Genomic DNA, 274,319 nt, shown 5'->3' on the forward strand with positions numbered 1-274,319 from the left:
ATATTTATTGTGCTGTTAGTATAAGCTTTACATATCTTAACTTTTTGATCTTATGAGGTAGGTGTTATTATCCCCATTTTCAGAGGAAGAAAGTGAGGCATAGGAAGATTAAGCAACTAGCCCAAGGCCACACCCCTACTCACTGTAGAATCAGGCAGTTTGAACCCCAGAGCCAGCTGGTATCTAGGGAGGATGGGGGACTGGACCACTTGGCCTCTTAAAGTTCTTTCCAACAACAGGGCTAAGGCAACTGCTAGGTCCTCTGGTGTCACCCTGGATTTCTACGTCCAGCTTTGCCATTGACCTGCTGGGTTTCCTTGGGCCATCCCTCCCCTTTCTTGACCTCAGTTTCCTCATTTTGCAATGAAGAGGTTAGACACAATGATCCTTGATTCGGAACTGTAGCCCAGGAGGAGGCATTTGGGAAGTAGGCCTGGGAAGGGGCCTACTGGTGACATCATAGAGGGGAGAATTCCGTGAGCAGAGTCAGGCTTTCCTAGAAGCTCCAGTGCCACAGCTTAGGTAAGCAGGGCAATCCAGGAAGGGGCCTGTTGGGCCCACGTCTTGAACTCTCCTTGTTCCAGGGTTCCTAGCATAGTCATGGATCAACCCTCGACAGCTGAAAAGGGTCAAAATGACTCAGACACCAGTGACTTGGATGTGCTCTCTCGCCCCAGCTCATCAACCCCACACCACAGGCCAGGCCATAGTGGAGGCCACCGCCATGATGAGTCCCATCACCATGGTGAGTCCCATCACCATGGTGAGTCCCATCTTCATGGTATATCCCATCATCATGGTGGATCTCACCACCTTGGTGACTTCCAAGACTTCCATGACAATGCCTTCTCCCGCCATTCCCACCACTCTCCCCACTCCCACCATTCCACCCACCATGGAGAGACCCGCCATCATGGTGGAACCCACCACTCCACAAACCTTGCCCTGCCTCCTTCCCATGGCACTGTCTTCTCCCACCATTCTTATGGTGAGGACCACTCTGATGATGAGCACCACCACGGTAGCAGAAAATATAATGGTAGGCCTCACCACCGTAATGAGTCCTACCTCCATGGGGGCCCCTCCCACCACGGTGAGTCCTCCCACCATGGGGGGCCCCGCCACCACGGTGAGTCCTACCTCCATGGGGGGCCCCCCCACCACGGTGAGTCCTATCACCCTGGGGCCCCCCACCACCACGGTGAGTCCTACCACCATGGGGGCGCCCCCCACCACGGTGAGTCCTACCTCCACGGGGGGCCTCACCATCATGGTGAGGCCTACCACCATGGGGGGCCTCACCATCGGGGGGGGCCCCATCACCATGGTGTGTCTCACCACCCCAGTGAGGTTTCCCGCCATAGTGGGCTCCATCACCAAGGTGAGCCTTACTACCATAAAGAGGCCTACCACTCCGGGGGCCCTCGCCAACACATTGAGGCCTATCACCATGGTGGGCCCCATCACTATGATGCTTACCACCACGGTGGGCACCATCATCATGAAGCCCCCCACCACAGAAGGCCTCTTCATCATGGAGAGACCTATTCCCACCATTCCTATGTGGGGTCCTACCACGATGACATACCTAACTACCACAGCGAGCGCCACCACAGTGAGCAACACCATGGCCACCACGGCTACCATGATGAGCACCACCATGGTGAGCACCACCACGGCGAGCACCACCACGGCGAGCACTACCGCGGTGAGCACCACCACGGCCACCACGGCTACCACGATGAGCACCACCGCGGTGAGCACCACCATGGTGAACACCACCACGGTGAACACCACCATGGCCACCATGGCTACCACGATGAGCACCACCATGGTGAGCACCACCACGGTGAACACCACCACGGCCACCACGGCTACCATGATGAGCACCACCATGGTGAGCACCACCCCGGGGAGCACCACCCCAGCGAGCACCACCATGGCCACCGTGGCGAGCACCACCACAGGGAGTATCACCGTGGTGCACATCCTTACAATTATCTCCACAGTATCGGGGCGCAACATCATGGTGGCTCCCAAGTCTTTGGCCCACTCAAGCCCCACAGCATGGCCAGAGCCTCCCTTGGCTCCACCTATTCAATGGCCCTCCAACCGAACTTGACCCGTTCCCACAATAAAATTCGCTCACATGCCTCCCAGGTCTCTAGCAAAGTCCATCCTCAGGATTCCTCCTCTAAATCCTCGGAAAGCTGGGCTGAAGAAGATGAGCAATTTCAGAAGCGCGAAAGTGAGTCTTTGCTCACCCCCTCCCCAAATTCCACCGCCTGGCCCAGATTCCTGACCTAAGGGGGCCCTGCACTGAACATCCGCAGGTCATGAGGCTTGACTCTCACCTGCGTGTATATTCCATTCGCTATTCACTCACTTGACCGTTCATCGTCCAAACTTTTATTCCTTGAATTATGCACCTCTTTAGGCTGTCACTGCTTTATTCATTCACACGTTCTCTTCTCGAACATTTCCTCTTGTCTAATATGGGTGCCTGGGCTGCCTGGACCCTGGAAGCACAGGAACCACAAACCCTGCCCTCAAGGGGCTCCAAGGCTGGGGGTGGTCACTTAAACCCCCAATCCCAGACCCCCGAGTGATGGGGGCCTGTCCTCACTATCAGAACAGTTACCACTGTGGATTCTATTTGTCCACATTTCCCCCACTAAACTGTGAGCTTCTTGAGGACAGAGACTGGACCAGTGCCTGTATGAGTGTCTTGTTCGAGGGGAGGGAGGGACCTTGGCTGTTAATGCCCAGTCCCCCAAACTTGGCCCCTAACAGTTCAGTAAACATAGCGACAGTTGCATGAACAGCAGAGAGAGGTAAGTGTCTAATTGAATGGGGGTAGGGAAGGTAGCCAAGAGGAGGAGATGTTCCAGCAGAATCTTAAAGGGAGAGGGAGAGTTTACCAAGAGGATGGGGTGGTGAGGAGGATTGGGTTTTCCATGCATAAGTTGCCTTGTACGTAAAGAAAGGCATGGGAGTGTAGGAGCCTGAGCCCGCAAGATGTGCTCAAGAAGACCCCAAATCCCAAACAAGCTGGCATCTGCCAGGAAGGGGTCAGGCCTGTGGCCCCAATACCAGCACAGGGCTAGCATAGAGGTGCCATAGTGAGTGAATGGCAGGCAAGCAGACAGACATGAAGATGAACCCTAACCCAGACAGGGAGGGTGCCCAGGATCCCCATCCCCCCCTCCCACACAGACTTGACTTTCTGGCCCCCTTACAGCTGGCCGGCCGCAGCGGTCCCACAAGAAGCTTCATACTATGGACCTCTCCAATTGGTTGCGGGAAAAATTAAGCTACTTCATTCAAGGCCTCCGGAGCATGCTCAGGAACCTGACTCAGTCCCTGGCCTTTGAAGCCTTCATCTTCCTCATCGTCTGCCTCAACACCATCATGCTAGTGGCCCAGACCTTCGCTGAAGTCGAGATCCGGGGCGGTAAGAGGCGGGGAGCCCCATTTACGTGGAGAAGGCCATTGAGGTTGTTCCAGGCCTCCTGTGGGCCTTAACCAATGCTGGGCGATTTATATAACGTATCTCATTTGATCCTCACTCCTGGGAAGTAGATGACGTTGCCCAGTGTTAGAGATCGTCCTCGGAGAGATTGCCAAGGTCAACCAGCCAGCTAGAGACAGCTGAACTGAAGGATGTGCTATTTGTGCCTACAGCCACCAGGTGGCGCATCAGCTCTAAATATGCTGCCCTGAAAGACAGGAAGGGTGCCCTGAACCCAGGTCGGCTAGAAGGGCCTGGAGACCCCAAGGAGGCCGCCCTGGAGGGGTGAGAGTGGAAAACCTGAGAAGGCAGCCCCTAACACCCGAGGAGCAGGGTGCAGGAAAGGACCTGCCACCGGCACGTAAACTAAGGAGAGAAGGAGAGGAATGGCTGATGTTTCTCGCGTGCTCACCGTTTCAGGCTCCGTTCTAAGCACTTTACTGTGTTGCATGCATTTAATGCTTATGAGTGCTCTAACAGGCAGCCTGTATTGTCACCATTTTACAGACAAGAAAACTGAGGCACAGAGCAGTTAAGACAAGGCAGAGCCGGGTTCTCCCTGTGTGTGAGGTTCCAGTGGGGCGGCGAGAGGGGCCTAGGTTGCTGGGCGTGGCCCTGAGCAAGCCCCTGGTATCCCCGCAGAGTGGTACTTCATGGCCTTGGACTCCATCTTCCTCTCCATCTATATGATAGAAGCTCTGCTCAAGATCATCGCCTTGGGCCTCAAGTATTTTTCTGACTCCTGGAACAATCTGGGTGGGTGGGGATGGGGCCTGTGTGTGTGTGTGTGTGTATGTGTAGGGGAGCCACTACATTGCCTGGGGGGGCTGAGGACAAAGGTGACAGGGACGAGGAGGGCTGTGGGTCTTGCCTGGCAGGAGCCGTCACACGCAGGCACCCCTGCGCCCTCAGACTTCTTCATCATGGTCATGGCTGTGCTGGACTTCATGCTCATGCAGCTCAGCTCCCTCTCCTTCATGCGCGTCATCTACCACCAAAGCGTCTTCCGGATCTTCAAGGTCTTCAAGAGCCTGCGGGCCCTGAGGGCCATCCGGGTCCTGCGGAGGCTCAGGTCAGCGGTGTCACAGTTGCCTACCCTGGTGTGAGGACTCCAAAGGAAGAGGGGACACAGGCCTGGGCTCCACAGGGGTCTGCTTTGCCCTGCTCGAGGGATCGGGGAGGAGGAGGCTGCAGACTTCAGCCCACTGACCAGTCTCCTGCCATCTGCTGGGATCAATCTCTACGTTTTCCAGAGGGGGGCTGGGCCTCTCCCAAGTCACTAGCAAATCAGGGGCCTCCTGCCTTCAGTGTCAGCTCTGGCTGCTGGGCACAGAGTCCCTCCCTGCTGATTCAGCCTCCCTCTCCACCTCTGCCCACAGCTTCCTGACCAGCCTCCAGGAAGTGACCGGGACCCTGGCCCGGTCCCTGCCGTCCATCACCGCCATCCTCATCCTCATGTTTACCTGCATCTGTATCCTGTGCCTTGGGGCCTGGGTGGGACCCTGCAGTGCTGCAGTGGAAGGGTTGGGGGGAGGGGACCAGGAGCGGGGCTGAGGGGAGATAGGTCCCTGTGAGCCCGGTTTGGCCCTAAACAGCCGGTCCTCTTCTCTGTGGTGCTCCGAGCATTGTTCCGCCAATCTGACCCCAAGCGCTTCCAGAACATCTTCACCACCATCTTCACCCTCTTCACCCTGCTCACCCTCGACGACTGGTCCCTCATCTACCTGGACAGCCGGGCCCAGGGTGGGGCAGGCCCCAGGCTGGGTGGCGGCAGGGGGCTGGCTGGGCGGGCAGACCCTGAGGGCTCAGTTACCCCATCTGCAAAGTGGGGCTTCTGATGCTTGCTGGACGGGGTGTGGTGAGGGCCAGCGAGGATCTCGTAGCTCGAACAACCCTCTCTCTCCCAGGCGCCTGGTACATCATCCCCATCCTCATGGTCTACATCATCATCCAGTATTTCATCTTCCTCAAGTGAGGACCCCACCCCTGCTCCGCTTCCCACCCCCACCTAACCCCGGGGCACCCCCTCCCCAGCCCTCTCCCCTTGGTCGTGCCACGATGAAGCCAGAGGAGGGTGCGGAGCCTCTCCTCCAGCCTCCTCCTCGAGAGGACCCCACTGTCGCCCCCTCCAGCCTGGTGATTGCTGTCCTGGTGGATAACTTCCAGATGGCACTGCTCAGGGGCCTGGAGAAAGTGAAACAGGAGGTACCGAGTGGGATGGGGCAGGTGGACCAGTCAGAGAAACGTGAGGAGGGAGGCACAGAGGCTGGAGGGAAGGGAGGAGGAGGCTCCAGGGATGGGCAGGCATGGGACTCTGGCAGGATCGAGGCCTCTTCTTCCCAGAGGGCCGCCCAGATCCACGAGAAGCTGCTGGATGACTCACTGACGGAGCTCAGGAAAGCAGGTACCGCCCCCCACCTTCCACAGTCAGACATGGAATTCCAGGCTCAGTTTTACAGTTTCAGAGTCAGAGACTCAGGAGAACTTTCAGAGTTTAGAACTTTGGTCCAAAGAGCTCTAAGACCATCCTCCAAAAGCCACTTAAACTGATAGTCAATTCTGGAAAGATCCGTTTGCAAAATGACTAATTAGCCAAATTATGATTCACCAAACACCTGGTTCTAATAATAACTCACAAAGTTGATAGCAGTTGGTCTGACACGGGATGGTTTCAACTGCCTTCAAGGGTTCTGTCAAGGTTCTATACACACTTGTCAGGAGTCACTCAAAGCAGATTGAGAGTCTACAATAATGAAGTTTCCTGTACCTGTTCATTTTTACACACTTGACTTTCTGGGTGAATTGATTTTGAGCCAATTGCTTTGCTTCCTACTTGAAGATCTTCAGAACTTTAGAATCAGGAATTCCACTCTTAGGGTCATCGACACCAGAGAACTAAGGATCCTCAGGGTCACCCGGTCCCCCACCCGCCCTCTCCATCAAGGATAGATACTCAGTGCAAAAAAGCTTGAGCAACAAAAGGAATTAACTGGCTCAAATTCCTTAGCCAACTGAGGGTGTGTGGGCTTTCAGGAAAGGCTGGATCCAGAACTGGAGGATGGTTGGGATTTGGTCTCCTTCCCTCTCTCTGCTCGGTAGGCTTCTGCGCGGTTTTGTGCTTAGGGTGGCTCATCCCTTATGGTTGGAAGACAGCCACCTGCAACTCTAGTCCCAAATCCTGACAGTTCAGCCATCCCTAGCACTCTCAGCAGAGAGATCCTCTTCTCCCAGAAGTTCCTACAAAGTCCCAGAAATGAGTCTCCTTTGCTCCCATTGATCACCTGCCTATTTCTGAACCAATCACTGCAGGCAAAAGAATAGGCTGTTCTGATTGGCCCTGGAGTCACAGAGCTGGGGAGTGGGATCAACCCCAGCTATACAACATGCACCGAAAAGGGGTGGGAGTGGTTCCTCCACAACGTTGGGAGACTTTTACCAGAAGAAGAGGGAATAGATGCTGGACAGGCAATGAACAAGCACAACTGCTATGTGCTCCACCCTGGAGAAGCAAGCTCTTTGGCAGCATCCCGGACAAAAATTCCTCTAGCCTCCATTTGAATATCTCCATGACACATGGGGTTTCTTCTACCCCGTCTCAACCCAGACATCTTCCTGACCTCCCTCTTCTTTGCATCCAGAGCCTGAAGAGGAGATGGGTGAACACGCGATACGGAAGCAGCTCATGGAGAAAAAATTTGGGACCATGACTGAGAAGTAAGGAGATGCGAAGGGAGGGGAGGCCTCGGGTCTAAGGGGAGCGGTCTCGGGGCCTGACCGGTGGGCTGGCAGGGAAAGGGACATTGCCCACCACTCCAGAAGGGGGCATGGAGTGCCAAGGCTTGTGTAGAGACTGTGGGTGGGACGTGGAGACGATGAGTGGGTTCAACTCACCCAGCATTACCTTATGCCACCAAGAGAATCCCACTAGCAGCACCTAAAGAGCTGTGAGTGCCCCTCTGAGGCCGAGGGCCAAGGGCAGGGGCAGCGGAGAGGACCTGGGGGAGCAGTGACTCTGCTCATGTTTTTACTCAAGAAGCATCCCTGACCCTTGCTCTGGGCCAGGCCCTGTGAGGACTCCAAGGACTCAAAGAGGACCCAGACTAGCCCCTGCCCGGGAGGTCCCCACCTTTAAAGACCTGTACTGGCAAGAGAGACTTCAGCTAGGTGGAGGGGTGGGGAGGGTGGTCGGGGAACAGCTTGGGTAAAGGCCTGGAAGGCAGATAGTTAACACTCCATTCCTGTCCACTCGAGCGGCCAGCTGGGCCGGGATGCCTGGGGACTTGTGGGTGTGCTCGTGGCCAGGGGACCTTGATTCCTGCTGTCTGGCTCTCAGGCCTGGCTCCCCAGAGAGTCTTCTCCCTGAAAGCTGGGCCCCACCCCACTCCGTCCTGCCTGGCTCCAAACCAGCAGACAGGGCTGCCTGACGGCCACCACCCTCCAGGCTCTCCTTGCCCACTGACAGAGCCCAAGCCCCAGAGGCCCTCCGTATCATTGCAGCCACCGCCACCCCGTGTGTCCTCGCTTTGCCCCCATGGCTTCCCAAGTGTAGCATGTACTTCTCCACTTCCGCCTTTGCCCGCACTGTTCTCTCCCCTTGGAATGTTCTCTGGCTGCTGGCCCAGGCTCCGGTGACCGAGAGTTGGGAGAGCTGAGCTCCAATCCTGCTCGCTTCACCTCTGGCCACTCTCCTGTCCACCTCCACATTCCAGCTCCTTGGCCACCGGCCTAGTCTGGGCCCTTGGCGCCTCTGTGATACTTTCTTTGGCGTTTCTTGACCTCCAAACTCTTTCCCACTGGTCCACCTCCACCAAGAGCGGTTTTTGGTTTTTGTTGTTGTTGTTGTTGGTTTTTATCACAAGTGTAAACGCACTTGGTTTGCTTTCCTGACTCTGCCACAGAGTTTCTCTGTTTCTTGTTCATTTCTATGTCCTCAGAGCATCTTGCAGTCTTAACTGATTTCAGTGTTATTTGATGGATGGATCGATAAGACAGGCAGGCAGTGAAGGAGTTAATGGATGGGCAGCCGCTGAGGATTTGGGTGGATGACTGACTGCACAGCATGGTGAAGGGGTGGGTGGGTCCAGGGAAGAACAGGTGGACGGAGGGATAGGTAAGTGTGGGAAAGGGTGAGGTGGTCACACGGGTGAGCGAATGACGAGGTAGATGGGTGGATTGAGGGGTAGGTGGTTGAATGGGTGCACAGAGAGGTATGAGGTAGTTGGAGGGGCAAGCAGATGGGTGGATGGAAGGATGGATGGTTGGGAGGATAAACAATTAATAGTCAGAACCCTCTGTGGTTCTGGCAGACATGGCGGCTTTTTAATATTTGGAAAAGAACACATACCATGAAAGGCCACGCTCAGAAAAGTCGTGGCCATGGCTGGGAATGGAGGTGGAGGGCGTCGTAAATGTGTGGGTGAGGTGGGGAGGCAAGCAAGAAGAGCCGTCTGGGGGCTCCGGAGGCCCAGAAGGCCCAGCCTCGCCTCTGCCCCCCTCACACTCCCAGGCAGCAAGAGCTCCTGTTCCACTTTCTGCAGCTGGTGGCTGGGGTGGAGCATTATCAACAGAAATTCCGCTCCCAGGCATCTGTCATTGATGAGATTGTCGACGCCGCATTTGAGGTGTCAGGAGCAGAGGGGAGGGGCCTGATCAGGGGGCGGGGCCTGATCAGGGGGCGGGGCCTCATTCATTTGAGGTGAACCAGGCAGGACAGAGGGGAGGGGTGGAGGGGTGGGGGGGTGGGGAGGACACTAGAAGGCCGGGTTTGGGGGGCTTGTGCCCAGAATCAGCCCTGAGTACCGGCCACATGGCATTTGGGAAGGCAGAGGCCAGCACGGGTTCAGTTACCCTCCCATCCCGCCCCTGCAGGCTGGAGAAGAGGACTTCAGGAAGTGACCCTGGAGATGGACGCCCAACGCAGACTTTAGCCTCTGGCAAGTTACCCACCAGGGTAGGTCGGGCAAGTCCCCAGATCTTCTGGAATAGTCTTCTGGGACTGACTACAGGGCTGGGTCCCAACAGTTTTAAAATCCCAGGTGGCTCTGTGCCCTCACTGGCTGGGCCAAGGCACAGGGCAAGGGAACTTGTGTCATGCACACGTGTGTGCACACTCGAGTGTGTGTGTGCTCGAGTGTTGTATGTGAAAGGCGCTGTTCCTGGATCCCCTCCTGTCCCGCCAGAGCCCACCATCCTGGCTCAGCCTAGCAGTGCATTAGCCGCAGCCAGCGGGGTGATGTGGAGGGTGGGCCAGCTCAGCGCTGGAGGGGAGGGTGGGCGGGCACCCTGCTTTGGGGAGGAAGGCCCGTCTGGCCCAGGAGTTGGGAGAAAAAGAACAGGCTGAAACAGCCCATTGTTGTTGGGGCCTGGGGGACCAGTAGTCTCCAGAAATCAGGGCTTAGAGCCCAGGAACTGGAGCCTACCAGGACCCTCAACATCCCATATAAGGATATCATGAACCCAGAGGTCAGAGGTCACTGCCATATCCTGCCCTGCCTGGGGTCGGACTCCAGAACCTCAGTGAAGGAAGTGGGGGTGGAGGCTGCTCAGGTCCTTCTGGTCTGGGGGTGATGGGGGGCGGGGGTGGAGCATGGCCAGGTGTGTGTGGAATGCAGGAGCCTGCTGTTAGAGGAAATCTGATGAGGCAGATGGTTGTTCCCATCCTTAGATGAGTTCCCCTCATCTGGACACCCAGAGCCCCTGTCCCCACAGCCGGGGGTGGCGATGGGGCACTGGCCCAGGTCCCCGAGTGCCTGGGCCTGTGCTGGGTGCTGGAGAACGATTACTGAGTCAAGCTCAGCCCAGCCCCGGCCACGGAGGCTCCCCATCCAGAGGGGGCCTTCCACCATCTACAACACCCCCTCTAGTTGAGTGAAGCCGGGATGCAGTACAGGCTGCAGAGTTAGGCTGGGACTCCAGAGTGGGGACTGAGGGTGACAGACAGTTTTACCAGCCACCCCGGACGCCTAGGCTGGACCAGACAGTGGCGAAGCCTCCGGGCCCCAGGACAGAAGCAGCACCTCCCCTCCCCAGCCCAGCTGATGGCACTTGCTGGCCCAGGGCCCAGGAATAGACTCTGAGGAGGAAATGCCGTCTTGGATTTGGGCACAGATTCCGGGGGTGGAGAGGCCACCTGGCAGATGTCTCTGGGCCTCTCGTCACCCCACCACCTCACACATTCATTCAACAAGCATTTCCTGCCACCTACCCTGCGGCAGCCTCATGCTGGAGGCTTCTGCTCAGTGGCAGCTGGGAGTCCTTCCAAGCAGCAGCCCCACCGCATGGCCCTGGGCTGTCTGAGTTGCCAGATCTGACAGGCTTGAGCAGAAGCAGGGCTCTAGTTTCCCTGTGTCCCTAACTCCTGTCATACTCAGCCCCTCACTCATCAGACTTCCATGCGAGTCTCGTCTCGTCTACTTGCTGCTTGCTCATCCCCACCCCAATACGGCCTCCGAGGGCAGAGGGCAGGGCCTGAGAGCTGGGGCCGTTCCTCATTAGGTCCCACTGGGCAGGGGACCAGGCAGGCACAAGCAGGATGTGTGGTGGGTTTGTGTGTGTGTGTGTCTGGTGTGTTGTGGATTTGCGTGTGTGTGTGTGTAATGAAGATGAACTGCAGCCACAAATTCAGGTGTGCAAAAAACGTTGCAACTCTGTTTTCTTTAAATGACCTTAAATTGCATCTGTCCCCTCATCCCTCCTGTGAACAGTAGATTTGCCCTTGGTCCCCTTGGGGCTCCCTATCCAGCCCCTTCCAGGGGGGGGATGTCCCTCTGGCCTGTGGCCCACAGTGTGTACTGAGAGCGACTGTCCCAGCCCTCGTGGTCTCTTGGCCTGCAGGGGCTCTGCCATCTCTGGGCCGCATGTGCATATAGAAATCTCATAGGCTGGGAGCCCAGTGGCCTGGGGCCCAGCTGGCTGATCCCACCACGTGCCACTGAGTCATCCTTGGGCTGAGAGGGAGCCGAGCTCAGGTGCTCCTCAGAGTATTCCCAGCTCCTCTCCCTTTCCACCCGGCATCATGCCTCTTGTGACTGTGTCTCCAGCCCCTTAACTGGGAATATTTGGAGTCTCTGGAGGTTTGTTCCTCTATGTCTGTGACACTGGAGTGTTTAGGGGACTCCGGATTCGGCTGAACTCTGCCCCCTCAGCACTCTCTGGGCTGGGACAGCAGAAGGTCAGCTGGGGGTGTATGGGAGCCCCATCAGCTGGGGATAGGGAGGAGCTGCCAGGAGAGGGAGTGGGGGACGGCAGAGGAGAAGTGAAGCACTCAGGAGACACCAATTCACAAAGCAGTGTGAGCAATTTATTGCCACAGATGTGGCCCCTGGACCAGTACCCTCCACCGATGCACCCGCTCCTGCCCGGTCCCGCCCAGTCCCTCCCACTCCCATGCCCACAGGGGTCTTCTACACAGGCACACAGTGATGCTTCAGAAGGCTGGAGGTGTTCTGCCAGGGGACCACCAGGATCTCAAAGTCGCAACGCAGCTTCTGCAGATAGAGCATGGGGAGAGTAGGAGGGGTGAGCCCGGGCTGAGGCCTGGACAGAGGCTGCCCACAGGCAGCCTTCTGTCACAACAGTGCCTGCGGCGCTCTGGAACACAAGAGGGGCAGTCACTGGCCCAAGGGACATCGAGTCAGAAGGCCAGGACTAGATCCCAGATCTTTCTAGCCACCTCCCTCACTTCAGGGTGAAGCCCCAGTCTCCTCCTGTCTGCACCCCACCCTGGCCTGAGTCATCCAGAAGGAAGGGACAGGTTCAGCCAGACATCAGCCTGGCCAGCCAGACCAGTTCAGTCTCGGGTGCTGGGCAGGGTGTGTGTGTGTGCCAGGATGTTACCTCCTGCTGTGCTCCTACTGCCAGAGGGCAGGTGGTGAGGTCTCCAGTCACAGCACTCTTCCTGCAGGCGGTGCTCACCATCTCGACGGTCAGGTAATACTTGACACCAGCCACCAGCTGGGACGTAGGCAGGGGCAGGTCAGGGTCCCGGGAGACAACCCTTGAGCCCGACCTCTCACCTCCTTCCACATCCTCCCATCTCCCATTCTCTCCCCCTGGACATGGGGGAGATTCAGACTTGTGAATTGGGGTGTTCTGGTGGGGAGCCCTGGGGAGAGAGGCAGAGGCCTAAGCCCCGCAGGAGGCTGAGACTCCAGTGCCCACATGGTCCTGAAGCCCACGGCCCCATCTCCCTCATCGCCCCCTCCCCACCCCACCTATGGGAGCAGGGACTAGTGTGAGGCTAGTGAGGTAGCTATCCAAGTTCAGGGTTGGATCCTATTTGAAATTTAGGTATTTTGTTCATTGTGAATTTTGGCATTAATTCGATTTTTAAAAATACATTGTATTAAAATATTATCCTGGTTACTCTTGCCGCGCCCCCTTCCTCTGGCGGCCGGCGGAGCGCCTCCCCGGCTTCGCCCTGGCGGGCCCTGCGCTCCCCCTGCTTCCTTCTCGTCCCTGTCCCCTGGCCCCACCGCACCTGGCTCTGCGCCTTGAGGATGTTGGTGTCTCGGAAGTAGTAGGCGCTGTTGCTGCCTATGTTGTAGTTGGCCACGGCCACCTGCGCCGCCTTCCGCACCTGCGGGTCGCTGGGCGACAGGTCCCTGCGCTCTCCAACCTTGCGCTCCCCGGGCCGGGCCCGGACGTCGCGGGGCAGCGCCAGGAGGCAGAGCGCGAGCAGGGCGAGGCCCAGCGCCAGCGGCAGTCTTGGACGCGCCATGGTCATCCGTGCCGGGCCCGCCGCCCCGGCTGCTTTTACGGGCTCCGCGGCCCCGCCCCGCCCCGCCCCGCCGTGCGCCGGGGGAGATTGCGGTGCCGGGGCGGTCGGGACCCGGGAGGGGTGGGGGAGCAGCCGACAGGCCCGAGCACACCTGAGCGCCAGGATGCTGCCCCGCCCTCCAGGACACACCCAGTCCAGTCCGGTGGGGGAAAGGACAGCCGCAGTCCCCAGCAACAAGTGCCACTGGGACAGTTCAGGAGAGGCCCGTCCAATATGAAATACTGACAACAGCTGTTGGCAAGCTCTTACTACAGCCACCATTTATTAACTGTGTAACCCTGGAGAAGTTACTTAACCTCTCGCTGCCTCAGTTTCCTCCTCTGTAAAATGGGTTGCTGAGAGGATTCAATAGGTCAAGTGTTCTAATTAGAGGAGCCTGGTGCTCTGTAGACAGCAAGTAAGTAGGAGACATTACTGTGCTGAGCCCACGCTGTTTAACCCTCACAACCAGCACAAAGTGGCAATCAGTAATGTTTCCACTTAAAAATTTTTTTTAATTTAATTAATTAATTTATTTCCTCCAAAGCCCCAGTAGATAGTTGTATGTCATAGGTGCACATCCTTCTAGTTGCTGTATGTGGGACGCAGCCTCAGCATGGCCGGAGAAGCGGTGCGTCGGTGCGCACCCGGGATCCGAACCCAGGCCACCAGCAGCAGAGTGCACGCACTCAACTGCCAAGCCACGTGGCCGGCCCCAGTAATGTTTCCACTTTACAGAGGAGGAAACAGGACACAGAGGGGACAACTGATTTGCCCCAGGACATCAGCTGGTAAATAGTAAATAGGGGTGCTGGCTTTTGAGCCTGGGCAGTCTAACTCAAATCTGTGTTTTCAAATCAGACTGAGCCCAAGGGATGAGAACTGGCCAGAAGGAAGGGTGTGTGTCATACCAGCTCTGCCATTTACTGACCAGTTGACTTCCAACAAGTCCCTCGACCTCCCAGAGCCTCAGTGTCCTCCTCTGAAGAAAAGTGACAGCTCATATCTTCGAAGGTTATTCTGACATGAATGACCTGAGCCTGGATCACTCATAGGTATACTGGCCATGTGCTGGAGGTACCAGCAAAATAGGGCACTGTGACTTTTTTGGAATAATCTGATAATTAATACATAAAAAACTGCATTGAAGTAGTCAACATGGGAAAAGTCTGGATTTTGTTGAGATTCTTTATCTGTATCTTAGAGTTCCGCCTGGTCTGTACTTTTAATTACGTGTCGCTGGGGTGGGGTGGGGCATTTCACTCTGAGACACTAAGATCTTGTCAGTGCTTAGGGCCTCCAAAGATCTTAACTGGGGCCTGGAAGAAGTAGTGGTTAACAGTACCTGACAAACAGTTGATGCTTAATAAGTGGTAGCTATTATTGTGATGAATATTTTGAGTAAGCATCCAGCATCCTCCCCCAACCCCCCAATTCTCAGCCTTTCAGAATCCTAGAGCCGGGAAAGGCAGTGATTTCTCCCAGGGAGATGGGACCAGAGTGTGGTCACTGGCTGGTCCAGCTGCTACCCTACCCCCTCAGCCCAGCTGTGGAAAACAATCTTGAGATTCCAAGGAACTGTCATAAGATTGTTATGGGCTCAGGAGTCTGCCTTAAAGTGACAGACCCCAGTTTGTAGGAGAGCTGGAGCGAGGTTGGCTTGATGAGGAGGCAGGAACCCGACCTGAAAGGACCTAGGAGGGGGAGTAAGAAGAGCACAGCACAGGGAGAGGTGGGAGCAGCAGCCCCGGGGGGCCGGGAGCCTCCCTGGGCTCCCAGGTCTGCTCTCCTGTCACTTGGAGCTCAGCCATGGCCACACTTACCTCCAACAGCTCCCCGGAAAACTAGCCAAGGCCGAGTCCCCGACTCCCCAAGGGCCATTGGGTCCCCAGCTCATTGCCCTGCCCTACTTGTCGCTCCTTCGCACTGATAGTGATGAGTCTTTTGCACCCCAACCTCACAATTTCCAAAGACCTTTCACGCACTGGTCTAGTCTCACAAGCCCCCCTGCCCCCTGAGGCAGTAAGCATCATCCTCATTTTGCAGATGAAGAGATTTCATCAGAGAGGTCAGAACGCTTGTCTAAGGTCACACAGCTAGAACTGGTATGTTGGTGAGAAAAGAGGGATGGGGAAAGGAAAGTAACAACTACTGGTCTCTTGATATGTATGTGCCAGGCCTTGTGCCAGGGACTCAACATATGTTCTCTTGTCCTCATAACAGCTCTGCAGAAGCAATGATTATTTCCTCTTTTTACAAGGAGGAAATGGGGAATCAAAAGGGAAGGGTCAGTGGTGGGGCTTGGGGTGACACCCCCACTCCAGCATCCTAGTGTGTGAGTCCTGGACCACTCCACAGGGATATGAGGTCTGTGCAGGGGGAGGCTCCCTAGGGGTGGGGGTGCTGCAGGATTTTGCCAGGGCTGGGTCTCATCTGGAGAAGAGGCTGGATTCCATCCCGTCTGGACCAATCTGGCTTCCAGAAGGAGGCCTGGGCCAGATGTAAGCTTGGGCTTGGCCATCCTCACAGGCCACAGGGCACAGCCTCCAGTTTCGCTGTGGCCCAGACATCTCAACCCAGGTTGCCCACTGCACCCATCTCTTGCCTCAGGCTGATGGGTCTCACTGACCAGGCTGGGCCCGTGACATGCCCTTCACCCTGGGATGGGGCCACCTAGGGCCTTGTGCTGCCCTCAGAACACTCTTCCTTGAACTTTTAGCCGGGCTGCAGATATTCCCTCCCCTGGGGCTCTGTTCCCCTTTCTGCGTGGGACCACACCCTGGAAAGGAGACCTTATGGCAAGGAAAGCTGTGATCTGATGGTGATGAAATCTCGCCTCTGTGGAGGAGCTGTCCTCAGTGCCGGGGGCTTTAGGTTCACTAGCTCATTGAATCCTCATAACCCCGCACAGCTGCCAGAGGAGGAGACAGGCTCAGAGCAGCGAAGCAGCTTGCTCCAGGTCACACAGTAAGTCAAGGAGGAACTGAGACCAGAACCAGGCCCAGCTGGCTCTTTCAGGCTCCCATCAGTCATGGCCAGGAGTGACAGTACAGAGAGCCCTGGGTCCCTACAGGGCGGGGGCCAGGTGGGAGGGGGCTGACAGTCATGAGCACGTGCTGTGAGCCTTTCACACCATGTGGGCTGCCACTGGGGCAGGGTGGGGAGGTGTGTCTTGGGCTTTGGTTCATCCTGTAGCCTCCCCTCCTTCCTTTCCGGGGGCAGCAGGACCCCTTCAGGACCCCGGAGTGCATGGTTGGGTTCACCCTGAGCTCTAGGCCAGATCTGAGCACTCCTGACTGGACTGGCTGAGGGAGCCAGGTCTGGCTGGGTGCAGCAGGGAGCGGGGACACTGGGTCATTGTTTGCTGACTTCCAGGCCCACCCATGCCCCCGGCCAGGCTCGTCCTGTTGGGCAGTGTGGGCTAACATGTGACCTGCCTCCTACCTGTCCACTCAGGTCTTTCTCCAACATTCCAGGCCTCAGTCCCTTGTCTTGCTGGCCAAGTCGGGGCTGGATTTCTGAGAGGCCACACTGTGATAAGGTACATTCTAGTTGCCCTGTGTTTCCTGCTGCCCCAAAACTGATCCAGTAAGTTGTGTGGAATGCGCTAAGGAGCCCCGATAGAGGGTTTGGGGCCTGCCACCACCATGTCACAGGTACTGCCTGAGTCCCGAGGGAGAGGTGAGAGGGCAGGCTCCAGCCCCTTCAGAGACAAAGCCTGTGGGTGAGGCAGGGAAGAGCCCATGTCGAGGAAGCAGAGCAGGCAGCGTGTCCCACAGGATTCTGCTGGGTGGGCCCCAGGGCCAGAGCCACAAGAGGCAAAACTGGGCAGCCAGTGTGGGCAGGAGCCATGGGAAGGGTGTCGTGGAGGAGGAGGAAGTCTCCATTACCTCAGAGGTGCCAGCAACAATCTGGCAGTGTCAGGGCTGAGGTGGGGGGAGGCTGTGGCCCTGGTGAGCCCCTGCCTAAGCACACAAGGCCTGTGTGACAGCATCCCAGCACAGGGTCGAGGCTGAGGGGACTCTGAGGTGATGCTGGATCCATCCAGGAAAACATCCGAAATAGTATGGCCCAAAACTCCCAGGACAGCCTGCATTACTACCTCGGCCTGGGCTTCAGACTGGCACCCTCCCAGGAAGTGGCCAGTAACACAAGCTGGGCTCTGCTCTGGCCACCTGATGCCCTTCCAGGGGGCCGCTCACACCTCGCAGACCCAGCCTTGCACTGAATCCTCATCCCTACTGATAAGCATCAGTTTCCGACAAATCGCATAATTGCTGTATCCCCAGGTCTTTATTTTTGATTTCCCTTTTATCCTTCTACCATTCTGCGATGTAGCTAACAGACAAAAAAGTACACAGAACACGTCTGTTCTCTTTTAACAGACGGAGTCAACGCCTGTGGTACCACCACTCATCACTCCGGCCTCCCCCCAAAAGGTCATCACTGCCACTCTGTTTCTTTACCTTTGACTTTTGCAATAAACATTTCATTTTTCTAGTTTTACCACCTGTGTAGCAATCTCCAAGCAAGAATTCACTTGTTAACTTTACATGAAGGGGATCAGACGATGTGATGGCTTGTTTCATTCGCTTGAGGTTGGGATTCACCGGTTGTCCACAGCTCTCACCTGTTCCTCTTCACTGGTATTGATAGGCTGACATAAGAAGGCCGCTGCGAACGTTCACACGGGTGCTGGTGCAGGTACGTGTCCTCGGTCACAGCCCCCGGAGTGGAACTGCTGCGTCACAGGGTGGGTCTTATCTTCATTTTTACTAGAAAACGCCCGAATGTTTTTTCCCAAGTGTTCATACCAATCTACACTCCCACCACCTGGCTCTCAGTTCCTCTTGCTCTGTTCCCTCATCAGCACAGGGCATTGTCTAAATTTTTGCCAGTCCAGTGAGTGTATAATGGCATCTCATTTGCATTTCTGATTACTAATACAATCCAGCACCTTTTCATAGGCTTATTCACCATATGGGTATCCACTCTGGCTGCCTTGTGGGTCTTCTACCCACTTTCCTATTGTGTTGTCTGCTTTTTCTTGGCTACAGACCTTTGTTATCTTTGGGTGTTGCAAAGCTCCTTCCCCACCCTGGGTTGACAAGTCTCCTCGCTCTCTTTATGGTATCTTTAGACGAGCGAAGTTTCTATTAACGGAGTTGAATTTATCAACTTTTTAGTTTTTGCCGAGGAAGATTGTCCCTGAGCTAACATCTGTGCCCATTTTCCTCCACTTCATGTGGGACACTGCCACAGCACGGCTCGATGAGCGGCGTGTAGGTCCGTGCCCAGGATCTGAACCCGCAAACCCCTGGCCGCTGAGGCAGAGCAAGTGAACTCAACCACTCTTCCACTGGGCCAGCCCCTATCAACTTTTTCTTCTTAATTTTTCCCTACTCTGAGATCATGAAAATTTTCTCATATTAGTCCAATTTTTGTATTTAACATCTGTCATTCTCTCCTCAGCAGACTTAAGCCATCTAAAGAAAATTCTGTAAGAAAATTCTCAACGATGCTCTGCTGAAGGAATGAAAGCCAAGCAGGCCTGGGTGCCCACAGCTAGCATCTCACCTGATCTTTACCACCACCTCATTTCCCAAGTGGGGAAACTGAGGCTCAGAGAGGAAGAGTGACAGGACTAAGGAACACAGGGCTCTCAGGTACATGGGCTTCCAAGTTACTTTCTGAGGGCCAGCCTGGCTACTTCCTAAGCAGTAAGTCCATGGACAAATCACTTAGACTCTCTGAGCCCCTCACTTCCTCACCTGTACAAGAGAAAACACTTTCTTATTGTGGAAGAAAAAATGTTTGCAAAGATCTTAGTTGTGAGCCTAGTTCATACTAAGTGTTCAACAAAGAACAGGATGAAAATGTACCAAATGAAAGTGTAACTCACTTGAGCCCCCAGCTGTGATGCCCATGCTCTTTCTGCCTCCCTACGAGAGCAGGACAACCAGCAAGAGCACTGCCCACTCCTCCAGAGGCCAGGAGAGCACATGAGGATGGGCAGGGGAACTCTTACCCATTCTTAGCTGGTCCACCCTCTTCCTGCCACCTCTCACTCCCACTGACTTTTCCTCCAGGTGCTGCCTAGCCCAGCTGTTGACTCCACTGACATCTGGAACACCACAGCCCATATGGATCCCAGGAAGAATCAACCCACACCCTCTCCCACATCACTAAGGGATTGAGACACTCCGAGGCACCTGCTGGAGGCCCACGTGGCTGGGGCGGCTGCCCTCCAGGCTGGGAAGGAAGCTGCTACTTTCAACCTGCGCTGATAAGGAGGGCAGCACACCTGGTCAGTCTCTGGTGAAAAGGCGACTCCCAGCCCACCTGCTGTTCACACACGAAGCCCAGTCATGAAGGCCACTGACTTTATTGATTTAAAAAACTCTGTAAGGACAGTGACTGTTCTGCCAAAAAACGAGCCAAATGGCATAAAACAGACCACAGGTGAGGGTGGGAGTGAGGATAGGGGCCAGGAATCCACTCAGAAAAGCTGGTAATTGTCAACATGAAACTGGCAGGGGAAGGGGAAGGCAGGTGCATGCAACAGCAAGATTTCCAAAAAAGTTGAAATGGTGAAGGGAGAGAACTCCCCAAAGACTCGAGTACATCGGAGGTGAGACACAACAGCAACCTTTTCCTTTGTAGAGGACGGGAGAGGAGTCCCCACTTGGCTGCAAACTCTGCAGACTCAAGGCTAGGGCTGGGGTTTGGGGGCTCTGTGGGGAGCATCACAAGAAGGCGTCGCACCACTCTCGCAGGCACCCAAAGCAGTCCCGGGACTGCTTGGCGTTGGCGCCGCACGTGTCCTTCAGCCATTCCCGGAAGAGGTCTTCATCTTTCTTTAGCACCAGAAACTGGCCAAGGACCACGTAGGCCTACAAAACAGGCAAAGAGGAAATGCCATTAAGTACTCTGTGGGACTAAGAATAAGACCCTTAGTGTGGCATCAAAGCACAGGAGCCTGGAAGGCAGGGCAGGCTCTGCCTATGTCTTCAGCTTACACACCCCCAACAAGTACACTCACATTCCTCACTCCCAAACTACAAGAAACATTGCAGGCTGTCCCCTACCCGGCCCCCAGCCCTCCCCAGGTGCACGCAACCACCCCACACCTTGTCAAAGCCCCTTTCCTCCAGCTTCTTGCCCAGGACTTCACCAATCCCGGCCAAGCTCCCCACTGGCTTTTCCCCCATGGGTTCTGCCACGAAGTCTCGGTGCTTTTGAGAAGTTGTCATCTTGATCAGGCTGAATCTGGGAATCCCAAGAAAAAGTAGGTTAGGGCTGAAAACCTGGGCACTCCAGAAAGCCCATGAGCAATCTCATTAAGAGGAAGCTGGACCAGCCATGATGGTGGTTTTACTCGAGTCCCCTCATTTCACGGATGAGAAAACTGAAACCAAGGAAATTCTTTTCCCCACTGTTCAAGAGAAATCTCTTCCACTCCCCGTGGGAACTGGGTTTTGGTATTGCTCCAGAGGAAAATCTATCTTGCCCTAACAGGTGGCGCGCGCGGAGCAGTGGGAAGAGTCCCAGGGTGAGTAGCCAGGGGCCGCCCTGAGGCTGTCACTCCCTCTGTGACCTTGGCTGGGCAAAGAAGACACTGGTTGTACCTGGACCGGCTACCTGCTCTGAAAAACAAACGAGTGGTCGGTCTGCCCCACACGCCCCACAGCGCTCACAGGGCGCAGGCGCAAGCCGGAGCGCGCACACCCGCTCCTCCAGCCCCGCGGCCCGCCTGGGCTCCCGCCCCGTCCGCCCGCCGTGCTGGCTCCGCCCCCAGCGCGCCGCCCCGCCCCCTCCGCGCGCCTACGCGCCCACGCGCCGCCCCGCCCTCTCCCTGCATCGCGGCCAAGCTATCTGCGAGGGCGCATCTTCCGTCCCGCCTGGCACATGCGGCCCCTTCCCTCCTCTCTTCCCCGCGCCTCCTCTGGCCTCCAGCCCAGGCCCCGCTCAGCAGCTCGTGCTCACCCGCGGCTCCCGTTCCCGTAACGGCTCCTCCCGCCACCGGCTGCTCCCGCCGCTACCTCAACCCACTAGAACTTTCTTCCACTTCCGCTTCCGGGTCGCCTCAAGAGCCGCCTTAAAAAAAAAAAATCTAAATTGGGCACTTCTAGCCGCCTAGAGCCATAGAGATGAGGCGCTCCGGAGCTCGACGGTGCCTTTAGTAGGCGCTTCTTTCTGGTCGCTTCGCGGGAAGCGGGGGTCCTTTCTATGATCTCGCTTCTGGGACAGCATTTCCGGTCTCGGGGAGCGGAGGCCTCGGAGGAGAAAACTTCATTTCCTCGCTGCCCGGCACCCGGAACTCTAGGACTTAGCCTCGGCCGACCTGGCGGGGGGAAGAGTTAGAGAGACGGACAAGGGCCGGGGGGGGGGGGGGGGTGGCCGAGAGCTTCCGAGAGCGCCGGAAGTACGGTGCTCGGAAGGGACCGACGCAGGCTGACTCGCGTTGTCGTCGTCGGCGTCGGGCTTGTAGGAGTCTGGAGGGATGCGGAGGTGCGGGAGACCTGAGTCCGAGTCGACACCACCGTCGTGACCGCCGGCAAGTCCCTTTTCTGTGCCTTCCTTGGCTCAGCTGCCAAGTGTGTCGTGGAGGAACCGCTCTTAGCCTCCAGCCTGGAGAAACGGGGTCGTTCAGGCAGCACTCGTGGGAGACGAGGGCCAGAGAGTAAGTGTGGGTCTCTCTCTGAGCGTCTTTCCTGCGGGATAGGGAGGGAGGAGGGGTGGGAGGGCAACTAGAGGTGACACTTCGGAGTTTCGTTTGGAAGCCATCGATCTTGGTGGTACCAGTGCTTGTCTTCTCAGTAGCCAAGTCACAAATATCGCAGATGCCGCAGACCAAGCCGGCTCACCCTGACCTTCAGTTAATTCATTCTTAGCTTGGACTATCGCGATGGTCTCCCGCCTGGTCTCTACCTGTAATGTGTTGAGAGATTGAGCATCTGTGTTGTGTGGCTATGCTATGCCTGTAATGTACAAGCGTGCTGAGAACGATGCGATTTATCTCATCCTCCTTCCCGAGCTGTTACCAGAATGATTTATTACTCTAGAACACGTAGGTTTTATGATTATGCTAGTACTTACAATATGAGTTGTTGTATGTGTCGTACACCATGCTAAGGGCTCTCTTGTCATTTTCTCCTAACAGTAATGCTTTGCGTTAGCTATTATTTTTTTTTTGAGGCCTAGGGAAGTTGAACACCTAGGAATAGCCAAGATAGGGTTTGAATCGAAGCAATTGGATTTCAGAGGCGACATTCTTAACCAGGACGCTGTGTCACTCCTCAGTAAAAGGCTCCTCCTCATCTTCAAAACAGTTCTGGGTTCTGAGCCTGCCGTCCAAGAAACTCAGAAGGAGGAGTTGACAGTCTCTGCGTCCCTCACCTGCCTGGGACAGGACCCGGCATGTCTCAGGCCACCAAGAGGAAGCATGTGGTGAAGGAGGTGCTGGGGGAGCACATGGTGCCCTCTGATCAGCAGCAGATCGTGCGGGTGAGTGGCATTGGGCACAGGCTGCTCTGCCCACTACTCCTCCACTCCCATTGGGCCCCTGGGGTGAGAGCAGGGTGCACTGTAGCTCAGAGGGTGTTCAAGCTGGCTGATCAGCCTGACTGGTTCTTGGTCTCTCCTGGACCAGGTACTCAGGACCCCAGGGAACAATCTGCATGAAGTGGAGACAGCCCAGGGGCAGCGCTTCCTGGTAAGCATGCCTTCCAAATACCGCAAGAACATCTGGATCAAGAGAGGTGAGAGAGGCAGCTCTGGGGGGGGCGAGGGGCGGGCAGAACCATTTTCGTTGCCTTTGGCTTTCCCCACTGCCAGCAGGACTGACTGTCTTTTCTCCTCTTGGTGGACAGGGGACTTTCTCATTGTTGACCCTATTGAAGAGGGAGAAAAGGTGAAGGCTGAGATCTCCTTTGTGCTCTGCAAGGACCATGTGCGCTCTCTGCAGAAGGAGGGGCTCTGGTAGGGCAGGCCCCTTGGTCTTTCTGGCTTCTGGGAGGATTGACTTCCTAGCTGTGGAACTGGGGGAGGGAAGATCATGGCATCCCAGGCGGGGACAGCTGGAAACAGCCTTTTGGCTGAAAGATTTCTCTTTCCTTTTTGACTCTGGCTCTTCTCTTGGCACAGGCCTGAGGCCTTCTCTGAAGTGGCTGAGAAACACAACAACAACAGGAACAGGTGAGGAACAAGCCTTGGGATAGGGAGGACAGAAAATAGGGGTTCAGGCCTTGGTGTCTTGAGGGAAAAATAGAGCTTTCCTTTCTCCCTACATAGGGTTCCTGGTGAGAACTCTTAAACGTGTGCTATAATATATGGTTATGAGCATGGCTTGAAAGTCAGAGGCCCTGGGTTAAAATCTTAGCTTTGCCACTTATAACTGAGTGACTTGAAGCAGCTTACTTAATCTCTTAAGCCTCAATTTCATCACCTTTAAAATGGGAGCTTTGGGGCCGGCCCAGTGGCATAGTGGTTAAGTTCACGCGCTCCCCTTCAGCAGCCCCGGGTTCACAGGTTTGGATCCTGGGCGCAGACCTACACACTGCTCATCAAACCATGCTGTGGTGTCCCATATACAAAATAGAGGAAGACTGGCACAGATGTTAGCTCAGGGACGATCTTCCTCAAGCAAAAACAGAAAGATTGGCAACAGATGGTAGCTCAGGGCCGGTCTTCCTCACTGAAAAAAAAAGAGGGTTGGGGGGAGCTTTGTGAGGGTTAAAGGAATCAGTGTTTATGAAATTGCTTAGTATAGTACGTGGTATATAATGTGGGTCCACTGAGAGTCAGTGGTGGTAGAATGGTTGTTATTAAAACCTGTGGGTCTAGCAAACTTTTGAGGGGGGTTGGGAGGTAGTCTTTAGGCTGTTTTTGCTCTGCCTCTCTCTTTGTCTGATTTGCGGAGCCCTGGCTGCTTGGCCATGTGGTCCTCCTTTTTGTGGGCCTCCTTTATTGCAGATCTGGTTTCCCCAGAAGGCATTGGGCTAACTCTTTCTTTTTTCCCCATGTAGACAGACTCAGCCAGAACTCTCAGCTGAGCCGCAGTCATCAGGAGAAGAGTCCAGCTCTGAAGACGATTCCGACCTCTTTGTTAACACCAACCGCAGACAGTATCATGAGAGTGAGGAGGAAAGCGAAGAGGAGGAGGCGGCCTGAGACCCCAGAACCCACTTTTCCTCTTGCTCAGAGACTCTTTGGCTCCTCTGAGCATGGACATTCCCAGGGTGCTCTGCAGGTCTTCCCCACTGGGTGGGGACAAGGCAGAGCCCCTCTCTGAACTGACCTTCTGACCCAGGAGAATTAAACCCCTGGTGGGTGGTGACTTGTGCTGGTGTCCGAGTCCCTTTCTGGAGGGAAGAGGGACTTGTGATGAAGTTGAAACCTGCTCCTTGGTGGAGGCCTCACGAGCAGGTGGGCTGAATGGGCAGGAAATGGGGAATAGCTGGAATTTTCCTAGGTTCTTTCTGTCTCATTGGGCACTTAGAAGGTGCCAGGCCCTGTACTGTGGCTCCTTGCATGTATTTAGTAACTGGGGACAGTCCCACTTCATTGCCTGCTTCTGGTTAATGCTGATTCAGGCATTCAGGATTACAGCCATAGGGCCTAGTGCCCGTCTGCCTCTGTGAGACCCTCAGGACAAATTTCGTAGCACCTCGTGAGGTGCTTTCCCTGCCTTTCTACACTTTTTTTTTGTGAGGAAGATCAGCCCTGAGCCAACATCTGCCAACCCGCCTCTTTTTGCTGAGGAAGATTGGCCCTGGGCTAACATCCGTGCCCATCTTCCTCCACTTTACATGGGACACCGCCACAGCATGGCTTGCCAAGCGGTGTGTTGGTGCACGCCCGGTGTCTGAACTGGCGTACCCTGGGCCACCGCAGCAGAGCACACGCACTTAACTGCTTGCGCCACCGGGCCGGCACCCTTTCCCTGCCTTTCTAGTCACCCGTGACGGCAGGAGTGCCCACCTCCATGCTACTAAGTACATCCCCTGGTTGGTGGCCTCCTTGTGGCTACTCAGACCGTCACTCCTCAGCCCTCTCGCAAACCACATCATCTCGCTTTTCCTTTGAATCTTTTATCTCTGGGTATGTACTCTCTCTCTTCATTGCTGGCATTGACCTTCACTGCTCAGTCGCTGAAGAGTTTACCTTCTGGCTTAGAGTCTTCTACCCCGGCTTATGTCATTATTTTCTACATCCCATGGAGGGTCTGTTCAGTGCTATGGCCCCGTAGTTCCTTGATATCTCATCACTAACACCCTTGTCTTCTCTTCCAGGCCTGCTGCCTACATGCCTAGTCACTCCCTGGACCCCTGACCTTGCTAGAAATTGAAGCACCTTTTGAATTCAAATAGCTGTACAGTCATTGCCTTCTGGCTTTCTTGCTTATGTACTTAACTACTGCCTCTGCAAGAATTCTTTATCTTCATCCTCCAAGTCAGCCCTGCCACATTCTCACCATTATGCTCCTGTCTTCACTTCCCTCCTTGTGCAGCATCAGTTCCACAGTCCACCCCCTCCACTCTCTTGTCTCCCTCCATTGTATTCGTCTGGTAAAACCCTAACCCTGGCCAGCCCAGTCATTCACCTCTGTGCCTGCACCCAAGTTACTGCCAGAGACAACAGCCAACCTGGCCTACTCGTTTTACCTTAAATTCATAATTACAAACCTCAGATGAGCAGTCAACACTGCCTAGCAGGTATTTCAAAACTTGTGTCGTATCTGTCAATTCTCCCTTCCTCTGCTAGTTACCAACCACAGTTCTTACTTCATTGAGAAATAGTAGCCATTGGAGGGAACTCTCACCTCCCTATTACCAACATTGCAGATGTGCTCATGGATCTTCCTTTTTACTTCCCATTGTAATCCACTGGGACTTCAGCCTTTCCTCTTGTGCTTTGAAGCCTGTCTCTCCTCTTTCTTAAGGGCTTTTTGTGGGTTTTGTATTTTTGTCATCCTTTCTACTGCATGTGTGAGCATCAGATGTGCTGTAGTCTCCCATCTAAAAAACAACCAGGAAAACCTGTCACTGATCCCACATCCTCTCCAGCTACCACTTGGTTTATCTGCTCCTCAGTCACTTTCTCTTCTGTTTGTTTAGTATAGCTTTAAATATGTACACGTGGATAGGTACATGTGTATCTACACACATGAAAATGTATATGTGTGTATATGTATACACAAAAAGTAAACTTCAGATGAGTTGAAGAGTATATACACGTATCTATCTTTAACTGTTCTGAAGTTTATTTTTTATGGGAGATAGCTTTTTTCCCTAAAGGGCTAGCTGCTTGTCCCTGTATCATTTATTGAATGGGTCATTCTTTCCTCACTGATTTTAAATACCTTTTTAAAATAAACTAAACTCCTGCAGGTATTAAAATCTGTTTTTGCAATTTCTAATCTGTCCCGTTGGTCTCATGTACACATACTATATATTGTAGCGTGATTGCTATCTCATAGCACCCTCACCCCTGCCCCTCTGTTTCTTGAAAGTTTCTCATTTTCTCTTACGTAAGAACTTTAGAACGAACTTGTCAATTTTCATTTAGAAGTCCTATTGAGATGTTCATTGGTATGGCTTTAAATCTCATAGTTTGATTTGGGGAGAAGTGGTATTTAAGTTTTGAATCTTCCTACCCGGACATGAGGTATGTACGTTGTTTTGTCAGGTGTTGTCTTCATATGGGTCTTTTGCATTTCTAGTTCGGTTTTAGTCCTAGCAGTTTTAGAGTTCTTTGTTGTTATGAATGGGATCTTTTGAAATTACGTTTCTAACCATCACTGGCACATAGGACAGCTATCTCTGTGTGCTCACCTAGTTGATGTAGGTGAATTCTCATTAGTTCTAATAATTCAGTTCTCTTGGCTTTCTAGGTAGAGAGTCAAATCATATCCGACTAGTGGCGGTTTTATCGTATCCTTTACACTCATTTCTTTTTCTTGTGAATTAGAGGCCAGAACCTCCAGTACAATGTTGAATGGCACCCTCATTTGTTCCTGTCTTAGTGGGAGTGGTTCTCATGTGTCATCACAAAATGTGATTCTTGCTTTAGGTTTCTGGTAGATAACCTTCACTAGGCTGAAGATGTTTCCTTCTGTTCCTAGCTTACTGAGGATTTTTTTCCTTTAATCAACACTGATGAATTTCAACTTCTATTGAGATAATCAAAAGATTTTATTATTGTACTGATTTACATTAATAGGTTTCCAAATGTTGAACCATCCTTGCATTCTGATGTAAACACTGCTTAGTTTTATAGTATATTATTTAGAATTTTTGTTATCTATATTTGGGCCAACCTCACTTTTTATTTTAATGATCTCCCTGTCCCATTTTGATAATACCATTATGCTAGTTTTGTAGAATGGGTTTGGAGACATTTAATCTTTTTCTTTGGGCTTGAATAATTTCTAGGAAAGAAATGTGTTTCTTCAAAGTTTGGTAGAATTTATAAAAACATCTCTGTTTGATGCCTTTTTTAGGGGTAGATCTTTGACTGCCTTTTAATTTCCTCTGTGACATTTTATCAGGTTTTCTATCCTCAAGTCAATTTTGGTAATTTATACTTTTTTAGGAGCATGTATTTCATGTATATTTATGCTTTTCTGGGCAAAAAGTCATACATAGTATTTCTGTCATTTGGGAATTCTTATAAGTGACAAAATCTAACTTGAACTAGCAGATGCAAACAAGAGCTTACTGGCCTGAGGTCTAAGAGTACAGGTTTGGGCAGAGCTGATGCAGGGCCAGCATGATTTCATTAGGGCTCTCTCATTTGTTTCTCAGATCGTCTCTGCTCCTCTTGGTTGATCAATCCCTTTCTCCCTACAGGTGTTTTTTACATGAAGCTCCAGTTTATACTCAGTCCTTACAAAGAGTTCCCTCTTCAGGATCATTGTATTTCTGGGAAGACTGATTGGTCTTGCTCAGGTCACTTGCTCTTTCCTGAGCAATCACTGTGGCCAGGGCTGAGTAGGGGGGATAGAAGATTGGGGGGAGGCAAGGTGAGCCACATGTGATCCATGTGACATGCATTTCCCACAGAATGGAATAAGGGGGCAAGAAGTGAGAGCAGATAAACCCAACAAACGTTTGTCCTGTGTTCTGTGTATTTTATTTTCTTTGACTAGCTTTGCAAGATGTCTGTTGACTTTATTAGCCTTTTCCTTCTGTTTCTTTGGGTTTATTTGCTCATTTCTAGCTTCTTGAATTGTATGCTTAACTTAATTTCAGTCTTGTTTTTTAACATATTTAGGGCTATAAATTTTCCTCTAAATACTCCTTTGGCTGTTCCCCATTTTATCATGTGTATCTGTGATTTTTTTGGCTTTGTATCTGTAAGCTTGGCCTTTTGTTTTTGTCCAGCCCTCAGTAAGTCTGTGATTTGCCTAATAACGTCTTCCGTGCCCCCCCCCCAAAACCTTTTAATCTCCACTTCTGCATCTCTTATCAGCTATGTAGCTCCTGTGGGTTGTAGCTAAGAATCTTGATGGACATAGAGTCCTAGTATTCTGCATACTACTCCCCTTTGTCCTTCTCTGAAGCTGAATTCCACGTCTGTTCTCCCAACTGAGTGGTGGATTCCAACCACGGATGAATAGATCTCCCAGAATGAGCTGAGTGTTTTAAGAGCCACAGCCAGTCTGTGTGATTGAGACTTGTGGCCCTTCAGACTCTGAGCCTCTGTCACTTTAGGGCCAACCTTTACAGCCAGGCCATTTTCCCTAGAGCTTCCCCATGCAGCTCACTGTCCTCCCTTGTCATCCAGCCACCTGTATATGTGTGCGAGGCGCACACACGGCAATCTGAGCTAGCCACGTGGTTTTTCTCCTGTAATCTGTAAATGTGGTGAGATATCTTGACAATTTCTCACATTAAGACGTCTTTGCATTCCTGGAATAAAAAAGTCATGATGTATTTTTGAATATATTGCTGGATTTGGTTTTCTGATATTTGGGGGTATTTTGGCATCCAGGCTCATAAGATGGTTTAAGCTTTCCCTTGTGTGGTTGTTATATCAAGATTATGCCAACCTCATAAAATGGGTTGGAGAGCATTCTTTCCTTGTATTTCCATTACAAGTGTTTGTATACGGTTGGAATTTTGCGTTTCTAAAATTTTCGGTAAAACTTAACTATAAAACCAACCATGCCTGGCATTTTTGGGGTGGGTGGTTAGATTTTTAACTATATTTTTATTGATAATAGATTGCTCACATTTTTGTTCTTGAGTCAGTTATATTTTCAAGGAAAAATATTTTCATGTATTCTCATTTTATCTGTGGTTTCAAATTTATTGGCACAAAATTGTTTGTAGAATTGCCTTATGTTTATAACTTTGTGTCCAAAGTTATGTCCCCTTTTTTATATCTAATATTATTTGCGCTTTCTTTTTTTATCCTGTCAGTCTTGGCAGAAGTTCATTTATTAGTCTCTTCAAAGCACCAGCTTTTTGTCGTCGTTCTTCAGTATTGCTTTCTTCCGTCTTAATTTCTGCTCTTACCATGTTCCCCTTTACATATACTCCCTTGGGTTTACGCTGTGGTTCTTTTCCTGACCCCTGTGGTTGTGTGCTTAACTCGAATCTTCAGCGTTACTTCCTCCCCCACCCCAAACTATTTAGGGAATTTTCAAACCTGAAGAAAAAGTGAAAGAATTGTAAAATAAGTACCTGTATACCCTTCAACAGGATCACCAATTTATAACATTTTTTGCCACATTCTATGTTTTTATATACACAACACATAGATTTTACCTTTAGTTGTTAAATCTCTTTAACCTCTTTTGATTTAGAAGAAACGCCTTAATGATTTTGTTTTGTTTTTCCTTAAATGGACCTTTTTGACAAGTTCAGGCTAGTGAAGTTCAGATCTTACATCACGCATTTGGATTTGTGTGAATGTTTTTGCAGACTTAGATTTGGGTTAAACAATTTTAGCAAAAATAGCCTAGAGCTGATGTGCTGTTCTGCGTCACCAGGGGTAGAGCTGACGTGTGTCTATTGCTTGTTGCTCAGGAGTCACGTGATGTGGGGTGTCCAAATATCAGCGAGGCTAATTTTGATTGCCTGGCTAAAGGGATGGCTTCTAAATCATTTCCCTATAAGGGTACCATTTTCCCTTTGTAATTAGGTAATTTGTGGGACAGTCTTACCTCTTAAGGCTAAAATTTCCCTTGATGCAGCTCTATGTGTTTTTGTATCTAGTTTTGGGGTGTTTTTTTTTTATTAAAATACTGATAAAATTTACCATCTTAACCATTTTTAAGTGTACAGTTCAGTAGTGTTAAGTACATTCACATTGTCATACAGCCAATCTCCAAACGTTTTCATACCCATTAACAAGTCCCCCTTTGCAACCCTTCCCCGGGCCCTGACAACCACCCACCAGTCTACGTTCTGTTTCTAGAGTTTGACTAGATGCCTCAAGTAAGTGGGATCATACAATATTTGTCTTTGTGTCTGGCTTATTTCACTTTGCATAATACCCTCAAGGTTCTCCCACATTGTAGCACGTGTCAGAATGCCCTTCCTTCTTAAGGCTGAATAATATTGCATTGTACCTATAGACCACATTTTGCTTATCCATTCATCCGTTGATGGACACTTGGATTCCTTCCACCTTTTAACTGTTGTGAATAATGCTGCTATGAACAGGGTGTACAAATACCTCTTTGACACCTTGCTTTCAGTTCTTTCGGAGATATACCCAGAAGTGGAATTGCTGGATTATACAGTCATTCTATTTTTAATTTTTTAAGAAACCACCACCATACTGTTTTCCACTATGGCTGCACCATTTTACATTCCCACCAATACTGCATAAGGGTTCCAATTTCTCCACACCCTCGCCAACACATTGTTTTTTGTGTTTTTTTAAGAGATTTCTTTTTTTTTTTTTTTGAGGAAGATCCACCCTGCGCTACCATCTGTTGCCAATCTTCTTTTTTTCTCCCCAAAGCCCCAGTACATAGTTGTGTGTCATGGTTGTAGAATTGTAGCTCTTCTTTGTGGGATGCCACCTCAGCATGGCTTGATGAGCAGTGCGTAGGTCCTCGCCCAGGATCTGAACTGGTGAACCCTGGGCTGCCAAAGCGGAGCGCACAAACTTAACTGCTGCACCACCGGACTGGCCCCTGTATTTTGTCCTTTTTTTGATAGTAGCCATCCTGATAGGTGTGAAGTATCTAGTATTTTAATTATAGTTTAATTTTGAATGTTTTCTGATTTTCATTATGATTCATTTTTTGGTCAATAAATTATTGTATTTTAATAATTAATTGGTTATTTTTAATAATGTAAGCACCTTCAAACCCACCACTACTAAACAAAAGCTAGGACTTGACAATAACCCAAACGACCATATGCCCCCCCCACCCCGCACACCCGGCCCCCACCCATCCCATTCTGTTCTCCCACCCAAGGTAACCATCTCAAATTCCATATGCCTTTGGTTTCTTTTTATATGGTTTTCTTATATTTAAAAGTTATTTTTAACCTTATGAAAAGCATATGCTGAATGTCGTATTTTGGGGCGGACTTCTTTCATTTAATAATTTGTTATTATTTAATTATTCACTTGATTAACTTCTTTCATTACATTACTGTGATTCCCCTTATTGCTCTTTGTTGCTGTGGTTCATTTGTTTTGATTGTCAGTATTTCCTTGTGGGACAATTTACCCATTTACTCTCCTGCTGATGGCCTTTGGGTTCTTCCCATATTTTTGCTGTTGTAAACATTCTTGTACATGTGTCTTTGTACATGTGGGAGACTTTCTCTTGGGACAGTTTGTAGGCGTGGAATTGCTTTGTCACAACTTTAGGCAATGATGCCAGATGTTTTCCAAAGTGTCTGCCCCGACTGACATTCACCAGCAGTGGATCCCTCAGGTGGATTGAATGATTTCTTCCTGTAGTCTGTCAATTTTTGCTTAATATATTTTGAGTTTATGTTGTTAAGTACAACATGTTTAAAATTGATGTCCCTTTTTGTGAATTGAACTCTTCACTAGGGAATAACTTTCCATCCCTGCAGATGCTTTTAATCTTAGTTTCTTTCATCTGGTGTTAGTATAGTTGCCCCAGATTTCTTCTGGTTAGTATTTTTGCCCACTAAGTCTTCTTCCATCCTTTTACTCTCAATTTGTGCATGTCGCCATGCTTTAGATGTCTCTGTGTGTATCTGGATTCTTAAAAATTGAATCACTAATTTTCTTTTAACTGATACATTTAGTCCATTTAACTCATTGTAATAATTGGTATATTGGGACCCATCTGTCATATTTGAATGACAGTTTCGGTGGATATAAAGTTCTAGATTTTAAATTCTTTTCCTTCAATACTTTGAAAATACTACTTCATTGTCTCCTTACATCTAGTGTTGCTATTGAAAAATCTGAATCAGTCTGATTCTCTTTCCTTTGTATGTGGTATGTTTTTTCTCTCTGTAAGCGTTATCTCTGATATTCTTAAAGTTCTAGATGATGTATGTAGCTGTGAGTTATTCCCCCCCACCCCTTTTGGCACTCTTTGGGCTTTTTTGATCCAAAGTGCTTCATATTTGTATTATTCCAGGAAATTTGTCTTCATTATTTCTTCAGATATTTTCTCCCTTCATGTTTATATTTCTCTCTAGAATTCTCATTATTCAGATGTTATCACCTTTACTTCTATCTTCCATATCTCTTAGCTTTTCTTTTACATTTTTTATTTCTTCAGTCCTTCCTCTTAGAAGGTTTTGTCAATCTGGTCTTCTAATTCACTGTTTCATTCCTAAACTGTATGCCTTCTGTTGTATATCCCATCTATGGTGTTCTTTATTTCAGCTCAGGTTGAGTTCTCTAGCAGGGTTAAACTACAGGTGACTATACTGGAAATTTCTCCTATGGAGAACTCTGGGAGCCAGTGTCTGACACACCTCAGCGATAGCCCGCTGTGGGGCAAGGCAGCTGGATATTTTCCCATCAGCTCCCACCAGCCATTGTTGGAGGGCTGCTTCTGGAGGCGTTAGCTACCGGCCCACCCATGCGGGGGTGACCAGGCTTCAGGGACCAGGATGTCCTCAGGGAAAGACTGGCAGGTGCTGGCTGTTGAAATCTGGCCAGCACGAATCTGTTACGTGCTGAGGGAATACGTGTGGGATTCTACAGAGCATGCACTTCTCAGCAGCAGGAGGAAGGCCATAAATGCAAATGCCCTGGGGCCAGTGCGTACTGGTGGAATATAATTTGCAAAGCTAAGATAAATTCCATGGCTCTGAAGGAGACGGGGCTCAGTGGCAGGCCTTGGTCTACAGCTTCCCGATCTTCCAAGGCATCCTATTGCCTGGAAGGGGCCTGTTCAGACTTGGTTTCTTGTCTGGTGGTCCAGTACAAAGGCTTTAGTACAATTCCTAAACTCAAGCCTGCTTATTGTGACCCCTGCTGGTAGCTTCCATAAATGTAGAAGGAATACCGAGTGTTCTGGAGTATCGGAGTGGAGTATCTGGAGTAGAGTAGGCTGCCTTCTTGTACAAAGAAGCCAAACTGGTGTAGGGCCTCTTTCTTTGTAGTTAGAGGCATAGGCCAGCAATTTATCCTTAGTAGTTGCCCAGATGTCCCCTAAGGAAGTTACTTGCCTTGCAGGACCCTGGATTTTGTCTTCATTCAAGGCCCAACCATCTCTGTTTACCTGTATCTGAGGAGCGTGCAAGGTGGTGTGGACGGTCTCTTCAGTAGGATCCACTGTCAGAACAGCATCGATGTAATGGAAAGTCAGGACACCCCACAAGTGGCTTGTGTTGTGCTCAAGTCTGGTCCATTGATGACATATTGCAAGCGAATCCAAAGTCCCTGTGGAAGGTGTAAAGGCACATTGCGTGTCTTGCCTGGTGACACAGAGGAATAATGCATTAGCAACGTCCAAGGCTGTCTACCGGTTGCCAGAAGTGGCAGCAATCTTCTCAGTTATTGTTATAATAGAGTCTGAAGATGCTAAAATATTCACTGCGTTATGTAACCCTTGCTGGTTCACAGTGAGCCGCCAAGTACCAGAAACCTTTGTTACTGACCAGTCCAGGCTGTTAAACATGGGGCTGGTACTGGGTATCACTCTGCTCTCATCCATTCTTGTATGAGAAGAGTCCTCGCTTCCTCCTTGTGGTAGGCACTGCGGTTCCATCCGCATGACTGTGGCCCAAGTGAGGAGGTGTAATCAGTTCCTGGCTCTATTCCTTCAGCATTTATAGAAGCTACCAGCAGGGGTCACAATAAACACATCCAACCAGCAGGTGTCCCTGGGCTGCGGCACGGTAACCGTCCATCCCAACTATACACTCAGATAATGTGACAGTGGTCTCAGTCCAACACGAGGGTCCAAGTGCCCTGACAGCACTTGTGACTGGTCTCCGCTAGAAACACAGGTTCCACAGAGGGGAATTCGCCTACCGGGCGGTATCCGTCCCCCTCCCCTCCAGCAGACAGACTGGAGTGTGTGCCGAGAGCCCCTGGAGAGAGGCGGGGAGCTGCCCTAGTCATCTTGCAGTTTTAAAGGCCCCAAATCAGGGTGCGGGGGAGCCGTACAGTAGGATCCGTGGCTGTGCCTTCCCCTCCAGAAGCCCCCTTCAGAAAATGGCGGGGGATTCAAGAGGCCGTGGGACCTTGGTGGGTGGGCAGACGGGGTGAGACCGCAGAACTCCAGTCTCTAGAGGGGTCTTCTCCCTGGGGTCCTCCCCACCCCGCTATTTCAATTGTTCCCCTTCTAGAAAATGCTGAAACTCACAGACTCATCTATCTGCCTTGCCTCCCTTCATTGGCCTCGTCTCTGAAGCCAAGTGTCTTCCTCTTTCACATGGGTCCCCAGTCACCTTATGTCTCCCATAATTCAGCATTTTGCCAATCAAGATCTGTCTTACCAATCCTATTTATCATCCGTGGCCACACAGGGCTTTGCGAGAGTGGGCCTCGTCACAGAGGTCCTCCCCTTTCTCGCTTCCCCCTTTCTTTCTGCCCAGGGCTGACAAATCAGACACTTTTGGGACCCCTCCTGTCTGTCTCCTCCCCACCCCCCAAGGTGGAGCATATATTGGCACAGAGGGCAATTTTGCTTCTCTCAGTGTCGCCTGGAGCAGGTGCACAGAAGAGGGAAAGGCCAGGGGTCTGAGGATGGGCAGGTAACGTGGTGTGTCTGCGTTGGGCAGGGGCATGTTAAGTCTGGAAGGTACCGGGCCTGGAATGCCAGGCTAGGGGATTTTGACGAGAATCACCTGAGATGGCAGGATCTGGTGTGTCAAGAGTTGGGGAGGGGGAAATGGGTGTTTCAGGGAGGGCCAGGACCCAGCCTGGCGGAGTGGAGCGCCTGAGTGAGGCCAACTCCATCTTCCCAGGGTGTTAGGGCCTCAGAGAAATGCCCACGGGGGAGCGACTTTGATTCTCACCACAGCCCCATGAGCGAGGACAGCCATCCCCATCCTGTACCAGTGAAGACATTCAGACCAACAGAATGTAAGAGTTTATCACTAACAGACAGAACAAACTTCCAGAAGATGAACTTCAGAAAGAATGAAAATGACTCCAGAGGAGAGAGCTGAGAGGCAAGAAGGAACAAGGAGCAAATTCATTAATGGTGATGCTGTCTAATTTGGGGGTGGTTCTTAAAGGTCAAGATAAAGTACTGGAGAACAAAAACACAGCAAAGAAAAAGAGGGAGCCGTGAAAATTAAAGAGTTCTAAAGGCTTTGTCTGAAGAGAGAGAGATCTCTTGACTAAGTTTAGACTCTGTTAATACACATGTGAAATGTTCAGGGTAATCTACAAAAGAGTAGAAATAGACTGTATAACTTCCAAGCCAGTTAGAAAGAAAAGATATTAAAAACAATCATTCAAAAAGAAAGCAAGGAAGGAGAAAAACAATAGAAAGTGAGACAAATAGAAAGTATTACTTGTATAGAATAGAAACTACTGTGTTTTTGTTTAAGCAAAAAGGAATTTTCTACAACATTTTAGGTGACTCATCGTGATGGTTAATTTTATATGTCAACTTGACTGGGCTGAGGGATGGATGCCCAGATAGCTGGTGAAACATCATTTCTTGGTGTGTCTGTGAAGGTGTTGCTGGAAGAGGTTAGCATTTGGATCGGTAGTAGACTGAGTAAAGGAGCCTCCCTCGCCAATGCAGGTGGGCAACATCCAATCCGTTGAGGGCCTAAAAGGAAAAAAAAAAATGGAGGAAGGGCAAATTTGTTCTGTTTGTGCTGGGACATACTATCTTCTCTTGCCCTCGGACATCGTTGCTCCTTGGGCCTTCGGATTCAAACTGAGACTTACACCATCAGCTCCCCTCGTTCTCAGGCCTTTGGACTGAATTACACCACCGGCTTTCCTGGTTCTCCAGCTTGCAGATGGCAGATTATGGGAATTCTCAGCCTTCATAGTTAGGTGAGCCAATTCCTGTAATAAATCTCCTCGTATATATCCTATTGGTTCTGTTTCTCTGGAGAACCCTGACTGATACACTCACGGAATCTCAGGAAGGTCAAGAAACAGTCCTGAGGTTACTCAGCCTGGAGAAACACCAAACTGAAGCTGCCAGCGGCCCCAGTTGGGAAAGAGCTGCTCCTGGAGGCGTTTTGCCCAGGACGTCGGCATCGACCCCCATCACTGTTTCCTCTGGAAGTTCAATCAATATTAGCGCCTTCACCACCATGGCCACTAGTTTACCTAGAGCTTCTATTTGAAATGGATGATGTATTTTTAGCAAATAGAATGGATATAATTGTGTGGGTTTTTTTATTTAATTGTGTATATTATAAATTATGTCAATAGATTCCCCATGGAGAATCATCCTTATATTTCTGGAATAAACCTCGTGGTGTGTTATTCTTTCGATATGGTGTTTTATTTAGAAATCTTGCATTTATATTTATAAGCAAGATTACTTTTTGTAGTATCTATCAGACTTGGCTATTAACATTTGATTAACATCATAAAGTATGTTAGAGGGATTCCATCTTTTCCTCTGGTCTGGAATAGTTTAAATAGCATTTGAATGATCTGCTATTTAAAGGTAAGATAGAACCATTGAGATCTGGTGCCTTTTTTGATGGTTCAAAGAATAACCACCACAAAGGTTTACATTGTGTTTAGATGTGGAAAACTAACAGTAGCTCTTTATTAGAAGCAACTGTAGCTGGAAGACAGCAAGTTACAGGCCTGGGAAATGACAGACCCTTAGAGAAGAGAGAAAGGAGCCAGCAGGGGCTGCCCAGTAGCTCAGCGGTTAAGTGTGTGCGCTCCGCTGCGGCGGCCCGGGATTCGCAGGTTCAGATCCCAGGCGCGCACCGACGCACCGCTTGTCAAGCCATGCTGTGGCGGCGTCCCATAAAAAGTAGAGGAGGATGGGCACGGATGTTACCCCAGGGCCAATCTTCCTCAGCAAAAAAGGGGAGGACTGGCATCGGATGTTAGCTCAGGACTGATCTTCCTCACAAAAAAAGATAAGAGACAGCAACAGTGGTGAGCTTTTTACTAGTTCTTTACACCTCAAGTGAATAACCACAGGGAGAGTTTACGGACTTTCCTTAATTCTCACACTACACGTTTTTGTTACTTATGTAATTACGTAAAACAATGCTTGATGTATGTTAGCATGAACTCAATATTTTATATGAGAGAAAGACAAACTTCTTGGAATGTAAGAATCAGCTTATAAAATAATACAGCCTGTGATAGGAATTTACTTTAGCCTAACAAATTTAACTAGTAAGGTAATTTATGACCTTAAAAAGGGAGCCATGGCCCGCTCGCGGGCTGCCGCGGAGCTTACCCGGAAGGGACCGAAGCCGGGTCACCTTTAAGGGACCTGGGAGGAAGTGTCTGGTCCCGGTAACCGTGTTGCGATGCGGTTCGAGATTCTTCCCGGGATGGCCGTCATGGCCGTGTGCTTGTTCATCCCCGGAATGGCCACGGTGCGCCTCAACAGGTTCACTAACGGGGGCAAGGAAAAAAGGGTTGCCTACTATCCATATCAGTGGAGTTTGATGGAAAGAGAGAGGCGCATCTCTGGAGTTAATCATTACTATAAGTCAAAGGGTTTGGAGAACATTGATTAAGGAAGCATTTTCCTGATTGATGAAAAATAACTCAGTTATACTCATCTACCCCTGCTAGAAGGTTATGTAATGTATTATGTAGTACCTAATAAAAATAAAATGAAAAAGTAAAAAAAAAAAAAAAAAAAAAGGGAGCCATGGGCCGGTCCCGTGGCTTAGCGGTTAAGTGCGCGCGCTCTGCTGCTGGCGGCCCGGGTTCGGATCCCGGGTGCGCACTGACGCACCGCTTCTCCGGCCATGCTGAGGCCGCGTCCCACATACAGCAACTAGAAGGATGTGCAACTATGACATACAACTATCTACTGGGGCTTTGGGGGGAAAAATAAATAAATAAAAATCTTTAAAAAGGGAGCCAACATTTCTGATTTCACGTTGCTTTTTCATAACGAGGGGCCTTATAGTTTTTGCTTTCACTATCTTTAGTTACCTTTTCAATCTCTTATTTGGTAATTGGTCTATTCATGAATTCTAATTTTTCCAAGGTCAGTCTTGGTATTTTACAGTATTCTAGGAAATTATCCATTTCCTGTGAATTTTCCAATTGGCTGTCATACTTTTTCTCAAAACATTCTCTTGTGATTACTTTGATTTCTTCTGGATCTATGATAATATATCCTTCCTCTTTCCCAAGCCTACATATCTTTAAGTAAACTTTTTATTGAAGAGTATTCATACAAGAAAATGCACAAATAATAAGTATACAGCTCAATGTATTTGCACAAAGTGAGCAGACACTCATGTATCCAGCACCCAAATCAAGAAATAAAACAGGCCCAGTCCCCCCGAAGCCTCTTCTTGTTCCTTTTCAAGTCTCTACCTCCAGAAACAAGGGCACAAATTAATTTTATCTGTTTTTGTATTAAATGGAAGCAGTGTGCACGATTTTATATCTGGCTTCTTTACCTCTATATCATGTCTGCAAGATTCATCCTTCTTGTTCATTTCATTATACGAATATCCGCCATTTATTTTTCCATTCTCCTGTCGATGGACATTTGGGTTGTTTCCAGTTTGGGACGGTTATAAATAGTGCTGTTCTGAACATTCTTGTTCATGTCTTTAGCTGAACATATGTACATTTTTCTGTTGCTAAGCCAACATATTTTTGCTTTATCTTTTTAAACAAAGTTTTACAATGGAAAATTTCAAACATACACAAAAGTAGATGGAAGGGAATAATGAAGGTGCTTGTACTGATCACCCGGCTTCAATAACTAGCAGCATCTTGCTAGTCCTGCCTCATACGTCCCCACTCCCCATATTTTTATTTTTTCTTTTATTTATTTTTTCATGTTGGAGTAACTTAAAGCAAATCCCAGATCTCATCACATCCTTCAATTTATATACATTATAACATACATATATATATAATATGTGTAATACATGTATATGTATATTATATGTATCTCTAACAGATAAAGATGTTTTTAACATAACCACGTGCCAATATCATACCCAACAAAATTAATAATTCCTCGATATCATCTAATACACATCTGTGTTCAGATTTCCCTATCTCAAAAATGTTTTTTATTTATTTTTTAATTTTTTGTTTATTGCAGTAACATTGGTTTATAACATTGTATAAATTTCAGGCATACATCATTATACTTCTATTTCTGCATAGATTACATCATGTTCACCACCCAAATACTAATTACAACCCATCACCACACACATGTGCCGAATTATCCCTTTCGCCCTCCTCCCTCCCCCCTTCCCCTCTGGTAACCACCAATCCAATCTCTGTCTCTATGTGTTTGTTTGTTTTTGTTATTATCTACTACTTAATGAAGGAAATCATACAGTATTTGACCTTCTCCCTCTGACTTATTTCACTCAAAAATGTTTTTTTTAATCGTTTGTTTGAATCAGGATCCAAACAAGGTCTACACTGTGTTCCTTTGGCTGTCTCTTGTGTCTTTTTAATCTGTAGCATTCCCCCCTCGCCTTTTCTCGTGCCTTTTATTTTTCATGAAACCAGCTCATTTGCCTGTAGAATTTCCCACGTGCCTGGTTTGGCTGATCGCATCCTAGTGCTGAGGTCTCACATGTTCCTCTGTCCCCATTTTCCTTGTAAACTAGTAGGTCAATCCAGGGGCCATTATTTTGTTTTGTTGTGTGTGTGTGTGTGTGTGTGTGTGTGTGTGTGTGTGTGAGGAAGATTAGCCCTGAGCTAACATCCGACGCCAATCCTCCTCTTTTTGCTGAGGAAGACTGGCCCTGGGCTAACATCCGTGCCCATTTTCCTCCACTTTATATGGGACGCCACCACAGCATGGCTTGACAAGTGGTGCACCTGTGTGCGCCCGGGATCTGAACCTGCGAACCCCAGGCCACCAAAGCACAGGGGCCATTATTTTGGAAAGAATACTTCACAGGTAATGCTACCGCATCACTTTGGGAGGCGTGCTCTGCTTTTAATGACATGAACACCGATGAGCGGGCCCAGGTGTTGTCAGCAAGATGCATTTGCTCCCTTTTGACCTTTCACGGATGATTCAAAGGTCTAACTTTAGCAGTTTTTATTCTTCAACCTTTTCGTTCTGTTCTACAAGGAACATGTACTCTTTTGTATAGAAAATGACTGGATGCTTTAAAAACAATTTCTAAAAGGATGACTTCTGAGACTAAAGCCTCTGTAGGTGGAACCAACAAGGCAGGTCTCTGTGCTTAGGTCGGGGGTGGGGGCCGTGGCAGCCTAGAGTGGGACGTCAGAGGCCAGTGGGGTGTGGAAGCCTGAGCAGGGTGAGGAGGGCGTCCCTGCAGCTCAGAGTGGGGGTCAGAGCCCCAGCAGCCTGTGTGGGCATCACAGGGCAGAGGGAATGGAGGAGTAGCCTGTGGGGTGGGAGGAGCGGGAGCCTGAGTGCAGTGAGGGGACATCGTGACATCGTGGGGCTGGGGTGAGGAAGAGTCTGTGCAGGGGGCAGCGGTGGCATCAATGGCCCCACCAGGAGCGTTGGAAACCAACCAAGTGCAGTGGGGAGGGGAAGAGGTTGATGGCAGCGAAGTGAGTCTAGTTACACACTGGAAACTGATCCAAGAAGTGAATACCTTAAGGAGAAAGGGAGGCAGCTTCTTACCATCAGAGAAGGGAGTTGAATATGAAAAGGGGGAAAAGTAGAATGAACCCCGTGGTGCTGGATGGGAATGGGAGCTACTGGTGTAACTCATGGTTTTCAATATACGTAGATACAGAGAAATAAATACAGGTTGAAACGTGATATATTCATTTCCAGGCTCTACCCACTGAGAGGGCCTGAGAGCAGGGACACCCCAGCAGCAATGAGCACCAGAGTGTCTGGATCTATTTTTTTTTTTAATGGTTGTTTTATTTTTATTTTATTTTATTTTTTTTAAAGATTTTATTTATTTATTTATTTTCCCCCCAAAGCCCCAGTAGATAGTTGCATGTCACAGCTGCACATCCTTCCAGTTGCTGCATGTGGGACGCGGCCCCAGCATGGCCAGAGAATCGGTGCGTCGGTGCACGCCCGGGATCCGAACCCGGGCCGCCAGCAGCGGAGCGCGTGCACTTAACCGCTAAGCCACGGGGCCGGCCCTAATGGTTGTTTTAATAGTTTATAACATTGTGAAATTTTGGGTTGTACATTTTTGTTTGTCCATCACCATATATATGTCTCCCTTCACCCCTTGTGCCCTCGGTAACCACAATACAGTTTTCTCTGTCCATGTGTTGGTTTATATTCCACATATGAGCGAGATCATACAGTGTTTGTCTTTCTCTTTCTGGCTTATTTCACTTAACATAATACGCTCCAGGCCCATCCATGTTGTTGCAAATGGGACGATTTTGTCTTTTTTTATGGCTGAGTAGTAGTCCATTGTATATATATACCACATCTTCTTTATCCAGTCATCAGTCAAGGGACATTTAGGTTGCTTCCACTTCTTGGCTATGGTGAATGATGCTGCAATGAACAGAGGGGTGCATAAGCCTCTTTGGATTGTTGATTTCAGGTTCGTTGGATAGATTCCCAGTAGTGGGATAGTTGGATCATAGGGTACTTCTATTTTATTCTTTGAGGAATCTCCATACCATTTTCCATAGAGGCTGCATTCCCACCAGCTGTGTCTGAGGGTTCCTGTTTCTCCACATCCTCTCCAACATTTGTTGTTTTTTGTCTTGGTGATTATAGCCATTCTAACGGGCGTGAGGTGATATCTTAGTGTTGTTTTGATTTGCATTTCCCTGATGATTAGTGATGTTGAACATCTTTTCATGTGCCTATTGGCCATCTGTATATCTTCTCTGGAGAAGTGTCTGTTCATTTCCTCCGCCCATTTTTTGATCAGGTTGTTTGTTTTTTTGTTGTTCAGTTGTGTGAGTTCTTTATATATTATGGAGATCAACCTCTTGTCAGATATATGTTTTGCAAATATTTTCTCCCAGCTGGTGGGTTGTCTGTTCATCTTGATTCTGGTTTCGTTCGTCTTGTAGACGCTTTTTAACCTGATAGTCAGATCTTGGTTTTTAACACCATCCTTCACTGAGAGGAACTAGGGCGCTTTGGGAAAATGGCAGATTCCAGGATCAGGGCAGGGAAAGTACACGACAAGCCTGGGACACTTGTTGTTTTTATTGTTGTTGTTCTACCAGAAAGTAAGAAAGGGCTTAAAGAATGATGGAGACATGTCAAAAGAACATCGAAGCCGGCTTCCAGGAGCTCCCACTGGAAACTTTGGGATGATTTGAGGTGGGACCTTTTCTCCCCGCGTGGGAGCCAAGGACGTGGGGCCCAGCGAGGTTAGGGAACGTGCCCGGATCACACAAAGGGTGAGTTGGAGAGACACGGCCCAGTGACCAAGGAGGGAAAGGGAACCTCAATGTTTGTCCTGTTGCTACATCCCCCTCCTCTGGGGAGCAGCCCCCTCCCTGCCCATGACATGGAAGCCCCAGAGGCCTGACACTGCAGAGCCAGCCCCTCACCCTGCTCAGCTCCTTCAGCCACCCCTCATCCTCGGGCCCTCCGCTAGCTGACGCTCAGTATTTGTTGAAGTAACGGAGGAATGAACGTTCTCAACTATGCTTTACACCTGCCCTGGAAGTCCGAGATCACGTCCCCTGTTTTGCAGAGAACACTGAGACTGTAAGCTGCCCGAGGTCAGACAGTGAGAGGAGCACCCCGATGAGTCAGTGCCCCAGCTGGCTCGCCCCCTCTGGCCCTGGCTAAGGGCTCAGTGACCCTCACACCAGCCCACGTGGAGGCACCACCGCCCCCGGTACCCGAGGATCAGGGGCAAGTATTGCTGGCAGGGCCCCACTACAGAGCAGCAGGGCTGTGGCACACCTTCTCCCCGGGTTCTGCCTGCCCTGGGGGCTCAGGCCTCAAAGGACTTGGTGGTCCCCAGCCCCTCCTGCCTCTTGAGGGCTGAGCTGAGGCCTGGCTGCCTCCCAGCCCTGGCCGGGTGGGCAGGCGCAGCCTGGGAGGAGGGTAGTGCGCCTCAGCCACAGGAGGCGGAGGAAGCAAGCAGAAGGCACCGACCAGGGAGGCTTCCTGCAGGAGGCCCCTACGCGTCTCCAGAAGCCCCTCCTAGGCCCTGGTTCACCATTTACTGTCTTGTCTACCCAGTCACCAGGGTCAGAGAGGAGGCACCGTGGACCAAACCTGGTCATTTGAGCCGGGCCCACTGTTGCTCTAGACAAGGCCTTGGTTGTTTCTGGCTCTGACAGCAGTGACAGTCTCCTAACGGGCCATTGTCTGCAAAGGGTAAGGCGTGAGCTCTGAGAGGAGCTGGCCTGGGCTAGCACTACAATGGCGGGGACGCTGGACAGGCCTCACAGGCTTTCGGGAGAAATGGACTGAGAGTCCCCAAATCCCAGACAGTCCAAGTGCCCCCGCCGGCACTGTCCCCGAGGGACCTGAGGAGGAGGCCAAAGTGAAAATAAATCAGAATCAGACCTCAAGACAGGGAGACAAGCTCAAGAAAGAAGGGCAGACTGTGCTTGGTAGGTTTGCCATGCAAATTGTTGTCAAAAGCCACCAGTTAAAACTGTATTTTCTCCCTTGCTTATGTTTTTTCCCACCTCAAGATAATTTTTTAGAATTCACCCTTGTCTTCTATTTTTCAGTTTCATTAAAAAAAAAATCTGTGGGCCGCCCCGTGGCTTAGCGGTTAAGTGCGCGCGCTCCACTACTGGCGGCCCGGGTTCGGATCCCGGGCGCGCACCGACGCACCGCTTCTCCGGCCACGCTGAGGCCACGTCCCACATACAGCAACTAGAAGGATGTGCAGCTATGACATACAACTATCTACTGGAGCTTTAGGGGAAAAAAAAAAAAACGGACAATCTGGAAAGCATTTAGGTGTAGGGAGGGGGCAAGACACCAGTTCTGTCTGACTCCCGTGGGAGCCACTTGTCATTCCCTCGATTCAGGGCTCCTGCACAGCCCTCAGCAGCGAGTTCAAGCCTTCTTCACAGAGCTGACCCCGAGGATCCCAGCGTCCCTGCTGCAGCTGTACACAGGACAAGTCTAAAGAACTCCCCGCCCTGAGGACGGCTTTCCACACAGACCAGGGCAGGACAGCAGAGCCAGAAGGAGCCTGGGGTGGTACCTCTGCCCTGCAGAGACCCATCCCTGCCCCACCAGGCTGCGCTGTCTTGGCCCTGGAGGGCGGTGACTGGAATAGAGCTGGAGGTTGGGGGAGACCAGGGTGATAGAGTCTCTAAAACTCCTTCCTCTTCCTTCCCGAAAGCCAGCTGTGCAGAGAACAAGGTGTGACCTTTATCAACCACCCAGGACCAGTGCTCCACGCCACGGAGGTCGGGTAGGGGGGCTGAGAAAATGAACCGACTGGCTTCTCTCCAGCTGGCTGGGGCCCAGGGTGGGGTGGAGGACCGCCTGAGACGATCCTGGCTTGTCCTCACCCTTCATCTCGTTTAGTTACTCTTGTCATCTGATGTCCAAGTCTCACCTAGCAGAGGCCAGATTCTAAGCCACCTCTGAGGGGTCTTGCTCACCTCTGAATTGCAGGAGAATGAATGAATGAATGAGCTCATTTGATCTTCACAAGACATCCTATGAAGCAGAGGTGTTTGACTGTACAAACGGCAGAACTAAGGCCCAGAGAGGTTCAGTGACTTGCCTGAAGTCACACAGCTGACTACAGAGCCTGAGAGTGGTGTCGCTGATGCTCCTCCCAGGTCTAACCCCGGAATCTGCACCATGACCAGGGAGGAAAAAATAAGGAGGGAACTTTATTTAATATTAAAGTCGGGGAGGGGATCGGAAGGGAGGTGGGCTTCACTTGGTGATGGTGTTCCTGCGGAGAGAAGAGGGGCGTGAGGCTGAAGAACGGGCACCTTGGGGACCCTCGCTCGCCCCAGCCCATCCGCCCCTGCCCAGCCACGCCTCCCCACTCACGCGTTCATGCTCTTGCCGCTGCCGCTGAGCACGATGTACGGCGTCTTCTGGGCCTTTTGCTTCTCCTGGAGCAAAGCCACGGTGCCCAGGGGCGTGTCGCTGGAGCTCATCTTCTTCAGGAGCTGTGGGGAGGGGCCAGTCAGCACAGGGCAGGAGCAGGCCCAGCACATCAGCCGCCCAGCACAGGCGGAGGCCACCCCCACATCCCCGCGGGCCACGCACCGCCTCCTCGTCCAGCTTCTTCATCCGCCGCTCTGTCTTCATCTTGCCTGAGCCCTTCCCGTGGAAGCGGTGGGACAGCTGCCGGAAAGCCTGGGGACACAGCAGGAACCGCGTTAGAGCCGCCTGTGCCCCCCAGGGTGGGGTGGGGGTGGTGATTCAGTGCTAGGCCTGGGGCATGGGTGGGAAGGGGACGGGAGAAGGGCACTGACCCTGGCACCCCCCTCCCCCAGTGGTGGAGACAGATGTGCTGCAATGGGGGTGCTGGGACCTGGAGTGAGACCTGCGTGCAGAGGCCAGGCCAGGACACTCGGGCTGGGGCTGGAGGCAGGAGGGCGGCAAACCCGGGGAATGTGGGAAGAGCGCAGGTGGGGTGGGAGTGGGAGACAGAGAGGAGGCAGGAGAGGCAGGCAAGCGCTGCCGGCTGGAGCTGGGGCATCTGTGAGAGCTCAGGAGCAGCCCAGGGCCTGGACACTGCCCGCCAGAATGGGCAACTCAAGGCACTGAGGGGGCAGGCAGGCAAAGGAACCAGGGTGCCTGTCTGAGCCTCCCACCAGGCCCGCGAGGGGGACTGCAGTGCCCACCACAGACGGAAACCGAGGCACAGAGGTTCCGACACTCTGCCAGGCTCCCAGCCAGTGGATGGTGAGCCCAGACCCCGCGGCCCCCTCAGAGGCCTCACCTCCTTGGGCGTGAGCTTCCGGCCCGTCTCGTCCACGTACTCGATCTTCACGTCGGGCTTGTAGCCGTCCTTCTCCTTGAAGTCCTGGGTGAAGCCGCGGTACTCCTCCCGCCGGCTGTACTTGTCGTCGATGGCCCTGGCCGAGACACAGGGGGCCTCAATGCCAGCCGCCCACCCTGCCTGGGTCCCCGGCAGTCCCGAGCTGGCACCACCCCAGGCCCTCCTCCCACCCGCCCGCCATGCTCACATCTTGTCCTCGATGCAGTACACGGCGGACGGCAGCGACTTGTTGGGCGCCTTCACACGGGCCACCTTCTGCACTGTTGTCTCCAGCAGCCCTGGGGAGAGGGGCTTGTCAGACTGCAGGCTGCCCTCCACTTCAGAGAGGCACAGCCCAGGGCAGGCCTGACGCCCGCGACTGCACAGCAGGCCCCTCGCGGCCGCGCCGCGGGAGTAAAGACACCAGGCCCACTTTGTAGACAAACGAAACAGAGACTCAGAGATCAGGCCCCTGTCAAGGGACACTGGCCAAGCAGAAGGCAGAGCTGGGATCCTAATGCCAGGGTCCCTCTGTGCCACAGCCTGGACTGCTTCAACTGCCCCCACTCCTCGGAGGAGGAGACACCGAGCCTTGAAGGATGAATGGCACATTCTAGGGGGATATGTGGGCAAAGCCACCAAAAATGGGGTGACGCAGAGCAGAAAGGCCAGAGGAGACTGTGACCGCCCCAGAACCAGGGTGCAGAAGGAAGGGCTCATGACACCAGGAATGAGAGAAAGAGGCAGCAGAGGGGACCAGAGGAAGCTGTGCCGGCACCTGCCTCGCCTGCCGTTGCCCACCCAGCCCTTCCCGCCTCAGCGCTCAGGCCCCACCCAGGCTCACGGCCGCCCGAGCCCCTCACCTTTGTTCTGACACAGGAGCAGGGCGGCCGCCAGCCCTCTATTCACGATGGGCTCCTCGTCCAGAATGGTGGTGGAGGAGGCAGAGAACTGGGGGCAGCACACCATGAGGGAGGTGGTGAGCGGGCCGCACGGGCTCTCCTGACTCCCCCTTACCCACCAGTCTCCCCCACCACACACGACTGTGGTCCTTTCCAGGCACCAGGCCCTGTGCAACCAGATGCCTCCTCTAATCCAAATAACCCTGGGGGTGACAGACCCCACTTACAGCTGAGGAGACTGGGGCTCTCAGACACTGAGTAACCATAGCTGGGAAGGGACCGAGTCGGGGCCCGGAAACCCCACCTGAGCAGCCTCTGTGCTCTCTGCTCTGCCCTCCACGTCCCCCCAGCCCCTCCGCCCTCACATCCTGCTGCTGCTTCTCCTCATCCAGGTTGACTGTGCTCCAGCCGATGTTCTCCTCCCCGTCGGACTCGGAGCCGCCATTGGCCGAGCGCTCCTCGTCCCGTTCAAAGTCCTGGGGGACAGAAGACCCGAGTCACCCCGGGCAGCCCAGCCCACAGCCGGCCCGCCCCATCAGAGCACTGAGGCCGGTCACCGAGGACCGCCGGGCCCCCATCCAGGAGCGGGCATGGGGGGTGGCGGAGCAGCGCGAGGACCCACCATGAGCTCCTCCTGCTCCTCCCGGTTGCCGGCCAGCCCGTAGGTGGGGATCTCGCCCAGGGTGCGGCAGAACTCCGACGTGGCATTGAACACGATGGCCCCCTTCCGCTCCGGATCCTCGTCCTCCTCCCAGCCCCGCTGCCGAGACTCCAGCTTCTTCACGATCTCCACCACCTGGGGGAGGGAGCAGCTGTGGGCAAACCCAGAAGTTTCTGGGGTGGTGCCACTGAGACCAGGAACCCAAGATCCTCCCTGGTGGCAGTAAAACAAGCCATTCCCCCTGCCCACAGCGGAGCTCAGACTGGTCTCCTCTTCCTCCCTGAGCCCTAGTCCGCTCTGCTCTCCACTCTGCCCCTGCACCAGTTTCACTAGGTCACTCCTTCGCTCCAAAGCTGTCAATGGCTCTCTATTGCCCTTTGAATTAATATCCAAAATCTTACCGGCCCTTCATGACCAGGCCTGTGCCAACCCTCCTCTAAAGCCCCTCAACGCACTAGTGCAGCCTCACACACCTCCCTCCAGGACCTGGAGCACGCCAGGGCCCCCTGCTACTCCTCTGCCACCCACTCCTCCCCCAACTAACTCTCGTTTCAGGACTCAGCGTAAACATGGCTTCTTTCAGAATTCCTTCCCTGAGGCCCCAGGGCAGATGCCCAGTGGAACTTGCACATGCTTCCAGCACTGAGCCCACCAACCAGCCACACCCTCTGCCTCCCTTCTGTCGCAGCAGATGCCCGGCCCTGCTCCTACCTCAGGCCACCTTCCTGCCTGGCACGGCTCTGAGGCCCCTCAAAACTCTGCTCCTGCCATTATGCCCCGACTGCACCCACTGTCCCCTCCATTGTGTCATTCCCAGCAGCACACAAGGGTTATCTAGCATCTCCCCTCTTTTAAAAAATCTTCCTTCAACCCCATAGCCCCAGTGCTCTGCAAACTCCTCAGAGAAGTTTCTAGTCACCACATCCACTTCTGCACCCCCTTTCCTTCCATTTTATTACAATTATTTTTTAATGAATATCATCGTAAACATAAAAGGGTTATATCTCACACACACATGCTTTTAAAAATAATAACCAAACACCCACATACCCATCGCCTGGTGGAGAAACAACATCATTAACACCCTTTCGAGCCCCGAGTGTCTCCTCTGCCATATTTGTGGTAACGACTCACTGGCTCTTCTTTATAGTTTTACCACATAAGGACCTATCCACGGACACTATGCTACTTTGTTGTGCATTTTTTATACATTATGTAATCTGAATCATACTGTATGATTTTTCTATGATCTGCTTTTTAAAATATATATATATTTTTTTAAGATTAATCTTGAGATGAGTGGCTATAGTTCATAAGCTTTTCACTACAGAATCATATTCCAGGATATGAATATACCTCGATCTAGTTATCCAGTGTACTGAGGACAGACTTGGTCTGTTATCACATATAAAGCAGCTACATGCAATCCGATGCTTCCTAGTGCACCTGGGCAAAGGTCTCTGCAGGTACAGGCTCGGGAGTGGGGACTGCCGGGCCACAGGGCACACGCATTCACTCTACCTGAATATGTCAACGTCCTCCCACTTCCACGCCCGTGAAAAGGGTGCATAGGGATTCTGGCTGCTCCACATCCTGACACTTGACGGTGTCAGACTGACATTCTGCCAAATGGTGTGGGTGTGACGCGGTCCGGCACTATTTTAGCTCACCTTCCCTTGATCACCAATGAAGTTGAACCTCACTGGCCATTTATCCTTCCACTTCTGTGAACTGCCTACTAGGGTCTTTTGCCTGTTTTTCTGTTTTGTTAACTTTTGTTCTTTATATATTCTTGACACCAACTCATTGATGGTTATGTATCTGGGCAAATATTTTCTCCTTTTGGCCTGTCTTTTTACATTCTTCATGATATCTTTTTGAAAAACCTTAAGTTCTTAATTTCCAAGTAGTTAAATGTTAGTTTTTTCCTTCATGATTTGTGTTTTACATTTATATCTTAAAAAATCTTTCTCTGCCACAAAGTCATACACATAATTTCCTTTATAACTGTTCTGAAATGTTAAATTTTTTACTTCGAAGTTATCGGTAAGTGAATTTTGTGTTAAGGTGTGAGGCACAAACACCATTTCACCTTTTTTCAAATAGTTAACTGACTGTGCAAACACCACTTATTTTGAACTGAGCAGCCTTTCCCACTAGGACACCACCTGTCTTATCCCACAAGTCTGTTTCTGGGCCCATCTATGTGCTCTCAGCCCTGTGAGTCCATCCTGATGCCAATACCACACCGCCCTAATTACTATACCTGTATAGAAAGTCCTGATCCCTGTTAGAGCAAATCCCACCACATTAGGATTCAAAACTGTCTTGGCTATTTTGGGCCCTTTGATCTTCTATGTAAATTTTAGAATCACCTTGCCAGGTTCCACAAAAATCCCTAGTGGGATTTTTATTGGAATTGCATTTAATCTATAAATTAATTTGAGGAGACTGACATCTTTACAACATTGAGTCCTATCTGTTAACATGGTTGTTATGGACTGAATTGTGTCCTCCCAAAATTCACATGTTGAAGCCCTACCTTCAGTGTGACTGCATTTGGAGACAAGTCTTTAAAGAGATAATTAAGGTCAAATGAGGTCCTAAGGGTGGGCCCTAATCCAACAGGTTGGTGTCCTTATAAGAAAGGAGAGAGACACACCAGGGATATGGGTACACAGAGAAAAGGACATGTGAGGATCTTACACTTCTAGCCTCCAAAACTGTGAGAAAGAAGTTTCTGTCGTTTAAACCATCCAGTCTGTAGTCTTTGTTATGGCAGCTCCAGCTAACTAAAGCAACAGTGTATCAATTTAATTGTGTCTTCCTTAAAGCCTTTCAAAAAGGGACTGTAATTTTCCCCATATAGATTTACACATCATTTATTCCTTTTTATTTTGTTGCTATCCTGATTCTTATCCATATTGCCTTCTATTGCTAACCCATATTATCTCATTATCTATACTGTTTTCATAAATGGTTATCTTTTTTATTTTATATTTATTTATTTATTTATTTATTGTGAGGAAGATTGGCCCTGAGCTAACATCTGTTGCCAATCCTCCTCTTTTTGCTGAAGAAGACGGGCCCCCTGGGCTAACATCTGTGCCCATCCTCCTCTACTTTATACGTGGGACGCCTGCCACAGCACGGCTTGATGAGAACTTAACCACTACACCACCGGGCGGGCCTCAATAGTATCTTTTTTAAAATTACATTTTCTGTCTCTTCCTGGTATACAGAAAGACAACTGATTTTCCTTTATTAATCTTGTATCCAGCCACCTTGCTAAACCTGCGGGATCTGGCCCTCGTTTCCCACCACCCCACAGAGGAGGCTTTAGACAAGGGAGTCAATGACCTCCATGTTGCCCAACCCAAAGCTCAATTGTTGATATCCAAATTCTCCGTAGTTTTGTCACAGTTGCACATACTCTTCCCCTCAAGACCCTTTCTTCATATAGCTTCCAGCAGGACACCCTCCCTCCCTCCCTTCCTCACTCGCTCTGCTTCTCAGGCTCCCCTCTTGGAGCCCTCCACTCTCTTCTTTATCTACACTCGCTCTCCTGGTGATGCCAGCCAATCCTATGGCTTTAAATCCCACCTACATACTGACTTCCACATTTATATCTCCAGTCTCAGCCTCTCCCCTGAAGTTCAAACTCATATGTCCAACTGCCTAGTCAATATCGATCACCTCTAATAAAGAGGTACCTCAAACTTCACCAAAACCAAACACTTGGTTTTCTTCCCCAAATCTGTTCTTCCCCTAGTCTCCTCCATCTCAGTAAACGGCCCTACTACTAGCCAGCTGTTCACATGAAAATTCTTGGGAGTCATTTGCAATCTCTTATTCACTCACATCCCACATGCAATCCATCAACAAATACTGCCAATTCTACCCTCGAAATACATTCCCAACACAACCACTTCTTACTATCTCCACGGCTACCGCCCTAGGAAACCATCATCTCTTGACGGCACGACTGCATCAGGCTTCTAACTCCTCTGCTTCCTTCCGCTGTTAATCTGCTTATTCTGTCTTTAGAAGCAGCCAGAAGGATCTTTGAAAAAAAGAACTCAGATCAAAGCCCTCTAACGGCTACATCTGCACCGTAACAGTCAGGCTCTGCCTGATCCACCCTCCGACCCTCTCCCACGTCCTTGCCTATCATTCTTCTCCCCGCTCCCTCTGCGCTGGCCTCCGTGACGCCCCTGAGCAAGCAGTCACTCCTGCCTCAGGGCCTCGGGTACCAGGCGTCTTCTCACCTCTCGCCCCTTCTTTCACCAAGGATTTCAGCACTGCTGACTGTCTTCCTCTGCATTTCTACGTGTCTTCACTCTTGGTGACCTCTGCATCCAAAATGACACCCCCAATAACTGCCCCAGGGGTTCCTTGACATCCTCACCTCTGATGAGCATTCTCTCAACCCCTCCTCAGCCACTCCCTCCAAGGGTCATACTCCTGCCCGGATTTATCATCACCAATGACCATACCCCTCTTGTTAAAGACAGAACCAGAGTTCTGTCTGTCTGCTACATCCACTCCTCCCAGCTCACTTCCTCTAGGAACTTCAGTCCAGCAGTTCTTCAGCCTCATCAATACTCCAGTCTATGTCTTCACACCCATCACGCCCCTCCTGTTATGCCCTTATCATCCAGCTTGGATCCTGCGGAGCATCAACATAGTCCCTCCTTTGCAAATACTTTAACTGCCTCGCCCCCTCTCCCCAGAAAACCCAATCTTGATTAATCCCAGCTGTCACCTACTCAGTTACTAGACTGAGCAGCTGAATGGGCTACAGGAATCCATAAATGTGCTGACCAGATCCACTTTACATTCATGACCACTTACTGCTAATGTGGAGTCCCCACTAATCTCCCATGAGCAGTCAACACTGCCCAGCAGGCCTCCTCTCCTCCCTTGACCTCCACTCTCCAAAACAACGTCCGGCCTCTCCACCCCCCCAACCCTGCCACCTCCTCACTGAAAAACACAGAAAAAATTAGACAGCAGTTCCCTTGACTTCCTCCAGCCGCAGTTACCTGCATCTGCTGTCACCCCACCTGCCTTCCCTCCTGAAACAAGTAATGACATGACTTGGCTTCTCTCAAAGGCCACTCCCCACTAGTACTCTAGGTCCTATCCCTACCTTGCTTCTTAAGGATCTGCTCCTGAAAATATCTCCTTTTTTCTCCTCTTCCATCATGAATTTTTCCCCTGGAGTGGCTTCAAACATACTCTAGAATATCTATCAGTTAAAAAAACTCCTTTGAGGGTGTGAAACTTAATTAGATACTGGTTAAAACAAAAAGCAAAAACTAAAAAGACATTTTGGGGGATAATTGGGAAATTCTGTCATATGGACTGGCCATTTGATAGCATTTATGGCATTTTTAAGGGAACGTGGCTATGTAGGGCAATGTCTCTGTTTTTAGAGATGCCTGCTGAAGTACTTACGGGGGAGACATCACAATGCCTGCAACTTACTTCCAGGGGATCAAAAAGAAAAAGAAAACAGAGGAAGGGAAGACAGCACTATGACAAGATGTTTATAATCACTAAATCTAAGAGGAGGTGTACAGGTGCTCACTGTACTATTCTTTCAACTTTTCTGCATGTAAATGGTGCAGGGTGTGGCTCAGGTAGGTTTAAAAAACTTCCTCCGTGATGCCAATGTATGGCCAGGCTGAGAACCACTGAGCTATATGACCTGTACAATCCTTTCAGCCATAAACTCTATGATTCTTGGATATAATGGTTAATATCATTAATATTTAAAAACTAAGTATGGTGCTGGCCCCGTGGCTTAGCGGTTAAGTGTGCGCGCTCCGCTACTGGAGGCCCAGGTTCGGATCCCGGGCGTGCACCGACGCACCGCTTCTCCGGCCATGCTGAGGCCGTGTCCCACATACAGCAACTAGAAGGATGTGCAACTATGACATACAACTATCTACTGGGGCTTTGGGGGATTAAAAAAAGGAGGAGGATTGGTGATAGATGTTAGCTCAGAGCCGGTCTTCCTCAGCAAAAAGAGGAGGATTAGCATGGATGTTAGCTCAGGGCTGATCTTCCTCAATCAATCAATCAATCAATAAATAAATACTAAGTGAAAAAGAAAAAGTTCCCTCAACTCACACCCCCTTCAGCTATTGCCCCATTTCTCTGATCCTCTTCAGAGCAAGGGTGGGCAAACTATGGCCCACCACCTGTTCCTGTAAATAAAGTTTTATTAGAACACAGCCACGCCCATCCATTTACGCCTTGCCTGTGGCCGCTTTCAGTACAATGGCAGAACACCTGAGCAGTTGTGACTGAGACCACAAGCCCTTAAACCTCAAATATTTACTATCTGGCCCTTTAACAAAGTCTGCCCACTCCTGCTCTAAGGAACTGTCCCAAGTGCTGCGCTCACTTCCTCAATCCCATCTCTTCAATCCTCTGGAATCCAGTGGAACTGCCTCCACCGTGCCAAATCTGACCTGCCTCTCAGCAGTGTCAGAAGATGCCCTACTCCCCCTCTCAAAACCCCTTCTCAGCTTCAGTGACACACACTCCTGCGGCTCTCCTCCTCCCTCAGTGGCTGCTGCTTCCTCGACTCCTCCGCAGAAGCCCCGCCTCTACGCTACCCCACATGGTGGGCACTCTGCGGTTCACCACTCCAGCCCCACTCTCCCTAGTGGGAGATGCAGGGTTAAAAGTGTGGACTCGGGAGGCAAGCTGTTCGAATCCAAGCTCTGCCACTTACCAGACCTGTAACCTCAGGCAACTTGCCTAATGCCTCTGTGCCTCAGTTTCCTCATCTGTAAAATGGAAATCACAGAACCTTCCTCATAGGTGTTGCTGTGAGGATTAAGTGAATCAATACACAAAGCACTTGAGCAGCACCTGGGACACCTGAGTGCCCTGCAAGGGACAGCCATGATCACGGCCTCAGGCCCCACTGACCTCTCCACCTCAGCTCACACCACCATGCCCTCACTCCGCTCCAGTCGACCTGGTCCTCAAGCATTCTTCCTTTTTTTTTTTTTCAGGTATTTATTTATTTATTTTGGTAAGATCAGCTCTGAGCTAACATCTATGCTGATCCTCCTCTTTTTGCTGAGGAAGACTGGCCCTTGGCTAACATCCGTGCCCATCTTCCTTTACTTTATATGGGATGCCGCCACAGCATGGCGTGACAAGCCGTGCCTCGGTGCGCTCCTGGGATCCAAACCCGGACCGCCAGCAGCGGAGCGCACGCACTTAACCACTACGCCATGGGGCTGGCCCATCCTCAAGCATTCTAAGGTCATTTCCGCAAAGGACATCTGCTGTCCCCACTGCCTCCACTCTACCCAGTCTGTCCACCCCACCTCCACCCCCAAATCTCAGCAAGGTTGGCTCCTTTCTGTTATTTAAGTCCTAGCTTAAATGTCACCCCTTGAAAAGTCTTTCCTGGGCCAGCCCCATGGCGTAGCGGTTAAGCGCATGCTCTGCTGCTGGTGGCCCGGGCTCAGATCCTGGGCGTGCACCGATGTACCACTTGTCAGGCCATGCTGAGGTGGCGTCCCACATAAAGCGGAGGAAGATGGGCAGATGTTAGCTCAGAACCGGCCTTCCTCAGCAAGAAATGAGGAGGATTGGCATGGATGTTAGCTCAGGGCTGACCTTCCTCACAAAAAAAAAAAAGGAAAAGTCTTCCCTGAACACCCAGTCTAGGACACAACCCTCCAGTTATTCTCTCCAGTTCTCCTGGTTTATCTGCCCAGCTCTAATCACTATCAGAAATCACTCTGTTTGCTGATATGTTCACTGCTATTCCCCGCCCCCACTCTCCCAGAAAGACAGCTCCATGAGCACAGGCTGACTTGTTCAGTTACCCCCAACCCTAGAATAATGCCTTACTCACAGAAAGCAGGTGACATATTCACAGAAAGGAAGAGGGGAAAGACCCAACCACTAAAACACCTTACAGCGAAAACACTGCAGAAATCTACAAATCTGCTAATAACACGATATTAAACAAAAGAGAGGAACCAAATTGGAATGCGGGTGCTGCCTCCTACGGCACGTACTCGTTAGGACAGGTCACCACAGACACACCTGTCACCAAAGTCCCCAGCCCTGCAGAGGCCAGCACCCACCTGCGCCTGCGCCCGGCCTCCAGAGCCCCTCACCTTCTCGCCGCTGTCTCGCAGCTGCTGTAGCTGCTGCAGCTGCCGCAGCCGGCGCCCCTTCTCCAGCTGCTTCTGCAGCTCCAGCTCCGCCTCGTCCTCCTCCAGCACCTCTGGGGACCCGGAGCGCGGTGCTCCGCCCTCCTCTGGGGAAACACGGGGATGGATGCCTGCTCAGGTCATCTCCTTGGATGCTGGGCTCTCTCCCTACCCTTTCTGCCCACCCCCAGCCGGCCAGGCCCCTCACCCTCGTCACTGATGTCCATGTTCTCCACTCGGGTGTCATCAGACTGTGGGTGCTGAGGCACAGGCTCCTTCTCCTCCTCCTCCTGGGCCTCCTCGTCTGCCTCGGGCACTTGGCGCCGACCCCGGCCCCGCAGTCTGGGGGAAGAGGCCTCTCCAGTGAGCATCGGCCGCTAGGCCAGCTCAGCCCCCACATCCCACCCTGTGTCCAAGCCCACCTGGAACCAAAGTCCCCATCTTGAGTCTGGTCCCCAAGAGGCAGCAAGTCGTCAGCCCGCACTACCACCTCCTTCTCCTTCTTGCGGATCTTCTTCACCCTCCGCTTGGTCTTCTTAAAGGTCACCTGAGGGGAGGAGAGGAGAGGAGACATCAGGAGGGGGGAGGCGGGAGGGGGAAAGATGGGCAGCCACAAGCCCACAAGGACAAACGCTTCTCTAGTGTTACTCTGTGCCAGCCACTGTCCTAAGCACTTCACACACGTGAACAAGATGCAAGGTGCATCGACTGTCATTCCATCTGTGAGATGAGGAAAACTAAGGCACAGAGAGATTAGGTACCTTGCCCAAGGTTACCCAGCTCCTAAGTGGGAGAGTGGGGATCGTGAATCTTGGTAGTCTGGCTCCAGAGTTGTGCTCTTAGCCACTCAGCCAAGCAACCTACTGAGTCAGCTGTCTACCTCTGTGTTCACACAGTCATCCCAAATGCAAAATCCACATACGGCTACAAAATGACCACTTACCCACACTGTTACTAACCCTTGTAATAGCCCTCAGGAAGCTGCCATCCCCATTTCAGATGAGGCACCTCGGACTCACAGTTAAATGACTCACCCAAGGCACAAGCTGGCTTTGTGGCAGAGCCGTGTTGAGGACCATCTGGCTCACAGTCCCTGTTCTGTCTACACCCACTGCCTCCCTGTAGCACCTCCTAGGGCTGCTATTTACTGCTCATCCATGAGGGCCAAGCACTGCAGACACTCGACCTCCCTCCTTAGCTCCTTCTGGCAGCACGGGACCCGAGGGGAGGGAGGACTCACTACCCCAGTTACAAGTGTGGGTGGAGGCCATCAGGCTCACCATCTCCTCTGGCGTGAGGTACTCGGAGGCAAGCCGGGGCCCCACCGTGCTCAGGGACTGGGCCTGCAGCCGCAGCTTGGCCCGGATCTCCTCCAGCTCCCGTTCCCGGAGGCCGTCGGCCGTGCCACCCTGCTCCAGACGGAAGGACTGAGGCCGCTCGCCCTCGAGCTCCTCGTCGTACTTGGACAATATCGAGCGGGGTTTTTGCTGCAAGGCAAGAGGGACAGGTTGGGACCCAGCCTGGCTCCCGAAAAGCCAAAGAGCCACCATTTCCTCGAGCCCCTTCGCTGCCCGGCCTGCCTGTGCCAAGTCATCCACGCTCTCGTCCTCTGTGTAGGGCAGGTAGTCGGGCTTCTTCTTCCGCAGCTCCACGTTTTTCTCTGCCCGCTCCTTATCCACCAGGTTCACGTTCACCAGCACGTCCTCCTCCTCCTGCAGCACACCTGGGGACAGGGCAGGGGCGGCAGCCATTCACGCTTGCCCTCAACTCAGCAGTGCCTAGGCCCCCAACCAGAGCACCCCAGCTGCACCCACCTTTGTCTTTGAGAGTGAGGATGAGAGTCTCCCCTTCTCGGAAGGACTCAATGGCGTGCTCCACGGTGAGGCCCTGCAGGTCCCGGGCACTGTACAGGTCCTAGAAGGGAGGGGGGAGGTCTAGCCGAGTCAGGAGCCCTGACACACCCAGCCCCAAGGACAGCAGAGCCCCCTCCAGCCGCTGCAGCAGCCTCACCTGCCGCCTCTGCCCAAACTCCTGCTCCACCAGAGTGCTGATGCCGAACTCCTGGTCCATCTCCTCCAGCAGCTTGGCCTACGGGATAGGGAGGGGGTGACCTGTGACCTCAGGCCATTCAGGATCACTAGAAGACACGCGGGGCTTTACCAACCAGGAGTGCAAAAAGAACAGGCCTTGCAGGCAAGCTGCTGAGAGTCCACAGCAGACATCACTGACCACGGACCTCCTGCCTCTCTGGGCCCAGTCCCACCTCCCAAGAGTCAGTCACCTGCCTCTGCATCTGGTCAGGCCACTGAGGCACCAAGCAACCACCCCCAGCCCCCCGGAGTCCTCACTCTCTTCTCTGCCAAGTCCTTTTCCTTCTGAAGCTGCCGGCTCCTCTCGATCCAGGCTGCAGTGTCATCCAGCCAGGGGTCATCCTCCCCCAGTGTCTTAATCTTCCTGAAGAGGGAGGAAAGTGACCCACTGGGGAGCACAGCTCCTGCCCCCCCACCCCAACTCAAGAGTCTTTGGCGGCCTCCTCAGGCCCTTCCCCTGCCCGCCCTGGCTGGGAGCCCCTCACCCCAGCTTTTGGTTCAGGAGGCGCTTTTCTTTGGCAGCCGCCAGCTTCTCTCGTAGCTCCTCTCGCTGTCGCAAGGCCATGGGGTTGATGACTTCGGCTGCCACGGGCTCCTCCTTGGTGCCCGCCTCTGGAAGGGGGGCCCAGACGTGAGGCCATGCCTGCCCATGGCTGGTGGGGAGAGGAGGGAGCCACTCACCCTGCCCCCTTCCAGCTCAGGGGGCCAGAAGGGACCAGGAGAGGGGGGAAGAATCCTTCACCTCCCTACCCCCACTTCATCCCTATACCCCACACGGTGACTCCTGTGTCACCCCACACAGCATGACAGGGTGACAGACCTCCCTACCTTCCAAAGCCCCTCAAATCATGCTAAAAAAAGCAAAACATCCTACACCTGCAGATTGGTTTGCAGCAACTGTGTGCATCTCTCACTCCACCTAACGCTGCCTCACAGCCAGCGTAAGGATGCAGTGCCAACTGTTCAAACTTACAGAAGAACCTGAGTCCCAGATCCCCATTACGACAGCAAGGAGGGGCCTCACGCCTATCAGCAAGCACACACATACACACACACGACCACTAACTGGGCTGAACCTGGACTCTAACCCCACTGTCTTCAGATGCCCCCCACCCCCATCCTCAGCCCCACACTCACCCTTCTTGACGGCATTGACCTCCAAGGGTTTCAGCCCCAACTTGGCCCGGAGCTTACTGAAGACAAGAGTACAACTGTTAGAAGCTGTCAAACAAATGGGGGCACCAAATGCATTTCTGGACAGACAGAGGGTGAAAACAGGATGGGAGTGGGTGGTCCTAAGGGTCCCAAACACAGCGCCTGACCCAGGCAGCCCAGGGCATTGGGAAGGGCACTGGCCTCCAAATCAGGGCACACCGGCGCTAAGCCCGGCTGCCCCTAACCAGTGGAATGCCATCCTTCCTCTTGGGGCTTAGTGTCCTCTTCTGTAACTCAAATGGTTGGCTAAGATGATTTCTACAGCCCTTCCCATTCCAATCAGAACGCTTTAGTGTGTGAGAGCCTCCCCAAGCAACTGCCCCAGGAGCCACCTGTCTCAGAAAAAAAAAACGAGAAACAAAAAGGAGACAGCACTTACTTGGTCTCCTCGATGCTGAGTGACGAAGCATCTCCCGAGCTGGTTTTGGAGCTGGCAGCTGGAACAACAAGGAGCACGGCTCAGGAGCTGAACACAGGGCAAAGAAGCCACTTCCTCCGCTCCAGCTGCAGGGCTGAAGATGAGGGCCCCTCACCAGCACGCGGGCCTTGCTGAGACACCAGGAAACAGCAGCCTTCTTTCACCCCAGTAACTCCCACTACTTGAGTCCCAGTGTCTGAGAACTCTGCCTCTTCTACGTACCTTCCTTTCCCAACCCTAAAGGTCCAACTTTCTGCATCCCTCACTCCGCCACCTCTCCACTTTTGTATATTCTGTGTTTTCAACCTGCACTGCCCTCCCTGGCCTCACTCTGATTGACAAATTCCTATCCAAACGCAAAGATCAAATGCCACCTCCTTCGTAAGGTCCTGCTGAATTATTGATCAGAATGAACTGCTCTTCCCTGAACTCCACAGCGCCGTCAGTTGCTCCTGGGTCTGTTTCTCCCCACAGGGCAGGGACCACGCTGACAGCATGACTGAATCCTCCGTGCAATTCACACAGTCAAGAAACACACTTACTGGTGCCTGCTCTGTGCGGGACGTTGGGGACAGAGAGACAAAAAAAGCATTTCGGACCTCCTCCACCCAGCTCATAAACAGCAAACAACTTCACTGAGCACCACAGACAGAAGCTAGACACCCTCAGATGAAGCTACCCCAACCAGCTGCCACCATGTGCTCACCCTTTCTGCATCCCTGCAACCTACCTCCTCCCCTTTTATCCCACCCGGACCCTGGATCCATCCCAACCCCTCCGGGCTCTCTCCAAGGTCACCAGACTCTTTATTTCTAAATCCAATGGATTCTTTGCAGCTCTGGTTTTGCTTGATCTCTTGTGGTGTGTGACACTGTTGATCACTCACTTCTAACAATGCTCTGTTCCCACAGATCCCATGACACCGGGTTCTATGCTTTTCCTGCCTTTTTGGCTACTCCACCTCCCTTCTTGTAGTATCTTGCTCCACCTACTACTAAAATATTGGTGTTTTGTAGACTCCACTCCTGACCCTGGCTTCTCACTCGTCAATCTTTTAGTGAACTTTATTTGACACCTAACTACTCATGACACCCAAACTGCTCTATCCAGGCCAAACCCTGGGTTTCTTCACACACATCAAACACAACACTCTCCAAAACTGAATTCATTATCTTCCCTGCAAAGTCTGCTTCTCTTTCAAACTCCTCAACATCTGTAGATGACACCAGCACCCACCTAGCTGCTCAAGCCAAAATTCAAGGAGCCATCCTCCATTTCTTCTTCTCCTTGCCACCCTCACCCAAGCGTGTTAATTCCTCCTCCAAAACACCTCTTCAATTTGTCCACATCTCTCCATCCCATTGCTGCTGCCTTGGTGCAGGCCACCATCAGCCCTCACCTGACCTCCAGTCTTGTCTACCCTCGATCTAGGTCTCAATGCAGTGATCTTTGCAAAATATGATGGACTCGTTCCTCGACTCAAATCCATGGCTCCCTACTACTCTCAGGACAAAGTTCGAATTTCGGAACAGGGCCTACGGCACCCTTCGTGTTCCGATCCCTGCCTATCTTACAGCCTCCCGTCTCTATCGTGAGCCCTACAGGATTCGCCCAATACCAGGTTTTCTCTTGCCTCTGCACAGGCTACTACCACTTCATCCGTTCATTCATTCACTCTGCACATTTACTGAAGGCCCTTGATGTACCAATTGCGAAAAACAGAAAATCTCTGTGCTCACAGAGCGTAACAAACGAAGACAACCTTTAATCTCAAATAACCGTAACAAGACTAAGCGCTGAGAAAAACAGCCTGGGGGGTGCCTCGGCCTGAAGGCTGGGCGAGCCCACCCGGGACCTCCGCCCCGCCCCCGCGCAGGCCCCGCCCCTCACCGGCTTCGTAGCCGTCATCGCGCTTCTCCCGCTTCACGCGCCGCTCGGAGGGCTCGGCCTGGCTGCGCTCCCGCCCGTGAGTGCCACTGCGGGCCTCGGCTTCGGCCCCGCGCCGCCCGCCCCCGCGCTCGCCCCCACGCTCCCGGCTCCGCTTCCGTCGTTCGCCGCCGCCGCCGCTGCTGCCGCCGCCGCCGCCGCCGCCCCGGTGCTTGTGTTTTTTGTGCTCTCGGTGCCGCGGCGGCTGCTCGGTGGCGCCCCCGGTGCTGGCCGCCGCCGTCGTCCCAGCCCCCTCCTTCTCCCCGCGATGCTTCTTTGACGACCCCATGGTGGTATGTCCGTCCCGAGCCCGGCCACCGCCGAGCCCAGACGACGCAAAATGGGAACACTTCCGGGTCGCCCGGCAGCCGCTGTCGTGTTGCCGGAAACCAAGAGCGGCTGCTTCCGTTGTTCCCCTCGGAGCCTGCCCCAAAGGCTCATGGGAGGGCCAGGATCGGCGCCCGACTGCGCATTCGCGGCCGCCTCGGGCGGGCGGGCGGTCATGGAGCCTGTGGTCCCCTGGCGCGTGCGCTCTTCTATGTTCGCGGACCCGGTCTGGAGAAGACCGGATCCCAGAACTTGAAGGACCTACAGGCTGTCTCAGTCAGCGTCCCCGGAGCTGGAAGCCCCTCCCCGGCTTCCCTCCGCTTGCACACCCCCAGCCACGGGACGCTCACTGCCTCACAGACTTTCCGTGGACAGCGCCCGCCGCTCCAGTAGGCGTCCTCCTAGTGGACTACTCCCTGGGGTCGTGGCTCCATCCAGCGTTGGACGACGCAGCATGTTCTCCTCCTGAGACCCACAGCCCGGCCTCCGAGCCCCTACAACCAGTATTGGCAGCAGACCCTGCCTGCCCACGTTCCCTGGATTGGGTTTTTAACCTGCGCCCCGTGAACTGCTAAGGAGCTCCAGATGAGCTTCTGTGTGTTGGTGAACCCCCTGAAATTGAGTGCAAAATTTGGCGCATCTGTGTGTGTGTGTGTGTGTGTATTTCTTGAGAAGAGGGGCTCTAACTTGAAGTTATTTAACATTAAAAACCCAGCTCACACGGTTCCTCCTGACACCCACACCCCACAGTTGCTAGATCTGGCGGTCCCTGTGCAGTCCATCTGTTACGGTGTGATGCCTGTGCCCCTTTAAAGGTCCGCCCCCTCCCCCACCGGACTGGGAGTCGCCAAAGGCAGAGGCCATTCTGTCTTACTCGCTCTTGAATTTCTAGAACCCAACATGTATGCTGGCGACTGGGGGTGGAGGAGTCGCAGCTGTTGCTCTTTGAGACGCCCCCCTCCTCAGGAGCAGAGGCGGGGCTGTGTGTGCTGGGAGGGGGCAGCCAGAACAGCGGGAGCTCCTGGGGGATGCGAGAACAAGCTAAGCCGGCTGCCTACCCACCTACCGCCTGCTACTCCCAACCCGCAGCCTCTTCCCACCACCACTGGAAGTCTCACGCTGTATTTTCCATAAAGCGTTTAATTTTTCTCAGGGACTGGACTTCTGGTCTGGGCTTGGGTGGAGTGCCTGTCAGGCTGGCTGCCGGTGGGTTCTGTCCTTGGGGGGCTCTGAGAAGAGTGCTCCATTCTCACCCCTGTTGACCTGTGTCTCCTTAAAGATGAAGACACAGATAGAGGTCACTGCGCTCTGCAGTTCGCCACCCTCATGCCCAAGGAGACCTGGGCTATAGGAGGGGAAAGGCCATTGTCACTGATGATGTGGGTTCAAATCTGGCTCCTATGCTATGTGACCCTGAGCCAGTGACTTCCTCTCCTTGAGCCTTAGTTTCCTTATTGTGAATTGGGCCTCATAATCCCTGCTCTGCACTAGGTTCTTCTAAAGCATAAGGGACAGTATACCTGGGGTGACTGGAGTGGCACTAGCCCATCATGGGGCCTTGGTGTGTGGCCACTCAGATGGCCACAGGTTCCCAGACTGGCTCTGCTGCTTATTTGCTCCTGTGACCTTGGGCAAGACCCTGCCCTTCAGGTGCTTAGTTTCCTCACTGGGAAGTGGGGAAAATAACCCTGGCCCTGTCTTCCTCAGGCGACATGGAGGACAGGGCCTGGGGAAGACCCTGCTGACTGCTAGAACTAGTCCTCCAGACCTGGGAGTAGATGGGGCAGGACTGAAGCTTAGATTAAGGGTGGATCAATGTGGCTTCCCACGGAGTCCCTCTGCCTTTCCCCAGGGCAGGGAGACAGAGTTCAGAGGGCTGGTGATGGCGCCTCTTCTCCCCGCAGCTGGGCAGAGCCGGTTCCTTGGTCAGCTAGACGGTCTCACCTGGGTTTCCTGGAGGTCCCCTCCTTGTCCCCCTTTCCCGCCTCCACCAGCAGCTGCTCCTCATCCAGTCCCAGTGCCGACAGCACCTGGGAGAAGCGCCGGGCCACAGTGAGCCGGGCGTTGGCCTGAGGAGAGAGAGGAGGGGTTCCTGCTCTGCACCAGGGCTGCCGAGGACACAGTGGGGCTCTGGGTACTGAGGGCGTCCCAGGGCTTCCAGATGGGCAGCAGCCAGGGGTCCCATCTAAGGGGGCCCACTCCCACCTTGCTTCCTACCCACTCAGCCTGGGAGAAGCCCTGTGCCAGCCCTCACCTGCATGGCCTGCTGGAACAGGTAGGGCCGGGCCTGCACCCTGTGCTGGATGCCCTGCAACTCTGCCTGGTACTCAGCAAAGCGCTGTCGCTCCTGGCGCCTGCAGGGAGACAGGCCTCTGGGCAGCTAACCGTGGACACAGCCATCCCCACTCCTGAGCCCACTCGTCCTCACTAAGGACTTTATGTTTATGTTCTCTGGCCGTTGCCTTTGCAAAGCCATTTCATTCCCATCCTCACCCTGGATTCCTTCTGAGGTCAGTGGGGCAGGAGTTATTTGACCCATTTTACCCTTGATGCACCTGAGGCTCAGGAGGGTTGAGGAACCTGTCCAAGGTTGCACAGCTGGGAAGTGAGAGACTGAGTCCTGAGCCCAAGTCTGCAGGCTGTGCAGCCAGGGCTCCCCCAGCCTTGCAGCCACCCCCAAGGGAGAGGGGCCATCACTGGCTTCTGAGCAACTGGGCATCTGCTTGCACAGCCTCTCCTCTCCCCGTGTCCACACCCCTGCACCCTTTCACACTGCACCTGCGAGGAGGATGCTGTGGCCTTGGGCAAGGCCCCACTCTGGGCTCTGGGCTCAGTTTTCTTGTCTGTGCCATAGCAGGGACTGGACAAGCTTGCCAGCATCCTCTGTGGTTCTGATAAGCAGACAGCTTAGCAGTTGGGACAGAAGAACTAAAGAAATGTGTTGCAAATGAAAAGAGCACATCCCAGAAAGATCAGGGTTCCACTGGGGAAGCACAAATCCATTTACAAAAACCCAGTTTGTGCGCTTGTCACAAATGTGTCTGCTCAAAAAGCTGAGCATCCTGGCAGCAAGAGGGGCCCTCTGGCCACACCGTGCTCCGGACCAGGCATCCTTCTGTGAAGCACATAAGAGAAGCCGAGGGGCGTGGTGGCAGCACCCACACACAGGACAGGAGAGCAGCAGGCAAGAATCCGAGACTCGTGCTGGGACCTCCAGCAAGTATGCTGGGCCCCATGGAAAAACACTGCCTTGCTGTGGACCCTTGGTTATGTGCCAGGGAAGGACGCCACCACAGCATGGCTTGATGAGCAGTGTGTAGGTCTGTGTCCAGAATCCGAGCCTGCGAACCCCCGGCTGCCGAAGCGGAGCGCGCAAAGTTAACCACTACGCCACTGGGCCGGCCCCCCACCTTTTTTTTTTTCATGGTCAAACTATAGGAAGAGAAGAACACTGATGACTCTTCACTGACCATCAACAGTGGTCGTCTCCAGGAGTGGGATCACAGGCGCTGTTCCCATTGTACAAGAACAATTTTGGTAATATTTGAACTTTTGTAGTAAGCATGTCTGGCATTTGAAATCGGAAAAACAAGACTTGAAAGTGTAATAATGCAGGTAGAACATTTTAACCTGAGCGTTCCACAGCTGCAGGGCTTGTTATTATTAACTGGGTGACCTTGGCCCGGCCCCTTCTCCTCCCATGGCTTAGTGTCTTCATCTGTAGAGTGTGGCCCGCCTGCCTGGGCGGGAGGGTGGCCGTGGAGTTTCAGCCCTGAGGGAAGGGGAGGGCTGGGTCTCCTTGGTCCTTGTCTGACACCTCACACTGCCTCCCTGCCCTCTCCCCACCGGGCCCTCCGCAGCCCTGGCCTCCTACCTCAGCTCCTCCAGCTTGTGCTGGGCAGCCCCTGGCCCCCGGCTCCCTCTGGGCGCGTAGGCTGCCAGGCAGCGAGCCACCTGCTGCTGAACCTGCTGCTCCCGGGCCCTCCGCAGCTCAGCCTGCCGCCGCTCCTCCCGCTGCTGCCGCTCCCAGGCCTGCAGCAGGCTTCTTGGGGGGTGAGAGGGGAAAAAAGAGGGATGGGAAAAGTCAGCTGGGCACAGGCGTCTCAGAGAGGGTCAGGTCCCGGGTAGGGGAGTATGGGGTCTGAAGGGATTGCAGGAGCCCAGAAAGCCGAGAGCCTGGGGGATGGGCTTTGTCGTGGAAGTCTGACCTGATGGAGGCTGCCTCTGGGGCTCGGCCCTCAGGCCCAGCTCAAGGCCTTCCTGCCCACTCCAGCCAGCCCTGTGCCCCAACTCTGAATGACCTGAGCTCTGTGGAGCTCAGTGCACACATCTGTGACCTCGCCTGTATTGCTACCTTCCCCTTGCAAAGGGGAGGGTAGGGGCCAGATCTTGTTCTTCTCCCTGGCCCCCATATCTGGTAGGAGCTAGGTGAATACCTTTTGGTTTGAGGGACAGACCAATGGGTGAATGGATGGGAAAGAGGAACAAAATGCTGATGGGATCAATGGATGGATGAAGGGATGAATGAATGGTGCAGATGGTTGAACAGACAGCACCTAGCTTGACCTGGAACATTCTTCCCCCAGATCTCATAGCCATTTCCTTCTTGTCAATCAGGTCTTTGCTCAAATGTCAAGGAAAGAGAGACTCCCTGACCACTCCATCTACCTCTCAGGTATTTTCCATCTCTATCTATATATTTTGGTCATTTCTTTATTAATTATCCTTCCTCCCAAGTAGAATGTAAGCCTCATGAGAGGAGGGTTCCTTGTCTGTCCTCTTCACCACCAGCCCCAGCACCTAGGATAGTGCCTAACATAGACAGAAACTCGAATCCATGCATAATTGATTCGTCGTCATTTAGAAAGATGGACTGAGACAAATAAAGGGGTAGACGCAGTCACTCACTCAGCACATACTTATTGAGCACCAACCAGGTGCCAGGTCCTGTGTAGGGCACCAGAGAAGCCATGATCAATAAGATCTGACATCCGCCCTCATGGAGCCCTCAACCTGTACACGGGATGGACAGACAGCCCAGCACCCCAGTGCAATGTGGTGTGGCAAGAGCCACGACGGATGCAAGCACAGAGGAGAGCTTCCCAGGGGGCACCTGGCTTGGAAGTTGAAAAATGGACCTGAGTTAGCTGGGTGGGTAAGGGAGAGAGGTAGTCCCAGGAGAGGAGGGAGGGAGAGCATGGGGCATCCCAGCCACTTGGACCAGTTGGCGTGGGAGACAGGAGCCTCCTTACCAAGGAATCTGGGCTTTGTCCCAAGGGAACTGGGAAGCACAGAAGGATTTCAAGCAGGGGATGACAGGGTAAGAACTGAGGGGTGCTATCCAAATGCTGAATGGAGTCCCACCTGCCACTTCTAACCCGTCGCCAAGGCCCATTGAGCCAGCTTGTGGCTTGTGTCAATAGACAGTTGGCCAAGCAGACAGACAGGCAGATGGATGGGTGGATGGGTGAATCAACAGATGATTGGGTGATCAGAAAGACTGGTGAATGGATAAATGAAGGAATGGGTGAGAGGATGAAGGACAATGTCTCTTGAAGAACTGGCTCCTTCTCTGCTCCCTGCCCGTGGCTTCCCCCTCTTTCTTCTTCCACTTACCTGGTAGCCTCCTGTCGCTTGTGGAAGGTACGGTTAGGGAAGTTGGCAAACAGGAAAGTCTCGTTGTTTCCCAAGGCATGGGCCTTCCCACTCCGGTTGGAGGCCTGGACAGCAGCCCGCAGAGCCTTCCAGGGCTGCTTTTCGGGGCCTATCCACAGTGGGACAGGTCAGGGACTACTCTCTCCTGGCCCCCTGGGCAATCCTACCCAGCCGTGTCTGAACTCCTGGCCCAGGCCGCTGGCTCCCTGACCTCTCTCCCCGCTATGAAGCTTCCTGGGGAGCCCAGGTGCTGAGCCCACACTCACCACAGTCCAAGTCTTGCTGCAACTTCCTCTGCAGCTTCTCCAGGTCCCATGGCCCCTGCAGCTCCTTGGCTCTAGACTTCCTCCTCTGTGGCCCTCGGAGGATGTTGGAGCTGGCGCTGCTCCACTGGCCCTGCCGTTCACTGTCATCTGAGGCCTCCTCACCAGAATTCTGCCCCCTTCTCCGAGAACCAGCCCTCCTTCTGGGGGGCATGCTGTGCTCTCCCTCCTCCGCCTCCTCTGTGGCCTCTGCAAACCACTCCTCCTCCAAGATGGAGCCCCTGCTGGGGAGCTGGGGCAGTTCCCCAGGGCTCAGACCCCTCTCGGCCTCTTCTCCCCCTGGGGCTTCCAGCTCAGCGGCCTCCTCGGACTCCGACCCTGACCCTGACCTCTTCTCGGGCTGCTGGGGGCCACACTCACTGGCTGGCTCCAGCTCTTGGCTCTCCCCTTTGCCAGGAGGGATGGAGACGCAGCCCCAGGCCCTCAGTTGCTGTCTCCTCTCCAGGTGTGGCACCTCCGTCTTCCAGCAGAAGCCATGGGCCTCTAGGAGGTTGGCTGTGGGCTTGCGCTTGGACTTGTGCTGGGGAGCCGCTGGGGGCAAGGGCAGGTCTTGGTGGCCAGGGGCCAAGGAGGAGCCAGGCTGAAGCAGAGCCCTGCCATCCACGCTGAAGCTCTCCCAGGCCCACTGGAAGGGGAAGGAGGGTTTCCGAGGAGGAGAGGGGAAGAGACTGAGGAGGGAGAGGGCAGGGGGCAGAGTCAGGGCGCCGGCCCCCAGTGGAGCCTGACACCCAGCATCCCTCCCAGCCCCTCCCGCAGTTGCTTACTTCTCAGCCTCAGCACAGCCATGCCCTTTCTTGTTCCGGCCCCTGGGCCCCTGCTCCTTCTGGTTCTTCTTTGCCGTCTGCCCTGCGCTCCGAGACCTCTGCTGCTGGCCCAGAATTACACCATCGCGGCTCTCGAGATGCCCCTGAGGGAAGACAGGAGAGGAGACCCAGCTGGGAGCAGCCTCCTGGACCACCTCTCACCTCGCCCGGGGACCCTCCTCTTCTGTGCACCCTGGCTGGCCCCTCTGGGCCCTCATTACCACTGAAACTGATCACTACCTCAATTCTTCCTATTAAACTAGCTATTGACTCAGCACCTGCTGGGTGCTCAGGACTTTCCCGCATTAACTCATTTAACCTTCCAAGGACCCTATGAGGTGGATACTCGCTATCACCCCCATCAAGCCGCTGAGAACCTTGAGGCTCAGGGAGGTGAAATCACTGGACTAGGTCACACAGCTGGTAAGTGGAGCCAGGACCTGAACATGTTGAGCCTGTCCCCAGGGCCCGGATTAGTCACCAGTGCACTATGCTGCCTCTGGGCCCTGGACAGCTCTTCTGAATGCCCCACAGGGCACTGGACTTGCTAAGCCAAGGTGGAAGGCACTCATTTTCTTTCTCGAAACCCTGCTCCTCCTGCAGTATTCCCTAAATTGCTCCATCGGAAGCCTGGGAGTCGTCCCTGGGCGGCATCCTCATCTTCATTCCATACCCTTTAGGCCTCCCCAAGGTTCCTGCCCACCTTGGGCCTCCCTGACTCTCATCTGGGCCTCAGCTCCAGTCTCAAGGCTTCTCAAGGGCCTCCCTCCGCCCTGGCCTCCCCCGACCCCAGACAGCCAGCCTGCCTCTGGGCAGTTGGAAGTCCCCCCGCCCGGGGCCTCCCTCACCTGCTCAATCCGGGAGATGCCGGAGAGAAGCCTGAGCAGCCCTGTGGGTGTCCCCGAATCCTGGAGCCCTGTGTCCTGCCCTGGTCTCCCCATCGTGGTCCTGACCAGCTGTTGGTGGGTGTTTAGCATGTTGATGTCCTGCCCCATCCCACCCCCATCTGCCAGCCTTGGAACTGCCCTCCCTACCATCTCTATGGCAACCAGTCCTCAGCTAGTCTCAAGGGCTCTGGCAAAAAACAGGCCAGGAAGGGTACCCCAGGGTATATGAAGCCAAATTCCCTGTAGGGAAGAGAGTTCAGCAGGATGCTAAGGAATAGTCCAGGCCTTGGAGTCCAGAGACCCAGGGCCAAGTCCTGCCTCTGCTCCTGACTCTGCAGGACTCCCGTTGACCTGGTGTAAGTCCCCTAACCTCGCTTGGCCTGTGTGTCCCCCTTTATCTGTAAATGGGACCTTAGGATTCAGCCATCTGGAAGAGTCCTCACATCCTGTGACGTTGGCCAGATGGCACCTGAGACGGGCCTTCTCCCTCCACCTGCCTCCTGGGCTGCCCCCCAGCCCCGGGTGAGCCCCTGTGGGGGCCAAACTGACCTCTCACAAGATCTTGTTCAAACCGCTTGCCTCCCAGCCCCTGACAGGGCGGGAAAGGCCAGGAAGTTGAATGCCACGCCCAGGAGCAAGGCAGCAGGCAAACCAGAGCCGGTTGGAGGCTCTGGAGGGAGTTAGAGCATTTGAATCTTATTCCAAACTTCTAAGCATCCCAAAAAGGCTTGATGTGGTAAATCCCCATGGGACGCCTGGCGCTGACTCCTACAACCAACAGTATAGGGACGTGGTGCTGAGCTGAGACCCTGGAGACGCAGTGGCCAGGGCTGGAGGCCTGGCTTGGTCTATCACCAGCTCTGCGACCTTAGGCAAGTCACTTCTGTACAAACCTGGAATCATGGGCCCATCCCATAGGTTTGTTGCAAAGTTTAAATGAAATCACAAAGACGATGCACTTGGTAAATATTTGTTATTATTACTGCTAGTAATAACTGACCATTATTAGGAGGCAGTAGAGCATAATGGTTAGAGCACAGAGGAAGCGCTGGGGTCTGAATCCTAGCTCCTCCTCTCATCACGTACCTTCCTGGTGCCTCTGTTTCCTCATGGGCAACGTGAGGGGTTATAATCATATCTGCCTCCCAGGGCCGTGGTCAGGATTCAATCAGTTAATATATTCAGATACACAGAGAACATTCCACGGCTCGTAACTGCTATGTAAGAGTTGTTATTAATTAGCCAACGATGCGGCCACAATGAGGCAGGTCATGGAAGAAAATCCCAGAAGATGTCCTACAGGCATGATCTTCTCAGAGCTTGTTCCTGTGGACCCTCATCTGCCCTCAGACTCCATCCCAGTAACCCCTCTGCAGGGAGGGAGCACATCCAGTTTAACAGCCTAAATAATGCTCCGGGCAAAGATCTTTTGCCACTCAGAATAGGTAAACTCTGCTCTTTCTGATGGGCTGCCATCCCCACCCACCCGCCTCCTCTGCCGAATGTCACCCACGGGACCCCAGGTGGAAGGCGCATGTGTAGCCTGCTCATTTTCAGAGAGCAAGCTGCCTCCAGATCCAGTTGATTTTCTGGACAAACTCTGGACCACTGCCTTCCTTTCTCCGTCAATATTTTTCATGAGGTGCATCCAGACCTCTTCTCTTCTCTAGCCACGCTCCCTTCTCAAGTGAGCTCGCCCAGTCTGACAGCACGAAAAGCCATCCGCTGCCTTCTGACTGCCCCCAAGTTTACGTATCTCAGCCCCGACTTCTCCCACAAAGTCCAGACTGGTATCCAACGGCCGTTCGACAGCTCCACTTCAATGATGAGTAAACCTCTTCATTTGACCTGTTGAAAGTCAGACCGTCCGTCTGCCCCGCCTCAGTCAAGGCCACGTCCATCCTTCCTGTTGCTCAGGCCAAAACCCTGGCATCACCCTGGACTCCCCTCTCTCACACTCTGTACCCCACGTACTAGCAGACCCTACTGGCTCCACCTGCAGAATTCAGGCAGAATCCAGCCACTTCTCCCCACCTCCACCATTAACGGGCTTCCCCAAACCACCACCCGCTCTCATCTGGATCACTGCAGTAACCCCTTCATCTGGCTTCTGCTCGTGCCCTGATTCTTTTCTCTACTCGTAGCCAGAGTGATCCGGTTAAGACCAGAGCCTGTCATGCCTTTGTTCAAAACGCTCAAGTGGTTCCCATCTCTCACAGATTAAAAGCTGAAGTCCCTACATGGCCTACTAGTTCCTGCATGATCCGTCTGCCCCGTCTACCTGCAGGTCCCATCACTGCCCACTCACTCTCATCCAACCACAGTATTCCTTCAGCATACCAGTCAGTCCTGCCTCAGTGCCTTTGCACTTGCTGCTGCTTCTTCCTGAAATGCTCTCTCCGCAGAATCCATACGGCTCACTCTTTCACTTCCTTTAGGTTTCTGCTAAAATGTCACCTGCCAAAGACTATCTAAGTATCACCGTGCCCTCGCTCTACTTTACTTATCAACACTTCCTATATATTGACTTGTTTACAGCCTGCTCAAGGATGTGGCTCCAGCAACTGGTCCCCTCTCTCCTCAGCAACTTGTCATTCCCTTTGGAATCATTTCCATCCGCACAGATGTGCTGTCATTTCTCTCTTGCCCCACTTCTCCTTCCCCAATACTGCTCCATTTTGCTATTCCCCTTTGCAGCAAAACCTCCTGAGAGTTGACTTTGCCAACGTCAAGTTCCCCTCCTGTTTTCTCTTGGACCCACTCTCTACAGGCTGCCGCCCCTGCCGCCCACCAAACCTGGTCCTGCCTCCATCACGAGTGGCTGCCCCATTGCTAACCCCAAGGTGCAGCGGACCCTCCTACCCCTCTGTCTCCTCCTTCCCAGGAGAAGGCTCAGCCCGCAGTCCTCTTTGCCCACACTCCTCTCCTGGTGGTCTCATCCAGGCTCATGTTTTAAAGGCTGTCTATTTGCAAATGAGTCTCAAATTTATGTCGTCCAGACATCTCTCTCAAACTTGGAACTTGATTCCTCTCTCCCAAACTCCGATTGCCTTCTCCACTACTCCTCCGGGATGTCTAACAGGCATCTCAAATGTAGCTGGCCTCTTGATCTTCCCCACAGCCCCCGCCATCTTGGCCTAATGGCTATTCTTTCCTTCCAGTTTCTTGAGCCAAAACCTGGGCTCCTTCTTCTCTTACTTGCTGCGTCCTCTCCAGCAGTTAATCCTCATGTCAAAGTGTATTCAGAAGCTGACACGTCCCGTGCCACCTAAATTTCTGTAGACTTCTATATAATGCTTGTTTTCAGTCAATTCTCAAACCAGCAACCTGAACCATTCTTTTAAAACCTCTGCTTAAAACCCTGCAATGGTGGTTTTTTAAAAATTGTGGTAAAATGTACCTAACATGAAAATTTACCATTTTAACCATTTTTCAGGTTACAATTCAGTGGTATTAAGTATATTCACAAAGTGTTGTGCAACCATCACCACTATCAATCTCCAGAACTTTTTTTATCATCCCAAACTGAAACTCTCTACCCATTAAACAGTACCTCCCCATTTCCCCAGCCCCTGACAAGCACCATTCTACTTTCCATCTCTATGCATTTGACTATTCTAGGAGCCTCACGTAAGTGGGATCATACAATATTTGTCCGTTAGTGTCTGGTTTATTTCACTTAGCGTAATGTCTTTAAGGTCCATCCGTGTTGTAGCATGTGTCAGAATTTCCTTCCTTTTTAAGGCTCAATAATATCCCATTGTATGTATATACCACATTTTCTTTATCCATTCATCTGTTGATGGACATTTGGGTTGTTTTCAGCTTTTGGCTCTTGTGAATAATGCTGCTATGAGCATGTGTGTACAGATATCTATTCGAGTCCCTGCTTTCCGTTCTCTTGGGTATATACCCAGAAGTGGAATTACATGGTAATTCTGCATTTAATTTTTGAGGAATCATCATACTATTTTCCACAATGGTTGCACTATTTTGTATTCCCGCCAGCAATGCGCAAGAGTTCCGATTTTTTTACATCCTTGCCAACATTTGTTCTGTTCTGTTTTTTTGGTAGTAGCCTCCTTGTGGATATGACCTGCAATGGTTTTGAAAACTCAAACTCAAAGCCCTGCAATGGCCTACGGGGCCCCCCTAATCTGGCTCCTCACCCCACTGCCTCTCCTAGTTCATCCTCTGCTGTTTTTCCCTCCCCTGCCCCAAGCACCGCCTCACCTCTGTCCTGCCCGTTCCCTCTGCCTGCAGTGTTCTTCCTCCAGACATCTGTGTGGCTCAGCCCTTCAACTTCTTCAGGCTGGTGCTCAAATGTCAACTTTCCAGAGACCCCACCCTGACCACCGTATTTAGAACTGCAACCTGCCCCCAGACACACACACTTGACCCCTCTTTCTCTGCTCTTTTTTCTTTTTTCCCATTGAACTTATCACTTTCTAACATTCACCTTCTGTTATGGGCTGAATTTCTCCTCCCCCAAATTCATATGTTGAAGTTCTAACCCCAGTACATCAGAATGTGACTGTATTTGGAGATAGTGTCTTTAAAGAGGTGATTCAGTTAAAATGAGGTCATAGGGACGGGCCCTAATCCACTATGTCCGGTGTCTCTATAAGAAGAGGTGATTAGGACACAGACACACACAGAAGGAAGCCCATGTGAACACAGTGGAGGAAGATGGCCGTCTACCAGCCAAGAAGAGAGGCCTTAGGAGAAACCAACTCTGCCAACATCTTGATCTTGGACTTCTGGCCTCCAGATTCGTGAGAAAATTAATTTCTGTTGGTTAAATTTCTATTGCCCATGGTACTTTTTTATGGCAGCCCTAGCAAACGAATACATCTTCTATTAAATTCATGTATTTGTTATGCTCATCATTTGTCCTTCCTGGTTAGCTCTAAGCTCCTTGAGAGCAGGGTCTTAATTCTTGTTCACAACTGTTTCCCCAGCACCTAGCACAGAGCCTGCCCATCACAGACCCTCAATAACTGTGCTTTGACTGAATGAATGGACAAAAATACACTGCAGAGTTCTATCATCTCATGGAGAAAACTGTTTGGAATAACTTATGAACATCTGCAGGTTGCTGCTTCTCATGAACCTGTCTTTGGATTCCAGATTGGGACCCAACAGTGTGTCAGTAAAGCGACGTGAACTCAACACAACCTTGCAATAAATGATGGGCACACACACCGGCATCTTTTGAAATATATGAACACATGCACGGGTATAAAATATATCTCCTCTGAGGTGGGGCTCAGAAAGGGACGAGGAGCAGAGGGGCAGGAAGGCACCCTGGGGACTGGCAGGACCCATGCTGAGGCTTTCTCTTTGGGATACCTTGTGGGTGCTCCAGAGACCCGTCTGGGAACTTTCAACCAAAGCTCCTCCAACAAGAATGAAGCTCCAGCTTCAGCCACAGTCCCTGGCACAGGGAGCTGCCCTGCACCCAGAACACCTTACTCTGCATGGTCCCCATCACCCCCACCATCACCAGGGGCTCGCTTGGACAAACTTCCTGTCAAACTGGCCCTGGCCTAGCTCCCTACCCCCCAGGTCTTCTGGCTCTGGCGGTCACCAGGAGGACAGTTGCTGCCCAATTCTGTCACCTTTCCATTTCCATTTCCTTGGGCACAGTCCGGTTCCAGCCATTGGGTCCTTCCAAATTTTCGAGAACAAAGGTCTACTCTGAGCCCCTCTCAAGGTCTGAGGAGAGAGGAAAGCCCAGCCCACCCCCACACGCTCCTTTCCCTTGCCCCTCCATTCTACACTCTTTTACGCCCTCCGGGAGAGTGGGTGCCAGGGCTGGCAGTACATGCTCTCAGTTACCCTCCTGTTCTGCCTACAAGGGGGTCTGGCACCTGCTTAGGAACATGGGGGCCCTTGACTATTGCTTTATGCTTGGCCTTCGATGCAAAACCTGAGACCTGAAACAGTGGACCATTTTAATATCTTGTGGTTTTATATATGTGTGTGTATGTATATAATTTCTCAACAAAAACGAGATCACACTTTTTTTGCTTAATAGTGTGTTGTGCTCATCTTTCCATGTCAGTACATGCAGAGCCACCTCAGTCTTTACCATCTTCACTGGGTGTCACAGTATGACCAACATAATTACTAAACCCGTCTCTTCGTATCAAACACGCCCGAGGCTTCCACCAGCTTCCCTATACAGACATGGCAGCAGTGGGTGTCCCTGTAAATGCGCCGTTGCACGTTAGGTATTTCTGCAAGGTCAGTTCCTATAAGCAAACTTGCTGGCTCTAAGCAATTTACATTTTTTTTTTTTTTTTTTGCTGGGAAAGATTCGCCCTGAGCTAACATCTGTTGCCAATCTTCTTCTCTCTTTTTTTTCCCCTCCCCAAAGCCCCAGTACATAGTTGTATATTCTAGTTGTAGGTCCTTCTGCTTCTTCTGTGTGAGCCACCACCACATTGGCTACTGACAGATGAGAGGTGTGATTCCGTGCTCGGGAACCGAAACCAGGCCACCGAAGCGCGCCAAACTTTAACAGCTGGCTCTGAGCAATTTACATTTTGCTAGTGCCCAGTTACTCCCCACAAATGCTCAATCAATGTAGATTCCCATCAACGGTGTTTACACCCTCACCAGCAAAGCGTATTATAATTTTTTTAAATCGTTGTTAATCTGATAGATGAAAAAATATGATCGCATTGCTATAACTTGCGTTCCCTTCATTATTTGTGAGATTCGCGTATTTTCATGTCTTTGTGGGCCATTGGTGCTCCTCTGTGAAGTGCCCGTTTGTGTCCTATGCCCATGTCTCTTCTTCTGGTCCTCGGGAGCAGAGAGCTGAGTTTGCTGGAGTCCTTAGTTCATGGTGTACAAGAATCATTAATGGATACAAGGCCACGCTCTTGTTTTGGTTTAGTTTTTTTTCTCCTTTATCTTTGATCCCCATTCCCACCCCACTTAAATATGAATGGATCCCTGTGAAATAGCTAATATCATTTTTGTGCATTTCTGGTTTTAGTTTATATAAATGGTATTATGCTGTCGATCTCATTTTTATTCATTATTTTCTTTGAACAGAATGTTTTTAAAAGCTATCTGTTGATTCTGACTGTTGCCTAGCATTCCATAGTTTGCCTCCATTACGCTTTACTCGGCCATTCTCCTGAGGGTGGATGCCAAGGTTGCTCCCAACTTCTGCTTCCGCAAAGGACACTGCAGTCAACCCATGCAAATCTCTGTGGCTTATTTACCATGGATTGAGAGTGTGGGGTCTTGGAACAAACATATACCTCATTTCAGATTGTTCTCAAGAAAGAGGCTGTACCTGTCTACATGCCTACAGAAGAGACCAAGGATTTCTATCTGCTCACACCGTGACCAAACGTTGGTATTTTTCCCCTTATGAATTTTTACTAACCTGTGGTGATAAAATGGAATCTCGTAATTTTAATTGAAGTGCACTGATTACTTCTTTGACCAAATCTTCATTACTTTTTTGCCATTTGGGCCAATCCTTCTGTGAGTCAGTTGTTTATATTCATTGCCGTTTCTTGATTGCATTTCTTGTCTTTTCCTTATTGACTTGCTGGACGTCTTTATTCACTAGATCACAACCAGCTGTCTGTTAACATTCTCTCTGAGGGTCTTTGTGGCATAGAAATCCTTAATATTGATATAGCCAGATCCATAAGTGTTTTGAATCAGAGTTTGTATTTTGACTCTCTTAAGAAGTCCTTTCCAGGCCGGCCCCGTGGCTTAGGGGTTAAGTGCGTGCGCTCCGCTGCTGGCGGCCCGGGTTCGGATCCTGGGCGCGCACCGACGCACCGCTTCTCCGGCCATGCTGAGGCCGCATTCCACATACAGCAACTAGAAGGATGCGCAGCTATGACATACAACTATCTACTGGGGCTTTGGGGGAAAAATAAATAAATAAAAATTTTTAAAAAAAGGGGATGGGCTTGTTAGAATTAAAAAAAAAAAAAGAAGAAGAAGTCCTTTCCTCATCCCTAGAGGGGCATTCTCCTATATTTTATTTTATTAGATTACAGTTTAACATCTGTGTTCAGAGTGAAATGCTCTATACTTCCTTTTCTGATATTGTCCTTATCGGTCTGGGAGTCATATGAGGAACTGGGCAGTGCTATCTCATTCTCTGTCTTCTGGAACAACTTATATAAGATAAGGACCATCTGTTCCTTGAAAGGCTGGTAGAACTTCCCTTTAAAAGTGTCCCCTTTGGGGATCTTTCATATTAGAGTCTTAGACAATTATTTTCTTTACTGACTATTGATCTATTGAAGTTTTTGATATTTTGGTGCCAATCTTGGCATTTCATATTTTTCTAGAAAGGCATTTGCTTTAAGTTTTTATATTTACTAACATACAATATTATTTGTAATATTCTTTGATATTTTAAACTTCTGTGGGAACTTAGGGGTCAGATCACATGGGGCCTGGTGGCCATGGGAAGGACACTGGATTTGTCCTAAACACAATGGAGAGGATATTGGAAGTTGTGACTGAGGCTTCAGGATAGAAAGGATATGAAACTCCAAAGTGAGCTTCTCCTGGCTAAGATCCAAATTTTATTTTATTTTTAAACATTTCTTTTTTTTTTGTGAGAGAGATCAGCCCTGAGCTAACATCTGTGCTAATCCTCCTCTTTTTGCTGAGGAAGACCGGCTCTGAGCTAACATCTATTGCCAATCCTCCTCCTTTTTTTCTTCCCCAAAGCCCCAGTAGATAGTTGTATGTCATAGTTGCACATCCTTCTAGTTGCTGTGTGTGGGACGAGGGCTCAGCATGGCCTGAGAAGCTGTACGTCGGTGCACGCCTGGGATCCGAACCCAGGCCGCCAGTAGCGGAGCGCGTGCACTTAACCGCTAAGCCACCGGGCGGGCCCCTAAGATCCAAATTTTAAAGAACATGCAAAGAACTCGTTTTGCCACTCTTGAAACTCCTGGACCATCTCAAGACTATAAAGGGATGGAGGGTGGGTTCTGAAAGGGGAATTTTGTGATGAAATTGATTTGGAAAGAGCTGCTGTCATACTGGGTTCCAACAACCCCCTCAGGGGGGCTGCCTTTTAATCCTGAATCTGGGCACCTGGAGAGCTGGAGATGGGCTCCCTGAAGTCACGGCAGTCCACTGGGCCAGCAGTACATGAGACCTCCAGAAAGGCTGCGGAGCCGCAGTGGGAACTGGCCAGTGGCAAGGTAGCAGGCAGGCTAGCTGCCCAGGGGGTTTCTATTATCCGGCACCCAACATTGTGCGTCTGTGTGTGCCAGTGAAAAGAAAACCAGAGCCAGCCATAAAGGAGGCCCTGCCCGCTTCCTAGGAGTTGCCATCAAGGGGGTGGCTCATACAGGAGACATAATAGCCCCCATAGGGGCCCACTTTAATCAAGGCCAATCAAGGAAGAACTTTCTGCACCCACTTCCCTTCCTTCCTCCCTGGACCCCAACAGCAGAGGTGTCTTGAGCTGGGGGAGCAGGAGGGAAGGGAGAAGGGGCAGACCTGACTTCCCTCCTCATCACCAGGGGCCAAAATGGCTGGAGAAGTGGAGACTATTTCATCAAGTTTAGAGATTCGTCTACAACACAAAACTGGGCATTCTAATAGAACCCGTTTAATGACTTCAGGGGATCACAGCACTGTGAGGACACATGGCACAGAAAGTCATGACTTGATGTGGGGGCAGAGAGAGAAGTTCCCCTATGAATTTTAGAGGAACAATGGGAGACAAAAATGATCTTTTATTGTATCCCACGAATCTTGTTTAGTCAAAGCAGCCCTCACAGTAGAGGATTTTGAGAGGAAGAGTGATGTAAGCTGATTTACATTTTGCTTTTCTTTTAGTTTTGGTGAGGAAGCTTGGCCCTGAGCTAACATCTGTTGCCAATCTTCCTTTTTGCTTTTTGCTTGAGGAAGATTGTCGCTGAGCTAACATCTGTGCCCATCTTCTTCTACATCTAAATCTTCCTCTATCTTGTCCATGGGATGCTACCACAGCACAGCTTGACAAGCCATGTGTAGGTCGGTGCCCAGGATCTGAACCTGTGCACCCCGGGCCGCCAAAGCGGAGCACGCAAACTTAACTACGCCACAGGGCTGGCTCCTGATTGATGTTTTTAAAAGATCCCTCTGGCTGCTGTGTAGAGATTAGACTGGAGGGCCAACGTGGGTAGAGGGAGTGTCGTCCAGGAAAGAATGGACTGGAGGACTTGGGCCAGGGAGGCAGAGAGAGGAAAGAAGAGGAGGGGTCTGGGGACCGAGCCCGGGCCTGCCACCGTTTGGAGGTCAGGAGAGGTCAGGGAGACCTCTCTTGTCTGGTCAAGAGACGCCAGTGGGGAAGAAGCGAGCCAAGAGAGTGAGGGCTCCCAGCCAAGTGAAGAATGTGTTTCAAAGAGGAGGGAGTGACCAACTGTGACAAGAGCCACCGAGAGGTCAAGGCAAGGCCAGCAGAGTTAACAACTAAATTTGGCAACCTTACTTGTTTCCTAGGCCCACATTCCAAGGACCAGATGTAGGAGGTTCATTACAGACTTTGGCTGTTGGAATGTGGCTGGGGTTGGCCTCCACCACATCACTCAGTACCTCCTCAGAGAGCCCCATCTGAAACTCTTCATTTGGAGCTAAAGTCTAGGAAAAATTTTCTTTCCCCTGAGGAATTTGTAGGCTATGTCTTCTCTGGGGGGAAAAAAAAAGCAAAGTTACTGCATCTCCTTTTTCGCTTTGGCTGCCAGAACCAAATTCGGTATTCAGTGAATAGAGCATTTTATGGACTGCATTTTATGGACTGCATTTTTATATATTTATCTTCTTTCTCCTGATCTTCCTGTTCTCTCTTTTTTTTTTTTGAAAGATTTTATTTATTTTATTTTTTCCCCCCAAAGCCACAGTAGTTAGTTGTATGTCATAGCTGTACATTCTTCTAGTTGCTGTATGTGGGACGCGGCCTCAGCATGGCCGGAGAAGCGGTGCGTCAGTGCGCGCCCGGGATCCGAACCCGGGCCGCCAGCAGCAGAGTGCAAGACTTAACCACCAAGCCACGGGGCCGGCCCTCCTGTTCTCTTTTTAATTAATATTTTCATGTTCTTGAGTCTCCATTCCTATTTTTTAATTTTATCTTCCTGTTCTTGTTGGAAGCTACTGCAGGTGCACTGGGAATGAGGCAGGTATGCAAATTAATTCCATCATTCAGCAAATATACGAAGATGCTTTGTACTAGTTAGGTCCCTTTGGTTTGCAAATGACAGAACTAAATTAAGCCAAAAAAGATAAAATATATGATTGGCTTATTTTACTAAATCATAAAAAGGGCCTGACCTTGACCTCAATTTTGCTTGGATCGAGGGACTTGAGTCCCTTTGCCTGTGTGTGAGTGTATGTGCGTGTGTGTGTGTGTCTTACTCTCCCTCATTTCCTCTCCATTTCTTTCTCTGTTGGCTTCATTCTCTCCGATGAGAATGTTGGCTACAGGCAGCACCAGGTTGCTGTCCTGGGACCTTTGCCACCACTGTAGAGAGAGGACTCTTCCCACAAACCCAGGTAGAAAAACCCCAGGGAAGAGTTCCGACATGTCCTGCCTTGAGTCCCACAGCCATCCCTGGACCAATCATGAGGACCCACAGGGGAGGGGACCTTGACCAGCAGTCCTGGAGGTACCACCTGATTGGAGTGGGGGGAGCAGTTGTCTAAAGATGGGGATGCGATTCGAGGTGGCCTGAAGGAAGAGGAACAGGGCAGACCAAAGCACAAAACACGCCCGCCACATGCCAACCATGTGCCAGGCCCTATGAAACACACTACAGATGCAGACATGAATAAGACAAGCCCCCTGCCCGTGAGATGGTCACAGTCCAGTGGGGGATGTAAAACGTGCACACACTATTACATTCCAAATCAGAGCCTGGGACGAACCTTGGAAGAGGGACAGGCAAAGGACTTGGGGAGTTCAAAGGAGGGAGAAGGACTTCTGATTCTGGTCATGAGAAAATAAGGTGGATTAAAATGATCCTTTTGCCACAAACAACTAAGACACTGGACAAAGTATAAGAAACAACTACTTTCAGGGGCCCGGCCCCGTGGCTTAGTGGTTAAGTGCGTGCGCTCCGCTACTGGTGGCCCGGGTTCGGATCCCGGGCGCCCAGTGATGCACCGGCCATGCTGAGGCCGCGTCCCACATACAGCAACTAGAAGGATGTGCAACTATGACATACAACTATCTACTGGGGCTTCGGAGAGAAAAAGGGAAAAATAAAAGGAGGAGGATTGGCAATAGATGTTAGCTCAAGGCCGGTCTTCCTCAGTAAAAAGGAGGAGGATTGGCATGGCTGTTAGCTCAGGGCTGATCTTCCTCACAAAAAAAAAAAAACAAACAAAACGAAACAACTACTTTCAGATGTTAGGAAACTGATAGCACAGGCCTGCAGGCCTGTCATCCCCAAGAAAAGGGAAGCAAACGAGGTGAGCGTGCCCATCGTCCAGGTCACCCACACCTGCCATCTGTCTAGAGGTGACTCCCTTATTGGAGTGCAGGGTGGGGAATCAAGTAGGGCCTGTCAGTCTCAGTGAGTTACGGAGACAGAGACCAGAGTTTGGAGAGACAAAGGCCAGCTAGAATTTGTTGGGTAGAATATCTAAGAGGAGGCATGGACATGGAGAAAGAGCTCCAGACCGTGCAGAGGGGTCCCCTGGAGCTTTGGGAGGAATACTAACCTGCATATGGCATAGGGTGGAACCCCACAAGACTGGACAAGAATGCCTTTCAAGAGAAGAACAGTTGCTGAAGAGCTGTAAAACAAATAACTTACAGAGCTCAGCTCACACAGCACTAGAAATCTGTGGAAGAAGATTCTCTCCAGTCAGAGCAGAGAAATCTTACTGAATACACAGAAATTCAGTAGAGAACCCAGAAAGGCCTTAGAAGTTGGCCTAAATCAGCCCTTAATGAAGGCTACTCTAGACCCACCTTAAAAGAGCTTGAAACAAATCTTCAAATGGTCAAACTACCCCCCAAGTAACAACCAAATTGCCAGGAAAAGTCCAACACTCTTTGAAGGAATTCAGTAAAATCCAGATCAAGAGCATAAAATTCACGATGTTTGGCATCCAATGAAAAATTAATATATAGTCATGCACTGCACAATGACATTTTGGTCAATGACGGACCGCATATATGACGGTGGTCCCATAAGTACCACGTAGCCTAGATGTGTAGTAGGCTCTACCATCTAGGTTTGCGTAAGTGTACTCTATGATGTTCGCACAATGACAAAATTGCCTAACAACACATTTCTCGGAACGTATCCCCCGTCGTTAAGCAACATGTGACTGTACATACAAAGAAGAAGGAAAATGTGATTAATAACAGGGAGAAAATATCTGTTGATAAAAACAAACGCAGAAGATGGCAATACTCTCCAAATTGATTCAACTCAATCCCTATCAAAATCTCAGCTGCCTTTTCCAGGAATTGACAAGCCGATCCTAAAATTTATGTAGAAAGTCAAGGGACCCAGAATAGCCAAACAATCTTGAAAAAGAACAAGGTTGGAAGACTCATATTTCCCAATTTCAAAACTTAGTCCAAAGCCATTATAATCAAGACAGGGTGGTACTAGCATTGAGATAGACATACAGATCAACAGAATAGAATTGAGAATCCAGAAGTAAGAGCTCTTACATTTATGGTCACTTGATTTTAGCAAGGGTGCCAAGACCATTCAGTGAGAAAAGAATAGTCTTTTCTCTTCTTTTTTTTTTTTCTTGAGGAAAATTGGCCTTGTGCTAACATCTGTTGCCAATTTTCCTCTTTTTCTTTTTTCTCCCCAAAGCCCCGGTACATAGTTGTGTATCATAGTTGTAGGGTTCTATGTGGGACATCACCTCAGCATGGCTTGATGAGCAGTGAGTAGGTCCGCACCTGGGATCCGAACCGGCGAACCCCGGGCCACCAAAGCAGAGTGCACGAACTTAACCACTGTGCCGCTGGGCCAGCCCCAGGAATAGTCTTTTCAACAGAAAATGCTGGAACAGCTATATTTCCACATGCAAAAGAATGAATGACCCTTACCTCACACCATATACAAAAATTGACTCAAAATGAATCCTAGACTTAAACATAAGAGCTAAAACTATAAAGCTCTTAGGTAAAAAGCATAAGAATGACCTTGGATTAGGCAATGGTTTATTAGATACAACATCAAAAGCACAAGTAACAAAAAGAAAAAAACATAAATTAGATTTCATCAAAATTAAAAACTCTTGTGTTTCAAAGGACACCATCAAGCAAGTGAAAAGACACCCCACAAAAGAACTCTTACAATTCAACAATAAAAATGCAAATAACCCAATTTATAATTTTTGTGTGTGTGTGTGAGGAAGATCAGCCCTGTGCTAACATCTGCCAATCCTCCTCTTATTTTTACTGAGGAAGACTGGCCTTGGGCTAACATCCGTGCCCATCTTCCTCCACTTTATATGGGACGCCGCCACAGCACGGCTTGCCAAGCAGTGCGTCAGTGTGCGCCCAGGATCTGAACCGGCGAACCCTGGGCCGCCGCAGCGGAGCACGCATACTTAACCACTTGCGCCACTGGGCCGGCCCCCCAATTTATAATCTAATAAATTATAATTTATAAACGGGCAAAGGATTTGAATTGATAGTTCTCCAAAGTATATATACAAATAGCCAATAAGCACATGAAAAGATGCTCAGCATCATTAACTTTCAGGGAAATGCAAAAAACAAAAAGAAAAAATAACAAATGTTGGTGAGGATTTGAAGAAATTCGCACCCTTGTGCATCACTGGTGGGAATGTAAATGGTGCAGCTGCTATGGAAGATAGTATAATGATTCCTCAAGATCTTAAACATAGAATTATCATGTGATCCAGCAATTCCACTTCTGCATATATACCCCAAAGAATTAAAAGCAGGGACTGGAATAGATATTTGTACACCCAGGTTCACAGCAGCATTATCTATAGTAGCCAAAAGATGGAAACAACCCAAATTTTTCTCGACAGAGAAACCAAATGTTTCTCGACAGATGAATGGATAAACAAAATGTGGTATATGCATTAATGATATATTATTCAGCCTTAAAAAGAAAGGAAATTTTGACACATGCTACAACATGGATGAACCTTGAAGACATTATGCTAAGTGAAATAAGCTAAACACATAAGGATAATTATTGTATGATTCCGTTTATATAAAATTCCTAGAATAGTCAAAGACACAGAGACAGAAAGTAGAATAATGGTCACCAGGGGCTGGGGAGACAGGAGGAATGGGGAGTTGGTGTTTAATGGGGACAGAGTTTCAATTTGGGATGATGAAAAAGTTTTGGAGATGGATAGTGGTGATGGTTGCAAAACAATCTGAAAGAATTTAATGCCATTAAACTGTACACTTAAAAATAGTAAAAATTGAGCCAGCCCTGATGGCCTAGCGGTTAAAGTCCAGCCAGCTCTGCTTCAGTGGCCTGGGTTTGGTTCCCTGGCGCAGAACCACACCACTCGTCTTTCAGTAGCCATGCTGTGGCAGTGACTCACATAGAAGAACTGGAAGAACTTACAACTATACACAACTATGTACTTGGGCTTTGTGGGGGAATGGAAGAAAAAAAAGGGAGGAAGACTGGCAACAGATGTTAGCTTAGGGCGACTCTCCCTCTGCAAAAAAAAAAAAAAAAAAAGGTGGGCCGGCCCTGTGGCTTAGCGGTTAAGTTCGCGCGCTCCACTGCTGGTGGCCTGGGTTCGATCCTGGGTGCGCACCAACGCACCACTTCTCCGCCCATGCTGAGGCCGCGTCCCACATACAGCAACTAGAAGGATGTGCAGCTATGACATACAACTATCTACTGGGGCTTTGGGGCAAAAAATAAAAATAAAAAGTAAAAATGGTAAATTTTAGGGGCCGGCCTGGTGGCGTAGCAGTTAAGTGCACGCACTCTGCTTCAGCAGCCCGGGGCTCGCAGGTTTGGATCCCGGGCATGCACCAACGTACTGCTTGTCAAACCATGCTGTGGCGGCGTCCCATATACAAAATAGACTGGCACAGATGTTAGCTCAGGGCTAATCTTCCTTACACACACACACACAAAATGGTAAATTTTATGTGTATTTTGCTATAATAAAAAAAAAGAAAAATGTAAATGACATAAACACACCAATTACAAGGAAGAGATTGTGAGATTGCCTTAAAAACCAGGACCCAATTTATCCAAAGAACCTGAAATAAAGAATCCAAAGAGGCTTCTGCACCCCTATGTTCCTTGCAGCATCATTCACTACAGCCAAGAAGTGGAAGCAACCCAAGTGTCCCTCGACTGATGACTCGATAAAGAAGATGTGGTATATATATATATATATATACACACACAATGGAATACTACTCAGCCATAAAAAAAGACAAAATCGTCCCAATTGCAACAACATAGATGGATCGGGAGGGTATTATGTTAAGCGAAATAAGCCAGACAAAGACAAACACTGCATGATTTCACTCATATGTAGAAAATAAACTAACACAGGGACAGAGAGAACAGCTTGGCGGTTACCAGGGGGAAGGGGGTTGGGGGGTGCACACAAGGAGTGAAGGGGCGCTTTTATATGGTGACTGACAAACAATAATATACAACTAAAATTTCACAATGTTATAAACTATTATGACATCAATTAAAAAAAAAAACAAGCCCCAGGGCTGGCCCCATGGCCTGGGGGTTAAGTTCAGCACACTCTGCTTCAGCGGCCCAGGTTTGGTTCCCCGGGCGCACACCTATACCACTCACTGGTGGCAATGCTGTGGTGGCAACCCACATACAAAATAGAGGAAGACTGGTGACAGATGTTAGCTCAGGGCGAATCTTCCTCAGCAAAAAAATAAAAGCATGACCCAATCATATTCTGCCCACAAGAACCCCACTCCTAAGTGTAGAGACACAGATAGGTTTAAAAGTAAAAGGAAGAGAAAAGATACATCGTGCAAACACCACCCAAGATGGAAAGGAAGGAGAGGCCACTTTCAGCCAGGCCTCCAGGAAGGCCTCCTGGAGGAGGTGACGTTTGAGCTGAGCTTTAAAGGCTGTGTAGTATTTGGGACTATGCTGTCTGGGAAAGCCCAGGTGGGCAAAGGCATTGAGGCAGAACAGGGTGTGTGTGTGTGTGTGTGTGTGTGTGTGTGTGTATGTGTGTGTGTGTGACAAGTGCATACAAGGAGCTAATTATCACACTGGGGACGGGTGTAAATTGGGTTTGGCAGTAGGTGTGGTTAGATTACTTTGGGAGGAAATGAGGAGTTTTCTGTCATGAGGGCAATAGGATTGAGACTCAAGGAGATAGCGGCAGTCACAAGATTAAATTTGATTCAATTTGAGGTTACGAAGATTATCTGGCCCCACAGTGGAAACAGACTCAGCCATGGGTACCCCGATGGCAGGACAGCCAGTGAGGAGTCTGTTAGGATAATTCAGGCAAGAGATGATGGCCACATGGGAGACAGAACAGCACCGTTTCCTGAAGGCTTAGAAGCAACGCACCGCTCCAAGTGGTTTTATGAGTGATATTAGCCTAGTGGTTCTCAACCCTGACTGCACAGGAGAACCACTTGGGGAGTTTTTAAAATATACCAATGACCAGCCTCCCAGCCAGTCAGATCAGAATCTCCAGAGATGGGCCCTGGGCATCAGTCACCTTCAAGGCTCCCCAGTGATTCCAGCGTGCCGTCGAGGTGAGAACCCCTCCCTCACGAAAGGTCGAGTACATGAGGCCAGGGACTGGGTGGTGCACAGCCGAATGTCAGTGTCTAGAACCGAGCCTGGCACGAATAGGTGGTCAACAGATCTCTGTAAATATCAGTTAATCCTCACAACAACTCTATGAAGCAAGGAAAATTATGATGCCCATTTTATAATAAGGAAACTGAGGCACAGAGAGATCAGGTTATCTGCTCAAAGTCACAAGGCTGGTAAGAGGCATTGCTGGAACTAAAATACAAGGAGTAGCAGCCCAAACTCTTCCCAGGGTGCTCTCCCCACTCGAGTGTGGTAGGGAGGTGGATCCCGAGGGGAGATCGGACCAGATGAGTGACGAAGCAGGGCCTTCGGAGGAGGAATGGAGGCCCCAGGCCCCGACCCCATCATCGGTCCCCCCACCCGGAAATTGATCGCCTTCCCTGTGACATTAGATGTGACTCCAGGCAAAAGTGGTGGGTTGGGGCAGGGAAGCCACAGGCAGAAACAAAACTCAAAAACTCAGGGGAAGGGGAAAGTGAAACCAACCCCGGGCACTAGGGCAGGAGGTGGGTGAGAATCTGTGGCTGGAAACAAGGCCACCACCCCCTCTGCCCCCAGAACAAGGAAGAGGGTGGAACTCACGAAATATTTATTGAGTGAGTAGACAAAGAAAGCATATGAGGGCCGGCCCTGTGGCTTAGCGGTTAAGGGCGCGCGATCCGCTGCTGGCGGCCCGGGTTCGATCCCGGGCGCGCACCGACGCACCGCTTCTCCGGCCATGCTGAGGCTGCATCCCACATACAGCAACTAGAAGGATGTGCAGCTATGACCTACAACTATCTGCTGGGGCTTTGGGGAAAAAAATAAATAAATAAAATTAAAAAAAAAAGAAAACACATGACCCCATGAACACTGCGGGCCACTGTTTACCTCACACTATCTAGGAGAATAAATTGGTTTAGCCCATTCTGGAAGATGACCATTGGCAATATCTTTTGTTTTTTCTTTAAACGCAGGGTGTATAGACAAGCAGTCCATGCTCCTTGGGTTGGGGCACACCATGCCTCACCAGGGTCCTGAAAAGCCTCTCCTTAAAATGGACTTTCCCCTTCAGCCTGTCCCCAATCCTATTCCCCAGAGCCCCCCACTCATGTGTGTCTAACGGATGTCCTTCCAATCTGCTTTCCAGGCATTCATTCCGTACATGTCAGTAGCAGAAGGCACCATGTATTGGGTGCTTACTGTGTGCCAGGCCTTGTGCTAAGCACTTTATGTGTCATATCTCATGTAATTGTCACATGTCCCCAAAGGAGGTGCTGTTATTGTCCCCATTTTACAGATGAGGGAACTGAAGCACAAGAGAGCCTACGTCACTTGCCCAAAGTCACAGAGTGAGTGGCAGAAATATAGAGGATTGTGCTCATCGGTGTTTTTTGTTTCCATAAACACTGCTGTGCTGTAGCTCTCGTTCTGTATTTTTCTGTTTTTCACTCAACACTATGCGTTTAAGCTTTGTCCACTTCGCTACCTGCCATGCAGTTCCCCAGCAACAGACACCTAGGCAGCCTCTGACTGTCCACCACCTCAAACCACGCCTAAGACACGTCTTTCTATTTTTCGGAGGGTTTACCCAGGAGAGGAACTGCCAGGGGGCACTTAGCTGCTAAACTGCCCTTTCAAACATCCCTGCTAGTTTACCCTCCCACCGAAAGCACCAGACTTCCATTTACCCACTTCCCCCCAGCGACTGGTTTCATCTGACTTGCTACTCTTGCCAATTACTCTGATAGGTGTCACATGGGATCTTGTGTTTGCTTTGCAGCTCTCTGATTACTGGGGTGGGTGCAGAAATCTTAGCCTTTATTCTATTTTTTTAAATGACACGTGAACACAAAGTGACATGCACATAAAGGAAGGACATAATTTTAGAATAAAGTGGCTCACTCCAATGATGGGAGGGGAGGCTCACATGGCCCCTGCCCCTACAAGGAGCCCCCTAAGAGACTCCAGAGCCACCAGCCACTCTCACCAAAGGTTCTTTCCTACGAGAGGAGGGACCAAGCCCCAAGCACCTGGGTCACAGGTGCCACTTCTCTGCTGCAGCGCCCATAGCCTAGAAGAGTGAGAACTTGGTCCTGTCGATGTCCTGGGGCCAAGCCTGTCACACCTAAGAAGGGATTGGGGGGATCTCAGGTTGGGGGAGGTCGTTATCAGGCCCATGTACAAGCCCCTGCCCGCCAGCCTCTGTGCCACTGAGCAAACTCAGGCCACTCATCTTACTTCCAGAGCCTTAGTCTCTTCCTCACGCGTAAAATGGGGGGGATAAGGACACCTCTCCCAGAGGAAGGCTCAGGATGCAGGAGCCTAACGTGGACTCAGACATAACAAGCGCAGGGCAAGGAGCTGCTGCAACACATTACGCCTTCTGTCAACCACTAGGGGCAGTATCAACAGCCCCATTTGATGGATGTGGAAGGCGAGGCTTGGAGGGGTGAAGAGGTGAAGTCACACAGCCCACACAGCATGTCAGATCTCAGACCTCCAGGTCAGCAGGTGGTGGGGGAGGTCACTCCCACCCTCTCAACTCTCCTCCCCCAGCCCCTGGGGCCTCCAGGTCAAGCAGCATGGGGGGAAGGTGTGGGGGAGGAGCTCCTCCTGTGCCCACGGCTACCTCTCCCCCTCCACGAAGCTTCTGGGGACCTGAGGGGCTGCCAGTGCCACAAGGACACCCCTCAGCCAGGGGCTGGTGCCTCCGGAGTCGGGCCCTTGGGGGTGGCTGAGAAAGTGGGAGCCAGGGGAGACTGTCGGGAAAGCTGACAGACTCAAATCTCAACCCTCCGGGCCTTTGCCCTCACTGTCCCCTCTCCCTGGAGCCCTCTCCCCACAGAGAGCTGTGTGGCCCTCCCACTCCTCGCTTAATGGGGTTTTCTACTCAAATCTCACCTTATCAGAGAGTCTCCCCTGAACCCCGTATAGAATGGCTGGGGCCGCCCGGGACTCCTCACTCCCCCCTAGTGTGCTTTCTTTTCCCCAGAGCACGTATCACTATTTGACATACCATTTATCTTCTTCTTTTTTCTTTTTGATGAGGCACATTGGCCCTGAGCTAACATCCTTTGCCAATCCTCCTCTTTTTGCTTGAGAAAGATGGTCCCTGAGCTAATATCTGTGCCCATCTTCCTCTATTTTGTCTATGGGACGCCACCACAGCATGGCTTGATGAACAGCGTGTGAGTCCATGCAAACCCCAGGCCGACGAAGCAGAGGGCACGAACTTAACACTATGCCACCGGGCTGGCCCTGCATTTATCTCTTTTATTGTCTGTCTCTCCACTTTAGAAATAAACTCCAGGAACATTTTGTTCACATAATCGCCACTACCTGGAATAGTGTCTAGTGTGCAATAGCTTCTCAATAGATGGATAAAATAAATACAATTTTTATGAGGCTATCATAAAAGTGCATGCATCTTAAGTGTGCAGCTTAATACATTTTTATATACAACCACCACCCAGTTCAAGCTGTGGAACACTTCCAGAAGGCTGCTTCCCAGTCAACTCCCACCCCGAGGTAACCATTATACTGAATTCCATCACCATCGATTAATTTCACCTGTCCCTGAACTTGATTTAAATGAATTACGTCACGGTGTGTGCTCTTTGTGTTTGGCTTCGTTTGCTCAACATAAGGTCTCCAAGATTCACCCACGATGTTGCGTGTAACAGTGGTTCGCCCTTTTTCATTGTTCTGTTGTACAATACCCTACCATTTATTCGTGCTCTTGTTGACAGGCATTTGGGTTGTTTCCAGTGGGAGGCTGTGGCCATTCTTGTACGTGTCTTTTGGTGGACGTATGCCTAGGAGCAGCACTGCTGTGTCACAGGGAAGTACGTGTTAATAGACTCAAGGAGAAACCGCCCCACTGTTTTCTAACACGGTTGCACCTCGTGACGTTCCCACCAGCACTGAGGTCTGGCCTTGCCACCTCCTCTCCGCACTTGGCGATCTCAGACTTTTTCATTTCAGGCTTCTGGTGGGTGATTGTGGCAACTCATTTCCCTGCTGAGGGACGATGTTGGGTGCCCAATAAGCATTTGCTGAATGAATCCTTAGGGGGACTATGGAGGGAGACTCTCCTCTTGGCAGGGATGGGTGGGCCCATACCCTTCACCTGAAGGTCTCAGTCTCTGGATGCTACACTGGCCTCAGAAGCTGCTTCCCATTCTACCCACTGGTCACACTTACACCCCAGGGTACAGCCAAGGCCAGGCTGAGGCATTCAGACAGGACCTGGCCCGAGGCTCAAGGCTCCTCAGTGGATAGAGAATAAACAAAGAAAACCTTCTGGTTCCCAGGTAGAGCTCTGCAGATGGGGTACTGACAGGCTTCCCTCCCGGTGCCCAGTGGTGCCCACGGGCAGGGCAGAACCATCTTTCCCGACTCCCAGGAAGCACCCAGGGGCCTGGCCCAGCCAGAAGCACCGTCTCCCTGGGGCCCCTAACCTCTGACTCAGGAGGCTGCACTCCTAACACTTGGTGAAAGCTGGGTCAGGTCCTCCCTAACGGCCTATGAGGTCCTATGGCCGAAACTGGCTGGTCGGTCACTCAGGTTGGCTAGAGGACCTTCCCCAGCCTCCCTCAGGTGGGTCCTGTGGCAGTTCCAGTGGGAGGTGAACAAAGGTGATGGGGCCACTTCTAGTCCTGGCCCAGAAAAACCTCCATAGGCTCTGAGCTTTCCCCTTCCTCAGTGATCCTGAAAGTCATAGGTTGAGGATGGTGGAGCCACAAGATGGAAGGAGCCTGGGCCCTGGCGTCCCTCTTGCAGAAGCACCACCCACTAATCAGATAAATCCCAATATAAACCTTATATGAGCAAGAAAATTCCTCTGCACTTGAGCCTAAACAGTTTGAGTTTTACATCAGGCCCTTGCCTTAACTAATAGGTATAACTAGTATATACAGCATAGCATGTATAACTATAGGTAATAACTAGTCCCATTTACAGATGGAAAAACTGAGACATCGAGAAGCTACAGAACTTGTTTGAGGCCAGTAAGTGCAGAAGCTAGGATTTAAACCCGGGGCCTGGCTCCAGAAGTTCCACTCGTAAGCACCCTGCCAAGGGTGAGCCAACAGGCTGAGAATGCAGAGGCAGAGGCCAGGGGCTCCTGGGCATCTCCCACCCCCACCCACACCTCCTCGAGCCTCTGCCTAGATGAAAGGGGCTACTCCCTGCACCGTGGCCTCCTGGCCTTCCCCAATCGTCCTCCTCACTCTCACCCAGCCTCCTCACTCTGAACCTTCTCAGTTCAGGATCTCACCCTTTGGACAGAGCCCAGCAACAGGCTCCCAGGCTCTCTTCCTCTCTTACCCCAGCTCCTCACCCCCACTAGCATGCCCTCAGCTCTGTGGACCCCAGGAGTCTGCCTCCCCTGGGACTGCACACGACTTGCTGCTAGAGAAAACTACCTCCCGCTTCCGGGCCGATGGGAACCCCTCCCATTCACGGTCCCTGTCAGCCGCAGCTTCTTCAGTTACCAGTGACAGAAACCCAACTGGCTTCCGGCAGGGAAAAATGTTTATTGGCTCACAGGACTAAGAAGTCTGAGGTATACAGGCTTCCGGCAAGACCGGGTCCAGGTGTTCAGATGTCACCAGAAATCTGGGCCTCTGAGCCTCCTGGCTCCGCTGTGCTGGTTTTGTTCGCAGTCAGGATCACCACTTGTGGCTTCCAGTTGCGTCTGGCCTACATTCCACCAGCTTCGCTACCCAGTGTGGCAGCCATCATCCTTGCTTGGACTCCTAGAGGGTCCCTGCTGCCACCCGAGCCATGGGAAAGCCAGCAACCTTGTCAAAACCGGTCCCCAAAGGTCCCACCTTAAGTCCCAGGGCTTGAGCGTCCTGGCTGATTAGCCGGCTGGAATCACAACCCACCTGCACCACTCACAGTGGCCACAGCCGGTGTGGTGCTGTGTCACTGCTCTCTCGTGAGCCAGCCTTCAAGGCCCTCCACAATCTCGCCCACCTCTGCTCCCAGTGCCCCTTCTCACACCCTTCGTGGCACCTGGCCCAAGTTCTAGTTTTCAAGACCTGTTCTGTTACCTGTCGCATCTATCCCTCTGCAGCAGCCTAGCAGGGACAGAATGGTCTCCATCAGAGAGATGCGAGGAGGCTGCTCAGAGAAGGGTAGGAACCTGCCCAGGGTCACACAGCACGATGAAACAGGTTGTCTCCCGGCATAATGGGTACCTGCTGGCTCAGGCCCTACACCACCCTGCCCGCCTTCCTTCCCTCAGCACCACTGGGCCTGCCCTGGCATAACTGTGACGTAAAGCCCCTCCCTTCACTCTGCTGCTGCCTGGCCCACCACCACTCCTGGCCCCAGCTCAGTGTGGAGAAGGCAGGTGAAAAGATGGCAAGGTGGCCACAAAGCCCTAGACAGAGGCTGGGACAAACACTGGCATTCCCTTTTATTTCTTTTTTTTAATAAATTTAAGAACAGTTCTACCTTCTCTCTTCCCCCCAGAACAACCAAAACCAACTAAAAAGGGGTGTGGCCTGGGGGGCAGAGGGCGCTAGGAGTCATAATCCTCTTCATCCTCTGCATCAGGTGCTGAGGGGCCTGGGGGCACTGGGGGCAGAGGCAGAGTTGAGGCAAAGGGCATGAAGGGTGTCGGGGGGCTGCTAGGCAGAAAACAGGAGAGGAAGGTCAGGCCACTGCTCATTCCTGACCCCTAAGCCACCCCCTGCCCTCCACACGGGCAGCATGGAGCCCACCGCCCTCGGTACCAATAGGGAGCCAAGCCCAGAGAAGGGAAGGGCCCAAAGCAGGTCACACAGTCCCTGCCCAGGCCCCATCCACTGCCCCGCCCAAGAGTGGAAGGGACCTTCGGAGAGCACAGTCTCCTACCTTTAAGCCCTCCTCAGTTTCTCCCTTCCCATGCCCCAAATCTGCCACAACCAATAGATCCAAGTGGTCATGGAGGCCAGGAGGGACAAGTCAGCCTTGGGGAGTCTGCTGGCCCTTTCCTGGCGCCCACTGAGCTGCTTACCTCTGTAAGTGGGCGGGGGGGTGGCTGGCCTGGGGTGGGGCCTGCGGTGTGTCCTCTTCCCCATCGGTGTCTGTGTCCTCAGACTCATCCTGGTAGCAAGGTAGGGATGAGAAGTGACATGAAAGGCATGGACTCATCACTGGAAAGCACAAACCCCTGAGAGTAGCAGGGACAGGAGGGTGACCTCCATAGTCCCAATTTATAAACAACAAAACCAAGGTACAAAGAGATAAGAGGTGAGGATGGAACCAGGCTCCAGCCAGCCCGGCCTGAGACAAGCCTGCCCTCTGCACACTACGAGACAGAGGGCTGGGGGCCTCACTCACCTCCTGCTCCGAGTCTGTCCCCGACAGCTTCTTATCCTTGCCTTTGCTTCCCATCCCACCGTTCTTCCGGCCACTGCTGCCTGGCTTCCGGCCCCTTCGAGAAGGTACAGTCCATCTGCCCAGAGGTCACCCCCCCATTCATCACCCCCCAGCCACCCCCAACCCTGGTGGCCTTGGCCTTCTCCACCTGCACACTGGCCCTCGGTCCCCACCTGCGGGCACTCTTGTCCCCATCCATGTGGTTGTCTTCCCCGTCCCCCTGCATGTCAGGCACAGATGCCACCAGGTCCTTTAAGAAGTCAAACTGCTGCTCCAGCTCAATGCACTGTTTCCTGGAAGAGATGGGGAGGGGATGACACTCAGGTGGGGCCCAGATGTCTGGGTCCTCAGCAAGGGACAGTAAGAGGCTCTGGATGTCAGGAGAACAGAGCCTGGAAAGCCTCCACCCCATCTCCACCACCCGACCTCCCCCGCTTTGCTGGAACACCCAACTCCTCCTCCCCCAGTTCAAACCCACCAGTCTTGGAGGCCTGGCTGGTTTCCCAGCAGCCTCCCACCTCCCTCACTATAAGAACGCAGCCGCCCCTAACTGTGTGAACTCCTGGGGCACGGCCCCACTCAGCCCTCTCAGCTCCGCAGCCACTCACAGGTGGGATGTGGTCATGGTCTTGGCATTTCGGGACTGGGTCACCTGGCAGGCCTTCTTCAATAGCGACTCCAGGAAGAGCTCGAGTGCCCGGGCTGAGGGGTGTCAAGGAGAACGCAGCTAGGGGGGTCCCCAGCCCACACAGGCGACCCCGGGCTGCCTCCCTCTCCCACGTCCCTCAACCCAACCAGCCCCCAACAGGATACAGATGATGACAGGCACAGCCGCCGCCACCTTCCCAATCTCTTCGTCTGTCTGCATGATCTTCTTGATCCGCGCCTGGGGAAGGGAGAGAGCTCGGACCCCGTGGCCTCCGACCCAGAAAGGGGTGCTGGGGGCGAGCGAGGGGGGTATCCCAGGAGAAGGGGGGAGGGGGGCACGGACGCGGGGAGGGCACGGAAGGGGGCGGGGCGTCCGGGCCCCCGAACAGCGCGAAGCGCCCGCCCCCCCAGCGGGGCCTGGGCACAAGCCTCACGAGAGCCCGGCCGCTCCTCCCGGGCCCGGCCACGTGCTCACCGGCGGGAACCGGGCGTTGTACTTCTTCTTCTTGCTCGGCATCTCGGGGACTCTCTCGCCGCGCCGGGCCCAGCGCCGCCGCCCGCAGCCTCCCGGCCCCGGGGCCTGCTCGCCGCCCGCCCGCCGCGGTTCCCCCGGGTCCTGGCGCCGCCTGCTCCGCCCCTGCCGCTCCCCACGGGGTCCTAGCGCCGCCAGTCAAGACGCCGCTCCCAGGGCTCGAGTGCCCTCCCCTTATAGCCTCCCGGGCGGTGCACGTCGGTCCGGGACAGGGCCGCCACTCCCACCCGCGCCCAAGGCCAGGAGAGCGAACGTTAGCCCCGCCCACGCAGGCCCGCCCCTCCCCGGGCTCCCTGACGGCCCCGCCCCCGGGGTCAGCCCCGCCCCCACCTGCCCCGCCCCTTCCCTCGTCGGCCCCGCCCCGCGGCGCGGCCGATCCGGCCCGGGGGCCCCGCCCCGCGCTGCGCTTGTCTATAAAGTTGTTGTTGAGGCGGCGAGGCGCTAAGATGGCGGCGGCGGCGGCAGCCGTGGCGGGGGCGGGGCGCGGCGGCGGCGGCGGCGCGGAGCCCCGGCAGGAGCGGAGCCGGGCCCGGGGCTGGGCCGGCGCCGAGCGCAGCGAAGGCCGGAGGTGACGGCTGGGCGGCGGGAGGGGGCAGGGCCGGGCGGGAGCGTAGCTCGGGCCGTGGGCGCTAATGGCGGCGGGCGCGGCTGGCCGGCGGCTGGCCCTCCCGCAGGTTCCCACCAGCCTGGGTTCGAGTCCGGGCACCGCCCCACTGGCCTCGGACCCGTCACAGCCCTTTCTGGGCTTCAATGTCCTGGTTTTTAAATAGGCCCGATGACACCCCCCCGGGAGGCCTGGCCCTGCAGGGCCTGCCCCAGTGCTGCGCGATTGCGCGCCTGTCTTCCTCCCTCCATTAAATCCCGGCGCTCGGGGACCTGCCAGTGACTGGCAGGGCCAGGAGGTGTGGCTGGGCCGGCTGCTTCCACACCTGAATGCACATTATGGCCCTGTCACTCTCTACAGGTGTGACCTTGGGTAAGTCCCTTCTCTCTGAGCTTCAGTTTCCTATCTGTAAGTCAGGGACAGTAGTGATAACATTAGCAACAACACTTACGTAGCTCGTGTTCCGCGTCAGGCATTTAATTCTCAACAGCTCTACAAGGCAGGAACAGTTGTTACTTATTTTAAAGATGAAGCAACAGAGGAACGGTGACATTAAGTCTTGCCCAAAGCCACACAGCTTAGTTTAGTGCCTAGCACCCTTCTAGGGCCCAGTAAGCTGTAGATCTGTCTTGGACCTGCCCTAACTCGGTTCCCTCGCTTCAGGATGGAGCCAGGTGAGGAGCTGGAGGAGGAGGACTCTCCAGGCGGCCGGGAGGATGGCTTCACTGCTGAGCATCTGGCCGCGGAGGCCATGGCAGCTGACATGGACCCCTGGTTGGTGTTTGATGCCCGCACCACACCTGCCTCAGAGCTGGATGCCTGGTTGGCCAAGTACCCGCCATCCCAAGTTACCCGCTATGGCGACCCTGGCTCGCCCAACTCGGAGCCCGTGGGCTGGATTGCAGCATATGGGCAGGGCTACGTCCCCAATTCAGGCGACGTGCAGGGCCTGCAGGCAGCCTGGGAAGCTCTGCAGACCAGCGGGCGGCCCATCACGCCAGGTACCCTGCGCCAGCTGGCCATCACCCACCACGTGCTCTCGGGCAAGTGGCTGATGCACCTGGCACCTGGCTTCAAGCTGGACCACGCCTGGGCCGGCATTGCCCGGGCCGTGGTCGAGGGCCGGCTTCAGGTGGCCAAGGTGAGCCCACGGGCCAGGGAGGGTGGGCGCCAGGTCATCTGTGTTTACACGGACGACTTCACGGACCGCTTGGGTGTGCTGGAGGCCGATGCAGCCATCCGTGCAGCAGGCATTAAGTGCCTGCTCACCTACAAGCCTGACGTCTACACCTACCTGGGCATCTACCGGGCCAACCGCTGGCACCTCTGCCCCACGCTCTATGAGAGCCGTTTCCAGCTGGGGGGCAGTGCCCGCGGCTCCCGTGTGCTGGACCGCGCCAACAACGTGGAACTGACCTAGTAGGGCCAAGTAGGGGAGACCACTCTCTGCCCTCCCTGCCAGGGATGGATCCTCCCGTCTTCCTTGTCCCAAGGAGGCCAAGTCCCCCAGCTCTGAGGACTAGGTCACTCGGGAACTGTCTGCATCTTCAATCCCCTTGAACTTCTGCCCTCTGTTCAGGGCTGACTCAAGTCCCCACCGGCTGGAGGCTCTGGCTCCCTGGAGGCTCTGGCTCCCTGAGGGCCGGACCCTCAGCCTCTCTTTTCGCTGCTGCTCCCCTCTGCCATCGAGGACCGCAGGCTGGGTGCAGACCCCCAGGAGGAGAGCCTTCCTTGGCTGCCCTCATCCCTGGCTGTACCTCCCCCCTCTCCTGCATCTTCCCCTTTTTCTCTTCCTCCCTCACAAGAGAAAAGACTTAGGGCTTCCAGTCTCTCTCCTTGGAGCCTTCACAGACCAGCAGGCAGAGGCCCTGCAGGCCTGAGCATGCCATTTTGTTGGGGGGATGAGTGTGCCCACTCAGCCCTGGGCAGAGAGAGAAGATGCCCGGGCCATGGACATGGGGCCTGTCCCTCCCTGCCCCCTCACAGCCTGCACCACCTTTCTCCCTTCCTTCACTACCTTGTCATGTGCCTGCTCCTGGCATTTCAATAAAACCCAGATTGGGTCTGTGTCTTGAGTGTTTTTTAAAATACTGTGTTGGTGGTTACTTGCTTTGGTTGCTGGAGAGACGCAGGGCCAGGAGAGACTGCCCCTTTGCTCTGATGGGGCCCCCCTAACATCCCCCAATAATAAGATACTCCTCACTGCCAAGCTTGAGAGGGGCTGGCCCCGTGGCTTAGCGGTTGAGTGCGCGTGCTCCGCTACTGGCAGCCCAGGTTCGGATCCCGGGCGCACACCGACCCACTGCTTGTTGGGCCATGCTGTGGCCGCGTTCCACATACGGCAACTAGCAGGATGTGCAACTATAAAATACAACTATCTCCTGGGGCTTTGGGGAGAAAAAGGGAAAAAAAAGGAGGAGGATCGGCAATAGATGTTAGCTGAGGGCTGGTCTTTCTCAGCAAAAAGAGGAGGACTGGCATGGATGTTAGCTCAGGGCTGATCTTCCTCACCAAAAAAAAAAAAAAAAAAGCCTGAGAACTTCTCTGAGAGCCTCTGCAAAGCCAGCCCTGCTTCCCCTCCATCCTAAGAATCAGAATCAGTTTCTCAGTGATTTCCCATAAATCCAGGGGCTCAACCCAGCAAAGTCCGAGGGGCCACTACTAACCTACAGGGTGTATTGGCGCCTGTTAGAGAAAGGTATCCTCTTGGTCTAGAAGTTCTGGGCCAGGGCACACGGTCTGGTGAGCAGCAGATAGGCTGGATTTCCGAAATCTAGGCTGGACATCCTTGTGCAGTGAACAACCTGCACAACCATAAGTGACCCTGGAAGCTTTCCTGTTTATACTCACCTCTCCCACCACCCTAATCATCACGGGCCACAGAACGTTTGCAAAGCACTTCCTTATGCATTATTTAATCACAACCTCTTTAAAAGGAGATGTTGGTCCCATTCTGTGGTCAAGGAAATTGAGGCCAAGAGGGGAAGGGAATTCCCTCAGAGTCGTGGTGAGTCGGGCAGAGCTAGGCCTTGCACCCCGGTCCCTGCCTCCTCCTCAGGCAGAGTGTGGTCCCTGGCTTCACCCACAGGGAGCTCCAGGCACATTCCCTCACGTGATCTCACTGGGCCACCCCGATCAGCTGAGGCTGCTGCAGCCTCGGAGCCTGGCTCTGCACCCCCCAACCCCGTGCCTGGCCCTGGCCTTGGTTGGAGGCCAGGGTGTCTGGCAGGGAGCCCCTTAGGACACTGCTCTCGTGCCGTGCCGGAGCTGACTCATCCTCCAGCAGCCTCACCAAATTGGAATTTGGAGCAGGGGAGCGGAGATGCCACTGGGCTGACTGGGTGGAAGTGGGTGAGTCATGAGATGCTGGCTCAGCCCCCTCCCCAGCTTCCTCCCCACCCTGAGCTTCCCCAGGGCTGAGTCCCCCCTAAACCCAGCCCTGGGAAGTCCCCAGAGCTGAGTGGTCTCCCCTTGGAGCCTGGTGCCCTGCCTCCCCCAGCCTGTCAGTGCTCTACACTTGACCAAAGTGCGCCAAGGCTTGTGGGGGATCCTGGGAAGGCCCTCATGGGTCCCCCAAAGATGCCCAAGGGGTGTCAACACCGCCTGGTTCTCCTTCCATAACTAAGCGTTTGACACGCTCATCCCTTCTCCAGCCTCATGGCCCTGCTTTAGCCCATTCCTCACTCTCTCTTCACCAAACCATTGCACTTGCCTGCTCTGCCCGCTTCCCCTCCCACTTCCCCCCTGTGCCCCCACAGCCAGCTCTCCCGCAGAGCTGCCTCTGTCCCTCTCCTACTCAAAGCCCTCCTGTGGCTCCCCACAGTCTGCAATAGAGTCTGCTTTCCTGAGCCAGCCATGACCTAGCCCCCTGCCGCTGCCCCGGCTTCCCGCAGGCGCCCCTTTCCACCCCTGCTCACCCTACGGGAGCCAACTGGTACTTCCTTCACCCTGGCACGCAGCCCCGGGCCTCAGGCCATTCCTTCTGCTTGAACACCTGCTGTGCAGCAAGGATGGGGAGGTTCCTTATGCAACCACTTGATTGATATCTGTCTCCCGCTGGCCCCTGAGCCGCATGCCCATGTGGCCTCAGTGAAGACAGGGACAATGTCTGGATCTCAGCCCTGTCCCCAGAGCCTAGCACAGTGCTTGGCTAGAGCCATCTCTCCATAAATTATTGAATGAATGAATGAATGAATGACTCAAATTCAGCCCCTGCCAGTCCTTCCGGCCCCATCTCCTCCATTTCCTGCTTTACCCTTCTTATTCCAGAATCAGGAGCTGCCTGAGGTTTTCTCGCACACGTGCTGGGCTTTGTCACTTTTGCGCCTTTGCTCATGCTGTCACCTCTGCTTGGTGTGCCTGACCCTCACCTGCTTTCCTGGCTGGCTCCACGTCTCAGACCCACTGGCTTGGGTGTCATCCTCTCAGAGGTTCTTCCTCCCCTATCCATCCTCAGCCCAGGCTCCATAACACCCACTAGTCCACCTGTGGCTCTCATCTGTGCGCCTGGGGCCCCTCGAGGACAGGGCTGCGCTTTATCCCGCAGGTGTCCTCAGCGTCCTGCATAGGGACCTGGCCTAGCACGAGTGCCAAATCAATGTTACTGAAGAAATGAGTGACTAAGTGAAAGTCACTCTCTGTCTCTGGGCCTCAGTTTCCTCCTTCTATTCACGACAAGTGCCAGGCGCCATGCTAAGTGTTTACTCACATTAGCTCATCTAAGCCCCACCCGACTTTATTATTATTGCCATTTACAGAAGAGCAAACTGAGGCCCAGAAAGGTTCAGTAATTGGCTTGAGGTTACAAAGCTATAAGTGGCAGAGCCAAGATTTAAATCCAGGTCATCTGACTCCAGAGCACCTGATGCCTTGTGGATCCTGCACTGTATGAAGGTGCTGTTGGGGTGGGGGGCTGCAAAGATAGATAAGAGCCAGCAAGGACTGAGGATCTGAGTTGTAAAGCGCACAGCGTGGGTCCTCAGAACTGCCTGGGAGAGAGGCTGGGCCAAGACTAAGATTCCCATTTTACTGATGGAGAAACCGAGGCTCACAGAATACAGTCACTAAGCCTACCTGGACAGGAAGGATCTCCCAGGCCTACGGGGTTGGGGGGGACTGCTTCCCTGTCAGGCCAAGGGCTTCCCAAGACCTACCCCCTCAGGCTGGCAGGGGCTTCTGTCCTGTCCAGCTGGTCTCTTCCCACACAGGAGTAAGAATGCAGCCCTGGCCCAGGGTGGGTGAGGCTGGGTAAAGGTGGACAAGCCCCTGTGCTCTGCTTCCTTTTATAAAACCACAGGAAGGGGGACTGAGGCTGGGGAAAGCAGACACCCCCCTACTCCACCTCCTCCCACTCACGTGCACTGCAAACCCCCACACCCCAGGGAGGAGGCTCCACAGGGGCTGCCTGGGGAGTGGGGAGAATCTCTGCCCAACCCCTGATTCCAGCTGGGGCTCAGGGCTGAATGGAGGGGCAGGGGACAGGAAACAGCTGAGTCAGGAGAAAGCTTCAGCAGAAGCTTTGGCGAGGTTTGGGGGATTTTCCCAGCAGGGCAACTGCTCCCTACTCCCGCCCGCTGGGAGGGGCCCTGGCGGGGACCAGGCTTCGGTCACACGGCTGATTCATCCTCAGAGGGAAACTCCCCTCTTCTCTGACGTTCGTCCCCCAGACACCGCAGGGTAACCTGAGGGCACCAGCCCAGAAACCCACCAAACCCATCTTTCCTTGATTACTAGCTTCCCAGCAGGGCATGAAGACCCCCCAGGCTGGACAACCGGGCAAAGCCGGACAGGGTGGCAGGGCATAGAGAGCAGCTTCCAGGGGAACACCACCAGAGACTGGAACCAGAGACGGCTGGACAAGGGGCACCTCAGGTATCCTCCCCTCACCTATTTTTTAGATGAGAAAACTGAGCTCAGACAGTAAGAGCAAACCTGTCCACAGACCTTCTCTGTGCCAGGCTCTACTCCAAGCAGCTTATACGCATTAACTCATTTCAGTCCTCAGAGCCCTCATATTACTGAGGAGGAAAAGGCAGCAGAAGGAGGTTAAGTTGGCCACAGTCAAAGCTAGAATCGCTCCAGGGGGCCTCCACAACTCCCAAGAGCGCTCGCACACACCCCTGTGGCCGGGAGCTCCATCCCTGGTCCCCAAGCAGTTCTGGCCCCTGGGGGCAGAGGCCTCCCTGGGGTTTAAGTCTAAATTGGTTTCCGGGGATTTTTCACCCTCAGGTCCCAACTCTGCCCCCTGGGAACCCTAGAGGACAGGCGGGTCACGCCCTGGGCCCCAGCTCCTCCCAGGCTAAAGGGAGAAAGCAGGCTCCTGCAGAAAAAAATCAGCGGAACCCACAGAGGCCAGGAGAGGGCAGCGAAGCATTCCCGCCAAAATCTTCCTCTCAGGGCTTTGACTCCCTTCCAAACCCCAATCCTTTCCTCCCGAGTCAGAGCTTCTCTTTCCTGTCTGCCAACCCCCCTCTCCGACACCACACACACACACACACACACACGCACGCGCGCACACACACACACACACACACACAGGGGCACAGACACCCACACTGAGAGTCCAGCCTCCCAGCCCCTGCCCCTCAGCCCCTCAGCGAGCCTAGGCAGGTCCTGTTCCCTCTGCCCCGGCCAGGGGCCTGCTGGGTGTTAGAGGGGAGCTCAGAGTTGTGGCAGTGAGGCGTGGCCAAGAGCCCCACACAGGCCAGCTCTGCCCCATCTGGCTCCCACTCACAGGCTCCATGACTCACCCCCTCACCCCCCCATGACTCAGTTTACACGGGTGCCCGGAGGTCCTCCCAGCAAGGGTGGGGCTGTTTATTGGCCCAGCCCAGGCCCGCCAGCCTTTCATCCCAGGATGAGCATTTCATCGCCCTCCTGGCCCAGAGCAGGAGCTGGCATCCTGGAGCCCGGGGGTGGAGGTAAGCCTCTGGGAGGGTGACAGGCCCCAACTTCCCTGGGCCTGGGTCTGCTCCAAGAAACCTAAGGGGCTGGCCTGAGTGGGCAGAGCCATCCTGGGTACCAACAGCAGAGCACTTGATGCCCTACATTCAGAGGAAATGGTCCACATGGCACAAAACACAAAAGCAAGAAAGTTCTCACTACATTCATTTCTCTCTTCCTGTACCAGTCCTGTGCTAAGTGCCATCCACACCTTATCTCATTCACTCCCCCAACAATCCTGAAAAGCAGGTACAATCATTATCCTATCCTTTTACAAATGAGGAAACGGAGGCATAAGAAGTTAAAGGAATGGCCCAGGTCACACAGCCAGGAAGTGGCTGAGCTGGGACGCAAACCCAGGCCATCTGACTCCAGAACTCATGTTGTTATCCCCAACTGCCCCCTCAAGCTGTGCTGGTGGGAGCAGGGATGAGGGGCCCAAGGGTCCGCCCTGCCCCTCCCCCCAGTGGATCTCCACTGAAACCTCTGGTTTGAGGGATCCCAGTATGTAAACCACTAATCTGCAAGAGGGGGAAACTGAGGCTCCCAGAGGGAAAGGGACTGGCCTGAGGTTACATAACAAATCAAAGCAACCAGGGCTGGGACCATGTCTTTGATGCTTTCCCGGATGCCCAGGGCTGGAGAGATGGCTTGTGGGGGCCAGGGAACCCCAGGGAAGGAGTAGGGAGATGGTAGCCCTGCCCCCGACTCCCTGTAGCGCTTTAGCCCGGCCCCTTTCCCACTCCGGAGCCTCAGGGTCCTTGTCTGCCTCATGGGGACAGCTCTGCTATCAGACGAGGGTGTCGTGAGGCTCAAAGGACAGCAGAGGAAGAGGCATGTGTGGTGCTCAGTGGCATCTGGGGAATGGGGGGTGATACCCAAGCCCCAGAAGCAGCACAGAGCCCCCCTCACCCTAGCCCCTTCCTCAGCCCAGCCCACCAATGGCTCCCTCTGACCCAGAGGGCCTGGATGGCCAGGCTCAGAAGACCTTCCCACAAGGGGCTCCAGCTCCCTCCTCCCCAGACTCCAGCCTCAGTAAACTGAGCACAGGTCACTTCCCTGTTCAAACACCACTCAGGGTCCCCTTGTCCCCCGGCCCAAGCCAAGCTCCTCACCCCGGCACTCAAGGGCCCTGGCTTAGGCCTCACTCAGCCCACCCTCCCAGCTCACAGTCCCAACACACATTCCAACACATGCCCTGGACCACAGGGACCTAGGACTCCCCTCCCTCCCCCCCACTGGGCCTTTGTGCCCACTGACTCCAACTCCAGAAATGTCTCCCCCAACCTCAAATACTCCTCTACCAGGAAGCCTGCTCCCCCCACCCCAGTGGCAGAGAATCCTTGTTTCCTGGGGGCTCCAGTAACGCCCCTCATGCTCTCCAGCTCCTGCCCCCAGCACCATCTACCTACCACTAGGGCTCTTTTCCTCCGTGTCTGATCACCTCTCTGGGCTGTAAGTGCTTTAGGGCCAAGACAAAGTTTAATCATCCCTACCTCCCCCCACAGCTGGCTCCATACAACTGATTGTCCTGGAGCCAACACTGGTGCCTATCTTCCTCTATTTTATATGTGGGATGCCACCACAGCATGGCTTGATGAGCAGTGTGTAGGTCCATGCCCAGGATCCAAACCCATGAACCCCAGGCTGCCGAAGTGGAGCACTCGAACTTAACTACTAGGCCATTGGGCCAGCCCCACCATTCAACTTTTAATTCAGTTAATTCAGGAGAATGGATAAAGAAACTGGTCCATTATACAAGGCGACCCAACTCAGCAATCAAAAGAACAAACTACTGCTACACACAATCTGGGTGACTTTCACAGGTGTAATGGCGAGAGACAGAGGCCAGAGACAAAAGAGCACATACCGTATGATTCCACTGATGTGAAATTCTAGAAGAGACAGAACTGATCGATGGCCATAGAACTGAGGTAAGTGACTTCCTGGGGTAGGGAGGATTGACTACAAAGGAGTAGGAGAGAACTTTCTGGGGGATGGAAATGTTCTGTATCTTGACTGGAATGTGCTTACATGGGTGTATACAATGGTCAAACACATGACCGGTACGGTGAAAAAGTGTGAATTTTATTGAACATAAAATATACCTCCATGAAGCAGATTTTTTAAGAAATAGGGCAGACCTATATATATTCAGTGGAAGGATTTCCAAGATATAAGAAAACAAAAAAAAGAAGGAGCAAAACAGGATGTGGAGCAGGCTCCCTCTGTGTGAGAAGATCCGTAAGAAACTGGTTACAACAGAGAGGGGGGCTTTTCACTGCATACGCTTGCGAAGCTTCTAGATCTTGAAGCACGGAAATGTATTACCTAGTCAAAAAAGAAATGTAATGACAATTTTTAAAATATAAGCCAAAGTCAAAAATAAAAATCAGGTTTTAAAATAATTTCCCCTCTTCCATGCTATATGTATGTATAAAATCTCCCCAAAATGCAAAATCTTTAAAAATTATTCTGGGCAGGTTTAAAAAAACATGATATCCTGCATAGTGTTATGGGGCTGTATTGCATGAGGGATGTAACCCAGGTTAGGGACTCATGGAAGGCCTCCCGAGGAAGTCCGGGGGGAAACTGAGACCTGCAGGATGAGAGAGAGTGGGCCAGGTGAGGGGATGAGGAAGGGCATCCCAGACAGAGGGAACAGCCTGTGTGAAGGTGAGAGGCTCAGTCCAGCAGTGAGCCTGGAGCAGTGAGAGCAACCGGGTGCTGATGAGCGAGGAGCCTGGGCAGGTGGCCCAGGTCTGGAAGGACCTCAAATGCCTTGTTAAGGATTCTGGCCGTTTTTGAGGGACAGACTAACGAGGCAGTGGGGATCCAGGCTCTGGAGACTGACTGCCTATGTTCAAATCCTGGCTCCACCATTTCCTTGCTGTGTGGCTTTTAGCAAGTTGCTTAATTTCTCTGTGTCTCTATTCCCTAATCTGTAAAATTCAAATAATATTATTATCTATCTCTACAGGGTTGTTGTAAGGATTAATAAATTACTTTGAACCGTGGCTGGTTCATAAGAGTCAATGAGTGTGAGCCACTAGTTACCCTCTTGGCCCTCCAAGCCCCTCAATCAACACGCAACCTAAAAAAACACAGGGTGTGTGTCAAGCAGCCCCATCCCACCCCGTCCCAGGCCTCAGGTCCTCCTATGTAGCATTTCAAAAGGTGCCACAGTTCAGAAGCGTCCAAGTCTGAGGGTAAAATGGTCAGAATTTTAAAAGATTCCTCTGTGAACATTGTCAGGATTTTTAAAATCCCTCAGGCTGCTGGGTGGGAAATGGAGAGGAGGGAGCTGAGCTGGAGGCTGTGGAGAGCGTCCAGGAGAGAAAGGATGGGGCCAGGACCCAGGGAAAGAAATGTTTGTTGATGTGAACCAAAATGTCACCTCCAGACGTGGGGTGATGGGAATGCTTACCCATTGCTGGTGGGAATTAAAATGGTACAGCCACTTTGGAGAACTGTTGGAGAGAATTAATTAAAGCCAAACCTACATGTACACTATGACCCAATGATTCCATCCCTGGGCACATAGCCAAGAGAAATGAGTGCACTTGGCCACCAAAGGCCATATCAAGAATGCTCCCTGTAGCCTTATTCGCAATAGCCCCAAACTGCAAGAGCCCCCAGTGTCACCAGCAGGAGAACGGAGAGAGCGATTGTGGAATATTCATGCAGTGGAATGCTACACAGCAAGAGAAAAGACCAAGTCACTGCTGCACCCAACAATGTAGATGAATCCATCAGACACGTTGAGTAAAAGAAGCCAGACCCAAAAGAGCACACTCTGCGTGGTTCCATTTATATGAAGTTCAGGAACAGGCAAGACGAATCTATGATGCTAGAAGGCAGAATAGTGGTTACCTACGGGTAGGAGGTCGTGACCAGGAGGGGGCACAAAGAGCCTTCTGAGCTGCTGGAAATGTGCTCTATCTTGATGAGGGCGGTAGGGTGGAGCATGGGTTTACATATATGTAAAAAGTCATTGAGCTGAACATGCTGGATGAGTGCACTTTACTGTACGTATGTTAAACTTCAATTTAGCCAACAACCTAAATATAAGAACCAAAATGATAAAACTATTAGAAGAAAACATAAAGGTAAATCTTCATGAGCTCGAATATGGCAATGGATTCTTAGATCTGACACTGGAAGCATGAGCAACAAAAGAAAAAATAGATAAACTGGACTTCTTAAAACCTTTTAAAACTTTATACATCAAAGGATATTATGAAGAATGTGAAAAGACAACCTACAGAAGGAGAAAATATCTGCAAATCATATATCTGGTAAGGGATTGGTAGCCAGAATATATAAAGAACTAATATAATTCAACAACAACAACAAAAGCCAAACAATCCAATTGAAAATGGGCAAAGGACTTGAATAGACATTTGTCAAAAATATATACATAAATGGCCAACAAGCACATGAAAAGATGTTCATTGATCATTAAGGAACATGATTAAGGAAATGCAAACCAAAAGACAATGAGATACCACATCACACCCTCTAGGAAAATAATAAGTGTTGGCAAGGGTGTGAAGAAATTAGAACCCTCATACACTCATATACTGCTAGCAGGAATGTAAAATGGTAACACTTTGTAAAACAGTCTGGCAGTTCCTCACAAGGTTAAACAGAGAGTTACCATATGACCCAGCTATTCTACTCTTAGGCATGTACCCAAGAAAAATGGAAACATATGTCCACATAAAAGCTTCTACACAAATGTCCATAGCAGCAAATAGCCAAAAAGTGGAAACAACACAAAGTCCATCAAATTTATGGATAAATAAATGAATCATGGTATATATATATAATAGAATATTATTCAGCCATAAAAAGGAACAAAGTATTGATACATGCTACAACATGGATGAGCTTGGAAAACATTATACTAAGTGACAGAAACAAGACACAAAAGATCACATGTTGCATGATTCCATTTATATGAAATGTCCAGAATAGGTAAATCCATAGATTAGGAAAGCAGATTAGAGGTTACCAGGGGATGGGAGGAGGGAAGAATGGGGAGTGATTACTTAATGGGTATGGGGTTTTTTTATGGGATGGTAAAAAAGTTTTGAAACTAGAGAGAAGTGGTGGTTGCACAACATTGTGAATGCACAAAATTCCATTTAAAATGGTTAATTGCATGTTGTGTGAATTTCACTCAATTTTAAAAATAAATAAACTTCAATTAAAAAGTGAATGGGAACTGAAAAGCATAAACATCACCTCCACCACTCTGGGGGCACTGACAGAACGTACTGGGTGCAAAGCACACTTGTCTATGGCCTCCTTTTGCCACCCTGCAGCCCCAAGAGCTGGGGATGCTCTGGGGGTCAGAGAGGGAAAGTGACTGAGCCAGGCTCACAGGGCTGCCAAGCGACAGAGCCAGGGTCTCTGAGACATCCCAGCCCCCAGGCTCCCGCAATCACTGTGGCCTCCTGGCCTCCCAGGGTGGGAGCTGGTGAGGTCAGGGGCCAGGAACGTTTCTGTAGCCACCAGGCGGGAGTTAGTGACTGAGGAGCTTGGAATGTGCTGCCTCTGAAAGGACCTCCTTGTGGCTCCACTGACGGTTAGAGCAGGAAGGGACTTTCAGAGTCGTGTAATCACACACACACACACACACACACACACATTGAGACCTGAGCCCCTGCTCAGTCACTGCCCAGGCTGCTTGGGGAGTAGGGCAGGGTGGTGTTTCTGGAACACGCAGATGATGCAGTCAAGGCTGACTCGTGTCAGGCCTCACATGTGCCACCACCTGGCCGCCTGTGTCACTCTGACCTGTCCAGCTTGGGCTCAGCCAAGGAGTTCAGATATCAGTTAGCGGGTGTGAGTGTGTGTGTGTGTGTGTGTGCGCGCTGCACGAGTGCCTTAGCGTGCGATCAGAGCCCCAACTGCCCCCACTCGTGGGGCTTTTTATTAACATGTGTATTTATTTTCTCTCTTTGTCACGTTCTTACTATACACTGTACTTAGCCTGTGACATTATTTTATTTCTATTCTCCAACAACCCTGAGATGTCGTTAACATTATGTCTCCATTTTACAGATGAGGAAACAGAGGCCCTGGGAGATTGTGTGCCTCATCTAGGTCACACAGCTGGTGAGCAGCCTACCCAGAATTCAAACTCAGAACCCAGACTTGTCTGATTCCAGCACGCGTGATCTTTTCCATGTGTCACACTGCCTCAAAAAATCTCCCTCTCTCTCTCACACACACACCCCTATATTTCTCATTCTGGTAAACTGCTGTTGGTTTCATTTCTTTTTAGAGAAAGACAAGCATTAAGTCAAACAAAGGCAAGGGAGAGGCTGTAACCACCCTCTGAGTGCACAGCACTTTACAGCTTACAAAGCACTTTCATATCTGTGACCTCATTCGATCCTACAGCAGCCCCATGAGGTCAGTGGGAGGCTCAATTATGCACAGTGAGCCTGGGACTCAGAGGGAAGGCAACCCACCCAGGTCACAGAGACAGAAATGGTAGCTCTGGGACTAGAAGCCCAGGGCCAACCTGGCCTTCTGGCTCTAAGTCCTGAGTGTGCCCACAGACCCCCGGCCTTGGTCCCCAGGGAAGGCCACCCAGGACCCTGCCTCCCTGAAATCTTCCTTCCCCGAGGACAAAACTGGAACTGATCAAATGGAGGCACTAACGGAAAGCAGGGAGCCCATGTCTCTTTCTGTAGTCCTGTGACGCCGGCAGCTCCTTACTCTCGCTGGGCCTTAGTTTCCTTATCTGTAGAATGGGAGGAAGAGGAGAAGAAGCTTTGGGGTGGTCCTCACAGCACTGACACTCGGCATGTGTGAAAAGGCGTCTGTGAGGGCTTGACAAATCTTGCCTGAGCCTGGGCTTGGGGCTCCCACAGCTCTGATTTGGCAACCTGCTTCAGCCACTCGCTGAGTGATTTTAGGCACTGCATTTCCACACCTCTCGGCATCAGTTTCCCCATCTGTAAAATAACGATGATGACGGCACCTACCTCCCAGGCTTGTTGGCCTTTGGTTGTTGACCTTTGGCCCTGGCCTCACATTCACACAGACCTTGGATGTAATCTCCAAACAAGACTGCTGACCACACTGCCCGGAAGGGCAGTGACAGTATTTAAAGAAGACGGCGTTTATCAGACCACAGGACACCTGTGTCCCACTGCAGGCTCTCACTGCTTACGTGAGCTCTGAATTAAAACTTGTTATAGCTCCTCAAACTATCCTGTGAGCAGCACAATTACACGGTATTGTATTTGTGCGTACCTCGAAGCATTAACTTATTCATTGTAAGCATTTAAAATATACCTCCATTTTTGTAACTCTGGTGTCACTTATTCACTTTTTAGAATACCTGAACCTTAAAACAATGCCAGTGGAAGGGCCCCACGCCACGACTGTGAGACCTTGGATGGCAGTAACATGGTTCCTGGCACGAAATAAGCACCTAGTAAATAATAATAATAATATCAATCACATTTATGATCCACTTTACGGTTTCCAGACCTCTTGCACATTCTACATTCCAGCCTTCCACGCGCGGCAGGGTGGCTATGTGATTATTTCGTCCCAGTTTACAGATGCAGAAACTGAGGCCAGACCCCAAGGAGAGGGCTCCAGGGTGCGGACCGGGAGTGGGGCTGCGGGCTCGCTGTCTGCACTCGGCGGCTGGGCGGGACGGGACAGAGGGACTGGGCGGAGCGCCCGGCTGCTCACAGGTGCGTAAATACGCAGGGGAATCCTCGGCTCCACCTGGGTGCAGCGAGGAAATTGCACCATGTATGGGCAGCTACGTCAGAGGGGGCGGGCCCACTGCTGTCGCTGGGGGACGTCAAGTCCTCCCCTTTCCCCCGAAAAGGCCGCTCCCGGACTGGAGGAGGCGTCCAGAAGTTCGGGGCGGACTGGCAAAAGGCGGCGCGTCTGGAGAGGTGGGGCCCCGAGGTGACCGGCGCCACTGCGAAACGCCCGCGCCACCCCCCCAGTCGGAGTGGTTCAGCCCGAGAACTTTTCATTCATAAAAAGAAAGGACTCCGCAAGGAGCGAGTGAGTCAGAACCCAAGCCGCCGACGCGGACCCCACGGAGCAGCCAGCCCAGGGCATGTACCGAGACTTCGGGGAACCCGGACCGAGCTCCGCCGCCGGCGGTGCGTACGGCGGCCCAGCGCAGCCCCCGGGGACGGGCCAGCAGGTGAGAGAGACCCGACGCCTGGGGCCGCGAGTGGACAGCGCCTGTGACGCTGCGGTCCGCTCCCGCGCGCTCCGGGACTGGGGCCGGCAACCGGAGTAGGGATCGGGTCTGGGGGCTGCGGCCGAGGATCCTGCCCATTCTTCGCCGTCCAGGGGCACTTTCCCCCACAGCCCGGGGGAACGCGCGCGGCGGGCGGAACAAGGATCTGCGAACGTCCCCTCTCTCCCTCGCCCCCTTTTCCCTTGCTGTGTACTTACTGTCCCTCTGTCTCTGTTACCTTCTTTCTTTCCTTCTGCCACCGCTAATATTTCGGCGCATCTGCGTCAGAGGGAGCCCCTTAGTCGGGATTAGTCCTAGCTCCGATAAGGTCCCAGGGTCTGATCCATCTCGGACTAAATTCCCGGGACCTGAGTCTGGGCTGCGGCCGAGAGGTCCCCACGCAGGAGGGAGGTGGGATCATCGGCAGGCTAGCTCCACAGACTGGGAATCCTCGGCGCTGTCCGTGATCGTCCGGTGTCTGTCTGTTTGTCCCTCTCTACTCTGTCGCCAAGTCCCTATCCCCTTCTTGGCGCAGTACAGCCTGGTGGGCTCTGGGACACGGGTTCTTGACGCTTTACAGGATGGAGCCAATAGAGATCGGGAGGTGCCGGGACGTGCGCGGGGACATGCAGCGGGCAACTCCCGCGCGCCCCCGACTCTCGGCACCGAACGGCGCCCGCTGCCGGCGGGGGGTACCCGGGAGGCTGCAGGTGCCCATTTCCTGCCGAGGGGCCGCGAGCACGTGTCGCTAGGGGAGAGAAGGAGCGGCGTCCGTTCCGCCGAGTCACGGCGGCCGAGTCACGGTGGCTGACTCACTCGGAGCGCCCCTCCCTTCCTGGCCCGGAGCGGCCCGGGCCCCGACAACCTCGGGAGCTGGAGATGCCGCCGGCGGTGCCTCGGGCCCGGAACTGGGGTCACCGGGCCACTGGGCCCACAGCGCTGGGCCAGGGACACCGCCGTCTGGACTTGCCTGGGCTTGTGAGGCTCTTCCCGGACTACTGGGCGCCCACACCCAGGATCCAGCCCCGGGGCTTGAACCCAGGGGCAGGTAATCCTTGGAGCGCATACAATGCAGCCAGGCGTCCTGCTGGGCGGTTTCCATCTCATTTACTGGATTTCACCGAATCTAAGACCTCTTTGGTTAAAAAGCCCACCATTGTTTTGTACCACTAAATTTTTTTACAGTTACAATTAACCTGTGATTTCAGAGCTACTAAGGAGTATTTCTTGGCATCAATGAAGTGCTGTAATCCTCATCTATGATAATATTAGAAACGAGGAAACTGAGGCACGTTGATGTTAAATAACCTGCCCAGAGTCACCGCCAGTAAGTGGCTGAGCTAAAATTAGAACTGGGACAGCTTGAACCCAGAGCAATGGCTCTCGCCCACCACAGCCCTTGTGCACTGGGCATCTGCCACTTCCCAGGCTCTGTCACATACATTCTCTCTCCTGTTTCTCACAGCCACCCTCAGGGTTAGGAGCTGTAATGCTCTGTGCAGATGGGACTCAGGCAGGGTGCAGGAGTGGGTGAGAGCCCGGCTGCCTGTGGCACAAACCCCGCTTTCCATTTACTGGCTGTGTGTCCATGGACAACTGTTTTCCTGTCTGACAACGATGATACTGTTGTGCAAATTATATGAGTCAGTATTTGTAAAGTGGTTGGGACAGTGCCTGGAATTGACACTCTGTAAGTATTAGCTCTGATGGGGAAATGGAGGCACAGAGTGGTTATGTGACCTGCGCAAAGTCACACAGCTCATGAGCAGGGATTTGTCACCCAGTCAGGCTGACTGCCAAACTGGGCTCTTTCAGGTCTCTCAGAACCAGCAGCTGCCTTGAGGGTGGACGGCAGTGTGGCTTCTGTCCACTGGAAGCCCCTCCATCCACACAGAACTCATCCCTGGCCCTCCATTTCTTATCCCTCAGAAGTTCCACTTCGTGCCAAGCATCAACGCTGTGAGTGGCAGCCAGGAGCTCCAGTGGATGGTGCAGCCTCACTTCCTGGGACCCAGCAGCTACCCCAGGCCTCTGGCCTACCCCCAGTACAGCCCCCCACAGCCCCGGCCAGGAGTCATCCGGGCCCTGGGGCCACCTCCAGGCGTGCGTCGCCGGCCCAGTGAACAGGTAGGGAGCAGGGGTGTTGCACTGGTTCTGATGCCCACAGGGTTGCAGAAGAGAAGCTCGTGCCCAAAAGGAGAACACAGGCTTGGGGGGGAGGGGTAAGGTGGGGCCACTGGTGACTATTGGCCAAGGCAGAAAGTGATAGGAGACCCCAGGGGAGACCCAGGGGGCAAAGAGGTCACTTCTAGATCAGGGAAGCATATTAGGTGGAGGCATATTAGCCTAGAAGGATGGGTAGCAGTTACATAGATAGAGATGAAGGAAATGACATTCCAGTTAGAGGAGATAGCAGGAGGAAGAATGGAGGTGGGGGTGAGAATGTGTAAGGTGTACATGCGGAAAGGTGTGTGGGCAGCAGAAGATCTCCACCTGCTGACGTGTGGAGAGGGTGGTCTTATGCTGTCTGTATAGCTGGAGAGAGAACAGAGAGGAGAGAGTTCCCTTCAGCCGCTCGCTGCGTCTCAGTTTCCCTATCTCATTTAATCCTCATAAAAACTCTCTGGGGAATGTACTCTCGTTTTCCCCAGTTTACAGCCAAGGAAATGAAGGCACAGAGAGGTAGTCACTTGCCCAAGGTCACACAAGTAGTGAGTAATGAGACAGGTCTGTCCAATTCTAAAGTCAGATCCTAACCGCCAGGCCACACTGTCTCACCGGGAGCTAAGGGAAGACTTGAAAGTCTTGCCTCCTCAACCAGGGTTCCTGCCCGCACACTGCTAATAAAGTCCTTACCAAAATAAGTAAATGGGAGATAGAGTCTTTGAGGGAGTGGCTCCTCTTTCCCCTCCCTGGGGCATCTTGGTATATGAGACTGTTAGGTATACGAGACTGGGTGAGGTTTGCACGGAAAAGAGCTCACTCTGACAGCAGAGTAGAGGATGGGGAGGGAGGTCGGGGTCCTGGGAAAGGTGTGCCATCAGTCAGGGGAAGCTTTCCCACAAACAGAATGGCTGGCCTTTGTGACCAACTGGAAGGGGACTGTAGTGCGAGCCCCACAGGCAGCCTCCTGGACTTCCTTCCTTCAGCCCTGTCCTGTGGGTGTTCCTGGGTACTCCTAGACTGGGGCTGTGAGCTGTGATCTGGGTCCTTTTGGCGGAGGTGGTTTCCATCAGCTGGCCTCTCACTCAGTGTTGAATAGAATGAGTGGATTTTAATTCCTGCTCTGGAACCATAAACGAGTTATTCATCCTCCCTGGGCTTCAGTTCCTTACATGGACAGTTGGGTTAAGAATCTATGTAAAGCGCTGAGCTGGCACATAATAGGTTCCTGATAAAATAAAAACTTACTCAGCAGCACTCATTGGCCCTTCCTAGTGCTTACAGCCCCTGGGAAAGAGGCGACCTGGTTATCAAGAGATTGAAAAGAATGAGGGTCCTTCGAAAAAGAGTGGCCGGGTCCCAGGGGCTCAGAGGAGGAAAGGCCACTTTTCGCTGGGGTATGAGAGAAGGCTTCCTGGAGGCGGGGGCATCTTAGCTGGGAGATGAGGAGGGTTAAGGTTCGTGGAGTAGGGGGAGGGCATTCCGAGAGAGGAATCATAGGAGGCAAAAGCTGGGTGTCAGGAGGAAATGTGACTAATCCAAGCTTACTAAAGCGTGAGTGCGGGAACCGGTCGGGGTGCGGTGGTCCCTAAACCGCAGGCTGAGTCCTGCCACTGGGCCAGAGTAGGAGGCGAGTGCCCGGCAGCCAGTGGCTCTGGGTCCACCTCACTGCTCCCTCTCCCCCCAGATCAGCCCGGAGGAGGAGGAGCGCCGTCGAGTGAGGCGCGAGCGGAACAAGCTGGCGGCGGCCAAGTGCAGGAACCGAAGGAAGGAACTGACCGACTTCCTGCAGGCGGTGAGCACCCGCTGCTGCGGAGAGTTCCCAAGCCCCGGCCCACCGAGCCTCAGGGGGATCCCGGCTCCCATGAGCCCGCGGGACCACAAGGGGCGCCGGTATATGAAGTCCCCTCCCCCCATCTCCTTGTCGGAGGGGCAGTCTTTCGGAGAAAAGGACGAGGAAAAAGCGATTAAAAATGAGTTGCAGCGCGTCTCACTCCGAGGAGGGCAGTGCTTAAGCTTTGGCCGACAATCTACTTCTAAGATGCCCCCAGGACTGATGGGAGTCGTGCCCATTTTTCTCCCAGGGGCTCATGGGAGTTGTAGTCCAGACTTGCTGGAGACTCCCCAGCCCCCCTCTTCTCTCCACCCCCCTGAATCACCATCGTGGGAGGCTATGCGGTATTCAACCCTCATCTTCTTGACCGCCCCCCCCCAACCCTCTACAGGAGACCGACAAACTGGAGGACGAGAAATCCGGACTGCAGCGAGAGATCGAGGAGCTGCAGAAGCAGAAGGAGCGCCTGGAGCTGGTGCTCGAAGCCCACCGCCCCATCTGCAAAATCCCAGAAGGGGCCAAGGAGAGCGACACTGGCGGCACAGGCGGTACCAGCGGCACCCGCAGCCCACCAGCCCCCTCCTGCCCTGTGCCTTGTATCTCCCTTTCCCCGGGGCCTGTCCTCGAACCCGAAGCATTGCACACCCCCACACTCATGACCACACCCTCCCTGACTCCTTTCACCCCTAGTCTGGTCTTCACCTACCCCAGTACCCCTGAGCCCTGTTCCTCAGCCCATCGCAGGAGTAGCAGCAGCAGTGGGGACCCGTCCTCTGACCCCCTCGGCTCCCCCACCCTCCTGGCCTTATGAGGCACCCCAGCCCCCGCTCCCTGTAGGAGCCACCCTAGCCAACATACCCCTCCCCACCACTGGTCCAGCTGGCCTGGACCGTATCCCGTCCCCAACCTCAGCAGGTTCTTCTCCATCCTTCCAGATGAGACTGAGCATATTTTACTTTCTGGTAGAGCCAGCTTGAGGCCACCGAAGCTGCCTGCTGTTTCTCTAGAGCTGGCCTCTCTCGCACAATTTGCACGAAATCAGAGACAAAATATTTCCCATTTGTGCTAGAGAATTCCTGGCAGCCCCAAAGGACTTTGCAGATCCCTAGAGGTCCTCTGGAGCCCTAACCCTCTCCAAACCACCCTAGAGTCTTCATCACCCTCTTCCTATGATCCACCCGACTCTCCTCCTTGACAGAAAGTGATACTCTACCAGCCTAGAACACTAACTCGCCCAGCCCCACTGCCAGCAGCACCAGATGATTGAACCATGGCATCCTGCCGGCCCTCCTGAGTGGCACAGCTCAGGAGGGCACCAGAGGCTTCCATGAGGAGCTGACTTGCAGCCCCCAGCTCTGAGAAGTCTTTAGCTCCAGGGAATCCAAGCCTCCACAGCGAGGGCAGCTGCTATTTATTTTCCTAAAGAGAGTATTTTTATACAAACCTGCCAAAATGGAATAAAAGGCTTGAAGCTCTGGCCTGGTCTCATTGGACCCAGAGGCTAAAGGGAGAACACTTGGAACCAGAAACCCTAGGCTCCGGTCTCCGCTCCACCGACTGACGGCATGACCTTGGACAAATTCTTTGATATTTTTGGACCTCGACTATCTTATCTGACAAATGAGGCTACATCTGCTCTGCCTCATCTCCAGGACTGAGAGGAGGAAGACAGTGCTGTGGGGTGCAAGCCAAGATTATCCTCCTCTTGCTGGGGGCCCACAGAGCTCCTGCGTGTGCCACAGGAGGGCGCTGTCATGTCCCTTCCAGCCTCAGGGGAGGCTGCTAGTGGGTTCTAGGCCCCCAACACCTGCTTCCTGCCCCATTGTCTCGGACAGGAAGGAGCCGGGAAGGGAGCTGGAGCCACTTCAGGGGCCGGATCATGGCCTGTCCCTGGGCCTGATTGGGGAAGTCAGGGGGCTTACTACTGTCCCATATCCCCCCGCCAGGCTTGGGGTAACGGGAGAGTCAGCCACCTTAGTTCTGCAGTCCCTCTGGATGGAAATGGTACCCCGTCTCAACGTGCCCGCCCTCGTCCCAACCCCGGCGAGTCCCAAACAGACGCTGCCCAAGTCACCGGCTCTGCTTCCGTCCCAGTTTATTAGCCCCCACCCAGCCCCCAGCAAGTCCCTCCGCTCCAGCCTCCAGTCCCCCTGCTGCTCCGCCAGCGAGAGCGAGGGGCCCTCCTCAGTCCCAGGGTTTCTAAGTTCATGCCAGCGGCTCCTCGTGCGCAGCCGGAGTGGCGTCCAGCTCCCGAGGTCCACCGCAATCCCGGCGCTTGGGAAGCAATCCGGGCGGGCGTCGGCGCGAAGGAAGCTGCGCTCTCAGTCATCTGGGGAGCAGGCCAGGGGCAACTGATCCGGACTGCCCACGCTGCCGGTGCTGGAGCTTCCATCGCCCAGGTCGCGGGGTCCGCAGGGGGGCAAGGCGAGCTCGGGCGTCGGCCCGGCGCCTGAGCCCCCCGCGCCACCGGGGCCGCCGCGGGGGCCCCACTCCTCGCCCAGCGCCAGGCAGAGCTCCTTAAGCGCCAGGTTCTCCCGCAGCAGCTCCTCCTGGCGGCCCTCAAGCTCGGCCAGCTTCTGCCAACAACCGCCCAGGTCCTCGCGCACGGCCCGGGATGCTTGGGTCCCGAAGAGCTGCCACTGGCGCGCGGCGCGCCGCCCGCGCTGGCGCTCCGAGTCTAGGAAGCAGCAGAGGTCGCGCAGCTCGCGGTTCTCGGCCTGTAGGCGCCGGTTGAGTTGCTTGAGCTCGCGGATCTCGCCCAGGTGACCCTGCAGCTGCCGATTCACCTCCTGCATGAGGCGGCCGCGCTGCACCAGAGCCGCCAGGCGTGCCGCCTCCTCCCGTCGTAGACGCCGCACCAGCTCCTCCTTGCCCAGCGCCGCCATCTCCTCGTCCGTCAGCTCCTCCAGGCCGCCTGCCTCGGCCTCCATGGCTGCTCAGGCCTCTGGAGCATCGCCTGCCCGCCGCCGCAGCCCAGAAGCCCCACGTCGAGCCCGGCGCCGCTCAGGGTCGGGCTCCAGCTCCGCGGGCGGCAGGCTGCGGTCGAGGTAGTGTAGGCTGCAGCAGCCGCCCGGGGGTGGGCACGCGGCGGGGCGCGCGCCGGGGCGGGGCCTCATGACGTCAGGGAAGGACAGCCAATCCGGGAAAGCCTCCCCGGAAAGGGGCGGGGTCTGAGCGCGAAGAGAGCTACCCTTCTCCGCCCACTCCGGGCCGCGGAGTCCTAGACCGCCGCGGACAGTGGGACTCGGCGTCACCATCTTCCGCGCCAGTCAACCCCGAACTAGGTGCTTCGTACCTTCCAGTTCCAAACCTCCTCAAGCTCGAGCCTAGGCCTCTCAGCTCCTGAGAACCAAGACTCGGGCGTCGGCCCCCGACACTCCTGCCCAACCCCCGACGGAACCCAGATGGATCGCCTTTCCATCCTTCCTAGCTTAGCTCGAACTCGAGTCTCGGCTCACTGAGCATCGCTCCCACCTCCTTGGAACCCTGAATCCAAACGTCCTGGCTCACCATCAGCCTACCCTCCCTCTCTCGGAGCGTTTCCTGCCTGGGGGGAGGAGCATACATGGGATTCATTTGTTCAATAAACCTTTGTTGTGTGCAAGGCTCATGCAGAAATGAAGTTGACTAAGATCCTAATCCTGTCCTCAAAGAGATAGTAATCTGGAAGGGGAAACAGGCTGTGTTAAACAAGAAGCAAATGGAGGAGGCGTATGGTCTGAGGGACTGCCCTGAAAAAAGGTTTCCCAAAAGAGGTGATATCTGAGCGGTTCTGAAAGATGTATAGACTCTGCGAAGTAAAGAGAAAGTTATTTCAGGGAAAGAGAAAGACACAAAGAGAAAGAGAAAGGTGAAAGACACTGGTGCCTGAAAGGGCCTAGCTGCTTTCGGAATAGTGAGAGTAGCTTAATGTTTTTGAAAGGCAGGTGCCTGGAGAAAGGTAAGTGGAGGTGGGGGGAGGCAACAAAAGTAGATGAAGGCCAGAATCTTTTTTTGTATGTGTGAGGAAGATCCGCCCTGGGCTAACATTCGGTGCCAATCCTCCTCTTTTTGCCGAGGAAGATTGGCCCTGGGCTAACATCCGTGCCCATCTTCCTCTACTTTATGTGGGACGCCGCCACACCATGGGACAAGCGGTGCGTCAGTGCGCGCCCGGGATCACGAACCTGCGAACCCCAGGCCGCGGAAGCGGAGGGCGCACACTTAACAGCAGCACCACTGGGCCGGCCCCCGATGAAGGACAGATTCTTAAGGGATTTCAACACTAGGCTGGAACATTTCCACAGGCCAGTAAGGATTGTAAGCAGAGGAGTAACATTTTAAAATATGCATTTAAAGAAAGATTGTTCAGACTGCTTTGTGTGGGATGGACCATGGGAGGTGATGTAGGCAGGGAGATTGGTAAGAACACTGTGTCAATGGGCAAGGAGAACTATGCAGATGACTGGGCTGGGAGGGTCTGTGGGGATGGAGAGGACAAAACAGATACGAGAATTATTCAGGAGGCAAATCAGCAGAACTGAATGTGGGAAGAGAGGAGTCTGGGAGAAAGCCCAGGTTTCTGGTATGAGAACTGAGTGGATGGTGGGGCTGTCACTGAGATAGGAACATAGAAAATGAAACAGATTGGAGAGAAGGAAAGGTCTGCCTAGCTTTTGAGAGGCCTCTGGGGAGAGACAGCCTGGGCAGAGTCGCAGAAAGGCGGCCCTCCGGATGTGGATTTCCTGGCAGAGCTCTGAGCTGCAGAGTAAGAGAGGTCATTACTGAGTTAGTGGTGAGAGGGTGGTTTAAACCATGGGAGCAGGTGCCCCACGCCCAGGAAAGGTGCTCATCCGCAGGATGGACTGAGGGGTTCCCAGCAAGGGCCTTTGGAAGTCGGGCCAGACATCTTTTTTAGCAGAGAAAAGATTTGGGATAGAGCCTTGTGAAACCCCTACATTTAGGATACAGGTCAAAGTAGGGAGGCCCCGAAAAGAGCAGAGAATGTGGGAGAAACACCAAGAGGAAATGATGGGGGGAGGCTGCCGGGGCAGGGGAGACTGGCCGGAGGTCTTGCCTCCCGACGCCCTCCCGCAAACGGGGCCCGGATGGGGGTGGGGATGGAGAAGACTGGGATTCCCCCTTCCGCTGGGAGGAGGGGCTACTCCACCGCCTCCGCCTCTTCCCGCGCCGCTCCTGCCCCCACCCGCTCTGTCCCGGAAGTGGTCCTTCTCTGGCTCCGGGTGCCCGGAGCCGAATCTGGGCGCTCCCGGAAGTGGCCCGGCGGCGGCGCGCCCGGCCCGGGCAGTGCTGCCTCCTGTTGGGGCGCTGCGGCCGCGCCCGGGGTCGGGCGTCGCCATGACCAGTGAGCTGGATATCTTCGTGGGGAACACGACCCTCATCGATGAGGACGTGTATCGCCTCTGGCTGGATGGTTACTCGGGTCTGTGGGGGGCTGTCTGGGGAGCCCGTCGGGCGGAGCGGTTGTTTGGGGTGGGAGAGGGGCGGGGCCCGGACTTGACCATCCCATGGAGAAGTGGGCAGCGGGAGTAAGTCATGTATAGGGGTCGGGGCGGGAATCCCTGGAGGGCGCCTCGAGTCAGCGGAGCGGGGCTTGATGCTAGCGCCCACTCCCCAGTGAGCGACGCGGTGGCCCTGAGGGTGCGCTCGGGCATCCTGGAGCAGACGGGCGCCACTGCAGCGGTGCTGCAGAGCGACACCATGGACCACTACCGTACTTTCCACATGCTCGAGCGCCTGCTGCACGCACCGCCCAAGCTGCTGCACCAGCTCATCTTCCAGATCCCCCCCTCCCGACAGGCGCTGCTCATCGAGAGGTGCGGACGCCAATCTGTCTGACCATATACCCATTTTGCAGGCTGAAACTGAGACCCAGGGAGGGGTGGGACTTACCCAGGCCGTGAGAGAGTTGGGAGCAGAAAGAACCACACCCAGGCCCTGCCAGGCCCTCTTTCCCCTCCTTTATGGAAAGTCAGTGGTGTTCTCTGCCTCCACGCAGGTATTATGCCTTTGACGAGGCCTTTGTGCGGGAGGTCCTGGGCAAGAAGCTGTCCAAGGGCACCAAGAAAGACCTAGACGACATCAGCACCAAAACGGGCATCACCCTCAAGAGCTGCCGGAGACAAGTGGGCACCGCACCCCCCAACACAACATCCCATCTACAGTCCCCCCTTCACCTCATCCCTTCGACCACTGCCCCAGCCTCCTCCCCCACCTCTGATTGTGGCAGCTGCTTCATACCCATGCTCCTCTCGTCTTGTTTTGCTGCTTGCAAACCATCCTCTTCAGCCAGAGTGAGCTTTCAGAAGCCCAGATCTGACCATAGCTTTCCCCCACTCATAAACTTTCGTGGGCTCCTACTCCCTTGTGGATAGTAGCCACACTCCTTGGCCTTGACCTTCATCCTCTCCTGTGATGTGGTCCCTGCCAACCTCTCTAGGCTGACATTTCCTCATTCTCCGGCTTTCTTTTGCTCATGCTGCTCCTCCCTGGAGGGTACTATTCTCGGCCATATCTACCCCTTGAAATCCAAGGCAGGGGGTCAGATGCCACCTTCTCCACAAGCCTTTTTGGTGGTGCCAGAGAGAAGTAACCCTTCTACTGGGCCTTTAGTGTCTTTGCTCTTGTTTCTGGTGAGCTCCCTGCATATGGCTTAGCATTCGCTCATTTTTGACTTCCTGGGCCTTAGCCGGGAGGGTCAGTTCCAGCACAAGCTCATGATGCTAAAATGGGGGTGAATTCAGAGATAGGAGTGAGTAAACATTTATCCAAGGCAAGATGGAAGAAGCTGATAGACATTTGTTGAATTGATGACAGGTATTAATGAATAGTTTGTGGAAGGAATAACAGATGCTAACTCAGCATATGTTAACTGGATAGGTGTGTAGGTGAAGGAGAGATTTCAATAAACAGTTTATTGGGGGAACAGCCTCTGACCAGTCCTCCCTCCTCCCCAACTGCTCTGCAGTTTGACAACTTTAAGCGAGTCTTCAAGGTGGTGGAGGAAATGCGGGGCTCCCTGGTGGATAACATCCAGCAACACTTCCTCCTCTCCGACCGGCTGGCCAGGTGAGGGGCCAGGCGAGGAGCCAGCCTTCTCCCCATCCTGCACACTCCTTCCCTGGGCCCTGAGGCTAGTCTTCCTTCCCCACCCCCACCCCCTTGACCTCCTGGCTGTTGGGGGCTGGTCATCCCACTGCTGGTCTGCACTTTGGATCAGACCAGCCTGGGTTCAAATCCTAGCCTGGCCACTTACCAGCTGGGCTATTGTGAGGTGCTGCACGGAGAGTCCATGGCACAGCCCTCGCGCTTAGGAAGTGCTCAGTACATGGTAACTGTTACCCTGTGGTCTCCCGCTGTATCCCTTAGGAGACCTGGGCTGAAACCTCTTTGCACAGATGAGGAGGCCCAGAGAGAAGTGACTTGAAACACGTCACACAGTGTGTTAGGGCAGAGAGAGGCCAGAACTCGGATGCCCAGCTGATGTCGCAGGTAGGAGCTACTTCTAAGAAGGAGTCTCAAGCCCTGACAGGCCCACTCCCCGCTCCCTGCAGGGACTATGCAGCCATCGTCTTCTTTGCCAACAACCGCTTTGAGACAGGGAAGAAAAAACTACAGTATCTGAGCTTTGGCGACTTTGCCTTCTGTGCTGAGCTCATGATCCAGAACTGGACCCTTGGAGCTGTTGGTGAGGCCCCCACTGACCCAGGTGCCCGGACACCTCCCCACCCTCCCTGGGCCTGGTTCCCCGCCCGCAGTTTCCCCTGCAGGCCCCAGCATCCTTTCTTTAGTGCCCTCACCTCAGCCACCTCTGCTCATAGTCCAGTGTCCCCACACACACGTTGTCTGCAGACCGAGGGCCCACTACTTCTCTGTGGCCTGGGGCAAGTCACTCCACCTCTCTGACACTCCGCTTCCTCTTCTGTCTCGTGGGGTGCAATGATGGGGTGGGCGGGGAAGGCTCAGGATATCACAGGAGGGGTTTTTATCCCCTACCCCAACTCCCCTCATGGGCCTCACTCAGACTCCCAGGTGGATGACATGGACATGGACTTAGACAAGGAGTTTCTTCAGGACTTGAAGGAGCTCAAGGTGCTTGTGGCTGACAAGGACCTTCTGGACCTGCACAAGAGGTGACCCCGGGGGGTCCATGGGGTGGGGCCTGAAGTGGGGGCCCAGGCGGCTCTAAGCTTGACCCTGTCTCCCTGCAGCCTGGTGTGCACCGCCCTCCGGGGAAAGCTCGGTGTCTTCTCTGAGATGGAAGCCAACTTCAAGGTCTGTGGCCTAATCCAGCCTGTATCCCTTGGGCATCTTCAGCCTCCAGTGCACTGTCCCACTGGGAAACTCTGCTCATGCCCGGGATTGACCGGCAGGTGGCGCTGTTGCGCCCCCCCCCCCCCCCCCCCGCCTGCGTGTGAGGGGGGAGGCTGCTCCTAAAGTTGGAAAGTTGGGGAGTTATTTGATTGAGGGAGGTGGATAGATTTGGGGAGCCCTCCTCCAGCCTCTGGGCTCAACCCCCAGCTTCTGGGACAGAAGGCAGAACTCCCAGGCTCCCTGCCCCACAGAACCTGTCCCGGGGGCTGGTGAATGTGGCTGCCAAGCTGACTCACAATAAGGATGTCAGAGACCTATTTGTGGACCTTGTGGAAAAGGTGAGCTGTCCTGCCCGCCGCCCTCTGATCCCCAACCTGGCCTGTCCCTGGGCTGGACCAGTGCTACGTGTTCCCTTGGGCCCACAGTTCGTGGAACCCTGCCGCTCTGACCATTGGCCGTTGAGTGACGTGCGGCTCTTCTTGAATCAGTATTCGGCATCGGTCCACTCCCTGGATGGCTTCCGGTGAGAGACGCCAGGCCTCCTGTCCAGCTTGGCCTGGCCCCAGCCAGCCTCTTGCCAGAGCCGAGCCCTCCTGCAGTGGTGGGGATGCAGTGAACATCAGCCGTTACTGTTCCCATTGTCATTGCAGGCACCAGGCCCTCTGGGACCGCTACATGGGCACCCTCCATGGCTGCCTCCTGCGCCTCTATCATGACTGAGGCCCCTCCCACCGCCAGGCGCACACTGACAATAAAGTTGCCATAACTTTGGAGGAGCCTGTGCGTGGGTACGTGTGTGGTCCAGTGTGGGAGTCTGTGCAGGTGTGCGCGCGTGTGTCTCTAAGTATCATAGTGTACGTGTATAAGGATGTACGTGTACGTCGGCCCCGCAGGAACTAGGACGTGTCCGGAAACGATGTCTAAGTTCTCCCCATCCATTTCCCCACCCCAGCTGAGTCCACTTGGAAGACAGGAGTTTCATCTTGATTTATTCCATCCATAGCAGGAAGATTGGGAGGACAGGCCAAGACCTTGGGGAGGGGCCAGCAAGGAGGCAGCTGGCACAGCAGGAGAGAGCTGAGGGGCAGCCAGGCGGGCTCAGGGAGGGCAGGAGACTAGGCGCCTGTTTTGTGGTAGTTGCACTCGGGCAGTGAGCGGGTACTTGGTGATGCCACAGGCATTGCTGCCTCGGTGTAGCCGGAAATAGCCCTAGGAAGTTAGGGGGCATCAGAAGGTGGGGAGAGGCCTGTCCTGCCCTGTCCCTTCCATAGATCACACTCACCTTCTCACCCCAGTTGGCCCCCCAGGAGTTCTTCAGGATCCAGTATGGGGTGGAGTGGCGAGGACGAGGACGAGATGAGCCTGCCTCTGCCCGCCTGCCCTCCACACCAAAACCCACCAGCAGGACAGAATGATCCACGTGCCGGGGGTCACAGGTGGTGGGCGTGGCCCGGATCACACCCGACTGGTATTGCTGCAGTGGTAGGGGCAGAGGGGCTGAGTTTGGGGCTACCTCCCCTATATGCCCCTCCCCCGTTCCCTCCCCTATCCTACCTGCAGTAGCTTCACGTTGATGGTCACGGTGATGGGGCCATGGGTGGCCAGGTACGAGGCGATTGCTGGCGGGAGAAGGTGCCATCAGGCCCTGCCTGCCCTGTGCCCTCTGCTCTCGGCTCATGGGTGCCTCTCTCTCTCCCTTGCCACATTCCCACCCACTCCATCCCTCCATCTGTGTCTATAGCCCAATCTGTCCATCCCTGTCATTCTCCCCCCACGTCCGCCTGTGTCTCCAGCCTGTCCGCACTCTGCTCGTTGTCCTTCAGCATGATGAAATCCTGGATCCAGGCCACCTTTTTGTGCTTATTGGCCAGGCACTTGTGGGGTTTGCCTTTCCCCTGGAATGGGTAGTCCTTTTCACTGGCCAGGCCACCTAGAGATAAGCAAGGCCAGGATGGAGACCCGGCTCCTGAATGTCCCCCAGCCCACAGCTGCCCTGAGAGGCAGGGCACTCACTGTTGTTGAGGACCGTGATGAATGCATCCCAGACGAAGCCGCCCCCGCAGCCATTCCCACAGCGGTCACAGTCGAGCAGCTCTGGTGTGAGAAGGGACAATGCGGGTGACCAGGCCCCAGGCCCCCTTCCCTTCCCCAGTCACACATGCCCCCCTCTTCCAGCCATACGCTGCACAGAGAGTTCCACAGACGGTTGCCATGTGATGCCCCACAGGGCCTCGATGTTGCCCACGGTCGCTATGGCCCAGCAGCAGTTGCAATTTGCCTAGCAGTGAGAGAGTACGGGCAGGGTAAGGTGTCTGGACCTTGCCCCTCCCTCCCTCCCACCACCGGCTGGACTGAGCCAGGCTAGGTGGAGGCAGATACCTGGTTCTTGATGGATGAGATGACACCGGCTGCCTTCCGCCAGTCACAGGTCCGGGGCACTGGCTCTGACTCCCCCCACTCTTCAGACTCTACCTTTCTGCCCAGGCTGGGGACCCCTGCAGCTGCCCTCCGATGCCCATAGTGCTGGCCAAACTCCTCCTCTGTGGGACAGATGGGGCCACCAAGGTCACAATTTTGACCCTTCCCTCCCATATTCTGCCTCTCCCACTCCAGCCATCCACTTCCTCAGCCATTTGAGTCCCCATAACACCCTGGCAGACAAAGGCAAGGATGCTGAGGGCTAGAGAGAGGCCCGGTTCCTTGCTGGGTGCATTCCCCTGTAGCTGCTGCCTCGCCCGTGAGCTGGAGTTCCTACCCCTGCTCTCTCTGATGTGGGGCAAGCAGCCAGGCCTCTGGTCCTTAGCATCCCTCTCTGGGAAACGAAAGCCGTAGGTCTGCCCTGTCCATCTGCTAGTATACCTGGAGAAGGCTCTGCTTCCCCACCCATCACCTAGGGGCCGGGAGGGGTCCCAGTACCTGTAAGGTCACTGAATGGAGTCACCCCAAACTCAGCTGTGCCCAAGTCCTCCTCCTGCAGCCGCTGAGCCTGGGCCAGGTTGTGGGCAAAGATGTTCAGGCGGCGAGCATACTCTGGACCAAAAGGGGGTTGTCCTAGGCTGACTTTCAAGCCCGCAGGGACAGGAAGTGGCCACTGGCTGAGCATCTTCTCACCCACACACCAAGGTGAGCACTGACTCCTTTCCTATGGCTCCTGCAGGCCCCGCTGCAGACACCTGGGCTAAGGAAACGGCTCCCAGCCCACTTGGGGTTGGGTTTTCCCAGGAGGCAGGAAGGGGGGCGTCTCTGCCCACCCCCGGGGGAAGCCAACTAAAGGGTCTGAAGGCAGAGTGACTCAGAAGGGAAAGTAGGTAGTTGGAGCCGGCTTTCTGCCAGGTCACCTCCTCCTCCACCACCTTCGCTTCACACCTCAGACCGCAGGTCCGGAGCTGGAACGTGGTGGGGGTGGGGGAGGATGGGGGACAGGTCCACAGCCCAGGCAGCCTGGGCTGAAAGGCGCCCCCAGACAATCCCTCTACGGGAGATGAGACACAGAGAGGGCAGGAGCAGGGCTGGCAGCTCCTGGGGGTGGTGAGAGAGTCACCTTGGGGACAAAATGGGTATCCTTGAGTGTTTGCTGAATGAAGTCATGACTAGATAGTGGTCTCCTGCCCACTGCCTGGGGTCACAGGAAAGTGGCTATGGAGGGGAGGATCCTCTGAGACTGGGCAGACCCCCAGCAGCTGCCACCTCCTTCCAGATTCATAGCAAAGAAATCCTGTCGCCGCTTGTGGACTCGGGAACCAGGGAGTACACCCCAGTCCTGCCGCTGTCCTGCCCATTCCCCACCCTGAGCCTTGATTTCCTCATCTATTAAATGGGAGAAGGGGCGTTGGACTGGAGATGCACGTGCCCCCTGATACCTGCTGGGTTTGAGTAACTCCGGTTGTACTGGATCTGGAATAATGTGAAGACCTCCTTCAGCTCCAGCGGCCGGGGACCTGGGTCCTGGAGGGAACCAAGGGTGGGAGTGTGGGGGGAGGTAGGTGAGAAGTCATCTCTGGACTACACCTCAGCTCCCAGCCATGCAGACTGGGCTAGGGGATCAGCCGGTTAGCCCGCTGTCTCCCTGTGTGAGCGTGGACTCATCAATCACCTCTTCAGCCTCAGTCACTCCCTCTGAGAAATGGGAACAAGGCAGTTGTTTCTGAAGGGGTGAGCCCCAGGCATGGGGCCTGCAGAGGGAAGGGTATGGGGAGCAGGTTGGGGGCACTTACCTGGCCCCTGAGGGAGCCCTTGACGCCTTGGGCTGGACCTGCCACCAACAGAGCCAGGAGGCAGGAGAGGTGGACAGTTTGTGCCATCGTGCCGCGGAACAGAGTGCCAGGGGCAGGAAGCTGTGCAGGCCAAGTTGGAGGGGCTGAGAGGGCGGAGCTGGAGAAACCACAAAGGGGAAACTAGGCTGGGAGGGGGGCCGACCCCAAGAGGCCTTCAGGCTCTTGTCCCTGCCTGGCCCTCTGCCTGCCCGCTCCTCACTCCACCTCTTTCTCTTTATTCAACAGAGGCTGTCTGCCACCCTGTTCCGGGCAATTCTAGGGATGCAGAGATGGATCTGTCCTTAAGGAGACAGGAGGAGACAGATCCTAAGTGGGCAGTGACAATATAGGGCCATCAGTGCTGTGAGCGGGAAGCCTAGGGGGCTACGGGAGCCACGGGCTCCTGACGACTGGGGGGGATGGAGGGTGGTCAGTGCCCTCTGGGGAAGCACTCTTGCTCATCCTGCAAAGCTCAGTCAGCTCAAGGGTCACCTCCAAGAAGCATTCCCTGCTCCCCATCCTCTGCTGTGATCTGCGGCCCTTGGAGGCCCTGCTGTGCCTGTGCCTGCTTGGCATCTGCCTCCCACCCACCCCAGATGTGTCTGATGCCCTGCGTCCTCAGCGCTGAGGATGAGGCCAGCACAGAGCGGGCTCGATGGGTGTTTGTTGACTGAACAATTGGTCATCATGGGTTTTAAACAGGAAAGTGCAGGGTCCTGGGGACAGCAAATGGCAGCTACTGCCTCCTTCTGTTCTTCATACCTGTCACAGTCAGGGGATGGGGATGAGGGGTCTGGGTGAGCCTGAGAGGGCATAAAGATGGCAGAGTTGGCATCTCAGGCAGAGCAGGGCCAAAGCCTGTGAGGCCAATGGCTGGGCAGGGGTGTTAACACCCATTACTGCTGCCTTGGTTCTAATGGCTCCTTGGGCTGGGCGTCTCCCTTATGTGCCTCCATGCTGGGAACCAGGCCCCCAGGATGAGAACCAGCACCCAAGACCAGAGATAAATGAGAAAAAGCTGGCTTTCTAAGGGTTGCATGTGGATAGGAGAGAGGGAAAGGGAGGAGGGATCTGATCCTGGGATTCATTCATTCACGTGCTCACTGCCTCATTTCTTCATTCATTAGGAATCTTCCCAAAGCTGTGAGGCCTCATTTTGCTGCGCCCCTTCCCCTACCCCAGATAGTTAGCCAAGGGACACCCCTATTTAGAAAAAAGAATGGTGCTGCCTTTACTAAAATGCAGTAGACAGACCATCCACAGAGGGGTAACTGGCTCCCTGGTTCTAGATCCTAGCTATGTGGCCCTGGTCTTGGGCCATGTGTGACCTATGACAAAGGCCCCGTGTCAGCCCTCAGAGCTGGAGGTCCCTGTGTGGGCACCAAAGGGCGTCTATTATAAAACCTGACTCTTGTGGTGGGGGTTGTGGAAATTTGGGGGAGGAGGAACTGAGGTGTGGGACTGGGTGGCCTTCCTCTTTGATCCTCTCCTTCCCTCCCTTGAATGTGAGCTCCATGAGGCCAGGAGATTTGGGTCATTTTTCCATTAGTGCTGTGTCCCTGGTGCCTAGCACAGAGCCTGGTCAACAGTGGCCACTCAGTAAACATTTGCTGAATGAATGAATGAACTTACCCACTGGCTCACTCATTTGTGCATTCATTTGCTCATCCTGCAGCTCCTGGCTGGCACCCAGTGAGGGCTGGGCTCAGGGCCCAGGGGGCTCACTGCCTTGGTAGAAGAGAGACACCAACCAAGATAAGGCCTTGTGAGCCAGTGCAGAGGGGATGAGAGCAGGGAAAGTCGTTAGGGTCCCAGAGGTCAGGAGAGGCATTCTGAGGCGGCAACTCCGAGTGGCAGGCACACCCAAGCCTAACAGTGCAAAGATGGAGGCTCAGGTCCAAGTTTGAGTTGCCAACTGGGCATCCAATCGTCCCCCTCTGGGCCTCTGGGCCTCATTTCTGAGTGGCAGCAACAATTCCTTTGAGTGGAATGACCCTTTGTGGAGCACCTACGACCCTGGCTGGCACGGAGCAGGTGTTCAGATGGTCGGTCCTTAATGCTCTACTCTGGGGGCAAAGAGCCCAGACAGTCTTGGAGTCAGAGGGACTTGAGTTCAAATCCTGTCCTTACCACTCTGGCTGTGCCTGGACAAATCTCAGCCTCTGTCATCTGTGAAATGGGGTGTTAACGGCACCGCTTCCCTGGCTTGGCAGGAGGATTACATGAGGTGCACGCTGCTGCCTGGAATGGTTAGATCTTGATAATCGAGAGCTATTATTCTGGGCTAGCCCCGGTGGCCTAGTGGTTAAGTTCATTGCACTCTGATTCAGTGGCTCAGGGCCGGGGACCCGGCTCCCAGATGCAGACCTACACCACTCGTCTGTTAGTGGCCATGCTGTGGTGGCAGCTCACATACAAAAAGAGGAAGATTGACAGCAGATGTTAGCTCAGGGCAAATCTTCAGCAAACAAAACAAACCAAATAAAGAGCTATTATTTTTACTATTTTTTAATAGCTTTATTGAGATATAATTCACACACCATAAAATTCACTTTTAGAGTGTACAATTCAGTGGTTTTTAGTGTATTTGCATAATTGTGCAACCGATACCATTATCTAATTTCAGAGCATTTTCATCACCCAAAAGAAATCCCGTACCAATTAGTAGTCACTCCCCCGTCCCCCTTCCCCCTGCAAACACTAATCTAGTTTGTCTCTCAGATTCTCCTATTCTGGATGTGTCATATAAGTGGACTATGGGGCCTTTTGTGTCTGGCTTCTTTCACCTAGTGTAGTATTTTCAAGATTCATCCATGTTGTAGCACACATCAGTACTTCATTCCTTTTTATGGCTGAATAATACTCTGTTGTATCCCCACATTTTATTTATCCATTCATCACGACGGACATTAGATTGTCTCTACATTTTGGTTCTTGTGAATAGTGTTGCTATGAACAGTTTGTACAGATATTTTGTGTGGACACATGTTTTCAATTCCCCTGGGTACATACCTAGGAGTGAAATTGCTGGGTCATGTGGTAACATTTTGAGGACCTGCCAGACTGTTTTCCAAAGCGGCTGCACCATCTTACGTTGCCACCCACGGTGTATGAGCGTTCCAATTTCTCCATATCCTCGCCAACACTTGTTATTGTCTGTCTTTTTGGCTCTAAAGAGTTATTATTTTTAGCCTCCTCGCCCCTGCGGCTGGAAAGGATTTGGGGATGGGGGAGGCGCTTTCCGGTCCACTCTGAACCCGGAGGGCTCACCTCGGGACCCATCCCACGTCCCCTCCTCGGCATTCCCCCTCCCCGGCCCGGCTGCGTTGGGGGCGATCGTGAGGATAAACACGGGTGGAAAGGGAAGGGAGGGCTCGGCAGTTCCCGCACGCCATCTGCCTCCAGACGGAGAACCTTGCACACGCGGCCCTTTCCCGTCTGGCCCCGCCCTGAGACGTGGGCAGGGAGAGGCCCCGCCCCTTCCTGGGAGCCAGCTCCGCCCAAACCCCTCCCCCAAGGGCGCGCCCTCCGCTTGGGGGCGGAGGCAGAAACCCTGGGGGCGGAGGGGGCCGCGGGTGGGAGGTGGCCGGGAAGGCGCTGGCACAGGACCTTGGAGTCCTGTACGCCCGAGTTCAGCGCTGCCCGCCTTCTAAGGGGCTTCCATTCATTCTGGGCCAAAAGAGAACTACCGCCCCCGCCCCCAAACTGTTCTAGCCCCGCAATCGGAGGGCTCGGGGGAGGCTGTCCTGGAGTGAAGGGACCACTTGGCTGAAGACAGACAGCCCTGGGGATGGAGGAGAGAAGGGACAGAGATGGACAGTTCTGGGCCGGGGAGCGTCTCGTCCTCAAGCGAGGGTCTGGGGACCCTGAATGAAGTTTTGGTATTTCCAGAGTGACTTTCTGGGCGCAGAGAATAAAATTCTGGAGAGCGTAGGGTGAGGATCTGGAGGCCCCGAGATTAGGTGGGGTCTAGGTGCACAGGATGACATTCTGGGAAGCGCACAAAGAGTCTGGGGGCTCCAGCGTTAAGATGCGGATGCACAGGATGGAATTCTGGGGGCTCAAATTAGACAGAAATCTAGGCGCGCAGGATGACACTCTGAGGTGCTGAAAGTGAGGGCCTGGGGGCTCCCAGATGAGTCTGAGGGCCTGGCATCAGGACCAATACCCCCAGGATCGAGCGCTAGAAGACCCTGGCCCTGCGCCGGGAGCCGGCTCCGGGCGGCGCCGCGGGGGACCGGGTGGGGGCCTGCGGCCGGCCGGGGGCGGAGAAGCGGGGGGTCGGGGTCCCTCCCCCTGGCGCGGGCTCAGGAATCCGCCGAGGGGCGGGCGGAGGCGCCGGGGTGGGCCGCGCCGCGGCGGGCGGGCGGGCGGGGGGCGCTTCCTGGGGCCGCGCGTCCAGGGAGCTGCGCCGTCCGCCCGTCCGTCTGCCCGCAGGCACTGCCCGAGCCAGCCGAGCCGCCGGAGCCGCCGGCCGCGGGGGCGTCGCGGGCCCAAGTGAGTGGCTGTCCGTGGGGGGAGGGCAAGGGCCGGAGTCTCGGCCGAGTCGGCGTCAGCGAGGAGGCGAGAGGCCGCGCTCCTCGGCCCGCGCCGCTGGGGGACCGGGCGGGGGCGGGGCGGCCCCGGGCGGGTGGGCCCCGTACCCCGGCCTGCGAGAGGAGTTGGCCCTCGGCTCTGGGAGCTCCGGGGCCCCAAGCACGGTCCCGAGCGGGAGGCGGCTGGGGCCAGGGCTCAGGGTTCTGGTACAGGGAATGGGGGGTGCCGTGGCAGAGGGGCCCTGACCCCCGCCCACCACCTCCCAGCCCCAGGATGCTCCCCTTCGCCTCCTGCCTCCCCGGGTCTCTACTGCTCTGGGCGCTGCTGCTGTTGCTCTTGGGGGCAGCCTCTCCCCAGGATTCGGAGGAGCCTGACAGCTACACGGTGGGGACCGGGCCACTGGCCTGGGATGGGCTGGGCAGGGACACAGAGACCAGGATCCTGGGGTGGCTGCTGCTGGGGAAGAGTCTCCCCTCCCCTGGTTGGTGGAGCAGCTGGGGCCATTGTTTGGAGCAGGCCGGGAGGGTGGCCAGGCTCAGGCCCTGGTCTTGGCCTGGTCCCTTGGAGGGGACCACGGTGACCACTGCACCTCTGGTCCCCTTGTAGGAATGCACAGATGGTTATGAGTGGGACCCGGACAGCCAGCACTGCCGGGGTGAGTGTGCCTGGGGGACTGACGCACCCCCAGGAACCAGGAAGGGGATTGCAACCCCAACTCCAAGAGCTGCAGTAGAAGCCCAATGGCCTGTCCTCTGCGCAGCTCTGCTTGGCTGAAGCCAGCTCTGGTTCTCTGGGGACCAGCTCAGCTAGGGGTGGAGAAGCCATCCAGGCCCCTCCCTCCCAGAGAAACCCAGGACACCCTGCCCCCACCCCTTAATAGGCAAGAGAGCAACAGGGCACTGCCCAGGGGAGCTGGAGCTGGGTCCTGGACACCTTCTCAAAGCACTCTCCTATCCAGCTTTGTTTCCTCACATCCCCGGAGGGCAGTGTCCCAGGGAGCTGGGGTAAGGAGGCCTGCACATCACTCTTGGGCTGAGCCAGGGCCAGGACTTTGGGGAGGCATAGAGACCTTCTTAGGGGCAAGAGAATGGGGGTGACTGTGGGAACACGTGTCCCACCATCAGCCCCTGCAGGCCCTGGAGAGGGCTCCTGAGCAGGCAGTCTTAGTTTGTTGAGTAGAGAAGGAAGGCCCTGCCCGGGTCACACAGCTTAGAGAAGGCTGAGCTGGGCTCCTGCCTCCCACCCCTCCACGGCCGGCCCAGGAGGCTGGCTGTGCCCAGCAGGCCCCTCTCTGCAGATGTCAATGAGTGCCTGACCATCCCGGAGGCCTGCAAGGGGGAGATGAAATGCATCAACCACTATGGGGGCTACTTGTGCCTGCCCCGCTCGGCTGCCGTCATCAACGACCTGCACGGCGAGGGACCCCCACCACCAGTGCCCCCTGCTCAACACCCCAACCCCTGCCTAGCAGGCTATGAGCCTGATGATCAGGAGAGGTGTGTGGGTGAGTGAGGGTCCCCCTGGCGCCCAGGCTTCCCGTCTTCCTGCCAAGTGTCTATCACTGCGTCTTAAAAACGCAGACCTCATGTTCCTCTCTTGCTCAGAAGCCTCCCCAGGGCCACCGGGATGACATCCAGACCCTCATCCAGATCCTCACTGGGTGTGGGGCCTGCCACAGGTGGCCCCAGCTCCTGTCCCCCTGCCCCAGCCAGCCTCTGAGACCCTCCCCATGACAGCTACAGGCACACTGCCAGAGCTCTGCCTCTCAGCCTCTGCCCCCTGCCCCCTTCTTAATCTGGACCCCACCCCTGGGCACCAGGGACCTTGGAGGAAGGCCCTGGAATCAGTGCTTCTGGGCATATGGGCAGGGTCTTATTTCCCATGCTTCTCTGGCACAGGGTCTCACAGGTTAGAGGTGCCTTTCCCGTTGGCTCCCAGGCTGGTAGACTGTTATTTGTGCTGTTGGGAGGGTCGAATCCATGTGTTCCCGTTTTGGGGGCCACCAGTCACCCACACGCCCATGTGAGTGGTACCTGACCTGTGTCCCCCCACGTTGAGGTGTCTGTTATATTGGGTGGTGCATGGGCTCCCAGGCAGGGGCTGAGTGGTGTCTCCTGCAGACGTGGACGAGTGTGCCCAGGACCTGCACGACTGCCGCCCCAGCCAGGAGTGCCATAACCTGCCTGGCTCCTACCAGTGCACCTGCCCCGACGGCTACCGCAAGATTGGGCCTGAATGTGTGGGTGAGCCTGAGGGGCACCTTTCTAGTTCCTGCTCTGTGCCCCTGGCCTGGCACTCACCCTGGCACCTGACCCCTATTCCAACTCATCCCAGGCTTCACCTCAGTCCCCGGCCACTTCTGCGTTCCAGTCCCCAGACACAGGACTGTATGGGGATACGCATGAGTCCTGGCTGACTCGGCCCAGCCCAGCCCCCCAGACACAGACAAAACTATGGGTGGTGAGGCCTTGAGTCCCAGCCAGCCTGGGCCCCACCTGACCTCTTCCCTCTGCCCTCCTTCCCCGCCTCCACCCCAGATATAGATGAGTGCCGCTACCGCTACTGCCAGCACCGCTGCGTGAACCTGCCTGGCTCTTTTCGCTGCCAGTGCGAGCCGGGCTTCCAGCTGGGGCCCAACAACCGCTCCTGTGTGGGTGAGGCTGGGCCGGGCCAGGCTCCTGGGTCCTGGGCAGTGTGGTGTGGGGTGGGGGAGCTCCCTTCCTGACCAGCCCAGGTGAAATGGGGGCTCCGGGCTGCTCCTCAGCTTTCACCCCCCCCTCTTTTTCCTGGCACCCCTAGATGTGAACGAATGTGACATGGGGGCTCCATGCGAGCAGCGCTGCTTCAACTCCTATGGGACCTTCCTGTGTCGCTGCCACCAGGGCTATGAGCTGCACCGGGATGGGTTCTCCTGCAGTGGTGAGAGCTCCACCCCTGCCACGTGTTCCTCCATTGGTCCCCCAGGCCCTGCATCGTGCTGCACCTCCTGCCACACAGGCCTCCATTTGATGGCTCCATGTCCCGTCCGCTCTGCACCCCATGTACCTCCTGTGTACTCACCCCCAGCTGGTTCAGGGCACCTGCAGACCTGCCCACCTTAACTCTCAGCCTGGTGGGGAAGGCACAGAGGGAAGCAGTTAGGTCCCCAGTGAGCTTCAGTGGGGAGACTGAGCAGGGATGTGGGTGCCCCCTCCCTGGGAGTCAGGCTGACCTGCATTCGAATCCTGGACCAGGGCCAGTCACTCTTCTCTCTCAGCCTATTTCTTCTTCTGTAAAATGGGTTGTCTTGAGGATTAAGTGGGAAAATGACAAGAGACAGGCTTCATCAAGTCCCAAGCAGCACATCTTTCCAGTGAACTACCATCTACTGAGCGCCTGCCCTGTGCAGTGCGCTGCCCTGCCATACTTGTCCTCATTTAATCCTGCGAACAATCCTATGAGGCAAGTAGGATTTTTTTCCTTCCTCTGCAAAATGAGGACGTTAATATCTCCCTCAAGTTTTGTTGGGAGGATTACAAAAAAATAATAAGCATAAAGCCCTTCAATGAAGAGAGGTTAAGTGACTTGCCCAAGGTCACACATCTGGGGTGAGATGGGGCCAGGGCTCTGTCCCAGACTTCTAACTCGATGTCAACTGGCCATGTACCCTGTTTATGTTATGCTCTCCTGCCGAGTAAGGCCTGGCCCCATTGGTACCTGGTTCAGTGCTAGGCAGCATGGGGGAAACCAGAGGAGAAAACCTGGCTCCTGCCTGGGCAGCTCACAGTTGGCAGGAGGTGACTTGTGCTTGGGCTGATTGTGGGTTGCAGGAATTGGGCAAGTTATTGAAAACCAGAGCAGGCTGGGCCCTCCAGGCTCATCTAGTCTAACCCACTCATTTTATTGACAGGGAACTGAGGTTCCCCAAACTCAGTCGGTAGGATTTAAGCCACGCCTCTAGATTCCCAGTGCTTTCATTTAGCATCATCTTACAGTCCTGGGGCAAAAGAGGTCTGTGAGCTGGGCAGTCTGGGCAGACCTGTCTTTGAATCCTCTGTCCCCCTGCTGAGCTTTGCAGGGCTTGTCACATCCCCTCTGTCTTTCCACATTGAGCATAACATAGGGCTGGGCTCTCCGTAAACGTTTGTGGGGCTGAACTGAGAGGACTGCCCTTGGCCCAGAGTCCTCATCCCCACTCTCCCTCAGATATTGATGAGTGCAGCTACTCCAGTTACCTCTGCCAGTACCGCTGTGTCAACGAGCCAGGCCGCTTCTCCTGCCACTGTCCGCAGGGCTATCAGCTGCTGGCCACGCGCCTCTGCCAAGGTACAGGTTGCCCGAGTGGAGGGGACAGGGTGGTGTCGGGGGGCTGGTGATCTGACGTCTGGGTTCCAGCCCCTCTCCCGTGGCACAGACATTGACGAGTGCGAGTCGGGTGCGCACCAGTGCTCCGAGGCCCAAACTTGTGTCAACTTCCATGGGGGCTACCGTTGCGTGGACACCAACCGCTGCGTGGAGCCCTACGTCCAAGTGTCTGACAAGTGAGTCAAGTCGACGGCGAGCCCCCCATAAACTACAACTCCCAGAGGGCTCTGCGGCTGACGCGTCTATTTGGACTGGCGCGTGCCCCGAGGGCTGATGGGAGTTGTAGTCCTTCCTGACAATCACGCGAGCTCTTATAGCAGGAGTGGGAGGATCCTTTTGAGATCCCAGATTTGGGGGTGGGCCCAACTAGGGGGATGGGCTAGGACCTCGTTCATGTCCACATCTCGGGATCTCTAGTCGCTGCCTCTGTCCGGCCTCCAACCCGCTGTGCCGGGAGCAGCCCTCGTCCATCGTGCACCGCTACATGAGCATCACCTCCGAGCGGAGCGTGCCTGCCGACGTGTTCCAGATCCAAGCAACCTCCGTCTACCCCGGCGCCTACAATGCCTTTCAGATCCGTGCCGGAAACTCGCAGGGGGACTTCTACATTAGGGTAAGGCTTTCCCCTAACCCCTCTCTTTAACTGACATGCATAACCCAGAATTGAATTCCAGGAGACCTTAAGTGGGAGACGCGGCTATACCACCATGCCCCGCCTCTTCTCTCAAAGCCCCGCCCCCAGGAGGCGGAATTTCTGTAGAAAGGTAGGGTAAATTCCCTTGGTTCAGACTCCAGATTGTTACATGCTATTCTAACGAGGCACTTGGACACTGGGGTTTGAGCCTCTGCACTGGTTTCCGTATCTGGCCTCAATTTCTTCCTTTTTTTTTTTTGTGAGGAAGATCGGCCCTGAGCTAACATCTGCCAGTCGTCCTCTTTTTTCCTGAGGAAGACTGGCCCTGGGCTAACATCCATGCCCATCTTCCTCCAGTTTATATGGGAGGCCGCCACAGCATGTCTTGACAAGTGGTGCGTCAGTGCGCACCAGGGATCCGAACTGGCGAACCCCGGGCTGCTGCAGCGAAGCGCCCACACTTAACCGCTTGTGCCACTGGGCCGGCCCTGGCCTCAATTTCTGTATCCGTAGAACAAGGGACTGGCATGAGAGGTCTTCCGAGGTAACAGACACAGCAGAGTCTGGGAAGGGCAAGCAAGTGGAGCCGGGCCTTGGAGAGAGAGAGGCAGTGGGCCGGGATCTGCGAGTCCAGCTCCCTACTGGTGGAGGTGTTAGGAGGGAGGGGTCCACGTATGACTCACAGGGAGAGGGTGCACAGGTCTGTCTGGGATCAGGGCTTGTTTTCTCTTTTTGAAATGCAAGAGGAGTCAGCCTGCTCCTGGTCGCCAAAGGCCCCACCACTCCCAAGAGTCTCACACTTGGCCCTGAATCATCAGTTGACTATGCCTAGACAAAAGAAGACCTAGCTGGAAAGAGTGGGAAGAGCACCAGTAGGGGATTTCTAAGGGCAGGAGCCTGGGTGCAGGAGAGATGAGCTGTCAAGGAGCTGTCATCAGATGAGCTGTCATCACAGAGCTGGATGAGAGCCTGGGGTCACACCCCCGCCAGGGCTGTCTCTCCACTTCCTAGCCAACTGGTTGTGCGTGCGAGACATGGGACAGGGAGGTGACGCAGGGGTAGGGTCCTGGGTGGGTAGGTTGACTCAATCTACATGCCCCCCTTCCACTGTGTCCTGCAGCAAATCAACAATGTCAGCGCCATGCTGGTCCTCGCCCGGCCCGTGACAGGCCCCCGGGAGTACGTGCTGGACCTCGAGATGGTCACCATGAACTCCCTCATGAGCTACCGGGCCAGCTCTGTACTGAGACTCACCGTCTTCGTGGGGGCCTACACCTTCTGAGGAGTGGGGGGAGCCCTCAGGGAGGGGGAGGTTCCCTGTAGCCGAGGGGCCTGGGGCTCAGGGATGCCTGCGTTCTGCTAAAAGGGAAGATGCTGTTGTGAAGGGTAGAGAGAGAAAGGCAATAAAGGGAGAAAGAAGGAGTCCTGGTGGCTGAGGGGGGTGGGTGACACTGTAGTGAACCCCAGACTGGGGGAGGGGCCAGGCTTGTGGGAGGCAGGCCAAGTCTACCTAAAGTGGGGGGGGGCTCTCTGCTCAGGCTGAGGGAGCCCTGTTGACAGGAGCTGGGAGCTGCATCCCCATGGCTGGGATTGATCTACGTGCCATAAGCATTAGAATCTCCTGGAGAAGGGAGGAGGTAATGTAGTCCCCAGGCCCCAGCACAGAAATGTAGGTTTGGCTGGTTTACAGGGAGCCTGAGAAACCCCACTGTAGACAGTGCCAGGAGGCCCTGGGTTTCACTCCTAGCTAGGCCTCAGACTATCAATTTGGACAAACCCTACTAGCTACCTGGGCATCAGTTTTCCAATCCATAAAATGGGGCAATTGGACTGTTAGTGCTTTTCAAACTTTTCTTTTCCAAGCTACAGAACCTTTTATCAAAGGGAATTTTATTTGATCAGGGGACCTTCTGATGACATAAACTGGATTCAAAGTTGCAATGCTTCACTGACGCCGTCTCCCTGGCAATCTCATTGCTCCACCAGGGTACCCAAAATCCCAAGGAGCTCAGTTTAAAAACCAAGGGAACCAGTGGTCTCCCCAGTTCCTGCCTGGATATTTTACAAGGCCCCTGGGGCCTGGTGTCTCCTCCATAACACAGAAGGCTGCAGACACTTAGATTTTTATTGTAGCCTCAAAGATTCTGGTTAAAAGGCTGGCTAGCCTGGGAAGATGAGAGCTGGGGTCTGTCTCGTGGCATAGCTCAGGTCAGGGGGCCGTGGGTGCAGTAGAGCTGGGACAAGGTCCTGCTCAGAGCAGGCCCCAGATTCCTGCACGGAGAGAGAGGCAGGGGAGGGTCAGGCCCCAGGCCACAACAGCCCTGGCCCTGGCCACTCCCTCTGAGTTCTGTCTCTTGCCCTCACCTCTGCAGACGGCCACACTTGATGGTGCTCAGCAGCATCTCCTGTTCCTTGGGGGTGGCACAGGCGTCATAGGCGGCCAGTAGGCTGGGGGTGGGGTGGGGTGTTTGAGTTTTTAAGGCTTGACAATGGCTGGCAGCTGGCCCACTCTGAGCAGCTGGGGCCAGTGTCATGGGAGACAGGCAGGAAGGGGCAGCATGGGTTACAGGAGTCAGGACCACTGCCGTACTTCCTGAGCCTGGCAGTCAAGGCCCTGCTCCATCCCGCTTGCCCTCCCTTCCTGCAGGAGCACTGGGGCAGAGCCAGCAAAGGCTCCAAAAGCTCCCTGCATGAGAGGTTCTCCAAGTCTGGCATTTCTTGGCCCAGTCTTCATGGCCCAACCCCCTCCTCCAGGAAGCCTTCCCTGCTGCACCAGGTGGAATGTCTCCCTCCCTCCCTCCTGTAGTCTCCCTTAATGCCTGAGATACTGTCTGGTCCTGGCTGGCTTTGTCTTCCTCACCCCCTGACTTCCATGAACTCCCTGGGGTTCAGCTGGGTCTCCCCATCTCTGGGTCTGCACAGCCCTCAAAGCTCCACAAAGCATTGATTGAGCTGAGTGTCACACAGGGAGGGCAGGGGCAGAGGAACCCTAAGAGGCTCTGGGGGGCCTACCTGGCGGGGGTGCTGTACCGATCCACCAGGGCTGCTGCCTTCTCCCCACTCACTCCGCGCACCTGCATCAGCTGCCGGGCGAACACCTCCCGCACTGACTGGGCCTGGGGTCAGGGAGCACTGTATCAGGAGTGGTCGGGGGCCGGACCACATAACGAGGAGTTAGGCAGAGGCTGTACCTTGTTCTTCATGGCTCCCGCGTTGAAGTCATTGAAGGTGAGGAGTGAGCAGAGAGGGTTTGGGGAGGGCCCGGCCCCTGATTCAGGGTCCCCTGGGGTTCCCCAGGGGCGACTGCGTAATGTGTGGCCCTGAGGGAAGAGGGGACTGAGGCCAGGCCAGAGCTCTAGGGGACAACCCCCAGCCAGTCCTTGCCTGATCCTAGGCCTCAGCGGGCCAGCCTGAGGAATCGGGACCTCACTCACCTCACCTTCCTTGGGGGTGCACAGGGCCCAGGTAAGAGGCCAGGGCCTGAAAGGTACACCTGCTCACCTGGTAGAGTCTCTGCAGGCCCCGTGTCAGGAGGGCCAGGTAGGCAGCTGACTCCTTAATGTCCGCTGTGCGCTTCACGAAGAAGCCATCAATGACCTGGGAAGAGGACCCAAGAGAGGGAAGGAGGCTCCTGGGCAGAGCCACAGACCACGGGGTCCCTGCCAGCCTGGCCTGCCCGCCCGCTCACCTGAGTGTTGGTGACAGCCTGCAGCAGCGTGCTCTCAGGGAGGCTGAGGTTGTGCACTGAGCCATGCTCCTCCACCAGGTATACCCGGCGTCCCAGACCACAGCGCTTCAGCCGGAACTGGGGAGGTGGACAGAGGGGCGGGGAGGGTCAGCCTGGATGCCCATAGGCTGGGCCTTCCATCATGTCACACTCAAGATCATCATGGGATCCTGGTCCCACTAAGTCACTGCCTTGTCCTCCCAGCCTCTCTACCTGTCTCAGGGCGGCCTCCGTGCCTTTGCTCATGCTGTTACTCTTGCCCGGAAAGCCCTTCTACCATCTCTGAATGACACCCATTCTTCAAGCCTCCCTTGGCCTGTACGTGGCCTCTCTGACTATGGGGTCAGCCCAGCAGCCAGTACCAGGATACAGTGCTTTGGTTCTGCTCCCAGAGGTTTGGGCCTTGTACCCCAAACTGCAGGGGCTGGACTCCCAAGGGGTCTTTAAGATGCTCCACAGCCCAGCCCAGACACCCTATGCAACTACTGTGCATCTGGGGGAGTCCATAGGGGGTCTGATCTCCAGGGCTTCCCTGGAGCAGCCCTATGGAGGTGTGGCTGGAGTCCTTGAGACTGCCTCGAGGCCACCCAGAAGTGTCCCTGGATTCCTCCGGGCTGAGAAGGAGGCCCCCAGAGCAGGCAGGGAGCAGGGAGTACGGTGGGGCCAGTAAAGAACCTTCTGTTCCCGGAATCGGCCATCGATGATGCTGCTGCACAGATCGTCCAGCCGCTTGCGCTCCACAATGTGGTCCAGGACCAGTTCCTTAGGTCTCGCTGCCGAGAGGCCAAGAAGGCTCCTGTTAGTCTGTGTCCCCTCGCCCATCAGGCCCTGCCTCTGACACCTGCCTGCCTGTCCACACCCCTTACCTGGGTCTCTGGGCCTGGTCTCCTGTGCCACCCACACGAAGTCCCCAACGTGCAGCTTGCGCACCGTGTGGGTCACGTGCAGCCGCTGCAGCTCCCGGAGCAGCTCTGGCCTGTGCCCTGCCCTGGAGTGGCAAGGCGGGAGGCCTGGGTCAGGGCAGGCCGTGCCAACCTCCCCAGTACCCTCTCCCTCACTTCTCCCCCTCACTCACCCCTTGGTCTCGCCAACATCCACACACAACAGCACCCTGTATTCTCCGGGCCCCAGCTCCAGGGGCGGCTGCTGGACGCTCCCTTCGCTGGCGCCACTGCGGGGAGTGGGGGTTGGTATGTGTGAGGCCAGAACCCCAGTGCCAGGGCAGTTCCCCCCCAACCCACAGGAGTGGGGCAGCCACAGCTCAGCTGTAGGTGATGGAGAGAGGTGTGGGGTGGTGGCCCGTTTCCAGGACCCCTCCTGTTCCTCTGTTCTCCTCCTCCCCGCCCTCCTCCTCACAGCTCAGCTGAGGCCGCTCCTGGCACTTCAGGCTCCTCCCCAGGGGGCTCCTCTGGCCCGAGGCCCACGTTCAGCGAGCTCAGGCCCTCTGACTCGGCCAGCTTCTGGGCCAGCTCCAGACCCTCCGGGGTCAGTGAGTACCTGGTAGGCGGAAGAGAGGAACACAGATCTCCCTTCACTCATATGTGGCACGCTCTCCCGCCTGCCCCCAGCTAGGCTGGCCTCACCACCCGCTTCGCGACCCTGCACAGACAAGTCCAGCGTCTCCCCCCTAGCCCCGCCATGTTCTTGCCCCTCGGGTTAGCTTCCTCAAGACCTGCCCTAGGGCCAATTCTCAGGTCTGCAATAAGTACATCTCAGACAAACCGTCCCTCCTGCATTTGCCTTTCCTACATCTCTACCCACTGAATTCTAAGCTGCGTCAAATGCCATGTCCTCAGCAAAGCCTTTCTATTCCTCCAATAACCTGTGGCACCCCCTCCTCCCTCCCACCCACTGCTCGGTCTCTCAGACCCTCCTGGTACTCCATCAGTGTGGGCTCCTGGGGGTAAGGTCTCCCTTCCCCAACCTCAACAACATGGTGGCCGCAGGGCCCCACTCAGAACGTCATGCGTGCTCCCCCTCCCTGCCTCCCGTATCCCCTTAGTTGGCCCCACCTGGCTGGCTGGTGTGTCCTGAGGACCAGGTTCCTGTGGAGGAGGGAGCGGAGGGCTGGCCAGGGTTGAGCACTCCCAGGGGCCACCTGTCCAGAGGGGAGGAGACCCTTAGAGAGCCACTGATGCTACTGTGTGTCCAACTCCCTGTGCCCCATGCCATTGCTTGCTCCCGAGAAGGGCAGTCTCAGGGTCAGATCCAGCGCCACTGGGCCTCATCCTTCCCCTCCTCAGTGCTCACCCTGGGAGCCTTCTGGGCACACCTCCGCAGCAGCTCCTCCTTGGTTAGGAAGCTGTGGCCACTAGGATTCTGTAACCAAGGCAGAAATGTTCAGTGCCCGGCCAGCCTCCTCACACCCCACTGCCTCGGTTCCTGACTCCCGGTGCAGCCAGGCACTCACCAGCTGCTCCCTGTAGAGCAGCAGCAGTATCGCTCGTGCTCCCGAGTGCCGAGCTGGCCAGTAGCTGCCCAAGCCTCCTGCTTTGGGCTGAGCAGGAACCTGAAAGGTACAGAGGGGCCATCAGCCATTGTAGACTGAATCCCTGGCAGGGTTGAGGTTCAGGCTCTATCTCAGCAGACTACATGGCTCTGGGCAAGTCACTCAGCTACCTCTCAGTTTCCTCATCTGTAAAATGGGCCAGATGATGGGATGATCTCCTGCAAAGCTGGGATGAGATGGTGGACAGTTGCAGGGGGGTGGGGTGGGGTGGGGGTGGGGCTGGGGGGGTGTAATCTGCCTGGCCTAGACTCAGTTCTACCACCCACTGCAGGACAGAAGTGGTAAGGCAAGAAAACTCTAGGTAACTGCAACCCCTACAACTTACTGGGCTTGGCCCCCTAAATAACTTGATAATGGAACTCTCTCCACTGACTGTTATTAATCAACAGCCCCACCTGCAGATAAGATGACTCAGTGTCAGAGAGAATAAGTCATTTGCCCAAGGCCAGGCATCACTGGTGGGGAGACGGGGACTCAGGCCTGCTAAGTCCCTCAAGCCCAAAGATCTTACTCCTGGTGCTCCCACTGTCCCTTCCACTCCCCTTGCCCCCTCCTCACTGGCATGGAAGGGTCCTGGACTTCGGCAGTTGGCCCTTCCGGAGCTGGACTCTTTGCTCCAGATGGTGACCCTGGGGCATGATCATCTGCGGGAGGAGAAGAGAGTCAACCCCGGACCCCACAGAATCCAGCAGGTGGGAGGGTCTGGGACGCTGCCAGCCTATGTGGTAGATGAGAGCGGCGAGGCTCTGAGAGCCAGCCACCAGCTAGGTCAAACAGCACCTTGGGGGCAGGAGTGCAGAGCTTGAAGCCAGGGTATCCCAGGTGGTTACGGAGGCTGCATCTGGGGGGAGGCTCGGGACCACCAACCCCTGCCCCAAGCGCTCACCGCCCGATGCTCGGTGCTGCTGCAGCCGCTGGTCCAGCATCCGGCAAAGCCCGTCTCCGAAGTGCTGTAGGATCTTAGCTTCCTTGCCGCTGCGCAGGGGCAGTGGGTACCGCCGGAGGGAGCGCAGCGCCTGGCGAGGGCAGGGGTACGGTACCGGGTCAGGGCGGGCCTGGTCGTCTGACTCCACCAGCACCTATCCGCATCAGGCCGGGCCGGGACCCACCTTCTGAAACACGAACTGCGTGCGGCGCCCCCTGCTGGCTGCCTCGTCCCGCCACTCGGTAAGCCAGCGTACGAAGAGCGGGTTGGGGCAAACCGGCAGCGGGCGTTTCCGGCCCAGGCGGACCGGCGCCGCCATGAGCCCCAGGGCGGGTCCTTTGGCGCCTCACGCCGGCGGGACGGAGACGCCGCCAGTTTCGGAGACGGGATTCGAACACCTGGCTCGGGTGGGTGAGGGCGGGACCTCTCCAATCACGTGGTCCTATGCGGGGCACTAACTAGAGGATAGCCTCCTGCTGCCCTCCCCGCCCCTGCGCTACTCTAAGTGGTTGGTGCCGAGCGCTGTCTCTACGGCCTTTCGCCCACCCCGCCCCTCCCGGCCAGACAAGTTTTTTGGACGCGCCCCACCCAGGGCCCCGGAGCCTTGACCCGCCTCTTCCTCCCACCCCAGATTCGAGAGCGGGGTCCTCTTTGTGCAGGCGAGAGGAGGGCGGACAGCGCCCCCTGTGGCTGGGAGGGCTGGCTGGGGCGGTGCTTAACTAAGTAACCTGAGGCTGTCAATTTCAGCCTCACCCTTGCGGAGAAAGCTGGAGAAAGGTTGGGCTTGTGTAGAGCCCGAGATGTGATGGGGGTTGGGGACAAATGGCTGCAGGTGTATTTGCAGGAGGGATATCTAGCAAGGGGTACAGGGGATAAGGACACAAAGGTAACACAGGAAGAGCTGAAGGACCCTCCGAGGAAATGGTGATCCAGAGCTGGGCGGTGGGAGTGCCGGGGAACCACAGGGCAGTGGGGGAGGGGCGCGAAGTCGGCGATGTGCAGGGAAGACCAAAGCTAGGACAGGGGGGAGGGGGACAGAGGACAAGTAGAAGGAGGACAAATAGGAGTTGCTGGACATTAGGGCAAGTGGGGGAGTGCTGAAATGGGCACGTGGTTGGATTCAGGGGAGCAGGCTGGGTGTAAGGAGCCCAGACAAGAGTGGAAGGGGAGAACACTTCGCCGTTTTTGTGACTCATTGGAGGTGGGGGGCCCTCAGGGACGTTTAAGATGGAAACTGTGCAAAGGGGTCCCCAAGTTGAGAGACACGAGAGTCTCGCCAGGGAGCTGGAACAGCCCCCAGCTGTTACATGGGAAGCCGCGACGTGCATGTTTGGGGCCTTCGAGGAGTGGAGAGGCGGGCGCCGGAGCTCCAAGCCCGCCCCTGCAGACTCCACCCAGCCACCTCCAAACTCCCGCCTCCCGCCCGACGCTGCCTTATAAGGAGCCTCCAGCCGGCGTTTGGGGTGGCCCCGCCCCCTCTAGTCTCTTGTCCTAATAAGGGCATCTAGGGCATCCCGCGGCTAGGGGCGGGCGAGAGCGCGTCTCCAGGGTAACTGCGAAGTCTTCCTCCCCCTCCTCGTTGCTCTTGGAAACTCCGAGGCTCGAAAACGATGCAGCCAGCCTCTTCTTCTGGCAGGGTCGCTTGCGAGAGGCGGGAGTCGAGCTGCGGCCTCCACCTGGAGCTCCTGGGAGCTCGGTTGGTAGGCGGTGCGGCGGCATGTCCCCAACTACAACCCCCGGCATGCTCTGCGAAGTACCCCACTCGCGGGCATGGCTCCCCAGGTGGTGAAGACCGAGCTTCCAGCTCTTCATTTACACCCTTTATTCCGCTTATAGGATCAATGCCCCCAGTTCCCTTGTTTGCGACCCTCTCTCCTCCTGCGAAGTGTGAGGCCATGGTCATTGTTCGAGGTCAACGAAATCTTCCTGGAGTCCCCCACCCCAGCTTCTTTTTTTGAAGCTCATCTCCCACAGAGTTTGTGTCTCAATTTGAAGGTATTAAATTAACGATATGCCTGGCTATGAACTCGAGAACGAGATTCAAGTCTGGTTTAATATCTATTTTCTCTTTTCACTGTCTAGTAAAAGGCACATAATCCGTGAACTGAATGCACAAACCCCTGCCCCTCTCCCTTTATTGCCTCGTGAATTTGCCAAACATCTTTAAAACAAGGACAAAGCTCTATTTTCAAAGATTTCCTTGTGGCCTTTCCCTTGTGTTTTTTCCTCTTATTTTATTTAAGTTACATATGGCCTTTTCTCAGTAGACAAAGAGTGGCTTTGCACATGGAGGGTGCTCGGTGAATGTTTATTGGATTGAAGGCGCCTTATACTTGCGATTCTCCTTGTTCTAAGACTGGATTCCAGGCCAATGAATAGTTGCTTCGATTCAGAAAAGCAAAATATTAACTCACTCAAGATTTTCAGACCAAGGGAACCAGAAAGTTCCAAGATAGATCTTAGGAAAACCCCTTCGCTACGGGGGAAAGACCCGCGAAGTCAGGGCTCATTTTCGGCTCATATTACCCAGATCCTGGGCCTTTGCTCAGCTCGGAGCGTTTCCTAGGAAATTTGACCAATGGGCGCGCTCTCCGTGCCATAGCCCCGCCCCTCTCGGCTGTCGCGGACTCCATTTCCCGGAATGCAATGTGGCGCGGGGAGGCCAGCTGACTCAAAAAACTCTATTACCCAGCGAGCCCGAGAACGGCGCAGGACTCTCGGACTTCATTTCCCGTCGGCCCGCGGGGGGGGGCGCCGGAAGCCCGCCCCGCCCCTCATTGTGCGGCTCATACTAAACGGAAGGGGCCGGGAGAGGCCGCGTTCAGTCGGATCCCGGCAGCAGCTGCAGCGGCTCTTGTTTTTTCGGGCTCTCCGTGCTCTCTCCTTTTCGCTTCCGGAAACATGGTGAGTGGCAGGCCGCGGTGCCTGAGGGGAGGAGGCTGCGAGTCGGTAATCTGCGCGCGCGGGAGGGAACGGGGGAGCGATGTCGGCACCCCCTCCCCCAGCGCCCCGGGCGCGATGAGGGTCTCGTGCCGAGGGGCGGGCGGTGCCAGGACGCGCGTGCGCGCCCGCGGGCGCCGGGGAGGGCCGGCTCGGACGTCGCTCGCGCGCCCCCTGGACTCCCTTCCCCTCCCCCACCCGCTGGTGCGCCCGCGCGGACACCGGCCGTGGGGGAGGGGTCCGGGGCGCGCGTGCGCGCGCGCCCGCCCCTCGCGGAGCCGCCGAAGCGGGTCGGTTCACGGGGACGCGCGCTCGATGGGAGCACGCGGCATCCAAACCTGGCCCGGGGGCGGCGGAGGAAAAGCGCGCGAGCGGGCTTGGCGCGCGCGCCCCACCCAAGGGCTGTTCCTGTCTTCGCGTCACCCTCCCTCGGCAGGCGGTTCTGTGTCGAGAGCAGGTGGCAGGGATGCCTGCGCCCGGGAAGGGCGGGGGCGGTGGGGATGCGGGGGCGGCGGGGTCCGGGCGCAGGCGCCTGGGATTAGGAGTTTACACCGCGCGGCACGGAGCGGACACTGCAGAGACCACGGCCTGGGTCGGGAGCGAGCGGCCCTCAAAGCGAGCTGAGTTCTTCGCGGTTTACACCCAGCACAGTCCGGAACGGCGCTCTCGGGCGGCGCGTGCGCACCGCTCAGGTCTGGCTGCTAGGGCCCGAAGCCCTGGACAAGTGGGGCCGGCGGCTTTCCCGGATGGGGCCTGAGGGTGGAGCCGAGTTTAGGGAAGTGACCCAGGCGGGCACCGCCCGGAAACCACCCCGCCTCCTGTGTTCGGCCCGAGGGCTGCGAGAGCCGAAGGTTGTGTAACTTGCCCAGGCCCTGGCCCGCAGCGAAGGGGGCTAGTAACATCGGTCGGTAAAGGCGATTGTCTGGAGTTGAGGCCCTGAAGGTGCTGCCGCCTCTGGATACGGGTTTCTCGCCGAGGGGGCCGGGCCTAGCAGATCTTCCCCGCCTACTCCGGAAGCGGCGGTGTCACGTGGCCGGCTTCCTCTGCAGTTCCGGGAGGGGGGGCGCGGCAGTTTTCGCCGTGGACGGTCGCTCCCTCTCCTGGCTGGGGTGTCCCCCAGCACGACCCAGAATAGAAGTTTAAAGAGCTCTCAAGGGCCCAGGGCACTTAGTTGGCCCTGATAACGTCTATCAGCGACTTTTGGGGCCTGCATTTTCCCTGGAGGACAGGGTGGTGTTGAGTAGGGCCTTAATTAGGGGTTACGATTCTTTGGTTGAGGAAGACCCCAACAGAGAAGAGGATGGTTGGTGTAATAACTGGATTGAGCAGTTTTGAGGGACTTGCTGGAACTGTTGAGCATGTTCTTGTCCCGTCTAGCGTCTTGGGGTCCTGGTTCTCTCTTTGCAGAAGAGATAACTGTGACTTCAGTGTCTGGATCGTTTTCTGCTATCTGTGAAGTTCTGAGTTAGCACTTTTATCCAAAAGCTGAGATTGAGTTCTGTGAGTAGGGAACGAGTCAGTAGCCTTTGGATTCTTTTAATTCTGGGCTCACATCTTAGCCAACGCTCTGCTTCTTGCAGGTTTTCATCTACTAGCTTGTAAGATGTTGGGGACGGGAGAAATGATGTTGAATTACATCATCAGAGGTTTTTTATGGCTGCCATTCTAGGGTTGTGTCCTAGGTGCTCTTTTGATAGTGGCTTGGGTGGGAAAATAGTGACACTTAAGGGGTTTAATGATCTCTTGGAGCTGCGGACTGTATTTGTTGACATCCAGATGAATCTTCTAAGAAAAGCAAAGGAGGGATTTGAGGCAGAGTCCCAGAAACCTTTTTCTTACTAGGGGTGTGTGTGTGTGTGGATTGTCCCCCAGGCCTCCGGTGTGGCTGTCTCTGATGGTGTCATCAAAGTGTTCAACGACATGAAGGTGCGTAAGTCATCAACACCAGAGGAGGTAAAGAAGCGCAAGAAGGCAGTGCTGTTCTGCCTGAGCGAGGACAAGAAGAATATCATTCTGGAGGAGGGCAAGGAGATCCTGGTAGGTGACGTGGGCCAGACTGTAGACGACCCCTACGCCACCTTTGTCAAGATGCTGCCAGACAAGGACTGCCGTTATGCCCTCTATGATGCAACCTATGAGACCAAGGAGAGCAAGAAGGAGGACCTGGTGTTTATTTTCTGGTGAGCTCTTCTGCAGGTGTTTGTTCCTGTCACCTGCCTTAGCTCTGCTGCACCCCCCTTTCTCAGGATGGGAACATCCGTGGCTGTGGGTTACCCAGAGGCGTGTTTGGGGGGAGAGTGTTGTAACGAAAGACGTGTCAATGAGGAACTTGATAAAAACTTGAATGCTAGGGGCCAGCTCAAGGGTTTCTAGAAGTCATGTGTTGCTTGAGGGCACTTGTTAGATTTGGAGGAGGGGGCTTTGCTGCAAGTTCTCTGACTCTCTTTGCCTCTAGGGCCCCTGAGTCTGCACCCCTTAAGAGCAAAATGATCTATGCCAGCTCCAAGGATGCCATCAAGAAGAAGCTGACAGGTAAGGGCCAGCATTGGTGGTGCCACATGTCCTTCCACTCAGAGTGGAATGTGTCCACATGTCCTTGGCTGCAGGGTGGGTTGAATGGCCTGGCAGGGAGGTCCCTTTTCCTCTTTTTGCCTGCCTGCTGGAAGGTAATCTTGTGCCATCCATCTGTTCTGATTGGCTCCTTCCCAGCCACAAACTCCCCCACACCCAGTGCTTCCTGCTCACAGATGCTCCCCCTTCTTCCCCACAGGGATCAAGCATGAATTACAAGCAAATTGCTACGAGGAGGTCAAGGACCGTTGCACTCTGGCAGAGAAGCTGGGGGGCAGCGCCGTCATCTCCCTGGAGGGCAAACCTTTGTGAGCTCCCTCCAGCCCCCTGCCTGGAGCATCTGGCAGCCCCAGACCTGCCCACAGGGGTTGCAGGCTGCCCCCTTCCTGCCAGACCGGAGGGGCTGGGGGGATCCCAGCAGGGGGAGGGCAATCCCGTCACCCCACTTGCCAAACAGCCCCCCCCACCCCGGACCTTCCTCCTCCTCCATTCCTGACGGTTCTGGCCTTCCCAAACTGCTTTTGATCTTCTGATTCCTCTTGGGTTGAAGCAGACCAAGTTACCCCTGGGCACCCCAGTTTGGGGGGGGGGCCTGTATTTTTTTTAACGACACCCCAGTTCCCACGTGTTCCTCCCCTTTCCCATGCTGCCAACTTCTAACTGCAATAGTGACTCTGTGCTTGTCTGTTTAGTTCTGTGTATAAATGGAATGTTGTGGAGATGACCCCTCCCCGCGCCGCCTGGTTCCCTTCCCCTTTTCTCCTGGTTGCGGCCACTCATGGAAGCGGGACCAGTAAGGGACCTTCAATTAAAAAAAAGAAAAACACACACAACCATGAAAAGGCTCACTAATGGGATGTTTGTTTCAGGGTTGGGGCCCAGGGGACCTTTTGGGGGAGGTAGGCTGGGAGAATGAGCATCTCTTTTCTATATCCTGCCTCCAACCTGCCCTACACACCCTCATCTGGCCCCAGTGACTGGCCCAGCTTCCCTTCTGACAGCTGCCACTCTTAGATTCTACAGGTGGTGCCACAGTTGGCTTGAGACTGGCTGAAGGGGAGGTAGCTGAGCTAAGGCATCTGCTGCTGGCTGCAGGTGGCCCTCAAGCAGAAGGGGCTTCATGCCTGAACTGCTTTCTTCTGTAGCCTTGACCCGAGTGGGCAGCAGGACAGTGAGGCTCATTCTCTGATTCCCTGTTCAGTTCTGCCCTATGTGGGCTGTGAGGTTGCAAATCACAGGTTGCCTCTTGAGCTTCTTTTTCCACTCTCAAGGTTCTCTGGTCTTTTCTCTGCCTTCTTTCCTGGATGGTTGACTCATTTTTGAGGGCCACTTCCAGTGGCTACTGTGAGTCAAAAGCTAAGTTGAGCTTTTGGCCTTCTGCACATGTGGCTGGAGTCCAGGGTGGGGCCAGCCAGGTGGAGCCCAGGACTTCAGACCCAGGTGTCTTGAGCCCCACCTCCCTCTGTTTAGCCAAGAGGGTGTTGGCTGGAGCCCGAGCCTTTTGCTAGCATTGCTGCGGACTTGCCAGTCTGTACTTTGGGCTTTTAGTTGCCCAGCAGGTAAAGATATCCTAGAAGTTTCACCCTAGGGGTGGTAATGTGCGATTTGCTCCTTTCCTCCAGTCACTGAACTAAAAAAGCCTCCTGGAGTTAGGGCTGGTTCCTTAGTTCCTTGGAGCTTGCCAGGATCTCTGAGAGGGAGGCAGGAAGGGGTAGTTCCATTTTACTGGTATAGAGGATTTGTGATGAGCCTCATGTGGTCCCTGCCAAGGTCTATGGGGCTGGTGATGGCATGCTTTGAAGACTCGTGGGTTCCAAGTTGTGAGTCTTGCACCTTCCCACGGAGAGCCTGCTGGCACTGGAAATGGCCAAGGATGCTGCAGGGGTGCCCCCCCTTGTTCTCCGAGGATCTGGTCTCTGTAGTGCCCTGGTAGAGGGTGTGCCTGGTGTGCCCTGGAGCTGTGGGAAGTGAGGACAAGCAGGCCTTGCTACAAAATCAGGCTCTTTATTTGTGAACAGGCTAGGAACAAATGAACTCCAGGACCAGAGGGTGGGTGGAGGGCTGCCCCTCAGCCCCCTGGGGAGGGAGGTCAGGGCCCGTGGGCTCCCCCCTTGGGGCTCTGCTTACCTCTGACCAAGTATGGTGCCCATACTGCCCTGTCTCCCTCTTGCAGGGCCTGGCACCTTTGGGTGGGGGTAGGGCTTGGACTTGACCTGGGAGGTTATGGGGCATGGCTAGTGGCTGCTGTGGAGGGGAGGGAGGCATCTTGCTGGGGTGGGAGGTCTGAGGGACTTGTCACTGAAGGTCCCAGAGCAGGCTCTGGCTGCTCTAAGGCTCCCCCTTGAGGGCGACGAGGGTGTTCCGGAGAAGCAGAGTGCTGGCCTGCGGAAGAGAAGTTCTTGATGTCCCCTGCCCACTACCCCCTGCTCTCTGAGACAGGGTGCTCCTCCCACACTTCAGAAAACTCCTGTCCCCTCCCCACATCCCTGTCGTCAGTAATAACAGCTGCCATTTATTTAGGGCTTAGTATTCGTGATGAGGCAAGGGTTCTGGCCCAAGATGGGGAAACGTGGCCTTGAACCTCAGCTGGGGCTGCTCACAGCTGCCTCTCCCCCTCCCCTCAACGCGCACACACAAATAAGAACCTAGAGGCCTGGGGAGGGAGGCAGAGAGGCTGGAGGGCTCACCTTGGCGTGTTTGAGCTCCAGCTCTGCCAACTCGATGAGGTTCTTGCGGAAAGAGGAGACACGGCGGGCCTTGAAGTCCATGAGCTCTGGAGAGAAGAGGGGAGAATAATGGGGACCCTGGCAGGGTAGGTAGCCCAGTGGCAGGGGCTCCAGGGCTGCGGGGCTCACCCTGCTTGGCTGAGTCGGAGAGGTGTTCGAAGCGCTGGCAGCAGAGTTGCTGGTGGCTCTCCGCGGTCCGCACCTCGCGGTTCCTGGTGCGCGCCTTGTCTAATGCCTTGTTGGCGTTCTCATAGTCGGCCAGCGCCCGCAGCCGCCGGTACAGCAGGTCCTGGGGCCAGCAGGGGCGCAGGATCACCTACCACAGCCCTCGCCAGCCTGCCCTCTCCCGTTCCAGTCCCGCTAGCCTCTAGCCCTGAGGTCTCCGGGGCCACCTCTCACCTTGGCTGCCTGCGAGTCCCGCATGTGGTACCTCAGCATGTCCGACAGCTTCAGGTCCTCGTCAGAGGCCATGCGGCCCTCCAGCTTCTGAAGCAGGAAGGGGTGGCTGGGGAGGGAGCTTGCAGAGGGGCAGCTAGGGGCTGCTGCTCATCTAAATATCCAGCAGAGTGACCTGGTAACCACTCTAGGTTAAGTCCTGATGTTCAGGGTAGCAGGCTGGGGAAGGCTTCACAGAGGAGGTGGCATCTGATCTGGATCTGGGAGTTGAGTAGGAATTAGCAGCCCAATGCTTTGAAGGTACGCAAGCCTGGTGTGTGTTTAGGGAAGCCTAAGTTCAGTGGGGGCACTTGGATGGCAGTGGCCAGGTCACAAAAGGCCTAAAATGTAAGCTAAGGACTTTGGGCTTTATGTCTTGGGCAGTTTCTGGAAGGGGCAGTGTCGCTGAAGGGCCTTGAGCAGGGATGAGATGTGGCCCAACAGACATTTTAGAAAGACTAACACACTCCAGTAACTTTATTGGAGAAGAGTTCAGGAAGTGTGCCTCTGGGGCAGGAGGCTGGCAGCACGGTGCAGCTGCCAGAGGCACGTGGCACTTCCTTGTAAGTGCCTCTGCAAGCCCAGTTCCTACCGCCCTCCCGCATTACCACACACACGTGTGAGGCTAGATCCCTGTCTCCACTCCATCTCATTTTTTTGTGTGTGAGGAAGATTAGTCCTGACATCTGTTGCCAATCCTCCTCTTTTTTGCTGAGGAAGATTGGCCCTCGGCTCACATCTGTGCCCATCTTCCTCTACGTTACATGGGACGCTGCAACAGCATGGCTTGACAAGTGGTGCATCAGTCAGTGCCTGGGATCTGAACCCGCAAACCCTGGGCTGCCGAAGCGGAGCACGCGAACTTAACCGTTTTGCCACTTGGCCGGCCCCTCCACCTCTTATTAAACTAGTCTGGAGGATGAGTCCAGGGCATCACTGGGCCCAATATCACTGAACATTCCAAAATTATCCCAGAGCTTTCCCATTTCCCAGGACTCTCTTCCCTGCAAAGGATCATTGGGTGGCCTTTCAACACAGAAGGCACTACTCACCCTTAGTCGTTCAAAGAGCTCTGCCAATTTGAGGAAGCTCCTAGGAGGCAGTGGGGAGGAGTTAGGGCAGAGGTCTTAGGGGTCTTAGGGCCCTTAGCTCCCCCTTGGGGAAATCTCCCACTCCTCTTTCTCTCCCAAATCCCAGCAGGAGCAGAATTCTGCACCTCCCCGCTGATAGTAGGCTTCCACAGTGACCCCTCATGGGCAGACACAGTATTACAGGCATAGACAGAGGGCAGGAGGGGCCAGTGGGAGTCCTCACGTCTTTAGCTGGTTGACTTCCTGTGTTCCTAGACTGCTCAGTGCAGCTGACATGGGGATATAATCGTCTGCCAGGCCTGTTGGGGAACAGCCCTCCATCAGAGCCCCTTGGTCTGCAGGTCAAGCCTCACCCCTGGTGTTTGTGGCCATGGACAGACACAGGGCATTTCCTGCTCTCTTCTCTCCCCCCTGAGGAGTAGGACCGCTGGGGAGAGGGAGCAGGGAGTCTGGGCCCCTTGGGCCCAGCATACACTTGTGGGAGTGCATGACGCGGTCTGCCCGCAGGCAGGCATCCCGGATGCGGGTGTGGTACTCCAGCAGGAAGGTCCTCTCGTGCTCAAAGAAGTCATCCACCTCCTAAGGGGGCCAGACAGGATCCACTTAACGCTGAGTCACCAGAAGCATGGCAGCCACGGACACCCAGGGGTGGCACAATCTCCCTCAAGCCCAGGCCCCACCAGTGTCTTCCCTCCAGCAGCCACCCTGGGCCTCAATCTTTGCTGTGGACTTGAGGCCCTGGGTTGAATCCAGAGAGGGCCCCCAGGGCTCTCACCTTGAGCCCTGACATGCCGGTGATGAGGGCTTCATCTGCCGACTTCACAATATTCCTCAGAAACCCCCCAAGGAGCTCCTTCCGGTTCTTTCCTCGGACACTCAGCTGAGGCACACGTGGGGAGAGTGTGATGTTGGCATGGGCATGTGCACCTCCTACCCCAGGCACATGCCACTCATGGAGCTGATAAGACAGAGGCTTGAGCCCACCTAGAGCCCTGCCCCCCCAGCCCCAGAGGGTGACCCCCGTTCAGGCCCAGCTCACGTCCTGGCCGTATTCCAAAAAGACAAAGAAGTTGTGGTCTCGACGCAGGGTGGGGTGGGCCGCCAGGCGCTGCAGAAAGACTTCATGCATCGCAACTGTCTTCTTAAAGATTGCCAGGTACTCCCTGCAGAGAACAGTAGGCTTGAGGGCCCTCCTTGGCTCTGCCCATCCTGCCCCTTTCCCCCTAGGCAGCCCTGGGGTCAGAGGTCAGGGTCCCTAACATCCAGAGGGGATAGTCAGGAGAGAAATCTTGGGGCCCTCAGGAGGGGGGTGGGGCTGGGGCTTTGTTACAGACAAGGAAAGGAGGTGGCACTCACGCTTCTAGCTCCTGCTTCATTTTGGCAAACTCTTCCCGCGTGATGGAGTTGTCCCCCTCACCCAACTTCTGCAGCTTTTCCCTCGAAGCTTCAAAGTCTGGCCTTGGCGGGGCTGGGGGGATCTGCTCAAAGGAGGGACAGAGCTGGGAGGCCTCTCATTGCTGAGACGGCCATCACCCACAGCCAGAAGCCTGGCCCAGCCTTCCATCCTCGCCCAAGGGCCCAGGCCTGCCCCTCGCAGCCCCAGCCCGCCTGGCCCCTCCTCACGATGAGACCGGCGTACTCCTCATTCTCCACGTAGGCGTCATGTAGCCAAATGAACTCCTCATGCTGCCGCACGACTGAGAACTCGGTCTGGGCGAAGTGAGGGAGGCAGCTCTGGAAGCCGGGAAGCTGGCTCAGGTGTGTATCCTCCCCTCCCCAAACCCTGCACCCGTCAAGCTTCCTGGGCACCCACTCTTGGGCCTCCCCAGTCCCATATCCCAGGTGAGGCCCAAGTTGGGGCGCCGGTGTCCACGATGTCACTCAGAATGGTGGACGGGATGGTTAGGACCTGGGGCCTTAGGCAGAAGCCATCAGAGACAAGACAAGGTGCCTGCCTTCTCAGAGGGGCAGGGGGCAGGAGCCGAGTTGAGGAACAGGGCCCAAAGGCTATGTTGGCATCTGCCCACCACGCCTGGACGAGCAGAGGCTGAGGGAAGCTCCTGAGGCCTCCTGCAGCAGCCCTCCGAACCGCCCCGTTCCCCACGCAGCCTCACCTTGGTCTGAACGGTGAACTTCACCTTATCCCGCTCGCTCACTGCGTCCGAGATCTCCACCTGTAAGGAGCTGTCCCCTTGCAGGTCCACTGATGTGGAGGAGGGCTGCGGGGGAGGGGAGGTCCCTGACATGACTGACCACGGCCCCTGTGCCCATCCTCGCTGGAGGCTTCTGGTCCTCCTGCAGAGCCCACCTCAGCAGCATTGCTTCCCCAATGCCCTGGGGTGACAGGCTGCCCCCAGAAGGATCCTGGTAAGTCACTGCTCAGGGATTGACAATTACCACAACACTTTCCCACCCCTCCCATCCTCTGAAGTAGGCAGAATTCTTCCCACTTTATAGGTGTGGAAGCTGAGCTCACCAGAGAGGCGAAATAACGTGTCCAAGATCACACAGTGGCAAAGTGGCAGGGCCAGATTCGAACCCAGATTCTCAATTCCAAACGCCACGCACTTTCTCAGCTACCTGCCCATCCCTTCCCCAGCTCGGGTACCCTTTCACCAGGGCAGGCCAGGTGGATAAGTTCCCACCTCCTTTGAGGGGCTCCTGATACCATTCCATTCACTACTTTTAGTGCCAAGAGGCACTGGCTTGTAGGCAAAGCCCATGTATTTCTCTAAGTGAAAAGATCCGTGAGGCACCACGCTACCAGTCTGTTCTCACATTGAGCTATTCAACAAGCATTTACTGAACACTCACTATGTCCACGCCATTGTGCCTAAGAAGGGAAGAGGCTTAGAAGCCACTCTACCTTCAAGCATTGCTCAAGTGTATAAACTGGCCCCTGCCCACCTCCCACACCCAGAGGCCTCAGTCTCTCCTCTCACAGGCTGTGGCACACATTTGGCACATGTCGGGGACCCCTATTCTGACTTCTGTCATCAGATTAATTTTACCTGGTTTTGAACTTCATGTAAATGCAATTATACAGTATATGCTCTTTTGTGTCAATGTTCTTTAGTGAGATCCATATCTGTTGCTGAGGGCAGCACTAGTTCCGTTTCGTTGCTGTGTAGTATTCCATGACATGGATACATCATTGTTTATGTATTCATTCCACTGTTGGTGGTCATTTGGACTATTTCAAGTTTGGAGCTATTTTGAATAAAGCTGTCATGAATATTTTTGCATATGTCTTTTGAGGGACCTAAGTACTCATTTCTGTTGGGTACGAGAATTGCTTTGTCATGGGGTGGGCATGTGTTTAAAATGCATTCATAGATACCGCCAAACAGTCTTCCAAGGTGATGGGACTAATTTATACTCCCATTAACATTGTATGCAAGTTCCAGTTGTACCACATCCTTGTCAATACTTAGAATTGTCAGTCCTTTTTATTTTAGCCATACTGGTGGAGGTATGTATGGTAATAGCACATTGTGGCTTTAACTTGTATTCCCTGGTGAAGAATGATGTTGAATGCCATTTGATGTATCTAGTAGCCATTTGGATATCTTCTTTTGTAAAGTGCCTATTCAGTCTTTTGAGCCTCCTCTGATCTCCTCTTTTTAAAATCAGATTGTTGGGCCAGCCCCGTGGCTTAGCAGTTAAGTGCGTGCGCTCCGCTGCTGGTGGCCCGGGTTCAGATCCCGGGTGCGCACCGACGCACCACTTCTCTGGCCATGCTGAGGCCGCGTCCCACATACAGCAACTAGAAGGATGTGCATCTATGACATACAACTATCTACTGGGGCTTTGGGGGAAAAAAATTTAAAAAATTAAAATCAGATTGTCTTTTTCTTATTGATTTGTGGGAACTCTTTATATACCTTGGAGACAAGCCCTTTGTCAGTTATATGTGTTGCCAATATCTCCTACTCTCTAGGTTCCCTTTTCACTCTCTTAATGGCTTATAATTTTACAAGCTCAATATATCAGCCTTTTCTTTTATGGTTAAGGATTTTTGCATACTCTTGAAGAAACTTTTGCCTACCCCAAGGTCATGAAGATATTCTCTTTTTTCTTCTTCTAGTAATTAATAGTTTTAGCTTTTATATTTAGGTCTATTATCCATTTTCCATTCATTTTGTATACAGTATAAGGTATGGGTTATAATTCATTTTTTCCACATAAATAGCCAGTTATTTTAGCACTATTTGTTAAAAAAGACTATCTTTTCACTATTGATTTGCTTTGGTGCATACCTTGGTAGAAAATCAGTTGACCTCATAAGTGTGATCAGTTCTGTACTCTCTAGTTTGTTCCACTGATCTATGACTGTACCATAGATAATATCACCCTGTCTTGATTACTGTAAATGATAGGTAACCTTGACATCAGATGGAATTAACTTTATTCTTCTATTTCAAAATCATTTTGGCTATTATAGGTCCATTTGCATTTCTGCATAAATTTTCAAATCAGCTTGTTAATTTCCACCCCAAAAAACTTGCTGGGATTTTGATTGAGATTACATTGAGTCCATAAATCAATTTGGGAAGGATGGACATTTTTACACTATTGCATCTTCCATTCCATGAACATGGAATATCTTTCCAATTAGTTAGGTCGTCTTTAATTCTTTTTTTTTTTTTTTTTTTGTGAGGAAATCAGCCCTGTGCTAACATCTGCCACTTCTTTTTTTTTGCTGAGGAAGACTGGCCCTGGGCTAACATCCATGCCCATCCTCCTCCACTTTATGTGGGATGCCGCAACAGCATGGCTTGCCAAGCAGTGCATTGGTGCACGCCCGGGATCTGAACCGGCGAACCCCAGGCCGCCACAGCGGAGCGCGCGCACTTAACCGCCTGCACCACCAGGCCGGCCCCTTCTTTAATTCTTCTCAGTAAAATTTTGTAGTTTTCTCTGTAGAGATTTTGCACATCTTTTGTTAGATTTATTCCTAGATATTTGATGATTTTTGTTGCTGTTGTTGTTCCTATTTTATTTTATTTTTTTATTTTTTTGTGAGGAAGATCAGCCCTGAGCAAACATCCAATGCCAATCCTCCTCTTTTTTGCTAAGGAAGATCAGCCCTGGGCTAACATCCATGCCCATCTTCCTCTACTTTATGTAGGATGCTGCCACAGCATCGCTTGCCAAGCGGTGCTTCGGAACTTGTTTAGCCCAGGCTGCTGAAGTGGAGCGTGCATACTTAACTGCTGTGCCACTGGGTCGGCCCCTGTTGTTCCTATTTTAAATAATATTTTTTAAAATTTCATTTTCTAATTGTTTGTTGCTAGTATATAGAAACACACAATTGATTTTTGTGTGTGCGTGTGAGGAAGATTAGCCCTGAGCTAACATCCGATGCCACTCTTCCTCTTTTTGCTGAGGAAGATTGGCCCTGGGCTAACATCTGTTCCCATCTTCCTCTACTTTATATGGGACGCCACCACAGCATGGCTTGACAAGTGGTATGTTGGTCTGCGCCCAGGATCCGAACCTGTGAACCCTGGCCACCGAAGCGGAGCACTCAAACTTAACTGCTATGCCATGGGGCCAGCCCCACAATTGATTTTTATATATTTACTTTGTGTCCAGGAACCTTGCTAAATTTACTTACTACTTTTAATAGTTTGTAGATTCTTTGGATTTCCTACGTATAAAATCCTATAATCTAAAATAATGACAGTTTTAGTTCTTCCTTTCCAAACTTTATATCTTTTATTTCTTTTTCTTGCCTTATTGCACTTGCTAGGACCTCTAGTACAACGTAGAAGTGGTTATATAAAGGAAATCCTTGACTTGTTCCTGATCTCAGAGGGAATGCTTTCAAAATTTAATCCTGAAGATGTTTTTAGATACTCTATTAGATTAATGAAGTTTCCTTCCATGCCTAGTTTGATGAGAGTGTTGATTTTTTATCAATTTTTTCTCCCTTATTGAGATATTATATGGATTTTCCTGTTATTATGCATATGTGCTGAATTTCTTTGATTGATTTTCAAATGTTAAACCACCTTGCATTCCTGGAAGAAGGCCTTTGTCATGAAATATTATCTTTTTATATATTGCTTATTTAACTTGATAATTTGTGATTTTTGCATCTATGTTCACAAGACATATTAAACTGCATTTTCTCTTTCTTGTAATGTCCTTGACAGTTTTTTTTGTGGTAAAATATACATAACATAAAATTTACCATTTTAACAATTTTTAAGTGTACAGTTCAGTGGCATTAAGTATATTCACAGTGTCATGCAATCATCACCATCATCTATCTCCTCCTGACAGGTTTTTGTATCAAGGTGATGTTGTCCCCCTAAAATAAGTTGGAATTGTGCCCTCTATTTCTGTTTTTGGAATAATTTATGTAAGAATGACATTAGTTTTCCTTTAATGCTTCAAAGAATTCACATGTGAAGTTATCTGTGCTTAAAGAGGAATTTTTGGAAAAGTTTTTAATTACAAATTTAGTTCCTATAATAGGCATAAGACTACTCAGATTTTCTACTTCTTGTTTCAGGTTTGGTAAGTTGCGTTTTTCAAGGAGTTTGTACACTTCATCTAAATTCTCTAATTTGTTGGCATAAACTTGTTCTTAAATACTCTTATTATCTTTTTAATGTCTGAAGCATCTCTAGAGATGTCCCGTTTATCATTCCTTATATCGTTAATATTTTCTTCCTTCTTCCCTCTTAGCCTCCCTCCTGCTGTCTCTCTCTGTCTTGCTAGAGGTCTGTTAATTTTATTAGTATTTTCAGAAAATGATTATTTTGGCATTATTGATCTATATGTATATTTATCTTCTACTTATTGATTTCTGTTCTTTATTATTTCCTTCTTTTTATTTTCTTGGGGTTTAATTTGTTCTTCTTTTTCTAGCTTCTTGAGATTGAAATTTAGATCATTGAATTTTCAACCTTTCTTCTTTTCTAAAATGTGCATTTGGAGGTATAAATTTCCGTCTGGACACTGCTTTAGCTGCATCTCATGAGATTTGATATGTCATATTTTCAAAACTATTTCTTTAAAAAATTTTTAATTTCCATTATAATTTCTTCTTTGATCTATGAATTATTCAGAAGGATGTTGCTTAATTTCCACATATTTTCGAATCTAGTTATATTTTTGTTTTGATTCCTAGTTAATTCTAGTGGGTCAGAGATCACATTCTATATGATTTAAGTCATTTAAAATTTGTTGATACTTGTTTTATAGCCCAACATATAATGTATTTTGGTAAATGTTTCATGTGCACTTGAAAAGAATGTGTTTTCTGCAGTTGTTGGGTATAGAGCTCTACATAAATCAATTAGATCAAGTTGATTAATCATGTTATTTTAAATCTTCTAAATCCTTACTGATTTTTTTTTGTCTGCTTGTTCTAACACTTATTGAGAGAGTTGTGTTACACTTCTAACTGTCATTGTGGATTTGTCTATTTCTCCTTTTAATTCTGTAATCTTTTACTTTGCATATTTTGAAACTATGTTGTTAGTGTATGTAAATTTAGGACTGTTTTATCTTCCTGTTGAATCGACTCTTTAATCATTATAAAATGTCCATCTTTATTTCTAGTAATACTTCTTGTCTTACAGTCTAATTTGTCTGAAATTAATATAGTGATGCCAGCTTTCTTTTGGTTACGTGTTTATGGTGTATATTTTTTCCGTCCTTTTTTTTCAATCTTTCTGTCTCCTTATATTTAAAGCATTTCTCTTTTAACAGAATATAGTTGTCTTCTAAAAATCCAATCTGAAAATGTTTGTTTTTTGATTGGAGTGTTTGGTCCATTCATAATTATTCTAATTACTGATATAGTAGGCTATAAACCTGCCATCTTGCTTTTTCTTTTCTCTTTGTGCCATCTATTTTTTGTCCCTTTATTCTTTCTTTCTTGCCTTCTGTTAGATTAGTCAAGTATTTTACATTACTTTTTCTCCTCTATTATATTTTTACTTACGTATTCATTTATTATTCTTTTCTTTTCTTTATATTTAAAGGAGAAGCTTAGAGAAGGCGATGCTTACTCTAGAGGACAAGGTCTAACAGTGGATTTTCAGAGAGTGGCACCTACAAAAGTTGGGGATACACCCATCAGTTTGATAACCCAGTACATTCTCAGAACACATAGCATCCCATACGATAATAATAATAACAATAACAACAATAATATAATAGCTGACACTTATATTTACTCTTCCTATATGCCAGGTACTTCTCTAAGCATTTTAAATATATTAGCCAATTTAATCATGAATATGGACAAACATTGAAACAGATACTTTCTGTTCCATACCTTGTGTCTCTCAGCCCCTGTCACCTCTCCAAACTCCACTTGAACCCCACTCCTCACTTCTTGGTTTCTCTGACACCCCCAGGGCAGGCTCTTCCTCTGTCCAACTGCCCCACCCCCCACCCCCGCAACAAACCACAGTCTGGCTCATTGGTGCAGTAGGCCCCCAAGTCCCCTGTCTCCTTCCTGCTGCCTTAGTATCTCTGCTCTGACCTGCACCACTTGGTAACTGCTTGCGGGAGGTGGTACTTCAAAGATGGACCACAGCTACTCCATCCCTATCCTCAGCCACAGCCGGCTATGCACATGCCTCCAACCTCCAGAAGTGTGCACCTCTGTGTGCCCAGCCCCTAACCATCTTTGGCACAAGGATGCTCAATAACTATCTGTTGAATGAAATCAAAAGGAAAGAATGAAGAATGAATGGTCTCACGATTATATGAACACAGATACATAAGTGAAGCCATTAGTGATGAGCATGATTCTCCCCACCTTGGCAAAGGTGAAGTGAATCCCTAACATCCTTCTCCCCTCTTCTCCATCAAGCCAGCATGAATCGGTCCTGGGGAGGGGAGGAGTGTCAGTGACGGGTCCCTTTCCACCTGTCAGGGCAAAAAAGGTAAACCCTACCTCCTTTGGCATCCTCACCAGTCCCCAGGCAGGTGACACAGAGGCGTGCCATCCCCTCGCTCAGGTCTCTCCTCTCTCTAGCTCACGTGTGCGCGCGAACACACACCCTACTCCCTGATTGGGCATCACCGGGTATCATGCAGTGAGGGGGAGGTTGGGCGAGGGTTTGCATCCTTTCTTTACCTTGCCCTCCTTCCCAGCATCTTGATGCTCCTCCATCACTCTCTTTCTCGGCTGCAGCCCACAAGGATTCCGCGGCTGGTCACTGCCCGCGCGCTCCCGCAGCTTCGTCCCCCGTAACTCGTCCGGATGAACGGACCGAGTGGGGATCCTATCAGCTGACGGAGACACTCTCCCCTCCCTGCCAGGGAGTCACCTGGAATCGGGCGTGGTTCCCACCGCCCCCCGGCAGCTGAGCCTTTTGATTGGGTACCAGGTTTACCGTGCGCGACGCCATTGGCTGAAACGCCTGTCATTCCTGTGTCCAGGCTCCAGCTTTTAAGGGGCAGCGCGGAACCGAGAGGGCCAGGAACAGGCGACAGCATAGGGCTGGGGTCGGGGGCTCTGGGGTCGCAGAGGTCTAGTGCCACGTCAGGCCCCGCCCCCAAGCTGGCTGACTCCCGCCCACCGCCGCTCTGGGCCGCGCCTTCCAACGGCCTCGCGAGGTCTGCGCGTGCGCACTAGCCCAGTCTGGCGCCCTCCAGGCGGGGGGCGGGCCGGCGGGCCGGCGGGCCAGCGGGCGGGGGGCGGGGGAGGGGGGAACCGGGGTGGGTGTGATGGACTGGGGACGAGGGCAGGGGGTAATATCTGTGGAGAAAGGGGTTCCGTTTGGATATCCGCTCTGCGGCATGAGGGAGCGGCGGGGTAAGCGGCACAGGGCGGCGAGGGGGCGCGACAAGGCCCGCGGCCAGGGCGCCCAAGGCCAGGCCGGGGTCCGCGGGCGGTCGCAACTGGAGCCGGGAAGCAGAGGGGTGCAGAGGCTGCGAGAAAAACTGTGGATGCCCTGGAACGGGCTCATCGTGATCGGGAAGAGAATGGAACTCCTGGGTAGAAATACGCAAAAGCCTAGGATGTGGGACCCGAAGCTTGGGTCTGAGTCCTGGAGACTGGAAGATGTGGAAAAGACAGTCTCTAAAGGGAAATCAGGCCGGAGTCAGGAAAGGATGGATGTGAATCTACTGCACAGTGTAGCAAGTGCATTACAGGCTTCAGCAGGTTTGGGGAAAGGCAGCCCAAAGGAGATATGGGGAAAGCAAGAAGTCAGACGCAAAATAGGAGCTGAATCAGAGACTGCAGGGACTACAGCAGGGTCTAGGAAGGGGTCTGGGTTTAAAGAGAGCTTGAGGTTTACTAGGGTAGGGACCGGTGGAGAGGACTTGAGATCCAGAGGATATAAACTAAGGCAGAATGAGGAGGAGCGGAGGTCGAGTGGAGAGAAACTGAGGTCGAGTGGGGAGAAGCTGAGGTCCAGTGGGGAGAAGCTGAGGTCCAGTGGGGAGAAGTTGGGGACTAGTGGAGAGGATTTGAGATCCACTGGAGATAAACTGCAGTCAAGTGCAGAGAAGCTGGGATCCAGCAGGGAGAAGCTGGGGACCAGTGGAGAGAACTTGGAGGGTTCAAGAACAGGGAGCATAAATGAAGAGAAAATTGAAAGAGTGGTAGAAGTTAGTGGTGATGAAAGATTGATAGAAGTTACTGATGCTGTGATGGAAATTCCTTTTGAAGGGGTGGAGGGGAATGATGAAGAACTAGAAGGGGCTGAGAAAGCGGTGGAAGATGTCTTGGGGGGGGTGAATGACATTATTGACGAATCTGTTTCTATGGAAGAGAAAGAGGTTATAGATGAAGAACCCGGTGAATGAGGCAGATGAAGGATTGAAGCTAACGAAGGAAAGAGAAGCAGATAGAGGAAGTATTGCAAGTTTAAGAGAAAAATTAGAGCCAAGCAGAACATTATTGACCGTCAGGGGGTAAACACAAGAGAGGAAAGGAGAGCATCTGAGCCTAAGAGAAGAGAGAGTGGGAATAAAGAGCTACTGGGGATGGAAGGGGAGACCAGGACCAAAGGAAGTGAAGAAAAGCGATAAAGAGGGAAATGAGAACATTTTGAGGAGAAAGAGAAAATTTGATAAGGTGTTGATAGGTAGAAGAAAATTGGATATTGGTTTCTTGGAGAAGAGCTATTACCAAGGAGCTTGTAGGGGAATGTTTGAGAAATGGATCTGGGATGGGCTAGAAGGATTTAGTTGAACACATGCTTGGGTTTATGAGATGTAGGAGAATGCAGAGTGAGGAAAATGGAAAATTACAGCAGGATAAAGGATAGGTAATGAAGGTTATAGAAGAAGATGCAGGCTGAAGCGAGGATCCTGAAGAAGAATGAGGGTCTCCAAAGTGACAAAAGCAAGAGAAGAGATAAGAAAGAAGTGAAGAAAAAAAGTAAGAAGCCAAATCCCATAATAGTGGTTGTGTTTGTTGGGTTTTAAAGTTATTTCTTTCACTATATCTCTACCCTCCTCTCCTGTGTAGTCAATTTTACAATCTAACGGGACAGACCTCTCACAGGACCCTGTACATCTGGACCAAGCCCATCCTCATGATCTTCCCTCTGACTAGCCCCAAAATTCTATCCAGAATAGTTGCTGGGCTCCACTATTTTAATCACTTGACCATGGTCACCATTTCCATAGGTTCCCCTCACCTCCACATCAAATTTGAATTGCTCATGCTTGATTTGAAGTCGTCTCAATTATTTGTATTATTATTGTTTCCATCTTTGACTTTTAATTATTCATCTAATCACACAGACTTTTTCCCTTGTGTCTCTCTCCTTTGGGGCTTTGTTTTATGTCTTCCACATGCCATCCACCGTCCACTGTCATCCCAGGGAAGAGAGGACTCCCTGAGTGCCTACTGTCAAGACATCAATGTCAAGACTGAGGCTCTTAGCTCCTGTTGGTCTCTTGGATAGGGATGTAAGAGGTGGCGAAAAGCATCATGGATAGTTAGGATGAGAGGAATACTTTTTAAAGTCTGTAAAATGTCTAAGGAGTCGAAACTTCATCATATCATAACACAAGTATCATAACAAATTTGTAATAGCCTCATTTTTTTAAGTTGATGTCACAATAGTTTATAACATTGTGAGATTCCAGTTGTACTATTTGTCAGTCACCATATAAATGTGCCCCTTCACCCCTTGTGCCCACCCCCCAACTCCCTTCCCCCTGGTAACTGCCAAACTATTCTCTCTGTCCGTGTGTTAGTTTATATTCCACATATGAGTGAAGTCATACAGTGTTTGTCTTTGTCTGGCTTATTTCACTTAACATAATACCCTTCAGGTCCTTCCGTGTTGTTGCAAATGGCAGGATTTTTTTTTATGGCTAATATTCCATTATATATATATACCACATCTTCTTTATCCAGTCATCTGTTGATGGACACTTGGGTTGCTTCCACTTCTTGGCTGTAGTGAATAATGCTGCAATGAACATAGGAGTGCAGAAGCCTCTTTGGATTGTTGATTTCAAGTTCTTTGGATAAATACCCAGAAGCGGGATAGCTGGATCATAAGGTCTTTCTATTTTTAATTTTTTGAGGAATCTCTATACTTGTTTTCCATAGAGGTTGCACCAGTTGCATTCCCACCAGCATTGAATGAGGGTTCCATTTTCTCCACATCCTCTGCAACATTTGTTATTGTTTGTCTTGGTGATTATAGCCATTCTCACGGGAGTAAGGTGATAGCTTAGTGTAGTTTAGCCTCATGTCTTTTAATTGTTTAGTTTTCTACATATGCGTTGCTAATTTTCCACAAAGGTTCCAAAAGGTCTGTAAACCTTGTGCTATGTTTCTGTTCATATGTCAAACCTAACAGATAATATATCAATTCCATTTTTTCCCTAGAAATTTCCTTCTTGGAGTCCCTTTGTCCTCTGGGTGTGATGTAGAGTGGCTGTGTTCTAGGCTGGCTCCATAGCTGCTTTCCTGGGCTTCTTAACATTTCCCTCTGTTCTTCTGTGTTGGATCTCCTACTGCCTGGATCTTAGATTCTCTTCCTCTTTCTTGTTTTGCATCCTCATTTTGATCAACCACATCATCTAATATCTTCCAGATAAAGTGACCATAGGAGGTCATTTGTGATACCTTATCTGTCTGAAAATATTGATTCTGCTCTCATGTTTGATTGATAGTTTAGCTGGGTATGGGATTCTAGGTTGGAAATATTTTTCCCTCAGAATTTTAAAGGCATTGACCCACAGTCTTCTTCTTTTTTTTTTTTTTGTGAGGAAGATCAGCCCTGAGCTAACATCCAGGGCAATCCTCCTCTTTTTTTGCTGAGGAACACTGGCCCTGGGCTAACGTCTGTGCCCATCTTCCTCCATTTTTTATGGGATGCCGCCACAGCATGGCTTGACAAGCAGTGCCTCAGTGCACTCCCAGGATCCGAACCCCGGGCTGCCAGCAGCGGAGTGCATGCACTTAACCACTACCCCAAGGGGCCGGCCCCCTGACCCACTGTCTTCTAACTTCCAAGTGTTGCTGTTTATAAGTGCAGTTTTGTTCTTTTTTTTTTTTTTTATTCTATGGATATGACCTGTTTTTCTTCCCTATGTAAGTTACCTGTTTCCTGCCACTCCATGGCTCTATCTGCATTCTCATCCCATTTTCTGTGGTTCCACATAAGGATTTTGGAGCCTGAATTATAGCTCCTGTCTGTTTGTCTGCTTTTGTCCCTCTTTTTTTGTTCTACTCTCTGGACAGTTTCATTAACTTTACCTTCTTATCCTTTCTATTGAATTTTTTGTTTTAACTCTCTTGTTCACTGATTGCTTCTTTTTTTTGGTATATGGCGTTTCTGTTTTCGTTTCATGTACATATTCTCTTAGCTCTCCAAGGAATTTTCCTGTTTTTAAGTTTTCTTCTGCTTTTCACATTGTTTTCTCTGAATTCCCTTCCCCCTTTTCTGTTGTGTGTGTATACGTGTTGTTGGAGGTTTTCCTCAAGTATTTGAGGAAACACTTTGACTGTCTATTCATATCTAGGAATAAGGCACTAAGCAGAACTAATTGGAAACTCTGTGTGCACAGATGGGACTTGTTAAATGCTGGGCTTCATTTTCAGGTGACTGGAACAAGCAGTTTTTTTTATTGGGTACCCTCAAATGGCAGAATCTGTAGAGCACGTTGCAGGGACTATTGAGTTTCTCCAGAGAAGGATTCTCCAGTCTCCTGTCTGGGGAACATTTGTATGGCCACCACCATTGAGGTTCCAGCAGCAGGGCAGCAGGGGTAGGGACGTGGCTCCAGCATTAGCATGCGTGTTTGCACCCAGTCCTTTGGTCTTCAGCTCAGTGCTCATCACTACCTTCATCTGTGCCTGGTGTCCCTGAGTTGGGGACACCCCGACTTTCAATTTTTTGCAGATTCAATTTCTCCAGAGAATAAACCCTCTGGTGTCCTGCAGGGGGTTGTTGCCAGGCCCAAAAGGGTTGGAGAGAGGATTTGTGGGTTTAACTGCTTTATATACAGACTTCTAAGCAATTTCCCTGTTTTGGCTCCATGTCTTTCTCCTTCTGCCTGAGGTATCTGGTTTCTCTAGGGCCTGAACTTTTGGGGCGTGAGTCGAGTGAACTGTTACTCTTCTTGTTTATATTCTCCTCTTTGAGCATTTAAGTCCCAGCTTCCTGCACTCTGCTATCCCACTCCATCTCCAGAAGTTTGTTGACCTCTCTGATCCACTGTTGTCTGGTCTCCTGTCCTCTTTGTCTTTATGGTTTTATGCCATATTTTTGTGTATGTGTGAGGAAGATCAGCCCTAAGCTAACATCTGATGCCAATCCTCTGCTTTTTGCTGAGGAAGATTGGCCCTGGGCTAACATCCGTGTCTTCCTCTACCTTTTATGGGACACCACCACAGCATGGCTTCACAGGCAGTGCGTCATTGTGCACGTGGGATCTGAACCCGTGAACCCCAGGCCACGGAAGTGGAGTGCGTGCATTTAACCGCTACGCACCAGGCAGGCCCTATGCCATATTTATTCCCTTATTTTCATCTTCGTGGGGTTTGGAGATAAATATGTGTTCAATCTGCCATATTTGACAAAAAGTCTCCTCCATTACATTTTGATTATTTTTAATTGTATTCTCAAAGAGTAACCCTAATTTTCATCTTGCAGTTGGCTTGCTATTTTCTCTATGAATTTTGCTGTGTGAAAGTGGCTTACACAATGAACAAGTAAACAGTACTACTGTGCTACTACAGTGTACAACAAATTGTACTAAATCAGTTATTATAAACATGCTGTAATTTCTCTCACCTTAAGAAAAACAAAACCTCTCTTGACCCCACATTCCCCTCTAGCTACTGCTCCATTTTTCTTGCTCCCTGTGGGAGGCACAAAAGCAGCCCCCCAAAGATATATTCACTTCCTAATTCCAGGAACCTGTGAATATTACCTTATATGGCAAAAGATGTAATTAAGTTAAAGGTCTGGAGAGGAGGCGCTTATTCTGGATAATCTGGGTGAGCCCTAAATGCTATCACAAGTGTCCTTGTAAGAGAGAGAAGGAGATCAGACACACACAGAAGAGGAGCAGGCACTGTGGCCCTAAGGCAGAGACTGGAGTGATGCAGCCACAAGGGAAGGAATGCTGACTTGGAAGGGCAGAGAATGAATTCCTTCCTAGAGCCTCTGTAGGGAGTGTGGCCTCTGCTGATACCTTGATTTTGGACCTCTGGCCTCCAGAACTGCTATAGAATAAATTTCTGTTCTTTTAAGTCACCCAGTTTGTGGTAATTTGTTACAGCAGCTCTAGGAAACGAATATACTCCCTTTACAGCAGAATTCCTCCAAAAAGTTGTCTATGCTTACTTTTTCTAAATCTTCTCCTCCATTCCTTTTTCTCCAACTTTTTATATTGGACATTTTAATATATATAGAAAAGTTGAAAGATTAGAGCAATGAGCAACTAAATATTCTCTACCTAGATTCAACAGTTGATAACAGTTTGCCCTAGTTGCTTTATCTCTATATACTTCAGCATATATTGCCTAAGAATAAAGACATTTTCGTACTTATCCAGAATACCTAAATAAATTAAATTTTTTAAAATTTAATAAGTTAAAAATTAATAATAATTTCCTAATATCATCTAATTTCAGTCCAAATTCAAATATCCTTCCTTGTCCCCAAAATATCTTTTATAACTTTTTTTCCTTGGCCCAGGATCCAATCAGGGCTTGTATATTGAATGTGATTGTTAACTCTTTTTTTTTTTTTTTTGTGAGGAGGATCGGCCCTGAGCTAACATCTGCCAATCCTCCTCTTTTTGCTGAGGAAGACTGGCCCTGGGCTCACATCCATGCCCGTCTTCCTCCACTTTATATGGGACGCCACCACAGCATGGCTTGACACACGGTGCGTGGGTGCGCGCCCAGGATCCGAACCAGCGAACCCTGGACCACCGCAGTGGAGCGCGCGCACCTAACCGCTTGTGCCACCGGGCCGGCCCCTGTTAACTCTTTTTAATCTACATTAATCTCCCTCTTATTTTTTTTTAACAACTTTGACTTTTTAAAGAATTCAGGCCTGTTTTCGTATAGATGTCCAACATTCTGGATTTATCTGATTCTGTCAGATGGTGTCATTTAGTCTATTCTGTCCCTGTAGTTCCTGTATTCTGGAAGTGTGGGCTATAGCTCTGGTTTCTTTCTCCGTAGCCCTCATCACCTCTGACTCAGAGGTTTCCTTCTGTAGTTGTTTATTATCTCTCTCTCCCCGCTAGAATGTAAGCTCCATAACAGAATCAGTGAGTGTCTGTTGGGTTACCTGTTCTAGTCTGCTGTCTAACCAACACATAGTGGGCACTCAGTGTGTATTTGTGGCAGGAATCAATCTGTCACATTCAGTGACTTTCCCTGTCTCAATACTATTTAACATCTATTGAGAAATTGCTGTAATAGTTTACCCTGTTCCTTAGAACATCTCACATTTTTTGAAACCTCAAATGCCTGCAAATGTCTTTATTCCATACTTGAGGTTTGTCTAGAGATAGAATGTTCCCTCAGCAGTGTGAAGGCCTGCCCCCTTGTTTTCTCCCTTCAAGCGTGGCCATGGAGAGCCTAGATCTATTTTTATGCTTAAGCCAGGGCACATGACCAGGTGTTCTGTGTATGTGGCCTGTTTCTTCTCCACATCTCTGCGATTTCTACTTATCTATTTTTCAGAAGTTTGTAGCGTGTGCTTTCTTCCATTCTCTAGGAACTCTGATCCCATAGTTAGACAATAAAGTAGAGATATTGGGTGTGGGCAGAGTCGTAAAGATAAGCTACAGAAGGCTCAAGCCTAGTAGTAGGATCTTTTTGACAAATGTTGATAGCTAACATTTACTGAATTCTTGTAATAATCAGAATAATTTCATAGGCACAATGCTAAGCCCTTTACATGTTCTCTGTCATTTAAGCCTTCCAACAACTCTTTGAGATAGGAACTATTATTCTATCAACTCTACCAGCTAGAAACTGCCAGGGCCAGACCTGAGCCCAGGCAGCCTGGCCCCAGAGCTGCGCTGGAAACCACTCTGCTGAATTGCCTCCTCCATTCTTACCAGACAGGCCCTGCCACTTGGTTTCCTAGCCTGCCAAAGCAAGGTCTGCGGTCCTGCCTGGGGGGCAGGGAATGAGGCTGTGTACAACCCTTCCATTCATTCAGTGAATGCTTGTTGAATGGGCGCTTCAGTGGCAAGTTTTTAAGAACATAAATGCCAAAAACAATGATGTTTATTTTCTTTCCCAGATCTCTGCCTTCCCAAGATCATCCATTCCTTGTCTCCTCTGATGATTCTTTGAGCACTGAGAAATTGTTGCCTCTCTCATAAGAGGCCTGCACGGACACGAAGTCAAGACGGGGAGTTTTCAGTTGTGTGGGTCTCTCAGATTGCACTGCACGGTATATAAATTATGACCCAAATAATCAGACTTGTTCTTTGGCTGGATCACATTTTCTCCCAGCATATCAGACGCATTCCACTGAGGCAACAGAAAGGAAAAGTGAAGATCAAGACACCGTGACAGATGGCAGCCACCTTGTAAGTGCAGATATTGTCAATCCTCTAGGAGGCTAGAACTTTATATATAATATCATTTTTTACTAAAATTAACAAAATGCACACATTTCAGGGAATTAAGGGCTCCTGAGTGATTTTATATATATTTTTTATTCTCCTATTCTGTCTTTGCATTTTCCCAAAGATCCCTGTTTCTTGCAGCAGAATGTGTTAAAAGTGACATTTTTTTTTGGCTTTTGTTGAAATACCGTCCTGGTCTGTCCCATTACTTCATTCAGCAAACACTGAACACTCACTGCGTGCCAGCTGGGAATGCAAAAAATGTGTCGGACCAGATTCTTGCCCTTGGCCTCCTATCTCGTGTTGAGACAGATGTCTCAACAAGTAGATCACCAGGCCTTGTGAGATGGACTAGAAGGGAGCTAGGTACTAAGTGTGATGGGAACCACAGAGGAGGGAGGGCCCGACCACGGGGGCCGGTTAGGGCAATGATCAGAGAAGGCTTCATGGTGGAGATGGCCTTTTTGGACTGGACTTAGAAGGGTGAGAAGGGGTCAACACTGGGTGAGAAGAGGACAAAAAAACATTCTAAACAACAAGAATAGTGTTGCCAAGGTACGATGACTGGGAACCGCATGGCTGGTTCAGGAAAAGGCAAGAACAGTAGTTAGCTGTGGCTGGATCAGAGAGAGTACTATGGAGACCAGTAGGATGTGAGCTTCGGGAGAGCCTGGGGCCAGCCTTGAAAGCAGGCTTAAGGAAGTTAGCCTTTGCTCTGTAGGTGACAGGGAGAATGACACCATCAGATCTTTGCTTTACGTAATTCACTAAGCCTCGAGATCGAATCAACTAGGCACAGGGTGAGAGTGGGTCACTGTGGGGCACTGAGTAGGTGCTCAATAAAGCAGGAGGTACGATTATTAGATTGTTATAATGAATAGTTCAGGGTAGAGAGGACGAGGCTATGAACTAAGGCAGAGAAAATAGGGATGAAAACGAAAGGATAGATTGGAGAGGGTTTTAGAAGTCCTGTTTAACAGAATGGGGATTGAGAAAAACTACATACCCACCTATGCTTGAGTGCCCTCGGGAGGCGGCTTATGTACAGGTAGTGCAGGACAGAGGTGAATGGTCGTAGTTCCTGAAACCAGCACCAATTAAAATGAAATATCAATCGTACCATGGGAAATGGCAAAAGTAACAGCAGCTATGTGAATCATGCTGTGATTTCTTTCTGTTTAACTTGTTTTGTAATTAATAATTTGCTCGAATTTTGCACTGTGTACTTTGGACGTATTATAAGGAAGCTTTTGAGGAAAATACGTGTGTTTGTGTGTATGTGTGTGTGGGGGGGGGTGGACCATAGCTTGCATAGCTTGGAATTCTCTGCAGAAATTCGGTTTCAGAACATTTTTTTAAAGTTTTATGATTTATTTAAGGTTGAAAACATGTTTCAGTACCATTAAGATGTAACAATCCCCCTGGCAGCGGTCAGCTTGGACAAATGACGGATTTTATGCTTGTGTGAGTTTGTTTGCAATTTATAAACTGTCAAGAGACACAGGCTCAAACAGGTGCAAGAAATAGAGCTGACACCAGAGCTTCAGGAGTTTGCCTTCTAATCTGTGTTCTTTGTGCAACACCGGACGATTTTCCATCATGCCCGGCCGCCTGATTCAGGAAGTGGAGGAAGGTGCTGCTGCTGCTGGGCGCTCATTTCTCAGAGGCCGCTGGGCACTATTCTTGGATGGCCACTGGGTTTCAGAGGTTCGCCATCCATCTTGCAAGGGTCATTTGTCCTGTCAGAGCACACTGACCCCACTCTCAAGAGGCCAGCCCTGCAAGCTGTCCCCTGGGAGCTAGAATTAATTGTACAAATTTCGCACTGCAGATCAATTTCATCTCCGGAGCCATTTCTACACAGATTACACGGGGCTTGCGAGGCCACACCCTGCTGCTCCTTGGACTCTGACCCTTGCTCGGCACATTCTCCTTCCTCCTTCTTTCCTTCCCAGAGACTCCCTGCCCCCAATGTGCACACCTAGGGTGGGACCTTTCTGTATGTTGCAGCCAGTTCTTCCGTTCTTGTCTGTATCGCTCAGAATCCATTGTTTCTTATTGATATCATCTAGACAAATGCCTAGTACTAGGTGATTAGCACCAGAGAGACAACAGACAGGTGCCCTGCCCCTGGGGACAAGGGGAGTAGGCAGGGACTCATTTGTGAGCAAGGTAGCACCCTGTCACAGTGCTCTGACAGCAGCTATTTTATCTCAGTCACATTATGGTTTCATTTTTGTGGTGGAGCCTAAAAAGCCTAGGTTCCCCAAAAGGTTCAGCCAAGTTCATGGTAAAATTCTACTACTTATTCATTCTGTGAACAGATATGTTTTAAGCCCCGGTTATTTGCCAGGCGCCACTCCAGGTGTCAGGATTATAGCAGAGAACTGTTCTCTTGGAGCTTATGCGATCGTGGAAGGAGATAGAAAATTTGTGTAATATGAGCTAAGAATATTGAAGAAAAACCAAGCTGGGTAAGGGAGAGAGAGTGATGGCGGGGGTAGGCCGCTCTTTTAGACAGCGTGCTTGGGGGAGGCCTCTCTGATGAGGCGACTCTTGAAGCAGAGCCCAGAAGAAGGAGAGGGAGAAGCAGCTGTTTGGAGGAAGTCCTCTCCAGACAGGGTCCAGCAAGGCCGGAGCCTCTGAGCGGCCAGTGCGCCTGGCCTCTTTGGGGAATAGGAGTCACTAACTGAGGAACTGCGTTCCTCAGTTTCCCCTCTGCAAGTCCCTGGGCTTGTTGGGAGGAATAAATGAAATCGTTTCTGTGGAAATATTTATGTAAACCATCAAGCACTGTATAAAGGTCACTCTCTATGTTGATTTCGTCAAGTATTTGTGGAGTGTCTAAATGATCATGGATCATAATTATTATATTATAATTCTGCCCTTTCATTTCTTTATTATTGAGGTGAAAACTACATAACATACAATTAACCATTTTAAAGTGTACAATTCAGTGCATTCGCACTACCACTCTAGTTTCTAAACTTTTTCATCACTCTGTCCTTTCATTTTTAACATTAGTTTATGTTACTACTCTTGAAAAAGGATTTTTCCCGCATATCTGACTTTGCCCTTTCTGTTTCTGGCTGGCCTTCACTAATTTCTATGATTCATCCATGTGCTTATTCAACAGATATTTATCGAGCGTCTACTGTGCAGTAGACACTATGCTAGATAGGTACTGGAGATACAATGGTGACAAAGGACACACAGGTCCCTACATTTAGGGGACTCAGAATCTAGTGGGGGATTTAGACACCTAACATATAATTACCAGAAAATTAATTTAAATTATGATAAATGCTTATAAGAAAAAATGCTTCGAAAATTATGTTTAAAACATTTGTGAAGTTATTAAAGCCACTAGAAGTGAGACGCCACTAGCTATTAAAGCTTAGAATAATATGACTATATCGTTTTTATAATTGTGCTCTTAGTTCAGAGACTCTGGAGAGAAAGATCCCCTCAGGGAACTGACCTGGATTATGTTGGGGCAGAGTAGGAGGCAGGCAAAGGTAAAAACTGGTACTTCATTCATTTCTTCCTGATAACAACCCTTTGAGGGATGCATTGCTCCTATTTTATAGATGTGGAAACTGAGACTTAGAAAGTCGTGCCTTGCCTAATGCCACCTGGCGGCATTTGTATCTAGTATTTCGCTTTAGCCATCTGGTAAAGCTGAAAAGCATTTTGTCCAATAGGGGACAGTCACGCACCTGGTGGAAGAAGTCATTGCAGACACGCGCAGGGTTGGTCTATATGCACCCAGCCCACATGGTGTTCTCCCAGCGTTCCAGGAGAGGGCGCTGCTGCGCTGGCCTCGGAGTCACCTAATCCAACAGACCTCCCGGGTCCTGCCCTCCTGCCCCGTCCCCGCCCCCTACCTCCTTGGTTGACCCAGCAAGCTCTCAGCTCCCTCTGGCTTTTCTTGCACACTAATGTGTGCATCTGTGTTTTCCTAGATGATTGTTAATCACACCATGGAATAACAAATCAGGGCTAGTAACCGAATCACCTCGAGTGATGAGGCAGTGATCATCAAAACAGGCACAGCCCCGGGCGGGGAGCCACAAAAACTGCTAGCGTGGACCTCGCGGCCCGTGGTGCGGCGGTGCCACCGCGGCACGTCGCTCATGTAGGCGCAATCTTCGGGTTTCTTTAGGCAGGATGACCTGGCAGCATTTGCACCCCACCCACAGCTGGTTTCGCTTTCCTAATGTTGTTAAAAATTGCCTTCTAACTGAAGCACGGTGGTTGAACAGGTTCCAACATTTTACTTAATTTTTTTATATGATGGTTTGTTTACGATTTCTTCCTTCTAGTGGGTCTCTTTCCTTTTCTCTCAGGAAGATGCCCAGAACTGTCCTCTTTGGCATTTGCCTAAAGTCCAGGTTCTAATAGCTTTTAGACTGTGGTTTAATTTTTACCATAGAACCTTCTTTTGGAACAATTACTTTTTAATCTGAAAAGGACCAGTTAGAGACAGGGCAATAACACCTCCCACCTGGAATCAGGAGGGGAAGCTATGTTCATTTACTGCTGACATATAGCTTTTTAAAAGGGGAGACTGATTTGGTGGGGAAAAATGAGAAATGAAAATTGTGGATAGGTCCGTGTGGAAGACTCTTTGAACGTCTGCTTTAATCAATGTAATAAACTCCGGGTGTCCAAGGAGAGCGGGCTGGGGGAGAGAATTGAGGGAGGAATCGATCAAGAGGCCCCTGAGTTCAGCCCACTGAGCTAAACACAGCAGACAATGGCTTCCTCTTAGAGCTGCCCTGTGGGCAGCCGTGTGGCATCCGTTTTCTGGGACAATGTCAGTTTCTGAGACAGAAGACACACTGGCCCTTTGCCAGGCCACACATCAGACTGCCACCAATTCTCAGTTCTGAAAATCTGGCCACCGGCGGGGCCTGTCAGCAGCAACGGGCATTATCTCCTTAGGAATGACCTTAGCCACGCAGTGAAGCAGACCTGGGATCTACAGCACTCCCTGCACTGGTCAGCATATGTCCAATTCCTCTTCTTCACTTACAATGCCAGTCCTTTGGTAATAATTACTTGCATTTGTAGGAGCTTAAAGAATTTTCGATACAGCAAGCCAGAAATTGGTTACCTATCTTTTTGCAGTTTAGATGGCAAACCTCTTCTTTGGTCATTAAAAAATACCAAAGATGAAAAGAATAAGGAATATGTAATGGAGACTAATTCTAGAAAAAATGAGTTTTGCCAGCCCCAGCTGAGGCGAACGAATTTGGGAAGACTTACTTGTTTTACAGAAATAGTCTTCATTTTACAGAGATTCGTGCTTGGACCTATTTAAATACGAAGCTGTTCTGGAGCATTTAAATAGGAGGGAGGACAGAAAAACTTCAGGCTGACGATCAAAAGCTGTTACAGTGGAAAATGAGTCTTAAATGAAAATAAAGAGTCTGATTACCTAGTGAGTCAGCGAGGGCTGAGGCTTCCGTTTAGAAAAATCTGACTTTGTGCAGACTCTTCCAAGGGCAGGTGCATAAAGCCAGGTATAGCATGCTGGCTTGATCAGTCCCACAAAAGCTCTAAAAGGCAGGGACTCTGTCTTTCACAGCTCCTCCTTGGTGTGGTTCCTTGTTCAGAACACTCGGTGAATGTCAGATCAACAGGTTTATCGGCTGTATTTGATGTGTATAAGGAGAACAGTCCATCCACTCCTGAGCTCATCTGGCATAGAATCAGAACCCAGTGCTTGTCACTTCTCTTGCCTCTGGAAGAGGACTAAAGATGGCAGAAAGCGAAAGTTTCACATGCCCGGGGGAAAACAGATGCTACAGAGATCAGTTTCAAAAAAAAAAAAAAGGAAGAAAGAAAAAGAAAGCTGAGCTAATCTGGGAGTTTGATCACCACTAAGAATTCGTTTCTGTTTCATCATTGCGTTGCTGGCTCAGCCTTCCAGCTCAGACCTGTGCAGCAGCATCTCAGGCACCTCCTTCGTTTCTCAGGCCTTCTCCTTGCCTCCTGGGCAGAGTTCCTCATTCAGACGTGGGCTGCTACGTCCTGGGACCCCCCCTCTTTCCTGAGTCCTCTCTATGTACCGGCCAAAGGCAGAGGGATTGGGGTGGCACTCTCAGGGTGATGCTAGGCTCCCCGAAGGTTGCTGTCACCCCCTAGAAAGGACTTCTACTTGGTGATGTCTCCAAGGAGCCCTGGGAGGTAATTGGTTGGGCACTGATTCAGTTGGGAGGGAGATAGCACACACTGTAGATGCCTATCTGGTTGAGCTAAATCAGCCTGAGGAAGGGCATGTCTGAGTCTCCAACTGGTTTGGGGGTGGGAGAGTGGCACTGGGAACTTTTGCACCATGAATTCTTAGGATGTTATGATGGTTTTCCCAAGATTCCCTTCCCTTGAGGTTTTTACCCATTCATCCAGCATACACAGGATTGGGACGTCTCCTTGGTCTTGGTTATATGTTTAGAAGCACAGAAAAACCCATGAGAATGACAGAGTCTGAAAAACAAAAGCTCACATAGGAGGCTCAGGCTGTTGGAGCAGATGCCAGAAGTTGTGGGGTATTTGGGGGTGGCTGTAGACTAAGGAGTCCCCCGTGGGGTGCGAGGAGAACATTGCTGTGCTATTGATCAGTGAGAAATTCCCTCTAAAGACTCTGATCTTGGAGAGAAAGAAATAGAACCAAAGGCTTACGTCAGACTATGTAGTTGCCCTAGTTATAAGGTTGTCTGTCTGTCTGTTTAATTACTAGATAATTCCATGATGTGGGACAGCAAGGGCACGCATAGCCCTGAATATTAGCAATGCTGTCCTGGGACTCTGGAAATAGTGGTGACAAAGCATTCAGCGGCAGGCTTGTTCTTAGTCTCCAGGCTGGCATCGATCAGAAAGAAAGGAAAATATTGAAGGGGCATCCCAAATATTAGTTCTAAAGAACAAACCACCTGGAAAGGGAGAGCACCTTTAGATCCAGCCAGGGCAGCGAAGCCCCTGGTGAATGACGTCACCCATGTGTGCCTCGCGGGCGTCCTGTGGCTGTTTGGGATTTGCAGTCAGATGTGGGACAATACTGCTGACAGCCGTGTTTCCTGAGTTAGACTTACTCTGTCAGCAAGACACTGTTTACGTTATTTGTTTGCCAAATTGTGGCACATTATGCACAATATCTCTTAAGTTCAGCTAAATTAATGTTTAGAAATACTGTAGATAGAAAAGGCTAGAAAAGCACCATAGCAAATGATGATTACTGAGATTAGAGAGCTTTGAACTTGAGCGTTAGAGAACCTTGTGAATTTGTAGGAGTTTAACCAGGACAAGTATAAGAAGCATGTAAGTTCCTAAAGGATGTCAGTACTGTTTAAGAGGTGTTTCAGGCAGACAAAGGAGGGAAGGAAAGAGAAAAAGCATCAGAAAGCATCTTTGAATACCAAGAGTTGTTACCTCCCTCTACAAAACAGTGGGGCCTGAATTGTTTGGGTCTGTCACCTGGGTGGAAGGAGAAACTGAGGAAGGAATCCTTGGAGCAGACTCTGGAGGAAGTGCTCAGGGATGAATACCCCGGAGCAGCCTCTTTTATGTCAAAGGTGACATAGTTGAACCCCAGCCATCACTATAATATGTGAAGAGTCACTCCAAATTTATAAGCTCGTTAAACTTGTGTTTTTGACCGTCAACACGTCCGGCTTTAGAGAAAACACACTGAATGCTTCCAGCCACACCTTCTCAAACCACTTAGCTGACAGTTTTTTCTTCTAATTACTCTAGTGAGCGTCTCTATTATTTACAAAGTTTGGGGAAGGCAGGGCAGGGGGATTTGGATTTTGGGACCCTTTCCATTTCAGTCATATTCAGCCCATCGTTTGAAATTGTCTGAACTGTCAGATTACCAGAGACCACCAGAGTAGAGACCCCTCACACACACACACACACACACACACACACACACAATCAGCTGTCTGTCTGATTTGCTATGGCCAAGGGGTAGGGGCAGGCTTTTTGAGTTAGTTTGTACGGCTTCATTGACTTTCCAGGTGAATGGTGGCTAGTTCACCTGAAACCTCCCCCTGCTCCTTCGCTTTTGTTTTGGTGAAATGAGAAGACTTCTTCCCTTTTCCTTCTTTGTTTCCTTCCTTGGATAGTGGTAAGATCAATGGGATGATGGTCATAAGGTACTTTGAAGTACTTCTAGAAGAGTGCAACCCAACTTGCTATTACGCTTGGGTCGGTTCACAAGTCCCCATAGTCCAGGGCTTCCATCTACCCCGCTGGGGATGCTGCCCAAGAGAAAGAGGGAGATGCTATGAACACAACACCATATGGTACTGTTGGTTGGAGTTGCTTATTCCTTAACTTGGCATCAACACTCTTATCTCCAGAAATAGGATGAGTGCTAGTTCAGCTGCTGTGTCTCCTTGTCATGCGAGCCCTCAGTCATCTCCAGCATGACTTCCCAGGCTGCATGGTTCCAGCCCCTCTTCCAGGAACTAACAAGAGATAGAATGAAAAGATTGTCCTTCTGATGAGCTTTTACAAGATATTTTCAAAGATGAGGCAGCGGCGAGTTGGGGAACCCTGCTCCCTTGTGCATCGAGGCGTTGGAATTCTGATGGGAGGGCAGGGGGAAGCCCCGCCTTCCTGGGAAGCTCTTGCTCAGGACAGCGAGTTAGACAGCCGGGGATCAGGGAACATCAAGGTAACCACAAGCTTTGTAAGCTAGATATTGTTGTGCTTTGTAGGCTGATGATGGTGTGACCTGCGGCAGCCAGGAGTGTGGTGAAGGACAGCTGTGGGTTGGACAGGTGGCCCTGTTCACACCAGCTCCTCTCAGGTAATGGCTCTTCACTGAGCCTGTGCTATTTCGGGACTGTCAAAATTCACCTTCACCCTGAACCCCCTTCCCTCATGGGTGGTAAAGGAGTTGGATTTCTTAGGAGAAGAATATTAGGTCTCTGTGCCCCAAAGGAGGAACCACTGTGCCCATGAAGGTTATTCACCCACAAGAGAGCCTCCAGGACAAAGGAATTTTCTAGAGACAATGAGGGGGGTGTTCAGGAGGAGACTCTGGAGTGAGCCCAGCATCCAGTGGGAGCTCATTAAATCCTTGTTGAGAGGAACCTGGCAGTGGTTTGAGGGAGGAAAGGGAAGCAGAGCAGAGGCTGAGAGAGATTGTGAAGACAGAGCAGTGGCCGTGGAGCATGACAAGAGGAGAAGTTTATGCTAATTAATTATACTAACGAAAAAAGAATATAACATTTATTTGGTTGCCAAAAGGTGCTCAAAGCTGAAAAAAATTGCAAACTCCTGCACTGGGCATTGACAAAGGCTTGGTATCCAACATGTTAAACAGAGAGAGACAGCAAGCCTCACAGCTATAAATGGATAGTTTCTGTCACCAAAATTTGCCAGTTTGACGTCAAGTGACTCTTAGGGTTTACGTGTGCACGTTTGTGCTGTTAGATTGTCTTCTGAGAAATTCTGAGTTTTAAGAAAATGCTGGCAAAGTCAACAACTAACAGTTCCAGAGCCTGGTTCCACCCAGGCCTTGCTCCGGGAAGATGAGGCCCTTCCTCCAACCATTCACCGTGTGGCACTTCTGTCATCCTGCTGCCTGGACACTTGCTCTTCCTCTGGGAGAGCTGGGCTCCTGCCCCAGTGTGTGTGTGTGTGTGTGTGTGTGTGTGTGTGTGTGTGTGTGTGTGTGAGAGTGTGTGTTTATGTGAGAGTGTAGTGTGTGGGGGGTGGGCGCGGGAGGGAGGAGAGAGAGTTCTGCTGCTCTGTGGTGATTGCCAGTCAGTTGAAGGCTTTGAGCTGAGACAAAGTGAAGCAAGAGTGACACCAAGTGCCAAGAGCAGGAGCTTGCTGTGGCATCAGGCGTTTTCTCTCCTCAAATTATAGGAGCAGAGAGAAAGGCTTAGTTCCGGTGGCAGCATTCACCTCGACGAAAGGGTGACGAGAGCCTCCGGAGGCTGGCTTGACGTCCCGTATTCTGCTCTGCCTATTTGGATGAAGAGATTGGCTCTCTGGGAATTAGATGTGGAACTGGGGCTTTGAATAGATTTTTAAAATAAAAATCAAGATGAAATGTCTTGGTGGCTAGAACGTGGTGCAGGGACCCACGTTGCCATTTCAACCCAATAACTGCCCTTCAGCTTCCTCTGGAGAATATGCGTACCCCGTGGTCATGGCCATGCACTGCTGGTGACCCTCCTTGCTGGTAACAGAGAACGTTCCAGTTACCACGGCGGGTGGTGGGTCACCTGTGTATGCAGAGAACAACTGTTTTCACTTGTTCGAAAAAACACTGACCTACTTCTCTGTGTTTGTTCTAGAGGCTGCTGCTTGCTTAGGGTCCCAGTGGCCAGAAATCCATGCCAATAAGCCATGGAGGGAGAACTGAGATGTGTATTCCTGTGGAGTGGCCCCCTGAGGGGGACTGGGCACTTTTGGGGGCGGAGAATTCCGTGGGCTTCCTGGAGAGGATCGCCCCTGGTGCAGGTCGGGCCTGCGTTACAGCACCCCTCCAAACGTCTCCCCGGGAGGAATATGGCCGAGTTGGTATCTGCGATGCGGCCAGTCCTTGTTCTCAGCTTGGAGCCTACTTGGTTTCTTCCTTCCTGGAAGATAAGGAGGGAATAGATTTGTTTATCCAGGTGCCACCAGTCCGATGACATCTCGGGCAGAGGAGTGTCTTCAGGGCGTCGTATCAGATCCAGTCCCCCGACATCCCTATTCCTGATCTGGGTGTGCTGTCATTAGCAGGTTGATTCAAAACTGGGAGGTGTCGGGAAACCCCTTGGGCAGGAGATTTCGAAATGAGATTCAGATTAGAAAAAACATAGTGGGGTGATGTTCTAAGGAATGAAGGAGGCAGAAAAAACTCCCATCCTGGCTCTTAGCTGGATAGCGGGGATAAACAGAAGAGCCTAGAAGAGCCTAAAATGGGAGGGAGGCAGCGCAGCCAAGCTGGAGCGCAAGGCTGTCTGTCCTTGATGCTTCTCCCCACTGCCAACAGGGAGGCGCGCTGTGTCTCTGTTCACCGGGCGAAACCACACCTGGAAAGGCGCTTTCAGTCTGGGGCATGTCAGCACCAGCAAGGAGGAGATAAATCAGAGGGCTCCCGCAGAAGAGGGAGGGCCTGGGGGGGCAGGGGAGTAGAGTTGGCAGGAGTATTAGGAGAAAAACTTAGTTATGAAAAGATTTCAAAGGCTTGTTGGATAATTGAGGAAGGAACTAGTGAGGAAGCAAGGAGTAAAGTGCATGAGCCCAAAGACTGGGTGGCCCTGGCGGGGAGGGACAGCCCCACGCTGCTGCCCAGTGGCTGTCTTGCCCTCTGTGCTCCCTCATCACACAGTCCTCTGAGCTTTAGCTCCGGGCACCCTAGCGTCGGGTGGGTCCGAGTGGCAGGTGCCTGTGACATGAAGAGCACAGAGGAAGATGCTGGCTGGATCCAGAACCAGAGAGAGGTGGGCACAAGGAGAAGGAGAGGGAAACTGAGGAACAAGAAGAGAAAGAGCAATTAAAATGATCCCAAAGAAGAAAAGGGGGTAAACAGAAGGAAAGGCGGGAAGGGGCATCCTAGAAGGAGCGAAACAGGAAGAAAAGAAGAGTGAAGATTATGCATCTCATCTGAGGGACGTGCAGTGGTGCAGTGAAGAATGAGTCTCCAAACCCAGGCAATACTTAGAAAGCTTGTCATCTGATCAGTAAATCCCTTTGATCTAGTGGGATGAAGACAGTGGTACTCCTGGAGGATGTTTGTGGCCATTGTGCGTGAAAACCGTGAGCGGCCCTGTAAGAACGAGCTAACTGGTTATGAATGAGAGGGGCTTATGATTCATGAGCGTGCCTACCACCTCCGCCCAGAAGCCATGACTTCCCCCGTCTCGTGCAGGGTGGGGACCCATCCAACTGGAACCACCACCCAGCCTCTCCCAGTGTCCTTAGATGACAAGCTGTGGCATCCTTGGTCCACCCGACTCAGCCCCCAAGCATTTTGCCAAAACATCAGTAAACAAGTACAGTCATGCGTCACAGAACGACGGGGATACGTTCTGAGAAACGTGTCGTTAGGTGATTTCCTCGTTGTGTGGCCATCATAGAGTGCACTTACACAAACCTAGACGGTAGAGCCTGCTACACAGCTGGGCTGTATGGTACTGACCTTATAGGACCACCATTGTACATGCCGTCCATTGTTGACCGAAACCTTGTTATGTGGCCCATGACTGTGTAGGTGAAGCAGATCACAGACCTCTGCATTTTGTGCTGTTTTCTCTTCCGTCCGGTGCCCCACACATGACTAACCAGGATGTCTCATCAGGGGCTATAGTTTCCTCAGAGTAGTCAGAAGGTCTCCAAACACCTTCCTCTGAGCTCAGAGTAAGTTTATTTTGTTCATACTTTTATATTCTATTACTGTGGACCAGGAAGTCCAAGAGTTTGCCTGAACCACGTGGGAAAATTATCCCTCATCTCCGGCATATCCAGCATTCTCAACAGCCAGCGCAAACTTGACCTCAGCAGCTGGCCACATTTCTTGCTAAAGTGGAACCAGAGATGATGTTATTAACTACAATATGTAACATTTGTGTAGGGCTTGATACCTTGCAAAGCAAGTAATTATCTTATTTAATCCTCACAATAATCCTGCGTTACTGTTACTTCCACTTTATAGACAGTGAGTTTCAGAAAGATAAAGCGTCTTCCTCAGTGTCAACTGATAGACCTAGAATTCATTCACGTTCTCTTGACCTCAAATCCTCAGTGCTTTCCCTACAAGGTCGTGGGCCCCCTGTAGATTTCAGGGTAACCTCAGAGTTGGGATTCCTGGATCTCTTTCCTGACCTTCATCTCTGTACCCCAGGTGATCTCTGACCTCAGCCTTCCTCCCACCCATTCCCATCCTGCCCCCACTTCTATGACCAGCGAGTGGGAGAATCGCCGCTTCTTGGTGAAGAGTGTGTGCATAAGGCGAATTATTCTTACATTTCCTCTGCCAAGGACTCCTTCAAAGTCACCAAGAAGGTTCCTTTTCCTTACAAAAGCACTATGGGATCATTGTAGAAAAAGTACAAAATATAGACAAACAAACGGAAGAAAATAAAAATCATAATTCCACCGTGGAGTAATAACTTAGATTTGTGAACATCGTGGTGTTTTGTCTGCCGTAACTTTTATGACGTACACGTGGACTTACTTGTGTTTACAAAAATGGAAAAGGTACCTACCCTGTAACACTGTTTTGGAACCTATTTTTTAAACTTAATATATTGTAAACATTTTCCTGTTAGTATATATTTTTATAAATCATATTTAATGGGTACATAATATTTAATTATAATTTTAATGGTACTCTAGAGTTAAATATTTGGATTGTTGCTATTTTTTCATTCTTATAGCCAGTTTTACGACGGACTTCTATACCTGATTTTAATTTTCATTTCTTTGACTATGAATGAAGTTAGTTTTTTTGAAGCTCTTTCATGAATAGCTCATCCATACTATTTGCCAGTTTTCAGTGGCGTATATTTTCTTTTGCTTATTGATATGTAAGAACTCTTTATAGTAAGGCTAAAATTTTATTTGCCAAAAACTCATTTTGACATCTCATTTTAATGCACCGTTTTGAATTTGGATACGTATTGATTTCCCTGACTCTCCCAACCAGACACGGATGCTTTACTCCTTTTCCTCTACTTTCTCTTTAACAAATTCCCCCCAAGCAAAGCAAACTTTATAGAGGGCTCCTCCTCCAGTGCTCACCCCCAGAAGCACCCTGGACTTCCTAGGGAATGCCAGTCCTCCCCACCTGGGCACCAAGCCCAGAAGGGTGGCTCCCCTCCCTTCTGCCCTGACTTCCAGAACCTCATGCCTCCTCCACTTACACCAGCCACTGCCTGGGGGATGATGGAAGACCCCCAGAGGTTCCTGCATAATGCTTCAGAAAACCCTGCTGTGAGCCTCTCAGAACTCTTGGGAGAATGGTGGAAGCGAGCATGTCAGGGGTATTAGCATGAGAGGGGAATCATCTTGTTGCAGGGGAGGAGGTACTAGTCAGATCTGTCATGGCAGGATCGTGGAGAAGCCCACTCTTCAAGGGCCCATCTGGCTTCTGAGCAAGGCCCTAATAGCAGGGGTGCGCTGGCATGGGGCTGCTGGTGGCAAGCCTGCCCTCCAGTTCCTGAGTCTCAGGCGGGTCCGCTCTTTGCCCTGTTATTACCGCTGGCAGGTTTGTTTGTGCCTCTGGCAAAAGGGACACAGGTCCTACCAGTTCTCCTGGAGTCCTTCAGCAACTCACCCGCTGCACGTGGGGAGGGAGAGACGCCCGGGCCTGTTACCTGGAGTCTCCCCCAGAGGCGGGGGAGGTCGGGAGGGGGCCAGGCGGAGCCGGCTGGACTGGACCAGCTGAGGTGGTGAGGACAGGATGAATTTCTTACCAACCGAGATCACTCCTCGGAAAACTGGGGCTGTAGGGAGGAGGTCAGGGTATGCACGGGGCGGCTGTTGGGCCTTTCTTCCAGAGCTCCTGTGGGATTGGAACGTCCTGACCCCCTCTCCATCCCTGAGCCGCTCCTCCCGCTCTTTCTCCGAGTTAACAGGAGTATTTCAGACAGCAGTGGCTGCGACTTCAACAGGCACGAGCACACCTGGCGTTTCTGTGGCAGGAGCTAGACCCCGACACCCTTGGCCCCCTTGTCTCCCTCTGACGACTTTGGCTTTTCCCCTGCAGTTGGGCTTAGGAGTTTCCAGACCTCTCTTTTCTTATATTTCCACACATTTCCTGGGAAGATGGTGTGATGCCCTAGAGACAGCTGGTTGGCTCTGCCGGGTGGCCATGGTGAGCCTGGCTGTTTGTTAACCTCTAGGCTTCACTTTCCTCATCTGGAGAGACAGTAATAGTCCCGATCTAGGAGCTGGTGCACAATACCCCAGACAAATGGTAGGTGGGTGCTCAATGGTGTCAGGGAGTCTCCCTCTTTTCCCTTTTCTCAATTCCGCTGACATGAGTGACATTGGGAGCTTCAGAGATCTTGGCTCGAGGGCGGAGCCTCAGGGCAGCCTGGCCCCCTTCCGCTGTCCTCAGTTCTCACCCGCAAGTGCGCCTATCCCTTCCACCACATGGACCGGGCCATGTCTGTTTCCCCCCGCCGGAGGGTGAACACGGGGCGCAGGGACCGTGCCTTATTCATCTCTGTATCCCCACTGCCTCAGCACAGCGCTTGGCACAGAGTAGGTGCTCAGTGTCCGGAGAGTAACGAAGCTGAAAGGAAAGGGGTTCCCACTTCATAATCATTGAGAATCGGCGAGACGAGAGCCCAACCTTAGGGTCCTGCAGACCTTACGCTAGAGCCCGGCTTCACCGCTTACTAGCCGTGTGACTTTGAGCAAGATCTTTAATTTCCCTGAGCCTCAATTTCTTTATCCAAAAACAGGAACAGTAATAGCTACCTCCTGGGGTTGTTGTGGGCATCAGTGATGATGTCAGAGAGAAGCGCAGCTCGCTGCTGCCTGGCACGTAGTAGGAGCTCAGGAGATGGAAGCCGTGACTCACTGCTGTAATCAGACTGTCGACATGTGTGCCTGAAGCAAAACGCGTGCTCCCGGGGAGCTCGGGGTTTAGCAGTGAGTGAGACACAGCATCTCTCGGGGCCCCAGGATCCTCTCCTGGTTTGGTCTCCCACCCCGAACGCCGTGGTCCCTTTGCTCTGGGGAATGAGACGAGCTGCTGTGACCCTAATGGGCAGGGTGGCCTGGCACACGGAGCAGCTGACCCTGTGGCACTCGCTCGCTCTCTGCCATGGGCAGCTCTGCCCAGGTGTCCTCTCTAGGGGGGTGGGGTGGGAGTGGGGGGCATGTTAGCTGCCCCTCAAGTCTGAGGACAGGTGGGGTGCTCCCGTTTGAGAGTTAGGCAGTTACACAGCACAGCTGGCTCCCCACCCCTCACATCTCTGATTTTTGATCAGAGATCAAAGAGATCTCACATTTTTAGATACCTGATTTGTGTTTTATTCCAAAAGATTGATCGGGGTAGCATCATTCTCACCCATTTTATGTAGAGGGAACAAGGGAGGAACAGAGGAAATCAGTCATTTGATACCCAGCCCTTACATTCAGGAAACAGAACCTGGAAGATGTAATTCTCCATGTACTACCCTTGCCCAGGACTGGGATCTCCACACCTGACTCAGCCTCCCCTCCAGCGCTGGCCCTGCAGTGGCGGAGGACCTGAGCCCCCAGGGTCAGTGAGCCTGCTGCCCAGGAGGAGAGCTGCCAGGCAAGGAGGGCAACCTCAGAGGGAGAATTGAGAGGAATTGACTGATAGGTCACAGGAACTAAAAAAGCTGGGAGGTGTTAGCCTGGGGGATGGGGGATGGAGGTCAAAACAGACTCTAGAAACTTGGGAGGGGGGCTGGCGTGAGGGATGAAGGAGGGCAGATTGGTCTTGTACATGGAGAGGGTAGGACATCCTGGGTCAGGTGGCTGTCATCACCTGAGGGAGCGGACTGGTGCTAGGTGGCCCAGAGGATGCAGAGCCAGCAGCAGTGAGGGGTGAGCCCCTTTCCACACTAAGTCCAGGTCTGCATCATCCCAAGCCCAGAGGACAGGAACAGCCTCCCAACTGGTCTCACTCTTTCCAATGTTTTCTTTTCCATTCCATTCTGTTCACTAGCATTTTCTCCCTGGCTCTGCCTTCTTGGGAATGGTGATTAGGCCTGGAAGTCATGACCATTGCACGTTGGCCTGACCTTTTAGAATTTCGGGGGTGGAAAGAGCCTCAAAGATTATTTTGTCCAGCCTTCAGTCCCATGATGGAGTCTCTTTAGAAATTCCTGACAAACAGCTTCCCAGCGCCGGCCAGCAGCCCTCCAGTGACAGCGCCTGGGGTTCCTGCTTCCCCAGCAGCCGCTCCATGGTTAAGCCATGCTGGGGCTCCCTACAACGGGCTCTGCTCACCTCTAACTCTCACCTGTTGGCCCAGGTTCTGCCCGCTGGACTCACCTGGAACAAGTCTTTTCCGTCTGCTTTGAGCAAGCAGCCATGCTGTCAGTCTTCTCCACTCACAGAGCACCTTCTCAACCTTGAGCGCCTCCTCGTCTCCACTGTAGTTTGTCAGAAGTTTCTTCAAGGGTTTTATGGAGCCGGGGACCTGGAGACATACAGTCTTTATAACAGAAAGGGACTTTTGAACTGAGGAACCCACCTCGTTTTATAGGTGAGGAAACTGAGAGGTTTGGTCATTTGCCCAAGGCCACGCAGACAGCATGAGACAGGGCTGGTCTCCTGATTCTAGGCCACTGCTCTTTCCCTGCCACCCAACGACTGGTGACTAGCCCAAAGCAGAGGGAAGTGATCTTGGTTGTTGACGCCACACTTCTGTTATTGTCCACAATCATATTAGCTTTTTTGGGGGGGCAGCCCCATCTCCCTGTTGACATGTTGAACTTCGAGGTGACTAAAACTCCTAAATTGTTTTATAACGTTATTTTCTTCTGATTGTAAAAAATAATATATGCTCATTGTAAAAAAATAAGAAAATACATAAAAATATAAAGTATAAATGTTCATAGCACTTCCTGTTGTAAAGGTGTCCCCACCCTGCACTTGGTTGCATTGTTTTTAGGTGTAAAAATAGGACTCTACCTTCGTTTTCCATCAGGCTATCTTGCTAGGTCCCAGCCAGCTCTCCTCTCTCTCAGAATCTTGTTTTGTTATCCGTTCTTCTTATTGGCACCTGGGAAGGGCTCAAAAAATGCCCAGGGTGTGGCCGAATGAATGCCACCCCATCAGATTGCTGATGGAAATGGTGGGACCCCTGCCCACCGCATTGCCCATACCTCCTCTCTTCTGGGTCTGATCCCACTCTTTCCCTCCCTGAAACACCTTCCCTTCTCTTTTGTTCTTTTCAGATCCTCCCATGTTTCCAGCCCAGCTGGACCCCACCTCTTCCAAGAAGTCTTTCATCTTTCAGATGCCGAAGACTCCTTTTTGGGTTCCGTAGTATCTGTAGTCTGGACACACTATTTGTCCTTGGTTGTGTATTGACTTGTGGTAATCTGTTTCCCAGTCAGTGGAGGGCCCCCATACGTTGCTTGTTTCCCTCAAAGCACCCATCCTACAGTCTGGAGATCATTACGGGCCCTAGAAATGTGACCCTCTGGCCTGCCCCCGCTAGGGAAAGGCTCATCTGAATGGTGTCCCACCCTGGAGCCCTTCTGAGGAGTGGGAGAGAGCAGAGGTGTAGAGGGAGCCCGGGAACCCTCCCCCCACCCCATTCATGGCTTTCTGGAAGCTTGTCCCCGGCTCCTCCTGAAGTTTACATAGCGGTTAATCATCTGGGTTCCCAACAATGGGCTCTGCTCACTGTGGGATGTGTAACGATAGGATGTGGTTGGCCTTTCACATTGGGAGGCTTCTAGAGATACAGAGAAATCCTCTGTGCCTGGCTGTTTAAAGAGCCCTCAGGAGGGTTAAGGGCCCTTTTCCATCCTCTGGGCTTCTCACAGGGAGCTGTGGAGGTCAGATCAATGTTTTCCTTTCTCCTCCCAGCACAAGAGCACCAACCCTTCTCACGCCTCCCGGAACAGCACGCCAAGGGTCCAGGCCTGGCAGCGCCCTCCTCCTCTACACCATCCATCTGGCAGGGGCGTGATGGAAGAACACTGAACTGGGACTCGGGGACCAGGGTCCCCCGGGTGATCAGGTCTCCCTGAGTGATACTGGGTAGGTGATGGAGAGGCCAGGTAATCTCTAAATGTCCTTGCACTTTGAAATGCCTGGAGGTGCCCTGCTGTCTCCTGGGCTCTCTGTCAGCTGTGCGCAGTGCTTCCAAGCACAGACCCCGACCCAGGCGGTCTGGTTTGGATCCCAGCTCCACTACTAGTTAGTCGTGAGACTTTGGGCCAGCTACCTAGCTTCTCTCTGCCGGGTGGTGATAACGGCCCCTCCCTCAGAGGGTGGCTGGAAGATCAAGCCAGCTGATATGTGTAAAACACTTACGAGTGTGCCTGGCACAGAACAAGCGCTGTGCAAGCGTGGCCGTCCCTATAGCCAGGAGTCTGACGCGGAAGTGACGTGAACTTTGTGCCCTATTATTTGGGAATGCAGCTCTTCCTCCTGTGGTCCTGGCTGGGTGCTGGGAAGAGAAGCCAAGACTGGACCCCGAGTGACTGCACCGGCCCGGTGGAGAGCCATGAGTCGGGGTGTAGGAGCATCAGGCAGGTGAAGAAAGCCTGGGGGATGCAGCTGCCAAGAGCAGAGGGTGGCCCAGGGGTCGGCAGGCCACTCAGTCTTTCTGGGTCATGTTCTTGTCTTGACTTGAGGCCCTTGGTAAGCATAAAAGGGCAAAGCTTTGAATAGAATGCGATTGTTTGGATTAATTTCCCTGGAGGGGGAAAAAGAGGCTTGTAATACAGAAAAGCAGAAAACGATGGTTCTTTGATTTTAATAGTTGGGGGAAAGTTATAAAATAAAACAGACAACACAGAGCCCTGTGACTCCCTCAGATTGGCAATGAATACAGGGATACAGAAATGTAAACAAAACAGAGCTTCCCAATAGTGTTATTTTATACCATATAACTTCCAGAATACAGCAGCTCCCACACACTCTAAAGTAAAATAAAACAAGTCTTCCAAAACAGTCTGTCCTCATTCAGGGAAGTCAGAGAGGCTCCTTCCCTCACCCCGGGGCTGTGCAGATGCTGCTCCTTCCAGGCAGGGAGGCCAAGGCTGGATCTTCAGGAGTTTGGCTTCCCGGGGCGGCCCAGCCTGTGGTGGTGTGGACCTCTTTCGAGTTTGCCTTCTCACTTTTTGGCAGGCTGGCTCCAACCCCTGCCCGTGTCTCCCTTTGACCCACACCTGTTATTAGCAGGAAACCCAGCCACACCAAGGGAGCCTGGCCAAGTCCCTCAGATGGAGCCCTAGGTGCTGGAGACCCAGCCTAGCCATTCGAAAAACAGAAAAAAGGCTACAAATAGAACTCGTTAGCTGTCGAATACTGTCCTCCCTCTCGAGGTCTCTGATGTGTCTGGTTATTATTCTGTTCCGATGCTTTGCTGCTGTCCCAGCGTTTCTGACTCAGCCAGGAAGAGAGCACGTCCGCAGCCTGGCCCGGCTCTTCTCAGCACCTCAGGCCGTGGACTCGGCGTGTCAGACCAATCATCCACCTGGCTCAGCCCTGAAGCCGCCGCTGGACAAACCCTCGACCTCCGGAAGGGTGAGTTGTTCCACAAAAGGTCTGTTACCAGGAGACAAGGAGGCTCTCGGTAACCCCGAGAGGCTTGCCTTGGAAGGATGCGGGAGGGAGGCAGAGCCATGGGGGAGGGAAGAGCAGGAGACGAGGTGCTGTTCCGGCAGATGGGGAAGAACAGACGGCACAGCGCGTCCTCCAGGCCAGGCTGGAGGAAGGTCTTAGGTTAAACATCTCAGGAGGTACGAAGGATGGAGGTGGGTCAGGGCAGCCACCCCAGAGCCAAGGCACAGAGGAGGTGTGAAATGTCCAGGATAAATAGAATTGCATGGGAGGGAGAAAAGCCAGCTCCATCCTCGCTTAAAAATAGTAATGCCATCGGCACCAAAATATATTAATATCTGTACATTTGTTATCTTTAAAAAAAAGAAAATAAAACCTCGTTGGCACCTTGTAGTTGATTTCTTAAAAATGTGGTGATATGTGGAAAGGCCCCCGATGTGTGCGCGCACACACGCCTACAGCGGCGCACACGCGTGCATCTCCCTGTGGGAGGGGCAGAGCCCCCGCAGCCCTGGGCATTCGAAACACCGCCAGGCGGGCCGCCGCCAGCTCCTCCACCGCTGTTGTTGGCAGGGGTGCTCCCTGCCAGTGCTCCGGACTCTACCGTCCACGGGGACCAGCAGCCCCCGCCCTGTGCTCCAGAGACAGAAGGCGACAGGGTCACCCTCACGTACCTCCTCCTCACGTACCTCCTCTGGGAAGGAAGTCCTGTCTCTGTAGGTATGCTGCTACAAGTCGAAGGCAGCCCCGGGCTCACCCCTGCCCCACACTCATACACGTCTGCCCAGGCTCGGAGCGGCCTCTGCTCATAGGACAAAAAGGCAAACGTGAGCAGAGGTCTGTGCAGGGCCTGAGTGAGCATGCATGCCTGGGGGCTCCAGTCCTGAGTGCCGGTGTCCCGGCCAGGGCCGTGGGAGGGGGACTGGCCAGGCAGCAGGGAGGTGACCCTCAGCCCTCCCGGGGCCTGCCGCTCAGAGGTGGTGGTTGCTCTGCAGCAGGGAGGTGACGGTGTTCTGCAGGGCCACGGCCACCTTCTTGGAGGTCTTGCGCAGCAGCGGGCTGTCGGGGTGGTGGTCCTTCAGGTGCAGGACGTGGCCCTCCTGGCTCTCAGACGTGCAGCCACACTCCTCGCACACGTACAGCTTGGCCCGCCGCTCCTTGTACGCGTACTTCTGCTGCACGCCATGGATCTTCTTGAGGTGAGACTCCAGGGAGCAGCGCTGCGTGAAGGCCTTGTCGCACAGGCTGCATTTGTAGGGCCGCACGCCTGCGGGGAGGACAGGGCCAGGCGTTAGGGACCTGACGGAGGGCCTGTCAGCAGCTTCTCGCACACAGAGAGGCCGGGCCACCTGACTCTGGGGAGAGGAACGGACGGAGGCTGCCCAACTCCAGCTCCCTGAGTGACCCAGCTGATGAGGAGGGCTGCCCCGAGCTCCAAGATGCCCCTCCCAGGCCACCCGCTGCCAGAGAGTGGGGCTTGCTGCAGTTCCCACGTGGCCCCAGCCGGGTGGGGTCTGGTGGTGCTGCCCCCAAGCATGGGCTCCTCTTACCAGTGTGAGTGCGCACGTGTCTCTTCAGGTCGAAGGTGTCGTTGAAGCCCTTCCCACAGTAGGTGCAGAGGTGCCTCTTGACGTCATTGTGACACTTCATGTGGCGATTCAGCATGCGCTGGTAGGTGAAGGCCTTCTGGCAAATGTGGCAGGTGAAGAAGTCTCCACTGGGACTGTCCCCCAGGGTGACCTGTAGATGAGGACGGTGTTTCTGACAGATGCCCAGGAGTTGGGGCTACAGGTTGGGAGATTGGGAGGACACCAGTGCCAGCCCTCAGCACCCCCGGAGAGCCATCCCCATCCTCCAGAGGCCACACCTCTGTGTCGTTTGCTCACAGAGATCAGCAGTGGTGGGGCTGGAAGGAACCTTTGGGTCAATGGTCCAAGTCCCCTTTCAAGGTCACCACCCAACCCTTCTTTACCAGCTAGAGATGGATAGTCAACTCCCTATACAAACAGCCTGATTCATCGTCAGCAACCCTACCTGTTAGAACGGTCTCCCTTCATTGAGCCCAAATCTTTCCCTGTGGTTTCTGCTCTCTGTTCTCATTCTACGCCTTAGGACAGGGGGAAATGTCCACGACACGGTCTCTGTGGCAGCCTTCCCAGGCTGAGGCTACCACTGTGAGCCTGGAGTCCCTTTGCAGCCCAGCCGCCTGGTTTACTTGGGCCAGGCCTGACGTGGTATGGTTTGAGTCCCTTTGCCACCCTGATGACTCTTGCTGATGAACATTTTTCATTTTTTTTGCAATTATGGAAAATCTCAAATCTATTCAGAAGCGGAGACGCGGCCTCGATGCTCCACCTCTGTTAATGTTCGGAGGTCGCTAGCAACTCCTCCCGAGCTCCCTGGGCACCAGGTGCACCCTGTCACCCCACGCCTCCTCGTTCTGTCCTGCTCTGGCACCGGGTGAATGCCCCTTGCTGCTAGCTAAGCAAGAGCGTTTGGGTCATGACTACTCCTCCGGCACATCTGCTGTCCTGTGCCCTCTGCTCTCTCCCCACACTCTCCCATTGGGTTTCAAGGGGTGGGAGGAAGGGCCTGTGGGGGATCAGGGGCCCTGTGCTGGCTCTCCGGCCAACTGCCCAGCAGCTTTCTCAGTGGTTCCCCTCCTGTTACAACATACACTTGGCCTCCGCAGGTAAGAGAGGAAGGACCAGCATTCCGCTGCCAGTTTTCTGCAGTCTTTTGGCACACAGGACAGCGCTACGAGAACCCTTCCGCTCACTGCTGGCAGGTGCTTCCTGTTCCCAGAGCTTTCCAGAATGCAGGTGCAGCCAGGGGTAGCCCTGCTGTTTGCACTCTCCTTGAAAGCGGGGGCATTTCTACTGCCTCGTGCACTTCTTATTGCTTCTGCGGCTGAGCGCAGCAGGACTGCTCACAGGCCTGCCCTAGATGCACGGCCTCGAGTGCCGATGGGGCTGGAGGCGGCACTTAGGCAAGGTGGACACTGCTGGGCACACACCTTGGGGACAGTTAACCACCGAGCGGACTCCAGGCGTCACTCCCGATGCAGCTCGGATGGGGCTCAGGAGAAGGTGCCGAGCTGCCTCACATCTCCCCACTTTTCCTAAGACTTCTGTGCAAAGACGTGGCTCCCCGTAAGGCCAGAAATGACACTAAACAACGACCAGAACGGACTCCAAAGGGTTCAGTGTTTTCTGAATCCCACTGCTTCTTCCCAATGCAGGACATTCTCACTTCAGACCCCCTCTTCTCCTTTTCCGCCCCCCATCTGCACCCCAGCTGGGTTTACTTCTCTGCAGAAACCCGAACCCAGACCCAAGGCCAGCCTCTGCCTGGGCCTCATTTGTGCCAATCCTGTGGACCGGACACAGGTCTACACACATGCCCCTAGTCCTCGGAGACAGCGTGAGGTCAGTACCTTCATCTTGGTGCGCAGGAAGCTGTGGTCTCTGCTCTGGGGGTCTGCCAAGCGGCCCATGTCTTCAGAGGGCAGCTGGGCCACCACGCAGGGCCCAGGGGCCACACTGTAGCCAGAGTCCCGAAGGCTCATGTCCAAAGCCAGGGGGCAAGAAGGGGGTTCAGCCACTGATGGCTCTGGCTCCCGGTAGGGCTGTGGTGGGCAGAAGCCCAGGCTGACTGCAGAGAGAAGAACAGCCAGGTGAGAGGCTTGGTGGAGAAAAGAGGATTCAGTCAGATTTCAGCAAGGTTCCCTGGCAATGAGCTGGCTGGAACCTGGGGCATCCGTCCTGCCCCTTGCAGGCATGTGGCCGAGCAGGGCTACCCCCAGCCCACCCCATGCTGCACCTCCCTCTCTCCTCATTAAGGTAATTACAGGTGACGCCAGCCAAGTGCCACGGCCCACAGGCCTGCCCGCTGAGTAATTTGTGTCTTAGCGGAACTGGGAGGACGGAACCTGCCCTGCCAATTATCCCTCTGGAGTTGTCTACCTGCCCCACCTGGGCCAGTCTCTCTGGATTCCAGGCCTCGTCTACACTCCTGTAGGGACAAAGGGCACCACAGGAGGCCCTGGGCCCAGGGACTCATCCCTGCCCCAGAAGGGTCCCTGGTGGTCTGGGCCACTGGGGACCTCTCTTCCAGGCAGAGTTAGCTGCTGGCCTCAGGGCATGGGGTGGTCCTGGCCCCTTCCTCCTCCGGGCTGGCCTGTTCCTGCTGTTGCAGCCCATCAGGGCTCCAGGCTCCCCACTCCCGCTGGCCCAGCTTGGCAGGCAAACAGGCCAGGTGGGGTGGGGCAGGGAGGAGGTCAGGGAGCAGCAGGTGGATGCGGTGTAACAGTCTCCTGGGCGGCCTGCCTGCGGTTACGCAAGCCTCCCCCACGGCAGGGACCGCTCGCTGTGGCCCAGGGAGGGCTGGGCGCCTGTCCCCTGTGCGGCACCGATACCTGGCAGCCCTTTGCTGCGGCCACTCCCCACAACAGACACCTCACACCGAACGGGGCCGGGGAGGCTTGGCCCTGGGCCTGATTGGAGAGGAGGAGGAAGAGTTCTGAGCGACACAGAGGAGACAAGTCTCAAGGCCGACAGAGCTGGGGCAAGCAATCGAATGTTTCAATTTCGTCAGGATTTTTCTTCCAAAAACGCTAAGCTCTGTACTTAAAACCCATCACTAGGAACATTCTCCAAGCCTCAGAAGGAAAAATCAAGAGGGGCCTAGGAGAGAAAGGATGAGTGAGCTTTAGGGAGAGGAACTCAGGAGGTCGAGTTAGGGTCTCAAACCTGTGCACAAGGCCCTCTGCACCCGCCGCCCCAGAGCTGGTGAGACGGACTGGACAGGACCCCGGGAGGGGCGGCCCCAGGGCATGAAGGCTGCTGCCTTCACCTCCTCCCCCACGACATGAGGTCCAAGCAGAGGACCGGGATGGGGGCCGGCAGAGGAATGGACTAATGGAGGAGGGTGAATATGATAGTAATGAAGTTTCGGGAGAGGCCCCGGCTCTCGCCTCTTCAAAACACAACAAAGGTCTGATGGGAAGAATGCGCCTGCCCGCCGCCCAGAACTCGTTCTACTGGCACTGGCGTCCGTCTGTCCAGGGACTTTAATGAGCCATCTCATTCCAGGAGTTGATTCACCAGCGCCTGGCCCTGGCCTCTGAGCTGGCATGGACATCAGGCCCAGGCTCTCGGGGTCCCTCTCGCCTTCCCGTAGTGACGGCTGTCTATGCTCATGGGATGGGGCTTGGGGGGCAGGGACAGGGGTGGGTCAGAGTGTTGGCAGTTTCTGATACCAGTTTCCCAGCTATTGGAGGTCTTGGCCGAGAATTCAAAGCTGAATGACAATTTCCATTTCTCAATCCAGGTAGAGACAGACAGGAACCTCTACCCTCTTCTGTCTTGCAGTATCGGAGAGCTTGAGGGACGCTCCCAAAAGTTGGAGTCCGGCCACACCGCCTGTCTGCACACAGAGCAGCAGAGGGAGTGACAGCCGGTGAGGGTTAACAGGTTCACACTCTGGGCTCCCTTAGCTCCACTAAACAAGGGGTTCATGGTCAGGGTTCCAAGGATCCACTCCACCTTGGGAGGAGGCCTGTCTCCTGTGTCTGCCTCTCCTATTCCACGGAAACCTTGAAATGATGGTGCTGAGGAACTGGGGACAGGGAGGGGGCCTGCCTGCTCCGGCCTCTGTGCTGCCTCCACCCCGAACCAGGGGCAGATGAGGCCGGACAGGTGGCCACATGGCTGCCAGGGTGGGGATGTTGGCCTCATCCCACCCGCCCCGCCAAACCTGTCTTCCTGCCACCCCCGTGAGCGTGTCCCTGCTGCTGCCGCACGCACAGGGAGTGCTCGCTGGCGTGCCGCTCCTGTCACTGGGTGTCACTGAGTGGCAGGAGGCAGGAAGCAGAACTGGTTGGGCCCTGCTTGGGCGGCTCTCTGTCCCCTAATTAGATGTTTCCGGCAAGGCGGCGCAGCCACTGTGGCCTCTCATCACCCGCCCACAGCTGGGGAATGTGGCAAGGCCAAACCAGCCTGGCCCTCTCCCTACTCCCTCGGGGACTCCGGGGTCCCCTGCTGTTGGCCCAGCTTGCCTCCACCTGGATGATGTTGAGGGCACGGGCCGGGAGCAGCTGCCCCCTCCAAGGGCCTCTCCTCCCTCAGCCGCAGCAAGTCCCCTCTCTCTTGGATTGAAAGCTGCTGGCCCAAATACTGGACAGAATGCCAGGTCCTACACCACCCACAGCCTCACACCAGGGCAGGACACGAGGCCTCTTCCCCAGCTCTCTGGGGACAGCAGGTGAAGCAGCTATGAGAATGCCTGGCCTCCGACCACAGGAGGGCTCGGTGTGGGGCTGACCTGGGAGGTTAACTCAGCTCTGAATAGGGGGCCCAGTGTGTCAGCACAGTCTAGGTCGGTGTTTGGTGGCCCTGCATCCTTGTCAGGAAGGACAGGGCTCCCCTGTGCCCATCTCCTCCAGCCCCAGCAGGTCAGCTAGCAGTGCCCAAAAGGAAGCCAGTGCCAGCCAAATGGCAGAGGCGAGCAGCCCTGGAAACATAACGGCCCTGTCTCCAGCCTGTTGTTTCTATTCTGTGAACGCCAAGTTTTTCTCTCAGGCAGTATCTTTTCCCCCTTCCCCAACCGCTTTTCATACCGTGTTCACAATGAAGTCAAAACTGCGCCTCAGCCCTCATGCCAGGGAGGACGGCCCTGACCAGCCGGGAACCACACTTCTGCTTGTGTCCTCCCCACCCTCCCGTCCAGCGCGGGGCTGGGCACCCCTCTGAGGCTCAACCAACACTTGTTAAAAGTGAACAGCATAAAAAGCAACCCTGACAACAACGGCCACGCCTGGCGCCCGTCCTCCCCATGCCCAGAGGACTCGCCCTCACCTGCTCTCTCTCTGGGACAAATGGTCTGGCAGGATGCTGCCTCCGTCACCCAAGCTCAGGACAAACAGCTTGGCAGCTTGAATGACGGCACTCAGGGGTCAGATAGGAGTCCGACTGAGCCCACTGCCCGGCCCAGGTGCTCTTCTGTCCCTATCCACTGTCTACTCTCCTGGCCTCGCTCCCTGGAGAGCACGGCAGACATGTCCCCTGCTGTCAACACTTTCAGGGATTATAAGAATCCTCATCATCAGAGGCTGAATCTCTCCCCGGCCCCCCAGTCCGTCCTGCTCCTAAACTTGTATTCTGGGGCCCACAGCTGGTTTTCTCAGCCTTTCTGACTCGGCCTGGAAAGAGAGCTGCCCAGGTTCCCACACTGCCTAGTCGGAGCCGGGCTGAGCCTGCGGGCTCCTCCACCTCAGCTGGGCTGCTTCCCTGGGGCGGGCATGTGCTGAAGACCCGGCAGAAGAGACCGCAGAGGCTCCAGAGTGGGGGAGGGCATCGTGGGGGCCTGGAAGAGGCCCTGGGGTGCTCACGGCCTGTCCAGGAGCACGTCTTCTGTCTACCCTCAAGTGCCTTCCTGGCCTTGTGAGGTTTCACTCAGCAGGGGCTTGGAGGACCAGGCTTCATCCCTGTTCCTCGAGCTTCTCTTTCAGACCAAGAGAAGGAATTTAGCCCCTGGGTACAGGGGCCTGGGTTCATCCTCAAGAAACCAGCATTACTCCCTGCACTCCACAGTCAATATTGACACAACAAAGGAGGGGCGCCAGGGCTGAGGAGGAGAGGGGAGAGGAGTGAAGGGCTCAGGGTGGGCGCTTGGGCCTCGAGGGCCCAAATGGTAACCACCAACCCTTTCAAGGCTCCTAGGTGAGTGGCGCCATCTCCCACCCCTGGGGCCTTCTGCCCACTTCTGGGCTTTTCCTCTGCTTTGGGAGGAGGGTGAGGCCCAGGGGGAAGGTCTTGCACCAGGGTGGGACCTCTAGGACTGTGACTCAGGGAGAGAAGCTGGAGTGCTGGTCAGACTGGGGCCCTGGGCCTTCAGTCAGCAGAAACTTCTCCTTCCAGGTGCTCTCTGATGCTTTAAGGGTCTCAGAGGGCCCTGGAGGGAAGGTCAGACCTCAAACACTTCTCTGTTCCCCCGCCCTCCCAGCACCTTTCCCAGTGAGAACGGATGGGGTCAATGCTTAGCTGGTCACAACGTGCGGAGTTTGGGAGGTGGGGTGAAGGAAACGTGCCCAGCCGGCTCCTGGGGTCACGGTCGACTGGTGATGGAATGGCCCAGCCAAGGGACAGGCCACCACAAAACACACCCCCCACTCTCCAGCTATCTGAGGCACCCGAGCGTAGCCCGAGAACATTCCCTTTCTCATTTCCAAAAACTGTGGGAAAACTCTCCCGTGGGCCACATGGCTTTTGAGGCAAAATTAAGTTCTCTAACTTCTACCCTTTACTTGACCCCACAGGACTCTCCCTCGCCAGAGCAATGAGGGCAAACTCTGACCTGCGCCCTCCAGGTTAGACCCCCACCTGACATCCAGGACAATCCTGCAGAGTGAGCGGACTGCACCTCTCCCCTCACCTGGACAGCAGCTGCAGGCGACACAGAGCCCTCCTCTGCACCCGCTGGGACAGCCCCTGGGGTGTAGGGCTCCCCCACTACTCCCACCACGGCCACCAGAACTGTGGTGGGGAAAATCACTGGGACACAAGGAAGTCAATGGTTTGAGCAAACGGAATTTCTTTGTCCTTTGTAAAAGTCAACACATGATCTGTTACTGATTGGGATGTGAAATAAAACTAAAAATAACAGCACACTGAGTCCTGAGCAAGGCTCAGCTCACCTTTAACACAGTCCAAGTTCAGTTTATCAGATCCCAAGGAGCAGCTAAGCAGCAAGTCAAACACAGGTAAGGGAGGAGGCAGGAGCGAGGAAGGGGGCTCGCGACCCACGAGCCGCCCCTCTGGAGGTGGAACACCAGTCAGCTTGCCAGGGAACTTGGCAAAGCAACAAACTATAAACAGAAGCCCAGGTCCACACCCTAATCCACCCAGGTGAGGCGGCAGCTCACTTCCCTTTTTGTCTCAGTTTCCCCGCTGGGGTCATCAGGGACCTCTGGCACATTCCTTTGTTTTAAGGAGGCTGTAGAAAAGGGGCCTAGGCGCTTGAGATAAGCGTGAGCTGTGAAACATCCGGCCAGCGGCAGAGGCCACTGGATCCGGGCGGGTCAGACCACAAAGACCTCACCACTGCACCCATTGTCTCCATCAATTTATGCAGGAGAGAAACTGAGGCAAGAGCCCTCACAGAGCCCCTCTCCGCCCTCAATTCGCCACTTTCCTACAAGGCCTGGGGCGGTGCCAGGGAGCCAGCAGATCAAGGGTCAAAGTCGGTTGGTTAATTACAACCTCTCCCCCTTGGAGGTGCTGGGCAGGGAGTTCAGCGCATCCCCCGCCCCACCCCCAGGCCTGGGGAGGGGGAGTTCCAAAGGAAACGGGCTTTCTCCTGACCGAAGATTTTGTTGGGGGTGGGGGAGGACAGAAGGAGCACAAGTGTTCTCAGGGCTGACAGAGGAAGATGCACTGGAGGAAGAAACAACTCGGGTTACTCATTCAAAGTTGCCTGGGACGCTGTGAGGCGTCTTCCAAAAATAAACTGGGTGCACCAGCTTCCCCCGGGCCTGGGCCCCTGGCTGTGGGGTGGGCTCCTTAAAACCACTTTCCGCTCAATGGTGTCCGCTGCAAGGTTGGAGGAGGCGCGTTTCTAACAGACGTGAGACCTGATCCCATCTCGTCTTCAGGGCAAGCGGGGTGCAGCTGCCCCACAGTCTCCGCGCACCCTATGGGGCCGCCGGCCGGGACCCCCACCGGCCCGAGCCTCACCGCGACCTTCTGGCCACCAGTGTTGGGCGGGAGCGGGAGCGATCAATGAAGGCGGCTTAAACTCGCGAGTCTTCTCTTACATTTTGCACGAATCTCGGCCGAAACTCCAGCTCGCTCCCTGCCCCCCAGAGTGGCATCGCTCCAGTGCCCTCCTCCCGCCTCATAAAAGTCCCGGCTTTCTGGATTTACGACGTGAGAGTGGAGGGTCGCCTGAGCGGTGACACACCCCGTTGCCTCCCCTGCGCCGCGGCTCGGGCCGGTGGAGGGGAGGGCGGGCCCGCGCGCCTCGGACCTGCCTGCCCCCGGCCCGCCGCGGGACCTGGGAACGGCTCTCACCCCGACCTGGCGGCCCCCGCCCCCACCCTTCGGCCGGCCCTGCCGTCCCCTCCCCCCGCGCCCGAAGTCGCGGCGCCTCGGGCTAACCGGGCCGCGGCCGCTTAAACATTAAATCGGGCGCCCCCGCTGCGCCGGCCGCCGGCTCCGCGTCCCTGCGCCCCGCACGCCCGCCGCCTCGACGGGCCCCGCTGCCCGCTCGGGCGCCCCAGGCTCCGTCCAGGGCGGCGGGGGCCTCGGGGATCGCGGGCTGGGCGCCTCACCTGGCACGTAGATCTCGCCGCGCTCCTCGTCCGGGAGCTCGCTCCAGTTCCTCTTGCACGTGGAGACGCACGGCTTCTTCACCAGAAACGCGCGGGGCATTTTCGAACCCTCCTCGTCGGGCACCGTCCGCTTCCGTCGCTAGAGCCGGCAGCCGTCCCACCTTTCCCGGGCCGGGCTGGAGGCGGGCGGGGAGCAATTCAGGGAAGGAGCCGCCAAAGCGCCCCCACGTTCCGCAGAGACCGTGCCCGGGACGGCGCGCGCCCGTTTCCAAGTCCGCGGAGCTGTCGCCGTCCTCCGTCCGGACGAGGTCCCTTGCAGCCAGGTGCACCGGGCGGCGGGCGAAGCGGCAGGTAAGCGTCTCCTGGCTCGACTGGCGTCCCCCGCGGCCGCTCGGGAAGTCTTAAAGTGCGAGCCGGACGGACGGGTTCACGCTTTATTGGCTCGCGGCGGTGTGTGTTGGTGGCTGGGGCGGGGAGGGGGGGTGATCTGAGCTAATTAGCTTGGAGTGGCCCGGGGAGCAACGGCGCATGCGTTGGGAAATAACGGTGACAACCCACCTATTTGTTACCTGTCGAACCGGTTTCCATTCCGCTGCCGGTGAGGTGGCCTCGCGGCCTGGGCGCGGTGGCCGGGTGGGGGCGGGGAGCGGGCGCGGGGCACCAGCGCCCGGCTGCCCAGCTGGTCGGGCCGCCGCCCGCCGGGGACCTCCCTGCCGGGAGTGCTAGCGTCCGCAAACGGGAGTTTCGGAGGGAGCAGAGGGGAGGGAGGGGGCAACGTTATTTGCACCGGCGCTCGCACGCTCTGCAGGTGATGAAATGAAACTCGCCCTCCTGCGCCCGGCCCGGCGCGTCCGGGCCCCTGGGGAGGCGCGAAACCGTCGGGCGGGAACGGGCGGCCCGGCCCACACTTGTTGAACCAGGTCTGGGTCGCGGCGGCCCGGATCCCAAAGGCCTGGCTGAGCAATTCGTGGTTCAGCCCAGAGGTATTTCTGGGCGCCGGCTCCGTGCGGGAAGGCACGCGGGGCAGCGGGAGCGCGCCGGCCGGTGGGCGGGGGACGCGGGCGGGACGCACGCGGCGCAACATAACGCGGAGAGCGCCCGCTGGGCACCAGGCGCTGAGCGCTGCCCAGAGCCCGCCTTCTGGCCGGCGAAGTGGGGAAGGCTTCGTGAAGGAAGAGGCGTGTAAACAGCTCTGAGGCCACTGAGATCCTGAAAGACCCCATAGTCTTAGTCATTGGGGCTTACACGTCCGCAGAACCCCTCATCCTTGTCCCAAATGGCCAGATTTCAGGTGCAGCAAGGCCAGAGGGGAACCGAGGCCCAAGGACCACTGAAGAAGTCAGGCCCAACCTATTTTGCCCGGCTGCAGCCACCGCAGAGGGCTCGTGTCCGCTCCCCTCATAGCCCGCCCTTGGCTGTGGTTCAGCCTGGGTGCCCCCTCCAACCATTGATCCTGCTCTGCCCAGTCTCCAGGCCCAGCTGGAGGGATGCCCACCCTCCTCAGAAGCTGGCGAGCGCTCGGTGGCCTCCAGGAGGCTCATTTACTGGATACTTTAGCCACTGGCCACAGCTGGGCTTTTCTTACCCAAGAAATAGGACCCTTCTCCTCTTTTTAGCTCCCCTGTCCCTCCATATAAAATAATCTAACATTTCAGAGTCCCTGCCAGACATACGCCTTTCTTACATATTAAATGTTTGCTGGAACAGATTAGGAGGAAATGAGTCTGATAAATGAATTCACACAGTTCAAAAGTCAGGCGTCAAAAAGGAGCAGCCAGCTGATGGTGGACTTCAGGCATCTGGGGGAAGAGGATGGTTTTTCAAGGGGAGAGATCTCCAGAGGCTCTTTACATCGCCCCCAGGACTTCTGTGGAGCGCCCCCTGGGTGGGTGGGGAGAGCGTGGACTTTGGGGGCAGATGGGCCTCCTCCTCACTCCTTCCTGGAGCCTGTGAGTTTGGCCAAGGAGCTTTCCTTTCCAGTCTATTCCTTTGTCTGTTACCTGAGAATCTTATCTACCTCCTGGGGTCACTGTGAGGGTGATGTGAGCCCTGGCAGGGGTCATAATGTGTACCGCCTTCCCCAGGGCTCTGCCCTCACGCTGCCCACATTATGCTTGTCAACCCTCCACTCTTACCCTGGACCCTTTCGTTCAACTGACGTTAAGTGAGCGCCTACTTCCAGCGTATCTTTTGAATACATCCTGGAGAAACAACATTGACTAACACGGTCTGTCTAGGAGAGGGGTGAATTGAGTTCATTCATTCAACAAATATTTCCTCTTTGGTTGTGCCAGACCCTGGCAGGGGCTGATACACAGGAGGTGCTTAGTGAATGCTGTGATGAAGTCCTCAGATGATGACCCTGAACACGAGAGGCAGTCTTTCTCATGGGGGAGCAACTCAGATGTCTCCACTTGTGGAAAGAAAGTTACACAGTGTATGGAATGAGGCCGGAGGAGGGAGGGATATTCATCCACCGCTCTCTCTCCAGTGTCTGCAACTGTGCCTGGTGCATAGTGGGTTATCAATAAATATTTGTTGAATGAAGGAATATCCTATTTCTTTTTTTTCAATTGTTTTATTGAGATCATAATGGTTTATAACATTGTGTGATTTTGGGCGTACATTATTGTTTATCAATTTCTGTATAGACTTCATTGGACTTATTTCTCTTGACTCTTGTAACCCATTCAGCCTTTCATCTTCCAACTTTTGGTAGAAGCATAGATACATAAATACAGCATATTTCTTTTTTTTATTTTTTTCATTATTTTTTTTGTGTGTGAGGAAGATCAGCCCTGAGCTAACATTCGATGCCAATCCTCCTCTTTTTTAGCTGAGGGAGACTGGCCCTGGGCTAACATCCGTGCCCATCTTCCTCTGCTTTATATGGGACGTCGCCACAGCATGGCCTGACAAACGCTGCATCTGTGCGCATCCGGGATCCAAACCCGGGCCGCCAGCAGCGGAGCGCATGCACTTAACCACTATGCCATGGGGCCGGCCCCTTTTTGTTTTTTTGTGGGGAGATCAGCGCTGTGCTAACATCTGCCAATCCTCCTCTTTCTTTGCTGAGGAAGACTGGCCCTGGGCTAACATCCGTGCCCATCTTCCTCCACTTTATATGGGACGCCGCCACAGCATGGCTCGCCAAGCAGTGCATCGGTGCGTGCCCGGGATCTGAACCGGCAAATCCCAGGCCGCCGCAGCGGAGCGCGCGCACTTACCTACTTGCGCCACCCAGCCGGCCCCCCATATTTCTTTATTACAAAGAAAACAATAGTGCAAGTTTGGTGATGAAAGGCAACTGGCTGTCAGGGAGACACTAGAGAGTGGTGGGGACTATGGAGAATGTGCCTATCGAAAGGGGCAGTGACAATCATGTCATTCGAGCACAGAAACCCAACATGGCCACATCTGTCCATTTTCCAAGAGAAGCTGGAAATCCAGATTTGTATGTGAAATCTGCCATTTTTATTTTGTTTTATTTATTTATTTATTTTTTATTTTTTTCTGAGGAAGATCAGCCCTGAGCTAACATCCGTGCTAATCCTCCTCTTTTTTTGCTGAGGAAGACTGGCTCTGAGCTAACATCTATTGCCAATCCTCCTCCTTTTTTTTCCCCCAAAGCCCCGGTAGATAGTTGTATGTCATAGCTGCACATCCTTCTAGTTGCTGTATGTGGGACGTGGCCTCAGCATGGCCGGAGAAGTGGTGCGTTGGTGCGCGCCCGGGATCTGAACCCCGGGCCGCCAGTAGCGGAGCACGCGCACTTAACCGCTAAGCCACGGGGCTGGCCCAGATCTGCCATTTTTAAATGTTAACTCAAATTTTTTTGAAACATGGAATGAGTCAAACAAAATTCTTTGTGGGTCATCAGATTCAACCCACAGGTTTGCCCATAGGTTGCCGGTGTGTGGCCCGTGGTTCCCGGCAGCTCTGGGACCAGACAGTGTGTGTGAAGTTGGGTAAACGCCCAGCTCAACTGTGAGCTTCACGAGGGCAGGCACCTTCTGCTCTGCTTACACAGTGCCAGTGAGATGTCATTCATTCATTCCTTAATTCAGTCCGCAAGTATTTATGGAACACCTGCCACATGCTAGGCACTGGGGATTCTGCGATACAAGGCAAACCAAGAAACAAGGCAACTATTAGTGTGACGCAGGACATTTAACCAGGATGGGACAGTGACAGGTGGTGGTGCTGAGCTCTGAATGAGAGGTAGGAGCCAGCTGTGCAGCGCAGGGAGCAGGGAAAAGCCTGATCTGCAGAAGGAACAGCTGGTGCAAAAGCCCCCAGGTGGGAGTGAGCCTGGTGTGTGTGTGATGAACCGAAAGGCAAGGTACTGGACCGTGGGGGGATGGGAGTGTGTAGGAACTGAGGTTGGAGAGGCAGCTCAGCCACGTCACGTGAGGCTCAGTGTGGTGGGAAGCCCCGGGGTCTGCTATGGGGAGAATGGAGCATGTGTGTCAGGGGGAGGGGGAGGGTGGCAGTAGGGAGACCACTGAGGAGGCTACTGCAGTGGTCCAAGCAGGAGGTGATGGTGGCCTGGGCCGGCTGCACACAGAGCCATGAGTGATGATTCCACGTCTTCTGAGTGGACCGCTGTCTTTGGTACAGTGGACAGTGGTGTGAAGGGAGGTTGAACAGGTAAAGAGTGGTGGCTGGTGCTCCGGCCCCCGTCCCGAGCAGCCGGGGAGAGCTAGGGCAGGAGTTGGATGGAGGAAGTTTGGAACAACCCCTTCCTGTTCTCAGAGACGGCTTCCGGGTGGAGCCAGGGTGGGGTGGGCGTGGGGCAGGTGCTGGGAAGCATGGTGGCCGAAGGCAGAAGGGCCTATGAGAAATGAGCTGTGCTGAGAGGACAAGCAGGAAGGACACTGGGCCTGGAGTCAGGCTGCCCCAGACTCTTAGTCTCTGGGGACTGCCAAGCCACCTAACCTCTCAGGGCCTCAGTTTATCCATCTGTCAAGTGGGGCTCCTAGAGAGATGCTGTCAATTTGTTTTGGCTCAGAAGACTGGCAGCCCTTGAAAATGGACTCAGTGTTAAAGCAGGCCATTGGCGCCCCGGCCACCAAGGCCTCTGCTTGGCTCCAACAGTGGTCTTTCCAGCCCTGTTTGACAGTATCCCCGTGGAGGCTGCATAGCCCCTGACAAACTGTGAAGTGCTGTGGGTGACACTGACTCCTCCATCTCTTGCTGAGTTCCTGCCCACGGGGCTCCCAATTTACTGCCAGGGTGGGCCAGAGCCCCTTAGGGCCTGGCAGGGAGCAGGAGGTGGCCATGTGGGCAGAAAGCTCCTGAGATGGAGCTGGGGGAGGGGTGGGCAGAGGAGGAGGCTCCCTGGGCCATCTGGAGCCTCGGGAGCGGCGCAGGGGAGCCGTAAGTTCCTGCTGGAGGAGGCCAAGGAGCCGGGCTAGGCTCACCACTGTGGCCGCGTGTCTGGCCTGCCAGACTTGATTTCATCCTCACAGTTCCCACAGCCTTCTCCGTCTCAGGTCTGGAAACATCAGCCCCCAAGTACTCAGGGCCGAAGCCCGGAGTCGTCCCACCTCCCTCTTCCGTCACCCACACATCGACCCACTAGCAAGTCCTGTCAGCTCCCGATTCATCTGGCATCCGTCCACACCTCCATCTCCACGGTTACCACCCTGGTCCAAGCCCCTGTCACATCTCACCCGGACCACATAACAGCCTCTTGACCAGCCTCCCCCGCCAGCTGTCTCCCCTCAGCTCAAACCCTCCGGTGGCTCCCATCACACCTGGAATCAAGTCCTCGAGGCCTGGTGCACTCTGGCCCCTGCTGGCCTCCTGACCCCGTGCCAGTCCCTTCCCGCTGGCTCTGGGTGTACCGGCCACACTGCTTGCCCTCTGCCCACTGAACAGGCCAAAACCTGCTGCCGCTCAGGCCTCTCCTCCATTGTTCCTTCTGCCTGGAACGCTTCTCCCAGTTGATGACTGGCTATCTCTCATCACTCAGGTTTCTTCCCAGAGGCCTCTCTGGCCACTCTCGCTAAATCCTCGTCCCCCTACTCACTTTTATCCCATTAGCCTATTCTGGGTTTTTTGCAGCATCTTTTACTCTGTGAAATTTTGCATTGTCTTGTTTATTGTCTGTTCCCCTCTCCTCCAGTGTGAGTTCTGTACATGAGAAATCTCCTTTAACACCATTTTTAGTAGTTTTATTTAGATATAATTCACATACCATAAAATTCACCCTTTTAAAGTGTACAATTTAGTGGTTTTTAGTACCTTCACAAAGTTGTGCAACCATCACCACTGTCTTCCAGAACATTTTCATCACTCCAGAAGAAACCCCGAACCCATTAGTGGTCACTCCCCATTCCTCTCTACCCCCAGCCCCTGGCACCCACTGCTCTGCTCTCTCTCTAGGGATCTGCCTGTTGTGTTCCTGTGAAAGCATCTCTGTATCCCAGCGCCCAGTGCTGAGGGCGAGTTAGGCCCCTCATTTTACAGATGAGAAAACGGAGGCTCAGGACCCTCAGGAAACAGACTTTCCCTTTTCCAAGGCTTTTGCCTAGTATCTCCCCAAAGCTGGGCTGCACTGGGGAGGATGGACACCGAGCAGGAAGAGAAGGAATGAGGGTGGGCACTGAGGGGGGAGGTCCCTGCTTGGCCCACACCTGGGCCCTCTCTCCTGGGAGGTCACTCTCAGGGGTTGGCCTGTTGAATGTGGACTCAGGGAACATTCATGCTCTCAGTGCTGGTGGGCTGAGCTCAACACTGTGCCTGGCCTGTGCCAGGGACACAGCCAGCACCACCCTCCCATGGGGGAGCAGACATCTGGGCAGGCAGGGGGGAGCTGAGGGCAGCTGGTGTGGGAGGAGGGCCAAGTCAGGTCCAGTGAAGGGCTGTTTCCTGAAGTCCAGGCTCTACCTTTTAGGAGCTCTGTGACTTTGGGCAAGTGACTGTACCTCTCTGGGCCTCCCTTTCCTCATCTGTGAATGGGTACCCATCCTCAGGCATCTCAGGGTCGCCGTGAGCCTCAGTGAGTCCATGTGGATGCTCCTGCCAGAGCATCAGGAACTACACATGGGTTCCCTCCCCGCAGGCCCCAGGCCCCAAGGAGCCAAGGCTCAGAAAGGCTGGCAGCTGTCAGAGGCTGAGCAGGGGCCAGAGCCAGCACTGGATTTCCTAACCCTTTGAAGCCTGTTTCCTCAACTGTAAAAGGGGTTTAACAATCATTTCTGCCTCCCCACGAGTGGTGAGGGCTGAGGCTGTGCAGTTACCAGGACCCTCTGGGGCTCAGACAGGGAAAGCAGACAGGCTCCTCGTTACTCCCAAGCTGCCTTCCCTCCCAGGGCTGCTGTCATCCTGGCCTCTTTCATCTTTGGTTTAATTAGCCAGCTGCCCCACCCCACAGCCTCTTGGGCGGGAGTCATCACTCCCATTTTATAGATGGGGAAACTGAGGCATCTAGAGGGAAGTAGTTTGGGGCTGCTGCCTGTGAGTCAACTGTGGAGCCAGGGCCCAGAGCAGCTGGGACCAGGCTTTCCAGCTAGACCTGTCCCTGGGGGTGGCTCTGTCTCCATCCCCCTGGCGCCCTTGGCACCCTGGGCACCCTGATAGCCTCTTTTCCAGCTCTCTCCACCCCACCACTCTCTGCCACCTCCCATCTCGAGGGCAGCAGGATGGGTAGGGAGGGGCCTTTGAAGCCCTGGGGAAGGAGAGAAACTAGTTGGCAGCGGCCAGCATGGGGGCTCAGGCCTGTTTCCTCTTCAAAGCGGGCTAATTAGAGCCAGAGGCGCTAGTCACTCCGCCGGCGGGCTGTGGGATCTGGACACCGGCGGTCAGTGGGGCATCTGCAGCCTGGGTTCCCGGCCCAGGAGAGGCTGCTCGGTGAGCCCCAGGCCCAGCCCCTGAGAGCCCCCAAACAGCCTGACCCAGCCTCTGGTGATCCAAAGTGCTGGTTCCGGCACTGCTTGGCCCCAGGTCTTCGGCGGCGAGGCCTCGGTTTCCCGCTCCGTGCTAGGCGTGCGTGCCATGAGCCGCGTGACCCGCCGGGCCCTGCCAGGCCGCACGTCTGCATCCCGTTGTTTTCCAGCTTCGCCGCGGCCTGACTACCGCGACCCGTGCCGTCTGGCGGCGCGGCCAACGGCAAAGGTCAGCAGCTTCCGCCCGCCGCGACCCCGGCGCCGGCTCCGCGCCCCCAAGCCGAGCGGGTGTGGGGCCGGGGCCGGCGTCGGAGAAGCGAAGCCAAGCCCCGAGGCGCCCGCCCGACCGGTTCAGCCGGGGCCGCGGCGCGCACTTCCTGCGGGCGCCCTGGGACCGCACTTTGCACAACCCCCAGCGGCCACCCTGGGAGCCCGAGGACCCGCACCCCACGCCACCCCCAGGGGCCGCGCGCGGCTGGCGCAGGGTGCGGTGCGCCCGGGCGCCGGCGGGGGGCGCGCTGGCCGCCCTCCTCACCAGCCCGGCTGGCGCTGTCTGCCGGAGGACCCCGGGATCGCAGCCCCGCGCGGGGGTACCCCGGCATCCGGGAGCCAGGGCCCACCCCACTCCACCGCCCCTGCCCGGGCCTGCGGCGGTTTCGGGGAAGGGGGGCCTGCGCGCAGCGGGACAGTTACTCAGCCCCAGCGAAACCTGCGAGTCGGCACCTGCCGGCCGGGCGGAGGGGGAGGCGGCGGCCCCGTTACGGCCCCGCCCCGTCGCGGCCGCCCACGCGCCGCGCGCCCCGCCCCGCCCCGCCCCGCGCCGCCCGCCCGGAAGGAGCCGGCCCGCCCGAGCGCCCGCGGCGGCTGAGTCAGGCGGGGTGAGAGCTGCTGGCCCGTTACCGCGGGCGCCGGGGGACGGGGCGGCGCTGGGGTTTCGGTGCCGGCCGCGGGCGGGCGGCCTAATGAGCTCTCGGCACGCATCGCACGCCCGCGGCCCGCCCGGCACCCCGCCCCTGCTCACCCGCGCTCCTGCCCCGCGGGGACCCTGGCGGCCCGCCCCGGCGTCACCCCCGAGACCTCTCGGTTTCAGCTGGAGACCCGGACGCAGGGTCCCCGGTGGCGTCTGCGCGTGGCCGAGGACGGCTGGGATCTGCGGGGCAGCCCTGGGGTGACGCTGGCTCCTTGGGGGTTGGCGCTGGGGCTCGAGCGCCCTCTGGCGGCCTCGGGGCCCCGCGCGTCCCCCGGCCGCCGGCCCGATCCTCCCTCGCTCCTCCCTGCAGGACCATGGGGCGCCTGAGCCGGGAAGCCTGGGCCCAGCGCCTGGGCGCCTTCCGGGCCAGCCCGTCCGCCTTCATGGCAGGTCCCGAGGGTGAGGATCTGGGTCGTGACCTGCTGAGCGACCTGAGGAGTGAGAAGCTCAGCGAACAGACCAAGGTAGGCCATGTACGCGCCCCTTGTCCTGGCCCATATGGTGACCTCAGCCCACTGCGCCCTAAACCTCATCTTCGTGGTTCTCATCCAAGTCCCCACCCCGCCCCAGGTTTCCTTGCTGGTCCTGAGCTTGGAGTACCCAGCCCAGCTGTGGCCGGACGCCCCTGCGGCCGAGGCAGCCGCCAGCTCCCTGTTGGACACCCTGGTGCTTTTACCCCCGCGGCCCTCAGCTCTGCGGCAGCCCCTGCTGCTGGCGGCCACCACAGCCCTGGCAGCAGGAGGTGCGCTGGGCCCCACCTCGGCGGCCTCCCGCCGGCTCCTGCCCTTACTGCTTGGCTTGGCCTCCGGCCGAGATCTGGGGCGAGGCTTTGGCCCCGCCTCGGAGCAGCGCCCCCTGCAGGCCACAGCGTGCGAGTGCCTGCGGGAGCTGGAGAGCTGCAAGCCCGGGCTGCTGGGGGGCTGCCTGGGGCTGCTGCGGGGCCTGCTGGGCCAGGAGGGCCCGGTGGGCCCGGTCCAGCCACTCAGCCTGCTGCTGGCGCTTGCTCTGCGCAACACGTTGGTGACACAGGCCAGGGCCGGCGCTGGCCTGCAGGGCCTGCTCGTGGCCGGGGTCTCTCCTGCTGGAGCCAGTCCCTGGAACTGGACACTAGCCGAAGACGGCGATGCCCACCTTCAGCCCCAGGCACCCAGCTGGCTGGCAGCTGAGGAAGGGGAGTGTGGCCTCGCAGCACTAGAGCCCAGTCCTGAGGAGGCCCGGGAGCTGCGAGCTGCGGTGGCCCAGCTTCTGGACACCTCCTACCTGCTCACTCCCGTGGCCCAGGCCCAGCTTCTCTGGCTGCTGGGCTGGGCCCTGCGGGGTCTTCGGGGACAGTTGCCAGTGCTCTTCAAGACGCAGTTGGTCCGGCTGCTGGGCACAGCACAGCTGACGCTGCTGCACGCTGTGCTGGCACTCAAGGCGGCCTTCGGGGAGGCACTGTTCACGGCCCAGGATGAGGACTTGCTGCTCCGCCGTCTCACTTTGGCGGCCCAGCACCCGGCCCTGCCCCCGCCTACCCACCTCTTCTACCTGCACTGCCTCCTGAGCTTCCCTGAGAATTGCCCACTGGGCGCCACGGGTGAGGAGGCTGCCCCGCTGCTGCTGCGGCCCCAGCTGTGCCGGGGCCTCCTGCCCAGTCTCCTGCACGACCCCATGGCTCTCCTGGCCCGTTTGCATCTGCTGTGCTTGCTCTGTGCTGAAGACGAAGAAAAGGACGAGAAAGGCCAGGGTCAGAGCCCCCAGCGCTACTTAGGGGAACTGCTGGCCGGCCTGCGGCAGAGGGCAGCCCTGGACGGGGGCCCCCGGGCCTTGGCCACTCTTTGCTTCCAGGCCTCGTATCTGGTTGCTCACTGCCTGGCCGGGCAACCTACGGTGATGACATCCTTGACTCACGGACTGGTCCGGCTGTACCGAGACCGGCCTGTGCTGGCTCCCCATTTTGTGGACCTCTTGGATCGAGTGGGCCCTGAGCTGGGGGAGCCCCTGAGGGTGGCGTTGCGGCAGGAGGTGGTCTCCAGGCCAGGCAAGGATGAGGCCCTTCGCTGGCACCTGCAGATGCTGGCAAAGGTGGCAGATCGGGGTGCCCAGAGTGGCACCCTCCGCTTCCTGCAGGCTGCAGCCGCCCACTGCACAGACTGGGGCCTCCAGCAGGCCCTGCTGCAGGTCTGCCGGGCCCTGCTGCGGGCGGGTGTCAGGGGAGGCCTGGCGGACTTGCTGCAGGCGCTGGCCAGGCAGCTGGAGGACCCTGATGGGCGGGACCACGCCCGCCTCTACTACATCCTCCTGGCCCACCTGGCAGCGCCAAAGCTGGGAGTGGCCCTGGGCCCCTCACTTGTTGCACCTGCACTGGCCTCTTCCTTGGTGGCCGAGAACCAGGGCTTTGCCGCAGCGCTGATGGTGCAGGAGGCCCCGGCCCCGATTCGGCTGAGCGTGGGGCCCCGCAGAGCCGAGGGCCCCGGCCCAGTGCTGCAGCTCCAGGTGGAGGTGCTGGAGCCCGTGTACTCTCTGGAGCTGCGCTTCCGCGTGGAGGGACAGCTCTACGCACCCCTGGGGGCTGTGCACGTGCCCTGCCTGTGCCCCGGCCGCCCCGCCCACCCTTTGCTCCTGCCCCTGCAGCCCCGACGGCCGGCCCCCACGCAGCTGGATGTGCGTGCCCTGTACACCACACCGGCTGGCCTCACCTGCCACGCCCACCTGCCACCGCTGCCTGTGAACTTCGCTGACCTCTTTCTGCCTTTCCCCCAGCCCCCCGAAGGGGCAGGGCTGAGCTTCTTTGAGGAGCTCTGGGACTCCTGCCTGCCAGAGGGCACCGAGAGTCGCCTGTGGTGCCCTCTTGGGCCTCAGGGGCTGGAGGCCTTAGTGTCCCGCCACCTGGAGCCCTTCGTGGTGGCTGCCCAGCCCCCCACAAGCTACCACATAGCCATCCGCCTGCCCCCAGACTCGAGGCTGCTGCTGCGGCTGGAGGCAGCCCAGGGGGATGGAGTGCCCGTGGCCCTGAGGACCGACGACTGGGCTGTTCTGCCCCTGGCAGGGGACTACTTCCGTGGGCTGTCAGCTGCTGCCTGAGCCCTGGGGCCAAGCCAGGTGGGAGCAGTACCGCGGCCCTTGTAGGGTCTTGTTGAATAGGGGTCGCTGAGGACCAGAACATGATCCTGTGGCTCCTCTCTTAAAAAATCTACATTCACCAACACATCTCACTAGTTTGTGTGTTTTGGGGCCCTGGTTGGGGGCAGAATCACTGGGGTGGGGGTCAGAGGCTCCAAGAAAGCTTCCAGACTAGGAACCCCCAGACTGCGGGTGTTTGAAGTTCTTTCCTGCCCAAATGTGCTAGAATTCTCCAGAGTCCCTGCCCAGGAGGCAGAAGAAAAAACATCCTCATCTCTGCTTCCCAGAGAGGGTCTGGCCTTGCCTGAAGCCACACAGCAATTTAGGAACAAGGCTGGAGCTGGACTTGGGCCTCCTGACCTGTGGGCCAGCACTTTTCAACTCCCGAGGTTTGCAGGGTCTCTGCCCTGGGGATGTCAGGCCAAATGGGACAAGGGACTGATGGCCAGAATCAGTGAGTGGGTCCCTGGAGAGGGAGGCTCCCGGGCTGTGTTGATTGGAGCTGCTCTAGGAAGGGCCAGCTAGTACGGTGTCAGGGCTGAGAGAGGGCCATGTGATCTGGGCTAAAACTGAGCTGGCTCTTCCTCACCCCAGCCCCTAGGAAGCCTAACCTGTGGACCTAGGAATCTTCCCAGGTGAGAACTAGTTGCCCTAGTTCTTTCTCCAAATATGTAAGTTGCTTAGGGTTCCAGTGTATTGAGGCCAACTGTGCTGCCAGGCACCGAGCCGGTGTTTTCCATATACGTTGCCTCATCTGATCCTTGCAGCAGCTCTGCAGGGCCCCATGGATGAGGAAATCTGTAGGCCAGAGGTGTTGAGTGATTTTCCTGCGGTCACTCAGCTGGTTGGCAGTCATGTTTTGTCACCCTGGAGCAGGTTTCCACTACCACACCGAGCTCTGCTCTGACAGGCCACAGGGACACAGAGTCCCCAACCCTCTCTGCCCTGGGCCCGCCCCCAGGAGCTGCCGGAGCAGCTGTCAGCAGTGTTGGGTGGAGAATGACTGGAGGCTTGGGCCCTACCGTTCTGGGGAAAGAGCCTCTTCTGCGGTCACTGCCTCTTGGGCTCCCAGCCCACAGGTTCCGATGGGCCAGTCGTGCCCCTCCTGACTGGGGCGGGCTAGGAAAGGAAAGGAGGGCCTAGGACAAGTGAGGCTGTTACAGGTCAGTTCAGGAGGTTTGTCCCAAGCTCGGGCTCCGGCAATAACCTGCTGTGTGACCTAAGCAAGCCATTGCAAATCAGGAAGGGTTCAGTTCCTGGAAACAAAAATCTCTAGCTCTTCGCAGCAGAAAGGGATTTAAGGCACAATCAGATACTTACAGAGTCGCTTGGAAGGCTGGAGAAGTGAGCCTCCAGGAGGCCGCCACTGGAACTGCTGAGTTCCAGAACACGCCGCCCCGCCTGCAGTCCAGCTCCTCTCAGCACCCAGAAGCTGGGCCTGGACCCTGGCACATGGGGTGGGGCTGCCACCACTGCCTCTTGGCACCTACAGAGCCAGAAAGCTGATGCTGCTGCGGAAAGACTGAACGTTCCACAGCTGGCTAATGGCCTTGTCTCCGTCCATGGCGTTCAGAGGGCATCTAATGAGTGGAATCCACCCACGCAGACCTCTAGTGGCAGGAGAGTCTAGAAAATGTACTCATTTCCTTTTTGACCTCACATGCAGAAGGCGGTGTTAATTCTTCACCTAAGAGTGAGATAATTGGCCCACGTAAGGACCCACCAGCCGTCCTTTTATCCATCTGTTGCCCATCCACGCAACCATCCCATTTTATCCACCCATTCCCCCAGTGCTGGGCACCAGATGACCTCCAACTCCCCACCACCACAAGTTTGCCACTGTGGACAGTCTCATATGTCCTTATGGACCTGTGTGACAAGTTCCCTGGGATACGTACCAGGAGCAGAACTGCTGAATCATAGGGCTTGCATGTGCTTCATTTGACTAAGTGATGTCAGAATATTCAAGTTTTAGCTTTGCATCCTTTTGGTCTGCCTGGGGAGGCACGCTAGGGGGTAGGAATGGACACCACAGTCCAGCTCTGCATACTCGGTATCCATGTACCTCTGCTCATACTTAAGGATCATAGCCTCAACAACGTGGTCCCACATAACTACCCCTCACACAACCAAAACGTCTCCCCGCAGGGGAGACCCAAGCCCACCAGCGTCTGTCCACCTGTGTGGACGGTACCAGCGTTCACCAATCGCTGGCTCTCCGCTTCCAGGCACGCTCACACCCTTCCCACCTCCTCGAGGCTAGGCCTGGCCATAGACCAGCTGTGGCTCATGAGATGTGAAGAGTGTCGGTTCTGAGGCAAAACATTTCATTGCCGGCACACAGCCTTCCAGCCCTCCCTTCCCCATGGCAGTTGTGGAAGCACACGTTGATATGATATGCTGCATAGTTTAGCCATAATCTCACCTTGATATACCATACCAAATGCACTGGATTATGAAGTTAATCATCAATAACACTTTGTATGAAACAAGAGGAAAGACATGGGGAAGGATATTGGTTAATCTGTATCTTACTTGCAAGGAAGAAAGTATTGTGCAATGAGTTACAAGGCCATAATTAGGGCTTCCAGCTTTAGCAAATAAAAATATTGTACAGGATGCCTTGTTAAATTTGAACTTCAGAGAAATAACAAGTAATTTTTTAGTATAAGTATGCTCCATATGTTAGGACATACTTAAACTAAAAAAAATCAGTTGCTTCTCTGAAATTCAGATAAAACCGGGCATCCTGAATTTTATCTGTCAACCCTAGAGCGGTTTTATAACTTACTTTTTCCACGACCCATTCTATGTTCCTTTTGCCCTCAGGGATCTTTACCCAGTGAGATGACCTTCCACTAGGGCCTGCGTCCTTGGAAATTCTGCCTGTATTGAGTCTCTACTCTCATAAACATTATCACCAGACCTGCCAGTCCTCAGTGTCCCGGGGAATCTCCTGGGTACGATACTCCTCCCTGTCTCCCATGTGTGGCAGCAACAATCTCTTCCTTGATAATCAGGATGAATCACCTTTCAGAGTTGTTGGTTCCGAGGCACGAAGAGGACAATATGACAAAGTGGCAGTCTTCGCTTCCAGTTCAAAAGAACCACTGCTGTGTCCATTCGTGGAAACACTCTCTCTTGGGAACCAAGGACTCTAAGCCAGCAAAGCCCTAAGCTGGAGGGATGGGAAGCAAATGTTTTGTGAGACACTTCCAGGTAGCTGACGACAATGATGGCAGTGCAGGTCCCCATTGAAAAACAATGTGGAATGAAGAGGAGAAAGATTAAACTACACAAAACCAAGCCCTCAGTATAACTTGAAGACAGAGAATGCTCAAACTTAAAAAGAACTGTAAGTGCCGGCCCGGTGGTGTAGTGGTCAAGTTTGCACACTCTGCTTCAGCAGCCCGGGATTCGCAGGTTCGGATCCCAGGTGCAGACCTATGCACCGCTTATCAAGCCATGCTGTGGCAGGCGTCCCACATATAAAGTGGAGGAAGATGGGCATGGATTTTATCCAGGGCCAATATTCCTCGGCGAGAAGAGGAGGATTGGCAACAGATGTTAGCTCAGGGCTAATCTTCCTCACCAAAATAAGTAAATAAATAAATAACTGTCAGAAAAAACAAACAACAAATGAGAGCCATACTCCTGGTCCCAGCTCCATGCTGCGTGGGCTCTGGGCAAGCCAAGACCGGCTGAGAAAAACCGTGGGGAAAAGGGAAGAGGGGAATTAGTAATGGTGCCCCTGCTTGATCTAAGACTGTACCAGAAAGACTAAGTCCACCCTAAGTCTGAAAATGGTGAAAAGTGTCTGGGGCAGGTTAGAGCTTGGACTACGGGGAAGGGATTTTAAAGTATATGTGAGATTTGAAGGGGCAGCCTTTGAAACACATATTCTGGGGGCGCAAAAAGGAAGGGAGAAGTGCCCTTTGGTATTTGAGTGTGAAAGGGGAAGCAAATGGAGAAATTCTGTGGTTCTGTAAGTCAAAGAGAACAAAATCAGAGGACCCACAACTCCTCCCCACTCTCAAAACCAACCAACCAACCAACCTACAAATCCATGAAAGTATCTGGACTTTACAACGTTGACAGAAGAGAGAACCTTAAACCAGGGATCTTATAAAACATCCACCACCACAAAAATGAACAAGAAGAAGATTCACAGCTTCATCCAGAGTGATTGCAAAATATCAGAAAATGAATTTCATCAGATATCAACCAAGTAAAATTCACACACACCCCTGAAGAAACAGCCACTCAGCAAGAGAAAGCTGTGACGCAACACTCTAAACAGAGCTAAATATACTCAGGCCACTTCGGGTGAGAAATTTCAAAACAAAGAACAGAAATAGATAAAACCAGGAATAAATGAAAAGAGACTTGATTGAACTCAGGAAAGAAACGGAAGAAGCAGACAAAATTATCTAGAAATAAAGATTAAATTACAAGATGCCCAAGGGAGAACAGACTCCAATAAAAATTTAACAAGGGGCATCAAAGGAAGAATATCAATCAAGAAAGTGAAAATGAGATGAAGAAGCAGAAGGGGTCGGAAGAAAGTGATGGAAACACGATAGTCAAAGAAGGAATCACATTTGTATTACTGGAGTCCTGACAAAAACCTAAACAATGAACCAGAACTGATATTTAATCCTATAATCTAAGAAAACTGTCCAGAAATCTGCACACTGAAAGGGCCCACTGGGATCCTTGGAAAATTAACCCAGAACAATCAACTTTGAGACATATCCTTGTAAAACTTTAGATTTCAAAGATTTTTTTTGAAAAAATCCTCAAGATCTCCAGGCAGAAGGATCAAATGACTTACAAAGGCAAAAGAATTAAGATGGCATCTAACTTTAAAGAATGAACATACAAAGCAAGACAACAATGGAGCAGCATTTTTTAAACATTTCACTTTTTAAAGTGTGAACCAAAGATTTTTTTTTTTTTTTTGTGAGGAAGATCAGCCCTGAGCTAACATCCATGCTAATCCTCCTCTTTTTGCTGAAGAAGACTGGCTCTGAGCCAACATCTATTGCCAATCCTCCTCCTTTTTTTTCCCCAAAGCCCCAGTAGATAGTTGTATGTCATAGTTGCACATCCCTCTAGTTACTGTATTCAGGACGCGGCCTCAGCATGGCCGGAGAAGCAGTGCGTCGGTGCGCGCCCAGGATCTGAACCTGGGCCGCCAGTAGCGGAGTGCATGCACTTAACCGCGAAGCCACGGGGCCGGCCCTGAACCAAAGATTTTATATTCAAATGAGTTGTCCTTCAAGTATCAAGGCTATAGGAAAGAGTATTCTGCTTTTCAACAAGTACTTATGGAATTCTGCACCTGTGAGCCAATCTGGTAGAGAACGCACTTCACCCAACCAAGAGATGACAGATACATATATATAAGATCTAAGGCTAGAACAAAGGTGGGCATGAGGGTAAATAACTAAGTAACAATGTTATACATTGTGACAAAGTAAAAATAATGGAACTCAAAGCATAAGATAAGAAGGGAGAGAAAAAGAGAAACATAGCATAATTTCACTGATAGGTGCCTCTCAGTTCCAAATTCACTCTTCATTGCCTACTCTGTAAAAATGGATCTGGACCCTTTAAATATCTTTCTTTGCCAGCTGGCTTATTGGTAAGCTCTGTCGGTAGAGGGCGCAGAGGAGCCATTGCAGAAGGAAGCAGCTTTCCTTCCTCCTTCTGATGTGCTCACTAGACAATCTCCTGAAGCTTCTCTAGTACCCAAGGCTCCTCCAGCATCAAGCCACTACAGCGCGCACGGCTTCTCCAGCACCAGGCTCCTGCAGTGCGTGGCAGCCAGCGGGGGCCAGCAGCACCCAGCCGTCAGCAGCTTCCCGTAGCACCTGCCCTTGGCCAGGTTTGCAGCAGAGTATCTCCAATGAGACACCTCCCCATGAACAGCTTTCCCTGGCACCCTAGAGGATGGTTTTCCAGCATGTTCCAGTGGCACAGCACCACAGTGACTTCTCTACCACTCTGGGAGCCACAGGCACGCTCTGTCCAACCAAGTCTGGATCTCGGACCCACGGGTGGGAAGGGGGTACTCTTCCTCGGGTGCTCTATCTCAGCCCTAGGGATGGGGCTGCTCCTTACATCTGCTTTTCCTATATTCTTTGGAGTTCTTCTGCCTCTTACTGGCCAATGCCTTGTAACTTCAGTCCCCTGTTATAGTTAATAATTCTTTGTATTAAACTTCTGTTCAAGTTACTATGTGGTTTCTCTCCTGATTGGACCCTCACTGATACAAGAGGCAACAGGTAGGAGTTAAAGGTACCAATAAAAAGGAATAAGCCAGGGGCCAGCCTGGTGGTGTAGTGGTTAAGTTCATGCACTCCGCTTTGGAGGTCCAGGGTTCGCGGGTTTGGATCCTGGGCGTAGACCCACACACCGCTCATCAAGCCGTGCTGTGGCAGCATCCCACATACAAAAATAGAGAAAGATTGGCACAGATGTTAGCTCAGGGCCAATATTCCTCAAGCAAAAAGAGGAAGATTGGCAATAGATGTTAGCTCAGGGCCAATCTTCTTCACCAGAAAAAAGGCGGGGGGGTAAGCCAGACAGAGTTTTGAAACTGAGAGTGTTTTTTTTTAAGGTATATGTACAAAGGTAAACACTAGAACAAAAATACAAGCCTTCCTAAATACAAAATTATTTGATAAATTAAAGATCAAAGAATACACAGCTCATAGAGAAATATAACAAAATACACATAATTATAAAATATTATGATAGAGAGTTGAGACCAAACATATCCATTATATTGATAAATGTAAATGGGCTTAACTCACCTATTTAAAGAAAAAAGTTTTTAATTTGGCTCAAATGGCAAGTCTCAACTATATGCTAGATACAAGAGAAACACTGAAAGCAACATGATTGAGAGAGGCTAAAGGTAAAGGGATGGACAAAGGTATACCAGGCAAACGGAAACAATAACAAAGCAGAGGTAATGATCTTGGTATCAGACAAAGTAGAATTCAAGCTGCAAAGCATTAAATATGACGAAGAAGGGCACTTTTAAATGCTAAAAGCCATAATTTACAACAAAGCTGTGACAGGAATATTTATGCACCAAGTAGCATAGCAACCACTTTTAAGATACAAAAACTACAGAAGATGCAAGGAAATATAGATAGAAACACACAAATCATAGGAGATTTTCATATATGGCTCCCAATGTAGGACAGATGAAGGGGACCAAAGATAAGTAAGGAGATAGAAGACATAAACAACATCATCAATACAGTCGATCTCAAGGATATATATTGAACTCTATACGCTAGCAATGAACGATCCAAAAAGGAAATTAAGAAAAAATTCCTTTTACAATAGCATCAGAAAGAATAAAATACTTTGGAATAAATTTAATCGAGGAAATGCAAGAGTTGTACACTGAAAACTGTAAAACGCTCCTGAAAGAAATTAAAGATGACATAAATACGGTCATGCCTCACTTAATGACAGGGACACATCCTGACAAGTGTGTGGTTAGGCAATTTCGTGGTTGTGTGAACATCACAGAGTGTGCTTACACACCTAGGCTGTTTGGAACCAATCTTATGGGATCACTGTTGTACATGCGGTCCATTGTTGACCAAAATGTCATTATATGGCGCATGGCTGCAAGGGGAAGGCATCCATGTTCATGGATTGAAAGACGTAATATTGTTAAGATGGCAATACTCCCCAAAGTGACCTACAGATACAGTGCAATCCCTATCATAGTCTGAATGGCCTTTTTTGCAGAAATGGAAAAGCTGATCCTAAAGTTCATATGGAATTGCAAGGGCAAGAATTTTTTTTTTAACAATTGTTTTTAAATTTATTTATTTTTTTCCCCCAAAGCCCCAGTAGATAGTTGTATGTCATAGCTGCACATCCTTCTAGTTGCTGTACGTGGGACGCGGCCTCAGCATGGCTGGAGAAGCGGTGCGTCGGTGCACGCCCGGGATCCGAACCCGAGCCGCCAGCAGCGGAGCGCGCACACTTAACCACTAAGCCACGGGGCCGGCCCCGCAAGGGCAAGAATTAACTGAAAATGGATCAAAGACCTAAATGTAAGAGCTAAAGCTATAAAATAGAAGAAAAGATAGGAGTAAATTTTCATGACCTTGGATTTGGCAATGGTTTCTTAGATATGACGCTAAAAGCATAAGCAACAAAAGAACAAATAGGTAAACTGGACTTCATAAAAATTTTTAAAATTTGTGCATCAATGGACACTATCAAGAGAATGAAAAGACAACCCACAGAATGGGAGAAAATATTTGCAAGTCATATATCTGAGAAGGGGATAGTATCCAGAATACATCAAGAATTCTTACAATTCAACATCAAAAGACAACCCAATCAAAAATGGGCAAAGGACTAGAATAGACGTTTCTCCAAAGAAGATATATAAATGGCTAATAAGCAAATGAAAAGGTGCTCAACATCATTAATCATTAGGGAGATGCAAATCCAATGCAAGGCACAGAGAGAGGCCATGTGAGGAATCAGCAAGAAGACGGCCATCTACAAGCCAGGAGGAGCGGTCTCACCCAAAATCGACCCTGGTGGCACCTCGATCTTGGACTTATAGCCTCCAGAACTGTGAGAAGACAGATTTCTGTTGTTTAATCCACACAGTCTGTGGTATTTGGTTATGGCAGCCCTAGCTGACTAATATACATTCCTAAGTATATACTCAAGAGAATGGAAGACTCTTGTTCACACGAAAACTTGCACATGAGCGTTCATGGTAGCATTATTCATAATGACCAAAAAGCAGAAACAACCCAATGTCCATCGATAGATAAACAGATGAACAAAATACTGTATACCCATACAATGGAATATTATTCAACCATAAAAAGGAATGAAGAACTGATACCTGCTACAACATGGATGACCTTTGAAAACGTTATGCTCAGGGAAAGAAGCCAGACACAAAAGGCCACAGACTGTATGAGATCATTTTTATGAAATTTCCAGAATAGGCAAATCCATAAAAACAGAAAGTAAGTTAGTGGTTGTCAGGGGCTGGAGGAAGTGGGAAATGGTAAGTGACTGCAAATGGATATAGCATCTCCCTTTGGGCAATGAAAATATTCTGGAATTAGACAGCTGTGATGATTTCACAATCTTGTGAATATACTAAAACAACTAAATTTTATACTTCTTTTTGGTGTGTGTGTGTGTGTGGAAGGTCAGCCCTGAGCTAACATCCATGCTAATCCTCCCCTTTTTGCTGAGGAAGACCAGCCCTGAGCTAACATCTATTGCCAATCCTCCTCCTTCCCCTCCCCCCACAAATCCCCAGTAGATAGTTGTACGTCATGGCTGCACATCCTGCTAGTTGCTGTATGTGGGATGCAGCCTCAGCATGGCCGGAGAAGCGGTGCGTCCCCGGGATCTGAACCCGGGCCGCCAGGAGTGGAGCGTGCACACTTAACCGCTAAGCCACGGGGCCGGCCCTAAATTTTATACTTTAAAACGGTGTATTTTATGGTATATGAATTATATATCAATAAAAAATTTTTTTTTAATGATGGGGACTTGTTGAAGGCAGTGAATTTGAACGAGCCGTCCATGGCCAAATCTCGAACAAGTTAAGCAACAAAATAAATAATGATAATAATGGATTAAGACCTATCAAGTAGGGCTGGCCCCGCGGCTTAGCGGTTGGGTGCGCGCGCTCCGCTGCTGAAGGCCCGGGTTCGGATTCCGGGCGCGCACCCAGGAACCACTTCTCTGGCCATGCTGAGGCCATGTCCCACATACAGCAACTAGAAGGATGTGCAACCATGACATACAACTATCTACTGGGGCTTTGGGGGAAAAATAAATAAATTTTTAAAAATTAAAAAAAAAAAGACCTATCAAGTAAGTAAATATCCAATGAGCCCATGTAGATATAAATAAATAATTGAATAAATAAATGAGGGAGAAGGGAGAGCTCTAGAATTCCAATTCATAAGTGTGGAAGGAATGACAGAAATAGAACATTCCCATTAGGCAAACGCCACAGTGGTAATTGTTTCAGGCAAGAATTGTCAATGAATGTCTAAATAGTGGGTCAAAGTATCATGCGGACCAGATTATTTGCATGGTCTCAAAATATCTCCCTACAAGACACTTACAGAATATAGACTGAAATCTAGTAACTTTACAGTGGAGAGCCCTGACAGCCCCACCTTCAGCACGTGCTCGGAGCTAACACACCAGTAATCAATGCGCTGATGTGTGGCATTGAGAAGTCCACAATAGCGCTTCAGAATAATAGCACTTCTGTGGGAGTCTCGCCAAAAATACATATCTTTAATCTAATTGGGAGAAAACATCAGGCAAATGCAAACTGAGGGATATTCTACAAAATAACTGGCCAGTGGTCTTCAAAAGTGTCACAGTCATAGAAGAAAAAGAACGACTCTGGTACTGTCACACAAAGGAGAAGATTACAAGGCGTGACAACTAGATGCAACATGGGATCCTAGATTGCATCCTGGACCAGAAAAAGGGCATTGATGAGAAACTGGCAAAACTCTAATATTGTCTACAGATCAGTTAATAGCGCTGTATCAATGCTAATTTCCTGGTTTTGATCATTGCACTTTGGCTACATAAGATGTTACCATCAGGAGAAGCCAAGTGAAGGGTATTTGGGAACTCTTTCAAATTCTCAGTTAAGTCTAAAACTAGTTCAAATAAAAGTTGAAAACAAATTGTGAGATGATCATTGTATGTAAATAAGAGAAGCCACTCCCACTTTTATCCCTTGGTTCCCAGGCCCTTGTAGTCAGATCAAAAGTGAAAAAACACCACATAATACGGGTCATTGATTCAGAGCACTGCTTTTTTTTTTTTGGCTTGGTTAACTAATTAATTTTTTTAATTTGATAAATTTGACATGCAACAATTTGTAAATTTAAGGTGTACAGCCTGTTACTTTGATACATTTATATATTGTAATATGATTGCCGTTGAAGTAATATTTATCACATTACATCATTATAGTACAGTATTATTGACCATATTCATTATACTGTGCATTAGATCTCTATAACTTATTTACTACTGATTATAAGCTCCTTAAACACCATCACTTGTACCCCTCCACCCTCCATCCCCTGGTAACCACCATTTTACCAGAACACTGTCCTAACTATGTTTCTTAGATTTCATTTATTTATTTATTATTTTTTTTGTGAGGAAGATCAGCCCTGAGCTAACATCCATGCCAATCTTCCTCTTTTTGCTGAGGAAGACCGGCTCTGAGCTAACATCCATTGCCAATCCTCCTCCTTTTCTTTCCCCCAAAGCCCCAGTAGATAGTTGTATGTCATAGTTGCACATCCTTCTAGTTGCTGTATGTGGGACGCAGCCTCTGCATGGCCAGACAAGCGGTGCATCGGGGCGCGCCCGGGATCCAAACCCGGGCCGCCAGTAGCGGAGTGCACGCACTTAACCGCTAAGCCATGGGCCGGCCCAAGTTTCTTAGATTTCATATTTGTCTGTTTGGCATCCATTAATTACAGGGGTAAACTAACAGCCAAAGTTGTTTACATCTCTCATGCTATCCAGAGCCTGTACTCTGAACCACCTCCTCTACCTACCTCTCAAATACCAAGCCGATATTTCCCTTGCCCTAAGTCAATCCAGGGCCGGGTACCAGACAGCTAGGGGCAGCCTGTATGCTGCAGAGTCCACCCGCGTTGTTCAGACCAGCCAATCCTAAACTGTTTACCCTGCCCTGCCTTGCGTTTCCCACAGAAGCCCTGAGAAAGGCTGTGGTCTATGCTGTCCCCTCGCTCCGTTCTGCCTCCTGACCAGCTCTGGTGCTTCCCCACGTGGCCCTGAGCAAAATGTGGTGCCCCATGTTGCCAGGGGAACTGTAAGTAACACTGAACTTTTCTGTCAATGGCACTGATCTCTCTGTGTCATCACTCAGTCACCTCTATAAATTAAAATCCACGCGTATAATTAGGACCAGACATACCACATCCTATAGGACAGCTGCCTGAAGCTACCAAGTATTGTCTCCCAGTGGGCAGCAAAACCGAGTTTTCAATAAGCCCTCCACCATTCTCTCTGCCTGCTGTTCTGAGACGGGCTCACGGTAAGACCAGTGATGCCCATGGTTCTGGTTCCATTGCCTCACTTCTTTTGCAACCAAAAGAGGTTCCATGCTTGGAAGCAGTGCTGGATACTGCCATGAAAATACTGGCTGAGGCACTACGGTCAGGGAAGGCAAAGCCATCTCCAGAATAAGCAACTTCTTGTCAGCAATTTCTGCCACCTCCATAATGGAAGGGATCCAGTGTAATCAACCTGAAACCGAGTGTCTGGCTGATCTCTGGGGATCTATTCTGTTATATTGGGAGCTCAGTGCTGGTCTCTCCTTTTGGATGGTTAGGCACTTATCTGGGGCAGTAGTCAGATCAGCCTTGCTGAGGAGAAATTCATGTTGTTAGTCTCACCGTGCATACCCTCCATCCCCGGCCCATGGTGACTTTTTTCATGAGCCTACTGAGCAAGGAGAGGCATGAAGGAACAGGAATGTGTCACCTTTTCCACCTGCAGAAGGTGCTCTTTGGTGAGCACTCGCAGGAGATATAATATTACACTCTGGACCCTTTCTGAAAAGTCTATATACATACCTCTTTATTGGACCTCTTTGATACCAATTTTCTAATCACATTCTTTCCATGTCCCTGAATATCTGCCAAACCTTTAGTTTCCATCATGAATCACTGTAGAGCAGTGGTTCTCAACTGGAAGTGGTTTTATCCTCTGTGGAATATTTTGCAGTGTCTGCAGACATTTTTGGCCGTCACAACTGCAGGGGTGTCAGGGGGTGGGGGATGCTACTGGCATCTCGTATGTAGAGGCCAGGGATGCTGCTAAACATCCTACAGTGCACAGGACAGCTGCCCACAGCAAAGAATTATCCAGCCCCAAATGTCAATAAGGTCAAGGTGGAGAAATCTTGTAGAGCCACACTTCTGGCCATCCTCCTTCTCGGCCAAGTGGATAACCAGATGTCCCCTGTCCCTCCTGGACCCCCACCAGTGGGCTGTAATGATAGCATTCTACTTCTGGTCGGTGCCAGCTAATCATGCAGAACCTTCTGTGAGCCAGGCTTGACCTTTTTATTCCTCAGTTGGTTGGTCATAGAGAACCACCCATGAGGTCAAATGCATAGTGAGCGGGAGACATGGCGATGAAGGAGTGGGACCCTGGGTGTGTAAGCAACTAACTTGTACCTTCAGAACCTGCTCGAGCCTGGTCTCATATATTCCACTTTCTCCTCGTGATGGAATAACGAAGCACCTGACCCTGTGGCTGGTGGATTAGATAACACCCTGTTGTGATGGGCTGCTCAGACTGCATGGTTACTTTCTATCCCATGTCAGACATCTGGTCTACACCAGCGCCCGCAGACGAGCAGAAGTTCTTTCTCAAAGGAAAATAGCTATTTGCTGACAAGTGCACAACTTTATTCCAAAACAGAGGGGCAAGTGATGTGATTCTGTGTACAACATCCCAGTCTGCCACAGACCTTTGAGACTGATTGGATCTGCTGGACCATAAAGTCCAAATGATATAGCAGCTTGCAGTATAGCCTGGGCAACCTGCAGGAGATCTTGGAAGTGGGGTGACGAAATTTCTTGGTAAGGTTTATTATTCTCATTTTTTTAAGAGGCTAGGACCAAAGAAAAGAAAAAGGATATATGCTCATTGTAATCTAGAACTAGAGTTTTAGAAATAAAACATGATGGCAGTCATGGCAGAAGGGAGGACCACATGGAAGGGGAAACACACGCTAACGGGAAGGCATGCTAAAGTACTCATTCATTCCCTCCCCTCCCCGTTAGAAGGTTCCACATTCCCATCCCTTGCCATCTCCCTATTGAGGAACTTACTCCCACCCCACTGATGCTGGCCTCTGTACCTAACAGACTTCAAAAGATCTGGTTATTTCCCAGTCGCCACAGCTCAGTTATTCTGTTAATGGCTATGGATCCCTCTGGGAAAGGATCGAGGGAATTGCTACTATATATACTTAATAAAAGCATCAAAGGATCCTTCCTCAAGTGGACCTGGCCTTCCTTTCAATTCATGGGCTCTGGGTCTGAGAACTGGTAAGGTCTGGAAACTGGGTAAGGATCAGGATTTTCCATCAGAGTAGCTGCTATCAGCCTTTTTGATGTCTGGGGGTTATACAAGTCAAGCGATATCCTAAGTGGCTTCCTAACTACCTCACCCTCTGTGATCACCACGGTCTACTAGCCACTGGGATAGATCTCTGCAGGTCAAGGTCACTGGTTACATTCAGGCTTTGATGTCCATTAAAGTCATTATTACCATCTTGCCTCTGCCAGAAAAATGCTGCCACCTGGCCTCTACTCATTCGGAATTCTATCATCCCCACTCATGTTAGGAACCAGTTCCAGGGCCATATCCCTGCCTTCAACTCTGGCTTATAGAAGATAGTCACGCTCGCCAATAAATGGGAAAGAAAAGAATATTGGAATTGGAATGTCACCATTTTGCCACTTCTAATGAATAAATGGGTCTAGGCAATGTGCATCAGTGATGCTGACATCTCAAAAAAGGAGATAAACCAGACATTATAAACCCCAAAGGGAAGAATATCCCCCACCTATGAAGTAGTCTTGCCAAAAAAGAAAAAAAACTGCACCTGAATCTGATCAAGCGTGAACATAGGTTCATCCTCAACAAAATATTAGGAAATTGAATTCAATATACATAAATTTATGCTAATACTTTAAAAGAGTAAACAATGGAAAGATAAACTAAAATATTTTTCAAGGTTTCTCAGAAAGGGCAGGAGAGAACAGGTGGAGGGAGAGCTGTAGGTTTCTCTAAATATATCTGCCAGGGAGAGGCAGAGAGGAGGCAGGGAGAGGCAGTAGGTTTCTCTAAACATATCTTACTTTGTCGGTTTGACCTGTGGTGGGCGAGTGATTAAGATCGGTGCTCTCACCGCCTCCGCCCAGGTTCATTTTCCAGTCAGAGAACCAGATCACATTGGCTGTCATACTGTGGCAGCTGCGTGCTGCTGTGATGCTGAGAGCTATGCTACCAGTATTTCAAATACCAGCAGGGTCCCCCATGGGGGACAGGTTTCAGTGGAGCTTCCAGACTAGACAGACTGGGAAGAAGGACCTGAATACCAACTTCCGAAAAAATTGTCTCCGAAAACCCCATGACTACCAGCGGAGCCGTGTCGGATACAGCGCCTGAGGACGAAAGGATGGCTCGAGAAGAGCAGGCAGGGCTCCCTCACTGCACACAGGATCACTAGGAGTCGGAATCGACTCCACGGCACTAACAAGAGATTTGACTTTGGAAACATGTAAATAATCACATAGTTATAAAGCAAAAGTAAATTTTTAAAAAGCTATCTCAAAAAGTTAAAAGCAAACTGAAACTGATCCTAACCATGTATCCAGGTGGTGGTCTAACCACAGAGAGAACTATTTCAAGTGATTAAAAACAGTAATTTGAGGGGCTGGCCCTGTGGTGCAAGCGGTTAAGTGCTCGCGCTCTGCTGCGGCGGCCCGGGTTTCACCGGTTCGGATCCCAGACGTGCACCGACGCACCGCTCGTGGAGCCATGCTGTGGTGGCGTCCCATATAAAGTAGAGGAAGATGGGCACGGATGTTAGCCCAGGGCCAGTCTTCCTCAGCAAAAAAAGAGGAGGATTGGCAGATGTTAGCTCAGGGCCGATCTTCCTCACAGACACACAAAAAAACAGTACTTTGATCGTACATCTCCAGTGGAATATACCTTAAGGGAAAAAAGAACTACAAAAAAAAAAATTCTTAAACTGTGTTTGATCATCATATTGTTAGCTACAGTGTTGTCGTTCTTCTTCTGAGATTGTTGTGTATGTAGCGTGCAGAAACAAGATACAAATGCAAGAGCAATGAGGTTAGTAGGAACCCTGTAGTCCTAGAAATAACAGTATGAACTCATGAGGTATTTTCTCTTTAAAAGCACGAAATACACATTTCCTAGCTTTGTTCACTGAAAACATCTAGAAACAATAGCCAACTGAGTAGCAATGAGCACATCTGGTGTCAGATTGGATTAGTAAATATCATTTCCTAGCAAAAGGGACCAGAGATCCTTGGAGAAATGGATGATTCCAAGTCTAGGGCAGGAACTGTAGTAGATGAGCCAGGGACATCTTGTGGTTCCAGAAAACAAGGAAACCTATAAAAGACTACTAGGGTCACATCAAAAGATGTGCTAACTGGAAGAGGCTCCCAGTGGCAACAGATTGGACAATTTGAGCATCAAGAAGAAGAATAACCACAACTAACTGAAACATATCAAAATGTTAAAAATTCAATATTTAATAATGATACTTTTTTTAAAGGTCACGGTTGGAGCATGCTAGGGAAACAACTTATTATTTTAAAAACTGGGACATAAAAGGAAAAAATCAAGCAATTATTTTGCCCTTCTTGTACTCACCATACCAATGGGCAACCAAATAGTTGGTGAGGGGGAGTTTTCTTTATAGAAGTATTCCAGCTAGTAAATGAAGACAAAGTGGCGGACTTCGAATCTCAGTTTTGTAACTTCTAATGAATTAAAGGATCTAGGCCATCATCATCTATGGCTGCTAAAAAGACAGACACGAGGTATTATGTCCCTCCTGCTGGAAAACACACACCTCCTTTGAAGCAGTCTTGCCCCCTAAAAAAAGAATCTGATGAAGCTTCTAGATCTAATTACTAATTTACAGGAAATACAGGGCAGATGAACACGACAATACAGGAATGCAATCACTAAAATCCAGGCTATGAGAAACTTACAAGATCAAATACATAAAAATAAAATCCAATAGCTACTCCAGAGTTAAAAAACCCTGAGTAGTACAGTTTTAATGAGACATGTAACAAATCGAAAGACAGTGTCCTGATTATTGGTGAAACAGCAAAAGCATTCTCATGCAAGTTTCAGGAAAAAGAAAAGGATGTCCACTGATACTAGTAAGACTGGAGATTGTTCCCACAGTGCTAGAAAAGGAAACAAACTACACGATGTAATGAGGAGGCAAAACTATCATTATTTGGAAGTGAGATGACTAACTCTGGGAGACCCAAGAAAATAAAATGAAAACTCTCAGGAATAGCAAAAGAACTGAGTAGATATCCAAGTAAAAAATTAATTGTAAGAATCAACGGCTTTCTTGAAAACTATGGCCTGCAGGCCAATCCAGCCCACTGCCTGTTTTTGCAAATAAAGTTTTATCGGAACACAGCCATGCTTATTCATTTACATATTGTCTATGGCTGTTTTTATGCTACAGTGACAAAGTTGAGAAATTGTGACACAGAGCATATGTGAGGTTTGCCAAGCTTTGCTATAGATAAATAATAATGTTAGAAAATAAAATTAAGAAAAAAAAGATCTAATTTGTAATAGAAATGAATATAAGCTATCAGGAATAAACTTTAAAATATATAATAACTATTATATATGAAGAAAACAACTGTACAGACATAAAAGGGGATATGAATAAATGGTATTAGGTGTCTCATTCTTGATAGAAAACCAAAGCAAGACTCTAAATTAAATTGTCGATACTCTGCAGCCAAAGACCACCAGGAATACATCCATACCTGAACAAATGGGTTTACTACTGTCGTACTGTGGGGCATCTCAGTAAGGGGGGTCAGGAAGCATTTATAGGATTTGGGCTTGTGTTAGGTGATTTAGGGAGGTTTAAGGAAGCAGGGCTTTTCTCTGGACTGGATGTTGTCAGCAAGTGGGAGGATTTCTGTGATGGGATATGTTAACAAATCTTAACTAGACAGAGGCTACAGCTGTAATTGGTAAAGAAGCAACGGTCACATATATTCTCCGAGAAAGAGGGATGTTTCCTCATTTTTGTGGTTTGGACAATATTCGTGCCTTTGTTGGTGTTCACGTGATTTCGCAGTGATCTTGTTTTTGTCTTGATACCTCATGTCACAGAGGGACTTTGTCTGATGTTGATGATCTGTGAAATCGTTCATGTTCAACAGAACACCAAGGCCAGCTCCTGGATGCCAGGGATGTTTTTCTCTATCTCAAATCTAAATTAAATGCAATTTAATCTTGATCACCAGTTTTGTATGTGTTTTGTTTTATGAGAGAACTTGACAAAGCATATCTAAATTAGGTATCTGAACAAATAAACAGTAGAGAAGAGTTTAAGAAACCAAAAAAGAGGGCCGGCCCTGTGGCTTAGCGGTTAAGTGCACCCGCTCTGCTGCTGGCAGCCGGGGCTTGGGATCCAGGGCGCACACCCACGCACCACTTCTCCGGCCATGCTGGGGCCACAGCCCACATACAGCAGCTGGAAGGATGTGCAGCTATGACATGCAACTGTCTACTGGGGCTTTGGGGGGGAAAACACACACACACACACACACACACACACACACACACACACACGAGAGCACTGAGAAAACTGAGATATAAAAGGTTGATAAACTTGACTATGAAAAATAAAAGTCTTCTGTGTAATAAAAATCACCCATACACGGGTTTAGAAGACAAGCTACAAACTCGGATAAAATATCTTCAACACATTTGAGGAAGGGCTGCTATCACTAGTAAAAACAAACAAACTCCCTACCAATCAACATAAAAAGTGTACTTCTGGGAATCGTTTTAATTTTTTTACAGTAAGAATGTACAACTGAAAAATTTTCAAGGGAAAAAAGCGGAGACTTGAACACAGAGACCCGGGCGTAGCAGAGGAGCTTCAGGGAAGGACTACGCTTCCCAGGAGGCTCTGCGCTGACTGTCCCCGGCTCCCGACAGGCTCCGCGCGCTTTCCGCGCCAGTTTGGGCCTTACTTAGCGAGCAACCGAATCGCGCCGGAGGATGGAGAGCAGTGACGAAGCAGCCGTCCAGAAGCACCGCATCCACTTACGCCCCGTCTCGCTCCGCGACGCCGCCCCCGTCACGCTGCACCTTCTGCCCTGCGAGGTCCCAGTTAACCAGCCCGCCCCCGTGGGGCGCTTCTTCACCCCGGCCATCCGCCAGGGTCCCGCCGGTGAGCGCTCGCGGCCGGACTACGGCTCCCGGCAGCCCCCGCGCCGGCGCCGCGCTCTTCTCGGCAAGGAGCGGCGCGAGAGCTCCTGGGGATCGTAGTCCACCGGAGGTGGCGGAGGGCCGCCGCCGGGCTTGCCCCGCAAGGCCTGGATCAGGCCCTCACTAAGGCGCTGCGCCTGCCTTCTCCAGGACTCGAAGTGTCGTTTCGGGGCCGCAAACTACGGGGCGAGGAGCTGGTGCTGCCGCCCGGCCTCGTGGGATACGTGATGGTGATGGAAGAAAAGCAGGACTTCTCGGAGGCTCCGGAAAATGACGACGAGCAGGAGCTGGTGGAACCCCCGGAGGCGCTGGAGCGGGACTTCGTGAGCAAAGGGGCACAGGGTTGGAAGGGGGTGCGGGCGGGAGCGCGGCCCCCGTGCTGAGCCGAGCCCCTTCCCCAGGACTGCTTTATCGGAGCCACTGCTAGTTTCAGCCGCTTCACTCTGTGGGGCCTGGAGACCATCCCCGGCCCGGATGCCAAAGTGCGCGGGGCCCTAACCTGGCCCAGCCTCGCTGCAGCGGTGAGTAGATGGATGGTCCCCTTCCGCCCAGGCCCCATCCGTTCCCCTTCTGACTTCAAGGTGATTTCCTGGGTTGTCCAGAATCTTGCTCCTCAGCAGATATGGGGCTTTCGGCCTGGGCAGTACAGTGGGGCAGATGGAGCCCGGGTCTGCTGGAGCACTGGACTGGGCAAGGGCAGGGTGGCTTCCCCAGCACTCTTCTCTGGCCTGTCTAGAAGAGACTATCACAGAGCAGCCGGGTCCCTCCCCAAGTATGTGAGCTACCCAGCCGCTCTCTCAGAAATCCAATAGCAGAGGTGACTCCTGTTGCAGATCCACTCACAGGTGCCCGAGGACTGAGAACCAGAGCTTGAAATTGAAAGCCACTGATCCCTTCAGCCCAATTAACCAGCTCTTCACTTCGGAGCCACTGATTCCATCACCCCAATAAACGAGTTCTTCACAGCACCTGTGAGTTTTCCAGCATCTTGGAGCCCCTAAGCCGGCACTGCCCAGTCTCCCACAAGAGACTCTGACCTATACAAACAATTTATTGCCAGGGGGCAAGAGAGGCCAGAATTTAGCAGCCAGTACCCACCCCACCCCCAACTCCTACTTTACAAAAGAAATTTTTACAGCCACCAGCCTTCTGTACAGAGCACCCCCACGCCTGTCTCACTGTACACAGCTGCCCGGCTCTCTCTGGTCCCTGGTTCACAGCAGGCCTGGGCCTGCAGCGAGCTGACCTTGGAGTTGACCTGAGCCCTGAGCTCGCCTCGGTGCTGGGTACCAGCTGGCCCCTACCAGGCCTGTCCTCCTTGTGGAGCTGTCCTCAGCCCCGTCTCCCTTGGTGTGCCTCTTGGGGGCCTCAGTGGGCGTGGGATGGGCTGTCAGCCCCAGTTCTGCCGGCTTTGTTGGCACTGCCACAGGCAGTGCCTGGTCACCACTTTCCCCTCTTGCTCCAGTCCTTGGGAGTGAAGTGGAGACACTTGGAGTCGATCCGAAGGAGCCGCTTGAGCATAGCCCGTTCGTGCCCATCCACAATGTCCTCCGACAATGTGAGGATGTACTGGCCCTGGACAGGAGACGGGGCCGGGCAGGTCAGCCCACGTGGGGCCTGCACTGTGCACCCCTGCACACACCTGTCTCCCCCTGCCTGCCTCCCTACCTTGTAGTAGTTGATGAGGTTGAGGTACTGTAGCGTGGAGATGACATCCTCCTTCTTGATGCTTGTGATTTCACTGATCTCGCTGTGGGAGGGGAAAGATCATGTCCCCTGGGGGCCTTCTTCTCTGCCCCAGGCCCCCAGGAGCCCTAGGAGTGAGAAAGCCCAGGAACAGACAGGCCATGCCATGCACCCCCAGGTAGGTGGGGCCCGGCTCACTTGATGGTGATCTGCGGCCTCTCCCCGCTCTCTGACTTCAGCCCCATCAGGATCTCCAGGATGGTCTGGGACCAGTAACTTCGGTAGGATAGGAGGCCAAGATCCGAGAGGGGCTTCTCAGGGGTCCCCGTTTTCCCTTCCACTTTGGAGAGTTCATAGCCTAAAGCAACAGAGCACGAGGGGGTGGGTAAGTGGTCACAGCTTCATGCAACCAATGTTTAAGAGCATGGGTCGCAGAGGCAGACTGCCTGGTTCCCATCTTGGGAACTGTGCCTCAGTTTCCTCATAAGGGACTGATGAGCATTCAGTCTTCACCTGGGCGCTGAGCACAGTGGACGGGGCTGAGGGCACCATGAAGAGTAGCTACAATCGACTGGGAGGGGTGCTCAGGAGCCAGTGAAGGCTTGTGAGTAGGGCGGGGCAGTGCAGAGAAAATGGCTTATGGAAAGTAAGTGCCTGGGTCATTCCACACACACTTTCTGTGCCTGCATATGTGAGGAGGTAAGTGGGCCAGACCCCACGTCAGGTCCAGGCCTGAGGGTACCTGGATCCTCACATCCAATTTGTCCACCAAGCTGTGACCTGAGGAGCATTAGCTGCTTGAAGACCAGGCTGGCCTGACTGGGTGGTTGCGAGGATGCCAGGAGAGGAGCGCCACAGCGCTTCCCATGTGAGGGAGGCCATTTCCCCGCAGGTACCTGACCTCCCGAAGCTCTCCCCCCCAACACTCGGACTGCTCCGCCCTCCTCTACCCTGCCTACTGGGCACTGGCAGGCCCTCAGGCCCTGCAAAACCCTGAGTGGCTTCCTGTCTCTCAGGCAGAGTCTTCATTCTCCCTGTAAGGGCTCTGCGATGTCTCCACTACTTCTAGAAGCCCTTCTCACTCTCAGTCATAACCAGCCTCAGGGTAGACGATCACCCTTTCTGTTTCCCCCCCTTGATACATCTGTATCAGCCAGTCTTACCCTCTTGCTCAATCTCCTGTGACTTCCACCAAGCAACCTGGTGATGAGAGGGACAGAAGCTGTGCTTTGGAGAAAGGAAGCACAGAGGAGGAAAGGGACACACTTGGGTTCCTACTCAACTTTGCTGGGTCCACAGGGCATGCCGAGTCCCGACAGATCAGCTGGAGGCCACACTTGCCTCCTCAGCTGTAGGGAACTCCTGGCCCCTCCCCAGTGAACACCCACTGCCCTCTCAACTGTCTGACAACTGAGCACACCTCCTTGGTGGCCCTGCCCACATCCCATCTCCACTGAGATCTGAGCTCCAAGCCTTCGACTGAGTTTCTTTAAGCATCTGCCTGCTCCACCAGACTGAGGGGTTCCTGATAATATGACCCCATCTTGGCATCATTCTACCAATAAAATTTCGCAAATGGACCATGACCTTGATCAAGTCAAGCCTCCATGTCTTCACCAGACAAACATAAGGCTCCCTCCCTGTCCCTAAGTCAGAGCTTGGTTATCCCAAGGGTTCAGTGATTGGTGAGCTGGATGGAATGGGGGTAAGAGGATGGGAAGCAGAAGGGGGCTTGGGGTTGGGGTGACATTGAAGAGATCATGAAGAGGAGGAGCATGGTCCCTTCTGGGCTTTAAGAGACTGACCTGACTGAATGGAAGGAACCGGGGCCACGTTCACGGAGGTCAGTGCTTACAGCTGTTTGCTGAGTTGACAGCATTTTGAACATCCACTATCTGCAAGGCTCAGGGACAACTGGGGAACTGAACCACTGGTCCTTGCCTGGGAACTTGTGTGACAACACAGTACCAGACCCATGAGCAACAGTGGCTCACTCAGCTTCCGCCCACGGCCCTGGGCAGGAGCAGATGAATCAGATTTGGGAAATTTGGGTGGTACTGAGAAGCTTGGCGAAGGAACAGTGAGGGGCTGAGAACCTGGTCCTGATCAGGGCAGTTACTCTGAGGACAGAGAGAACCTTGGGGACCAGGCCAGCCTCCCTGGTAACTAGGCTGCAGAGGCAGAGCTGGGAATCAGCAACCCTGCGCGCGCGCGCGCGCGTGTCCCCGTCCCCACCCCCTGCAGCCCCCGGTGTGTGTGTGACGCCCCCCCCCCCCACATTCCCTGGCCAGGAGCACCGGTACTCACTGAACTCGATCAGCAGCTTGCCGTAGCCCCGGCGCTGGTAGGGAGGCAGCGTCAGGATGCAGGCCACGTTGTAGTCTTCCGTCGATTCCTTCTCCTGGAAAAGAGGGGCCGGTGAGGGAAGGGACCTGGCATAGGGCAGGGCTGGGGGAAGCTGGCTGAGCACTGACCTTGGAGAAGTAGCCCACAATGTGGAAGCCCTTGCAGTCATACTCCGTCATGACATAGAAGAGGAAGGGGTCTGTGTCGTAATACAACGTCTTGTGGTCGAGGAAACACTTGGCCAGAAGACACAGGTTCTGGGAGTAACTCTGCAAAGGAAAAGGCCCATCACCGCTCTGGGTACCTGTCTTGAAGGTGGCCGTGTGGCCAGGGTGAGCCAGAAGCTTCTGTGTACCCCAAGCTGATAGGTGATGAGCCTTCCTCCCTGGGGCATAACTTAGTCCATCGGTCAGGCTGCCCTGCCGCTCAGGCAGGGCCACTTCTCAGTGTCGAAGAGCCTGTGCACCAGCTCTGTTCCACAGCCTGCCTCCCTAGTGAGCTGGGCAGGTGTCCCCCTGCTCCCCGTACCTCTGCCTGAGTCTGGCCTGGGGGGACTCCACTGCCCTCCACTATAGATAACAGTCAACAAATCAGCATGTCCCCAGAAGACTGACCAAGGCTTATGAGAGCAGCTCTGGCTGTGTGACAGTCTTAGGAGTCTGGCTGTCAAAAACCACAATTCTCCCGCCTACAGTCACACCTCCTGGGAACTGATGTGCTATTCCACAACGGAGGCAAGGAATTCTGGAATTGAACAAAATAATATCCTCATGGGTTCCCCAGCAAAATTATTAATCTTGTCACTTTACTTCTACACATGATCTCTCCTGCATTTCAGACCTTGCTTTTTAGGCACCTGCGAGCACTGTCACTTGGATGCCCAAGTCCACACTTAACACTACAGAACAGTGGTTAAAGCAGCACCTTCCTCTCAAGCTCCCCCAGCACCCAAGCCAGAGCTCTCCCCGGCCAGTCCAGGGACCTGCCTCTCGCGCCCCGCCCTCCTGGTCCCAGGAACGGGGGAGTCTCGCTCTCAATGGTCCTCCAGGTTACTCCCTCCTTCCTCCCACAGCCACAGACTGAAGCACGTTTGTAACCCCAAACCTGGCAGTGTCCCCGACTCCTCCTCAACTGATCACATTCCCACCACCTGTGCTGTCTCTGGTAACAGCCTGGCCTCATCCTCTCTGCCCTTCAGCCAGAAGGCTCCTGGCCTTTCACACACACAGTCTCTGTACGCCCAGGCCTGCCCTGCAGGATACCCACTTACCCTCCATGTCAAGGCTCAAAGGTCACCTCCTATGTGAAGCTCTGGTGACCACCTCCCCTGGGTCCTGATAACCCACCCTTTGTTTATGACACTTAGCACACTGGCACCTAAGTGGCTGTTGGCATGTCTTTTCCCCACGGACTGTGAGATCCCAGAGAGCAGAGATTCTGTTGAATTCCTGGTTGTCTCTGTACCTCCCAGCACCTGCCCTATAGCAGGAACTCAATAAAAATGGGGAGAACTGCTCTGCTGGCCAGGCCAGTTAGTGTTTTCCTGAGCAGGAAGAAGCTGCCCATTTGATTTCCCCAGTGCCCGGTGCCCCTCAGCCCCTACCTTGTTCTTACGTCCATCGATCTCAAAGAAGGAGATGGTGCCCTTGCGGTAGATCTCGTTGCCTGGAGGATGTCGCAGGTCACACTTGGTCTGAGAAAGAGAGGGGGATCAGGGGTGGAGGGAGGGTGGGGGGTGCTAGGAGGGCAGCCTTGTAGGACGCCTCATACCAAGTGACGCTGCAAACACTTGAGGCTCCGGCCGTATTTGAGACAGAACTCGCAAAGGTAGAGGACAGGCAGCGTGGTGAGCTCCTGCGGATACGGGGAGAAGTACCACGGCTTGAGGCGGTGCCGGCCCAGCTCAATACACTCAATGTTCTTCATCCGGGTGACGATGTCGTCGTGGCTTCGGTCAGACACCAAGCTCCCGGTCATGCGCGGAGCCGACGGTATTCCATCTGAGCTGTCCTGGGAGTCCTGTCCAGGGCCAGTGGAAGATACTAGATTACAGGAGACAACTCAAGCAGGACACTTTACAGCTCACACAGCCCTCCCAGCGGTTTCCTTATTCAAGCCTAACAGCAACCCTATGGCAGAGGTAGTACAGTCCCCTTTCCAGATAAACAAACTAAGACTTGGGAAGTTTTCATTCAAAACTTGGAAAAGATCACCCAATGCCTGATCTGAACGAGCTCTGGCTGGTTCTTTTTTTTTTGCTGAGCAAAATTTGCCCTGAGCTAACATCTGTGCCAATCTTCCTCTATTTTGTATGTGAGTCACTGCCACAGCATGGCCACCAACGAGTGGTGTAGGTCCACACTCCAGAACCAAACCCGGGCCGCTGAAGCGGAGCATACTGAACTTAACCACTAGGCCACTGGGCTAGCCCCATCTGCCTGGTTCTTATTCCCACCAATACCGTAGTTGCCCACCACCCCTTGTTTATTTTTAAACTAGTCACTAAACACTCCACCCTGCCTGTGTCCTCCACTTTTCACACAGCTTCTCTCTTCCCCAGACCCACCTCATCAGTGCCCAAGCAATTCGATTTGCGCTTCCGTCCAGGCTGAGCTGCCACTGCCCTACGGGCTGATCCATTCTGCAGGCAAGATGGTAAGAAGAGAAAGAGTGGCTGTGAGATGAGCCTGAAAGGGGCCACCAGAGGGCAGAAGAAAGGCAGGGGAGAAGAGATGGTTTGGGGGACTCACCTGGGGAAACACTGAGGTCGGGGCTGTCTCGCTGGGCACTGGAGTTGCTGGTGAAACCACCTCCACCTTCCGTTTCTGTAGAGAGAAACCAAGAAAGGTGGGTCAGAAGGTAGAGAAGGTGGGACCTGAGAGGAAAGCAAGGTCCCTGGAATTGCTGAGGGTACCGTTGAGCGGTGGTTGGGCTGCAGGCAGGAGCTGGAGGAGAGCGGCTGGTCGGGCTCGCCACCGGGAATGGCCTCCCGCTCCTTGGGCAGGTTGAAGCGGAGTGTGATCTGGACCGGGATTGGCAAGGTCTTCCCGCTGGCCTGGGCGGAGGCCGGCTGTAGAGATAGGTCCAGGGTCTTCCTCTGGGGTGGGGTTGGCGGTGGGATGGAAAAGGGAGTAGGGGCCCCTCAGCGTGAAATGATTAAACCCCACCCTCTGCCCTCTCAAGGACATAGGAAGAGCCACTGGACTCGAAGCTACATCTGTAATTTGGCCCCTGTCCTTTGCCAGCTGAAGCCAGGGTGGGAGAGCACTGCCTCCTGCCCATCCAGGAGCCACTGAGGCCAAGAGATGAGAGAAGTAGGAGGCAGAAGAGAAGAGGTGAAGCAGGGGACCTACTCACCACCTCTCTCTCTGGAGAGCCGGGGCGGGACCCAGGAAGTCCGTTCTTGGTGGGGGTCTTGGCCTCCTTCTTGGGGAACTGGATCTTCTTTAGGTCCAGCCGCTCGTGGGTCACCCATTCATCCAGGCGTTTGTTGACTGCAGCAGTGGGGATGGCTCAGGAGGGAATGCCAGAAGCTGCCCCCCAACCCTACCCTGCAGCCCCGCCTCACTGCAGCCCAGAACTCACAGTCAATGTAATGGACGTAGAAAAGCTTCCGGCCACTGATGTCCTTCACGCTCAGGATCTCGGCCAGGGCTGTGGGAACAGCACAGACGGCGGCCTTAGACAGGCCTGGCCATAATGCTCCACCCTCCTACGACCTGAACTCCACCCCCAGGCCGAATCTCTAAGCCCCAGCACTTGGAAGCTCTCGCCCAAGCCCCCGTTAGTCACCAAGTGCCGCCCTCTCTCCAAGCCCCGCCCTGTCCATCCCGGAGCTAAAAGGCACGCCCCTCCTGAGTATCTGCGCCCCGCCCGCCCCAGGATTCTAGAGGCCCCTCCCCCTCCCGAGGGTTCGGTTGACTCTCTCCCGCCCCTCGCCCTTAGGTTCCTTAGCCCCGCCCACCCGACGTCACTCACGCCACTCATCTTCGTTGTCCTGGTTCCGCCGCAGCACGGGCAGGCGACAGCCCTCGATTATCTCCCCCTGGGGAGACAGCGCGGCGCCAGGGTCGGCTACTGGGGGGCCTCGGGCTCTACCCACCTCCCCTGGCTCCCTCCGCCCCGCCCCGGGCACCGGACTCACCACCTCCGCCATCTTCCCTCCCTCCACTGCCACTTCCGGCCCCTCTGGGAGACGTCACTTCCGGGACTGAGCGCGCTGTAGGCCTCGGCCTCCCAAAGACGCTTTGGAAGAGGACCCTTGGGAGACACCGCCGCCCAGGTGGAAGCAGGGAGCCGGTCTGCCTGGGTGGCGGGAGAATGGGGTGTTTTAAGTCTCGGGCCGGGTCTTGGGTGGAATCCCCATAACGTGCATAGCGATTGGAGGAAAGCTGAGTCCGTCACGTGACGCCCACCAAGTGCGACGCCGGTCACGTCGCTGCGGGTCACGTGCGACTAGTGTTTGTGCTTTGGGGGCGGCCGAGCTCGGGCGTCTCCTAGTGGCACTGGGAGGTCTCGCCGGGAGTGAACTGCGCGTGCTCGGCGGGGGGCGGGTCTGGAGGGTTTGGGAGGCTGGGGAGGTGGGCGGGACTGGGAAGGGACCTCAGTACCTGGCCAAGTTTATGGACTTCATTTCTTAGGGATGGAGACTCACGGAAGATTTCTAGGTTTGCTGTTTTGTATATTGGGTTTCTAATTTTAAAAGTAGTGTGACGTCATTCATAACGTTCAACAAATGTTTAATGGTCCCCTACCATGTGCCAGGCGCTATTCTAGGAGCCTGGAACACATCAGTGAATAAAGAAGCCTGCTGTCATGGAGCTTACATTCTTGGGGGTTGGAGGAAAAAGAGGGATATAGATAATAAACAATAAATATATTAAAAAGTAAATTATTTAGTTTATTAAAGAGTGATAAGTGTTATGGGAAACAAAAAAAAAAATGCGGAAATTAAGGGAGATGGGTAGGTAGATGGCAATTTTGAGTAGGGTGCTCAGGGCAGACCTGGATGGAAGTGTGTTAGTTGAGCAAAGGTTTAGAGAGGTGAAGGGATGAACTGTGCAGTTACCTGCGGGGAAATTGTTCCAGAAAAACAGACCACAGTAAGGGGAGAAAAGTATAACCTCAGATCATCAGGGGACGTGTCCACAGGGAATATTTTGGTTGAGTGTCTCTTAGACTAGGGGTGGGCAAACTATGGCCTGCAGGCAGAATCCAACCCTCTGCTGGTTTTCCTGCAGTCAATGGGCTAATAATGGTTTTTATGATTTTTAACGGTTGGGGAAAAATCAAAAGAATATTTTGTGACACCTGAAGATTATGAAATTCAAATTTCTACGTCCATAAATAAAGTTTTATTGGAGCTACCCCCTCATTTACATTTTGTCTATGAGTCCTTTCATATTAAAACAATAATCGTGCAGGAGATATGGCCCACAAAGCCTAAAATATTTACTGTCTGGTCCTTTACAGGAAATGTTTGCCAACCCTTGCTTTATAGACTGTTGTGCTGTCTGTTTAATAAAACAGAAGCTCTTACTGTGTGTACTGTTCTGTGACCAGCTTGTTCACTTAGCAACATAAATTGAACACTCGTCACTAAATATTCTATAGCACTGTTTTAATGGCTACATAATGTTTATTGTTTAGATGCACCCTGGCTGCCATTACCAATTTCCTGTTGTCGAATATTCGTTATTTCCAATTTTCTCCTCCTACAAACAGTGCCATAAAGAGCATCCTTAGGGCCGGCCCCATGGCTTAGCGGTTATGTGTGTGCACTCCACTGCTGGCGGCCCGGGTTCGGATCCCGGGTTCGCACCGACGCATGGCTTCTCCGGCCATGCTGAGACCGCGTCCCACATACAGCAACTAGAAAAATGTGCAACTATGACATACAACTATCTACTGGGGCTTTGGGGGAAAAAAATAAATAAAAAATTATAAAAAGCATCCTTATATACACAACTTTCCACATATTCATCCCAGCATGGTTTGCGTTGAAGATCTAAGTGGGGAATGACTATATCTGCATTTTAGAAAGATCACCCTCGTGTCAGTGTCCTTGGATTGAAGGAGATAAGACCAGAACAGGACCAATCGGAAGGCTGTTGAGATCGGCCATTCACTGATAACAGTCAGTACATGTTCATGCAGGGCCTGCTATGTATGGCAGTTAGCAAAGTTTCAGTCCCCGCCCCCTTGTCAAAGTCACCAGTGACCTGCACATTGTTAATCAAATGCCACTTCTCAGCCCTCTTATCAGTGGCATTTGGCATGGTTGGTCACTCCCTCTTCCTTGAAACACACTTTTCCTGGCTTCCAGGATACTGGCCCCTCCTTACAGTTTCCTTCCAACTTCCTTAGCTGCTCTTTGTCTCCTTTGCTGGTTCCTCTTCCTGTCCGTGACCTCTAAACATTCAGAAATCCCAGAAATCCCAGATGTTCAGTCCTGGACTTCATCTCTGTATCCACTCTCAGTCCATTCATGATACCCTGGAGGCATGATACCCTGGCTTTAAATATCATCCACATGCCAAGGTTTTTCAAATTTGTATCTTCAGCCTGGATCTCTTCCCTGAACTCAGCTCTCACTGTCCACTCAGCATCTCTATGCGGATGTCTAGAGGGCTTGTCCAAAACCAAACTCCTAATTTTCCTTCCCAACCTGCTCCTCCCACCATCTTTCTTGTCCCTATCAGTTTCTCAGACCAGAAACCTTGAAGTGCTGTGACTTCTCTGCTTCTCTCACATTCAACCAGGCGGCAGATACTCCAGGCTCCGTCGCTTCTTCGGCCTTCGCCACTACTACTGTGGTGCAAGCTACCACCGTCTCTCCTCAGAACTGTTGCAATAGCCTCATACATAGAAGCAAGAGGAATTGTTAAAAAATATAATTCAAACCATGTCACTCTGATGATCAGAATCCACTAATGGTTTGTCATTTACTCAGAGTAAAAGCCAAAATCTGTATATGGATCCAGCCCCTGTTGCCACTGCCTCTGCTTCTCCTTTTGTCCCCCTCGCTCACTACATTCTAGTCACACGGGCCTCCCAGTGTCTGGGACATAACAGGAATCTTCCTCTCTCTGCTCCTTTGCTGTTTCCTACCTGCAGCGTTTCTCTCCATTTATCCACTTGGCTTACTCCCTCACCTCATTCAAGTCTTGGCTCAAATGTCACCTTCCCAGTGAGGCCACCTCTGACCTCCCTAGTTAAATCTGCCCACCCCCCACCCACCGCATCTCCCTCCCCCTGCCCTTCGTTTTCCTACATACCATTTATTCCTAGCTGTCAAATCACATATTTTCCTTATTCACTTGTTAACTGTCTGTCTTTCCCTCACTAGAAGGTAAGATCCATGAACATGGTATTTATATTGTTTGGTCCAGTCCTATTTTCACAACTTCTCGAATACTGCCCAACTCATAGTAGGCGTTCAGTTAAAAACTGTCAAATGGATGAAGCACGTGGTCTCGCCGGGGAGCCAGACATTCCAGAAAGTGAGGATAGCAACAGCAAAGAGAGAAAAAGAGGAGAAAAAAACAACTGGTGCACAGGGCATCAGTCTTGCACCAGCATTAATTGAGCACCAACTGTATGCTGCACCCTGCAGGAGCAACTTGAGTGAAAACAGATGAGGCCCCTGCTCTAGTGGGACGAACAGGAACAGTTAACAAAACAAAGCAAAAGTAATCCCTCTGGATGGTGGTAAGTGTGGTGACGATGATGAGCAGTGTGATCTGGCCGAGAGTGAGGAGCTGGTCCGTGTGGGCCTCTCTAAGGGATGTCAATCAGATTCCCACTGCCCGCTAAGAGTCTCAGGATGCCCTGCTCCAACTGGCTTAATGAGGGAATGTCTTGGTCCACGTGACCCAACAATGTCACCAAGACACAGTTTCTGTCTTTCCACTCCCGCCTCCCCAGGTCTACCTTCCTTCTGCGTTAAGGTGGACTCCTCCTACGGTCGCAGGACAGCTGCCCACAGCTCTGTGGCCTACACGTGTCTGAGGAGAAAATCTCTTCCCCAGCTATGGAAAGAAAGTCCTGGGCTTCCCTCAGATTGAACCATTTTAGGGCATGTGCCTCTGCCTCAGCCAATCCCTGTGGCCAGGGGGATGGAATTCCACTGGTTTAGACAAACCAGGGCCCACCCGGAAGCCGGGGCAAGTCAGCGGCTGCAGCTGGGAGAGGATGGAGCAGCTGTTGGGAGGCAGCCAGGATGGCCACTGCAACAGATGACATGTGACCTGAGACCTGAATGATGAGGAGGGACAGCCTAAGAAGATCTGGGGGAGGAGTGTTCCAAGCAGAGGGAATGGCAAATACAGAGGTCAAGTTCAGCATGTTCCGGGAAAGAGAAGCCAGTGTGGCTGAGGGGGGATGATAATCCAGGAGTCAGAGAGCTGGCAGGGCCCCATCACGGGGCCCTTTATAGCATCTTTGTAAGGAAGTCAGATTTTGCTTTAAGTGCAATGGGAAGCCATTGGACAATTTGGAGCAGGAAAATAATGCATCTGATTAAAGCTTTAAAAGCTGTCTCAGGGAATGAGGGTTGTTGGGAACATGACATGAGTAGCAGGCTGAGGACAGCTAGAAAGTTCTTGCTGCCCTGAAAGCAAGGATCGGAGGTGATTGAAGATTGAGGTATGACCAAAAGCATGGTGAGAGAAAGGGGCCAGGCACGGACCAGAAGATGGGGGCCTGATCCTGTTGGGGATCAGCACTTCTCCAGCTGGGAGTCTCAGATCCTGCAGGAGGAGAATCCTTATTCCAAGAACTAATTGTCCCTTCAGAAAAAATGAATGTGGATTTCTGTTTTCCAAATGCACGTGCTGCGGTTATGCTTGATAAGATCCAAATCCATTGAAATGCTTGCTGAGTTCAAAATGGGGGTACAGGCTGCTTGGCAGAGGGTCCCAGGCTGAAGGCTTGGTATGGGAATGCTCAGCATGCACAGCAAAAAGGCCAGGAAAGTGCCTGCTGGCCTGGGTAGCTGAGTGGTCATCTTAGACCTCAAGGGGGCTCTTTGCAGAGGTCGGGGGAGGAGAAAGCCAGATTGGAGTTGAGGAAATGGAAGCAGCACAAACAGACACTCCTTTAGGGTAGTTTGAGTTTGAAGGAAAAGTTAGAGAAGCTTAAATAAAAAATGGAAGAAAATTGTGAGAAACTATGAGCTTTCTTTTCCTTTTTTTTTTTTTAAGGAGGAGAGCCATTGGAAGGGAACCAGAGGGGGCTGCAAGGATGAGGAAGGAAGTTTCTTTAGGATATGCAACAGTTGGACACCTCGGGTATAAATAACAGAAAACCAAGAATAAACTGGTTCAATGAACTGGAGTTCTTAGCTCCCTGAGGTGGAGCAGCTCCAAGGCTGTTTGAGCCAGTGGCTCAAAGATGGCACCATGGTCCACCTAGGTTTCTTCCATCTCTCCATGCCACCATCTTGGTGGGATGGTTTTTTTTTTTTTTTTTTTTTTTGATATTTTTTGTGAGGAAGATCAGCCCTGAGCTAACATCCATGCTAATCCTCCTCTTTTTGCTGAGGAAGACCGGCTCTGAGCCAACATCCATTGCCAAGCCTCCTCCTCCCCCCCACCCCCCAAAGTCCCAGTAGATAGTTGTATGTCATAGCTGCACATCCTTCTAGTTGCTGTATGTGGGAAGCGGCCTCAGCATGGCCGGAGAAGCGTTGCGTCGGTGCGCACCTGGGATCCGAACCCGGGCCGCCAGTAGCGGAGCACGCACACCTAACTGCGAAGCCACGGGGCCGGCCCTGGATGGTTTTGTTCTTAAGGGGATTCCCCTTAAGATGCAGTAGCCACTGGGCCGCGTGCTTCTGCTTTCCCACCTAGTGTTTCCATGCAGGAGTGCCTTCTCGGCATTTCTCAGGAAATTTGTTTTTCTCAATCCTGAGCAGGGCCGATTTCATGGGCAGGAGACCTGTGCAGCTACACAGGACTGGAGCGTAGAAGGATCCTGCACTTTGTTTAATGCTTTGTCATTGCCATCTTGAAAATTCTTAATAGTTTTGAACAAGGGGCCCGCATTTTCTTTTTGCACCAGGTCCCACAAATTATGTGGCTGGTCTTGATCTTGAAAAAATCAGTTGAAAAGTATTATAATTCTCCTGCATCAGTTAAAGATTAACAATCAACAAGGAGGCATTACTGCTTCGAAAGAACCCACTGATGTCAAGTCAAAAGCAAACGCAGAAATAGGAGAGAAGTCATCATGATGGACTCAGTCTTGCCTGTAGCTGTTCCAGCAGCTGTCTCTGCTAACAGTGAGTCATTCTTTTTTTGTAATCGTGGTAAAATATACGTAACATAAAATTTACCACTTTAACCATTTTTTGTGTGTGTGTGTGAGGAAGATCAGCCCTGAGCTAACACCCATGCCAGTCCTCCTCTTTTTGCTGAGGAAGACTGGCCCTGAGCTAACATCTATTGCCGATCCTCCTCCTTTTTTTTTTTTTCCCCCTCCCCAAAGCCCCAGTAGATAGTTGTATGTGGTAGTTCCACATCCTGCTAGTTGCTGTATGTGGGATGCGGCCTCAGCATGGCCGGACAAGTAGTGCATCGGTGCACACCTGGGATCCAAACCCGGGCCGCCAGTAGTGGAGCGCGTACACTTAACCGCTAAGCCACTTTAACCATTTTTAAGTGTACAGTTTGGTGTGATTAAGTACATTCACATTGTTGTGCAACCAACACCATTATCCATCTCCAAAATCTTTTCATCATTCCCAACATAAACTCTGTCCCCATTAAACACTAACTCCCCATTCCCCCCTCTCCCCAGCCCTAGTAACCACTATTTTACTTTCTCTAAGAATTTAACTGCTCTAGGTACCTCATATAACTGGGATCATACATTATCTGTCCTTTTGCATCTGCCTTACTTCACCTAGAATAACGTTTTCGAGGTTCATCCATGTTGTAGCATGTGTTAGAATTTCATTCCTTTTTAAGGCTGAATACTATTCCATTGTATGGATATACCACATCAGAGTCATTCCTGCAACTAAAATAAATATTAATAAGTTTATATGCAGAGTATTTTTTATACAATCCTGCAAATGGTGCTCTAAGAAATAACAGCTTTTAGAAGTAAAATAAGTCCTTAAATTGGTCATTTCGACATGAGAGTCTGTGTAATACTGCTAATCTTGCTAGGAGATTCAAATGTTACGTTATTCAAATACTACTCAATAATGTTCACTGGAGTATTCCACTATTTAAGTATTCACTATAGGCTACAGTTTTTTGTGAATACTTTAAGAGGAGAAATGCAAAGAGATAAAGATGTGAATGTTATGAAACACCTCAACAGGAAACCAGAAACTGATCTGGAATCTGAATTAACAATATCGATTCCAACAGCACAACCAAAATCAGGAGAAGCAGACAGAATATTTACCTCATTAAAAAAAGGAAATGAGCTTATACGAAGGAACATGTACACCCAAGTTGAAGATGCTGGTGGACGCCCTCTCAACAATTTGACCAAGGTCACTGCAAAAGGAAAGAAATGTTTTTACATCTGGAATACTTGTTATGAAACAATTATCAAGACTATCAGATATGGCAATTAATGCTTTGCAGGTTTTAAATTTTCATTTTAAGAATGGTAACTTCTAAATATTAAATATCTGTGGTATTGTTTCTCAACAACTGGCTTTCAATGGGCATTTAATTTGTGTTCATTTCCCTTCTTTTAATCTTTTCCATTATCAAATGCCTGAATCAAGTAGACATTATTTTTACTTGTCATTAACATATATAGTCTTGTTGTGATACATTGATTTATAACAATAAATCATTCAATTATCATATCTTTTTTTTACAGAAAACTTTGAAACTTTTAGTACAAACGTATTATAGAAAAATGATTCAGTGTGTATGTTCATTTTTATTTAAAAACATGCAAAGTAGGGCCGGCCCTGTGGCTTAGCGGTTAACTGCGCGTGCTCCGCTACTGGCGGCCCAGGTTCGGATGCCGGGCGCGCACCGACGCACCACTTCTCCGGCCATGCTGAGGCCACGTCCCACATACAGCAACTAGAAGGATGTACAACTATGACATACAACTATCTACTGGGGCTTTGGGGGAAAAAAGCAGGAGGATTGGCAATAGATGTTAGCTCAGGGCCAGTCTTCCTCAGCAAAAAGAGGAGGATTAGCATGAATGTTAGCTCAGGGCTGATCTTCCTCACAAAAAAAAAAAAATGCAAAGTATTGTGAAAAATACAAAATAACTTAGGATTTTGACAGGATCATCCATAGGAAGGGGGTAGGAGAGAGAGAGATAGGGAGAGGGAGAGAAAGAGATAGTGAGCGATGGGCCCCCTAGAGGCTGGAGACAGGCAGGGGCCAATGCCTCTCACACTACGTTCAAGACTCGTTCCCTTCCCCTCACACGCCCTCTCTCTGACCTCTCACTGTCCTTCCTGTCTGCCCTTCCTAACTCTTTCCCAGCTCAGATGTCTCTTCCTCCAGGAAGGCCTCTGGACCTCACAGCCTGAGTTGCTTGTCATTTGATGACATGTCTGTTTCCCACCCTTCCTCCCTAGACTCGGGCTCCAGGGAGCCATGTGTGCGTTGTCCATCCCGATTTCCCCAGCGCCAATGTGGTGCCTGCACAAAGGAATCTCTCAGTGAACGTTTGCTGGAGGAATGAATCTGACTCCACAGTCACCTTGTGAACAGGGTTAGGTGCTGTATCCATTTGACAGATGAGCTACAAAGGCTCAGAGCTTTGGAGACTTAACAAGCCATGGAGCCAACAGAGACCCTACCTTCCAATCCACTGTTCAACCCACTGCCAGCTCTGCTTCTGGAAACCCAGAGCCAGCAGACCAGGGATCCCGTAAGCACAGACCCTACCTCAGCAGAGAGACTGGGGGAGTGGTCTGAGTGGCTACAGCAGCAACTACCAAGCAGGAGATATCCTTTAAGTACTGTGTTTCATCTTAAAAATTTATGTGAGATTTTCTTATTCTACTTCACAAGAGTGGACTTTGTGGTGGTGGTTGTTATCAGGTAGCATTTATTTGCTTTTTGCTCTGTTTGTCCTAATAAACACACTTTCGAATATCAGGTGGTTAACTTGAGCTCTGCCTAGAACCATCCTGAAGATGGACGGCCCATAAATGCTTTTCAAAATTTTTATTTCACCCCAAATATACTTTTTTGCTTTAAAATATTTCTATTCTCTGATTATACACAACTGAGTATCCTCCCATATTTTATCCATACACTTATAATCAAGAATAAACCTATAGGGCCGGCCCCGTGGCTTAGCAGTTAGGTGCGCGTGCTCCGCTGCTGGTGGCCCGGGTTCGGATCCTGGGCGCGCACCAACACGCCGCTTCTCTGGCCATGCTGAGGCCGCGTCCCACATACAGCAACTAGAAGGATGTGCAGCTATGACATACAACTATCTACTGGGGCTTTGGGGGAAAAATAAATAAATAAAATCTTTAAAAAAAAAAAGAATAAACTATATATAATCGTAAATATGTGCAAATGTATATACCCAGGATGTGTTTCTCGTTTGTTTTTTTAGTCATTATAAGGGCTTTTACCAAATGCGTTTTTCTTTTCTCGCTCAGCAATACCTTGTGGGACTCTCTTCAAATCAACTGTGATAGCCTTAATTCACTCTTTTTAATGGCTATTATATTCTGCAGTGTGGAATTCAGCTACCTGTGGGCTCTTGCTTAGTTCCCAGTTTTATGCCAACATGAACAGTGCTACAATAAATCCCTCAGAGAGTCTAAGGGGTGGAGTCACGTGAGTTGGATTGCCGGGTTGGAAGACACAAGAATTTTCAATTCTACTAAATATTAGTTAAGTGGGTTTTATTTTTAAATAACATATTCCATTTTCACGAAAAATGTGTGAAAACCCCTGTTTCCTCATAGCCCCCTCAGCGACAGGCGTTAAAGCCCTTTTTAATTTTTGCCAGACTGACGAATAAAGTGGCAGAGTGGTATAACTTTGATTTGCATTTCTCAACCTCTTAGGCAATGTAAGCATCTTTTCCTTTGTTTGTTGGCCATTGGAGGTTTCCTTCTGTGACTTGCCTTCTTATATGCTTAGCTCATTTTTCCGTTGTGTTGTTTGTCCCTCCTGAGTTGTGGAAACCTTTTTATAGAGCTATACTAAGCTGCTGTTGTCTTCTGCTTTGCAAATATTTTTTCTAAAACTAATCTTTTTCTCTTCACTTTGTCTCTAGCGTCTTTTGGCATACGTACGTTTAAATTTTTAGTTCGTCAAATATGCCTATCTTTCCCATCGTAACTTCTGGGTTCCCAGTCTTGGTTAAGAAGGTCTTCTCGTCTTTTCAGTTTTCTCACAAGGCTTTTATTATGTTATTTTTAACATTTAAGAGTTTGATCCTTCTGGAATTTATTTCGGTGTAAGAGATCAGCCCAATTGTATTTTCTTCCAGGTGAGTAGTGAGCCGTGTGCTGGCACCTCTCTGTACATAATTCAGCCGTTTCCTGTTGAATCGAAATATCACGTGTCGTATATTAAATCCTAAAATGGATTGGGACCCAGTTCTACATTCCTAATTTGGCTCCACGAATCTCTTTTCTCTAATTCTTTGCCAATACCATATTGATTTGATTATAGTGTCCTTATAATGGTTACTTTCTTGTAAGGCAAGGTCCTCTCACTGTTCTTTTTCATATCTTTTGACTATTTCCAGGCTTGTATTAGAGATAAACATTAAGATCATTTAAACCAATTAAAAGAGAAAGCTTCCTAGAATTCTAATTTAAATTGCATTAAATGTATCTATTAATTGTGGAACAAATGACCATTTTGTGCCACTGTATCTAACCATCCCCAAACCCAAGATATCTTTCTATTTGTTTCATTTTTTTAAATGTCTTTCAATATGATATTATAGTTTTGTTCATATGAGTCGTGTGCTTTTCTTGATAAATTTATGTTTATCTTTGATCCATTTTGAGTTAATTTTTGTATATAGTGTGAGGTAAGGGTCCAATTTCATTCCTTTGCATGTGAATATCCAGTTTTCTCAATACCATTTGTTGAAAAGAGTGTCCTTTCCCCGTTGACTGGTCTTGGCACTCTTGTCGAAAACCCATTGACCATAGATGTGAGGGCTTCTTTCTGAGGTCTGGATTCTATCCCATTATTCCATATGTCTGTTTTTATTCCAGCATCAGACTGATTTGGGCAGGTTTGGTTTTTTAACCTTATTTGGCAATTTACCTTTTATTGCAAGCACTCATTCCCTCACATTTAGTATAGTGAATGATATACTTGGATTATAGTCTATCAATATAACTATAATTAGAATTTATTTTACATTGTTATTTCTTCTTTTATTTTTCTTTATTTTTTAATTTAAAGTAAATCTTGTCTATCTTAAAAATGTTTTAACGTACTGTTGAGTAAAACTGACGCTCCAGAAAGAATCCCTGCTCTGTCACTTATTAGCTATATGCTTGGACAAGTAATTTAACTTCTCTGAGCCTCAATTTCCTAATCTATAAAATGTGAATAATAACACCTCTTTCTGTTGGTGGTTGTGAGAAGTAAATAAATATTGAACACAAAGGGCCCAGTAGAGTAAGTACACAATAAATAGTAGCTAAAATAAATTTTATTGAACCAAAGACCGAATGTTTATCTTGTGATATCATGGGACCTTGGCACTGCTGAGGTCTCCTGAGGTTTGAGAACTTCTTCTTCAGTCTTTATTTTTGGGGGAGCAGGAGACCAGGTGGTCTGTTGAGAGTGTGCATGGGTGTAGAGGCAAAAAGAGGTTCAGGTTTGGACTAGATAATGAGGACTAGAGAAAGAGCTGCCCAAGAGATGTGCTGAGAACAGAATGCAAAATATCTTCCTTGTTACAGCCAGGGGGCTCCTGGTGTCCTCAGCAGATGGAGGGATTGAGGAGAGAGTAGGGACTTTGCTGGGCAGAGCATGGAGGATCTGGCTGGAAGAGGGTGTGCGAGAGAATCTGGGAGAGTTGCTGGTAAGAGTGGTGTAGAAGTCGAGAAAGAAGGAGCTGCTGTGCGGCAAGCTGACAAACATGGAGCAGAAGAGGAACAGAGTGGCATCTGTCTTTGACATGGCATCTGTCCATCCATCCATCTATCTAGCCATCCAGCCATGCATGCAGTAGTCACAATACTGTTGTGAAAGCAGAGAACCTTTATTTTCTCCATAATTCAGCTTACTCTCAGTTTTGAGATCCATCCTGCCTGGGGGGTGGGGAACCTAATCTCAGTAATTTTTAAGATGTGGACTTACATCTAAGGTGGAGATGGAGTGAAAGGAGGGGCTTATGTGGAGCCATGGTGTTGGTCATTTGGCCTGCTGGTGAAATGCCATGGCTCTCTTTGGAACAGGAAATATTACCAGGGTAGGGCTGGCCCCGTGGCTTAGCGGTTAAGTGCTCGCGCTCCGCTACTGGCAGCCCGGGTTCGGATCCCGGGCGCGCACCAATGCACTGCTTCTCCGGCCATGCTGAGGCCGTGTCCCATATACAGCAACTAGAAGGATGTGCAACTATGACATACAACTATCTACTGGGGCTTTGGGGAAAAAAATAAATTAATTAATTAAAATTTTTAAAAAATATATGAATCCTTTATTAAAAAAAAGAAATATTACCGGGGTAAAGAGACATATTGTTTAATTATAAGGAGGTTATTTCATCAAGAAAACATAAAAGTCCTAAGTGTGGGGCCGGCCCAGAGGCATAGCGGTTTCAACGTCCCGAGGGTTCGCAGGTTCGGATCCCGGGCACACACGTTCGGATCCCGGGCACACACTGATGCACCGCTTGTCAAGCCATGCTGTGGCAGCGTCCCATATAAAGTAGAGGAAGAGGGGCATGGATGTTAGCCCAGGGCCTATTTTCCTCAGCAGAAAGAGTAGGATTGGCATTGGATGTTAGCTCAGGGCTGATCTTCCTCACACAAAAAATAAAATAAAAATAAAAACACAAAACAAAACAAAAAGTCCTAACTGTATGCATTCAGTAAGTGTTTCTAAATGCATGAGGCAAAAACTGACAGACTAAAAGGAGAACAGAAAAATCCACAATTGTAGATGGAGACGTCAACGCTCCTCTCTCAGTAACTGATAGAACAAGTACAGAGAGTAGCAGTAAGCATATAGAAGCCTTGAACAAAACTATTGACCAGTTTGACATAACTGATGTTTATAGGCCAAGGATGGTATCTTTCCCCACCAGTCAGAATGGAAGCAGGGCCGGCCCGGTGGTGCAAGCGGTTAAGTGCGTGTGCTCTGCTGCGGCGGCCCGGGGTTCGCCGGTTCGGATCCCGGGCGTGCACCAACACACTGCTTGGCAAGCCATGCTGTGGCGGCGCGCCATATAAAGTGGAGGAAGATGGGCACGGAAGTTAGCCCAGGGCCAGTCTTCCTCAGCAAAAAGAAGAGGATTGGCAGATGTTATCTCAGGGCCGATCTTCCTCACACACACAAAAAAATGAATGGAAGACATCATAATATATGAGGCATTGGGTCTTAGAAGGGCCTTGCCTCAGTAGTGAGGAATAACTAGCCCAGACTAAATGCTGCTCTGGTCCCACCTATCAGATCTCTGGTATAAGAAAAAAATATATTTGGTCTTTATCCTGGTTCCTGGCACAGAGCTCCTAAAACCCTTGTAATTTTCTGAGTGATAGGAATGTCTTTTGTTATTCATAATAAGCCCCTTTCAACCATACACAAATTTGTGCTAATGAGGTGACTGTTGATGGGCTCCTAAGTAGCTTCAGGATTGGAGCTTGTAACCAGAGGAACCAACCCCGTGAACAGAGGGTTGGAACTTTCAGTCCCACCCTCAACCTTGAAGGAAAGGAGAGGAACTAGAGATTGAGTTCAATTACCAATTGCCAGTGATTTAATCAATCGTGCCTACATAATGAAACCTCCATAAAAACTCCCGAATAACGGGATGCACAGTGTTTCCAGGGTTGGCGAACACCCAGTACTGGGAAGGTGGTGTGCCCAGAGAGGGCATGGAAGCTCTGTAACCCCCATTCTTTGCCCTGTGCATCTTTTTTTTTTTTTTTGTGAGGAAGATCAGCCCTGAGCTGACATCCATGCCAATCCTCCTCTTTTTGCTGAGGAAGACCAGCTCTGAGCTAACATCCATTGCCAATCCTCCTCCTTTTTTTTTTTCCCAAAGCCCCAGCAGATAGTTGCATGTCATAGTTGTACATCCCTCTAGTTGCTGTATGTGGGACGCCGCCTCAGCATGGCCTGAGAAGCGGTGCGTCTGTGCGTGCCCGGGATCGAACCCAGGCCGCCAGTAGCGGAGTGCCGCACTTAACCACCAAGCCACGGGGCCGGGCCCTGTGCATCTTTTCCATTTGGCTCTTCCCGAGTTATATCTTTTATAATAAATCGGTAATTGAAAGTAAGGCACTTCTGGGGCCGGCCCTGTGGCGTAGTGGTTAAGTGCCCGCACTCCGCTGCTGGCAGCCTGGGTTCAGATCCAGGCGCGCACCCACACACTGCCTCTCAGGCCGTGCTGTGGCGGCATTCCACATAAAGTGGAGGAAGATGGGCACGGATGTTAGCTCAGAACCAGCCTTCCTCAGCAAGGAGAGGAGGATGGGCATGGATGTTAGCTCAGGGCTCATCTTCCACACACACACACAAAAAAGAAATATGAAAGTAAGGCACTTTCCTCAGCTCTGTGAATTCTACTGAAGTATTGAACCTGAGGGAAGGGGGTCACGGGAACCCCGAAATTTGTAGAAGGCCAGGCAGAAATGTGGGTAGCTTGGGTATCCCCTCTGCAACTGGCATCTGAAGTGGAGGCAGTCTTGTGTGACTAAGCCCTTAATCTGTGAGGTCTGTGCTAACTGCAAATAGTGTCAGAACTGAAATGAATAGTCAGACACCCAGGTGATGTCAGAGAATTGGTTGGTGTGAGGAAAAAACCCTCAAAATCTTAAAAGCAAGACCCAAAAGGATCAAACCATTTCAAAGTAATTTAACTGTCCCAGAACACAACTCAAGAATATTAATAGGAATACAATAATATCCTAGCACTCAACAAAGTAAAATTTGGGCCAGCCCTGATGGCCTAATGATTGAAGTTTGGCACGCTCTGCTTCAGTGGCCTGGGTTCCATTCCCAGTTGCGGAACCACACCACCCTTCTGTCAGTGGCCATACTGTGGCAGCAGCTCACATAGAAGAACTAGAAGACCTACAACTAGAATATACAACTATGTACCCGGGCTTTGGGGAGGGAAAAAAAAAAAAGAGGAAGATTGGCAACAGATGTTCGCTCAGGATGAATCCTTCCCAGCAACAAAACAAAACAAAACAACTTAAAAAAAAAAAGTAAAATTCATAATGCATGGCATCCAAAAAAAGATTATAAACATACAAAAATGTAGAAAAATATGACCCATAATAAAAAGAAAAATCAATCAATTAAAACTGACCCAGGGCCAGCCCCGTGGCTTAGCGGTTAAGTGCGCGCGCTCTGCTGCTGGCGGCCCAGGTTCGGATCCCGGGCGCTCACCGATGCACCGCTTCTCTGGTCATGCTGAGGCCACGTGCCACATAAAGCAACTAGAAGGATGTGCAGCTATGACATACAACTATCTACTGGGGCTTTGGGGGAAAAAATAAATAAATAAAATTTAAAAACAAAAAACAAAAAACTGACCCAGAACTGGGGCCGGTCTGGTGGCATAGCAGTTAAGTTTGCACACCTCTGCTTCCGCGGCCTGGAGTTTGCAGGTTCGGATCCTGGGCATGGACATATGCACCACTTATCAAGCCATGCTGTTGCAGGTGTCCCACATACAAAAAAAAATAGAGGAAGATGGGCATGGATGTTAGCCCAGGGCCAATCTTCTTCAGCAAAAAGAAGAGGATTGGCAACAGATGTTAGCTCAGGGCTAATCTTCCTCACACACACACAAAAAAAAAACCTGACCCAGAACTAACAGATGTTAGAATTAGCAGATAAGGGCACTTAAAAAATATTAGAACTGTATTCCATATGTCCAAAAGCTAAGTAGAGACATGGCAGATATAAAAATTCCCAAATCAAACTTCCTGGGATGAAAACTACAATGTCTGAGATGACAAATATACTGAATGGGATTAATGGCAGATTAGACATTGCAGAAGCAAAGATTAATGAACTTGAAGATATATCAAAGAAACTATCCAAAATGAAACACAGAAAAAAGAATACAAAAATTGAAAAGTGCATCAGTGAGCTATGGGACAACCTCAAGTGACCTAATATATGTATAATTGGAGTCTCTGAATGAGGGGGGTGGGACAAAAAAATAACAGCCAAAGATTTTCTAAATTTGATGAAAACTGTAAACCCACAGATCTAAGAAGTTCAACTTACCTCAAGCACAAGAAGCATGGGGGAAAACAAACAAACAAACATCAAGGCACATCATAATCAAATTGTTCAAAACCAGTGATAAAAAGAAAAGCTTGTGGGCCTGCCCAGTGGCGCAAGCGGTTAAGATTGCACCCTCCGCTGCGGCGGCCCGGGGTTCGCAGGTTCGGATCCCAGGTGCGCACCGACGCACTGCTTGTCAAGCCATGCTGTGGCGGTGTCCCATATAGAGTGGAGGAAGAAGGGCATGGATGTTAGCCCAGGGCCAGTCTTCCTCAGCAAAAAAAGAGAAGGATTGGCAGATGTTAGCACAGGGCTGATCTCCTCAAAAAAAAAAAAAAAAGAAAAGCTTGTGATGGTGCTCAGGGCAAGCTACCCCAGGAAGCACCGCTCTGGTATGCGGATTATTTCGAGCTGAAGACAATAAGGACTCAGAGAACTCAGGAAGAATATTTGAGTTTCCCCTCCCAAACTGCCTAAAGAATTTAAAACAAAAGATCTGTTTCAGGAAGGAGTTATTATCATGACTGCTATAAAGATAATGTAGGATAGAGGTTACAATAGAAAAGGCACCAACAAGCCCATCTTATTAGAAGTTCTGTCTCTCTGGCCACATTCTCTGGATGGCCCTGCGAGGAGTTGCCAGACAATCATTTACAAGGGAAGTCTCCATTTGTAAAGGTATCTCCCTCTCTGTATTGGGAAGAGGGGGGATGACCTCATTTCTAGAGACTTATCAATGTGGAAGGTGAGGCCTTAAAACTGCATAATAAACCTTACTCTTGTTTACAGTGCTTTGGTGATAATCTCCTGTAACTGACACCCCCACCCCCAACATCCTCCTTGTCTTTGGTTGGACATGGTATTTAAGACGAGAATTTCTGCTATTGTGTGGAGAAACGCAGTGTCCCTGCTTTCTCCCATGTATACATGTTATTAAACTTGGTATTATTTTCTCCTGCTAACCTGTCTTGTTAATTATTTGGCCAGCCAGAAGAACCTTAAGGAAAAGGGCAGAGGGAGATTCTCTCTCTTCCCCCGACACTTGGAAGCAGTCAAAAAAAAAAAGTCATGTTACTTACAGAAATAAAGATAAGGAAGACAACAGATTTCTTGTCGGTGACAATGCAAGCAAGGAGACAGTGAAGCAACTTCTTTAAAAATGAAGAAAGTAGAGGCCGGCCTGGTGGCGCAAGCAGTTAAGTGTGTGTGCTCCGCTGAGGCGGCCTGGGGTTCACTGGTTTGGATTCCGGGCGCACACCGTCGCACCGCTTGGCAAGCCATGCTGTGGTGATGTCCCATATAAAGTGGAGGAAGATGGGCATGGATGTCAGCCCAGGGCCAGTCTTCCTCAGCAAAAAAAGAGGAAGATTGGCAGATGTTAGCACAGGGCTGATCTTCCTCACCAAAAAAAAAAAAAAAAAGAAGCAAGAAAAAACAGTCAGCATAGTAGAATTCTATACTCAGCAAAAATATTTTTAAAAGATATTGACAAAATAAAGACTTTTTAAGACATAAAATCCACACTTTTAAGAAATGTTATGAAAAAAATGTTAAGAAGTCCTATAGAAGCAGGAAAGGTAGAAGGAAAATATCAGGTGGAAATATGGATCTACAAAAAGCAATGAAGTGTACTAGAAATGGTAACTATGTCAGTGAATATTTAAGATTTTTTCTTATTATTCAAATATTTTTAAAAGATAAAAAATGATAATATTTTGAACAATTTATGCCAATATATTCAATGATCTATGTGATGGACAAATTCTTTTAAAAATACACATTACCAAAATCGACTCAAGAAGAAATAGAAAATAGAAATAGAATAGTCCTGGGCCGGCCCCGTGGCTTAGCAGTTAAGTGTGTGCGCTCTGCTGCTGGCGGCCCGGGTTCGGATCCTGGGCGCGCACCGACGCACCGCTTCTCCAGCCATGCTGAGGCCGTGTCCCGCATACAACAACTAGAAGGATGTGCAGCTATGACATACAACTATCTACTGGGGCTTTGGGGGTAAAATAAATAAATAAATAAAATCTTAAAAAAAAAAAAAGAAATAGAATAGTCCTATGTCTATTAAAGAAATTGAATTCGTAAATTAAAACCTTCCCACAAAGGAAATGCCAGGACCAGATGGTTCCCTGATGAATTCTATCAAAGTTAAGGAAAAAACAGTGCTAATCCTACACCAATTCTTTCAGAAAACAGATGAGAGGACACTTCCCAACTCATTGTATAGGGCCAGCATTACCCTGAAACCAAAACCACAGCTATCGCAAGGAAAGAATGACAGACCAACATCCCACATGAACATAGATACAATATTCTTTAACAAAATATTATCAAATAATTTCTTTTCATTGCACTTATCTATACTTGATATATTGCATATCCATGCATTTATTACCTGTATCTTCCAAGTAGAATATAAATTCCCTGAGTTCAAGGACTTTATTTGTTTTGTTCATGGCTATCCTCTCCACATCACCATCCCAGCATCTAGAACAGTGCTTGACCAATACTAGATGCTCAGTAAATATTTAGTGAACAATTAAATGAGAGATGGACCCCCAGTTGATTTCAGGAGACATATTGTTGCCCTGTGAGCCCAACTACAGTCAAAGATAATGGGACACATTTTAAAAACAGATTAGAATGAAGATTCCAGTCTTGGTCCACCCTCATACTATTCTATTTTAAAATGCAACTTGATTTGTGCCATGAATTTATTAATCAAGTTTTAATTTTTTATTTTGGTAAAATATACATAACATAATATTTATCATTTTAACCGTTTGTAAGTGTACAGTTCAGTAGCGTTAAATACATTCGCAACGTTGTATAACCATCACCACTACCCATCTCCAGAATCTCTTTCATCATCTCCCACATAAACTCTGGACTGTAAACAATAATTTCCCATTCCCCACTCCCAGCCCTTGGTAACCTCTATTCTGCTTTCTGTCTTTATGCATTTGCCTTTTCTAGGTACCTCATACAAGTGGTACACAATATTTGTCCTTTTGTGTCGGGCTTATGTCACTTAACATAATGTCTTCAAGGTTTATCCATGTTGTAGCATGTGTCAGAATTCATTCCTTTTTATGGTTGAATAAAATTCTATTGTACGTATATACCACATTTTGTTTATCCATCCATCTGTTGATGGACATTTGGGTTGTTTCCACCTTTTGGCTATTGTGAACAATGCTGCTATGCACCTTGGTGTACACATATTTGTTTGAGTCCCTGCTTTCAATTTTTCTTGATATGTACCTAAGAGTGGAATTGCTTAGTCATATGTTGTTCTATGTTTAATTTATTGAGGAATCACCAAAATATTTTCCACAGTGCCTGTACCATTCTACATTCCCAACAGCAATGCACAAGGGTTCCAATTTCTCCACATTCTCGCCAATACTTATTTTTTTGAATTAAAGATTTAATTTTAGGGCCGGCTCCGTGGCTTAGCGGTTAAGTGCGCGCGCTCTGATGCTGGCGGCCCGGGTTCGGATCCCGGGCGCGCCCCAAGGCACCACTTCTCCGTCCAACCCAAGGCCGAGTCCCACGTACAGCAACTAGAAGGATGTGAACCTATGACATACAGCTATCTACTGGGGCTTTGGGGGGAAAAAAATGAATAAATAAAATCTTTAAAAAAAAAGATTTAATTTTAATAATTATTCAGATTACATCTAGTTTGGTTGCTCCATGGCTACAGTTAATAACGATATATTCTAGAAATTTGATTAAAACGTATACTGCTTCTTAGCAGCTTTTCTCGTTTTGAGAATGAGATTCAATTTTACAGATTCAAAAAAGAATCCCAATCAAAATCTCAGCAGGCTTGATTGGTAGCAATTGACAAGCTGATTCTAAAATGTGTACAGAAATTCAAAGGACCTGGAATAGCCAATGCAATTTTGAAAAAGAAGAATGAGATTGGAGGACTAACAAGACAGTGTAATATTAGCATAAGCCTAGAAACGTGTTTCAGGGCCGGCCCCGTGGCTTGGCGGTTAAGTGCGCGCGCTCCGCTGCTGGCGGCCCAGGTTCGGATCCCGGGTGCGCACTGACGCACCGCTTCTCAGGCCATGCTGAGGCCGCGTCCCACATGCAGCAACTGGAGGGATGTGCAGCTATGACATACAACTATCTACTGGGGCTTTGGGGGGAAAATAAATAAATAAAATCTTTAAAAAAAAAAAAAGAAACATGTTTCAAAACATAGATCCATGGAACAGAATAGAGTCCAGAAATAGATTTGCATAAATATAATCAATTGATTTGCGACAAAGGAGTCCCGAGAATTCAATGAGAAAAAGATAGGCGTTTAAACAAACGAAGCTGGACATCCATTTGGACAAAAAATGAGCTTTGATCCTTACTTTATACCCTATACAAAAACGAATTCAAATGGGTCATAGACCTAAATGTGAAACTGAAACTAGGGCTGGCCCCATGGCTTAGCGGTTAAGTGCTCGCGCTCCACTGCTGGCGGCCCGGGTTCGGATCCCTGGTGCATGTGCCGAGGCACTGCTTCTCTGGCCATGCTGAGGCTGTGTCCCACGTGCAACAACTAGAAGGATGGGCAACTATGACATGCAGCAGTCTGCTGGGGCTTTGGGGGAAAAAAAATTTAAAACTGAAACTATAACCTATAACTATAAAACTATAAAGCTAAAAGCATATTGCTAGAAGAAAATTTTTCTGATGCTAGAGTGAGCAAAGATTTCTTTGATAAGACATAGCAAGCATGGACCATAAAAGAAAAAAAGGATGAAATAAATAAAAGTATTCTCTGAAAAGACATCGTTCAGGGACAGCCTGGTGGCACAGTGGTTAAGTTCGCACGCTCCGCTTCAGCAGCAGGGTTCGCAGGTTCAGATCACAGGTGCAGACCTATGCAACACTTGTCAAGCCATGCTGTGGCAGCATCCCATATAAAGTAGAGGAGGATGGGCACAGATGTTAGCCCAGGGCCAATCTTCCTCAGCAAAAAGAGGAGGATTGGCAACAGATGTTAGCTCAGGGCTAATCTTCCTCACCAAAAAAAACAAACAAAAAGACATCATTAGCAAAATGAAAAGACAAGCCACAGACTGGGAGAAACTGTTTGCAATCCACATATTGCACATTCAAAAGACTTGTATCCAGATGTATAAAGAACTCTAAAAACTCAGTACCAAAACAAAATAAAAAAGAAGAGGAAATAATTTGAATAGAGACTTCACAATAGATGACATACAAAGCTAGACACAAAGGAGTACATATTGTACGATTCCATTTTTATGAAATTCTAGGAAAGACTAATCAAATTAATGTGTCTGAAAGCAGATCACTGATTGCCTGGGGCATGACAGGGTGAGTGTGGGGACTGACCAGGAAGAGGCACAGGGAACATTTGGAATGATGGAAATGTTCTTGAGGGTGGTGATGGACGTTATGGATGTATACGTTTGTCAAAACAGATGGGACTGTACACGCAAATCATATGCATTTATTGTATGGAAATATATCTTAATAAAATTTATTTTAAAAAACAGTGAAAATACCTGCCCTGCCGCTTCTGTACTGTGTCCTTGAAAGGGTGTCTTCACTTCTCCGTGCCTCAATTCATTCATCTGTAAAATGGGAATAATAGTACCTCACTAGGTTGTTTTGAGATGTAGACGAAGTTCATTCACGTGACAGGTCATGTCATGAGCGCTCCACAAGGGCTAGACAATATTATCATTGGGGGGGGAATATTATCATTATCATCCAGCCCCTGCTGGCACCTATGGAAAGTCAACTTGGTCCCTTCTATTGCATCTTGGCCCTCCCTGCCTTGAGAGCAGGGCCACTCCAGGTCTACCAGCTCCTGATGCCAAGACCACACAACTCTTGGTGGCCGGGAGAACACTTCTTCTATGCCTGGAGCCCTCCTGATGCCCGGAGACTCTGTGAAGCCCCTCAGATCGACTCCCAGGCTCCCAGTGGCCATCATCCTTGTGGACGCCCTTGATCCTGGCTCCAGCCCAGAAACACAGCACAGACATCAGGGCTGTCAGCAACCCAATCTCTCTGCGTTCTCTTTTCATTTCTACACCTCAGCCGGGATGGGGCCCAGCGGAGATGGGGACACAACCTCTTCCTGGGGACACCTCAGCTTCTCCGCTCCTTTCTCAAACCTCTGTTGTTCCTCTCTTCTCCTCCCCTCATCCTTTCATTATCCCCCTTGGTGGGGGGTGGTAAGTTGATCCACTCAATATCCGAGCATTCAGTCTTCCAAATCTATTGTTCGTGACACTGAAACTGGCATCGTGACTTCTTTTGTTCCACTGTGTCCTGAGTCAATGACTAGAGAGGGAGAGTCACAGGATAAAAGGAAGTGTGTGTGCGTGTGTGTGTGTGCCACTGTCAACATGGAACTTATTGTCTGTCTGTCTCCCCCTTTGAAGTGTCAACTCCACCAGGACTCCGACTTTGTCTTTCACTGCTCTGCCCCGTGCACATTGTGGGCCCACAGTCAACATCTGTTGAATGAGTGAGTCAGGATCTGAGGGGGTTCCCTAGGGTGGGGAGCAGCCATATGTCTTCTATAAGGCCCCATAGGGAGCCAAAGGGAGACAGATTTTTTGTTGCTGTTGAGGAAGATTCGCCCTGAGCTAACATCCATGCCAATCTTCTCTATTTTGTATGTGGGTCGCCACCACAGTGTGGCTCACAAGTGGTGTATGTCCACACCCGGGACCTGAACCTGGGCCGCCAAAGCTGAGTGCACCAAACTCAGCCACTATGCCATGGGGTCGGCCCAAGGAAGAGAGATTTTGACCCTACATCAAAAAGGACCTTGAAAAACCCGAGCCGCTGTGAGCATCCTGTTGCCTGGGCTGACCATGTTGGAGCCAGAGGTGGACCTGAAGGGACACTGGGGAATATGACTCACTTCAAGGCAGAGCTGAAGGGTCCCTGAGGGTCCTTCCAGCCACTACATCTGGGACTTGGCTGCCGGGTCACATTGTGGTAGGTAACTGCAATGACATGTCAGCTCTCGAGTGAGACAGAATTGGGTTTAAGTCCTGGCTCCTCCATTAAGCTGTGTGACCTTAGGCATGCTACCCAATGTCTCTGAACCTGTTATCTCATCTGTAACATGGAGATACTAATGGTCCAATACCTACCTCAAGGGCTGGCTGTAAGCACTAGATTCAAGTGATCACCCATGGGCAGCATTCAGCTCAACATCTGGCACACAGCCCACACTCAACAAACATTAGCTATTGTTACAGTGCTGGAGTTGGGCCAAGAGGCTGGTTCCCAGGATCCAGTGAACTAGGACAGATCACATGTAAAGTAAATCAACTGGCTGACAGCGAGAAAGGGGCATGGCAGTGCTTTCTTCAAATATCCAAGTGCCCTGTCTAGTTTGATCCAGTTTTGATTCATGCATTTCCAAATGGTCACTGGAAGGACAAGGCTCAGAAATGGAAAAGGCGTCATTTTTAGGAGAGTTACAAAAACAGATATTAAATCCATAACTGGTACAGATTTTTCTCACATGTATCAGAAAAACGGACATATAACTTGATTCTAAGTTTCTCACCTAAGCAGGGAGGTTTAAGGACTAGTTTTGCTCTTCTCTATCAGAAAAACCAGCTCCAACGACAAAACTATTTTGATGGTTTTATGGACAATATTTACACTGTTTTATTCAACTCTGTGTTAATATAAAGTGAATCATTTGTAGAAACAGTCGTTTTATAAATAATGACAATAAAATTGCAAGTCTGCAATATTTTAAATGTTTAGCAAACATGGTTAACATTAATTAGGCCAACACTTTAAAATTCTTGGAACAAGAACAAGGATAAAACACCGATTTTGAGACTCCACTCGGAGCTAATCTCACAGGAGAGGCTGAATTAGTCCTAAAATGGATTCCACGTTCCTGTGGTTCCCCACTCCCACTGGAGCCAAGAGCAGAAGCGGAAGGAGGTCTTCTATGAAGGAAAGCTTTCCCAAGGTAAGGCTACAAGACTGTTGTTTGGTCTCACAAACAACCAGCACCAAACACAGGAAAGTACACTTCCATGAGTAAACAGCAGCAGAAACAAGAACCCACTTATTTTACTATTACGAAAAAGCTATAAACATCCTTGTACTTTTTGTGAATGTATTTTTAAAAATTTATATTGGGAAAACACATAAGAGTAAAATCGCTGGTCAGAGGGAGAATGTAGTACTTAACTTTAAGTGCTAAAGAGTTCCCCAAAGTGGTTGGACCCTTTTACATTCTCAACAGCAGGAGTTCCAGATGCTCCACATCTTCTCCATCATTTGGTGTTTTACTCTTTTTTCTTCTAGTATACGTGAAATGGTATCTTATTGTAGTTTTTTTTGTTGTTATTTATTTATTTATTTATTTATTTATTTATTTATTTATTTACTTCCCCCAAAGCCCCAGTAGATAGTTGTACGTCATAGTTGCACATCCTTCTAGTTGCTGTATGTGGGACGCGGCCTCAGCATGGCCGAAGAAGCGGTGCCTTGGTGCGCGCCCGGGGTCCGAACCCCGGCCGCCAGCAGGCGAGTGCGCGCACTTAACCACTAAGCCACGGGGCCGGCCCATATCTTATTGTAGTTTTAATTTGCGTTTCTTTGATGACTATTGATGACTGCCTTTTCATGTGTTTATTAATCATTTATTTGTATATCTTTGGTGAAGTTTCTGTTCAGTTCTTATGCCAATTTTTACTGTTCATATATTTATCATTGATTTGTAGGAGTTCTTTATATACTCCGGCTATGAGTACTTTCTCAGATACAGGCATACCTCTGAGATATTGCGGGCTCAGTTCCAGACGGCTGCAACGAAGCAGATAGCGCAATAAAGTGAGTCACACGAATTTTTGGGTTTCCCAGTGTGTATAAAAGTTATGTTTGGGCCAGCCCCAGTGGCCTAGTGGTTAAGTTTGGCATGCTTTGCTTTGGTGGCCCGGAGTTCAGTTCCTGAGCACAGACCTACACCACTTGTCTGTCAGTGGCCGTGCTGTGGTGGTGGGTCACATACAAAATAGAGGAAGATGGGCACAGATGTTAGCTCAGAGCCAATCTTCCTCAGCAAAAAAAAAAAAAAACCAATGTACATACCTTAATTAAAAAATACTTTATTGTTAAAAAATGCTAACCGTCATCTGAACCTTCTACAAGTCACGATCGTTTTGCTGGTGGAGGGTCTTGTAAAGAACGCAATATCTGCAAAGCGCAATAAAGTGAAGCATGATAAAATGAGTTATATTTGTATATGTTTTACAAATATTTTTTTTCCTGTGGTGTATGTAGTAATTTTATTAGTAAGTACCAGAGAGAACATACAGAAAGCATAGAGGAAAGGTAATATATTAAGAGATAGTGGATATGAATTTTTCAAAACTGATGAAAAACATTAATCCACAGATCCAGGAAACATAATTTATCCCAAGAAGTTAAGTAGAAAGAAATCTATGCTTAGGGGCCAGCCTGGTGGTGCAGCAGTTAAGTGTGCGCTCTGCTGCGGCAGCCCAGGGTTCGCCAGTTCCCGATCCTGGGTACGCACCTTCACACCAGTTGTCAAGCCATGCTGTGCTGGCATCTCATATAAAGTAGAGGAAGATGGGCCCGGATGTTAGCCCAGGGCCAGTCTTCCTCAGCAAAAAGAGGAGGATTGGCATCGGATGTTAGCTCAGGGCTGATCTTCCTCACAAAAAAAAAAAAAAAGAGAAAAAAGAAATCTATGCCTAGACAGATTTTTGTGGAACCAAAGAATATCAAAGACAAAGAGGAGATCTTAAAGTCAGCCAGAAAGGAAGGACAGGTTTCCAATAAAGAAATAACAACAAGCTTCTTAACACAACAAAGGAAGCCACAAGATAGGGGAGTGATATCTGTAAAGTGTTGAGAGAAAATAACAAAGTTAGAATTGTGTACTTACCAAAATTATCTCTCAAGAATGAGGGCGGAATAAACCCATTTTCAGATAATTAAGAACTGAGAGTTTCATAGCAGGATATCTGCTCAAGAACCTTTTAAAGGATGTGTTTCAAGAGGAAAGAAAATTATCCCACAAGGATGGTTCAAGTTGTAAGAAGGAATGGTGAACTAAAAAAGTAGCAAATGTGTAGTTAAATCCAAATAAACACGGTAGCAAGAATAATAGTGTCTAATTTATGTAATTAAAACAAAAAGTGAAACTGCGTTATTCAGCAACAATTCTACACAGACCGTGGCTGGTAGGATAAAAACCAAAGAGTTTTTTTTTCTTTATTGTGAAATTTTGTTTGTACATTATTGTTTGTCAGTCACCATATAAATGCATCCCTTCACTCTTTGTGCCCACCCCACACCTCCCTTGCCCCTGGTAACCACCAAACAGTTCTTTCTGTCCTTGTGTTGAAAAACCAAAGAGATTTTTTAAGGTCCTTTTATGGTATGGAAGTAAGTGAGGCGGTTACAATATTGTTTTACTTTAACATTTAAACAATATTGTTTAAGACTTTATTAAGTTAAATACATATGTTCAATATGATCATCTCAATAGACGTAGAAAAAGCATTTGACAAAATCCAATAATCATGATAAAAACTCTCCACAAAGTAGGAACAGAAAGGAACTTCCTCAACCTGATTAAAGGCATCTATAAAAAAAAAAAACCCACAGGGGCCGGCCCCATGGCCTAGTGGTTGAGGTCGGCCCGCTCCGTTTGGGAGGCCGGGGTTTGCGGGTTCGGATCCTGGGCATGGACATATACCACGCGTCAGCCACGCCGTGGTGGTGACCCACATGCAAAACAGAGGAAGATTGGCACAGATGTTAGGCTACTCTTCCTCAAGCAAAAAAAGAGGAAGATTGGCAACGGATGTTAGCTCAGGGAGAAACTTCCTCAGCAAAAAAAAAAAAAAACCCTGCAGCAAACATCTTACTTAATGGTGACAAGAATGCTTTCCTCCTAAAATCTGGAAAAGGCAAGGATTTCCATTGTCACCACCCGCTTTTATTCAGATTGTACTGGAGGTTCCAGCCAGTGCAATTCAGTGAAAAAAGAAAGAAATTAAAAGACATCTGCTGGGCCGGCCCGGTGGCTTAGTGGTTAAGTGCGCGCGCTCCGCTGCTGGTGGCCCGGGTTCGGATCCCGGGCGCGCACTGACGCACCGCTTCTCCGGCCATGCTGAGGCCCCGTCCCACGTACAGCAACTAGAAGGATGTGCAGCTATGACATACAACCATCTACTGGGGCTTTGGGGGAAAAAATAAAAAAATAAAATTAAAAAGACATCTGCATTGGAAAGGAAAAAGCACAGCTGCCTTCATTTGCAGACAAAATGATCATCTATGTAGAAAATCCTACGGAATTTACAAAAAAATAAAGCTATAAGAACTAAAATGTCAGTGTAGCGAGATTACAGGATGCAGTATTCAAAAATAAATTATATTTCTATGTACTAGCAACAAACAATCAGAAATTAAAAATTGAAAAACATTTAAAATACCATAAAATATTGAATACTTAGGGATAAATTTAACAAAAGATGTGCAAGACCTATACACTGAGAACTACAAAACATTGCATAAAGAAATTAAATAAGTGTAGAGATGTACCTGAGATCATGGCTGAGAGACTGGATAGTAAGATGTTAGTGCTCCCCAAATTGATCTGTAGATTCAATATTGTATTGTAGAAATTAACGAGCTGATGCTAACATTTATAAGGAAATAGAAAGGACTGAAGAAAAAAAAAGATGAGTAAAGTTGGAGGACTTACGCTACCTGATTTCAAGATATATTTTAATGCTACAGTAGTCAAGACTCTGTGGCATTCCCATAAAGATAAACATATAGATAAATGCAACAGAATAGAGAGTCTAAAACTGCACCCACATATATATGGTCAAATGGTTTTCAACTAAGGTGCCAAAGTGAGTCAATGGAGAAAGGATAATTTTTTCAACAAATGGTGCTGAAACAATTAGATAGTTGTATGAAAAAAAAGGTAAAATAAGGAAAATAAAGAAGCATGCCCTTACCTCACACCGTTATACATGTAACACAAAAGTTAACTCCAGGGCCAGCCCTGTGGCTTAGCGGTTAAGTGCGCGCGCTCCGCTGCTGGCGGCCCGGGTTCGGATCCCGGGCGCGCACCGACGCACCGCTTCTCCAGCCATGCTGAGGCCGCGTCCCACGTGCAGCAACTAGAAGGATGTGCAGCTATGACATACAACTGTCTACTGGGGCTTTGGAGGGGAAAAAAAAAAAAAAGTTAACTCGAAATGGATCAGAGACCTAAACGTAAGAGCTAAAACTGTAACACTTCTAGAAAAAAACATTGGAGAAAATCATAGTGACTGTGGATTTGGCAAAGATTTCTTAAATATGACACAAAAAGCATGAAATACAAAAGAAAAAATCAACAAATTGAACTTCAGCAGAATTAAAATTTTTTATTCTGCAAATGATAGTTTTGAAAATGAAAAGGCAAGACACAGACTGGGAGAAAATATTTGCAAAATATACATTCAACAAAGGACTTGTGTTTAGAATGCATAAAACCGTCTATAATTCAGAAAGGTCCACCCAATTTTTTTTTAAAAAGGCAAACATTTGAATCGACACTTCACTGAAGAAGATCTATGAATAGCAAAGAAGCACACGAAAACACTCAAAAACCTCTGACAAGACTTACACAGAAAAATAGAAAGTACAAATAAATAGCATAATGGATGAAAACGGAAACATTATGGTTACAACAGATGTTAAAAAGATAAGAGAATTGTCATCAACGTAATGCCAATAGATTTGAAAAGTTAGGTAAAATAAATTCCTAAAAAATACAACTTTTCAAAATTGACTCAAGAAAAATAGCATAGTCTGATGAATACCAGATATTCCTATATCTTAACGAAACGGAAGTAGTAGTTTAAAATTTTCCCACAAAGAGGTTGGTTTTTAAAGAAACCCTTATGTGTACACATACATATACATAATTCTGTATTGATGAGTTAATATAGTAGTTGCTTTAAAATACTCCACCACCACCCCAAAAAAATGGAGGAGAGGATCAGCCCGTGGCCTAGTGGTTAAGTTTGGCACGCTCAGCTTCAGCTGCCCGGGTTCTGTTCCCAGGGTCAGATCTACACCTCTAGTCGGCGGCCATGCTGTGGTGGTGACCCACATACAAAATAGAGGAAGATTGGCACAGATGTTAGCTCAGAGCAAATCTTCCTCAGGGGAAAAACAAAAGTGGAGGAGAGAAATGAAAGCAGAATAGAAAGTTGCTGACTTGTGTGAGCTGAAGGATGGGTACATGGGAGACAATTATATCACTCTCCCTATTATTGAGTGTGTTTGAAAATGTTCACAATGAAAAGGTTAAAATAAAATCAATCTATCTACGGAGAAAACAACAGCCTCAATCAGTTTTACTGGTGAGTTTTACCAATTTTTCAAGGAAGAAATCATTCCAAACTTATACAGACTCTTCCAGAGAATAGAAAAGGAGGGATTTTTCCTCATATCATTCTATGAGGCTGCTACAACTTTGATACCACAATTAAACAAGGCCAAAAAAAAAGGAAAATTACAGCCATTTCATTTACAAATACAGTTGCAAAATCCCCTCCTAAAATATCAGTGAATCAAATTCAACCATACAACACACCATGACCAAGCTGGATTTATCCCAAGAATATAGGATGGTTTACTCTTAGGAAAGCTACGTCATACTATGTTAACAGATACAGAAGAAAAATCATATGATCTGCTCTATAGATGCAGGATAAGCATTTGATAAAAATCAACACCCATTTATCACAAACATTCTTAGTAAACAAGAATTAGAAAGGAGCTTCCTTAACCTGATGATGAATACGTACCAAAAAATTGTATATAACTTAAGGGCAAGAACTGTAAAAATATACTCTTTTCAGTAATCACATTGTTGGTTGTAGGGTTGGTATTGTTATTCTGAGAGTGTTTTGTGTATAGTGTGAGATAGATCAAATGAGTAATTGGTTGGTGTCATTGAGAACTGAGTCTTTTTTACTATCGTAAAATATACCATTTTAACCATTTTTGAGTGTGCAGTTCAGTGGCATTAAGTACATTCACATTGCTGGACAACCATCACCACTATCCATCTGCAGAATCTTTTCATCATCTCCAATAATCACTAACTCCCCTTCCCATCTCTGTCCCCATTAACCACTAACTCCCCATTTCCCCCTCTCCCCAGCCACTGGTGACCATTATTCCACTTTCTGTCTCTATGAATTTGACTACTTTAAGTACCTCATATAAGTAGAATCATACAATATTTGTCCTTTTTTGTCTGCCTTATGTCACTTGGTGTAATGTCTTCAAGGTTCATCCATGTTGTAGCATGTACCAGAATTTCATTCCTTTTTAAGGCTGAATGGTGCCATTGTATGGATATACTACACTTTGTTCATCCATTCATCCGTCCGTGGACATTTGAGTTTTTTCTGCCTTTTGGCTATTACGCCGCTGTGAACATTGGTGCACAAATATCTGAGTTCTTGCTTTCAACTGTTTTGTATATACATATACCCAGAAGTGGAATTGCTGGATCATATGGTAATTCTGTTTAATTTTTTGAGGAACTGCCATACTGTTTTCCAAAGCAGCTGCACCATTTTACATTCTTGTCAGTGAGGCACAAGGAATCCAATTTCTCTACATCCTTGCCAACACTTATTTTGTTTTTCTGATAATAGCCATCCTAATGCATGTGAAGTGATATCTCATTGTGGTTTTATTTGGGTTTCCTTGGTAGCTGTTATGTTGAGCATTTTTTCATGTGCTTATTGGTTTATTTTATATCTTCTTTGAAGAAATATCTAAGTCCATTGCCTTTTTTTTTTTTTTTTGGTGGAGAAGATTGTCCCTGAGCTAACATCTGTGC

General features: G+C 51.7%; 21 protein-coding genes and 1 long non-coding RNA gene across 38 annotated transcripts; 11 read left to right on the forward strand and 11 right to left on the reverse strand.

Annotated features, from left to right (window-relative positions):
- Positions 1–600: 600 nt before the first annotated feature.
- Positions 601–9,455, forward strand: CATSPER1 (cation channel sperm associated 1). Its single transcript, XM_058526362.1, has 14 exons — positions 601–1,327; positions 1,382–1,697; positions 1,929–2,248; positions 3,242–3,454; positions 4,154–4,267; positions 4,424–4,583; positions 4,891–4,982; positions 5,111–5,254; positions 5,419–5,482; positions 5,644–5,716; positions 5,855–5,915; positions 7,150–7,225; positions 9,018–9,132; positions 9,380–9,455. Exons 1-14 carry the CDS (start codon positions 601–603, stop codon positions 9,404–9,406), a joined length of 2,502 nt encoding a protein of 833 aa, XP_058382345.1. The 3' UTR covers positions 9,407–9,455.
- Positions 9,456–11,794: 2,339 nt separating this feature from the next.
- Positions 11,795–13,244, reverse strand: CST6 (cystatin E/M). The gene is made up of 3 exons (XM_058526365.1): positions 12,990–13,244; positions 12,347–12,463; positions 11,795–11,997 (listed from the first exon to the last, which is right to left on the reverse strand). The coding sequence occupies exons 1-3, from the start codon at positions 13,233–13,235 to the stop codon at positions 11,914–11,916; spliced, it is 447 nt and encodes a 148-aa protein (XP_058382348.1). The 5' UTR covers positions 13,236–13,244; the 3' UTR covers positions 11,795–11,913.
- Positions 13,245–19,637: 6,393 nt separating this feature from the next.
- Positions 19,638–21,359, reverse strand: BANF1 (BAF nuclear assembly factor 1). The gene is made up of 3 exons (XM_058526370.1): positions 21,255–21,359; positions 20,399–20,537; positions 19,638–20,161 (listed from the first exon to the last, which is right to left on the reverse strand). The coding sequence occupies exons 2-3, from the start codon at positions 20,519–20,521 to the stop codon at positions 20,015–20,017; spliced, it is 270 nt and encodes an 89-aa protein (XP_058382353.1). The 5' UTR covers positions 20,522–20,537; positions 21,255–21,359; the 3' UTR covers positions 19,638–20,014.
- A 350-nt stretch (positions 21,360–21,709) lies between these two features.
- On the forward strand, positions 21,710–29,214 carry EIF1AD (eukaryotic translation initiation factor 1A domain containing). 4 transcript variants are annotated; one of them, XM_058526368.1, is made up of 6 exons: positions 21,710–21,951; positions 22,533–22,775; positions 22,921–23,029; positions 23,141–23,249; positions 23,415–23,465; positions 24,296–29,214. In XM_058526368.1, the coding sequence occupies exons 2-6, from the start codon at positions 22,689–22,691 to the stop codon at positions 24,438–24,440; spliced, it is 501 nt and encodes a 166-aa protein (XP_058382351.1). In that variant the 5' UTR covers positions 21,710–21,951; positions 22,533–22,688; the 3' UTR covers positions 24,441–29,214. The 4 variants fall into 4 exon arrangements, with proteins under 4 accessions (XP_058382351.1, XP_058382352.1, XP_058382349.1 ...); XM_058526369.1 differs by having other exon boundaries at positions 22,552–22,775; XM_058526366.1 differs by having other exon boundaries at positions 22,572–22,775.
- An 8,881-nt stretch (positions 29,215–38,095) lies between these two features.
- On the forward strand, positions 38,096–38,493 carry LOC131395501 (NADH dehydrogenase [ubiquinone] 1 alpha subcomplex subunit 1-like). Its single transcript, XM_058527362.1, has one exon. It carries the CDS (start codon positions 38,162–38,164, stop codon positions 38,372–38,374), a length of 213 nt encoding a protein of 70 aa, XP_058383345.1. The 5' UTR covers positions 38,096–38,161; the 3' UTR covers positions 38,375–38,493.
- A 7,083-nt stretch (positions 38,494–45,576) lies between these two features.
- SART1 (spliceosome associated factor 1, recruiter of U4/U6.U5 tri-snRNP) lies at positions 45,577–62,462 on the reverse strand. Its single transcript, XM_058526371.1, has 19 exons — positions 62,074–62,462; positions 60,145–60,202; positions 59,688–59,743; positions 59,036–59,162; positions 58,809–58,914; positions 58,471–58,548; positions 58,275–58,374; positions 57,741–58,183; positions 56,883–57,007; positions 56,669–56,802; positions 56,425–56,567; positions 48,227–48,400; positions 47,970–48,080; positions 47,566–47,653; positions 46,911–47,001; positions 46,664–46,799; positions 45,985–46,074; positions 45,763–45,884; positions 45,577–45,661 (listed from the first exon to the last, which is right to left on the reverse strand). The coding sequence occupies exons 1-19, from the start codon at positions 62,396–62,398 to the stop codon at positions 45,643–45,645; spliced, it is 2,526 nt and encodes an 841-aa protein (XP_058382354.1). The 5' UTR covers positions 62,399–62,462; the 3' UTR covers positions 45,577–45,642.
- Positions 62,463–63,282: 820 nt separating this feature from the next.
- Positions 63,283–70,212, reverse strand: TSGA10IP (testis specific 10 interacting protein). Its single transcript, XM_058526382.1, is given in 9 exon segments — positions 63,283–63,620; positions 63,623–63,708; positions 64,381–64,505; positions 64,691–64,790; positions 66,311–66,481; positions 68,053–68,200; positions 68,358–69,082; positions 69,179–69,321; positions 70,066–70,212. Coding segments are annotated over 9 exon segments (1,680 nt in total). The 3' UTR covers positions 63,283–63,585.
- Positions 70,213–91,140: 20,928 nt separating this feature from the next.
- On the reverse strand, positions 91,141–112,852 carry DRAP1 (DR1 associated protein 1). 5 transcript variants are annotated; one of them, XM_058526376.1, is made up of 7 exons: positions 96,379–96,599; positions 96,069–96,141; positions 95,864–95,957; positions 95,429–95,548; positions 95,217–95,331; positions 94,891–94,979; positions 91,141–91,711 (listed from the first exon to the last, which is right to left on the reverse strand). In XM_058526376.1, the coding sequence occupies exons 1-7, from the start codon at positions 96,418–96,420 to the stop codon at positions 91,609–91,611; spliced, it is 636 nt and encodes a 211-aa protein (XP_058382359.1). In that variant the 5' UTR covers positions 96,421–96,599; the 3' UTR covers positions 91,141–91,608. The 5 variants fall into 5 exon arrangements, with proteins under 5 accessions (XP_058382359.1, XP_058382361.1, XP_058382363.1 ...); XM_058526378.1 differs by having other exon boundaries at positions 91,141–91,708; positions 96,379–96,598; XM_058526380.1 differs by lacking the exons at positions 91,141–91,711; positions 96,379–96,599 and adding exons at positions 94,285–94,519; positions 112,436–112,852.
- C31H11orf68 (chromosome 31 C11orf68 homolog) lies at positions 96,867–99,106 on the forward strand. 2 transcript variants are annotated; one of them, XM_058526372.1, is made up of 2 exons: positions 96,867–97,003; positions 97,703–99,106. In XM_058526372.1, the coding sequence occupies exons 1-2, from the start codon at positions 96,882–96,884 to the stop codon at positions 98,457–98,459; spliced, it is 879 nt and encodes a 292-aa protein (XP_058382355.1). In that variant the 5' UTR covers positions 96,867–96,881; the 3' UTR covers positions 98,460–99,106. The 2 variants fall into 2 exon arrangements, with proteins under 2 accessions (XP_058382355.1, XP_058382356.1); XM_058526373.1 differs by lacking the exon at positions 96,867–97,003 and adding an exon at positions 97,065–97,411.
- FOSL1 (FOS like 1, AP-1 transcription factor subunit) lies at positions 111,881–117,691 on the forward strand. Its single transcript, XM_058526374.1, has 4 exons — positions 111,881–112,178; positions 114,147–114,344; positions 116,068–116,175; positions 116,606–117,691. Exons 1-4 carry the CDS (start codon positions 112,089–112,091, stop codon positions 117,023–117,025), a joined length of 816 nt encoding a protein of 271 aa, XP_058382357.1. The 5' UTR covers positions 111,881–112,088; the 3' UTR covers positions 117,026–117,691.
- Positions 117,608–119,270, reverse strand: CCDC85B (coiled-coil domain containing 85B). The gene has a single exon (XM_058526381.1). It carries the CDS (start codon positions 119,142–119,144, stop codon positions 118,536–118,538), a length of 609 nt encoding a protein of 202 aa, XP_058382364.1. The 5' UTR covers positions 119,145–119,270; the 3' UTR covers positions 117,608–118,535.
- Positions 119,271–121,474: 2,204 nt separating this feature from the next.
- FIBP (FGF1 intracellular binding protein) lies at positions 121,475–125,298 on the forward strand. Of its 3 annotated transcripts, none has more exons than XM_058526384.1 (10): positions 121,479–121,636; positions 121,832–122,030; positions 122,213–122,339; positions 123,182–123,282; positions 123,768–123,922; positions 124,238–124,346; positions 124,425–124,488; positions 124,779–124,865; positions 124,953–125,050; positions 125,178–125,298. In XM_058526384.1, exons 1-10 carry the CDS (start codon positions 121,552–121,554, stop codon positions 125,245–125,247), a joined length of 1,095 nt encoding a protein of 364 aa, XP_058382367.1. In that variant the 5' UTR covers positions 121,479–121,551; the 3' UTR covers positions 125,248–125,298. The 3 variants fall into 3 exon arrangements, 2 of the variants coding, with proteins under 2 accessions (XP_058382367.1, XP_058382368.1); XM_058526385.1 differs by having other exon boundaries at positions 121,480–121,636; positions 123,768–123,901; XR_009216235.1 differs by lacking the exon at positions 125,178–125,298 and having other exon boundaries at positions 121,475–121,636; positions 124,735–124,865; positions 124,953–125,034.
- A 219-nt stretch (positions 125,299–125,517) lies between these two features.
- Positions 125,518–128,897, reverse strand: CTSW (cathepsin W). Its single transcript, XM_058526383.1, has 10 exons — positions 128,742–128,897; positions 128,388–128,472; positions 127,444–127,557; positions 126,907–127,067; positions 126,709–126,805; positions 126,541–126,621; positions 126,332–126,457; positions 126,082–126,146; positions 125,810–126,001; positions 125,518–125,736 (listed from the first exon to the last, which is right to left on the reverse strand). Exons 1-10 carry the CDS (start codon positions 128,826–128,828, stop codon positions 125,626–125,628), a joined length of 1,119 nt encoding a protein of 372 aa, XP_058382366.1. The 5' UTR covers positions 128,829–128,897; the 3' UTR covers positions 125,518–125,625.
- Positions 128,898–133,192: 4,295 nt separating this feature from the next.
- On the forward strand, positions 133,193–139,745 carry EFEMP2 (EGF containing fibulin extracellular matrix protein 2). Its single transcript, XM_058526387.1, has 11 exons — positions 133,193–133,277; positions 133,583–133,700; positions 133,923–133,971; positions 134,614–134,820; positions 135,437–135,559; positions 135,854–135,970; positions 136,116–136,235; positions 137,502–137,621; positions 137,710–137,836; positions 138,078–138,273; positions 139,415–139,745. Exons 2-11 carry the CDS (start codon positions 133,590–133,592, stop codon positions 139,574–139,576), a joined length of 1,332 nt encoding a protein of 443 aa, XP_058382370.1. The 5' UTR covers positions 133,193–133,277; positions 133,583–133,589; the 3' UTR covers positions 139,577–139,745.
- Positions 139,746–140,401: 656 nt separating this feature from the next.
- On the reverse strand, positions 140,402–145,984 carry MUS81 (MUS81 structure-specific endonuclease subunit). Its single transcript, XM_058526386.1, has 16 exons — positions 145,640–145,984; positions 145,417–145,546; positions 145,089–145,174; positions 144,432–144,530; positions 144,272–144,340; positions 144,034–144,119; positions 143,378–143,518; positions 143,097–143,192; positions 142,888–143,009; positions 142,697–142,794; positions 141,983–142,099; positions 141,796–141,891; positions 141,486–141,614; positions 141,307–141,410; positions 140,659–140,742; positions 140,402–140,565 (listed from the first exon to the last, which is right to left on the reverse strand). The coding sequence occupies exons 1-16, from the start codon at positions 145,772–145,774 to the stop codon at positions 140,499–140,501; spliced, it is 1,659 nt and encodes a 552-aa protein (XP_058382369.1). The 5' UTR covers positions 145,775–145,984; the 3' UTR covers positions 140,402–140,498.
- Positions 145,985–148,251: 2,267 nt separating this feature from the next.
- Positions 148,252–151,685, forward strand: CFL1 (cofilin 1). Its single transcript, XM_058526391.1, has 4 exons — positions 148,252–148,359; positions 150,268–150,575; positions 150,851–150,927; positions 151,166–151,685. The coding sequence occupies exons 1-4, from the start codon at positions 148,357–148,359 to the stop codon at positions 151,276–151,278; spliced, it is 501 nt and encodes a 166-aa protein (XP_058382374.1). The 5' UTR covers positions 148,252–148,356; the 3' UTR covers positions 151,279–151,685.
- Positions 151,686–152,955: 1,270 nt separating this feature from the next.
- Positions 152,956–164,483, reverse strand: SNX32 (sorting nexin 32). Of its 2 annotated transcripts, XM_058526390.1 has the most exons (13): positions 164,328–164,483; positions 157,333–157,437; positions 156,842–156,952; positions 156,575–156,696; positions 156,258–156,381; positions 155,994–156,098; positions 155,692–155,797; positions 155,442–155,517; positions 155,180–155,219; positions 154,092–154,178; positions 153,822–153,981; positions 153,654–153,739; positions 153,217–153,348 (listed from the first exon to the last, which is right to left on the reverse strand). In XM_058526390.1, the coding sequence occupies exons 1-13, from the start codon at positions 164,361–164,363 to the stop codon at positions 153,295–153,297; spliced, it is 1,212 nt and encodes a 403-aa protein (XP_058382373.1). In that variant the 5' UTR covers positions 164,364–164,483; the 3' UTR covers positions 153,217–153,294. The 2 variants fall into 2 exon arrangements, with proteins under 2 accessions (XP_058382371.1, XP_058382373.1); XM_058526388.1 differs by having other exon boundaries at positions 152,956–153,348; positions 153,654–153,981.
- Positions 164,484–165,966: 1,483 nt separating this feature from the next.
- Positions 165,967–198,733, forward strand: LOC131394824 (uncharacterized). Of its 2 annotated transcripts, XR_009216236.1 has the most exons (6): positions 165,967–166,583; positions 172,945–173,236; positions 191,176–191,989; positions 193,335–194,718; positions 195,098–195,190; positions 196,212–198,733. It is a non-coding gene; the product is annotated as an uncharacterized LOC131394824 (long non-coding RNA). The 2 variants fall into 2 exon arrangements; XR_009216237.1 differs by lacking the exons at positions 165,967–166,583; positions 172,945–173,236 and adding an exon at positions 181,752–182,096.
- On the reverse strand, positions 192,695–204,288 carry OVOL1 (ovo like transcriptional repressor 1). Its single transcript, XM_058526392.1, has 4 exons — positions 203,850–204,288; positions 196,956–197,173; positions 195,070–195,259; positions 192,695–194,786 (listed from the first exon to the last, which is right to left on the reverse strand). Exons 1-4 carry the CDS (start codon positions 203,947–203,949, stop codon positions 194,491–194,493), a joined length of 804 nt encoding a protein of 267 aa, XP_058382375.1. The 5' UTR covers positions 203,950–204,288; the 3' UTR covers positions 192,695–194,490.
- Positions 204,289–212,566: 8,278 nt separating this feature from the next.
- Positions 212,567–215,898, forward strand: AP5B1 (adaptor related protein complex 5 subunit beta 1). Its single transcript, XM_058526393.1, has 3 exons — positions 212,567–212,619; positions 213,022–213,175; positions 213,282–215,898. The coding sequence occupies exons 2-3, from the start codon at positions 213,026–213,028 to the stop codon at positions 215,772–215,774; spliced, it is 2,643 nt and encodes an 880-aa protein (XP_058382376.1). The 5' UTR covers positions 212,567–212,619; positions 213,022–213,025; the 3' UTR covers positions 215,775–215,898.
- An 18,812-nt stretch (positions 215,899–234,710) lies between these two features.
- Positions 234,711–235,918, forward strand: RNASEH2C (ribonuclease H2 subunit C). The gene is made up of 4 exons (XM_058526425.1): positions 234,711–234,912; positions 235,101–235,273; positions 235,352–235,471; positions 235,784–235,918. The coding sequence occupies exons 1-4, from the start codon at positions 234,741–234,743 to the stop codon at positions 235,808–235,810; spliced, it is 492 nt and encodes a 163-aa protein (XP_058382408.1). The 5' UTR covers positions 234,711–234,740; the 3' UTR covers positions 235,811–235,918.
- A 65-nt stretch (positions 235,919–235,983) lies between these two features.
- KAT5 (lysine acetyltransferase 5) lies at positions 235,984–243,333 on the reverse strand. 5 transcript variants are annotated; one of them, XM_058526419.1, is made up of 14 exons: positions 243,127–243,332; positions 242,961–243,027; positions 242,568–242,636; positions 242,340–242,476; positions 241,897–242,079; positions 241,733–241,807; positions 241,549–241,623; positions 240,753–241,001; positions 240,586–240,675; positions 239,111–239,251; positions 238,944–239,037; positions 236,835–236,994; positions 236,619–236,700; positions 235,984–236,525 (listed from the first exon to the last, which is right to left on the reverse strand). In XM_058526419.1, the coding sequence occupies exons 1-14, from the start codon at positions 243,136–243,138 to the stop codon at positions 236,391–236,393; spliced, it is 1,569 nt and encodes a 522-aa protein (XP_058382402.1). In that variant the 5' UTR covers positions 243,139–243,332; the 3' UTR covers positions 235,984–236,390. The 5 variants fall into 5 exon arrangements, with proteins under 5 accessions (XP_058382402.1, XP_058382403.1, XP_058382401.1 ...); XM_058526420.1 differs by having other exon boundaries at positions 241,897–242,052; positions 243,127–243,331; XM_058526418.1 differs by having other exon boundaries at positions 241,897–242,052; positions 242,961–243,333.
- Positions 243,334–274,319: the final 30,986 nt, after the last annotated feature.

The sequence above is a fragment of the Diceros bicornis genome, chromosome 31 (genome assembly GCF_020826845.1).
Source record: "Diceros bicornis minor isolate mBicDic1 chromosome 31, mDicBic1.mat.cur, whole genome shotgun sequence".
NCBI classification, from domain to species: Eukaryota; Metazoa; Chordata; class Mammalia; order Perissodactyla; family Rhinocerotidae; genus Diceros; species Diceros bicornis.

Coding starts and splice junctions, on each gene's coding strand:
- CATSPER1 (XM_058526362.1), top strand. CDS start 601: ATGGATCAACCCTCGACAGCTGAAAAGGGTCAAAATGACTCAGACACC. Junction 1,328..1,381: donor GGGGGGGCCCCATCACCATG/GTGTGTCTCACC, acceptor TCCATCACCAAG/GTGAGCCTTACTACCATAAA. Junction 2,249..3,241: donor GCAATTTCAGAAGCGCGAAA/GTGAGTCTTTGC, acceptor GCCCCCTTACAG/CTGGCCGGCCGCAGCGGTCC.
- CST6 (XM_058526365.1), bottom strand. CDS start 13,235: ATGACCATGGCGCGTCCAAGACTGCCGCTGGCGCTGGGCCTCGCCCTG. Junction 12,464..12,989: donor TCCTCAAGGCGCAGAGCCAG/GTGCGGTGGGGC, acceptor CCTACGTCCCAG/CTGGTGGCTGGTGTCAAGTA. Junction 11,998..12,346: donor CAGTAGGAGCACAGCAGGAG/GTAACATCCTGG, acceptor CTCTATCTGCAG/AAGCTGCGTTGCGACTTTGA.
- BANF1 (XM_058526370.1), bottom strand. CDS start 20,521: ATGACAACTTCTCAAAAGCACCGAGACTTCGTGGCAGAACCCATGGGG. Junction 20,162..20,398: donor AGGAAAGGGGCTTTGACAAG/GTGTGGGGTGGT, acceptor CCTGTTTTGTAG/GCCTACGTGGTCCTTGGCCA.
- EIF1AD (XM_058526368.1), top strand. CDS start 22,689: ATGTCTCAGGCCACCAAGAGGAAGCATGTGGTGAAGGAGGTGCTGGGG. Junction 23,250..23,414: donor CTGCAGAAGGAGGGGCTCTG/GTAGGGCAGGCC, acceptor CTCTTGGCACAG/GCCTGAGGCCTTCTCTGAAG. Junction 23,466..24,295: donor CACAACAACAACAGGAACAG/GTGAGGAACAAG, acceptor TTCCCCATGTAG/ACAGACTCAGCCAGAACTCT.
- LOC131395501 (XM_058527362.1), top strand. CDS start 38,162: ATGCGGTTCGAGATTCTTCCCGGGATGGCCGTCATGGCCGTGTGCTTG.
- SART1 (XM_058526371.1), bottom strand. CDS start 62,398: ATGGGGTCGTCAAAGAAGCATCGCGGGGAGAAGGAGGGGGCTGGGACG. Junction 59,744..60,144: donor CTCAGCATCGAGGAGACCAA/GTAAGTGCTGTC, acceptor TCTTGTCTTCAG/TAAGCTCCGGGCCAAGTTGG. Junction 59,163..59,687: donor GGTCAATGCCGTCAAGAAGG/GTGAGTGTGGGG, acceptor CCCCCCTTCCAG/AGGCGGGCACCAAGGAGGAG.
- DRAP1 (XM_058526375.1), bottom strand. CDS start 96,420: ATGCCGAGCAAGAAGAAGAAGTACAACGCCCGGTTCCCGCCG. Junction 94,980..95,216: donor GGACAGACTCGGAGCAGGAG/GTGAGTGAGGCC, acceptor CCTTGCTACCAG/GATGAGTCTGAGGACACAGA. Junction 94,520..94,890: donor CCCCCCGCCCACTTACAGAG/GTAAGCAGCTCA, acceptor TCTGCCTAGCAG/CCCCCCGACACCCTTCATGC.
- C31H11orf68 (XM_058526372.1), top strand. CDS start 96,882: ATGGCGGCGGCGGCGGCAGCCGTGGCGGGGGCGGGGCGCGGCGGCGGC. Junction 97,004..97,702: donor GAGCGCAGCGAAGGCCGGAG/GTGACGGCTGGG, acceptor CCCTCGCTTCAG/GATGGAGCCAGGTGAGGAGC.
- FOSL1 (XM_058526374.1), top strand. CDS start 112,089: ATGTACCGAGACTTCGGGGAACCCGGACCGAGCTCCGCCGCCGGCGGT. Junction 114,345..116,067: donor GTCGCCGGCCCAGTGAACAG/GTAGGGAGCAGG, acceptor CTCTCCCCCCAG/ATCAGCCCGGAGGAGGAGGA. Junction 116,176..116,605: donor TGACCGACTTCCTGCAGGCG/GTGAGCACCCGC, acceptor AACCCTCTACAG/GAGACCGACAAACTGGAGGA.
- CCDC85B (XM_058526381.1), bottom strand. CDS start 119,144: ATGGAGGCCGAGGCAGGCGGCCTGGAGGAGCTGACGGACGAGGAGATG.
- FIBP (XM_058526384.1), top strand. CDS start 121,552: ATGACCAGTGAGCTGGATATCTTCGTGGGGAACACGACCCTCATCGAT. Junction 124,347..124,424: donor CTTCTGGACCTGCACAAGAG/GTGACCCCGGGG, acceptor GTCTCCCTGCAG/CCTGGTGTGCACCGCCCTCC. Junction 124,489..124,778: donor AGATGGAAGCCAACTTCAAG/GTCTGTGGCCTA, acceptor CCTGCCCCACAG/AACCTGTCCCGGGGGCTGGT.
- CTSW (XM_058526383.1), bottom strand. CDS start 128,828: ATGGCACAAACTGTCCACCTCTCCTGCCTCCTGGCTCTGTTGGTGGCA. Junction 128,473..128,741: donor AGGGCTCCCTCAGGGGCCAG/GTAAGTGCCCCC, acceptor GGTTCCCTCCAG/GACCCAGGTCCCCGGCCGCT. Junction 126,622..126,708: donor TGTGGAACTCTCTGTGCAGC/GTATGGCTGGAA, acceptor TTCTCACACCAG/AGCTGCTCGACTGTGACCGC.
- EFEMP2 (XM_058526387.1), top strand. CDS start 133,590: ATGCTCCCCTTCGCCTCCTGCCTCCCCGGGTCTCTACTGCTCTGGGCG. Junction 136,236..137,501: donor GGATGGGTTCTCCTGCAGTG/GTGAGAGCTCCA, acceptor ACTCTCCCTCAG/ATATTGATGAGTGCAGCTAC. Junction 137,837..138,077: donor TACGTCCAAGTGTCTGACAA/GTGAGTCAAGTC, acceptor CGGGATCTCTAG/TCGCTGCCTCTGTCCGGCCT.
- MUS81 (XM_058526386.1), bottom strand. CDS start 145,774: ATGGCGGCGCCGGTCCGCCTGGGCCGGAAACGCCCGCTGCCGGTTTGC. Junction 142,795..142,887: donor GACCAGGCCCAGAGACCCAG/GTAAGGGGTGTG, acceptor GCCTCTCGGCAG/CGAGACCTAAGGAACTGGTC. Junction 141,892..141,982: donor AGGCTGTCACCAACACTCAG/GTGAGCGGGCGG, acceptor TCCTCTTCCCAG/GTCATTGATGGCTTCTTCGT.
- CFL1 (XM_058526391.1), top strand. Junction 150,576..150,850: donor GACCTGGTGTTTATTTTCTG/GTGAGCTCTTCT, acceptor CTTTGCCTCTAG/GGCCCCTGAGTCTGCACCCC. Junction 150,928..151,165: donor CATCAAGAAGAAGCTGACAG/GTAAGGGCCAGC, acceptor TCTTCCCCACAG/GGATCAAGCATGAATTACAA.
- SNX32 (XM_058526388.1), bottom strand. CDS start 164,363: ATGGAGGAGCATCAAGATGCTGGGAAGGAGGGCAAG. Junction 156,382..156,574: donor ATGAAGCAGGAGCTAGAAGC/GTGAGTGCCACC, acceptor TGTTCTCTGCAG/GGAGTACCTGGCAATCTTTA. Junction 155,518..155,691: donor CGTCATGCACTCCCACAAGT/GTATGCTGGGCC, acceptor GTTCCCCAACAG/GCCTGGCAGACGATTATATC.
- OVOL1 (XM_058526392.1), bottom strand. CDS start 203,949: ATGCCCCGCGCGTTTCTGGTGAAGAAGCCGTGCGTCTCCACGTGCAAG. Junction 197,174..203,849: donor CGGCGAGATCTACGTGCCAG/GTGAGGCGCCCA, acceptor TTCTCTCTGCAG/TCAGCCTGGGCTTCTGCCCA. Junction 194,787..195,069: donor ACACGTGCGCACTCACACTG/GTAAGAGGAGCC, acceptor TCCTCCCCGCAG/GCGTGCGGCCCTACAAATGC.
- AP5B1 (XM_058526393.1), top strand. CDS start 213,026: ATGGGGCGCCTGAGCCGGGAAGCCTGGGCCCAGCGCCTGGGCGCCTTC. Junction 213,176..213,281: donor AGCTCAGCGAACAGACCAAG/GTAGGCCATGTA, acceptor ACCCCGCCCCAG/GTTTCCTTGCTGGTCCTGAG.
- RNASEH2C (XM_058526425.1), top strand. CDS start 234,741: ATGGAGAGCAGTGACGAAGCAGCCGTCCAGAAGCACCGCATCCACTTA. Junction 235,274..235,351: donor AGGCGCTGGAGCGGGACTTC/GTGAGCAAAGGG, acceptor CCCCTTCCCCAG/GACTGCTTTATCGGAGCCAC. Junction 235,472..235,783: donor GGCCCAGCCTCGCTGCAGCG/GTGAGTAGATGG, acceptor CTCCTGTTGCAG/ATCCACTCACAGGTGCCCGA.
- KAT5 (XM_058526418.1), bottom strand. CDS start 243,138: ATGGCGGAGGTGGTGAGTCCGGTGCCCGGGGCGGGGCGGAGGGAGCCA. Junction 241,002..241,548: donor ATTGCTTGGGCACTGATGAG/GTGGGTCTGGGG, acceptor GGCCCTGGACAG/GACTCCCAGGACAGCTCAGA. Junction 239,038..239,110: donor TTGTGGGCTACTTCTCCAAG/GTCAGTGCTCAG, acceptor CCTCTTTTCCAG/GAGAAGGAATCGACGGAAGA.